This window comes from Sus scrofa, chromosome 10 (genome assembly GCF_054392235.1).
Source record: "Sus scrofa isolate SSC_HxYL_T2T_F1_AM1 chromosome 10, Sscrofa_HxYL_maternal_Yorkshire_Landrace_v2.0, whole genome shotgun sequence".
In the NCBI taxonomy this organism is placed as follows: Eukaryota; Metazoa; Chordata; class Mammalia; order Artiodactyla; family Suidae; genus Sus; species Sus scrofa.
The window spans coordinates 25397051-25674185 of NC_139392.1; the positions used below are offsets into that span (position 1 = coordinate 25397051).

At 46.1% G+C, this 277135-nt stretch overlaps 1 protein-coding gene and 1 pseudogene across 7 annotated transcripts; one reads left to right on the top strand and one right to left on the bottom strand.

The window, feature by feature from the left end:
* Nucleotides 1–32692: 32692 nt before the first annotated feature.
* LOC110255619 (cytochrome b-c1 complex subunit 6, mitochondrial pseudogene) lies at nt 32693–32968 on the bottom strand (annotated as a pseudogene).
* A 14834-nt stretch (nt 32969–47802) lies between these two features.
* On the top strand, nt 47803–185415 carry NR5A2 (nuclear receptor subfamily 5 group A member 2). Of its 7 annotated transcripts, none has more exons than XM_021064002.2 (7): nt 47803–48116; nt 62737–62855; nt 64401–64542; nt 67529–68175; nt 126093–126212; nt 132419–132566; nt 183222–185415. In XM_021064002.2, the coding sequence occupies exons 1-7, from the start codon at nt 48053–48055 to the stop codon at nt 183467–183469; spliced, it is 1488 nt and encodes a 495-aa protein (XP_020919661.1). In that variant the 5' UTR covers nt 47803–48052; the 3' UTR covers nt 183470–185415.
* The last annotated feature ends 91720 nt before the right edge of the window (nt 185416–277135 follow it).

Sequence of the window (277135 nt, forward strand, 5' to 3'; positions counted from 1 at the left end):
GCCCACCTGTATGCAAGGTGACTCCTCTCCAGGTCCAAACTTGCAAGAGGGCATCCAGCCCTTCACAGGTTTTCTCAGACTAGTACAGGGCAACCCGCCACAGCTACCCAAGCCAAAAATTTGGCCGTCTTTGCTAATGCCTCTCTTCCCCTCACTCCCTAAGTCTGGTCAAGTTTTTCTCCATGTCTACAACCACTAGGGAAAACCGTACGGTGGTTTCTCAGAAAACTAAATCTGGAACTACCATATGACCCAGCAATCCCACTCTCAGGCATATATCCAGACAAAACTTTCCTTGAAAAAGACGCATGCACCCGTATGTTCATTGCAGCACTAGTCACAATAGCCCAGACATGGAAACAACCTAAATGTCCATCCACAGATGAATGGATTAAGAAGATATTGTATACATAAACAATGGAATACTACTCAGCCATAAAAAAGAACAAAATAATGTCATTTGCAGCAACATGGTTGGAACTAGAGACTCTCATACTAAGTGAAGTAAGTCAGAAAGAGAAAGACAAATACCATATGATATCACTTACAGCTGGAATCTAATATACCACACAAATGAACTTTTCCACAGAAAAGAAGCTCATGGACTTGGAGAACAGACTTGTGGTTGCCAAGGGGTAGGGGAAAGGAGTGGGATGGACTGGGAATCTGGGGTTAATAGATGCGGACTACTGCCTTTGGAATGGATTAGCAATGAGATCCTGCTGTATAGCCCTGGGAACTCTATCTTGTCACTTGTGATGGAGCATGATAATGTGAGAAAAAGAATGTATACATGTACGTGTGACTGGATCACCTTGCTGTACAGCAGAAAACTGACAGAACACTGTAACCCAGCTGGAATGGAAAAAATAAAAATCATTAAAAAATTTTTTTGTTTTTCTCCTTATGTATCAACTGTATTCACTCTCCCATGCTAGCCCAAGCTGTCATCATCTGCCACCTAAGATTCTGCAACATCGTCTTACTCTTTTTACTTCCCTGCATCCTCCAAATCCAGCCTCCTCAGTGCATCCAGAATGTTTCTTTCTGCCATAGTTCTGATCAAATTTCTTTTTTTTCTTTTCAGTTGCACCCACAGGCTATGGAAGTTCCAAGGCCAGGGATTGAGTCTGAACTGCAGCTGCAACCTCCACCCCAGCAACGCCAGATCCTTAACCCACTGCACCACAGTGGGAACTCCTGCCTTAATTTTTTCTTTTTTTTTTTTTTTTTTTTTTTTTCTTTTTGCCTTTTCTAGGGCCGTTCCTGAGGCATATGGAGGTTCCCAGGCTAGGGGTCGAATCAGAGCTGTAGCCGCCGGCCTACACCACAGCCACAGCAACGCAGGATCCCAGCCTCGTCTGCAACCTACACCACAGCTCACAGCAACGCCAGATCTTTAACCCACTTAGCAAGGCCAGGGATCGAACCTGCAACCTCAGCGTTTCTAGTCAGATTCGTGAACCATTGAGCCACGATGGGAACTCTATGGATTTTTTTTTAATTGCTTTCCTAATGTCCTATTACCCTCAGGATAAAGATCGAATTTCTTACCCTACTCTACAAATGGCGTCCCTAATCTAGGCCCTATTTATCTGCCTGATTTCACTTCTTGGTCCTTGTCCTGCCCTACTCTCAACCGAGTAGAAGAAACTCCAGAATCTCCCCGCTAACTTTCTCCCTGCCTCTCTGCTCCCGCCTTTCAGAATGGTGTTTTGTTCACCCAACACATTACACTGGGCCACCACCAATGAAGCTTTAGACACAGTTTCACTTTTCTCGAACATTCTGTCCTGCCTGTCAGCTTTCTTAGTTATCACCTTAGAAATTATGTCTTTAAGAAACCTTCCCTGGGAGACTCCAGGTGGCCCAGCGCTTAAAGATCTGGCCTTGTCACGTCTGTGGCTCAGGTTCCATCCCTGGCCCAGGAAGTTCCACAGGCCACAGAGTGGCCAAAAAAAAAAAAAGAAAGAAAAGAAATCTTCCCTGACTTCCCCAGACCTTCAGTTTTGCCATCGAGTTGTACTAAACTCCCCTTGTCACTCAGTACGTCCTGTCTATACCCCCATTAGATAATAAAAAAACTTTTCCCCAGGTAATAGAAACAACCAGAGACTTTTCAGGAAAATAATCTATGTGAGGCAAGTCGTTTTGTGAGACCTAGATGAGAAAGTTCCCTTTTAAACATCTTGTGTAGAAATACTATGGCCGTGCATATGCAGTTTCCCTAAACTTACTAAGATATGCAGCAAAATAGTTCAAAGATTGCCAGAATTTTTTTTCCCCAACATTAAACATTTCATGTTCTCCTTCCCAAATCATCTATGTCATTTATTCGGCCATTTTTGGAAATTTTATTTTATTTTTTTGTCATTTTGCCTTTTTCTAGGGCCACACTCACGGCATATGGAGGTTCCCAGGCTAGGGGTCGAATCGGAGCTACAGCTGCCGGCCTACAGCACAGCCACAGCAATGCCAGATTGAAGCTGCATCTGAGCCAGATCTGTGACCTACACCACAGCTCACGGCCATGCCAGATCCTTAACCCACTGAGCGAGGCCAGGGATCAAACCCACAACCTCATAGTTCCTAGTTAGATTCGTTAACCACTGAGCCATGACAGGAACTCCTAGAAATTTTAAATTCTTAGCTTTTCTATGCACGGTATACTTCCGCAAACCTTGCTTCTAAAAGGAGAAAGTCCACATCTTTCCCATAATGTTAGGTCCTGTGGGTCACCCATAATGTTAGGAAGACAAAAATTACCAGTGGCGGATGGAGTTCCTGTCGTGGTGCAGTGGGAACGAATCTGACTAGGAACCATGAGGTTGTGGGTTCGATCCCTGGCCTTGCTCAGTGGGTCTTGGATCTGGTGTTGCTGTGGCTGTGGTGTAGGCCAGCAGCTGTGGCTCCAATTCAGCCCTTAGCCTGGGAACCTCCATATGCAGCAGGCATGGCCCTAAAAAAAAAAAAAGCAAAAAAAAAAAAAATTAACTGTGGTGGGGATGAGCAAAATTGACTCCATCTCAGGTGCTAAATAGGGAGGAAAAGCTAGAATCTGGCCTCTAGTGTCTGCAACTTCAGTGAGGGAGAAAAAGAAACTTAACTAAGGAATGATGTGTCTTTCATGACCATGAGCCCACTTGAAATAAGAAGCGGACTTTTGAACAAAAGGTATGTGGGGGGAGTGAGATCGACCCTCTTTTTTTTTTTTGCTTTTTAGGGCCCCACTCTCAGCATAAGGGAGTTCCCACGCTAGCGGCTGAATTGGAGCTTCAGCTGCTGGCCTACACCACAGCTCACGGCAACGCTGGATCCTTAACCCATTGATCAAGGCAGGGAATTGAACCTGCATCGTTATGGGATCCTAGTGAGCTTCCTTAACCACTGAGCTGTGACGGGAACTGCGGAGATCAACCATCTTCACAGATGCTCCAGTGTAGGGTCAGGGTGCTGACTGCAGGCACAATGGCCTTAAAACCCAAAGGATACAAAACAGCTGCCTTGGGAAATGGAAATGTTGGTAAATGGACATTTTCATCATCATCATCAAAAAATGTCCACCCCCCCCAAAAAAAAACATGTTTGCTGTGTCGAGATGAGCCCATGCTTATCAAGTGAGATTCTCGGCATTGTTCACACCTTTGGAAATCGTATCACCTGGTTCAGATCCCTAAATTCTAACTGGGGATTAACACAGTTCAAATAGCCCTTCACTTAATGGTTAACTTCTCCGAGCCGTGGTTCATGGAGCAAATGCCATTCGCCCAATTACCATTCTTGAGAGCCTACGGGGGGTGGGGCTCTCCAGAAAAAAAACTATGCCAGCTCTCCAGGAGTTCATCTTTTCCTCCAGTCTGCAGTCAAATATGTATTTATGTGATGACTTATCTGCAGTCCGGCTCCCATAGGACGTTGTAACTTCCTGGAGGTAATATAATAGAGCAGCTAATTTACAGGACTGTGAGCTCATACTGCCTGCGTCCAGACCCTGGCTCTGCTGCTTACTTGCTGGGTGACCTTGGGCGAGTCACTCAACCTCTCTGTGCCTCAGTTTCATCATCTGCAAAATACCTCCCTCTTAGGGTTATTGTGAGGATGAAACATAATCAGCTCTCTAAAGCCTTCAGGACCTCCCTAGGCCTGCCGCACAGAAATTCTTAATAAATGTGAGATGTTTTCAAAGCAACAGCCGTTTCTCCTCTGCTTTATTCGTTGTGCCTGACAACCACAGGGGCTAAATGAAACACGTTAAAACAAACAAACAAACAAACAAAAAAACAGGAGTTCCCGTCGTGGCGCAGCAGAAACGAATCCAACTAGGAACCATGAGCCATGCCAGATCCAAGCCACGTCTTTGACCTACAACTCAGCTCATGGCAACTCAGGATCCTTAGCCCACAGAGCAGAGGCCAGGAATCGAACCTGCGTCCTCATAGATGCTGGTCGTTTTCGTTAACCGCTAAGCCATGAAGGGAACTCCTATTTTTGTTATTCTTAATTGATCTACCAGGTAAATTTGTTCAAAACAATACCAATAATGTATTTGATTATGTATGCTTATGTATATATCATTATAAGCTTATGCTTGTGTAAGCTTATGTATATAAAATGAATGACAGCAATGATGACTTAGGGTTATTTTGTTACTGTAAGGTGCTTGCACTATCTGTGAACTGCTATGGTGTTATTTGAGAATGGACTTGGATTACTTGTAAACGCCTTTTGCAAACTCGAGGGCAAGCACTAAACAAAGTATTACAGATATGCTAAGAAAGGAGAGCTAATGGAATCATAAAAGATGCTCAACTAAAACAACAAAAGGCAGGAGTTCCCATCTTGGTGCAGTGGAAATGAATCGGACTAGGAACCATGAGGACGAGGGTTCGATCCATGGCCTCACTCAGTGGGTTAAGGATCCGGCGTGGCTGAAGCTGTGGTGTAGGACAGCAGCTATAGCTCCAATTTGACCCCTAGCCTGGGAACCTCCATATGCCGCAGGTGTGGCTCTAAAAAGCAAAAAAAAAAAAAAACCACAAAAGGCAGAGTTAGGGGGTGGGAGGTGGGAAAGATGGGTTAAGGTGGTTAAAGGTACAAACTTCTAGCCATAAAATAAAATCGTGAGGACCTAATGCACAGCACGGTGAATAATAACACTGCATTGCATATTGGACAGTTGCTGAGAGTAAATCTCAAAAGTTCTCACAAAAAAATCATTTATAAGTGACAGATGTTAACCAAACTTTCATAATATATATAAATATCGAATCATGATGCTGTATGCCTGAAACTAATATGATGATATATGTCAATGATGCCTCAATTTTCAGAAAATTAATACTAAAATAAAAAACCAAAAAAAAAAAGAGAGTGGGAAACAAAAATAAGAATAAAGAACAACAACAAGTAATAAAAGAGAGAGGTAACAAGGTCCTACTGTATAGCACAAGGGTAAACTAGTCAATACTGTGTAATAATCTATATGAGAAAAGACTCTGGAAAGGAATGGACATATGTATACATACAACTGATTCACTTTGCTGTGCACCTGAAACTAACACAACTTGGTGGGTCAACTCTACTCCAATAAAATTTATTTAAAAACAACCAACAACAACAGGAGTTCCCATCGTGGCACAGCGGAAATGAATCCAACCAGGAACCATGAGGTTGCAGGTTCGATCCCTGGCCTCGCTCAGTGAGTTAAGGATCCAGCATTGCTGTGAGCTGTGGTGTAGGTTGCAAACATAGCTCAAATCTGGTGTTTGTTGTGGCTGTGGTATAGGCCAGCAGCAGCAGCTCCAACTGGACCCCTAGCCTGGGAACCTCCATATGCTGTGAGTGGGTACAGCCCTAAAAAGACAAATAACAAACAACAACAAATAGAAAACAGTAAGGAGTATAGTGGATAGTAATCCAATTATATTAATAATCACTTTGAATGTCAATTAAAAGACAATGATAGAGTGGATCAAAAAGCATGAACCCAACTATATAGTGTCTACAAGAGAACCACTTTAACTGTAAAGACACACAGATTAAAAAAATGCTAGGGGGAAAAAATGTAATTGTAATGTATACATGTAAGGATAACCTGACCCCCTTGCTGTACAGTGGGAAAATTTAAAAAAATATTAAAAAAAAAAAAAAAAAGCCTGAGAAAAACTGAAAAAAAAAAAAAAAAACCAATGCTAGGAGTTCCGATCGTGGCGCAGTGGTTAACGAATCCGACTAGGAACCATGAGGTTGCGGGTTCATCCCTGGCCTCACTCAGTGGGTTAAGGATCCAGCATTGCCGTGAGCTGTGGTATAGGTCGCAGAAATGGCTTGGATCTGGCATTGCTGTAGCTGTGGTGTAGGTTTCAGACGAGGCTCAGATCCCACGTTGCTGTGGTTGTGACGTAGGCCGGAGGCTACAGCTCCAGTTCAACCCCTAGCCTGGGAACCTCCATATGCCATGGGTGTGGCCCTAGAAAAGACAAAAAGACAAAAAAAAAAAAAAAAAAAAAAAAAACCAATGCTAGAGGCTGAGGTTTCTTATGAAATCTAATATCCACAAGGGCGGTAAATTGTATCCTCTCCTGATTGGCTGAATTTTCACCCATAATTTGAATATGAACTTGGAGGATATTTTTACCATCCAGCTCTCTTGTCATTTGAGAATAAAAGTACAGCAAAGTGTCCGCAGGCCCTCCACTGGGGAGTCAATCAGGACTCTCAGATTTGTCCTCCCTGAAGGAGAAAAGCATAAGGAGGAGCTGGGAAAAGATGTCTTTTAGATTCTTGTAGTTTTAATTTACGCAGCCGACATTTATTTTACGGAGGGCCTTTGATGTGTCAGGGGTTATGAAGGCATTCAAGCAAATATAAAGAAGAGAACTATACAAAACAAATCTCTGCCCTCATGGGATATGTTGCATTTCCTCCAAGTCTGTGATTCTGCAGAGCGACCCAGCCAAAGGCAGAGCTAAAAACCTGAGTATCCCCCAGGGTAAGAGCTTGAGTTAAAAGTAAGTGACTGGAGGAGCTCCCTGGTGGCTCAGGGGTCAAGGACCCAGCATTTTCACTGCTACAGCTCAGGTTTGATCCCTGGCCTGGGAACTTACCTATGCCATGGGCTTGGCCGAAAAAAAAAAAAAAAGAAAAGAAAAGAAAAGAAAAGGTACTCTCCTCAAAAAAAAAAAAAAGAAAGAAAGAAAGAAAGTAAGTGACCTGTTAAAAAAGAAAAGTTTCTCTGACTTTTCATTTGCCTATTAGGTCTTTTTGGTTTTTTCCCCATCATTCAATGGAGAATGTCAACCAAGTGGTCAACTTGACTGCTTTCTAGATCATCATTACGTGAGAAGTCAAGGGGGAACATTCATTCTCACAAAACTCCCCTCCCTAGGGAGCTCCATGGAAAAAAAAATGACCAGAATGTGGGTCATTTTCTAGCTAAAAGCAAAAAAATGTTGCAACTACTCGAATCAATAAATGCCTGCCTCCATCATCCCAGTGACCACATGTGTGGAAGCACCCTGGCAGATCAGCCAGTGTTTGTGCCAACATTAGCACACTCAAGGAAAATCAAAGTGTGCTCTTTAATGCCGTCAGGCCTCTTAAAAGCTTCTCCTTCCCACCTTCTGCTCCAGGTGACTAACCACTGGGTCAATGAGACAAGGGCCCAGCCCTTCCGTCAACAAGGATCACAGTTGACATGGCCAATAGCATGTCCTCTCCAGTTCACTGCCTATCCCATCTGCCTAGATTTACACAAACAGAAGGCTGAGTAATAGGAGCAAACCCAGTAGATCACAGAGCCAGCCTTTCTGGATCTCAGGCACCTTGTGTTCTCTCAGCCTGAAACCCATTCCCACGATGTTTACTTAGCGGGCCGCTTCTCCCGGAAACTTCTGAAGTTGCTCCATCACAGAAAGGCCTGCCTGGAACACCCCGTCCCACCCCCCGCGCCCCCGTCCCACCCCCGCCAGCAGGATCTGCCCCCAGGACCTCCACCCTCCCTCTGCTGAGACACCGCCCCCTCTGACGCTGCTGTACTTGTCACTCTGAAATGAACTTGATGCTTCAGTCTTTCCCTCTTCCTTGAATACAGGCTCCCTGCAGGGAAGAGCCGTGGCCAGCACATTGCCCAGTAAAGACTTCATATGCGGTGAGCTAAGGCTCGACACACATGGCCTGGGGGGGTGGGGGGGGTGGGGCGTCTGCCAGCCAGAAGTCTGAAGGTCATTTTTCCCATTGCTCCATTTCCATAGGCGAAATCCCTCATAAGCAAGTCAATAGCAATTATCCAGAGAGCTCAGGTGCAGAAACCCCACTCTGACCTCAAATGTCCATTTCAAGGGAAAGCACGTCTTTCCAGTTCCTTGGGTTCTAGACTTGACCTTTGTGTAAAGCTGCCTGCAAACTGCACCTTTCCTACAGAAAGTGGGCAGGAGGTTCGTCTCCCTCTGCAGAAACTGGGGCATTCAAATGAGTGAGCCTCTTGTACATTTCTGGCACTAGATGGTTTGGGGTCTTGTGTTTTATCCTTTAACTGGAAAAGAACTGATCAAAAATAGACTTGGTTCCTTTGCAGCTCTGAGCTCCTGTCCACTATGGACCCTCAGTCTTTTCAATAACAAGGGTTAACCAATAGTTAAAGTTTCTTCCACCTCTAAACATTTCAAATTTTCCTATAATCCTAGGATGACTTATGAGCAAGATTCTTTTTATTTTATTTTATCTCATTCTTACTTATTTATTTTGTCTTTTTAGGGCCACACCCATGGCATCTGGAGGTTCCCAGGCTAGGGGTCGAATCAGAGCTGCAGCCTCCAGCCTACGCCAAAGCCACAGCAACGCGGGATCCGAGCCACACCACAGTCCACAGCAACACCAGATCCTTAACCCACTGAGCAAGGCCAGGGATTGAACCTGCATCTTCATGGATGTTAGTCAGATTCATTTCCACTGAGCCACAATGGGAACTCCGATTCTTTTTATTTTAATACCAGGGAGAAAGCCTAGCTTTGGAGTTTTGTTTTATTACCCATTTCTTAAATACATTTCCTCCTCTACTGGATTTTGTTCACCACAAAGCATGGAAGATTTCTGCAAGCAGACTCTCCTGAAAGGATCATGTAATTATCATTTACACACCAAAATGCCTCTGTCTGATTAAAGAGGTACGTGTTCCCTTAGCCTAGCACTTACTCTGTGTTTCAAAGCATCTTACTGATGCTGTCACTGAACCCCCACCACAACTTCATGAACCAGGGTAATTGGCAACATTTGTTTTCCAGATGAGGAAACTGAGACTCAAATAGGTTAATGACCTTGATTCAAGCCACCCAGCTTGTATATGCCACACAAGGAAGTGACACGGACACATGGCTCTGGGGCTCACAAATTTAATCACCTAGAGCCCCTCTGAGTCCAGTTTTCCAAATCTTGAAAGTGGAAAGATGATGCAAGCCTTAAAAAGAGAGAGACAGCGTTCCCATCATAGCTCAGGGGTTAACGAGTCAGACTAGGAACCATGAGGTTACAGGTTCGATCCCTGGCCTTGCTCAGTGGGTTAAGGATCCAGCATGATCATGAACTGTGGTGTCGGTCGCAGACACAGCTCGGATCTCGTGTGGCTGTGGCTGTGGTGTAGGCCCAGCTGCAGCTCTGATTCGACCCCTAGCCTGGGAACTTCCATATGCTGCAGGTGCGGCCCTAGAAAAGACAAAAAAAAAAAAAAATAGAGAAAGAAAAAAAAGATGGTATCAAGTGTTTTGATAGATGGATAGGTCTATTTAAAAACGAAAGCTGCTCTATGGCAGAAAACAGCATACACTGAATTTAAAATGCAAATCAAATTTGGAGGAAATACATGCAACATTTATGACAAACAGGCTAATGTCGTTTAGACACGACACTCTTTAAATAAATAAAGAATTGATACCAGAAAAGAAAAATGGGCAAAGGATATGAATCCACAGTCTAAAACGAATAAACACACAAAATTTGAAAGTGTCATCAAACTCTTGGCTATCAAATTCAATGCAAATCAAAACGACATGATAATTTTTTTGCCTATAAAATGTATTTTTTACACTAATATTCTTACTAAAGCAGCTCAGGGAAATATGAATTGGCACAAGATTTCTTGAAATTTTTTTTCAGCAAGTACTTGGAACAGTAAAAGTAGTCATTCATAAATGTGGAGACATATTGATAACTGTAAATCTTGATTATTTTTCCAACTCTTGGCACGTTTTCAGGGGTTCATTATATCATACTTGACTTTTGCGTTTGAATTTTTTTTTTTTCTTTTTTTAGGGCTGCACCTTTGGCATATGGAGATTCCCAGGCTAGGGGTCCAATCTGAGCAGCAGCTGCTGGCCTACATCACAGCCACGGCAACACAGGATCCTTAACCCACTGAGCGAGGCCAGGGATGGAACCCACATCCTCATGGATTCTGGTCAGATGTGTAACCCACTGAGCCATAGCAGAAACTCCTTGAATCTTTTCACATGAAAAATATTTTCAAGAAAAAATTTTATGTGTGTTTCTTTTTAAACGGAGGTATAATTGATTTACAAATTTGTGTTAGTTTCTGGTATACAACAATGTGATTCAGTTTTACATATATACATATTTATTCTTTTTCATAGTCTTTTACATTATACGTTACTACAGGGTATTGAGTATAGTTCCCTGTGCTATATAGTAGGACCTTGTTATTTATTTATTTTATATATAGTACTTTGTAGCTGCTAATCTCAAAAGGACCAGTTTTTTAATTTAAAAACATTCAATTCCGGAGTTCCCATCGTGGCGCAGCGGAAGCAAATCCAACTAGGAATCATGAGGAACCAAAACGAAAGACAAAAAAATAAGAAATAAAAAATAAAAACATTCAATTCTGTTTATGCAACAACTCGAAATGCTTATGTACAATATTATTCATCTTAGTCTTACTTATAATAGCAAAAAAATCACTAAAAGGACATTTCTTTTTTTCTTTTCTTTTTTTTTTTTTTTTATCTCTTTGCCTTTTCTAGGGCCACTCCCACAGCATATGGAGGTTCCCAGGCTAGGGGTTGAATCGGAGCTGTAGCCGCTGGCCTACGCCAGAGCCACAGCAACGTGGGATCTGAGCTGCATCTGCAACCTACACCACAGCTCACGGCAATGCTGGATCCTTAACCCACTGAGCAAGGACAAGGATCAAACCTGCAACCTCATGCTTCCTAGTCGGATTCGTTAACCACTGCGCCACGACAGGAACTCCTAAAAGAACATTTCTAATAATAGAAACTTGTTTGTAAAATAGTGCCAGGTTAATAGAATAGGATATTAAGCAACCATCCAAATCCTATTTACAAAGAATGTTCCATGACAGGAGAAAATATTCCCAGTAAAACATCAAGTAGAAACAAAAGGAAAATATAAAATTTTGTTTTCCAAAAAATATATTTATATTCCAAAAAAGACTCAATGAAAAAAATTCTCCAATTATACACAGATTTTCTTTGATGGTGGGATTATAATTTTTTAATTCTCTGTACTTTAAAAACAATTTCTGGGAGTTCCCGTCATGGCTCAGTGGTTAATGAATCCCACTAGGAACCATGAGGTTGCAAGTTCAATCCCTGGCCTTGCTCAGTGGGTTGAGGATCTGGCGTTGCCGTGAGCTGTGGTGTAGGTTGCAGAGGCGGCTCGGATCCCAAGTTGCTGTGGCTCTGGTGTAGGCTGGCAGCTACAGCTCCGATTGGACCCCTAGTCTGGGAACCTCCATATGCCACGGGAGCGGCCCAAGAAATGGCAAAAAGACAAAAAAAAAAAAATTTCTGCTATGTGTGACTGGGTCTCTTTGCTGTACTATAGAAAATTGACAGAACACTGTAAATCAGCTATTATGGACAAAATAAAATCCTTTAAAAAAATAAAAATGTTTTCTGCATTTTCCTACAATACCCATGGAGTAATGCTTCAATAGGAGAAAATGTAAAATAAACACTGAAGACAGAAAAAAATAAGAGCCAGAAAGAGAAGAAATCACGAATGTAAAAATTCACTAATCCTCTCTGAATCCATTGAGTTGAGTTTCTCTAAAAGTGCTGCTCACCTGAGGGGGGTGGGTGCACACAACAAGGACCACATCATGAAATGCATCTCTGGAAAGGCCTCGTCTCTTTGTCAGGCTCTAGAATTTTAGAAGCACTGGCACGTGACCATACGAGCACTGATGACTCCCAATTCCAAGTCCATGCAGGAGGAGAGCCCAGTTAGACCACAGGTGATAGGTTCAGCCTCTACCACCGGCCGAACTGACCCCACAGTGAGCCGGACACACAAGAGCCTGGCTGGCATTTCCTCTGGTGCAAGTGTGTGCTTACAGCACGCTCGCTGTATAGATTTCCCACATGGGCCCCACCTTCACAGGTGACAGCTGCCCCCATTACCATTCCCAGGAGTGGTACCCGATGGAACTGAAGTGACATGTCATGCTCACCCAGAGCCCTGGTTTACACAGGGGTTCACTCTGGCGTTCAATGGCTTTGGAGAAATAGACACCCACATTGAATCCCCTATAACAGTCTCATCCAGAGTATTTTTACTGCCCTGAACATCCTCTGAGCTTTTCCATTGCTTTAAAAAAATTTCAAAAATAACCAACCTCTTATGTTCTTAACAATCCAAATGAACCCTTCCTGGTTATCCTACTCAAGAAAGATATAAGGACAAAATGCCATATGATCCTGCAAGGATAGCTGGCATTCGAATTCAAAGCGCTGTTGAAAAAGATTAGTGAATAACCTTAGTTTTCCTTTAGTTATTTAGGGAAAAAAAAATATCTGGCATTCAAGGCTGTGCATAATTAGACTCTAAGCTCCTCTGCACCAGCCTGTCTTGTTCAATCACTGCTTCTTCAGAACATTCTGTTCATTCAAGACCCCTTGACTTTTCTTTAGGCTGCTTCTCCCCAAAATACCCTCCATACTTCCCCTCCTCACGCATCCATCCTTCAAGACCCAGGTGGGTCCTGGTCGATCCCCTCCAACCCACCATGGATTCTCCCCTCTCTGAACTCTCACTCGGTCACTGTTCCATCAGCTGGCTTTGATTTATATACTGTTTTCACTGCTAGTTAAATTTTCATCTCTGTGGGTCTTGCCTCCCCAACCGAATGGTAAACAATTGAAACACAAGGGCTCTGTTCTTCCCTTAAAAGAAAGCTTAGTCCCATGCTTAGAGATGCAGCTGGCAAAATTCTTGGCACATTTTCACTAACTGGCATCAACCCAAGTCTATGGTGTTTCCACCATAAGAAGAGTGGATATTATCAGAGGGTCATAGAGAGCATCTCTTTATGCCTCAGGTGAACTGGAAGAGAACCAGAAACCTGAACTGGTTTGACTCACAATAACTAATCCGGATTTTTCTCCAAGCAAACTTCCCAGTCGAGAACCAAGCAGTGATTCTACTTTCACTGGAAAATTAAATAACCTAGAGCTAAGCAGACTGACCTTTCCCCAAACTCCATACCCAACTGGCTCGCCACATTCCTCCACAGACCACTGCAATTGTAGTGACAGATCAATTATTAGCCCGGGGGGTATATTTCCTCTAAACCAACCTGCCCAGACACATGCCTTATCAAAAGCCAGCTTCTGGTCCTTCTAGAAAATAAAGTACTTGAAAAATATTTTTGTACAAGCCCATATCGTTGCAGCATAATCCCCCATGAAGTTCTGTAGCAGGGAAACAATTATAACATAAAAAGACTGAACTCAGCAAGGTGTGTTTGTGTAATGAGGGTAAACTGTCTTGGTTGACATAAGTCTATTTTTTTTTTGCTTAAAAGCTGTTTTAGTGCAGTTGTAAGAAATCCACCCCCTTTTCTTTTTCAAGCCCATCCCTTAGAAGCAAAGAAAATATGGTTGGTGATCATTAGCCAGTTTTATTTTATTTACTAAGATAAGATTTACAGCTTTCAAGTATGGCTGAGTTCTTGTGTCTGACCCACAATTACCTTGTGACACAGAATATGGTGGCCAGGTTTCTTTGTAAACACCGGACTCTCCCACGACAGTGAAAATTCCTGGACACCACCTGCCCCTGTGACCTCAAAAAATGGCCAAACCATAGCTCATTGCTGACTAAACAGTCCCATCACAGAAGGTAATGTGTGGAAAATAAGTGATCACAAGATACTAGAAAAGGGAAGATGATTTGTAAATAGTATTAGGATAACTAGATGACTTTATCAACAGGAAAAAGGAGGCAAGACAGTGATTTACATTCACGATCCCAACTCCAAATTAGAGGACATTAGATCACTTTGACATCATGTATGTTAGCAGAAAATCAAATAGATATGTTCCTCAGGTTTGACACCGTCGAAGAAGATGTGAAAGAAAAGATAACTAGACTAAATAAAATAAAATATTTAAATTTCTGTATGATAAAAATTCAAGATTAGAAGAAAATCCGTACAAGTGTCATAAATAACTCATCTTAAGATTTAAGAAGGAGTCCAAGACATGGGAACAACCTAAATGTCCATTGACAGAGGAGTGGATCAAGAAGATGTGGTACATATACACAGTGGAATATTACTCAGCCATTAAAAGGAAAGAATAATGGCAATTATAGCAGCATGGATGGACCTAGACATTATCATGCTAAGTGAAGTCAGTCAGACAAAGAGACACCAACATCAAATGCTATCACTTATATGTGGAATTTTAAAAAAGGACACAATGAACTTCTTTGCAGACTACATACTGACTCACAGACTTTGAAAACTTGTGGTTTCCAAATGAGACAGGTTGAGGGTGGAGGGATGCACTGAGTGTTTGGGATGGAAATGCCTTAAAATTTGTCTCTGATAATTGTTGTATACCTATAAATGTGATAAAATTCATTAAGTAATATAAAAAATGAAAAAAAGAAAGCATCATTAATCTTACTATACCAATTTCTGTGACTGTTTCACATGGTTTAGTTTTTAGGTTTTTTGTTTGTTGGTTTGTTTGTCTTTTTGCCACTTTTTGGGCTGCTCCCGCTGCATATGGGAGGTTCCCAGGCTAGGAGTCGAATCGGAGCTGCAGCCACCAGCCTACACCCGAGCCACAGAAACACGGGATCCAAGCCGTGTCTGCAATCTACACCACAGCTCACGGCAACGCCGGATCCTTAACCCACTGAGCAAGGCCCGGGATTGAACCCACAATCTCATGGTTCCTAGTTGGCTTCGTTAACCACTGCACCACGACGGGAACTCCCAGGGTTCATATTCTAATGCTCTCAATTCTGACGTCTTGTTCTCGTATCTTGTTTATCATCAGAAATCATCCATTCCTTTAATATAACATTATGGCAATAATATTAAGTGTGAAAGTGAAGGCAATGCATTATTTGACTACTTCAGCTTGGTCTTCCCTCAAGAGTGAAAGCAGCCCAGTTCAACCAAGCTCACTGCAAGAATGGAAGGATGCTCCGCCCCTGGCTGTTAAGGTAGCCACTAGCCACATAGGGCTGGGAAGCACCTGAAGTCTGGCTAGTGGCATGGAGGAAATAAATCTCACGGAAAAGAATTTAAATTTAAATTTGAATAGCTAGTAGCTACGGTGTCAGACCACACAGGTTGAGAGAATCCCTAGCCATTGCTACACTGATGGCTTGTTAACTTTTCCTATTTGAGCGTTTCACCTCTGGAACCAGAACCATCATCTCAGTATCAGATGAATACCCATTAAAAAAACCTTCAGTTCCCATTTCAAAGACATCACAGCAATTAAGTGAACCAAAGTCCTCTTGTTCAATTAACAGTATTCTGCATACACACTGGCTTCAGTTTCATCACAATTCAGTCAATTTGTTTATTTCCACAGAAGACTACTGACATATGAGGTAGCATCACATTTAAATCTTAGATAAAAATGCTTTGGAAAAAACAATTCATGGAAATATACAACACTAACTTTTTTTTTTTTTTTTTTTTTTTTTTGGTCGCAGCTGCAGTATGCAGAAGTTCCCCAGGCCTAGGATGGAATCTGTGCCACAGCAGTGACCCAAGCCACAGAGGTGACAACACTGGATCCCTAACTCCACTGACTACATAGGAAGTCCCAGAACTAACTTTAGTGTTACATTAGTACTGCCAACTTACTCATCTCTACCCTACCACCAAAATCCACCATCCTGCACTGTACCTGCCACAACTACACTTAAACTCAGACACAGTTTGCATAAGGTTGCATAGATGTGAATGTTCCCCGGAGGAACCTGATGTTCCATAGCAATGATATTTTAGTCCTGCCAGCACAATCTGATCTTGCCCCAGTGGCAGCAAGAGGCTTCTGTTGGCCCAGAATGTTGGAAACTGCTACGTCTCCAAATATCCCTTCTGTGTTCTAATTGTGAGAAAAACCCTCCTCTGTAGCTAGAAATATGACAGCATGAAAAGAAATCAACCACAGAAAAAGAAAACAAGAAAAAAAAAGATTACTTGGAGACTAAACAACATGCTATTAAAAAAAACCAATAGGTGGATGATGAAATCAAGCAGGAAATTTAAAAATTTTAAAATACCTTGAGACAGATGACAATGAAAACACAACCATACAAAATCTATGGCATGCAGCAAAAGCAGTCATTAGAGGGAAATTCATAGCCATACAGACTTTTCCTAAAAAACAAGAAAAATCTCAAATAAGCAATCTAACTTATCACCTAAAACAATTAGAAAAAGAATAAAACACACATAAAGGCAGCAGAAGGAAGGAAATAATAAAGATCAGAGAGGAAATAAATAAAACAGATCTTCCAATGTGTGGTAAAAGGTACCTATTGACAGAAACAAGAACCCTGTGTCCATGGTATTCCTGGAGTGGCTATGCCAGGCCTGGACCACCTACATTTGTGTGAGAGGATAAAGAGTAACTATCTGGTTTGGCATAGCTGAGCCCAATCCTAACTAGTAGTATACTTGCTACACTTAAAGCCAAAAAAAATGTCTGCACTCCTCCAGATTTTCTTTAGGACTATCTTCTATATAGAAGGCATCTTTATTATCAGAAGAAATATCAATACTTTGATCTAGGCTATCTGTAGTAATCAAACCTTCACTAATAAAACTAGGAAGTTGGAGTTCCCATGTGACTCAGTGGGTTAAGTATCTGGCATTGCCACCGCAGCAGCTTGGGTAGTTTCTGTGGCTCGGGTTCAGTCTCTGGTCTGGGAACTTTGACATGCCATGGGCATGGCCAAAAATATAAAATAAAATAAATTAAATTAAATTAAATTAAAATAAAACTGGAAAGGCTGCTTCTGCTTTCCTGAAGTTCCTCTGGAAGGCATCTCAGCAATGGATATAAAGCAAAGCTATTTTCTATTTCAATGGCAGGCCATTCTCTGGGAGCTCCAAGGAAGTCCAGGACTTTGTCCTGGCAGCAGGGCTTTGATTTGTAAATATTCCTTTGAGCTCAGGCCCACCCAGGCATTCCCCCCAGGCAGGGAAATAAGTGGCCCAGAGGTGGAAGCCTTCCTTTCAGGTGGATGCCTCCCCCACAAACTCCTCTGAGCTGCACCCCCACCCCTCGCCCCACCTGTGGTTGACCTTTGAACAACACAAGTCTGAACTGCATGGGTCCACTTACTTGTGGATTTTTTCCATAGTAAAAACCACAGCACCCGATCTGCAGTTGCTTGAATCTGTAGATTCGGAATCGCGAACACAGAGAACCCATAGAATAGGGAACTATGGACACCAGGGCTGCCTATAAACTATACAGGGATCTTCCACTGAGGAGAGTGGGCTCCTCTGACCCCTGCCTTGTTCAAGGGTCTACTGTACCTCCATCCCCGCCTCCAGGCCAGAGGAACCAATGGCTCCTGGAGCCTGAGGCCAGTCTGGAGCCAGTGGAGAAAAGAGAGCAGAGCACAACTGGAATTTCAATCCGCATTTGTTTACCCGTCTCCTCCCCTGGGCTTTAAGCTCCATCACAGAAGGGATAAATCTGGGTTCTTCACTGAAGCATCCTTGTGTTGACACCAGCGTCGTTCCCACGGAAGGAACTCATGACCGCTTTTCGAAATTTTACTCATTTCCACGTGAATGTTAACTCAATGAACGCGGTATGAGGGCGGGGCCTGTGTGTGATAACTTTTTCCTTTTATGATATTATGTTCTTACAGTGTTAACACTGGAGGCTGAGGAGATTCCTTCCGGGCACAGTGGGTTAAGAATCCAGCGTCAGCGGCTCTGGGCCACTGCAGGGCCACAAGTTGGATCCCTACCTGGCCCAGTGGGTTAAGGATCTGGTGTTGCCGGAGCTGTGGTGTAGGTGGAAGCTGAGGTTCAGATGTGGCCCCTGGCCCAGGGAGTTGAATTGCCATATGCCTCAAGTGCAGCCATAAAAAAGAAAGAAAAGGAGGGAGGGATTCACTTGTGTAATATTTTTCTGGATAAAGCAAATATTATGGGAGTTCCCGTCGTGGCACAGTGGCTAACTAATCTGACTAGGAACCATGAGGTTGCAGGTTCGATCCCTGGCCTTGCTCGGTGGGTTAAGGATCCAGCGTTGCCGTGAGCTGTGGTGTGGGTTGCAGACGCGGCTTGGATCCCGTGTTGCTGTGGCTCTGGCGTAGGCCAGTGGCTATGGCTCCGGTTACACCCCTAGCCTGGGAACCTCCATATGCTGTGGGAGCGGCCCTAGAAAAGGCAAAAAGACAAAAAAAAAAAGCAAATATTATGAGGGAGACATGACATTTTGATCCCACAAGCATTTGCTGAGTGTATTATACACTGAGAACTGAACTGTATGTATGACCCGGGGATTCATAAAGCAAAGTCATTGCCCCCCCCAAAAAAAATCTAGTCTTTTTAAAAATACATATTTATTAAAAATCACAATATTACAAGTAGCATTTGGGGGGGGGGGCACCAGGGATCGAATCCTTACCACAGCAGTGACAATTACGCATGCTTAATCTGCTGCAATACCAGGGAAATCCTTTTCTTTTTTTAAGCTAGTCTTAAAAATCGGGGGTGGGGCAGGGGGGTTGGGGAGGGGAGAGCCATGGGTGCACGTAACTAGCCCAGGGCGGCAGGTGACGAGGGCTGGGAAGCAAGTCAGAGGAGTCACGGTTCTCTGGGGGAGTTCAGCATCCTGGGTGGACACAAGGACCTTCCATCCCCAGTGACCCCTCGTTTCTGATTAACTGCCCGCTAACCTGCACGCATCGCACGCTGAACTAGAAAAATGCCTAGAAAATCAGGGCTTATGTTTTATCTCCCATAGTATCTCCAGAGCCAGTATGCCTGTTGAGAATAAGCACTCAATAAATATTTGTTAAATAAATAAATGAAAGCACTGCGGGGCCACAAAGACCTTTATCGGACCCCCCCACACTTTCTTCTTCTTCTCCCCCCCCCCCACCCCCGCCCTGGCTTCAGGGGTGGTCCTGGCTACTCCTCACAAGGAAGACCCAACAGGACCACCAAAACCAGTTTAAACCTGAAAACTCCGTAATGGACACAAATGCCGGTGGGACAAAAACAAAGAGAGATTGTAAGGACTGTTTGTGAAAAGGCAGTTCAGAAAGAGTTAAAGGGCAGGAACATGCCTCCTGAGAAAAAAAAGAATGGATGTATTTATATGCATGTACAACAGATGCGTTTTGCTGTATACCGGAAACGAATACAATAGTGTAAGTCTATTTAACTCCTTTAAAACTTTAAAAAGAAGAAAAGAAACACCCGCTGAGCAGTTCCCGTCGTGGCTCAGTGGTTAAAGAATCCAAATAGGAACCATGAGGTTGCAGGTTCGATCCCTGGCCTTGCTCAGTGGGTTAAGGATCCGGCATTGCCATGAGCTGTGGTGTAGGCCAGCGGCTACAGCTCCGATTGGACCCCTAGCCTGGGAACCTTCATATGCCGAGGGAGTGGCCCTAGAAATGGCAAAAAGACAAAAAAGAAAGAAAGAAAACACCCACTGAGGTCCCTGTGTGACAGCCAGCCTGCCCAAAAGTCCAGCGTGGAGCCAGCAGGCTCTGGCGTGTGGGTGTGACTGACTGTCCCCGGGCTTTGCAGCCAGCGTGTCAGCCTCTGCAGATAGCGGAGAAAAGAGCAAGATCACATCACTTGAATCGACTTGACATGCAGTTTAGACTAAATCAGGAAGAAAAGAGACGTGAACACAGCAGCTAAACCGGTTCGTGGCTAGGATGACGCAAACAGCCAACGTAAGGAACCAACTCTACAGGATGAATAAGTGACTAGTTAGGATTAATATGAGTGAAGTTACAATATTCACTTTCTTCTTCATTTCCTTTTTTTTTTTTTTTTTCTTTTGTCCGGGCCCGCAGCATATGTAAGTTCCCAGGGCCAAGGATCGGACGTGAGCCACTGCAGTGACAACACCTGCTGAGCCACCAAGGAACTCCCACGACACTCATTTTCCTTATGGGTCGGTGCTCTTACGACAAATTTCTAGATCTTATTTCTTTTCTTAAACATCACCAAAGGAAGAGGGGATGATGTAGTGAAGCAGTCAGAGGAGAGGATTTCCCTTCTCTAGCGGCTCGCTGTGATGGAAAAATTTACAGATCCCGTCTTGGCATGAACGCTTGCCAGGATCTTTGAGCTCCGTTATAAACAACAGCAGCAGCGCCACCAGCAAGCCATCTGATAAGAGTCACGGGACTGGGGGCTTCCTTCTCCATCTGTCTTAAATTCTGTCATTTTACACATGAGGAAAGTGGAGGTCAAGTGTGTTAAGAAATTGGCTTGGGGGGTCTCCTGGTAGCGCAGCAGGTTAGGGATGCTGCGTTGTCACTGCTGTGGCAAGGCTTCGATCCCTGGCCCAAGAACATCTGCTTGGCACCTGCATGGCCCCAAAGAAAAAGCAAAAAGAATGTCAGACAACCAGGGCCTGAGTTCGCATTTACATCCAGATCAGTGTGACTCGAAACCACCTGCTCTTCCCTCAGCTCAACTTTCTAAACTGAAGGGAGTCCTTGCACCATGGCAGCTAGCGTCCGCGCTACTGCAGAGCAGATTTGCAGAAAGAGGAAAGGATTGGCCCCTGTGCTTGCCATCTGCATCTGTTCCATAAAACCTGTGTTCTGCCCCATAACCCTGGGCCTGGGGAGTCCCAAGGGTCCACCTGCTGCACCCCCTCCTCCCTCCCACCATCCACGTGGGGACTCCCCTGAGCCTGAGTAGATTTCCAAGCTCCTCAATTCAAGAGTGACCGTATCAAGTTCATCATTGGACCTGCTCGGCCCAGAGGTCAAGCCACCGCATTCACTAGAGGCTGCTCCATCCTCTGTGTGTCTCGACGAGAGAGAGAGAGAGAGAGAGAGAGAGAGAGAGAGAGAGAGAGAGAGAGAGAGGGAGAGAATCAGACATAAATGGAGCCCTTTAACCCATGGATATGCTCATAAACATTCTAACCTCCCATTCTGGTTTCCACATCCATGCCTCCTGTTTCCAGGGCCTGAAGACAGTTGAAATTTATTGAGCACCCGCTGTGTGTATCAATTTGCTAAGTGATACTCATTGTCCAAGATAATCGTCCCAGCAACCCCGCGACCTGAGTCCTGTTACTGACCCCACTGAAGGAACAGGGGCTAAAAGAGGCTCACGCATAATTCCGCTCCAGAGCCCACCCCTTCCCCCCACCCTCCGATCCGACATCAGATGTCAGACGGTGGAGGCTGGTCTCCCCCATCTATTTACATCCGAACTAACCTCCAAGCCCCAATTCAAGGTCTAGAGGCTGCTCGTACCAGACTTCCATCACATTGCTCATCGCTGCTTCCTGTCGTTTCTCCCCTGACCTTGACTCTGAGCCCCTAAGGTACAGGACTCCCCCCGTCTCTCGGTCACTACCCACAGCCCTTGGCACAGGGAGGAGCACACAGTCAGCGCCTCACAGATCCGCTCCTTCTGAACCCTCGGGGAGAGAACCACCATGCTCAGGCAAGCAGTAGAGTGAAAAAGCAAAGAGCAACAGAAACAGAGGCTTAGGGCCAGCCCCTCCTGGGAGGAATTCCGGGTCCGAGTTGATGAGTGTGCGGAATTGATTCAGAGCCTCTTCATCGGCAGAGTGGCTCCCCCCATTTGGGTGATGTGAGTCTAACACTATTAAATCCTCTTCGACTCTTGTCCTAATGCAGCAGAAATTACCACAACCTTGTACATCACCTCTTCTTCGATAAAACTTTGAAAAATGAAAACAAACAAGCAAACACGTGTCCTCAATGAACCTCTTTGCCGACCAGGTACTGACCCACAGACTTTGAAAAACGTATGGGGGAGTTCCCGTCGTGGCGCAGTGGTTAACGAATCCGACTAGGAACCATGAGGTTGCGGGTTCGGTCCCTGCCCTTGCTCAGTGGGTTAAGGATCCGGCGTTGCCGTGAGCTGTGGTGTAGGTTGCAGACGCGGCTCGGATCCTTCGTTGCTGTGGCTCTGGCGTTGGTCAGTGGCTGCGGCTCTGATTCGACCCCTAGCCTGGGAACCTCCATATGCCGCGGGAGCGGCCCAAAGAAATAGCAAAAAGACAAAAAAACAAAGAAAACAAAACAAAACAAAACGCTGGTCCTAATGTCTCCACCCAGCTGGGCTCACTCACACAGCTAATACAGATTCCTAAAGCCCATTTATCATGGTCAGGACAGGCTGGCTTAGGCTGCAGTAACCAGCAAGGCTGTCTTCTTAGTGAGTTTCTTTCTCACACTCAAAGTCTCAGGGTCCGGGTGCCTCGGCCAGGACCCCAGCCTTGGATATAGCAACATGCAGCGTGGATGCTGTCCACACTGAGAAAACCGCATCATCCTTACTGTGGTGTCGGGGGGTGGAATGGGGGAACCACAGCGGCTTTGGGTAAAAGAGAGCTCTGGACTCACAGACAAGGAGAGCAGCAAGGGGAAGGGGGAGGGAGCGGGACGGGGAGTTTGGGGTTAGCAGATGCCAACTATTCCATTTAGAATGGATAAGAAATGAGGTCCTACTGTACAGCACAGGGAACTATATCCAGTCTCTTGGGATAGAACATGATGAAAGATAGTATGAGAGGAGGAATATATATATATGTATGACAGGGTCATTTTGCTGGACAGCAGAAATTGGCGCTTTATAAATCAACGATACATCGGAGTTCCCATCATGGCTCAGCAGTAACAAACCTGACTAGTATCCATGAGGGCGCAGGTTCGATCCCTGGCCCTTCTCAGTGGGTTAAGGATTCAGTGTTTCCATGAGCTGTGGTGTGGGTTGCAGACATGGCTCAGATCCCACATTGCTGTGGCTGTGGGGTAGGGTGGCAGCTGCAGTTCCAGTTCAACCCCTAGCCTGGGAACCTCCATATGTCGCAGATGTGGCCCTAAAAAGCAATAATAATAATAATAATAATCAACTATACTTTAATACAAAATTTTTTTAAATAAGAAATAAACAAGATTTTTTTAAAAAACAACAGAAAAAGAGCTCTGGAGAGTCTCACGCCCACCACATCATGTTTTGTCCCAGAATATCACGCAATTGCCTCTTCTGCCCCATTTTATTGTCGAAAGGCATTCATGCACGTGCCCAGCTTCAAGCAGCTGCCGTCCCACACTAGACAGGAAGGTAATTCACAGTGAAAGAAGAATTAAGATGGACCGTTCCGCCACAACAGACGTAGAGAGCAAATGCAGTCAACTTTGCACTGTTTGCTGTCTTTGGGGGAGAAAGGGCACCGAAGTGGGGGTTGGGGGGAGGTCTGGGTCCCCCCAGGGAGGAGCTGGGTGTGTGCAGCAGGGACCACTCACCATCTGCGCTTTGCTCCCTTAGACACAAAACAGAGGAACAGATAGCGCCATGGCCAGCGTTTTGTTCAGAGCAAACAGGTACGAATTTTTTTTTTTCCTTTTTAGGGCTGCACTTGCGGCATATGGAAGGTCCCAGACAGCCCAACCACAGCCTCAGCAACAACAGATCAGGACCACATCTGCAACCTATACCACAACTTGTGGCAACACCGGATCCTTAACCCACTGAGTGAGGCCAGGGATCGAACACATATCCTCAGAGACACTATGTCGGATTCTTAACCTGCTGAGCCACAGCGGAACTCCATACCAGTGTGAACTGAAGGGAGAATTTAGAGCAGATTGTCTCCCATATCTCAGGATGGACTTTTCTTTTCTTTTCTTTTCTTTTTTTTTTTTTTCTTTTTGTCTTTTTAGAGCCACACTGCCGGCCTACGGAAATTCCCAGGCTAGGGGTAGAATCAGAGCTGTAGCCTACACCACAGCCACAGCAATGCCAGATCCAAGGCACATCTGCGACCTACCCCACAGCTCATGGCAACGCCAGATCCTTAACTCTCTGAGCGAGGCCAGGGATCGAACCTAAGTCCTCAAGGATACTAGTCAATTCATTTCCACTGCGCCACGATGGGATCACCAGGATGGACTTTTTTACTTACAGGAGCAAAAGACAAAAGGAATAAAAAGAAGGGGGAAATCCAGAAACCCGATTCCATTGGTGAGCTCTCCGGTTCTCATCTGATGAGGTTGAACAGTGGTGAGGGGGCGTGTGGATGCTTGCTCCAGCTTGGCCGCAGTCCTGGGACTTACATGGCCAACTGCAATGGTTCTACTCTTGCTGCTTGATAGCTCAGCTTTCTGTCACCCCCGGCAGCCCTGCTGGGGAGTTGGGTCCAGTCTCCTCCTATGGATCATTCACTGCTTCCTCTAAGCAGCAAGAATTTGTTGCCGACTGGAGTTCCCATTGTGGCGCAGTGGAAACGAATCTGACTAGGAACCATGAGGTTGCAGGTTCGATCCCTGGCCTCACTCAGTGGGTTAAGGATCCGGCATTGCCATGGCTGTGGTGTAGGCCGGCAACTACAGCTTCGATTCGACGCCTAGCCTGGGAACCTCCATATCTTGCGGGATCGGCCCCCCAAAAAAGATAAAAAGACAAAAAAAAAAAAAAAAAGAATTTGTTGCTGGTAAATAATATCTTCTGGGGAGTTTCCGTACGTGGCTCAGTGGTTAATGAACCCGACTAGCAACGATGAGGTTGCAGGTTCGATCTCTGGCCTGGCTCAGCAGGTTAAGGATCCAGTGTTGCCATGACCTGTGGTGTAGGTCACAGATCTGGCCTTGCTGTGGCTGTGGTGTAGGCCAGGGGCTACAGCTCCAATTCGACCCCTGGCCTGGGAACCTCCATATGCCGCGGGTGCGGCCCTCAGAAGACAAAAGACAAAATAATAATAATAATAATACCTTCTGAAAAGACCAGATTCCTCTCTCCACTGGGTTCAGGAGTCTTCAGGACGACACTGATACATCATAAGCAAAGATTCTGCCCTAGACAAAACCCTAAGGAAACTGAGAGCAGGCCAAGCCTCATCTCCACCATCGGCCTCCTCCAGCTCCCAAATATTGTTCATCCCAGCAAAGGAAGCTTGGGACCCAGAACCAGGCCACCTGAATGTCAGCAATATCAGTCATTGGCTGTGTGAACTTCAGCAAGTTGCTTAGCCTCTCTGAGCTCCAGTTTCCTCATGTTAAAACATGGTCATAAGAGAACTTACCTCTTAAGGATGTTTTGAGGATGAATTAACACTTTTGAATGATGTCTGTCTTATGTAATGATCAAGAAATGTCTATGCTCACAATTACCAATAATGATAATAACAATAACACTATTATAAAGGATGATTCAGGCGTTCCCTGGTGGTTCATAGGTGTTGTCACTGCCTGCCTCTGGTCACTGCCATGATGTGGGTTGGATCCCTGGCCTGGGAACTTTTGAATGCTGTGGGCACCGCCAAATAAAGTAAAATAAAGTGAAATAAAATAAAATAAAACTTCAGAGTTCCTGTCATGGCTCAGTGGTTAACAAACCCAACTAGTATCCATGAGGATGCAGGTTTGATCCCTGGCCTTGCTCAGTGGGTTAAGGATCTGGCATTACTGTGGCTGTGGTATAGGCTGGCAGCTGCAGCTCCAGTTCAAGCCCTAGCTGGGAACCTCCATGTGCCATAGGTGTGGCCCTAAAAAGACAAAAAATAAAATAAAAATAAAAAATAAAATTAAACTTCAACCCAGTCTACGATAACAGCGCTTTGTACCCACCAAAAATCTACCCATAGCATTCCCTGTAATCGTAATGGATCGGTGTGCTATACCCTTGACTTTTAAATAGGTCCTGGTGGGAATTATTCATTAACTCCAAAACAGGCTGGGAACTTGAGTCACTGTGGCAGGTTGCTGAGAAAACACCTAAGAGCAAATAGCTTTTTCAGCATCCCCTAACTTGAAGGTATTTTTCGTTGCTTTGATACTAACCAGGTAATAAGGATAATAACCAGCATAATAATACCCGGGAACTATTTTAGTGATAAATTAATTAATACTAGCAGGGACATGCTTCAAAACCTAAAACTATGTTTTTTCTAATTACAGGTGAGATCGCATCAAACTCCAGCAATCTGTATGTGAGGCCCTATGCATTCGAGAGGCTGCAAAGACTCGTAGGTCCCAGTCCTTTTCTGTGGGAACTTCACAGGTGACACAGTCTTTCGTAAGGAATATAAATTTAAGTATACCAGAATAAATACCAGCCGAGTTGGGGGAAAAACAATAAAGAGCAAAGCAAAACTGCAACCAAAAAAAAAAAAAACAAAAAACTGGCACATGATATGATTAATTGCTAAATGTGAGCATAGAAAATAAATTTGTCCAAACACTGATGGAGCAGATTAAAGAATTCAACCAAAAGCAGCCTGCGTGCTTGGGGATCGGAGGTTTGACTGCAAAGTAATTACTCTGGAGCTGCCTAGTGATTCCACTGGTAAAGCCAGGATTGGAACAGGCATAGCTTTTGCTGACTCTGTGTTATGCTGAAGCCATCACTTGGTCTCTTTCTGGATCTAAAAATTGGGGCCAGTAGGTTAAACCAGCCCAAGTGATAGATTCTGAAAAATAATTAATCTACCAGAAGGACAGAAAGTCTTTTCTAATGTTATGGAGAGAAAAAACTTACACTCTGGCATAGGTGCAAGGCACTCAAAGCAGCATGCAGAAATGACGCCCCATTGAAACTGCAAAAAGTGGGAGTTCCTGTTGTGGCTCCGTGGGTTAAGGACCCGACATTGTCTCCATGAGGATGCAGGTTCCACCTCTGGCCTCCATCAGTGGGTTAAGGATCTGATGCTGCCAGCATAGGTCGCAGATGCAGCTCTGATCAGGTGTTTCCATGGCTGTAGCATAAGTCTCAGCTGCAGGTGCCATTCGACCCCTAGCCCAGGCGTGGCTGTAAAAAGTAAATAGATACATAGATGGATAGATAGATGATGGATGGATAGATAGATAGATAGATAGATAGATAGATAGACAGATAAAAAACAAAAACATAGAAACCATGGAAGACCCCCCAAATGGACTCCTATGCTACCAATGTCAGCAAAATCCAAACAGGGCCAGTGTCACCACTCCAAAGGGAGGGTCCTTTTATTTTGCATGAAATATCAGGCACTCCTAGATGGTAGAGTTTTCTGAAAGCTACCCTTTATTTGGATTGCTGCTCAATTCCAAAGAGAAGAGAAAATTCAGAGAGAGAATGATGAATCGGAGGGGGCAGGAAGTGAGTCACTCTGTTCAGCATTTCCTATCACTTAAGAAACAATGTGTCCTGGAGTTCCCGTCATGGCTCAGTGGTTAACGAATCCGACTAGGAACCATGAGGTTGAGGATTCGATCCCTGGCCTTGCTCAGTGGGTTGAGGATCCAGTGTTGCCGTGAGCCGTGGGGTAGGTTGCAGACTCAGCTCGGATCCCACATTGCTGTGGCTCTGGTGTAGGCCAGTGGCTACAGCTCCGATTCAACTCCTAGCCTGGGAACCTCCATATGCTGCGGGAGCGGCCCAAGAAATGGCAAAAAGACAAAAAATAATAATAATAATAGAAAAAATAGAAACAATGTGTCCTGTACAGCTTGCCTCTTTCCCAAGGACCACAGGGAAGGGCTCTGAACACAGCTACGTAACATCACACTGTGACTTCATGGACAACCAAGGATTGGCATAGACTGAGAGGTTTTATTCAAGAATACAAGACATTGCCACAATTTAATTTTACTCTCAGACAGACCAATTTTGAATGTTGTAGGATTTTTCAGGGACACCAGCGTGTCAGCTAAACCATATTCTCGGACATGGTCAGGTCAAGGCAGATCCTCTGCCTGGCCCAGGGCATCTTAGCCATTCCAGGTCTTTCATAACCTAGTTCGACCTGATTCCTTTTCTTTTTTCCTCTCAGCAACCAGTGGAAGTCTATATAATTCCCATCTTATAAAAGAATTCATGTAAAGATGGTTTGAAAGTTAATGGTTAAACTCACTGTGGTTTCATTGAATATAGGTCACAATAGTAACAAGCCTTTAGACAGAAGGTACATAAAGAGGCAGTGAACGGTTCAGGACCTTATGACAACATGTCTGTCAAACCCAGAGGAACAAACAATGTGTCTGATTGATTTAAAAAAAAAAAAAAAAAGAAAGAAAAAGAAAAAAGAAAGTCTCGCCGACAGCTCCTAATGTGCCTTTAGCCCCAAACCTTGCCCCAAATGAAAGCTAAAAGCCGAAGAAAGAGACTTCCTGACTCAATGCCCCAGGACTCATTCCCTTTACAGCAAAAACTCTTATTGAGTTACATTCAAGAGTCTCATCCTTCTGCGCACAGGTTCAGCGGCTGGTATTCTGGGAATGTCTGCCCTGGTGCAATGGTCCAGGATGGAGAGCTCTCTGGAGAAAAGGACTCACCCTCCCTGCCCCCAGCCACACACAACAGAAAAGTTCCCTGCACCTGTATCTTTTCTGCTCCAACCAATCTCTAGTCTTGTGATGGGAAAAGCCAAATGCTAGCCGTGCAGTTAACATACGCATGAATGGCCCCTTGAGAATTGTTTATGGAGAGGAATATCGTTTCCAAGCACCGAGTTCCCATTCGTGGCACAGCGGAAATCAATCTAACTAGGAACCATAAGGTGGCAGGTTCGATCCCTGGCCTCGCTCAGTAGGTTAAGGATCTGGCGTTGCCATGAGCTGTGGTGCAGGTTGAAGATGTAGCCTTGGATCTGGCATTGCTGTGGCTGTGGTGCCAGCCAGCTGCTGCAGCTTCGATTGACTCCTGGCCTGGGAACCTCCATAGGCCGAAGGTTTGGCCCTAAAAAGAAAAAAAAAGAAAGAAAGAAAAGAAAAAGAATATTTAGATTCAAGCAGATAAAGGCAATGCAGTGGGCAACTGTGGACGATTAATTAAAAGCCTATACAGGAGTTTCCACTGTGGCACAGTGGTTAACGAATCTGACTAGGAACCATGAAGTTGCAGGTTCGATCCCTGGCCTTGCTCAGTGGGTTGAGGATCTGGCGTTGCCATGAGCTGTGGTGTAGGTCGCAGATGTGGCTCAGATCCCGTGTTGCTGTGGCTCCGGCGTAGGCTGGTGGCTACAGCTCTGATTGGACCCCTAGCCTGGGAAACTCCGTATGCTGAGGGAGCGGCCCTAGAAAAGGCAAAAAGACAAAAAAAAAAAAAAAAAAAAAAAAGCCTATACGGGTCCATTCTAACAATCACGTTTAAGGTTTATAAAGCCCAGACAACTGAATAATAAAAATTGGATGTGGGCATTGCATAAACTTTGATAAATATTTTCCAGTGTCCATGCAGTGTGAAATGGGTCTGCATTTGGGATTATTTATACAAAGAATTATCTTTCTTGACCTTCAGAGTCAAGGGAATCATAAACCAGACATCTCAGAGTATGTAAATGGTATTCTTGGATAGTGTTCTTAAATTTCACTTCTCTCACTAATGGAGTCCTGACCAGATGCAAAACGAAATTAACTAGCTTAGCAGAACACCAAACCAAACTCCCTTTCCCCAAAACATAAAACAAAACAAAACAAAAACAAATAAAACATTCTCATCAGTTCCTTGAGGACAAGGATGATGTCTTAGGCATCTACTGTATTTTCCATAAAAACTAGCAACTTGGGAGCTCCCTTCATGGCTCAGTGGTTAATGAACCTGACTAGGATCCATGAGGATGTGGGTTTGATCCCTGACCTTGCTCAGTGGGTTAAGGCTCCTGTGTTGCCAGGGGCTGTGGTGTAGGTCGCAGACACGACTCAGATCCTGCATTGCTGTGGCTGTGGTGTAGGCCAGCAGCTGTAGCTCCGATTCGACCCCTAGCCTGGGAACCTCCATGTGCCACCAGTGTGGTCCTAAAAAGCAAAAAAAAAAAAAAAGAAAAAAAAGAAACCTGGGCTTTTTTTCGGTTCTTTTTTGTTGTTATTGTTACTGTCGTTTTAAATTTTTTTTCTCTCCCCAGTATGCTTATTCCCCAGTAACATAAAATTCTGGTTATTTTGTCTCTTTCTCTCTTTGGACTACTTAGGTCAAAAATCAAGATAATGTAGGAGTTCCCACTGTGGGGCAGCACAGATTATGGATCTGATGTTGTCACTGCAGTGGGTCTGGTCTCTGCTGAGGTGCGGGTTTGATCCCTGGCCCAGAAACTTCCATATGCCACAAGTGCAGCCAAAAAAAAAAATATATATATATATATATACTGTAAAGTATATGTATATACTGTATATATATTTTATATATATACAGTGTATATATACTGTATGTATTTTATACATATACAGTATATATACTGTATATATTATATATATATATATAAAAAACATATATATATACTGTAAAGACTGAAACCCAGGCAGCTCCATCTTGGCTTTATCGCAGGAAGAAAATTTTCAGGCCTTACTCTTAGCCAGTCTCAGATGCCAAAACACCTAGGGTGCTGCCCTAAAAAGATTTAAAAAAAAAAGTCCCAAGATGGTATTTCTCACACACACACACACACACACAAACACACATGATTTCGAGTGTGCCTGTGTGTGTGTGTCTCTAACTATAGAGTTATATTTTCAACTAAGCCAAGAAGAGTAAGACACTTAATACACGTGATAGATTACGCGAGCTGTAAAGAAAAATTCCCTAAAGCTATAAAGTATAACGTTTATGCAAAATGTAGAAAAGTCATGACATATTCCATAAAGGGTTCTGAAATCATCGGCCATCCCTTTCTAGAGTCTGAGGTTTGTAATCATAACCAGTCTTTACAGACAGGATAACGAAAGTTGAATACAAGAAAAAAACATCCACATGAAAAAATGTAAATTTAAGCTCTTAAAATCCCATTCCCCAGTGTTTGGGAATAACAAAAGCATTTGTTTTCAAATTCATCAGTTTATGGCAAATTCAACTCAAGGTCTTTTGATCAGCATTCAGAAATGTTTTGGATACTGTGTTTTAAAGCTGCATTTGAAGCACATTTGAAATTATCTAATAAAATGCCCTGAAGGTGTTAACATAATAGCAATTCCCATAAAACTTCAAAAGTTATCAACACAATAGGTCTTTTGTACCTTTTAATGACTTTAGGACTAAGGCAGATCCTTGCAGTAAATCAAAATTGTCCAACTACCTTCTAGAACAATGAGCATCCATCCAGCTGAGGCTTAAGATGAAGTACAAAGTATTGTGGATTCCTAAATTGGGCCAACTTTCGATAGTGCTCTTACTAATGTCAAATAAGATAAAACCAGAAAGACCTAATCTGTTATCAAATTGTTTTGAAACCCATTCTTCAAAAAAAAAAAAAAAAAAAATTTAAACCCCTAACTCTTTCACACATGCAAGCATTGCTTGGTTTTCTGCTTTTTGCCTTTCACTTTTCTTTTCTTTTTTTTTTTTTTTTTTTTTTTTTTTTGTCTTTTGAGGGCTGCACCTGCAGCACGTGGAGGAGGTTCCCAGGCTAGGGGTCGAATCAGAGCTATGGCTGCTGGTCTCCACCACAGCCACTGCCGCACAGGATCCAAGCCATGTCTGTGACCTACACCGCAGGTCACGGCAATGCCGAATCCTTAACCCATTGAGTGAGGCCAGGGTTCGAACCCGCAACCTCATGGTTCCTAGTCGGATTCATTTCCACGGTGCCACGATGGGAACTCCGCCTTTCACGTTTAATCTTAGGCAAATCTCATCTGCCTTCACTGATCACATAATGAATGAATGGATGGGAACTTTCTGCAAAAAGCCTAACACCAGCATTTATGGATGGGACATAGACGTAGAGCCTACATACACGAAGATGCTGTCTGTGCTTTATTTCCTTCCTTTCTTTCTTTCTTTCTTTCTTTTTTTTTTTTTTTTTTTTTTTGGCTGATCACTGGACTTTATTAAGTTGCCATTACTGAGAATTACATAAGCTACTTGCCTAGGTTGAAATCCTTGAGGTTCACAAGAACTTAGTTACACAAATAAGAAACAAAATGGGGAGTTCCCGTCGTGGCGCAGTGGTTACTAAATCAGACTAGGAACCGTGAGGTTGCAGGTTCGATCCCTGGCCTCGCTTAGTGGGTGAAGGATCCAACCTTGCTGTGAGCTGTGGTGTAGGTCACAGACGTGGCTCCAGCGGCTACAGCTCTGATTCGACCCCTAGCCTGGGAACCTCCATATGCCGTGGGTGCAGCACTAGAAAAAGCCAAAAAAAAAAGAGAAGAAACAAATGGCATGTTCAAAACCATGAGAAAATATCCTGATGTGCAAGGGATGGCGGCTGCGGTGAAGGAATCTACACATTTATTCCAAGCTGTTAGAGAGTGTGTGGACGACCCAGTGGTCTCTTATATGCAAGAAGTCAAAGAGGCCCTCTCTGCCATCCTCCTCTGCCTGTGACCTGGAGGATACATGCTAATCACAGAGCTCTAGCTGCTCCCAAGACTTTATGTATTTCTCCAGCTGGTCACATTGCTCTCCCACTGGGGTTAGAGGCTCCACTAATTCCTCCTCCTCCGCTTCCTCCTCCTTGGGCTCCCCAGAGCCCGTTAGCATCCTTCCCTCGTCCTCCAGAGCCATGTCAGGCTGCAGTTCTGGACTCAGCACGAGCAGCACCAGCGGCACCTGTTCCCCTGCAGGATCAAGACACTGTGCTTTACAGACCACTGGGGCCAAGTGAGCAAAATTAGTGACCCCCACCCCCACCCCCTCCCTGCAATAATGCAGACAAACCCAAAAATCTGAAAAGAAAAAAAAAATGACTATACACTGGCCCACTTCACCAGATAGCTCTCCATCATTAGGCTATTCTGGATATCAAAAGAAGGTCTCGAAAACAAAGTTTATCAAAATGGCAACTCCCAGTACTCTTCCCAAGCAGATAGTAATTTTTTAAAATTAATGTACACGTCGGTTTAAGATGAATAAACAATTGTTGGAATCCGTTCCAATCAATATGTAATAATTTTCTAGTTCTAGTCAAAAAAAATGTTCACCTTGGAGTTCCCTGGTGGCCTAGTGGTTAAGGATCCAGTGTTGTTGCTGCCAGGATGCAGGTTCCACCCCTGGTCTGGAAATATCAGTATGCTGCAGGTGCAGCCAAAAAAAAAAAAAAAAAAAAAAGGAAGAAAAAGTTCCCCTTGGAACACCTGAGCATGGTTTGCAAATAATGGGGACAAATAACCAACATTTGCTGTTGCTCTGTGCCAGGCTTTTGGTGTAATTAATTCATTTAATCCTCACAACCACGAAGGACAAAAAGAACAATGACTGTCCTTCTTGTACAGATGAGGAAATTGAGGCAGAGGGCTTACGTTACCTGCCCAAGGTCATCTGTCGCAGAGGAGCTTAAATCAGTACTGTTGACCTTGGCTTGGGGAGACCAAGTACCAAGTCCAGGGTTTTCCTGCCTCTGGATGGACACACACACACACACACACACACACCCACACACACACACAAGTATGTCTTATTTCTAGCTCTATATTTGTACAGATGTGAATTAAAGTGTCTCTTGGATTTTCCAGTTAAACGTAGGGCTCTTGTGAGCTGTGAAACCATCATTGAAAAAAAAAGGAAAAAATTGCAAGGATTTTGAAACCAAACTTATGGTTACCAAAGGGGAAATGCTGGAGGGGAGGGGTACATTGAGAGGTTGGGATTAGCAAATACGTGTGGCTATACACCAAATCAATAAGTAACAAGGGAGTTCCCGTCGTGGCGCAGTGGTTAACGAATCCGACTAGGAACCATGAGGTTTCGGGTTCGATCCCTGGCCTCGCTCAGTGGGTTAAGGATCCGGCGTTGCCGTGAGCTGTGGTATAGGTCGCAGATGCGGCTCAGATCCCACGTTGCTGTGTCTCTGGCGTAGGCTGGCGGCTACAGCTCCAATTCGACCCCTAGCCTGGGAACCTCCATGTGTCGCGGGAGCAGCCCAAGAAAAGGCAAAAAGACAAAAAAAAAAGTAACAAGGATCTACTGTATAGCTCAGGGAAATCTATTCAATACTCTATGACAGCCTATATTCAAAATAGAATGTGTGTGTATATATACATGATATACACACATATATATGATTCATTTTGCTGTACATCTGAAACTAACACAACCTTGTAAGTCAGCGATACTCCAATAAAATTTATTTGAAAAAAGAAAAAGGAAAAAATAAAACAAAAAACACACGTGAGAAAATTAATGGTCAAAGCATGTTTTAACACCCTCCCGTCCCAAGGTAAGTGAAACTACTTGTAATGCAGAAACTTACCCGAGAGCCTCCGAGGGGTAGCGGTTCAGGACAAAGACCCCAGAATCCCAGTTTCTCCCATTTGCAATCTCTGCAACCTTGTTCAAGTTACACAAGCTCACTGTGGCTCACTTCCTGCCATTTAAAACAGGAATGATCATAATACTTAACTCACAGCGTTTTTGAACATATAAGTTAATTTACATGACGTGCCTGTAACAGTGTCTGCACATAGAATTAGTACTTGAATGTTTGCTATTATTTGTGAACTAGAAGATGGGGCAGGAATATTCAAATGAGATCATTTCTAGTTTGTTTTGTTTTTTTCCTTTGTCTTTTTAGGGCCAAACATGTGGCATATGGAAGTTCCCAGGCTAGGGGTTGAATCCTAGCTGCAGCTGCTGGCCTGCACCACAGCCATGGCAACACCACATTTGAGCCTCGTCTTCGACCTCCGCCACAGCTCGTGGCAACACCAGATCCTTAACCCACTGAGCAAGGCCAGGGATCGAACCCTCGTCCTATGGATACTGGTTAGGTTTGTTAACCACTGAGCCACGATGGGAACCCTGCTATGTACTTTGCTAGTGTACCCCTGCCTATTGAATCAACACCGTGCTACATTCCCATTATTGAGTATGGAAAAATACGACACCCCCAAAACAGAAACAAACACAAAGAGTTCCCCCCCAAAAAAAATACAAAAAAAAAAAAGAGTTCCCTTGTGGCTCTGCAGGTTAAGGATCTGGCAATGTCCTTGCAGTGGCTCAGGTCACTGCTGGGGCTTAGGTTGGATCCCTGGTCCAGGAACTTACACATTCCGTGGGTATGGCCCAAAAAATACAAAAACAAAAACAATCAAGAAAAATATCTCCTCCCATCCTGAGTCTACTTATGGTCCTCGATGTTCTTCTCTTTTGGTTGATGACTCCTAAGCCATGAGATGACAGATGTCACTCTGCAGACCGTCCAAGCCGCACGACTGCAGATGAAAAGGGACACGACCCCTGGGTACCTTGGCCCGGTCCACTGACACCAGGCTCTTTCTGTCGTCTCTCAGGGGACATTTTGACCTTCTTGGTTTCCCACCACAGGCCTCTGTCTCTCCATAGATCCCTGGGAAGCACGGAAAGATTGTCAGCGACCATAGGCCAAACTCTTAACAGGGACCAATATGGAGAGCCAGGCGCGCTGCGTAGTGTAGTTTACCGGGGGGATGGATGGCACACACTTGACCTTGCTCAACAGGCACTGAGCCAGGTCTGGTCCAAGCTCCTAAAGGGTTGGGGAGAGCCGGATGGTGACTGCCCAGGCTCTAGGACCAGAGAGACCCACGGTCACTAGCGCCAGTCCTAAGCTGATCATTAGCAAATCATGTCACATCATAAATCTCCAGGTTTCTCTTTCTTGAAAGAGTTCTGGGGGATAGTTCCCCCACGGGAGAATTAAGATCGTTAACCTAATGCGGGGTCCTGGAAAGGATTCCCTGAGACACCCCAGATGAGAACTCAGCCCAGTCCCTGCCACACACACACGGCAGGGACTCCAAAGTCAGCAGTTCATTGTCACGGGGTGTAGCCAAGCCCGCACCCCACGGGCGAGAGTCTCCTTGCCCTGTTTGTTTCCCCAAGTGACTGGCTCACGCCACTGGGACCCTCACCATGGTTGTCCTAACATTGAATTCCTCTTTGCAAGACCCTTTTTCGGTTGTCTTTTTTTTTTTTTTTTTTTTTGTCTTTTTGCTATTTCTAAGGCTGCACCCGCAGCATATGGAGGTTCCCAGGCTAGGGGTCTAACCAGAGCTGTAGCCACCGGCCTACGCCAGAGCCACAGCAACGCGGAATCCGAGCCGCGTCTGCAACCTACACCACAGCTCACGGTGACGCCTGATCCTTAACCCACTGAGCAAGGGCAGGGATCGAACCTGCAACCTCATAGTTCCTAGTCGGATTTGTTAACCACTGCGCCACGATGGGAATTCCTCGGTTGTCTTTTTCTTTCCTGTGGTCTCAAATCACTTCCCTCTTAGATCTTCCCGGACACTCTTCTGTCACCAGACTTTCACTGAGTATCCGCAAGTGCCTGAAGTTGGAGGCCTGCACACAGAGCGCTCACCTCTCAGCAAACAGTTAAAAGGGAAAGTCAGCTTTCACAGTACAGACATAAGTCCTGTGTGTACTGGGTGATACAGGTAACAATACAGCACACGGCGTATAACAGAGTCCATGCTGAGGCCATCTGAGCACCCAGGAAGCCCGTTTTACAGAGACCAGAGGTTTGTAAAGACCCAGGGAGAACAGACGAGGGCCTGGGCGGTGTCAGCTGTCACATTAACCTCCTGGAAGATGCTGTGTAATGTTCACAACAGTGACCTAAGGTAGGAATTGTCACCTTCAGTCTAGAAGACATTTTGTTTTTTTCTTTTCTTCTTTTTTTTGTCCTTTGTCCTTTTAGGGCCGCACTTGCGGCATATGGAGGTTCCCAGGCTAGGGGTCGAATCGGAGCTGTAGCTGCCGGCCTACACCACAGCCACAGCCATGCAGGATCTGAGCCACATCTGTGACCTACACCACAGTTCACGGCAATGCCAGATCCTTAACCCACTGAGTGTGGCCAGGGATCAAACCCGCAACCTTATGGTTCCTAGTCGGATTCGTTTCCGCTGCGCCACGAGGGGGACTCCTAGAAGACATTTTCATACGCTGCTTCAGAGACTCCCAGAGAGTGAGCATGCCCTGAGCACTTGCCAGGCGCCAGGCTCAGTTAGAAGGAAAGAAGCAGGCTATGGAAAAAGGCCTCGGGGTTTCCGTGATGGCTCAGTGGGGTAAGAATCCTACTAGCAATGTAGACACAGCTGGGATCTGGCATTGCTGTGGCTGTGGTGTAGGCTGGCAGCTACAGCTCCCATTCAACCCCTAGCCTGGGAACCTCTATCCGCTGTGGATGTGGCCCTTAAAAAAAAAAAAAAAAAAAAAAGGAAAGAAGAAAAAAAAAAGTCCCAGAGGAAGCCCAAAGCAAAGGTGAGGAACCAGCTGGAGAAAAGATGAGGGCCCCTCCATGCCAGGCATCAGGCTCAACCTGCTACTTCCCAGACCTCCAGTCCCTCTGGCTCAAGGCCAGTGAGCTGTCCCCGTGTGGACATGGGGAAGCCACAGCGACGGCAGGACCAGAGAGGAGGAGAAGCCAGTGACAGGCGTTAAGGAGACAGAAGGGACTGAGCCCGGCAACTGAGTGGATACAGCCATAAATCTGAGGGGGATTTTAGGATGACACCCCACGTTCTGATTTAGCCAAAGTTTTTGGTCAAAAAACAAGTGGCATTTGTTTTGGTCAAAAAAAAAAAAAAAAAAGGGCACCAAATTTAAACACAGCACAGTTAAGTTTGGTGCTAAAGGAAGTTAATGAAAAAGAGAAGGGATAATTGAAATCTCACAACAATTTCAATGTTAAATTAACAACGTTAAATTTACCTGTAATATCAATTTTCTTTCTTCTTAATTAAAAAAAATGTCTATCTTAAGTTTATAATAGGAAAAGATGGATGAGTTGTGGTTTTCTGGGAAATGCAAAAGAACTTGAAAAATCTAAGGAGTTCTGGTGTGGTGCAGCAGGATCAGGATCCGGTGTTGTCAGTACAGCAGCTTGCATTGCTGCTATGGCACGGGTTTGAACCCTGGCCTGGGAACTTCTGCATGCCAAGGGTGCAGCCAAAATAAATAAAATAAAATAGAATAAAAGAAGATGCAAATAAACAAAATTTTCTCAATTTCATATAGTATAAGATGAGCTTTCAAAGCATCTTCAGTTTTTTTTCAATTAATCTTTTCTGTTTTGGTTTTACCTCTTCTTTCCCAAAGCACAATGTGCATTTCTACCTTTATTTTATTATCGTCAGTAGACTGACAATTGACATTTTGACTAATCATGCATTGCTGTGTGTTGAAAAACAGTTTAAGGAACAGATTTCTGTGTGTGTGTGTGTGTGTGTTTAGGGCCTCATAGGAATAGATATTTTTAAATCCTACCTTATTTATCTTTTTTTCTTTCTTTCTTTTTCAGCCACATCCACAGCATATGGATGTTCCTGGGCCAGGGATCCAATCCAAGCCACTGATATGACCTATGCCATAGCTGGGGCAATGCCAGATCCTTAACCTGCTGCTCCACAGCAGGGACTCCCATATTTATCAGTTTTGGTTGCACATTTCCTTTTTTTCAGAAAGGTTTGAGAGGCAAAAAAAAAAAAAAAAAGTACCAATAAAACCATACCCATTAGAATAACTAACACACAATCAAGACTGAGTTATATAGCCCCATGTAAGATTTAGCCATATGAAATATTTCATTCTGGAGGAACATTTATTACTTGAAAGATTACTTTGTTCAGGAATTAAGAGTGTCCAAGGGAGTTCCCATTGTGGCTCAGTGGAAACGAATCCGACTAGGATCCATGAGGATGTGGATTCGATCCCTGGCCCTGCTCAGTGGGTTGAGGATCCCACGTTGCGGTGTGGCGTTGGTCACAGACGAGGCTCAGATCCCGAGTTGCTGTGGCTGTGGTGTAGGCCAGCGGCTACAGCTCTGATTTGACCCCTGGCCTGGCAACTTCCACAAGCCGTTGGGTGTGGCCCTAAACAGCCAAAAAAAAGACTGTCTGAGATCTATTTTGTGGCTCCATAATTTTTGTTACAATTACTATGGAATTCCTGGGGGAATCACTTTGGAAGCCCTACACGTCCCTCTTTAAAAAACAGGGGTTTTATTACTTTTATGTTTTTGTTTTTGCTATTTTAGGGCCACACCTGAGGCATATGGAGGTTCCCAGGCTAGGGGTCCAATCAGAGCCACGGCTGCCAGCCTACACCACAGCCACAGCAATGCTGGATCCGAGCCGTGTCTGCAACCTACACCACAGCTCATGGCAACACCGGATCCTTAACCCACTGAGCGAGGCCAGGGATGGAACCCAAAACCTCATGGATCCTAGTCAGGTTCGTTAACCACTGAGCCACAATGGGAACTCCATAAAACCATTTTGATAATTTAGTTTTTCCCTAAGTGTTTTTAAAGGCCTTGAATGGAAGCAAAATGGTATGGAGTCTATTTCACTTATGCTCACTAAAGAGATGGAGTGTAAGTCATCAGACACAAATCACAGATTGTGACAACAACACAACCCTACCAAAAGAATACAGTCTTAAACATTCCGATTGCTAAAAGATTGATGAAGGCTCTGTTTAATTATTAGTGCTATAAAAAGTGAGTAATATTTACCTGGCCATAATAGTACTGTGTAAAAGTAACTTATCTTTCCTGCCAGGTGCCACATTTCTCACAGTTATTAAAAAGAAGGAGAAGAAATCTTTACAGAGCCATTACTTTCCAAATCTGCCACCCACCACCTTATATAATCTGGAGTTTGGGGATTGGCAAGGAAGCTAGTTGTTTTTTTTGTTTTGTTTTGTTTTGTTTTTCAAATGCCGGTGCCAGCGCAGGTCCTAAAGAAAATCCATGACAAATGGCTTTGTTGGTGAAGGGTACCAGCAAAAATACACCCTTAAGCCATGGTCTGGCAGGAACTCACTGGTTCTGCATTTATAAGTCTTCTGTAAACTCCCCAATATCTGGGGCAATCGGTCCATTGGAATGATGAGTAATTTAAGGTGCGTCTTCTTAATAACTCCTCATATAAACATACTTCAAGGTGGAGTTCCTGTCATGGCTCAGCCGTTAACGAACCCGACTAGGATCCATGAGGATGTAGGTTCGATTCCTGGTCTCGCTCAGTGGGTTAAGGATCCGGTGTTGCCGTGAGCTGTGGTGTAGGTCGCAGATGTGGCTGGGATCCCACATTGCTGTGGCTGTGGTGTGGCTACAGCTCTGATTGGCCCCCCCAGCCTGGGAATCTCCATATGTAGGAGAAGAGGGGGGGCGGGGTCTAAAACGCCAAAAAAAACCCCAAAAAACAAAAAACGCTGGTATGGGCTCTGGTATGGGCTCATGCACAGTGCTTACCAGAATTCCGATTTTATAAGAACATCCGTGCCTAACGGAGATGTCATAGGGAGGAGAGTGTGTTCAGGAAGTTTACAGTGAGGGTCACTCATTAACTGGACTTTAACATCCGCCTGCAAGATCGGTTCAGATGACATTATCCAGTGCCTTTTGGATTTTGGCAAGGATGCCTAGGCGTCATTAGTTATCTGTCAATCATTGACCAATCGTCTCGGAAATCAGTTAGCAAATACTGTTTTTATCATTAGAGACCCGTTTCCTTGTAAACGTGAGTCCCTGCACGCGTGCTCCGTGGTCGCATCTGAGGAGGTCGGTGGGATGGCAGGTGATGAAAACAGAAAGCCCATGATCTGCAAACGGAAAGGGTTCGACTGCACCTTGATGGAGAAAAAGAATCACTCCAAAGCCCAGGGTGTCCTTAGCTGAGGGCTTTTCCCCAGCCTCAGTGGAACCTAAATCGCGTATTAGCCTCGCTAGGGCTGAGTTCCGAGCACCTGTGATTTGAACCACATGTGAATGTTGCTGCAGCCTTTCTTTCACAAAAATATGTTCATTTCTCACAAAGTACTGAGTATCTATTTCGACTGAATTAGCCTGCTAGATAAGCTTCAAAAGACCAAAGTAACTCATTAATGGGATGTGTCCTCAGCATGCCAGTAAGTTCTATAGGAAAGTGAGTAAGAGAGTGACAAACAGTAAATAGTCCTTTTTAAAGGTTCTGGAACGAGTCACTAGGAGCCCGGTAACGCCGTCATCCCTCAATGCTTTTTGTGTGTTTTATAAATAAATCTGTCTAATCAGAGGCATATAACAAAGCATGAAATTCAATCTTTTTTTGTTGTGCCTTTTTTTTTTTTTTTGCTTTTTAGGGCCGCATCTGCAGCATGTGGAAGTTCCTGGACTAGGGGTCAAATCGGAACTGCAGCTTCAGGCCTATGCCACAGCCGCAGCCACATCTGATTCGAGTCACTTCTGCCACCTACGCCGCAGCTTGGGGCAATGCCAGATCCTTAACCTACCGAGCAAAGTCAAGGATCAAACTCATATCCTCATGGACACTATGTTGGGTCTTAATTGGCTGAGCCACAACAGGAATTCTGTGTGCTGTTCTGTGTTTTATTAGCCATACATAAAAAGGAATAGAATCAAAGCAAAGCAATATATAATGCTATAAAATATAAGTCATGGGAGGTCTTTAGGGTATCAAGTAGTATCTGTGATGAAGAACTGGTATCAAAAACAAAACACAAAAAAGACACTTGCCTATGGCTTCCAAAATTCCATTACGGAAGATGGGTCTCTCACCCAAGTCCCCAAGTCACGTGGTCCATATTAGTTTGGGGTGGTGTTTTTGGCCATGCCCATGACATGTGGAAGTTACTGGAGCAGGAATGGAACCCATGCCACAGCTGAGACCTGAGCCACAGCAGTAACAACCCTGGATCCTTAACCCACTGAGCCACCAGGAAACTCCTTTTTCTTTTGGTCCAGATTAGTTTTTAATGATATCAAACTATGTATTGAATACTTTCTCTATATTATCTCATTTGCTTCTCACACAAACACCATTTGGATTTTATAATTTTTGTCATTTTTTACTTGAAGATGTCAAGGCTTAAAGAGGTGAAGCATGACTTTGCCCCTGAGGAGGGGACAAAGCAGGGACAGAGTTGTGAACTCTCTGGTCCCCAAACCCAGGCTCTTAAATACCTTTCTCCCTATCGTGATGATGGAGGCTGCATTCACCAACCACAACAGCATGGCTTTTCAGAGGAAGACAATTAAGTGTACAGCCATCGTGTTGGGTGGATTCGATGGACTGAGGAATAGGCAAAGCCTTAATGGATGTGTATCCAACACTTAGGCAGATATGAAGGAAGACCTACATATTCCAAAGGAGTTGCAAGTGTCCAATATACCTGTAAAAATCTATGTCCCTTCTGGGTTTCCACCTGAAAATTAGAGAAGAAATCATTGGTTTTAATTAAAATTGTAATTTGAAATCCACTATATATATATATTTTGGGAGGGGGGGTCTTTTTGCCTTTTCTAGGGCCGCTCCCGTGGCATATGGAGTTTCCGAGGCTAGGGGTCTAATCGGAGCTGTAGCCCCCGGCCTATGCCAGAGCCACAGCAACGTGGGATCCGAGCCGCGTCTGCAACCTACACCACAGCTCACGGCAACGCCGGATCCTTAACCCACTGAGCAAGGCCAGGGACCGAACCCACAACCTCATGGCTCCTAGTCGGATTCGTTAACCACTGCGTCACAACAGGAACTTCTCCACTATATATTTAAATGAAAAAAAATGAGACTAAGTAAACAATGTCTAATATGATATTAATGCATAAGTGCATTAGTGCATATGCGATGCACAGAGTGTACACAGGAGCTTAAAGCCCAGAGGACAAACAGCATGTTTATCAGGTGCAGGGTCCAGGTGATGAGGATCTGTAAGCAGAGACATTCCCACACCCATGTAGACCACACTCATGGTCATGGTCATGGTCACCACTTACCCTGACTTCCAGGAGGCCCCTGGACCCCATGCCACCCAAACCGGAAAACAGAGAGAACACGTACATCAGGTGGGGCTCAGAGCCAGCAGCACAGCTAAAAGGTAGCAGAGAGGGAAGATGCTGAAGGCCTTTCTTTTTTTGTTTGTTTGTTTGTTTTTTGTTTTTCTTTTCTAGGTCCGCTCCCTCGGCATATGGAGGTTTCCAGGGGAGGGGTCGCATTGGAGCCGTAGCCGCCAGCCTACTCCAGAGCCACAGCAATGTTGGATCCGAGCCGCGTCTGCAACCTACACCACAGCTCATGGCAATGCTGGATCCTTAACCCACTGAGCAAGCCCAAGGATCGAACTGGCAATCTCATGGTTCCTAGTCAGGTTCGTTAACCACTGCGCCACAGCAGGAACTCTTGAAGGCCTTTCTTTAGTCTCACTTCTCTTCTATCTGGTCTCTCCACAGAGCACCTGACTTTCCTGATGCGGTATTCCAACATTTCAACTGAAATAAGTGGAGGCCAGAGGAGAAATGAAAACATAACAGTAATCAGAGTAAACAACAAAGAAAATAAGAGGGACCATAAATTCGTGACTCTTGAGGCAATGACTGTTTAATCTCTTACATGACGTCTGAAATGATGTTACAACCAATATCCATGGATGGAGTTATAAGTGATCTGTAGACACACACACAAACCCCGTTTACTAATTTAAAGGCGCGTCAGGAGTTCCTCAGTGGCCTAGCAGTTAAGGATCCAGTATGTCACTGCTTTGACGTGGGTTCGATCCCTGACCTGGGGAACTTAGGCTTGCCATGGACACTGCCAAAAAAAAAAAAAAAAAAAAAAAAGTAAATAAAAGAAGCATCAATGTTAGTATTGTTTAAAAGCACATAAAGGCTCAAAAATGTGTGTACATGGGCTTTAGCCCCTGATTGAGCAAGACTCGCTTCCAGAAACATAAAGGAATAAAATAAAATTAAAATTTAACATTGAAATTAGCTAGTGTCCTACATTTATATTCCAACTGACCCAGTATCTTCATCCAAGGAAGATTTTCAAAAAAGGTCCCTTTGCTTTATTAACCACATAGTAATTGTATCATACGGATCTCTTCCTAATTCTGGCCCAAGTCTGCGTTAGCTAGATCCTGCAAACTGTGTTTCCATTTATAAAACTTTTTGGGAGTTCCTGCTATGGCACAGTGCTTTAAGAACCCGACAGCAGCAGCTCAGGTGGCTGCAGAAGCTCAGGTGTGATCCCTTGCCCCACATCATGGGTTAAAGGATCCCGTGTTGCCGAGGAGGTCGCAACTGTGGCTCAGATTCAGTGCCTGGCCTGGGAATTTCCATGTGTCATAAAATAAAAAGATTTTAAAAAGGAAACTTTTTTCCATAGAAAATAAAACTTGGACTTTAGCCTTATGAACATTTTCACTTAAACAACTGATCTAATTAGGCTGGAATGTGTTCATTAAGGGAATATAAATATATATATAGAGAGAGAAAGACAGACAGAGAGCGATAGAGAGAGACAGAGAAAGAGAGGCACCGCCCCTCACAAAACCAAGTCCTACTATCTAAAGAGTTTCAGGGAATTCTCTTCATGGCTTAGCGGTTAGCAACTCTGATTGGCATCCATGAGGACCCAGGTTCAATCCCTGGCCTCGCTCAGTGGGTTAAGGATCCAGCGTTGCCATGAGCTGTGGTGTAGGTTACAGATGTGGCTCAGATCTGGTGTTGCTGTGTCTCTGGCATAGGCTGGCAGCAACAGCTCTGATTCGACCCCTAGCCTGGGCACCTCCATATGCTGTGGGTATGGCCCTAAAAAGGCAAAAAAAGAAATAAAAACTAAAATAAAAATTAAAAAAAGATTTCCAGAGTTCCTGCTGTGGTACAGTGGGTTAAGAATCTGACTGCAGAGATGCAGGTTTAATCCCCAGCCTGAGAACTTCCATATGCTGGGGATGAGGCCATAAAAAATAACTAAATAAAAAGTCTGCTGAAAAGGCCACTTTTTACGGATTTTTTTTTGTTAGAAAATAGCTATTTTGGATTTTAAATGTGTTATTTATAGTAATATAGTTTAACAACAATAAATTAATATATTTATAATTTTTTTTACTTTCTCAATTTTAATCTCGAATGCAATAAATCCTAATAGACAGAATTCACATAATCGAAAATCTTTTGGAGTCCTAATAGTTTTTAAGAGAATAGCGGCTTTGCAGGGTCTATGTCCTTTGACATATGCATAGGTATATTTCTGGTATTGTACCATGTTATCATTTGATTGTTTAAAAAATAACGAGAACTGGAGTTCCTATCGTGGCTCAGTGGTTAACAAATCCAACTAGGAACCATGAGGTTGTGGGTTCAGTCCCTGGCTTTGTTCAGTGGGTTAAGGAGCCGGCGTTGTCGTGAGCTGTGGTGTAGGTTGCAGACGAGGCTTGGATCCCACGTTGCTGTGGCTCTGGTGTAGGCTGGCGGCTACAGCTCCGATTCGACCCCTAGCCTGGGAACCTCCATATGCCGAGGGAAGCGGCCCTAGAAAAGGCAAAAAGACAAAACAAAACAAAAAATAACAAGAACTGACGTGGGTGGTCATAGTCATCCCATGTCTTTTCTAGGGCCACACCCTCGGCATATGGAGGTTCTGAGGCTAGGGGTCTAATCAGAGCTGTTGCTACTGGCCTACACCACAGCCACAGCAACGTGGGATCCGAGCCGCATCTGTGACCTACACCACAGCTCATGGCAACGCCGGATCTTTAACCCACTGAATGAGGCCAAGGATCGAACCCGCACCCTCATGGTTCCTAGTCAGATTTGTTAACCACTGAGCCACAACGGGAACTCCATCCCATCCTTTTTAGTTTGAAACATACGTTTACTTGCCCCGCTACATACTTTACTTCCCAGCCTCCCTTGCAGCTAAGTGTAGGTATGTGTCTAATTTCTGCCTAGTGTGATGCAAGCCAGTGCTTATGTGGTACTTTCAGGAAATGTTTCCCTTCCTCTATACGCCTTCCTGGACGTGATTGCTGACCTCCCGCAGCCGTTTTGGACCATGAGGGTGAGACAGAGGAAAGTAAGACAGAAGGAACCAGGTCCTGGAAAAATTTGTAGAGCCATTGTACTGTCCCTACCTCTGAATTTCTTTTATAAGACAGAAATAAATGTCTTTTTTGAACCACTGTCATGCTGGTGTTTCTACTCTATGCAGTCACATCCGATCCCCCAAAGTACAATTTTGATGGGAAAACGCTGTACATGAATGTTTTAGGTTTTCCAAAGAGAATCTCAGACCCCTCCCCCAAAAGGTTTGCTCCATCAGCAGAATTAAAACATGCAAGAAAATAACTAGCCGTCCCTCAACATAAGAAAAGACATATATCGGTGATCCCTTGGGGCTCAGCAGGTGAAGGATCAGGTGTTGTTACTGCTGTGGCTCTGTTTCTGCAGCGGCACAGGTTTGATCCTTGGCCCAGGAACCTCTGCATGCTGTGAGCATGGCCAAAACAAACAAACAAAAAACACAATAAAAAAGACATGTACTGCTCTAAGAATCCAGGTTTTATGACTTTCAGGTACAACAGGATATTCCGCAAGAGCTTAAAACAACACTGAATCATTTGAGTGAGAGTTCTTTCATGATAAAGAGTGATCCAGATTTTTTTTCCATGGATTCAAGGAAAGAATGACAATTTTTAAATCATGAAAAACGTGGAGTTCCTGTCCTGGCTCAGTGGAAACAAATCTGACTAGTATCCATGAAGACGCAGTTACGATCCCTGCCCTCGCTCAGTAGGTTAAGGATCTGTGATGTTAGGTCGCAGACGAGGCTCAGATCCTGAGTGGCTGTGGCTGTGGTGTAGGCTGGCAGCTGCAGCTCCAATTCCACCCCTAGCCTGGAACACTCCGTACACTGCAAGCACGGCCCTAAAAAAAAAAAAAAAAAAGGAAGAAGAAGAAAGAAAAAGAAAAATGTATTACATAGTCATCCTTTCACCAGCATTAACCTCAAAGTATAAGTTTTACTTTACTGGGGGTAAAGAGATAGGCTGCCCTTTTAATCAACTGACCAAGGTACACACAAGCTAAGGTTAACGCCTCAGCTAATGAAGAGGCATGATAGAAAGAAAAAAAAAAAAAAGTTGGTTGACCAAACACGAATCTAGAGATGAGCACCAGCTTGGAAATGCTACCTGCAGTGCTTCCAAGTGTCAATCATATCCCTAGTCATCACTTCAAGAATTAATATCTTCCAACGTTATCATCTAAAATATATTTACAGAGGTCAGAAGAGCTACGTCTGTCGTCCTCTGTGCAAAGAGGTGATGACATCAAGGGGGTATGTCACAAGCCGAAGTTTGGTTAGTGGATTTAAGCTGGTTTGGAGTTTTACCCACTAAGAATGATCTTCTGACCCGTCAGTTTTACAACTCTCCCCTCTCTGAGCTGCAAGGCACCTCTCCACCTCGGAGTTAATCATTTCTTTGCCATTATCTGCCAAGAGTTCTTATCTCTTTTGCTGTCACTTTATAACAGGGTCCTCTTATCAACCTGCATAGAGTCACGTGATGAGTCCAAGCCTATCAAAAGTTTCCATTCCTCTGATTAGAAACCATCATGAAACTGGATAGATGGTTTACAGCAGGTCACTAATGCTGGAAAAAGTACAGAGTCCAGGGAAAGACTTGCTCGTAACTTTCTGGATTCTTGGATTTTTTTTTTTTTTTTTTTTTTTTTTTTGCCTTTTCTTAACTTTCACTAAGGATTACATTACTGTAGTCTGATGTGTCTTCCCCAAGGCTACGAAATTTGACAAGCTGCACTTTTTCTTACGCCAATGGTTTCTACTTTAAGCCAAAGGACTGCTTATAATTTCACTAAGAATGTCTTCTAATTCGGATACTGGAGGTTTACAAGAATCTCTAAAGCCCGGACTTACACCTATTGGTAAGTAGGAGTTGCTCTATTTATCATCTGTTTATCCTGCTACTGCACTAATACATGTAATTTAATCGCATTGATGTATTTGCTTTTCTAAGTCACTGCCTTTCCAAGTGTGTTTATTAAAAGCACATAAGTCCATGTATATATCACACATTTTATCTTTTTTTAAAGTCCAAAAAAGGCAAATGAGTACTTCAAATATTATTCATTATCTCCACTGCTTTTGGATAGCATTCTATCAGTGTATAACAGCTAGGAAACAAAATGTTGAATATATCCATTTCATCCCTAATATTTTCTGATAACTTTAAGTGAGAAATAATAAGCTAAAATTTGAGCAACTTGAAACAAGTTAACCATATGGAACCATGATTGCTCAAACTTTAACAAATGCCTTCATGTATTTGTGGAATTTCAAGCCACACCACAGTATGTCTCATTCATTAGAGATACTATAGAAAACTTCCGTTTTTCATGCCCCCCCCCCAAATCACACCATCATTAGTGAAGGATTAGAAATTAAGGGTTACTGCCTGTTTTTCAAAACAATAAGCATGCCCTTCTTTTCATAAACAGAGTAAGTAAATAAAGCTCATTTTCATTTTTTACAAGAATAAGTAATGGCATCACAAATATTAATGTTACAGCATGAAATACCTTCAATGAACCCTGAAACTAAAGGACTAAAGAGAAGTGATTCCCAGGGGTCTATAATTTTGAATCGGTTGGAAATCTTGCCCTTATTCCTTTCCACTAGTTTTGGAAGGACCTAAGTCATTTCTTGCAGTCTTTTCTTTCGACCTGGAATTTCCCTGTAATTCGCAGAGGCCTGTCATCCGCAGGGACAAGAAGGAAAAAATCAAGGCTTGGGCTTTTCCTCTTTCTCGCTTGATAACCAGCTGACTCCACTGAATGTAGTGATTGCCTTTTTATGGGCCAACTACACCCTAAAGTATATCAATTGAGGAAATGGTTACCAAAAAAAAAATGTTCTGTACTTATGAGAAAGAAAACAAGAGGAAGGCGAGCAGAGCGCAACAGAGAATCAATCACTCTGCAGATAAAAAGAAAATGTGAGCAGAGAAAGGAGCTGGAAGAGAACACAAAAAACAGTTTCAAATCTTCGCCCGGGGTGAAACCGCTCGGGTGCCCTGGCGAAGGGGCCCTTCTGGCCGCTGCCACACGGCGAGACCTCTTGGCTGGTGTCGGCGGCGCGCGTCGAGGGCGCGCTCGGGCTGGGGCTGCGGGGGCGCGCGGCGAGGGCGCGCTCGGAGACGCACCTGCTAGCAGATGCGAATTCTGAGCGAGGGGGTCCCGAGACCTCTCACGTGGACCCCCACGGCATGGCACAGGCCCCGGGGGGTGAATGAATGAGGGGGAGGCGGTGGGAGGCTCTCCACTACCTCAGAACAAGCGTATTTTTACCGGCCCTCACACCCCGCGGGCTCCGCGGGGGCTGGAAGCCAAAGCACCTGCAAGTCTGGGGTCCGCTGGGTCCCGAGCGCCGGCAGTGGGAGGGGCGCTCCTCTAGCCCCAGAGGGACCGCTCAGGGCTGAGCCTCTGGAAGATCCGGAAGGAGGAGCCCAGGGCCTCCGCGAGCCCACCCCCAAGCCCAGAAACGTGTGCAGGCACTTCCAGGCGCCAGATCCCCGGGTGACAAAATTCCAGTCCATTTTCCGGTCAGAAGAGACCTCTTCCCGGATCTCATTCGCAGCCACCGCCCCGTCCCGGCCCAGGCGCCTCCCTCTCCCCGTCCCCGAGCGTTGCAGCCCCACAGGTGGTTGGGAGGTGTCCCTCTACGGAACATCTTAGACGCCTGGAGGGGGCTGCTGGCACTGAGGGTCCATCTGTGCCACAGAGTAGCCTCCTGGGAGTGCTGAGGGCCATTCCCAGGGTTCTTGGCTAGTGATTCACGCAGAGGGGACAGTGGAGCCATCAGACAGAACAGCTGGATCCCTGAGGCCGATTGCCTGTTGGATGGGGGTCTGACCTCCTCCCCACAGCAGGCCCACTGAGAAGCTCTCAGTCTTGCAGCCCAGTGTCTGAGTATCTGTGGTCCCTGTGGCTTTGAGACAGCCAATTTCACACTGGGGTGGAGCAAGGAGAGGTCCCCCAAAGAGAGCCCAATGTATGTATATACGGACTGAATCCTACAAAATTCAATTGTGTTCTCTTGGGAAAAGTGCCTCTATCTAAAAAACGGTCTCTGGGTCCTCCCTGCAAATGACATTGTTCTTCTCTGCCCATTGATGGTTACATGCAAATTGTGTCTACACATCTGTGCTCATCTAGAAAAGCAGAAAAATCAGATGCTGCTGTTCCTTCTGCCTGCCTGCAAGGTTATCCGTGTGGTGTAAGGGCACAGTCTTGGATTATAACCAGATTGTTTCCAAAGTTAACCAGTTCTGGGATGCTGTCCAGATTCTTAGTTTCTGGCTTGGGCTTTTTTTCTTTCACAAATGGGGTGATTTTACTGAATGATTGATACGCAATACTAATTTGAGAGAGAAAAAGACTTGTCTATATTAGCAAAAAAAAAAAAAAAAAAAAGGCAGATTTGTGTGGTAGGAAGCATACCCTGTAATGAGTTTTTACTGACACCCCCACCCCCCAGCAATGTGGTTGACATGATGCTTTGATTTGTATTAAATTTACGGAATTCTTCGGATTAGGCGCACTTTTGGAGAGTATGGTCTATCAATATAATGGAGATGTAATGCTCAGTGCAAACGCTATACTGAAACCGAGATAGAACTATTGCTATTCTGGCCCCCTTAGCCCTCTTGGAGCCCGATTTTATTTCAGTGATAACCTCAAGTAAGTTCTGTGCCCTTAAGGCTCTCTGGAAGTAGAAGTCATACAGTGGAAAGGGAGGTAGCCTGTTATGTCCCCCCAAGCTCCAGGCAGCTTTATTTGCAGTGCAATTGAGAACACCGGTCACCCAAGCCCATGCTCTGACTTTCACTGCTGGGTCCAGGCACCCCGTTCCCTCCAGAAAGCTAAGCCCTAGTGCCTCTTCTTCTTCCCTGCCCACCTTCAACAGTGCTTCCTGATGCCCTTGGATGGCCTGGGTCCTCAAGTGCTCATGAGACTTAAAGGACTTCTTTAATGCTTCTTTTAATAAACCAGGAAACCAGGAAAGATGTGTGTTAGAAGGGAGAATGGAGGCTTGGTGATGCTTTTTTTCCTTTACTCGACCCCTCCCCCCAGACACAACGTGTAGGGTTATCTTGGATTCAGCCTTGAACTTGAGCTGAACTAGAGATGGATCTGGGATAGTACCCCCCCCCCCGACGGGGGGGTCTAACCTCCCCAAACACCTCCTGGGATGCAGGGCAAGCCTCAGACATCTTGCTCCCCAAGTCCAGAAACTACCTCAGGATAAATCTGCTTCCTCACAGTCCCCCTTATGGGAACAACAACTTCTCTGAGACATTTGGAACTTCGGGGAATTTGGAGGGCAGTGTGTTCCAGAGAGGGCCAGGGGAAGGGTTGAAATATAATCAGTGTGAGTATGAGAGACTGAGCCTGGAGGAACCATGTGGGCTGACCTTGACCAGAGGAATTCATAAAGGCTGCCTCTTTCTCAGTCTTTAAGCAAGCGCTGTCAGGTGTTGTGTGATAAGTAAGAAAAGACAGGCTTAACTTTTAAACTGCAAAGACGCTGAGCATCTAGGGGTAAGGTGATTGCGTCTGAGGACTGTGTCAAACACTGTGGGGGTGGGGAGAACCTACCCCCTGAAGGATCTATGTGTAATAGTCCTTAGAATAGCTAGTGATTCTCTTCCTAGTGATTTTCCTTACAGAAAGATCACTCCGATGAAGGTAGGAGAAAGAGAAAACGATTTAAATCACCTTATGTTACTGATGAAAAAAAAATGGACTCACAAAGGTCAAGTGTTTCACCCAAGATCACTCAAGTTTATCAGAGGAGGGGTCTGTAGGTGAAATCCATGGGTCTGATTCTGAAATCCATGCTGTTTCCTCGAGGTAGGATCTGTTTGCCCTCGTTGGTATGAATTTAGGATTGAAAACAATATTGGTCTCCTCAGACTGTCTTCCAAGAGGCTTTGGGGGCTAAAGAAAGACCTTTGTAAATGGCTGTCTTCCTCTTCAATCCACAGCGGAAATCAGATTTAGAACCCCAAAGAATTTAGCTGGGTGGCTGGGGCGTGGCATAGGGTGGGGGCGGAGCCAGCATCTAGAGCCCGGCGGGCAGAGAAGGGTGGGAAGGCACTTCTGGTCTTAGCCTCCGGAATTTCCTGAAAGGATCTCTGGAGCTTGACGCTTAGCTTGCAGTTCTGTCCCTTGCGGTGGTAACTCTCAGGGCTGAGTGGATGAAAAGGAAATTCAGAGCGTCTGCTGGTTACAGAGTCTGTGGGCAGGAGCAGGGCAGGGGAGTCGCTCCAAAAGAGTGACTGTGTTCAGAGAGGACATTTTATTCCTAAGAAACAAGCAAATGTGTTCTCGGGGGTGGGGGGGGGGGTGGAGAGGAAAGAGAATTGAAGTACCACCACCCCCGCCCCCGCCCTTTTTAAGCACTTTTGACAAAGCCGGGTGTGTCTCCCGCAGTGAGAGGCTGGTCCCACGCCCGGCGCTACCGTTTTTTTCACCGTAAAATGCAGATTCTAGCTCCGGATCTGCAGCCTCCGTGCCCTAAAGCTCCGCCTCCTCCGTTGGTCCCCAGAGGATTGCAAAGAAAACCACCGGTCGCAACCGCCCCCAGGTCCCCGAAGCAACGTCCCACAGGTTCCAGACGAGAACCCCCCTGGGAGCCAGCCAAAGAATTCGCCCCAAGACTCGGCGCACGCAGGCCACCATCTCGTAACCACAAAAGTTGTCTTCAAAGTTGGAAAAGGAGGGACCCCCTTCGAATCGCGCCATCCGCGGCTCTCGGGGGACCCTAACGTTCTCCCTACACCAGCGCGGCAACCCCGCCCCCCACCCAAGGGATAGTAGCACCACGAGCCCCCTTTCCAAATCCCCACTTTCTTTGCTGTCGGAGAGGGACCCAAGTCGCTGGACTTCCGCAGCTCTGCGGGTCTGGCACCCTTTGACCTTAAGGGGGCTCCCCTAAGGTGAGCGTCTCCCGAGCTTCCCTCCCCGCACGGCGGCAGGGAGAATTCAGAAGCTGGGTGGAGCGATTTAGAAAGCTGGGTGGCGCGTTGCCCCTTCCTCCAGGAAGCTTCCAGTCTGGCCAGATTCAGTGGAATGTCAGCCTAGAATCGATCAGAGCTAAGAACTGAGTCCGCGGTCCGGAAAGGGATGCGGGGAGTGGAGGCACCATGGCAGGGTTCAGCTGGTTGCCATAAGGGCTGGGTGGCCCTCTGGCACCAGCATCATCCTCGAGAACAGTCACTCAGTGTTCTGGTTTGTCCCGAGAACGGACAGGGGTGGTTCCAAGAGTGGAGGCTCCAGTTTGGAGCTGAAGCTGACTCTCATCTTTATTTGCATTACAGAGAAGGAAGAGATAGGTTAGACTGGACCAACCTACCCTAGGTGACATCCCAGCTAGCTCCTTTCTCAAGACCGAATTGCCCGGTTCACCTCGAAGGGCGCCAGCTCTACCAAGGTGGCAAAGAAAATGAAGTTCAGAAGGTCTGCCTGGAAGAGTTATTACCGAGAGATGCAGATTCCGATAATCCAACACTCCCAAACCCTCCCCTTTCCTTCAGGGCAGGGATGGGAGTTTGTTTGGGGGAGGGGGTGGGGAAGCCTGGATTACCCAGATAATTGCAGCACCTTGCGGCTTCCTTGTGGGTAAAGACCGAGCCACGATAAAGATACTCCCATAGTGACCGTGGATCAGTTGTCACTGGGGGGCCACCTCTAACAGGCAGTCTTTCCAGGGGTAGAACTTCTGAACTGGCCGGAGCTTTACCTCCTGCGTTGTTGACGTCAGAAGCAGTGGCAGGCAGCAGAAAGGGATTTTTTTTTTTTTTTAACCTGACACAGCTTCTCACCTATTCAAGTTTATTTTCTGAAAGCTTGGGCCAGTTCGATGCTCTTTGGCAATTTGTCTTCACTGAAGTTTAACCCTTCCCCCCCCTTTAAAAAAAAAAAAAAACCAAAGTGCTTCGAACGTGGGGATGGGGCGCCTGGAGGCAGGGACAGATAGTCCAGCCCCTGGAGCTCTGGATCAGAATTCTGGAGTTCTTGCTAAAGGCTCAGAGGAGGGCAAAAGTGCTTCCACTGGGCTTTTCTAGTGAGAGGGGGCGAAAAATTAGGCAGCGCCTGAGCTGCAGGAGACGGATAAATCCTCTTCTCTTTCCCGGATCAACTTGCTTCTCTTCCTCCTGCCCCGGACTATCCCAGCCTGGTAGTGGAGACTTTCTGGAGGGAAAAAAAAAATCCAGATTTCTTCTGAGGCTGAGTAGTAGACACGTGCTACGAGACAAGCATTCTGGTTTCTGGAAAGCACCAAAAAAGGAGGAGGCGTTGGAAATGGTTGATTTGTTAGTTTGTAGATTTGGAAGTTTCCTGCGAGGTCAGGTGGGTTCTGAGAGCCTTCTCCCACCTGGGCTCGCGGGAGGCGCGGGTCTTCCACGCAGTTCTTCTGGATACCTGTGTTTGCCGAGCCTAGGAAACTTGAGCCTGTTGCGAAAATCTTGACGATTTGCGCTTTTGCGGGTTGCAAGCGGGAAGCGCGCAGGGCCGACCGCCCCTTCTCAGGTCAGGTCAAGGGCAGGCTGTGCCCGGCGCGCGCTCGGGAGCGCGGCGCGGAGCCGTAGGAAGGGGGAAGCGGGAGAGTCAGGCAGTCACTTCATGGTGGGGGGCGGGTAGCGCGAGACCCCCCCCTCCACCCCTGCTCGCGGGTGGATGGGGCGCACGGCCCCGTGACGCTGAGCCTGGATAAAATATGCCAGGACTGCGCTTCTTGGGCTCATCAAGGCTGCGGGAGCCTCCCCGAGCCATCATCTTGTGTAATTGCAACCGTCAATCAACGCTTTAAGACAAAGTCAGAAGCGGGAAGGACGAGCCTGGAGACCAGCCCCGCAGCACAAAAGGTGGAGGCTTGCGGGAAGTGGGGGGAAAGGGGAGCGAAGTTTGCCAGGAGTTGGCAGGGGAGCAGGGAGTAAACCGAGGATGCTCACGGCTGAAGCCCGAGCCGTCTCACGCGGCCTCCCGAGTCCCGGTCTCCCGTCCCCACCAGTTAAATGTCGCACAGCCAGGGTGGATTCCAAGTGCGCTTCCTGTAAGAGGTGGTACACGCAACGTCCCGGGCGGAGGGTGGGAGGCGTCGGCCCGCCTGCTGGGGGCTTTATCATTCCGAGGCGGTGGGTGTATCTTTCGATGCGTGCAGACCACCGCCAGCTTCGACATTTAGACCACACCGGCCCTGATCCCCCCATCCCCGTCTCTTCAGCCACTCCTCCAGTCGTCCGCGTAGCCCTCCCGCCTCGCGCTGTGGCCTCGCTACCTAGACCCATTCCCAGGTAACCAACCCGGTTCCGTTGGCGGGCTGGGCACTTCCTTCCCCAGGTGCCCTTTCTAGAGGGACGCCCAGGCCGGTCCCAGGTCATAGGGCAAGCGGGTCCCCGGCTCCAGTAGGGGACCCCGGCCCAGCAGGATTGAGGGGTCACAGAACCAGAGTGAGTGTTGGGATCGAGGGTGGAGGAAAGGTGCACTTGAGGGCGGTAAGGAGGGTGCGGGTCGGAAGCCAGCCGGGTACCGCTGCCCCACCTACTGCATCTGCTCCTCTAAAACCCCCGCGGAGCTTCTCATCTAAAGGGGTGGCACCCTCGATCTCTCCCGCGGGAGATTTCCCACCTCCTCCACCGCAGGTGGGGTTTCGACGTCCCCTGAGAGGATCTGGCCCCAGGAAGCTCTTCCACTCCGGGAACTGGAGGCCACAGGCACTGAGGGTTTAGGGTTCCCTTTGAGTCTCAGAAGAGGGTTCTGTCTGCTGGAGACCTCCTACGCTTCGCAGCCGAGGACACAGGGCAGTCAGCCTGGACCAGAACATCAAAGCAAGGTGAAAAGCCTTGGACCTTCTCTCCGAGATACAGCTGTGGATTCTTTTAAGGGCAGATTGTTAAAAAACCTTGACCCCAGCCCCTATTCTCCCCCCATTGCGGTCTTTTGTGAAGAGACAAATGGATGCCAGCTGGCCCTTTGTCACCGTCACTCCAGGTCTTTGGGGGTGTGAACGGAAGGCAGACCGGCCTAGACTGTAGAGACACCAGTGTGGCCTGAACAGGTTCCCTTCTGGGGTTGAGGCTAGGCTGATGATATGTGACCACATAGTGTGCCCCAGGCCAGATCAGGGTCCACCTCAAGTGCAGGCAAAGATTTCCACCACACTACAATGAAGTGGTCCTGCCAGACCCTCGGTCTTCTTCATCTCCTAACCTCTTCCTCCGGCTGCACAGACCAGAGGGCCTTCCCTTCCACACTGAGGGCAGCCCCCCAGAGCTGCCAGGCAGTGGGTGTTGGGAAGGCCCTGTAGCAAGTGTCCCCACAAGCTCTTTGATTGCTGCGGGTAGCGTTGGTTCTTAAGGCTTAGCAATAAACCGATTCTCAAAGTTCACCTGAATCCACAAGCAAAGTGCTACAAGCATTGATTTGAGCCCTGAGACTTGACTTCTTTTCTGAACTTAATTCATGATACTTTAAAGAACCTAATACTGAAAGTGGACGGACAGTGTTGCACGCTACTGCCACCAACATCTGAACATCTCAAAGGTCACTAATTTTGGCAACTTAAGCCTACTCTTATTTACAAACTAATGGGCAGCCCTCCCACCACGTTTAAATGTTTTCAGGAAAGCTGCAGATGCTACTAAAATGGAAATGTAAATAACTTAGATTCTGAATACTGTACGTTAAAGAGGAAAAGGTCCAATCAGTTGAGAGAGGGCATGATCCATTTCCTAGAAAAGTGTAGATTATGCAAGGCAATGAGTGGCGTATTAATCAATTCATCAAATACTGGACTGGGCAGTTTGAATGTGTGATGTCTGCCATTCATATTGAATACATTCAGACCTTTTGAGATTCAAATTCACCCCCTTGTGGGTGGACTCTGATAATTACCCGGTCTCCCAGCAGACACCGAATAGGAGGCATTTCACATGCAGTAAGGAGGCTGGGGGGGAAAAAATGTTTTCATCTGGTTGGGATGAGATCTGAAAACTTTGAAGATGGGGCTGGGCTGGTGGTGGAAGAGCTTGCATAACAGATGGTTCTTTAAAACTTTTTTAAAGTGCTGGGCCTCTGGCCTCGTGCGGATCGTCCCACCCAAGAGACAGCAGAAGGGAAAAGGAAAGGCCAGGCTTCTTTGCATTCTATATGGAAACGCAGTTCACTACAATTTAGGAAGTCTGCCGCCGAGATAATCTTGGGCTGAAGGAGGGAGGTGGCGTTTTCTAAGGGAGCGAAGGAACTGGGGGAGAATGGGGAAACGGGGATGGCTGTTCAGATTCCTGGCAAGCGAGTGAACTCTCGGCCACAGAGGTGTCCTCTCGGCGAGCAGGTGAGCCGCGACGCTCGGCCTCTCCGCTCCCGGGGGCCCGCGGACTGAGTGCCCAGGGGAATGAAGCCAGGAGGCCCTGGAGAGCAGGCCAGCTCCACTTTGCTCTTCTAGGTTGTTTAAATGTGTGTTTAACTCCTGCAGCCCCCCTCCGCGCGGGCAGACGCCCACCGGGGAGCACCCCTGCCCCCGCACTCCCACCCGCATCCCTCCTGGCCTCCCCTTGGCGCGGAAACCTCCGCCCGAGCTTCTCCTTGGCCGCCGCGCTCAGACAGAGGTCGCCTCTCACCCGCTGTAAGACCCGCCGCGTTCACATCCCCCGCCCCAGGCCAGGGTGGGGTGGGAGGGGGTGAAGCGAGGTGAAGCGGGGTGAAGAGGTTGGGGCAGGCGAGGGGGCCGGCGCCTGAACCTCGTCCTCATTGGCTGGCGCCTGGTGTCCGACCCGAGTCCGGAACCCGCGTCCCCCATTCACTGTCATCACCCCTCATCCCTGCCTTCCCCCTACCCCGGTCCTACTTACCTCCCTTCTCCTCCTCTTCCTCCCCCTTTCCTTCCCAGCCTCGTCATCCTCGGGGCCGGAGAGGACTGCTCTCCGACTGGCGGGAGTAGCTGAGGCAGCAGAGGGAGGCTGGAACTTCTTAACTCCACGCCTGACAGTGAGCGAGAGGGAAGCAGAGTCGAGGAAGGGGCGGAGAGGAGAGGAGAGTGAGGCCAGAGAAAGCGCGCGCGAGGGACCCTGCGGATCCCGAGCCGAGGGCGGCGGAGGGAGGGGCGGGGGTCGCCGGAGCCGAGCCGTCCGGGAGCAGCGGCAGCGGCACAACGGTGGCGGCAGCAGCAGCCAGAGCTCCGCCGCCGTCTCCGCTGCGCGCCCGGAGCTCGGCCGTACGCGCACCCGCGCCCCGGGCCGCTGCGCCCTTGCCGAGACGGACAGGGGCGCCCGGACGCAGTGTTAGCTCGCAGCCCGCTCCCTCTTCCCGGCAGCTTGCGGGCGCTCGGGAGCTGCGAGCCTGGACGGGGCTCCGGGGTCTTGACGGCAGCCCCGGAGGCGGCGGAGGCGCGCTCCTGCCAGAGGGCGAAGGAGCAACTACCCGGCTGCCCCCTCGTCCTTTCCGCCGGAGTTGAATCTGTGCTGCCCGTGTCCAGGTGCTGGGCTTCCGGACCGACTCGGACCCCCTACCCCCGCCCGCGGCCGCCTTGTCATGCTGCCCAAAGTGGAGACGGAAGCCCTGGGACTGGCTCGGTCGCATGGGGAACAGGGGCAGATGCCGGAAAACATGCAAGGTAAGGAGGCGCTCGCGGCGCTCGGCTCTCGCGGCTACCTCGCCTCGGGCTCGCCCCGCGGGCTGCAGCCGCCCGCCCTGCGCGGGCGCTGGACCGGCCGCCGGGCGCTCGCCGCCTCGGGGCTGCGGGGCGGCGCGCGGGCGTCGGGCCCCCTCCCCGGGGGCAGGCATAAAAGTTTATGGCTCTTGAACAATGCGGGGAGGGGATTTTCCTAGTAATGCCAAATTGGCCACTTGTAATTAAGAAAAGACAGGCTTTGAGCTCTATGGCTGCCCGAGCAAGGCAGCCTCAGGCTACAGATCCTTTAGAATAATAAGATCATTCTAAGAAATGGAATAGCTCAGGGAAATCCGAGCTGGTTTTGAGTCTTTGGAGTCAGGGAGAACTTGAACCAGTGCTTTTGAATGGAGGAACACTCTGCCTGGGAGAGTCAATTGCAGAAAGAGGCGCCTCGGGGAGAGCTGGCTTAGCGGTGTTAGGACGCACGTGGGCACCCCAATGCCCGGGCGCGCACTGGGAGGCGGCTCCAATTTGAACAACTTCATAACCCGCAGGCAGAACTGGAGAATATCCACCATATCCCCAGCTCATCCTCCGGTCGGGCACTGCAGAGTCAGTGAGGTGGGGGCTGCAGGTTAGCTTCTTGCCTCTTCAGTCTGAGCGCTGGCAACACAGGACTTCTGTGTGTCCACCCCCCCACCCCCGCCCCGCTCTTGATTGCTAACAAAAGGGAAAAACAAGCAAATCCCGCAGTCTGTGCTTTCGCCGCATTCCAAAATAAGCGACTCAAGATTTGGCGGAATGAAGCCCTTCAAAAGTTTATCGCAGTCGCTCTGGGCCGGGGAGGGAACAATGCTAGGAAAAGTCACCGGTGCTCTTCTACCCTCGCCCCTGCCAGCGCGCAGGATGTGCGGGCTGGCGGGCCTGTGATCCCGGAACGCTTCCTGCCGTCCCCCTCGGGCGAACTTGAAAGGGCCGGGGAGGCGTGGAGAGCAGAGTTCAGGGCTGGTGCACGCGGCGGTGCGGGAGAGGCGGTGCTGGGCCCGGGGCCTGAGGTCGGCCCGCTGAGCTGGGAATAGTGGGGGGCGGGAAGGTGAGCGTCCTGCCGTTGGCGTCTTTTACCCCTCGCGGATCCTGGGCTCTCTGCAAGCCTCCAGGGAGGGCGCGCAAGTCCCCTGGGGCCGAGGCCCCAGAGTCTCCACTCCTGAGCTGGCTGCCGAGGGACCCGGTTGGCGCAAACAGGCTTTCCCTCTGCCACCTAAGGATTCCGTGAACGGGGTTGTAGGAGAAGCGGGGTCGCATCGGGGAGTCTCCGCGGCCTGCTGCCGAGAAGGACTATTCCTTTGGGCGCCTTGGGGCCGGCGAGATTCTTAGGTCCAAGGGAAAGCTTCAGCTTCTTCTTCCTGCACGCGCATTTCTGAGCAACTCGGGAAGAGAAGCTGAGGGAGAACCTGGAGCGGGAAGTAGCGGAGGCAAGAATCAGGGTTTGGGGGGAGATGGGAGGGAAATGCCATTGCAATATTTTATTTGTTAAACTCGAGAGGGCCGTTCTGGACCCGACCTCCTGCCCCAAAGCAGACGTTTGGCTTTCCCTGGTGCCCAGGGCTCCGGGAAGCTGCCGGTCGCTTGCTCAGCCCTCGGGCCGAAAGCGCGTGGGAAGCGCCCGGGCACGGCTTTCTGCACGCCACGCGGCCTCCTGCCCGGGAGGAGCCCCTGGGGACGGGACCCCATTCCCAGCCTCGCTCTGGTCTCAGCCGGGGGCGCGCTGCTGTCCGACCCGGGGGAGGGGGGGGGGGTGTGCAGAAAGAGGACCCGCTACCGGGTTCCGGGACAGTTCGGGGAACTTGTCCGCGGGCCTCTGCGGCCTGAGCTTTCCAAGGCCCACCGTCCCCTCTAGCTTTCTCAAGACCGGGACTTCTTAGCTCCGACGGCTTCGGTTCTCCAAACGATAACTTGGGTTACGACCCCTGGGCGCCTCTGGAAGAAGCCCCAGGCTCGTAGAGCGGCCTCTGTCATTGAATTTTCCAAGAGGGTCCCCGTCTTTTCGGTGTCGGGTCCCCGAAGCTCCCTGTAAACCGTTGCCTTCGTGCCCCTCGGGTGCGAGTTTACTTTGTTGAAGGAAGGGGGAAGGAGAAAAGAACACGCTTGGGAAAGCACTTTTTTCCTTCCCTAAACTGTGCCTCGAGACTACAGTGAGGGAGGGACGGGGGCCATAAACAAACTTGGGCCAGACCCCCGGGTTTTCCAAACGCAAGCGTGGACCTTTCCGGGCACTTCTGGGAAGACGGCGCTCTGCGTCTCTTTATTTCTCTTCCGCGGAGCCCAAGCGCCTGCCTCTGCTGGAACATCCTTTCCCGGGATCCCCCCTCCCCAGACTCGGGCTAACTCACTCCGGTTTATTCCCCTAGCCCAGGGGTCTGTGTCCCCGGAGAACTGGCTCCACTCCGCCTGCAAGTGACCCCCCACCCCGACGGCGCTTTCCGGAGGCCCCCAGAATCCGTAAAGAGAAAAATCTTATTTTTAAAAGAAGTCATTGGCAAGGAGGCCACTCTGGTGACAGAGTGTTCGGGTACTTTGGGGATGCGGTGGGGGCTCTTTCACCCTTTCCTTTTTGGTAAACAATTCAGAGGAAACTTCTGCCTGGCCCTAGGTTCCCCATCCCCCCCCGCCCCGCCCCCTGCAAATGCCACTGATTAACTTAAAACAAACTTGACTCGGCGTTTGTGCGCCTGTGTGTAAAGCCCAAAGTTGAGCGAGGGGCGAGCGGCGAGTGCGCCCCCGGGTTTCACCAGAGGTGCCCGGAGGGTTTGGGCGACGGCTGGGCTGCGCGGACCTGCCCTCGCCATCCATCCCCGCCGCGCGCGCTGCGAGGCTCGACCCGCGTGGCCCGAGTCTCACGGAAGGACCGGATCAGGTATTATCTGAGCCTCCTGGCCTCTGCCCCTCTTGTGCCGTTTCTCCATCTTTGAGCTGCGAAGACGCTTTCGCGGGGCAGGGTCCTGAGGAAGGCGGTTACCTGATCCCTGCGTGGTCGCGGCCTGATTTCTGTTTAACTTTTAACAGGGTGAACTCAGAGGTGTTTCTATTTTGCAGTGATGATCGGAAACACGCGAAGTTCATTAAAGGACTTCAATGCTTTGCGACGAAACCAAACCCTCGTGTGTATCTTTTCCTTTCCTTCTTTTTCTTCTTCTTTTTTTTTTTTTTCCGTCCGGGTTCCCTCCCTCTTTCCTTTTTATTTTTACAGGAGTTTCCAAAGTGTGGAGATGAAAGCCCTATCATCTTGGGTTAGAACGGAATCTAACCCATCTGAAGGCTGGGAGCACAGGCTGGGGTTCAAGTGGGGCTGCTGAGAAGCAGGTTTCTGGGGCTTCGTTCTTCCGCCAAGTGTTGGCTTGTTGGTGTTTGATCCCCATACATCCTCACCGTTTGGTGGACTTTGGGCAAAGTCACTTCGAGTGGGAGGATGAAGGGGTTGGTCCTTTCTCTGCTCTAGGCAAAGGGGACATTTTGGAACTTAACATAACGAAGCTCTAAAAGAAATTCTCAGTTGTTACTTTATGCCGTTCGTGTTTCTCTTCTGAGCTGTTGCTCTGCAGAGTTTGGAGACTTGTGTTGGACAGGGGTCGCTTAAAAAAATTAACAAAAGAAATGAGGATGATTTTAAAATTATAAAAAGCATGTGCCTTAATGCCATAAGATTACTTTCCTTGTATAAAAATAGGTGTCCTCAGTACACCTGAGTGAAACCTTCTTAGTTCACGTTTGACCTGGTGATGTGTGCCCACCAAAATGCTTTTTTTAGGGCAGGATTAAAACCTACCAAGTACATTAACTGTGTATGTGCATACATTTCTCTTGTCGTTTCAGTGTCTCAGTTTAAAATGGTGAATTACTCCTATGATGAAGATCTCGAAGAGCTCTGTCCTGTGTGTGGAGATAAAGTGTCTGGGTACCACTATGGGCTCCTCACCTGTGAAAGCTGCAAGGTTTGCTTCTCCGTTGCTCCCTGAGAAATAATAATGTTCAAAACCAAAAGAAACCATTGGATGACACCCTAAAGTTAAAATGTAGGCTGTCTTTTGTGGACTCAATTAAAAATGAGAGAGGGAAGGAGTTAGTCTTAGGGAGATGATGCTTAGAAATATGTGTCTGTCTGATTTAATTCAAAAGGCCCAAAAATTTATGCTGTTTAGAAAACTTTGCCAGTCTCATGGCTTTAAAGTAGTTTATTGTAGTAAGGTGATGTAGCGGTAGAAAGACTTCTAACAGTCCAAAATATTGATTTTGCTTGACTTATATATATTTAAAGCATCGTTGTTGTGGAAAGGGAACATGACAAAGTATTTCCCAAATACATTTTAACTTCAGAGTATTCTGTGCGACGTGGCTAAACATTTTTTATCCTCAGACATAAAAGTCTAAGTTCGCCGCCACATGATTTCATCTTGATTTACTCCAAAAATAATTTTTGACGATTTGGGGGAGATTTATATCAGAAAGAATAAGAAACCAGAGCTTAAGTTTATAATAGCGTAGTTTTCATAAATGGATCACCTGACCTACTTAAAGGCAAGAAATTTTAATGTCAGATGTATTATTAGTAACAATGTAACATTAAGAATTTATCTCACACCTTTTTCATATATTTCCAGTGAACTTGATACTCTTTATTTTTCAACATTTTTAAATGTAAAGAACTTAGTACAATTACTTCAACCACTGCCAGGAAAGTCTCTTCTTTCTCTATAACAGAGTAAGATAGTTTCACTTTGTGGCCAGTAGGACAGATATAAAGAATCACTGTCCAAGCCAGTACTAGGTTATAAAGCTACAGATTTAATTTTGATTTTTTTTTCACATGCGGTATAAGGAAAGCATACACTTTGCTAAAATTCTACTCTCTGCTATACATGCCTTTTTCCCCATCAGTTTCACCCCTTTTGTTTTTTTTAGTTTCCCCAACTTGAATGTATTCTGATAGAATTGTGAATGCTTTGCTTCCTATTTTATTTTTTAAATCCTTTTGCTTTTAACTATCTCGTGTTGACATGTGTTTAAAAAAAAAAAAAAAAAAAAAAAAAAAACCCTGAGGTGTTTTGCTATTCTATTTTTCCACTGGTATTTGACAGTAGTTTGCCACTTGTATCGGACTCCTGAAAAACAGTACAGCTGGCCATGAACGCCTTATCTGAAACCGGAAGGATCATAGAAAAACAGATTTTGTTTTTTCCAAAAAAAGTCCTGGTCCAGGTAGCATGTATTTTTCTCTGAATGTTGAGATGAAATGGTATATGGCTAAATCTCCCCAAGATATGAAGCGATTCTGGAGTTACTCTGATGCCAGACAAATCTCTACCATGGCCTGGCGCTGTTTGGGAAGGTTGAGCTTGTTAAAATGTAAGACAAATTGCAGAACCACATAAGGGCTGAAATGGAGCAAGGAAAAGCTTTACTGGGGATTTCCTTAAAATGAAACAATGCAAGAGACGGGTGTTCGATTTATAATATGTCTCACTGTTTTTTTCTTCCAGGGCTTTTTTAAGCGAACAGTCCAAAATAATAAAAGGTACACATGTATAGAAAACCAGAACTGCCAGATTGACAAAACACAGAGAAAGCGTTGTCCTTACTGTCGATTTCAAAAATGTCTTAGTGTTGGAATGAAGCTAGAAGGTAAGTTTTCTTCTCAAAACTACGGCCTGTTAAAATTCTCCAAGGACGTAGGATTTAAAACAACATTGTACTTATAATAACGTGGTAACAGTAGTTTCCTAGTCTTTTCACACTCTTGACAATCATGTAAGATCTTTTTATGTTTTGTTAGCAGAATAGCCTGATTCTCGTTTAAACACAGGTGAAATCTCCTGGGAACAGCACTTGAATATCAGAGTTTCACCTTCCTGCCTCTTTTTCAGTTTGAGGAACAGATGCATTCCCTAGGTTAGATGACAGCAAAGCTAAAGCGATTCGACAGAGAACAAATCAAAATAATTTGCAAAAATAGTTTTAAAAATCCTTTAAGTTTTTAAATCAGCATTCCTTGGTGAAAGTTTGATTTGAATCTTTTTACATGGGTACCTGTGTTACAATGGTTACTCTTAGTTTCATGATTTCTGGACAAGAGTCTACGCCTTTAATTATAAAATGATTTTTCTCATGTAGAGTATCATTTTTGATAGTGCGGGAAAGCATACTTCTTTCGAAGAGGACTGAGTCTACAAAAAAAATTTTTGAGATGCAGGAAACATGAAAAATAATGAACTATTAAATCAGTAGCATTGGTTTGATGAGAACAAGAGTGGTTTCTCAAAAGCCACATTAAACTTTATGTTGAAAAGAGTAGAACCAGCCTTTACGATGTACAGATTGGCAGGAAGTCAAGTTAATATGTGACTGCTGTAAATAATTTGTAGTTCATGGACTATTATGGTGTGTTGCTGTTTTCCAGCCTCTGACCTACTGCCTTTCCACAGATTAAATACACTGCAAATAAAGTAATAAGAAGAGATACATATCACTGCGATGTGCCAGATCCTAGAGTGATTTTATTTGATCAATGAGGCGCAGGCTAGTGGTGTTTGGGGCTTTTCTGTTGTGTGGCACTCAGACTTGATGGAAATACTCAAACAATTTCAAATATAAATCTGCTGAACTGCTAATAGATTTCCTTCTCAATAGAAGCAGCCACTTTGGTTATCAGGAGTCAGGGTTGTTTTAAGATGAACCTGAGAAAGGCAGTGATTGATATTTATTAACTTCTTGATTACTGATCTTTTGATTCTTTTCCAAACAACAAAATCGTGTGATAGGTGCTTACTTCCCATAGTAGGAAACATCCAAGATAAAATATCTTAAACATGAAATGTTGTGATTGCATATGATGTCATTTGGTTCCTTTATGTGTTTAACAAAAGGAAAAGGTTGTGTTTCGTTACCACAAAAGTACCCTTTCTTTTTTTCATTCTTTAATTTTTAAAAATTATCATTGATTTACAATGTTGTGCCAATTTCTGCAGTACAGCAAAGTGACTCAGTCAAACGTGTCTATATATATAGATATATTCTCTTTCTTATATTATCTTCCATCAGGGTCTATCCCAGGAGACTGGATATAGTTCCCTGTGCTGTACAGCAGGACCTCATTGCTTATCCATTCTAAATGTCACAGTTTGCATCTACTAACCCCAAACTCTCCAGCCATCCCACTCCTGCCCCCCCAAAGTATCCTTTTTTAACTGTAACTCCCAGTGTGAGATAAACAATTGAATAGTCAATAAATTATCATCCAGATGAAAAACTTTCTTACCTTGTGCAGCATTCTGGATACCTAACATGCACAATAAATTTGTAATGTTAGACTCATCCTAAGATTTAAAAAGCTTGAAAACTAAATCTCTAGCAATTTCAACATGTCCCAGACTGTCAGTGGTCACTGTCTAATTGCCATTGGTGACTACGAGCTTGAGAAACCCTCTTTGTAAATGATTAGACATGGCTGCAGATGCCACACAAGCAGTGTTGACGGTGGACCGTTTTGACGGCTTCTGAAATGAATTTGCTTTCTTGATGTCCAGATCCACTTAAGTGAAAAGCATTACCGGGCGTTCCCGTCGTGACGCAGTGGTTAAAGAATCTGACTAGGAACCATGAGGTTCTGGGTTCGATTCCTGGCCTTGCTCAGTGGGTTAAGGATCCGGTGTTGCCCTGAGCTGTGGTGTAAGTCGAAGACGTGGCTTGAATCCCATGTTGCTGTAGCTCTGGGGTAGGCCTCCATATGCCTCCGGAGCGGCCTGAGAAAAGGCAAAAAAAGACCAAAAAAAAAAAAAAAAGGCATTACCCAGTGAAGGCAGGTTTCCAAGAAGAGCACGTACCCAAACCCTTTTTGCAGCAAATTAGCCAAAATCGCTTTGAGGGAAAAAGATGTTTTAAGGAAAAATAGTCACAATTTAATCTGGAAAGTGGATGATTTGATTTCTTCTTCTTTTTCTTTTGCCCTTCCAAAATGAGAATCATAACATCACTGTCATGATAGACCCTCAGCTTCCTTAGCCATAGGACGCACCCACTGTGGGTAACACAAATTAAGAAATCGCTTTAGGAATTCCCACCATGGCTCAGTGGTTAACGACCCAATTAGGAACCATGAGGTTGCAGGTTCCATCCCTGGCCTCACTCAGTGGGTAAAGGATCCGGCATTGCCGTGAGGGTGGTGTAGGTTGCAGATGCGGCTCAGATCCTGAGCTGCTGTGGCTGTGGTGTAGGCTGGTGTCTACAGCTCTGATTAGACCCCTAGCCTGGGAACCTCCATATAAAAGGAGACAAAGACAAATAAAGTAAAATAGAATAGAATAAATTAAAATAAAGAAATCGCTTTAGTCCACCAAAGGGTTACCATGTCCTATCCCTACCTCTCTGGATGATGTTTTTGGCTGACCAACATGCTTGGAGGAAATAATTCATAAATAAAGAGGACATGGCTTTTAGGGGCATCTCTGTGGGCTATCATAATGAAAACAACCCCACACGGACCACTTGTGGTCCCTTTTCAGCCTTTTGAAATATCTGGAGATCTGGAGAAGGCGCATCATTTACATCTGATTTGTCATCTTACTTCCTTTTTTTTTTTTTTTTGTCCCTGCCCCCCCCCCCCCCGCAACAGCGGTAAGGGCCGACCGCATGCGTGGAGGAAGGAATAAATTTGGGCCCATGTACAAGAGGGACCGGGCTCTGAAGCAGCAGAAAAAGGCCCTCATCCGAGCCAATGGACTTAAGCTGGAAGCCATGTCTCAGGTGATCCAAGCCATGCCCTCCGAGCTGAGCCTCTCCTCCGCCATTCAGAGCATCCATTCCGCCTCCAAAGGCCTACCTCTGAACCACGCTGCCTTGCCTCCTACAGACTATGATCGCAGCCCCTTTGTCACGTCCCCCATCAGCATGACGATGCCACCCCACGGCAGCCTGCAGGGTTACCAGACCTACGGCCACTTTCCCAGCCGGGCCATCAAGTCTGAGTACCCAGAACCCTACACCAGCTCGCCCGAGTCCATCATGGGCTATTCCTACATGGACACGTACCAGACCAGCTCCCCGGCCAGCATCCCCCACCTGATCCTGGAACTGCTCAAGTGCGAGCCAGATGAGCCGCAGGTCCAGGCCAAGATCATGGCCTACCTGCAGCAGGAGCAGGCCAGCCGCAGCAAGCACGAGAGGCTCACCACGTTTGGGCTCATGTGCAAGATGGCAGACCAGACCCTGTTCTCCATCGTCGAGTGGGCCCGGAGTAGCGTCTTCTTCCGAGAGCTCAAGGTACGGCAGCCCTTGGCATCCAGCCTTCCCCGCCCGGGGTGGGGGTGGGGGGACCTGGCTCTGCCCCTGGTTCACAGGGTCTTGGTGCTGAAACACATTGCGCTTACCTGTCCTTTGTTGTGTGACGTCCTAGACGTGACTCCAGGACCCTTGCGAAGCCTCGTGTTTTCTGCCGCTCTTCATTTGGGGGCCTGGTGTTTAATCTCACAATACAGGAAACTCAGTTGGATTCTTTTGTTATTATTATTATTATTATTTTTCTGCATGTTAGCCTACTTTTACTTCTTCCCTTTGCCTCTGATGGTTTATGGCTAAACTGAAGCCAAGGTGAAACAGCACCTAATAAACATAAAAGATTATGGACCAAAGAGCCCTCTTAGAGGGGTGCCCGTTGCCAAGAAAACAAATGCTCACCTTTAGTTGTGTTCAGGCGCTGAAGAATGCGAAGGCGAGCACCTGGTTAGTCACATCAAGCAGGTATTTACTACCTGTTTACCTTGATATTAGGTTGGTAAGGCCTTTGTGTGCCGGGCGGATTCCAAATAGGATGTTGGCTGTCATTGGCTGGGGAATGGACCCAAGGGTGAGCGTGAGTCTCCTTGGCTGGGCTTTCTTGTTCTCATCATCCCTGTTTGTCATTGATTTTAATGGATTGGTACATGGTAAACACAGTCCTTGTTTGTATAAGGCTCTCTGTTTAACTACGTAATTATTTTATTTCCTGAAACTTAAGCCGGAATTAATATGGGAAAGTTAGAGAGAAGCTTGGGATCTACGAATAGCTACCAAACCGTATTCGGTGGTTAGTGGTTTCATCCTCTGCTTGGACAGCAAGAATGAATCCTGGGTTTGATTTCTAGCCTGTCTGGTAGAACCTCAGTTGCTTCCTGTTACTGTCGGGGAGATGTGGCTGCTGCAGGCCCGTGGCTTCTGATCACCTTGGACTTGGGAGGGGAGGGGAGAATCTTGGAGAAAGGGGTAGTATGAAAAGCAGGCTTTTCGTTGAAAGGTTGTGTTTCAAGTGGTGTGTGTGTGTGTGTGTGTGTGTGTGGGTGGGTGTGTGGGTGCGTGCGTGCATGCGAGTTGGGGCTGTGGAAGCCCCGTGCAAACAGAAAGCTGCACTTTCCACGGCCGTCTTCATTCAGGCCTCGGTTCTGTCCCGGAAACAAAAAAGTTATCTGCATGGATCCAAATCCTAAGTTTCCAGACTACCACCAGTCTGAGGGCTGTGGAGACCACGTGGGGGCACGCGGTCAGGCCAGGCCCCCTGGGGGTGGAACCGCCCCGGGCTACTCAGGGCGTTTATCATTAAGCTATCCTGGTGTTTGTAGGGTCACGATTTGCCTCTAGAAGAAGCAATTGGAAAATGAAAACGAAAATTTTTGGTCAAACCGGAAGGTTAGGACACACTAAGAGTTAAGCACAGCCTTGGCAGTCAGAGGCGCAGTTTGAATTAGATCTTTGCTACTTAGTAAATGTCTTCACTGACAGGTTGTCAATCTGAGCTTTAGTTTTCTGTCTGTAAAACTGTACATGTGGGAGTTCCTGTCGTGGTGCAGCAGAAACGAATCCGACTAGGAACCACGGGGTTGCAGGTTCGATCCCTGGCCTTGCTCAGCGGGTTAAGGATCCAGCGTGGCCGTGAGCTGTGGTGTAGGTCGCAGACGCAGCTCAGATCCCGCGTTGCCAGGGCTCTGGCGTAGGCCGGCAGCTATAGCTCCGATTGGACCCCTAGCCTGGGAACCTCCACATGCTGCAGGTGCGGCCCTAAAAAGACAAAAGACCAAAAAAAAAAAAAAAATTGTGCATGCGGTCTTTGCAGGGACAGTCGGGGTTATGGAGGGAACAATAATAACTTCCACTGAGGAAGGATTTCGAGGAGTAAATGAGACTGTGGACAAAGCTTCTAGGACTGGGAGCCTGGCATATATTACATGCTCAATAAATCAGTGCTATTTAAAAATTGTAATTATTTGGTGACAGGTGTGTGGAGGCCTTGCGGAATACTCTTCTATTCAGGGGGAAAAAGCCATGCCCTTGGACTCCCTTATTTGTTTGATATTGGGAAGAGTATTACCACGTGTGTTTATGGAAGAGTAAAACTGTATAATAGTCATTAACTCTTTGGGAGCTCAGGGTTAATAGAGGCAGACTATTGCCTTTGGAATGGATAAGCAATGACATCCTGCTGTGTAGCACTGGGAACTCTGTGTAGGCTTATGATGGGGTATGATAATGGGAGAAAAAAGAATGGATACATGTATGTGTAACTGGGTCACTCTGTTGTACAGTAGAAAATAATACTAATAATGTATTGGGGAAATTTAAAAACAAACCTCTTGTCAGTTGAGGTCCTAAAATTTGCCAGGCAGTAAGTTGGGTGTCAAATGTATACAATGTTGAGTGAGACAAAGTATTTTCTCTTAAAGGTTTTATGATGAGACAGTGTCATCCATATCTATTTAAAAACCAAGACCCGTTGGAATTTATTTCACAAAAGCCCGGGGAAGGAAATCGTGTGTATTATTAATACCTGAACAAAGGAAGGTTATGCAGTGAAGCTAGTAGCCTCAGGTTGGACTTGAAAACACACTCTCCAGATTTCTCTTTTCCTCTCATTATAGTTAAATTGTATGAGGGTTTTTTTTGTTTGTTTGTTTGTTTTTTAGGGCATCAGATTTCATGTTTGGCTAAAAATGCAGACACCTTTGGGAATGGGACACAGTAAAGCATTTTCAACCATTTATACTGTTGTTGAATGCATTTCTCAGTCTTTCATGGGATATGCATTTTTTTTTTTTTTTTTACTTTTAAGCGATGTTATTGAAGCATAGTTGATTTACAATGTTGTGTTCATAAACCATCTATAACAGGAAAAATAAAAATCATTTAAAAAAAAGAAAGGAAAGGAAAAAAAAGTGTTGTGTTAATTCCAGCTGTATAGCAAAGCAGTTCAGTTATACATGTGGGTATATATATATATATTTCCTCTGCATTATGGCTTATCGCAGGATATTGGATATAGTTCTCCATGCTGTACAGTAGGACCTTGTTGTTTTTCCATGAGACTATGCTTTTTTTTTTTTTTTTTTTTTTTGACTTTTTAGGGCCACACCTGAGGCATATGGAGGTTCCCAGGCTAGGGATTGAATCAGAGCTGTAGCCACTGGCCAACACCACAGCCACAGCAAGACCAGATCCCAGATCCAAGCCACATCTGTGACCTCTAAAGGGTGGGAGGTGCCCCCCCCCAGAGGGGGGGGGTCAGAGAAAGACAAACCGGACCCACTTCGCACTTTGCCTTGGGCTTGCCTTGAAAGGAGCAAGTTCCTTTAAAGGTTCTTTTAAGAAGGAAAAGTAGAGTTCAGAATAATTTAAGAATCTGCTTAAATACAAAGTTGCGAGGCAACTGTTTGCTTGGGAAGAATTCCTTTTCCTTTGTTTTTAAATTTACTTTGTGGAAACCAGACCGAGGCATTTCAGCCAGCCTTGAGACACGTATTCCTCCAGGGCAGAGGCTTTCAAACTTTGTAACTAAAACCTGCAGTAAGAATTATATTCTACACTGGAACTGGGAGCATCAAACACAAACACACACGCACACACCAACAGCAGAACCAAAGCACTAGACGATATGTGACCTTGTCCCGTGTACACTGGTATGTTCTATTTTATTCTGCTTTAGTCTAATTTATTTCATGTTTTCTTAAGATTTCCGGTCATGACCCACTACATTGATTTCACGACCCACTAATGAGGCATGACCAGCAATCCCAGGAGTCATTGCTTTCGAAAGGTGTCCTGGGCCACCCACTGTGCCATTGTCTACCTACCTTGGCTAACTCACACCAACGCCTGCAAAGGGCCGACCTGCCGACATCCCTGAAACCCGCCGAAACCCGCCATCCACTCCTTGCCCCATCGTCCAGCAAAAGTTGGGATTTTAAAATATCATTTGGCAAGACGAATACTCCCCTTGAAACATATGTCTTTTTCTTGTTAATTTCACTGCAAATTACCCCATCCAATGATACACTGGCAGGGCTGATGGCTTATAACTCCACAGCCTCAAGATGCAAAGTCACATGTTTGCTTTGGGAGCATAATGGGATAATAAGGCAATTTTGCAAATGACCCCTTGCCCACACTCCCAGGACAAGTTATACTCCCTCCATGGATGAGAAGAGCTAGTCCAGAGTCCATTTGTTTACTCTTGAAGGGCTTAGAAAGGCCGGAGGAAATTTCGTGGGTTGTTTGGTTTTTCTTATACATTTACAAGGTGCAAAACAGATATTCTGCTTCCCATTCAACATATTAGAATGCGAAAGAGGACATGATAACTCCAAAATGCACATCTTGAGAAACTGCGTGTCAACAGCCAAAAAGGGAAAAAATACGATATCCTCGTAGAAATTGTGCAGATTGCTGGGTGGCGATCGGGGAGAAAGAGATACAGGATGAAGATAAGTGAGCTGTTTGGTTTTTCTGTACACCTGGAAGGGACAGTTCTGATCTCCATCCGGAATAATGGCGTGGAAGAGATGAAATTAATACTCGGAAACTAGCAGCTTTTGCAGCAGCCCAGGTGCATCGATTGATAGCTCCTTGCCTAGAAGTGACAGCTTTTCCAGACCTGGGGGAGACGGGGTGGGGGGGGGGGTTCTTCTACCCATCTGAGACAGGGGTGCGTGGCTACTGAAGGGCAGAGCTGGGGCTGGTTGACTCAGGTTCAGAGAAGCTGGGCATCCCCACGGCCTGCTTCCCCCCCCCCCCCCAACACACACACACACACACACACACCCTGTAACCTTTGACTCCGAAAACACAGGCCTTTGCCAGCGAAGCAAAAGCAGATCTCCTGGTTATCAGAAGTCAGTAACGACCGCCCAAGTCCTAAATCACGAATCCTCAGGGAGACAGATTCTCTGAGCCCAGGCCCCTGGAGCATCCATCCAGGGGGTGCATCTGCCTGCTGGCACCCCTGAGCCGTGGAGGGGTGTCCAGAGTTCCTGTGCCCCCTGGCTCATAGCCCCGTCTTGGGGACAGTCCCTCCAGAACCACACAGGCTTGGGCTTGGTAGTTAAATAGCTCCATGGCATTACATACACCCTGTGTCCTACTTGAGGCTGGGCCTGTGTGCATGGGTTCCTTTGTATGCATGTTGGTGAAAATAGGCAGGAGAATTTAGGGTCGTTGTACCCAGGTGATGGATGGGCCGCTGATGGGATGACAGTCTTTTCTGGGGGTGGTTTCACACCTTCTTTGTACCTTCAAATCTTTTCACCCAGTCTGTCTCACAAGGCCTATGCTTGGTTCCTTGTGTTTTTGGAAATCAAGAGCAAAGTCAAGCCCCTGCCCCCCCCCCCACCCCCATCACAGAAAGCGCTGCCTGGGTGAGTCAGGAAGACTGTTTTGCTTTCAGTTTTTGTTTTTGTTTGCTTTTTAGGGCTGCACCCGCTGCATATGGAGGTTCCCAGGCTAGGGGGCGAATCAGAGCTATAGCTGCCAGCCTACACCACAGCCACAGCAACGTAGAATCCAAGCCGCATCTGTGACCTACATCACAGCTCATGGCAACGCCGGATCCTTAACCCACCGAGTGAGACCAGGGATCAAACCTGTGTCCTCATGGATGCCAGTCAGATTTGTTTCCGCTGAGCCACGACTAGAACTCCTTTCTCGCTGTGTCTTGAGTCCCTCACAAACACGAGGGCCCGTGAGAAAATAATTCCCACTTTGTTGAACAACTAAAGAATCTGGAGGATCTATTTGATCTTCTAATGAGACCCGATGTCTTAAGAGAATTCTGGGAACGGATAGAAGAGATAATTCTGGTACATGTAGGAATAGAAAAAAATCTGAATTAATCCTGACTGAGACATGTAACTAGTGCTTCTGTGGAAAATAGGGCTCAGGCTCAGGGAGTTTGTGCCAGAGGAATTGAGCCCTGCCGAAGCCGGTTTTCTCAAAAGTAAGGAGCCTGGGGGGCAGACGCAAGCCTTCCTTTTCCTCTGCTCTGTTACAGAAGCTTTGGAAGCAGTTGTGTTTATTATTTTTAACACTCTGGATCCCTTTTTCCCAGGCCTGAGGTCTCCTCTTCCAACCAGTGTAGGTCTGTGGCTTGAGACTTAGGTGGATCTGCCCCAGTTTTAAGCCGTATTCTGCTTGCCTCTGTGTGTGTGTGTGTGTGTGTGTGTGTGTGTGTGTGTGTGTGTGTGTGTGTGTGTGTGTGTGCGCGCGCGCGCGCGCCTGCATGGTGTTTTCCAGTTTTACCCACCATCCCGCTGTCCTTTGCCTCTTCCTGGGCTTTGGGATTCAGGATCTGGAGTCCCAGAGTCCCGCCCATCTCTTTACTTACCTGAGTTTTCATTTCTCTGGAGGCAAAGGACCCGCGTTGAAAGTGATTCCTCATCAGGAGGGAGAGGTGTTTAACCTCTATTTACCCCGAAACCTACTCATCAAAAAGGGATCAGAGGACAATTAAATTCCCTTCCCCCCTCCCCGCCCCTCGTAGGTTGGCAACAAAATAGAAAACTGGCTTTTCTTCCTTCCACTGGAGGTGGGCAGGGAAGTTTTCTTCTGCCTTTGACTTTGGAGGGACCTGGAACCTGCAGGTCTGACTCTGTGGCTCAGGACTCTTCAGGCGTCACACATCAGCTTCTGATTCCTTTCAGGCAGAAGCCTCTGGGCTGGCTGCCTGTGGAGCGTGTAGATCCTTCTAGCCTTGCTTGCTTGTACAAGCGTGGGTGCTACTGCACCCATGTCTGTTACTGACCGAGGAATCCATTCTTTAGCCTCCTTCTTGGTCACCCCACCCTGGGGGCCCCAGCTCGTCTCCATCAAACTCCGTTTGTGCCAAGCCTTGTTGTTTGGTGGAAACGGCCCCCTGAGTGCATACGACGTGGATTCCCCACCTTCTGTGTTCCTTGCTACACTGTTATGTTTGGTTTACTCAGTGAGCACCCATCTGCAAGCTGCAGATTCCGTTTAGACTCGAACTGGTTTCGGCGCAGCCCGGCACTTGTGGTTTCCGTTGCAAACACCTCGTCCGTGGGAAGCCAGGAGATTTGGTCGGAGCAATGATCCTCGCTTCCTTCTGAGTCTGCTTGTTCACATACCCGATACGCTTCCTGTCCCTATTAATCTATCTGTTATCTGCCAGGATCTCAGGGAGCTTGGGAATAGCCCGCCACACCCGAGAAACCTGGGTTTGACTGGCCCGGCCATTGTCAGGTGTCTGAAATGAAGGACAAGGAACAAACACCCGTCTTCCTTGATCTGCTCCGGGTCAGATAGTAAAGGGAGGGGCGGTCCCTTCTACGGGGTGCTCACTCTTTGCCTGCTAGGACCGGGTGCCTCAGGCCCTCCTGGTCCTCTTCTTAGGGCAGCCCTGGGGAGTGACACAGGACTAGGTCTCCTTTTGTCTAGAGAGGGAGAGGGAAGTCTCTGGACCTCTGTTGTCATGTAACATGGTCCTTCCGGAGGACACATCTGTCCATCCATCCACTCTTGTGGTCCCATAGAGACACCGGGTTAATGGATTAGTAAAAGTTTGCTAACTAGGCTTTTTAAACCTTTTTTTTTTTTTTTTAAGTCAAATAATCTGTTAGTACCAGCAAAATTAACCAGGACACTTGAATCGGTTTAGGGCCATGGGAACAGGAATGAGAAAAATGGAGGAAGAGGAGTTCCTACTGTGGCACAATGGGATCGGCAGTGTGTCTCTGGAGCACTGGGACTCAGGTTCAATCCCTGGCCTGTGACAGTAGATTTAGGATCTGGCATTGCCACAGCTGCAGCATAGGTCACAACTGTAGTTCGGATCTGATCCCTGGCCCGGGAACTCCATGTTCCGCGAGGTGGCCAAAAAATCAAAAAAAAAATTAAAAAAAAAGACAACACTGGATCCTTAACCCACTGAGCCACCAGGGAACTCCTGGGAGTCAGACAGTTGTTAAGTGCTTTATGTGGGGCATCTGGTGTATCTCATTTAATACTCATCAATCCCTGTGGGGTAGCCGTGTTTGTTCCCAGCACTCAGGGAGGGTACTAAGGCTTAAAGACAATGTTTACCGAGTTGTCTGAGTCCCGTGGCTGATGTATGATAGGGATGTCATTAAAATTTAAAAAAATGCATATGGCAGCCTTTTGTGTACCGTAAAGGCCTTTATCTATCATTATGGCCATTATCTCGCTGCCCATCTAGTTGCTACTTTACAATGGCTTTTTTTTTTTTTTTTTTTTTTTTTTTTTGCTTTTTAGGGCTGCACCTGCAGCATATGGAGGTTCCCAGGCTAGGGGTCCAATCAGAACTACAGCTGCTGGCCACAGCCACAGCAACATGGGATCTGAGCTGTGTCTGTGACCTACCCCACAGCTCACAATAACACCAGATCCTTAACCCACTGAGCGAGGCCAGGGACCGCAACTGCAACCTCGTGGATTCGTTTCTGCTGCGCCACTGTGGAAACTCCTACAATGGCTCTTGAAGGACCTCTGTTACTCTTAAACTGCAGAGAGCAGTTTCCTAAACTGGCCCAAGAATATGTGAATTCTTTATTTTTTTAACCAGAGGACAACTTGGTAGGGCTGGAGTGCAGAGCAGTTTGCATGCAAAGACATCAGGAGGTGGCCCATTGGCTGGAGGCTCTATAGCTTTTAAACCGAGATTTGCAAAACCGGCTGTGACCCAAGGGCCCTAGGAGGTGGTCAGTCAGGTGCAGTGGCGGCGCAGCCCTCCGGACTTAGGGACACTGTGCAGCCTCCCCCTTGCCCCCACCCCCTCAATGCATGGCACCTGTTCCTACCACGTGGTCAGTAGAGGCTGGGGCATCACTCTGTCTGCTTAGACACAGTTACAAACTTGTTTGCTGAGAATAACTGGGGGTCCCAGCTCACTCCCCAGCACGGTACACACACACATGCTCACAGATCTTAACGGAAAGTCCAAGAGGTTTGTTGGAGTCACTGAGACCCCGGGAACCTGTCTGCACACAGTATCCAAAGTCATACAAAATCAGGGAGTGAGCGACAAAGCCGAAAACATGACTCATGGGTGACACTCCTTAACACCCTTGTGAAGGACTTTGCCCTCTGACCCCGTGAGGGAAAACAGGTCTTTCTATTTTCCAGGATAAGTGAGGGATGACTTTGCTCTGACTTTATGCTCCTGCCGCTCGGGAGGCCGATCATACAAATCTCGGAGGGCTCAACATCCATTTGCAGAATGGCTGCATAGAAATTGGGCATTTATGCTATTCTTCACGTTAAAGACATTAATCTCTAACCCAGGAATACCACCCACACTCGACAACAGCAGTGCACACGGCATCACCCCTCCCAGCAGCTGGGCATCTTCTCTCTTTTAAACGTCCGATGCTTAAAACCTAAATCCCTCTGCACTTGTGCCCTCTCCATACACAAGGTGCCTGGTCCGGCCGGCTTGCCTGGTGATGCTCTGACCGTCCGTATCCTTTTCTTTATTTTCCTTACTTTCCTTCACCTCCATCTCTCCTTTTCTATCTGCCCAGACTCCCTTCCTCGTTTCTCACTCCTGTGGCTTTTCTTCCTTCCCTTGTTGAGGCCTCAGTTTCTGAGAGCTGCCGGCAGGCATTGCTTGGTCAGCATGGGGTTCAAGGACCGCTAGCCTCCGCTGCACCTGCGCTTTCCCTGCAGGTGGATGGACCAAAAGGGGCCCCCGAATGCTGTAGGTCTGAGGATGGGTGGATGCTGAAGACATCATCCCACGAAGGGTTATCGATGGTTCCCTCACTTTTCACTTCCTCCCTTGGACATTGTGTTCAAATGCCATGTTGGACCCTGGACCTGCCAGGACCAAGTCTGTGAATTCACATACCCTGAAGGAAGAGCCAAATGCTTGGAGGAGATGTTTTTTAAATCTGAAGCACAGAGGACTGTTGGGTCCTGCTGCTGTCCCTTTCTCTCAGAAACCTAAAAGAAAGCCATGTTATCTTGAATATTAGAACTGCCACCAGGATTACACCACATTCAGGATTAAATTTACAACCAACTTTGATCTAACTTCAGATTCTGTACGAAAGCTCTTTCTTCACATGGCCGATGGATCATTAGCCACTAGGTCTAAAGTCTGTCCTTTATGGCACAGTGGGACCATCGAGATGGCAGAACGTAACCCCAGACTGCGGCCTCTGTCTTGCATTTGGGGATATGGAGGTAACTGGCCTTTCATTCAGGGCCCGTGGTGTTGGTTTTTAATGGCTGCAACAAGACCACCTCGTGTGAACTGACGCTCTCGGTTCTTTTTCTTTTTTCTTTTTTTTTTTTCTTTTGTCTTTTTGTCTTTTTTGGGCTGCACCCGTGGCATATGGAGGTTCCCAGGCTAGGGGTCCAATCGGCAACGCCGGATCCTTAACTCCCTGAGCGAGGCCAGGAATCGAACCCGCAACCCCATGGTTCCTAGTGGGATTCATTAACCACTGAGCCACAGTGGAAACTCTTTTTTTTTTTAATGTATTTTTGTCTTTTTCTTTTTTGAATGAGTTATTTTTTCCATTATAGCTGGTTTACAGGGTTCTGTCAATTTCTTCTGCACGGCAAAGTGACCCAGTCACACATACATATATACATACATTTTCTCACATTATCATGCTCCATCACAAGTGACTAGCTAGAGTTCCCTGTGCTTTACAGCAGGATCTCATTGCTTATCCACCCCAAATGCCATAGTGTGCATCTATTAACTCCAAGCCCCCAGTCCATCCCACTCCCTCCCCCTCCCCCTGGGCAACCACAAGTCCATTTCCAAGTCCATGCATTTCTTTTCTATGGGAGATGATCGCATTTCTAAATACCCTGTTTACAGAATACTTTGCCTGCGTCATTATTTCATTTAATGAAAAGCATGTTTTTTGTTTTGTTTTGTTTTGTTTTTTTTATGGTGATGAAACTCAGAAGATGCTAAATCTGTCCTGAATGAATATACTCAAGATGTCAAGGAGGGAGACAAGACACCTGAGAGTCAAAGGAGCCAGATAGGGGCTTGGCTTCACTTTTAAGCGACATCAGATTGCCAGCTGGTGATCTGAAAACTCTCAGGATGATGTTTGCAGTGACTTCTTAAGCAGCATTCCTGATGGATGCGATTGACACAGGCACATGTACATTCATTTGGTAGAAAATAATTCCACACGCACCTAGGTCCTGGGTACCACATGGGTCTCCTGGGCAAATTCTATGTGTTATATGTATCAGAGTTTTTGAGCATGTATCTGGTTTTCAGATGTGGTTTGAAATGCTGGCTCATTCTAAGACCTGCTGTTTTATTTTGACCACCAGCACCTGCCTCCAGAAATCTCCACCTGCAAAGGCTTTTTTGACCACCCTCATCCCAACACCACATTCATGCTTTTTTTGATCTCAGGTTGAGATGAATTATTAGGTTTTACTTAATGCCTAATTTGGGGGAAAAAAAACTTACTAAATATTACATTTCCCCTCGTAAAATAATGATAGAGATTCACGTTTGTGCAGAAGCGTTGGCAACAGCATTCTTCAAAAGTTTTCCTTTGGGTGATGAAAAGCTGTTATATTATTTTGACTAGCTAATCAAATGTAATTGGGGAGCTTGAAGTGCCTGAGATTTTCCTCGTGCGGTTATCAAAGCAGGACATGTAACTCGTGGAGCTGATGAAAAGCATCCCTCACGGTACTCTTTCAATTAGAGATCTTACAGAGCAAATGAAAGAACGGTTCTGCTGCTAAAAAGTCCGAGGCATTGAAATGCCCCTTAATGTTAATTGCTGTATTAGCTAGTTAACACATGAGTGTACATTTTAATTGATTCTTGCTCCAGTTTTGGAGGGGAAAAAAAAAAAAACATTTCTGAATCTGATGGGCAAGTAAATTAAGGAGGGATGAGGCTTGTGCACCAGAGTATACTGTTTATATATTCTCTTCCAATCATGCCAGGTATTTACAGTGAAAACACCAGTGCTCACTTTTGTGGAGCCTGACTTGCTGGAAAAGCACTAATGGTTTGCCCTGGTGTATGGGGATTTGTGGTTATGAAGGTTTGCACAGGAGTTTTACTTGACCTTGGAGAATTCCTTTTATGGTTTTATCGATGACATGTCACAATCTTGAAAACATAACTTCATCCCAGTCACGTATTTGGATGGATCCACCTAAGGGTAGGCTTTTTTTTTTTTTAAGGCCGCACCTGCAGCATAGGGAGGTTCCCAGGCTAGGGGTCTAATCGGAGCTATGGCTGCTGGCCTATGCCACAGCCACAGCAACATGGGATCTGAGCTGTGTCTGCGACCTACACCACAGCTCATGGCAACACCAGATCCTTAATCCACTGAATGAGGCCAGGGATCGAACCCACATCCTCATGGCTCCTTGTCAGGTTCATTTCCTTTGCACTGCAATGGGAACTCCAAGGGTTGGCTTTGAAAAGAATCAAAATATGCTATGCCCTGAGTTCCTGCTGTGGTGCAGCAGGTTAAGGATCCAGCATTATCTTTGCTGTGGCACGGGTTCCATCCCTGGTCTGGGAACTTTCATAGGCAGCAGTTGTGCCCTCCCCCCCCAAAAAAAACCCTGCATTTCATTCACCAGGATGTTGCATTGGGCGGGGGGTGTATTCCACTCTTTAGCCACCTGTGGGACAGTTCTGGCACAAATGATTCATTGTGACCAAGGATTAGGACAGATTTCAGTTTCTATTCAGACGGGAATTCCGCTGTTCACTCCCTCACTCCTCAGACACAAACTGAGCTCCTACTGTGTACCATCCCTGTGCTGCAGACGAGACAAGAGCAGGCCTCACCCGGCACATCACGTCCTCCGCGCCCTTTCCTCAGGTAACCTAGAATTCTCCAGCATTGATGCAGCCCCAAACATTGCAGCAAACTTGTGCCACTACTTGTGATGGGTCCCGGCCATGCTTCTGCTGGGTTCTGAGATGATACTGGGACTAGAAAATGCAGGTGAGGGGTTCCCATCGTGGCTCAGGGGAAATGAATCTGACTAGCATCCATGAGGACACAGGTTCGATCCCTGGCTTTGCTCAGTGGGTTAAGGATCTGGCGTTGCTGTGGCTGTGGTGTAGGCCAGCGGCTGTAGTTCCTATTCAACCCCTATCCTGGGAACCTCTGTGTGCCCAGGTTTGGCCCTAAAAGGACAAAAAGGAAATGCAGGTGAATTCTCGGAGACAGCAAGCCAGCCCTGAGAAGCGCGGCCGTAGGACAGGAATGAGTGAAACCCAGAGAGAGGTTGGCCCAGCATATAGTCTAGGCTCTTGGGGACACCTTGCCGGCACCAGGCAGAGGCGAGGCTGGTGAGGGAGGGGGTCTCGAGGACGAGGGGGAGTTGTGCTGCAGGGGGACATGCAGAAGTGCAGGGGCCAGGGAGGCGTCCCCAGCAGAGGACAGCAGGTGCAGAAACATAAAACCTGGGCACTGTACTTCCAGGGACCAGAAAATGACTCCTGTGGCAGAGAGGTGAGCTTGTAGGGAGGTGGCAAGAGGCTGGACAGGTGACAGGTGAAGGGAAGCCACCACAGAAAGGTGGAGAGACTGGAAATGCACCTGCTGTTTCATGAGTTCATTCTTTTTTTTTTTTTTTTTTTTTTTGTCTTTTTGGGGCCTCACCCACAGCATATGGAGGCTCCCAAGCCTAGGGGTCCAATTGGCCGCCAGCCTACACCACAGTCACGGCAAAGCCGGATCCGAGCCATGTTCTGCGACCTACACCACAGCTCACAGCAACGTTGGATCCGTAACCCACTGAGCGAGGGCAGGGATCGAACCCGCGTCCTCATGGATCCTAGTCAGATTTGTTTCCACGAGCCACAATGGGAACTCCGATCACACACCAGCTTTTAAAATGGTCCTGGACCCCACCTTTGAACCCGGTGAATCATTCCTTCATTCATTCATTCAATACCTATAAATTAAATATACACTCAATGCCAAGCCCTGTTCTAGACCAGGGGTTGCTATGGTGAACAAGACCAACAAGGATACAGTTTTTATTTCTTATTTTTCCTTTCTTGTTTTTTTTTTATGGCCCCACCCTTGGCGTATGGAAGTTCCCGGGCAGGGGATCGAACCCACGCCTCCACAGTGACCTTGAGCAACTGCAGTCGGATTCTTAAGCCATGCGCCATGGTGGCAACTCCAAAGATACTGTTTTTATTGATGCTCACATGGTAGTGGGAGGAAGCAGGTGGTAAACAAGCCAAGGAAGATAATGTGAGCAGAGAGAATAAACGAGTGAGCAGGTTATGGGCAGCGAGGGAGCCGTTAGAGGGCTTCAGAGAAGGTAGTTGTGACCAGTGGACACTTGAGCTGACATTGAAATAGCAGGGAAGAACCAGGCAGCCCAGGCACAAGACAGCAGGTGCCATGCCTACGTGGACTTGTCCTTTCTAGAACTTTCTAGCTTGTATTTCCTAGAATCAGGAAGAGAGGCAAAGTCACAGGGTCGGAGTTTGGTAAGGTGCAGCCCACCTGGGGTTTGGTTTTTATTTTCTCTCTGAGGTGGGAACGTGGAGGAAGATTTTAAGCAATGGCACATCTTTGTCTGATGCTCGGAGCACTTGTTGCTGCGGCTGCAGGTGGGAGATGGGTTGGTTGAGAGGAAGCCAGAGAGAGCAGGAGGTTCAGCGACCCAGGGGCTCAGACAGAGCGTGATAGATGGGGATGGGGAGAGGTGGATGGGTTCAGAGCAGAGGCTGAGCTAAAGCCGACAGCATTTGCTCAAAGGGGCTTTGGGAGCAGATGATGCCACAAACAGGACTTGGGTTTGGGGCTCGAGCCATGCAAGGAAGTGGAACCAGCAGCTCGGGGAGCAGGGCCAGCAAATATCCTGAAAAGCTCCTGGAACAGGTCCTCAGCTGCCCCCTGTGGGAACCACTGGTCCCTGTTTTTACGCAGGAGAGCACAGCGAAACCATCCCCTGCCCAAAAGGATCCAAACTCTTCCCAAAGGCCAGGATCCCCCACTGCCCCTGTTTCTGTTTGCAGCAGTCAGGATGTTCTTTGGTTTACAACCCAGACCCTTCTTGGGCACAGGAGTCACCCCTCTGTCATGCAGGTGGAAACAGGAGGGTCACCTTGGCTTGATGCTAGCCTGTTACTGAGTTATGGCTTGTGGAGCTGCAACTCCATGAAAACCTACACACTCTGTCGTTAAAGGGCCAAATGTACATCAGCAATTAAGACAGAGGGGTCTGCTTAAGACTGGACCCCTCTGCCCACGCAAACTGACCAGGCTGCCAATTCAAGCCGAGCGTCCCCCCAGGGAGATTAATGGCTGATGACACAGTGCTTGGCCCCACGTGACTTCCCTGCTCAGATTTTGGCTCTGGGCTGAGCAGAAGGGGGCTTTGGACTCTTTGTTTAAAAGCATAAACTGTTGGAGTTCCCGTCTTGGCTTAGAGGTTAATGAATCCGACTAGGAACCATGAGGTTGAAGGTTCTATTCCTGGCCTTGCTCAGTGGGTTAGGGATCCAGCGTTGCCGTGAGCTGTGGTGTAGGTGGCAGACACAGGCTCGGATCCCGCATTGCTGTGGCTCTGGCGTAGGCCAGTGGCTACAGCTCCAATTCGGCCCCTAGCCTGGGAACCTCCATATGCCGCAGGAGTGGCCCTAGAAAAGGCAAAAAGACAAAGGAAAAAAAAAAAAAAGCATAAACTGTTAAACCTTTAATAACATTTTTCTTCATTGTGGATCCTCTAGAAGAATCTGACCCAAAGTTTCACTATCTTGACCTGGAAACCAGTTTGTTTTCCTCCGTAGTCTTTTGTTGTTGTTTTTAAAGAAGGACCTTTAGACTATTTCTTTTATAAATAAGGTCAGAATAAAAAAATCTGGAGTTCCTTCTGTGGCACAGTGGGATCAGCATTATCTCTGGAGCTTTGGGATGTGGGTTTGATTCCCCGGCCTGGCACAGCGGGTTAAGGATCTGATGTGGCTGCAGCTGTGGCATAGATTGCAACTGCATCTCAGATCTGATCCCTGGCCCAGGGCACCCCCCACCCCAAAAAAAAAGAATCCATAGTCTTTTTTTATAGCATAAAATTGCTACTAAAAAAAAATTCTTTCTAAGCTTTATCTCCCATCCTTTAATTGCTCTTCTTCTTTTTTAATATTACTCAATGAATTTATTACATTTATAGGTGTACAATGATCATCACAACCCAATTTTATAGCATTTCCATCCCAAACCCCCAGCGCATCTCCCTACCCCCCCAAACTATCTCCTTTGAAAACAATATGTTTTTCAAAGTCTATTAATCAGTATCTGTTCTGCAGAGAAGTTCATTGTGTCCTTTTTTCAGATTCCACATGTCAGTGATAGCATTTGATGTGGGTGTCTCATTGTCTGACTGAATTCACTTAGCACGATAATTTCTAGGTCAATCCATGTTGCTGCAAATGCCGGCATTTCATTCCTTTTAATGGCTGAGTAATATTCCATTGTGTATATGTACCACATCTTCTTGATCCACTCCTCTGTGGATGGGCACTTAGGTTGTTTCCATGTCTTGGCTGTTGCAAATAGTGCTGCAGTGAACATCGGAGTACATGTGTCTTCTAAGAACTTGAACTTTGTTTTCTACAATAACAGATACCCCACCCTTCTCTCCCCCAAGTGCAGAGCGGTGGGCACTGTTTGGATTTGTTTACTGTATAATTCTAGATGGGCATGAATATGCCATACAGAGCAGCGTCAATAACCCTGCCAATAGCGAGGGTTCTAATTCTCATATCTCCCAACATCCCCAAAGGACTTGGTTCCCCCCAACCTCCTACCTTACTTTACCTCTAGCTATTGAAACAGATCTGATATTATTTGGTTTAGTATCTTTGCAGTCGAAAAAAGCTCTTGCCTGTCTGTTCACTTTTGAGCCCAAGTCCGTGGTCACTTGCAGCACAGACTGACCTCAGCTCTGTGGACGCTGAAGCTTATACAATTTAGGAAGCTCTCGATAGAAAAAAATTGCAAAAAAAAAAAAAAAACGATCTCTGTGCATACAATTGCTTGGATCCCTCAAGAGTCTGGCAAATGCTCCCTATATGGGAAGGTTCCTGAAGCCTACCTAAAGCTCTTAGCTTCAAGGCAAAGTACCTCTGATTTGCTGTTCTGCTAAGGGATTTCTTCTGCAGGGTATCAGTGGGGCTAGCTAGAAATCACGTAGCAGTCCAGTAGGACTTAACTGTAGACCATCCAAATTAAGTAAAACAGATATAAAGCCCCAGACACCTTTACTGAATTTTGTTTTGTTTTCCTTTCTAAAAATAATTACTTATTGGTCCCAAGGCTAAACACAGTTTTGGGTTTTTTATTAACGTTTGATATTTTGGCCTCAGTGCACAGTGGCTTGATATGATATCTCTGTTCCCAGACCAGGGCTTAAACCCCAGGCTGCGGCAGTGAAGGTGCCAGGTCCTATCCACCAGACCACCAGGGAACTCCCAAGACAGTTCTTTCTGCCTGTCGAGTAAAGACATAACCACAGCATCATTTAGAGACTCTCTGCTGGCCCACCTTCTCACCTGAGCTCACCTGAATGGCATCTCACACACACACGTGGTCTCCTCTCCTTTCTTATCTCAGATGCTATCCAACCAGTTGAAATAAAAAGTGCCTGAAGTTCTAGTTCTGTTTGATGGAGGATTCATAAAGAATCTAGGCTGTCCAATAACAGCAGTAATTTCTGCACATGCACCTGTCACAGAGATCTGAGAAGGATGAGAGTTTGATGGTGAAGCATGATGTAAACGTGGGGGGGCTTTCCTGCATGTCAGACTGCAGTTTCTCTGTTCTTTTATTTTAAAGTCTATTTTATTTTATTTTTTATTTGTCCTTTTAGGGTCACATGGCATAAACCTCCTCAGCATACGGAGGTTCCCAGGCTAAGCTGTAGACACAGGCCTCCGCCACAACACCAGATCTGAGCCTCGTCTGCAACCTACACCACAGCTCACAGGAACACTGGATCCTTAACTCTCACCGGTTCAATGGAGGCCAGGGATCGAACCTGTGTCTTTATGGATACTGGCCAGATTTGTTTCCGCTGCGCCACAACGGGAACTTCAGTTTCTCTGTTCCTAAGAGGAATCACATAACAGGAGTACCGTTGTGGCTCAGCAGGTTAAGAATGGGACATAGGATTCTTGAGGATGCGTGTTGAATCCAGTGGGTGGAAGATCCAGTTTTGGCACAAGCTGTGGCATAGATGAAAGATATGGTTCGGATTTGGCATGGCTGTGGTGGAGGCTGGTGGCTATGGCTCCAATTTGACCCCCATCCTGGGGCCCTGAAAAAAAAAAAAAAAAGCAGAGGAATCACACAATAAGCTATTGTGTAATCATGCATTTCCCATTTGATTTGGTTTACCCAGTCCTGACTTACACACTTGCAACATCTGAGAAAAAATACTGGAATTCTGAAGTGATACACTGGGGGGCACATTGGAAAATAGAATCTCTACTTAGGTCTCAGTGCTCTGCATGTGCCCTTGGCACACAGAAGTTCCCAGACCTGCGCCACAGCAGTGACCACACCAGGTCCTTAACCCACTGCACTACCAGGGAACTCCTCAACTGGATCTTGGTGGCTTTCAAGTGGGATCTTATCATGGTGACGAAGCCTTTACTCTAGAGAACTCAAAGTTCAAAAAAAGAGTGTAAAAGGTTTTAAACAGTGAATTTTACGTACTTCTAATATGGCTTAAAAAAAATGATGTGACTTTCTCACTGGATTTTCGTTTGTGAGGTAGTGTGGCTATATAAAGTGTGCAGAAGAACTTAAATGTTGTTGCCAACACAATAAACAAGTAAATAAATAAAGACGGTGGGAATTAACTAGATGGCGGGGAATCCTTTGATCAGCACCATGTACACTTTAAATATCTTACCATCGTACATGTCAATTACATACATCAGTAGAGCTGAAATAAATAAATTAGCATGGTGTACAGGCAGCCAAAGGAGTATGTGCTGGTTGAATGAATGGTAACAATGTCCCCTTCTGCATCTGCTGTGGACTTTTGTTTTGAAGCGTAATGCAAAAAGAGAGGGAACGCAGTCTCCCATTTCTATGAGCCAGGTCACATTTTGGGGGTTTTTTGTTTGTTTTGAGTTTTTGTTTTTGTTTTTTGCTTTTTAGGGCTGCAGATGTGGCATGTGGAGGTTCCCAGGCTATGGGTCGAATCAGAGCTACATCTGCCAGTGTACACCACAGCCACAGCAACGCCAGATTCGAGCCACGTCTGTGACCTACACCACAGCTTATGGCAATGACAGATCCTTAACCCACTGAGCGAGGCCAGGGATCGAACCTGCAATCTCATGGTTCCTAGTCAGATATGTTTCTGCTGCGCCATGACAGGAACACCCCCAAGTCACATTTTGGAGTGTCTTATGGTTTCTAAATAACCTATGAGTCGAGAATAGCCTTTCAGAGTTTCCACTGTGGTGTTGTGGCTTAAGGGTCTGGTGTTGCTACAGCTTGGATTCGATCCCTTGTCCAAGAATCCAAAAAAGAAAAAACAATGATTAAAAAAAGAATATCCTTTAAATACAATGATCAATCAGGAGATTGCATGGAATGTTCCTGCATAAGAACATTTAATATAAAATCTGTTCTAAAAAAAATCGACCGTGGGAGTTCCCGTCTTGGCGCAGTGGTTAACGAATCCGACGAGGAACCATGAGGTTGCGGGTTTGGTCCCTGCCCTTGCTCAGTGGGTTGACGATCCAGTGTTGCTGTGAGCTGTGGTGTAGGTTGCAGACGCGGCTCAGATCCCGCGTTGCTGTGGCTGTGGTGTAGGCCGGTGGCTACAGCTCCGATTCGACCCCTAGCCTGGGAACCTCCATGTGCCACAAGAGTGGCCCAAGAAATAGCAAAAAGACAAAAAAAAAAAAAAAAAATATCGAACTTATAAGTCAGTCTGAATTCGAGCTGGTTTTCAGTGGGCTGGTTGTTGCTGTGGGAAGGTGCTTCACCTCGTGACGTATAAACACGAGTAGTGGTGTTGGTTAGTCTGGGCGTGCAGGCTCTCCAGGAAATGGGAGAAATCTAGCAGGATTCCTAGAGCCTCGAAGAACCGTGTTGGCATCCTGTGGAACAAGAGGGTGAAAATGCATTTGTTTCTTGAAATGAGAATAAAAGGATCGGGGAGTTCCTTTTGTGGCTCAGTGGTTAATGCACCCGACTAGGATCCATGAGGACTCAGGTTCGATCCCTGGCCTCATTCAGTGGGCTAAGAATCTGGCATTGCCGTGAGCCGTGGTATAGATCGCAGATGTGGCTCAGATCCCGAGTTGCTGTGGCTGTGGTGTAGGCCGGCAGCTGTAGCTCTGATTTGACCCCTAGCCTGGGAACTTCCATATGCTGCAGGTGCAGCCCTAAAAAGACAAAAAAAAAAAAAAAGAAAGAAAGAAAAAGAGAGAGAGAGAGAGACAATAAAAGGATCTACTTTTCCAGGTTCCTATCCTCTTTCTTTCAAGCTGGGTATTTTGGGCCATTTTCCTCTTTCCTTAGGAATTATTGACCCAGACGGCTGGCTACCCAGTGAGAAATTAAAGATCAGCCACGGCACTTGTAAACCATTTAGACTAGTGTTCTTTGATTTCTCAATCAAATGGACATGCAGACGACTTTCACAGAGAGGGCCCTATATCCATAACATTTTATTTCACAGGCTCTTGCAGTACGTTTTTCCGCAGCTTTGAGCCGTATCCCCCTTCACTTTAGGAGGTAGAAAAAAAAATGCCACTAAATCAATAATTAGCTTAGATCTGAAAGCACTGTGCTGCATAATGTCATATTTTGCAAAGGTTTCGGAGGTCAGGAGTATTTTGTTTAGCTTTAACTTCATCAAAATAAAGCGCTGGGTAAAGAACACATGGAAAGGGCCCTCGAAACAACATAGGTGCCCCAAATCTTCTATTACATTTGAGGGTTGGGCATATCCAGTTAAATTATCCCTTATTAAGAATTGGTGACTCAATCTTTACATCATTGCTCCCACTTTTCCTGACTCTCAGTTCAATCTGTTTTAGAGCAGAGAAGTGAAAAGAAAAAAAAAATGTATTAAGAGAGCTTTCGAGATTGAATTCTCTAATTAACTGCTGATTGTTTCTCTCAATAGACTATTCTTTTTCTTTTAGTATTAGCTCACTGTTTTTTTCATTTAATGATTCTTTAAATTCTAGAGTGCTTTACGATTTTCAGAAGTTTCACACACATGATTTCATATAATCCCATAATAACTCTCCTCCCTGCCCCTAAATTGCTCCCCCCAAATATAACCTTGAGTCTATTCTGTATAGCTGTGAGTCTGCTGCTTTTTTTTGTTTTATTCCCTAGTTTGTTGTATGTTTCAGATTCCATTATTTGTCAGACATTATTTGCCTTTCTCTGAATTATTTCACTTAGCATACTGCCTTCCACGTCCATCCATGTTGCTGCAAATGGCTGAAATTCATTCTTTTTCATGGCTGAGTAATATTCCACTGTATATGTGTACCACATCTTCTTTATCCATCTGTCAGTGGACACTTAGGTTGCTTCCATGTCTTGGCAATTGTGAAGAATACCACCATGAACATTGAGGTGCATGTATCTTTTTGAATTAGTAGGGTGTTTTGTTTTGTTTTGTTTTGTTTTGTTTTTTTCAGCTAGATGCCCAGGAATGGAATTGCTGGGTCTTCCAATCATTCTATTTTTATGTTTTTGAGAAATAAATAGACCATATTGGATTCTAGTGGATTGTGAGGCTGTGATGCAAAGGAGAGCTCATGTCCAGGAGAACACAGGCGTCTGTGCACCTGAGTTATTGACTCACTACTTCCAGCCAGAGCCCATCATAATATTACAATAGCATACTATCTAATACTAATGATAATAATATCTAGCAGATGCTTTCTTCTGGAAGGCAGCTATGCTACCACTGCCTCTACTTTCTTCTGAAGATCTTCAGAGTTGCTCAGTGTAAAAATGGATGAACACAGACTCTCTTGAGAATGATCTTGTGATGAAAACAGTCTGTGTTGTGTTAGAAAGGGCTCCATGGACACAGGATGCCAGTTTGGGTTGACAGAACGTGTGTCTGTTGCCTTAGATACGGGGGAGAAATTGATTCCTCTTTTCTGTGATTGTCTTCACAAGGAAATACTTATAAAGGGAAAGGCTTTAAGTCATTCAGGATAGAGAAGTAGCAGAAGCAAACCTGATGAAATTGATCTTCCTGATTTGGGATGCTTCTTATACCAGAAAACCTACTGGCTCCAAAGGAATTCCTAGATGGGACGATTTATAGAGACTCTGCTCCAGCAGATTGGCAGCGGGGGAGGGGGGGAATGGGAGAAAAAGAGGCATTTTTAGTATTATATTTTTAACCATATTATATAGCAACCAGATATGTTTTTGCTTTTTTAGGGCCACACCCATGGCATGTGGAGGTTCCCAGGCTAGGGGTCAAATCAGAGCTACAGCCACCAGCCTACACCACAGCCACAGCAATGTGGGATCTGAGCCGCTTCTGCCACCCACACCATAGCTCACGGCCATGCCGGCTCCTTAACCCACTGGCCAGGGATCGAACCTACAGCCTCATGGATACTAGTCGGATTCATTTCCCCTGTGCCACGACAGGCACTCCTCAGATACGTTTTTAAAAGGTGGTTTGTTGATTAATGACCTCCTTGTGGGTTATTTACAGCAACTTGACTTCAATATCAAAAAGAGAAAATTGGAGTGATTTGAGAACACTTGAGCTACCGCATAAAGTGAGATGCTTTTCATCAAAACACCTAAAGCTCAAGTAATAATATTTCATATAAGATTTGGAAAGAAATGTTACCCCTTCCCCCCCCCCAGTGAAATCTGTTTTTAGTTAATCGGAAATGGGAGTAAAATATTTTATTGAGTCTAAGTATAGGCTTTCATATATTAAAAGAAAAGCTATTTACAGGTGATTTGTTACTAAATAAAATCTTGGAGGAACACTTTTAATTACCAAAAAGGTAACAATAAACACAGGAACTATAAATGAATAAAGTATTCACAGAATCACTGCCCTCTGGACTATAAATAACCCCCCAGCCCTGCCACTATTATTAGCACATAGGAACAAAAGAAAGTTCCAGAAATAGAAAAGGGGAAGAACACATCGGAGAGCCTTCTATGCCGTGGCATAGGAAATATTTCATGAATTTAGGGGTTTAATTGATTTTTAAAAAGGACATTTCCAGGCTGTCTGTTTGCCAAGGAAGTTCTTTTTACTGGCATGTTTGTAAAATTGGCAGGCTGATTTCCTCCGCGAGGTCCAAGGTGTGATGAGTTTTATCTCACTTCCTTACTGACATCGGAACCGATGGTTTGCCTTTTCCTTAACTTATTTGGTGATTATCAGATTGCCTTTCTAGATCAGGTGCTGCAGCTGATGTTGGAAGGGACCGTGACAGCCCAGGACCAGGAGTCAGGTCTCAGTATCACCTGAGCCACCAGTGAGCTGGAGGCCTTGGGTCAAAGCATTTATGTCAGTGGAACATGTGCCTTGGTTTCCTGTGTGTAGCAAACACTATCAAAACCCTAGTTCTCCAGGTCCAGAGCTAAGCAGGTAGGGTTACAACGTAAGTAACCATACCCAGTTCTTGCTCACAGACCACTCATGGCTTGGGAGACAGACCTGGAGTTGACAAAGAATGTGTGGAAGACATGATCCCTGTGTAAGAACCTTGAGCAAGAGTTCCCGCCATGGCTCAGCAGAAACGAATCTGACTAGCATCCATGAGGACGCAGGTTCGATCCCTGCGCTCCCTCAGCGGGTTAAGGATCTGGCGTTGCCATGAGCAGTGGTGTAGGTCGCAGATGTGGCTTGGATCTGGCATTGCTGTGGCTGTGGTGTAGGCCAGCAGCTACAGCTCCGATTTGAGCCCTGGCCTGGGAAGCTCCATATGCCATGGGTGGGACCCTAAAAAGATAAAAAACAAACAAACAAAAACCCAGCACAGAGGTCCTCTCTCCAGGAAAAGGGCACCAAGGAAAACTGTAGAAATGGGCAGCTGAATCAACCCCATCCTGAAGGAGGCTCAGCTATAAAAAAGGGTGAAAATGACTGTTCTTCCTTATTTTAGAGGATCTGGTGAGGAACTGATGGCATCATACAAGTGAGTTAAAAAGCATTAAAGACAATGTAAACCTAGGCTGCTTTTGTCCTATGTAAACATGTCGCAGATTTCTAGTTTATCTTATTTTTCATAATAAAGGTTTCACATGCATGAATAGTACAGATCTATTTCTAATTCCCCAATGCCTGCTAATATTTTTCTTTTTTGATAACTAAGGATGAGCACAGTTATTTGAGAACTGACTGTAGTTAAGTGACAGACACAGAAATCTCACGTACTTTGTTTCTGGTTTGTTTGTTTTAATCAGTCTGGACCAGAGTCAAGTGAAGAAAAAATAATCCTCAAACAGAGATGTATTTTTCTATTAGTAGTGATGATAGTAATTTTTTGGATGCTCATTATTTTTAAAATAGTTATATTTGTGGTGGTTTTCAGGATATGAAGTTATGAGATGTAGCATTTTGTATTCCATTATTTTAAAAAAATATACATTACTTAAGCACAAGCTGTGTGTTTTCTGGTGAGAAAGATCATCTTTCTTAGGCAAAGTAAGTATTAGATTTATTTCTCTCCAGTAAAAATCTATTGTCTTCTTATCTTCGGCTGGATAGCTGGCTCTGCGCTTGTCTCATTTGCTGATTTATTCAACAGGTATTTTTTGAGTGTCTATTATATGCAGTGTCAAAGAAAGTGAACAGTATGTTCCAACATGTCTTAGAGTGAAACATTTTAAAAATCAGAGTTCCTGTCGTGGCGCAGCGGAAATGTATCTGACTAGGAACTATGAGGTTGCAGGTTCGATCCCTGGCCTCACTCAGTGGGTTAAGGATCCAGTGTTGTTGTGAGCTGTGGCGTAGATCGCAGAAGCGGCTGGGATCCCGTGTTGCTGTGGCGGTGGTGTAGGCCAGCGGCTACAGCTCTGATTAGACCCCCTAGCCTGGGAGCCTCCATATGCCACAGGTTCGGCCCTAGAAAGACAAAAAGACAAAAATTTTTTTTAAATATACAGAAGGCGGAGTTCCTGTCGTGGCGCAGTGGTTAACGAATCCGACTAGGCACCATGAGGTTGCGGGTTCGGTCCCTGCCCTCGCTCAGTGGGTTAACGATCCGGCGTTGCCGTGAGCTGTGGTGTAGGTTGCAGATGCGGCTCGGATCCCGCGTTGCTGTGGCTCTGGCGTAGGCCGGTGGCTACAGCTCTGATTCAACCCCTAGCCTGGGAACCTCCATATGCCTCGGGAGCGGCCCAAGAAATAGCAACAACAACAACAACAAAAAGACAAAATAAATAAATAAATATACAGAAGGCAGGCACTAATGGCATATCCCACCCAGCACCACCATTAATGGAACTGAATCCGTGCTGAACCCTAAAAAAAAGAGGGAAGCCTCTTGGCTTTAGCAGCATGCAGATTAATTTGCAGCATGTAGATTAATTTGGAGCATGCAGATTAATTTGGAGCATGCACAAAACTGGAGTCGACAATGCGTTACCATTTAGAATTGCTGTTGTGAATAACTTTTACTCCCAATATTGCTTTTGTTAAAAGTAAATGCAAAACAGAGGAAAGGTATAAAACAGAGTAGAAAGCAGTCCTGTGCCCCTTCAGGTTACTGACAGACCAACATAAACCCACCGATCGCCCTCATAGCCCTGGGTTCAAGTTCAAAGGCACAAGCCCTGCCTCTGTGTCCTTTGTCCTGTATCCACTCCTCCCAGTATCCCATTCACTCTGGCTTTTTCCTAGAAACTCCTTGCCCTCTTCCTATTGCCATTTTTTTTTTCTTCTTCTTCTTTTTTTTTTTCTTTTTTGGTTGTGCTCATGGCATGGGGAAGTTTCCGGGCCAGGGGTTGAACCCGCGCCACAGCAGTGACCATGCCAGGTCCTTAACCCACTGAACCACCGGGGGACTCCTTGCCTTCCTTTTGACTTGGACTGAGGTTAGGCTACCAGTCAGGGATCTTGCCAGGTTTGCAGAAAATGGAAGCATTGTAGCTTGAATTTAGGGAAAAAAAAAAAATCAAAATGCATGTAGAGGCTTTTCTGGTTTCTTTTCTTTCTTTTTTTTTCTTAAGAAACAATAGTGTTTATTTATCATGTTTGGCTTAGCATTTCTTTGGTATTCGGTTGTCTCCGTCTTAACCAGAACCTCACCTCAATAACATCTTCAGAAAACAAAAGCATTTGCCCGTGGATGAGGAAGTGATATGAAGATGGAGTGGGAACTTCAACCCAGGACAGAATAGACAAGAAACAATTTTTTTTCCTCCTTTTTCTTCAGAAGTAGTCTTCCGCATGGTTGAATGTGCTAACCTAAGCCTGGTTCCAATATTTCAAAAGATACAGAACTTCCCAGCATGATGATAAAGTTTTCCTGTGTTCCAATAATAAAACCTCAGCGTACCCGCGGTTTCCAGTTCCTTTGTAGCTCAGCAACTTGGGAAGACCAAGCTGGTCCTGAGTCCTCGCCTGCGTATCAGTGTGGGAGTCGGAAACAGATGTTCATGGGACAATGCCATTTGTTGTCACTGTCGATACTATGTGGCAACTTTCCCAAACGAAATTGTTTGTGGATGGAAAAGAATGTAAGCAGTGATTCATGCCCAGGAATTTTTTTTTTTTTTTTTGGCTGCAACCTAACCATATTTTGTTTTAAATCCTAGCCCATGACTGGATTAAAAATTTGAGGATAATTTATTATTAGAGGATCTTTCCCCTTTTTTGGTTGCTCCAGCATTGCCTTCTAAAAAAGGAGGGATAATTTATTATTAGAGGATCTTTCCCCTTTTTTGGTTGCTCCAGCATTGCCTTCTAAAAAAGGAGGGACTATTTTAAGGTGGTTTACTGGCAATCAACGCCTCACGTTTTATCTGAGAATTCAGATACATGAATGCCATGTCTCGCTCCATATTTTTGTTAATAATTGGGAAGCACAGAGAATTCAAAACAGTCCAGCATTATGTGGAAACTTACTGGTTGGTAATAGGCAGACTTCTGCGATCTTGCTTTGAAATGTTCACGAATGTTACAAAGAAGCACCCACTAACTCACACTTACCGTAAGAGACAATGGATTTATCTGTGCAAAGTAAATGCTAATTTATGGAGAAGCTGAAAATGTGCTTAGAGCGAAATGGGTACAAGAAAGCTGCTTGAAAATTAGGCCCACCCTGTCCTACGACACACAGGCAAACCATCTTTTTTCGGGAAGGAAACCTACCAAGAATTCAAGGCATCATATCCATCATTCTGCTGCCGGTTTTATCAAAACAAACCCTAATCCGCAAAGCAAAGTCTTTTAATGTTTATTCATTGCACCAGATGCCTAAGGCCATCATTATAAAATATTCTTTTTTTTTTTTTTAATACCTAGGTATCTCTTATAATTAGGTTTCTGCTTCCCAGAGAAATTACTTTAAGGGACACAGAACAAAATCTGACTTTCAAACCACAGCCAGAGGAAGGATTGGAATCCCCTGTAGGAAAGGGTTCTAGGCTGGGGGGCCTGGGGCCTGAAGGTCTCATGCCACACACTAGCATTTTAATAGTTGGTGGCCTTGTGGCTGTCCCCTCTCACAATCCACGTCCTCTCATCTGCAAGATGATGGTCAGCCTGGATGACCTTTGCGCTCCTTTCAAGCTCTCCTAGTTCTTTCTTTTTTTTTTTTTTTTTTAAGTGAATTTACAACACCGTGCCACTGTCTGCTGTACAGCAAAGTGACTCAGTCATACACGTATAGACATTTTCTTTCTTAGATTATCTTCCATCATGGTCTATCCCCGGAGATTGGATAGCGTTCCCCCAATCAGGGGACTCTTACAGCAGGACCCCATTGCTTATCCATTGTAAATGTCATCGTTTGCATCGACCAACCCCCGTCCATCCTGCCCCTCCCCTCTCCCTCGGGCAACCACACGTCTGTGCTCTACGTCCGTGAGTCTGTTTTCTGTTCTGTCCCTAGGTGTGTTTGTGTTCTGTTCCAACCAGACTCTTTTTCACAAAACCTTAGAAGTTTCAAATGCTACTTTCTAGCAGTTCCTGTTCACCTTCCTTGGCTTGCCAGCAGCTTGGAGTGTCTGAGCAAAGAGGGTCTCATGCCTTTCCCCAGAAAAGTGCATAAACACCGTTTTGCACCCCATCCTGGGGCTCCGCAGACCCCTTAGAGCCCAGCAGTGGTCCCAGGCTAAGACCCCTGCCACTAGGGAGCCGCGACGGTCTGTAAAGATTTAAGCAGGCATTTAAAAACAGAGCTTTAGCCTCCACACTTGCTAATTTATTGTTTTTTGAAAATGTTATTTTTATTCTCTAATATTTCCACACCATAGAGGTGTGACGTTGGTGTCAGCGTGCTTAAAGACTGGGAACACACGGCACTTGGCCAACTAAAGAGCCGTGGGCACGACCCTTGGAAGGGATCATCCTGTGTGTGTGACCTGAAGGGGGAGGGTGGCAGAGGTGCCACATGGCCCCGCTGAGGCTTTAGAGCAGGAAGTGGGGGACTGAGGTTGGCCTGCATCTCCCAGTCAGGGGATCCAGGCTCTTGTTTGTTTTTAATATATGAAAAGCTCAAAAGTCAGTGCTCCTCCCAGAGATAATGGCCTGGGAGGACTGTTTTCTGGAGCCCCGCACGAGCTGAGGAATATACTGGGTGACTGGAGAAAGTCAGGATGAGTTGTCATTCAAAGTGGGAATCAATTCTAATGCAGATTTAAGACGATCTCAAGGGTTGATCTCCTCCCAATCTAGATCCTCTGTATTTTTTTTTTTTTTTTGTCTTTTTTGTCTTTTGTTGTTGTTGTTGTTGTTGCTATTTCTTGGGCCGCTCCCACAGCATATGGAGGTTCCCAGGCTAGGGGTCGAATTGGAGCTGTAGCCACCGGCCTACGCCAGAGCCACAGCAACGCGGGATCCGAGCCGCATCTGCAACCTACACCACAGCTCACGGCAACGCTGGATCCTTAACCCACTGAGCAAGGGCAGGGATCGAACCCGCAACCTCATGGTTCCTAGTCGGATTCGTTAACCACTGCCCCACGACGGGAACTCCAAGATCCTCTGTATTTTTCAAGCCACCCCCTGGGTAATTCTACATCTTCCTAAATCCTAAAGTCATTCGGAGTAAGGTTGGGACCTTTTAAAAGTACTTTCATGCACGTGATGTCATTTCATCCGTTAGTTACTATCATTTGGTTTTTTTTTTTCTTTTTTATGCATAACACATACACAACTAAATGCGTGCAGTCCATTTTAATGAAGGATGTAAGTCTCCCAAAAAAAAAAAAAATGTGCAACCCCACAACCCCACTTCTTTCATCCAGCAAATGGCTAAGCTTTTGTAAGACTTTGTTTTTATTGCCCTAACTGTAGCCTTTTGGGTCTCAGGAGGACAAAGGCTTCAAGGATTCACTTTTACGTTTTTCAAATTCTTCTAACTTCTCTGGATTAAGGTCAAATGAGATAAATTTATGTGGCTGCCTTGGGCCCTCCCAGCACATATAGGATGTCCTCAAGAAAACGGGGGATGGAATTCCCGTTGTGGTTCAGCAGTTAACGAATCGACTGGTATCTATGAGGACGCAGGTTCAATCCCTGGCCTCACGCAGTGGGTTAAGGATCCAGCCCTGAGCTGTAGGTCACAGATGGGGCTTGGATCTGGCGTGGCTGTGGCTGTGGTGTAAGCTGGCAGCAACCGCTCTGATTCAACCCCTAGCCTGGGAACCTCCCTATGCGGTGGGTGTGACCCTAAAAAGACAAGAAAAAAAAAAAAGAAAGAAAGAAAGAAACCAGGGGTTTCCTCCTGATGTCTCAGGAAAGCCCCCCATCCCACCTGACACACAGGATGTCAATTCGGGCATCCTGCTCCACCTTTGCTGTTTCCCTGGGACGGGTGTTACGGTGTCAGGGGCGTCTTGGGTACCGGGGAGCCCCCGCGCCCTGCCCAGCAGCGTTTCTTAGAGCCCTCGGATCCCATCTTTGATCTCCGGCGATATTTTTCTCTGTTATGTCACAGAGGTCACCTGGCTCCTGTGTGACAAACTGCCTGCATAAGTCACAGTGCCAGTGGCAGAGATTTGTAACCGTGCCCCTGGTCCATTGCCTTTGAATTATTTCGCGGGGCTGCCGCTTTACATTTACACTCTGTCGGAAGATGAACAGGGGAAGGGAGTAAAATCAAGGGCAGGGTCTCATCCTGAAGGACAAGGGGAAACAGGTGGAAGGTTAATGGCCCTGGAGCGATTCCACAAGCCGCTCAGGCTTGATATATGGGCCTCGGGCCTAAAACGGGCATTGGCTTTCAAAGATATATTATTTCATTTGAGGAGAGACATTCTGGAGTTCCTGCGTTTGTCTGCTGATAGATGACCCCCTGTTCACAATCGGTTATGGCGTGTGAGTTTTCCTTGGGTCTGCTCCCGTACATAAAAATTTTGCTGAGCCCCACCAACCTCCGCCAGGCCCGGGGAGCAGGAGCAGGGGCGGGTGCCAGCCGACCGCCAGGCTGCCGCTGCTGGCACTGCTGCCTTTGGGGGGCTGTTGCCCTCCTAGCAGTTCCCCTCGAGCCAGGAGGCAAGTGGGGTGTGAAAGACACTCCCGTTCATTCATGGAGAACCCAAGAAGGGCGGCGTTGCCCGCAGAAAAGAGGGGAAGAGGTGTTGGGAAACAGACATGTGTGTGTGTGCGTGTGTGTCCGTGTGTCTGTCCGTCCGCCAGTCTGTGTGTGTGTCTGTCTGGGTGTCTGGGTGTATCTGTCTGTCTGTGTGTGTCCATCCGTCTGTCTGTGTCTGCAAGTCTGTCTGTGTGTGTGTCCATCCATCTGTGTCTGTCTGTGTGTCTGGGTGTATCTGTATGTCTGCGTGTGTCTGTGTCTGTATGTATGTGTGTCTGTCTGTGTTCTGGGTGTATCTGTATGTGTGTGTCCATCTGTCTGTCTGTGCCTGTGTCTGTGTGTGTGTCTGGGTGTATCTGCATGTTTGCGTGTGTGTCTGTGTGTGTGTCTGTATGTATGTCTGTGTGTGGGTGTATGTCCGTCCGTCTGTCTGTGTCTGTGTCTCTGTGTGTCTGCATATGTATCTGTGTGAGACAGAGGTGGGTAAGGTGAATTCAGGGTGATAGTCTTTAGGGTTCGAAAATTGCTATGCGAAAAGCTAGAGGCCACCCAGTAGCTTTGGGCTTTCTGGTTTGCACACCCCCTAATCTTTTCGAGAATGGCTCAGTCTCTTATATTGTGTTGAGAAAGTTTCAGGTGATTGGGGAGAGGAAGAGAACAGACTCTTGCAAAAAAAAAAAAAAAAAGATGCTTTACACACAGCCCGATGATCAATTTGCCTAACCAGCACCGCTGGGCCTGCCCCACCGAAAAATACGTCTGATGTCTCAGATGTTACGAGGGAATTGAACTGGTCACCAGATTAGAGGAACCAGGGGCTGGCGTTAACTTCGTGCGGCCTCTGAGAAGTTGTGCCACAGATTCCGAAGCTGCAAGAGTCCCTTATCTCTGCCTCCTCGTGTTCAGAGATTTAAGGGTCATTCAAATACGAGGAGTTCTAATAAGCCTTAGTTTATAAGTCTGGTGAAATTAATTATTAACGCCGGTTGGGGGGGAAGTGTTTATATGACATCTGCCCTTTATAATTCCTGAACTGGGACATGAGCCTTATCCGGGAGATCGTGCCTATTTTTATGGTGGGCACTGCTGGGGAATGAGCTCTCAACTCACTGTCCAAACCGAAGGTGAGCATTCTTCCCCGTTCTTCTGTGTCCCTGCGTGTTTGAATACTCACACCCCTGTTTGAGGTCTCAGAATTTTGTTTGTGGACACCTGCATACTGAATAGCTGGGTCAAAGCAAATTCTTTGCACAAAGCAGCTTTCCTTAAGCATCCTAGATGCCATGGGATTTATAAGTTAGTGCTGGGCAACCAATCTGATTTTATATAGATATATATGTCTGATAATAGGAATGTAATTTCTGATTGAGAGACATAGCTGGGTGGCAAATGATAAATAATTCACCTATATTTCCTAAGGTGCCCTCATCCCAATCCTTAGTGGACATCAAGCAAAACGATGCAGTGTCTGGCCTCTGGCTCTGCTTCATAGGAAGCTTATAAAGATACTCTTTCCTTTTCCTCTGGAATATCGCAAAAAGCACAGGTAAAACCAGACCAGAGAGATCCTGTTGGTACCTGCTGAAAGGTGCACTAACTTTTTTAAAGGAAAGCTTTAGCATCACTAATTATCTAGACAGTCGGATGGGGTGTTAGCCATTGGAAGCAGCTGCTTTTCCACTTGTTACTTGGATAAATGAAGCCCCCGTCGGGGACGCCGAAGATCACGTCATCCTGGTGGCAGAACACGTCCCCAAGCTTTTCAGTCACAGAACATAAGGTGGGGGGTCTTTGACGGTTCTGCTCACGACCTCCACGCCTCATCTTCACGTTGGAAGAGTTCCCAACTTTATTTCAGCCCCCTTTCCCTTTCCTCCGTGGCATTTCCCAGTGAGGAGAGCACAGCCCTGTGGGGAATGTCAGTGCCTAAAGCAAAGATCACATCAAAGGGGTGCACATAATGGGAGCTCACTCGACTTAGGGACGAGCCCCAGTCTTGGGCATCTGGCCCCGCTTGGCGGACTCCTCCATCCAGGGGAAGCCAAGTACTTGCAAGCACTCTCTTAATTGCTCATTTGCAGGGGGACAAAATGCTCCACGCAGAAAGACTTCAAAGCCAATGGAATCTGCCTTGAAAACAGGATCTCAATACCCAGAGTCGCTTATTGTTGCAAAATTAGAATAACAAATGCCCCAGCGTGAAGCCAACATAAACTTGCCCAAGTATTATTCAACCTGAGACAGATTCAACTTTTTTTTTTTCCTTTGCTGCCCGCGCGATAGAAGAGGCACGCTTAGCCCTCTGTTATTCTATACTGTTCATTTTAATGATATATTTAGGTCTTCATCACACTTTGTATTTTGACGTATAATTACCCATATTAAAAAAACACTCATTAGTGTTCTGTTCCACTGACTTAATTACGCCCTTAATTAAATCCTGACTAACTGGGGGTCACCACCATGTCACTGGGATTTGTCACTGTGTCAGCAGGTGTCTGGTTGCTTCTATTCCTGGTTTTCCTCTGGTTTGAATCTATTTAAGAGCTTTGCTTTTTTTCCAAAATGCCAGAGAGAGAGAGAGGGCTGTCAGTGGAGGGAGGAATGGCATATATTGGACAGGCAGCTGCTCTCCGAAAGCTTGTTTGCAGGAAGAAATCTTTGTTATCATTAGTCTAAAAATATCTCTGGATTAGGGCAAAGATGCTGAACACACCCTCGGCTACAACAGATGCCCTTTTTCAAAGATCAATCGGTTTACTTTCTAGAAATCATGATCAGAGGCATGAGTACAATTCTGAAAAGTTCCTCAACAACAAAACACGGTTGTTTTGCTGTTGTTACATGACTGTCACCTTAGATATCTTGCACCAGGATGCTTTGTCTTAGTTAATTATTGGATTGACATGGGTCCGTGTAAAACATGTAAAGCAAATTACAAAAACGAGCATCAGATGGAGACAAGAAAAATGTCTTTTATAGTGTCTGATGTACGCAGAAAAGTCAGTTCGTTATTTGGAAAGACTTGTAATAATAAGACTGTTTATACCTTCGCATTTCCTATTAGAATGTTTTACACTCATGACGTTAGGACATTACTTCAGGGAGCTAGAACTCCCATGTTTATGTCTATAATAGGCACCTAATGTTGATCTGAGTAATTGATTAGTCCAGTCAGGCATTTATAATGAGTTGTCAGCTTTTCAACATAAGCCCCCCAAACACTTGCTATGCATCTACAAAGCTTTTCCATTTATTAATCAGTCTTAATCTAAAAATGTATGCAAGCTACCTGAAAAGAACTTATATATATATACATATATATTTTTTTTTTTTTTCCTGGAATTAGGATGGTTCTTTTAACGTAAGCCCTAAGAAACTAAACTTAGACTACCTACCTCTAAGTTTTTCAGTCTAGAGATTCTGATGTTTGGAACATTTATTTTCATTTAAAGGTAAAAAGCCACAATTTTTCTGCCAGCTAAGATGTTTTTCAGAACCTAGATTTCTCGTGGTAACTTTAACAATAGGTTACAGATAGCAAGCTATCAACAACATAAAACAGTATTGTGACCTTATTATTATTTGAGTTTGCTGTTACATAATCAATTTAGATTTACCTACAAATATGGAAGGGCAGCATAAGAAAAAATATTCAAAGAAATGTTTGCCATTGTTCCACTTACTGTATTTCTGAAATTCAAATCAATTCATTTCATCCTAAAGCATTAACGCCCGCTGCCTTTTTTCCCCCCTGTTTTTCCTTTTTGGCTGCCCCGTGGCGTATGGAATTTGTAGGCCAGGGATCAGATCCCAGCTGCAATTGTAACAATGCTGGATCCTTTAACTGTGCCAGGCCAGGGACCGAACCTGCATCCTGGTGCTGCAAAGACACCAAGGATCCCGTTGTGTCTCTGCGGGAACTGTGAGCTGCCTCTTCTTGAGTTACAGATACTCTCATTGCTCTCCAAACAATTCTCAATGTAGATTCTCCCTTGATACTTCCTTTAGGTCTTCTTATCGACTTTAAGTAATTTAAAATTTAAATACGTGAGCACAAGAGGTTTTTAAACCAATTCAAATGGTGAGATGATAAGAATTTTTATGTATTCACAGATTCCGTTTTTTTTTTTTTTTTTTTTTTTTTGCTCTTCAGGGCTGAACCCAGGACATCTGGAAGTTCCCAGGCCAGGGGTGGAATTGGAGCTGTACCTGCTGGCCTAGGCACAGCCACATCAACACCGAATCCAAGCTGAGTCTGCAGCCTACACTGCAGCTCACGGCAATGCCGGATCCTTAACCCACTGAGTGAAGCCAGGGATCGAACCTGCATCCTCATGGATCCTCGTCAGGTTCTTTTCCTCTGAGTGATGAGGGGAACTCCCTATATAGCTTCTTAATAGTCCCTGGATAAAACAAGCCTGGGTCTTGGGTGTAGCCACATGTAGCAGCTCAAACAATGGGAATCCAGGTTTCTTTATGCTTGTGTGTCGTGAATGTAGCGTTTCATTACCATAGACTGGGTCAGGTAATGTTAGGGTTCCTTCTATAATACTTATCAAGGGTCCCTCGTGTGCCAGTTGCATTTTAGGACTTAGAGACTGAACAGGACAAAACCTCTTCTCTTGAGAAACACATTGTATATCTATTTTAGTAGTTATGAATCTTTTTAGAGTAATTACACTAACTTGAGAAAAACATTTCTAATATAGCAAATACCTCTAATGAAGGATTAAAGCTGTAAACCCTGGAATGCTTCTGCCCCTGCTCTGTTTAAGCCTCTAAGAGACCTCCCTGGTTCTCCCACCCAGTGTATAGTGTGAGTTCAAATACGTTCCCTGGATACATTCAGAGATTATTTTAATAGTTAGTGTTCCTTTCTGCAGCTCAGAGTCAAGGTAAAAAGGAACAGTAATGATTAAGGAGAATAATGAAATTTTCATCAATTAATAGTAACTTTCTGTAGGTGACTAATCACAGAGAAGTGTGGAATTCTACAAATAAACAATAATTTTAAAGCCCAATGGAATCTCTAGAAATATTTTCCATGTGACAGCTAAATGATACCCATTTGCAGACTTTCAGCTCTTATCTATGTACACTCCCCAGAGCTGCCATTATTCTTAGAGAATAATGAGTTATATCATGTACCTTCATTAAAAATGCATCAATCCTTTCGGAGTAACTTCTCTAATTCATTGATTTGATAATACAAGCACAGTAAACATTTTTGGCATTACAAAACCCTATTGAAGGGTACTATACCCATAAATACAAAATGTAATAGGAAAACAAATTTGTTTTCAAATATACAGGAAAACAAATATAAAAAAAGAATCAGGCTTTATAGATACAAAATAATGCTGTGGTTGAACTCTCCTAAAGTGTAAAATTGAAACAGGGTAGGATCCTGCATGGCCCTCCTGGGTACAAAACCCTTTCTGTGTCCTTCATTTCGTGTTTGTAGAGAAAGAGTTTTGTCTCCTAGGCCTTCTCTGAGCTCCAAACAGCAGACATGAGCAGTTAGTAGTTAGGGGAGTCAGAGAATGCAAGAAACAAAAGAAAAGCAGTCAAGAAACAAAATAATTCAGTGATAAAATGGAGTATGATTAAGATTCCCAAAACCTCATCCTGTTAAATCACCACCAACCAATCAGGAGAAAGGAACACACCCTGAAGTCTGTATCCCAAGTGTTGCCGTTAAAATTTTTTCCCTGAAAGCCACTGCAGGGGTTCAAGTCTTTGGAGAGTAACTGCCCACTCTCCTTGCTTGGTGCCCTGCAATAAACACTGTACTTTCCTTCCCAGCAACCCAGTGTCAGTAAGTAGATTGGTCTGCCTGTGAGCAGACCTGAGTTTGCTTCGGTAATGTTGTATCATGAGTTCTGCCTTTGGGGGCGGAGGGGGTGGGTCAGAGCTGGATGTGTTTCCTTTCCCAGTTATGGGTACCTGCTTAGGATAGGCAAGGCTTCCCTTCTGTAAGATAGTTACCTCTTTCAGAGGCATTATGGAGAATTAAAGGACTTCACACAAATCAAGTTCTAGCCTATGTTCAGGAAATGCCAATTTCTTCTTTCCTTGATCAATGCTTGAAAGTCTGGCGCTGTGGTTGTTACAAATACCAGGGCTTGGTGCAAGCACTGCGTAAATAGTTACTTCCTTCTTAGCAAATAGTCACTTCCTTCTTAGCACATCAGAAGGCTCCTGATGTGGAAATGACATGGGCTTTGGAATCAAGCTTAGCCTCAAGGCCTAACTCTGCTGCTTTCTGGTCGTGTGCTCTTAGGAAAGAACTTTCGTGTCCTTGTGTATAAAATAGGGGTTGTGTACTCCTGACATGGTACTTAAGATGAAATTAAGTAATATTTGCAGAGCATACTGTGCTGGAACTGGGATGGAGAGAGATGGAATGGCCCCTACCCTCAAGGAGGAGAGCAGACATGTGTAAAATTACAGGGACCAATGCTGTTTGGGGGCAGGGCTGATGGTGAGGCGAGGCTAGAACGCTGTTCCTGGACTTGAATCTCAACAAGAATTACATTTCCAAAATTCTACTACAGAGAGCTACCCGGTGAAGACCAGCAAGCATGATTTGTTTTTCTAGCCAGCAGACGTGTTTATTTGTATGTGCTTGAGATCTGCTCTTTAGTCAAACACAATTTCACGAACCAGTTTTCTTAAGTCTAGCTAACTCTCCCCGTTTCTCTTGGGTCTGATGTAAGGGCTGCTTAGTCCCTGTTCCCCCCTGGAGGACAGAGGAGGAGAGAGGGGTTTTGAGACCATCAGTCTATGTAACTCCATGGTCGTAACTCCATGGTCAGGAGACTGAAACACTGGGTGGACTCAGGCTGGAGGGAAAGAAAAGAAAGTGTTGCAACCGTCAACTGTGGTTCATTCACTGTTGCTAAGTGACTTTCTGCTTCCTTCTATTAGTATTTCAGACAGGTTTCTTTATGCCAAATAATTATGTCTATTATTAATGGAAAGGTATGAGGGTGGAGAGAGAATGAGTTCCGGAACCTTTTTTAGAAATGAAAAAAAAATTTTTTTTCAGATAATTGCATTACAATATGGTGAGTGAAATAATAGAGGTCCCCCAAGGAGAGGGAAACCTCAACCCACGTGAGTCCCGCTTTCTCTGTAGCCCTGACCTAGGTCAACAATGGGGACAAAGACACAAAGGGCAGGTGACTTGTAGTTTTTGTAAGTGGCTGAAGGCTTTGTTCAGGTGATTTTAGTTTGACTTACCTGCCTGTTTTAGCCACAGATAGTATACTCTTCCTTTCCAAAGGCAACACCCCTCCATCAACACACACTCACTCCTGCACTATCACAAACACACACACCCGTCCATCAATACACACTCCCTGCACACACACACAGCCATCAACACACTCCCTCCTGCACCAACACACACACACACACCCTTCCATCAGTACACACTCCCTGCACATACACACGTACACACACACACACCCCATCTCAAGACCTACCCTCCAGAAAGGCTTGAGTGTGTGCTTTCAGCTCTGAGCCTCTTCCTCCTCTTGTGAGTCTGAGGGTCCCTCCTCCTCTCCCTTTCCCACCTTCTCTCCCTTCTGTTAGATTTTTCAGCATTTCCATCTTCCCCTCCACTGGGTTCCTTCTTTCTGTAGAGAAGCATGAGGCTCTGCCCCTGAAAAACAAAGCCCAGCTCCTGGACCAGGCCCCCTCTTCGTCCCCATCCTGCGTTTTTCAACCATGGTACCCACACCCTTGCTCTCTTCCTGGGGTCTCTGGAGCCAGGCCAGCTCAGGGGCGCTCCCCCACTCCTTGGTGACAAGAGCTCCTGAATCTCAGCCATTGCAGATGACCACATCTTCTCTGGCCCCATCTGCCCTGAAGGCTTTGTTCAGGTGATTTTAGTTCAACTTACCTGCCTGTTTTAGCCGCAGATAGTATACTCTGCTTTTGCAAAGGCAACACGTCTCCATTCTTGAGCATCCTTGAGCTTACCCCGGCACCATCTTCTGATCCTTCCAGACTGGCTTCCCCTCTGTCTACCCAACCCCTGAACGATGCTGTTCCCTAAATTCTGTTGTTGGGCCCTTTCCTTCTCATGCTACATTCTTGGGGTTCCACCCACACACGCTTCTCTTCCAGACACGTGGGAGCAGGTACACCATCAACTGCCCCTCCCAGAGCCTCCTCCCGGCGCCCCCCTTCCCCCCAAGTTTTCCCTTTCCTGACTCTTAGGGAACACCTCCTCCCCGCCCTTATTCTGGGTTTGCTGGTTTCATCGTGTCACCCTCCGCAGTCAAATGTGTTTGCGGAGAAAGGTAAAACGCCTGCGCAGGTATTGCTTCTCCATCTCTTCACCTCCCGCCTCCACCCCAGACGCACTGCGTGCCTCATCTTTCCCCACTTCTCTTGCAAACTTCCCGCCTCTGTGCTTTGGCGCCCACCAAGGCCCCTTCCCGACACTATCAGAAGAGGCTGAGCTTAAACCCCAATTGCAGGAAACTTCCTCCATTTCTTGAGCTGGAATTAATTACCCTCCCCCCATATGACCATAGTAGTTGGCTTGTTTTCCTTTTACACCTAATATGTGTATAGACTCCACCTCCACCATTGCAGACCTCAAAGCCAGTGATGTGACATCTATAAATGCAGTCATGGAGCCCCCGAAACTGGGGCCGTCTGACAAAATCTGGGGTCTCTGGTAATCCTGCCAGGGTCTTCGCCCCAGTGGTACTTATTTACATGTCTGTCTCCCCAACTCACCCCCACTGTTTCCTCCCATAAACCCTAGCGCAGCGTTTTGAACTCCGCGAATTAGCAACTTAGACATTCATTTGTTTTACTATGAAAATGATCACTCCTGATCTAAGGCAGTGGCCTCAAACTTTGAGATCCCAGGACTCTCTGTACCCTTGTTAATGACTGAGGACTCAAGGCCCTTAGTTCCTGTGAGTTTACTGCTCACGATCCATGTCTCAGGAGTTAAAACTGAGAAATGGTTAAAGCCCAAGAATTCCCAAGCACACGTGCCATTTGCCACAAGAGCGATGATGTCATTTCATCCTGAGAGGTCTGGGGTCAAAGAGCAAACAGCATCTGAGTATAAATGGGAAGACAGCTTTAACCTCTTGGACCCTCTGGCCACACTTGTAAAACCAGTGGTTTAAATATCACTCTTGTGGGCATTTACTCCTTCGGGGGGTTAAAGCTTGATGCCAACTGAATGCAATTCCCAAACCGGAATTTTCACATCAGCCAGTAAGTAGAGATACCCAGGGGAACAAAACTCTCGGACAATGCCAGGGGATGTGAAGTCGCTCCTGGGCCAGGGGCAGTGTGTCATCCAGGCAGCTGTGGGACAGACAGGTGCGTTAGAGTCACTGACAAGCAGGTGCGGTTTCTCTGGCACTTCCCTGGCCCCTCTGCAGCATACGCTCGCTCACCCCCACCAGTGCCACCTGGGCCTTGACCCCTGTGAGCTGCCATCAAGGAGCCACTGGGTACCACTGCTTGCATCTCTCTGAGGTCCAGGTCTTCACGATCTGTGCAGCAGCTCCAGTTTCTGCCTGGCCAGGAAAGAGGGTTAGTAGAGGGACCAGTACAAACCAAAGCCTGGAGTTGTTGCTTCGGTTTTCATTTGGAGTTAGACTCTTGGTTTGTTGTATTGGTTGACCGAAGAGGGGAAGGTCCTCTAATAATGGCCAATATTTATCGAGCCCAAGCTTTGTCCTGAGTTCTAGGCACACACGAGCTCCGTGCACTCTCTCAACAAGTTCAGAGTATCCGTAATCATTAGGATGTGATGGAAGCTGGACTAAAAGTAAGGCTCCAGGACTTAAGTCTTCTGCCCAAGGTCACCTTTGTCTGTCTGCTGGTGGAGTCTGGCTTTGCATCAGGCCAGTTCGATTCCCAAGCTACCCCTCTTCGTCTTTGTGGTGTGTTTTCTCCTAGCATATTCCTGGGCCCAGAATCCCAGTGTGCAAGTGTGTGTACACACATGCGCACGTGGAAGGGCTTATCCATTTGCAGAAACTTTCTAGAACTTGTTATTCAAAGGATGGTCTGTTCCATTAGCCCTGGCCTCACGGATCAGCTTGTTAGACGTACAGAATCTGTTGAATCAGAACCTGCATTTGAACAAGATACCAGGTGAACAGTGGGTGTCTTGAAGTGTGAGTAGCACAGACCCAGAACACAGCTGCATCTCGCAAGAGAGCAGGAAGGGAAGCCCTTAGTGGGGCTTCCTGCTGAGAGCGATCCAGCACTTTAGTGAAAAAAGACGAAAAGTGTGCTTCTTAAGCTTCCAAAGCATGCATTTCTGCTATCTTATGCATCATTTCAAACAAAATATTACTAATTCTAGACTGTACGAAAGATGCGCATCATCTTTGAGGTCTGCCTGTGGGGTGCTTTATTTTTATTATTATTATTATTATTATTATTATTTGTCTTTTTGTCTTTTTAGGTCCGCACCCGTGGCATATGGAGGTTCCCAGGCTAGGGATCCAATCGGAGCTGTAGCCGCCAGCCTACACCACAGTCATAGCAACATGGGATCCGAGCCGTGTCTCAGACCTACACCACAGCTCGCGGCAATGCCGGATCCTTAACCCCCTGAGCGAGGCCAGGGATCAAACCCGCAACCTCGTGGTTCCTAGTCGGATTTGTTTCCACTGCACCACAACGGGAATGCCAGGGTGCTTTATTAAAAGCAAGCAGAGACTGAAGGTCCCCACTGCAGAATGTGGTTTGTGGTGGAGTCTAATTTGTGCCTCGGGGCAGAGGTCATGGAGAGGAGCTCGTTAATGTGCTCTCTGCGGGACCAGATCCATCTCCATACTTCACCGTATTGATCTGAGAGTCATGGGCGCTGCCCTCCTTGAACCGATTGGCTCACGTGCGGCTGGAGATGGCCAGCATTCCCAGCCTGACCGCCCCAGCCCGAGTGCCACCCAGGGCAAAGGGGGATGTTTTAACCCCCGCATTGAAGTAGATTCCTTTTGGTTCCTAGGGACGACTCCTCGGTTAGGCGGGAAAAAAAGATTTTAAAAGAAATAGGTTGCTTTTCTACTCTAAGGAGTGTTGTTATTCTTATGTAGTTTCTATAAATCACGTGTGCCCAGTGTAGAGATCAAATATCTTTGACCAGAGGCAGAGGGCTTGCTTAAAATGATGGCGCTGAGGTTCCCCAAACGTCTCCTTTCTTTATTGAAAACTACCTGCTCAGTGTGGACTTTAGGACCCAGGAGACACCCCAGGAGACACCCTGCCATTCCTGTGCACTTGCGATCCTTTAATTGCAGAAGCCCTAAGGAAGCAGCGGTTTGGTGAATCTAGCTCGTAAAACATTTACATGACCTTTGTGTGCTTCTTCCTGGAAGTAATGGGCCATGGGAATTCTAGAAGTGAGGTAGAAACAAGCCAACAAGCAAACATTTCCCATTAAAGAAAAAACAAATGTGTAGATTCCAGATTTAAACTAGACGGGAGCACAGGCAGGACCTTCTAACTCCCAGGCGTGGTTTCCAGGAGACATGCAGTCCGCCTTAACTCCATTGCACATGGTGACAAGCTTGTCAAGAAGTGTTCCCTGTTCACACCTGACCCCCTCCCAGCCCAGCACTGTCCTGCACAGCAAGGACCTTTATAGACGTCATTTCTCCTTGGCTCCATTCTGCCCATTTGCCAAGCAAATTTTGCTCTGAAAAAGAGACTCAAGCTTGAATCTGAGGCGAATAGACTTACGTCAGGTTTTTAGAAAATAGAATTGTGCCTCTTTCTTTGGGTGAGCATTTCTTTATTTTTGTTTAAATTTTATTGGAGTATAGTTGACTTATAATGCTGTGTTAGTTTCAGGTGTACAGCGAAGTGAATTGGTTGTATATATATACATATATACATTCTTTTTCAGATTCTTTTTTTAAAATTTGGTGTTTAGCTCAATGAATTTTATTATATGTATAGTTGTACAATGATCTTCACAACCCAGGTTACGGCATTTCCATCCCAAACCCCTAGCCCCATCCCTTCCCCCTCAACCTGTCTCCTTTAATTTTTCAAAGTCTGAGAGTCAGTATCTGTTCTACAAAGAAGTTATTGTATCCTTTTTTTTTTCATTCCACATAAAAGTGATAGCATATATGTTTGTGCCTCACTGTCTAACTTCATTTAGCATAATAATCTCTAGGTTCATCCGTGTTGCTGCAAATGCCAATATTTCATTCCTTTTTACGGCTGAGTAATATTCCCTTGTGTATATGTACCACATCTTCTTTATCCACTCTTTTGTCAATGGACACTTAGGCTGCTTCCATGTCTTGTGAATAGTGCTGCAGTGAACATTGGGGTACATGTATCTTTTCCAGTCATCTCTGGATAGATGTCCAGGAGTGGGACTTTTTCAGATTCTTTTCCATAAAAGTTATTACAGAATATCAAGTAGATTTCTCTGTGCTATACAGTGGGTCCTTGTCAGTTATCTATTTTATACATAGTAATGTGTATATGTTAATCTCAAACTCCAAATTTATTCCCCCACCCATATTTCCCCTTGGTAACCATAGATTCGATTTTGAAATCAGAGTCTGTTTGTCTTATAAATAAGTTCTTTTGTATCATTTTTAGTAGATTCCACATACAAATGATATCATATGATATTTGTCTTTTTTTGTCATATAGTATGATCATCTTTGGGTCCCTCCATGTTGCTGCAAATGGCATTATTTCCTTTTTCATGGCTGAGTAGTATTCCACTGTGTACATGTACCACATCTTGTTTATCTATTCCTCTATCGATGCACATTTAAGTTATTCCATGTCTTGGCTGTTGTAAATAGTGCTGCAGTGAACAGTGAGGTGGATGGGGATTTCTAAAATTGACATCTGTGCACTACTACCTTGAATAGAACATAAATATAACAATTTTCCATGTGAAAAGTTGTCTCTTTAGACCCTTGTACGATTCCAGGTCTTAGGCTATACCTCTTCAGTTCCCTGCTTTGAGAAACAGGAGGCCACAAGAAGGAACAGTCTGCTCTGTCAGAGCACCTTTCAAGCAACTGGAATAATGTCCAGGTCCTCGGAATAATGTCCTGTTCCTCAGAAAGAGCAGGCAGTTGAGACCAGGTTAAGTCAGGGCCCAGGGAACTGGGATAAGACAGGGCTGCTTGGTTCAGTTCACCCTGGGCCCCTGGCAAAGTCCTGTGTTGGTGGATATCTTATAGGCATTCTAGCCCAGGAGTGAGTTATAATTACTTGATATCATCTAGATTCTGAATGGTAATTGAGAAAGATTTTTAAAATACTTTTCTGTCAAGAGAAAGCCCTACTGGGGAGTTCCCATTGTGGCTCAGTGGATTAAGAACCCTACATAGTGTCCATGAGGAAGCAGGTTTTATCATTGGGTAACTATCTTTTTGTGTATTTCCAAGGGACCTTATTTCTCAAATCAACCTTCTTTGTTTGCATTTGAAATAGAGAAATTAAATTACCATTACTGGAGTTCCCGTTGTGGCTCAGTGGTTAAGGAATCCAACTAGGAACCATAAAGTTGTGGGTTCGATCCCTGGCCTTGCTCGGTGGGTTAAGGATCTGGTGTTGCCATGAGCTATGGTGTAGGTTGCAGACTATGCTTGGAAACCACATTGCAGTGGCTCTGATGTAGGCCAGCGGCTACAGCTCTGATTAGACCCCTAGCCTTGGAACCTCCATATGCCACGGGAGCGGCCCAAGAAATGGCAAAAAAGACCAAAAAAATAAAATAATAAAATAAAATAAATTACCATTACTGTATTTCCCTGCAGGAAATAAATTGAGGTAATGTTATGTTAAAAAATAAACTTCTAGAGAAAAATCAAGAAAAAAATTTTTTTTCATTTTTAAACTGTATTGAAGTATAGTTGGTTTACAGTGTTTTGATTTCTGTTGTACAACAGAGTGATTCAGTTGTACATGTACACTCATCCATTCTTTTTCAGATTCTTTTCCATATAGGTCATCACAATATCAGGTAGAGTTCCCTGTGCTGTACAGGGAACAGCTCTGTATTCTTGTATGATAAAGGCTTAGTGATAAAACCCTGGGCTAGGAGTTAGAAGGCCTGGATTGCCAGCCCATTTCTGGCCCCTGAGTAACCTTCTATAAATCACAGCCCACAAGGCCAGCGTTTCCTCTTCTGTAAAACGAAGTCATTAAACTAAAGGTGATTACTGGGTCCTTTCAGCACTGATCAAACAAAAATTTTTTTTTTGGTCTTTTCTAGGGCCGCACCCTCAGCATATGGAAGTTCCCAGGCTAGGGGTCGAATCGGAGCTACAGCTGCCAGCCTGCGCCACAGCCACAGCCACAGCGACTCGGGATCTGAGCTGCATCTGCGACCCACACCACAGCTCACGACAGCGCCGGATCCTTAACCCACTGAGTGAGGCCAGGGATCGAACCCACAACCTCATGGTTCCTAGTCGGATTCGTTAACCACTGAGCCACGACGGGAACTCCCACAAATTATTTTTTCATTGAAGTATTGTTGATTTACAATGTTGTGTTAATTTCTGCTGTACGGTAAACTGATGCAGTTACACATACACTCTTCTTTTAATATTCTTTTCCATTATGGTTTTATCACAGAACATTGAATATAGTTCCCTGTGCGATACAGTAGGGCCTTGTTTATCCCCTCCATGTACAGTAGTTTGCATCTGCCAACCACAGCCTCCCACTCCATCCCTCCTCCAACCCCTCCCCCTTGGCAACCACAAGTCTGTTCTCTATGTCTGTTTCTGTTTTGAAGATAGGATCGCTTGTGCCATATTTTAGATCCCACATATAAATGACATCATATGGTATTTGTCTTTCTCCTTCACTTACTTCACTTAGTATGAGAATCCCTAGTTCCATCCAGGTTTCTGCAAATGGCATTATTTTGTCCTTTTTAAGGCTGAGTAGTATTCCGTTGTGTATATGTACCACATCTTTTTTTTTTTTTTTTTTTTTTTGCCTTTTCTAGGGCCACTCCCGAGGCACGGGGAGGTTCCCAGGCTAGGGGTCGAATCAGAGCTGAAGCCACAGCAACGCGGGATCCGAGCTGCATCTGCGACATACACCACAGCTCATGGCAACGCCGGATCCTTAACCCACTGAGCGAGGCCAGGGATCGAACCCGCAACCTCATGTTTCCTAGTCGGATTTGTTAACCACTGAGCCATGACGGGAACTCCCTGTACCACATCTTCTTAATCCATTCATCTGTCGATGGACCTTTAGGCTGTTTCCATGTCTTGGCTATTGTGAATAGTGATGCTATGAACATTAGGGTGCATGTCTCTTTTTGAATTAGAGTTTTGTCCAGATAGATGCCCAAGAGTGGGATTGCTGGATCATATCATGTCTATCCTTAGTTTTTAGAGGATCCTCCGTGCTATTCTCCATAGTTGGCCGCACCGACTCACATTCCTGCCAACAGTGTAGGAGGGGTTGATCAAGCAAACATTAATTCGGCAGAGGAAAAGTGGTCTGGTTTACTCAGAAATAATCACCCCCACACTTTGGGGCTGAACCCTTGACCTGGAGTTGCCACCGCTTCAGTGAACCTATTTCTGGGCACCTGTTCACATACCCTCAGCACTGCGGCCTTAGAGAGTGTTCAGTTGTGCGAAGGGAGCAGGTCCTCTGGCGTCACTGGGGAGCTGGGTGGAGGGATTCTCCCAGGAGCCTTTGCGCCCAGCGAATTTCCATCACTGAGCCGTCCTGAGGGACCTCTCCTTTGCCTCTGCCCTCATTTCATTGTATTTTTGGTGAGTGACATCCAGGCCACTCGGGTTTTTCCTCCTTTCTTTGGCCAACAGCCTGGCCAAAAAGGACCCAAGGACATGCTAGCCTCGAAAAACTTTTTTTTTCCTGGCTTTGAAACACAGTCTACACAGGAGGAAGCTGCGTTAAGTCTGTAGGGGAGTCACAGAGCTTCCTTTGTTCTCCCTGCTGTCCCAAGGACCCTAGCGGTGGCTCCCCCTTGCGTGGGGTGTGGGGCAGCTGAAACCTTCCCTAATTCATCACCGTTGTTCTGACAACAGGACTGCTGCATACCTGGAATTCTGTGGCTGGTGTCGAGATTGTCTTTAAAAGCAGTGTCTGGAGAATGAAGCTTACAAACCTCACCTCGGTACCCTATTCTGAAAATGACAATCATATTCACAGATGCTTTCTGGCCATTCCAGCCAGGCTTTATCCTCATGGCTGGAAGATCCAGAGCCTGACCCAATGTGTGAGGAGCGTCGCCTTATTTGTACACGTAGGAGATTTCTAAACCAGAGGACAGGGAACAGGCGGAGGTCATAAATGAAATAGTACTTCGCAGAAGAAAGCAATGGAAAATATTTCACACTCATCTGCCTTGAACTAGTTATTTTCTCCTTCATCAGCCTTTTCATCACCTGAACTTTTTTCCTTTGTGCTTCATTTAGCACCTCTTATATTTTACCTGACTTTATTTGGATTCAGATTTTCCTACCATTCCTAGGGTGTCGGCTGTGTGCCAGCCACCGAACTGGGCACATGTGTATTTATCTCATTTAACAAAAGCAATAGCTGTGAGAGCAGCTGGGGTTTAAGAAATTGGGATGCTGGAGTTCCCATCATGGCTCAGCGGAAACGAATCTGACTAGCATCCATGAGGACGCAGGTTCGATTCCTGGACTTGCTTAGTGGATTAAGGATCCAGCATTGCCATGAGCTGTGGTGTAGGTCAAGGATGCGGCTTGGATCTGGTGTCGCTGTGGCTGTGATGTAGGCTGGCAGCTACAGCTCCGATTCGACCCCTAGCCTGGGAACCTCCATGTGCCATGGGTGCAGCCCTAAAAAAAAACAAAAAAAGAAGTTTGAAATCTTTGCCCAAAGTTCCATGGTGAGGGTGCTGGTCTAGGAACCCAGGATTCTGAGCTATAAAGCCCATGAATTTCCTTGATCGTGTCTAATGGTCCTGAACTATGCAATCAACGAAGGGGCATAAGATGTGTACCTTCTCTCTGTAATTTCTGGATGATCTCTGTTCATCTTTGGAAAACAGACCACTGTGTTCTAGGACCAGCTTTTCTCAGCCCCTCTTCACATTGCACCGGCTTTAGGAGAAACACTCGCAGAAGCTCAGTGTGGTGGCTAGAGAGCCAATGTCATCAAGCCTGGTTTACTGTGTCATCTAGAGTCCTCCTGTGAAATAACGAGAGACGTTTCTCTCAGGAGTCCAGTACCCCAAGAAGCTCGTTCGAAAGTCACATATCCACCAGTTATGTTAGCAGTGGTGCTTTGGTGACAAGGACCCCAACTGGGGTCCTTTGCCAGCTACTGAAATAGCCCTTATGGAGCTGGTTTGGGGGACTCATGCTGTTCTTGGCTTCAGCTTATATTCCTACCTTTATCTCCGTTTCTTTCATTATTATATGTACATACAAACTGCTTCAAAAATTTTAAGGACGAAAAAGAAATTTTTTAAGGTCATTGCATTATATATGTGTATATATTATATATACACATATTATATATGTATACTATATTTGTGTGTATATGTGTGTGGGTGTGTATATTACATATGCATATATAATATATGTAATATATACATGTGTATTGTATATAATAGATACATATAATACATGTTTACACATATGTCATATATAATATATACATATAGTATGTATGTATGCATATGTATTATATATCAGATACATAATATATATTATACATATGTACTTTATATGTAATATATACATATAATATATATACATGTGCATTGTATATGTATATACATATAATATGTATGATACATATGTATATTATATGTGTGTGTATATATAAAATACGTGTGGTTATATACATAATATATACACATACACCTACACATATTTATTTTCTAATCACTGGCTCCATGGAGTCGAACACGTTCTGTGCTGCCTTGTGAACTAATTCTTTTGCATGGATGTTTGTCTAGTTCATTTGTAAGTACTTCGAGCCTAAGAACCAGGCCTTATTTCATTCAAGTCTCAGCGAACCCCAGCCCCAATGTGTGTTGTTTGATTGATTGTTCATTGGGAAATGTCCCTAAATGTCCCTAATCTGACGCGATGAATGACCCCTGTCTTAACCAGGGCCTTGTACACACCATCCTTTTTAACAGTCTGGGGGTGGGTTGGCCATGAACTTCCTCAACCGGCTAGCTCTCATCTTTTAGACTTTGTGAAAGACTGCAGCCTCATGGAAGAATTGTCCGGCTCCTTGAATTGCCCCGTCAAAGCCATTCTTGGGGAAGGATGGACACAGCTCACCTTCCACCAGTGGCAGAAGCCCCCTTTTTTCCCCATCTCTTTGCACAAGAACATGCTTTTTTCTTTTCCTTTTTTTTCGGCCATACCTGCAGCATATAGAAGTCCTGGGCCAGGAATAGAATACTAGCCACAGCTGCAGCAACACTGCATCCTTAACCTGCTGCACCACAGCAGGAATTCCCACATGAACACGCTTTGACTGAAGCAGTGGAGTGTGGTTGGTTCCATAAGCCTCTTGACCTTCCAGCCCTCACCTCGGTCAGATCACGAGAGTCCTCTGTGGCTACCTGCACACTGGAACAGAAAACACGACCAGGACCGCTGTGTGCAAGCTCTCATTCGACCCCGCAAATACGGGGAACCTACTGGTCGCTTATAGTACATTGACATTTCAGCAAGAAACTTTTTGAACCTTGGATAGGAGGAAGAGTAAAATCGGGGCGAAAATGTCTCTTTACTTTGACGAATTCTGAGAACGTGGCTACAGTTGTTCTCAAGGAAATTGGCTCGGTTCCATTTTGTCATCTAGTGATGACATATATCAACAGGGATGTGTCAGGTTTACATGCGCTTGTCTTTTTCCTCCAAATCTCCAAGGTGCCTCTCACCTAGGTAGGTATCTGATGTGCCTAGAAGCGAGAAAACTTGACATTGAATGTCTGGCATTGGTACATCCTTAAATGAAGGACTGCTGACTTCAGCATCCCTGGGAACTAAGGCATACCGGGTGTTGAATGTTTTGGATAAATGAGACTTAACCTTTGGAAGCATCAGCCTTGGAAGGGGATGTAGCGATTTTTGATGGGAAGCCTCTAACACAAGTCACGTGACTCCCCCACTTCCAAGGCGAGGGTTCCTGGAACATGTGCTGACGACTCATGATGGTCGTAGGCTGTTGGACCCTGGGGTGCAAGGTGGTCCCCTTAGGGGGTCCTGACAGCTCTGATGCCTCGCTGCCCCTGGATTGAAGGTTCAAGAAGTAGAGAGAGGGCCAGTCTGCTTTATCCTCTGCCCTCTTTCTCTGTGGCAGCCAGCAGGTGCATTCCCCAGCCACAGTCCTCCTGATCATGGGGGCTGGGCTGAGGGGTCCCCGTCTCCCCGGAGGTTGAGGATGTGGGCTGTGGGACACAGGGACACTGCTCACTGCCTGTTCTCCCATCCCAGTTAGGGAGCTCTGGTTTGGGCGTGGTCTTCAATGGGAAATGCGGGAAAGGCAGAAGAGGTATGTGTCCAGTTGAACAGCATCGCTGGAAACAGAGTGTTCTAGTGACTGTGTGTGTGATGCATTGCAACAAGATGAGAAGCACGTGGACTTTCAGGGGTCCTAGATCCCTCGGACCCTAGGTCTGGACCTTGATGGGAGGGAGTTGGTGGGAATGAGGACACAGCATGAGGCAGAGACCAGGCGGTCCAGCCCCTCTGCCTTCTGCTTCCTCACCTGCAAGAGAGTTTCCATCCCAGGGGAGGGAAAAATCCTCCGTTGCTCCACTAGAAAAATGGAGAAAAGGGCCGGAGAAGCTGAGCGCCCTGGCTAAGTGTTGACAGATGGGTCTTTGTGCTACGAAATAAGAAACAACAGCCGAGCAGTGAGAAAGTTCGCTGGACGCTGGGGCTTGTGTTGCTGCCGTGGCTAGGGTTCGATCCCTGGCCCCAGCACACACAAAACAAGAAAGTACATCTCTGAGCAGGGAAGAACTTGGGGCCATAAATCTATTAAGGTTCGTAGCCATTGACAGGGGAATTTTACTGGCTGTTACTGCTCTCGTACAATATTGTTTTTAGTGCTTGTTTAATCATTGTTAATGTGAAATCATTTTTTTCTTGGACTTTGTAGCAGTTGATTATAGAAGGTAGCAGATAAGACTTTATAAAAACAGTCAGAGATTAAAGCAGTTGTGTGTCCGTCTTGCCCAAGGCAAGTTTTCATTAAGAGTGGCCGAGTTGATCTTGATTTGTTTTGTTTTGATTTTCTTCCCCTGCTTCTGAATACACCTTCATGAAAATGTCGTCATTGTCACAGAAGGAAATATAAGGAAAGGGAAGCCCACCTTGAGGGATTTACCCCCCCCCCCCACTCCTTGGGGCCAGAAAGGAAAGAAAACAAATGAAATAATAGCTGGATGTTATTTGTAATGATTCTGAAGAATCTTCACTTTTTTTTTTTTTTTTTAGTATTTCAAGTATATTTCTTTTTTCTTTCATGATTTTTATTTTTTCCTTTGTAGTTGATTTACAGTGTTCTGTCAATTTCTACTGCACAGCAAAGTGAGCCAGTTATTTATATATATATATATTCTTTTTCTCACATTATTCTCCATCACATGTTATTGTTTAAATATTATATTCTAACAGTTGTTCTAGCAGGAGCTACTGGGAAAGAAAAGAGTTTATTAAATGATTCTACAGTGTTAAGATCCTGAATTGTTAAATCCTTCTCAGAAGCTTCTCTTACCCCTTGGGGGCCTCCCCAAAGAGAAGCCCCCCAGGTTTTAGTGCACATGGGATGATCCTAACAGATGACATTTCTGTCTTCTCTCCTTGGGATGTGCTTTGATGAAAGGCAAGGATTGTGTCCTGATCAACTCTCTTTTCCCTCTTCTTCTTCTTCTTTTTTTTTTTTTTTGCTTTTTAGGGCTGCACCTGCAACACATGATAGTTCCCAGGCTAGGAGTCTAATGGGAGCTACAGCTGCCAGCCTACGTCACAGCCACAGCAACGCCAGATCTGAGAGAGATTGAGCCACGTTTGTGACCTACACCCTACACCACAGCTCACAGCAATGCCTGATCCCCAGCCCACGGAGCAAGTCCAGGGATCGAAACCACAACCTCATTGTTCCTCATCAGATTCATTTCCGATGCTCCGCCACGGGAACTCCTTCCTCCAGCTTCTAAAACAAGGCCTGGCTCACCCCAGAGGTACCCATCAGAATTTAGAAATGGGTTCAGGTCCACTTGGAACCACCAACCCATGTCAGTAGAATGTTTTCCCAAAACCATCTTTCTTAAAGCCTAACCGCAGTGATTTTCGATGTGGATTTTTCGCACATCCCTGCCAGAGGGAACGTGCAACCCAGGTCAGTTGCAGGATGAAGAAGAAATAAAAGGGAGTTTGCAATGTCAGCTGTGGGCTTGAGAAAGATCTCACACTTCTCTTCTAATTGTTTGCCAGATGCACTGTTCTTATGAGAAAGTCCACGTTTCTAATGATTAACGTTCTGAGTGGTGGGAAGGTGTGTTGGTAACAATACGAGGCCTGTGTTCCTTCGCACGCTCATCTATAACATCAGTGTGAATCGTTTCTCTGATGAGTAACCAGGTCTCTGAGATAAGCCCTTTCTTTTATTACAGCTGATAACACAGAATTGTACAAGGGGGGATGGCTAACTAGTGAGAGGTCTGGCTATGTCATGGAAATTACCCTCCACTGGTCCCCACCTGGGCTCCGAAAATGCCACCCTAAATTGTCAACACTATGAACACCCAGGGAACTGACTCAAAAGTCATAGATGCTTTTGCTCCTTCTCTCTCCACCCCCACCGCTCCATCAGCTGCACCTCTTTTCTTTTCTTTTTTTTTTTTTTTTTGTCTTTTTGCCATTTCTTGGGCCGCTCCCTCGGCATATGGAGGTTCCCAGGCTAGGGGTTGAATCGGAGCTGTAGCCACAGGCCTACGCCAGAACCACAGCAACGCGGGATCCGAGCCGCGTCTGCAACCTACACCACAGCTCACGGCAACGCCAGATCCTTAACCCACTGAGCAAGGCCAGGGATCGAACCTGTAACCTCATAGTTCCTAGTCGGATTCGTTAACCACTGCGCCACGACAGGAACTCCTGTACCTCTTTTCTAAAGAGGTGATCTTCAGATTTGCCTATATCAGAGTTTCCGTCGTGGCTCAGTGGAACCAAATCTGACTAGCATCCATGAGGCTGCAGGTTGGATCCCTGGCATTGCTCAGTGGGTTAAGGATCCGGTGTGGCTGTGAGCTGTGGTGTAGGTCACACATGCGGCTTGGATACTGAGTTGCTGTGACTGTGGCGTAGGCCAGCAGCTACAGCTCCGATTTGACCCTGAGCCTGGGAACCTCCATATGCCCAAGGGTGTGGCCCTAAAAAAGCAAAAAAAGGGGGGGGGCACAATTGTCAACATCTCTTATCTGGAGATAAGGACCAAGTGCGTCATCATATTTGTCTTGTCCTTTTATTCTTTGATTCATAGAACGGCATAAAAACCATGTCACCCAAAGCCCCGTGAAGCTGCCTACTCACCCATTTCAAGATAACGTAAAATATCACATAATCAATTATGGAAATATGGAAATGGAATGTCAGCCTGGAAAACCTCCTCAGAGAGTCTTACCACAAGGAATCAATTGCTGGGGGTTGGGGGGGGAATGACAATCACTCGAGAAGCCTTTACTGAAGTCCGGCTGTGAGTCCAGACCTGCCTGCCCATGTGGGGAGGGTCCTCTTGGATTCATGTCCACGTGAAGGTGGTCCTTCCTTCCACAAACACGAGGCAGGGGGACATCGCTCTTGATGTTGGGGGCCAGGGGCCAGAGACACAGGCCAAAATCAGGCACCTGCTGGAGGGAAGGTTGTACGGTCAGTGAGGTTCCTTCATTTGACAGGTGTTTCTACTGGGCTGCTGGGCCTGCAGGAGGGGCTCCTTCCAGGCTGGCTGCCTCCAGGCAGCCAGGGAGGGACTGGGGGTTTGGGACTGACACATGCAACCTGAGGTGTGTGGAATGTCTGGCCAACAGGCACCTGCCATGTAGCCCAGGGGCCCGCTCCCCAGTGTTCTGTAATGATCCATATGGGAAAAGACTCTGAAAGAGAATGGATGTGTGTACGTATAACTGAATCACTTTGTGCTACAGCAGAAATGATCGCAGCCTTGTACATCAAGTCTACTTCCATAAAACTTAAAAAAAAAAAAAAAACAAGCACTTAGAGTACTTGGCGAACACCAGGAGATGATAACAGAGCAAAGGGTGGCAAGAACAGCACAAAAGACAAAGCCAAAAATGAAGCGCTAATTTCGGGAAATAGACATGCTCAATTTCACCTATCCCTGCAGATTTCTGAAGCAGCAGAGGAACCAGGAAAGAGGCACATTTTCAAAGCCTCTCCATCTCCTTACTGCCTCTGGATGCAGACAGAGGTGGGGGGAAGAAAATCCAGCCCTGCCCTGGTTCCTAGGCCACTGGTCCCCCCACACACACACTGCATCCACCCACCCACACACAGACACAGATACACACGCACACGCACACGTGCTTGCGCAGTGAGGAATAAGCAGGAAATTGACACATTCTATTCTTTTTCTGAGCACAACACAAAATAAATATGTCCTTATTTGGAAGGGTATCCTCAATATCAGAAAAGAGAAGAAAGCCAGGGAAATGAGTTTTATCCTTTATTGCTGTTATTTTTTAAATTGAAAGTGAGATTTTTATCTTACAACCTAAACACCCTTTTTTTTTTTTTTTTTTTTTTTTTTCTGAGCTCACCGGAGGCATATGGAGGTTCCCAGGCTGGGGGGGGTGAATCGGAGCCACAGCCACCGCAACACGGGATGCGAGCAGCATCTGTGACCTACACCACAGCTCACGGCAACGCTGGATCCTTAACCCACTGAGTAAGACCAGGGATCAAACCTGTGTCCTCGTGGATCCTAGTCGGATTTCCACTGAGCCATGACAGGAACCCCCTCTCCCTAAGTCTTTAACCACACTTGAGGAGGCTGTATTCCCCAGTGATTCACACCCTCTATATGTGTCTGGGGAGGCCATCCCAAAGCCTACTTTTTAGGCTTCCCTGCAAAGGATGCTAAATGAGCAACCAACACTTCCCCTCACGGAAGAAAACATGCAAGGGAACTGAATTGCCATCCTAGACTGCCCACTTGGAAGCATATGGGCTGGAATGGGGTGAAATCAATCCAGGAGAACCACATCCAGCTGGTTCTGAAGGCGCCCCGAGCACCTCAAAGGAAATCCACTGTGTGCAAGGGTGTGGAAGTTGCTGGGACATGTGGCCGCAGCTCCTAGTGTGAGCAGAGAGCATCCAGGCGAGTCTCATCAGCTGCTGCCCACAGCCTGACGTATAAGACCACACAAGCCTGGACTCTGTCCTCTGAAGAAGGATGTGAGTTCCTATTCCTACCACCCCCTATGCAGTGCTGGTGTGCATGCCCCCCAGTGAGAGCAGCTTTACAAGATAGGGACTGACTGCATCTGCATTGTTCCCCTTTTGGCACGTAACGCTCAACACACGAATGGCTCGTAACCTCTCTACAGAATCAATGGAGTTCCTTTGGTCAGAACAGACTTTCTGGTTCAGGTGATTTTTTTTTTTTTTTTTTTTTTTTAATTTTAGGGCCATGCCCAGAGTCTATGGAGGTTCCCAGGCTAGGGGTCGAATCGGAGCTGTAGCGGTCAGCCTACGCCACAGCCACAGCAACACGGGATCCTTAACCCACTGAGCGAGGCCAGGGATTGAACTTGCAGCCTCTTGGTTCCTGATCAGATTCATTTCCACTGCTCCATGATGGGAACTCCTGGTTCAGGTGGTTTCTGATGGAGATGTTTGAGGATGATGTTTCCTGATCACAGAGCCTGATCGCAGTTCTTCAGTTGCCTTTTTGCCTCTCAACAGGATCAGTGGGGGCTTAACTGGGAGCCTTCTGCTTAGTGTTTCTTCATTTGTGTATTGTTTGACCCTTGACTCATTCCATCTCCACAGTGAGAACTGCTTCATGTATTTTGGGTTGAGAAAATAAGGCGTAGAGAGCTAAGTAGCTTGGCCAAGCTCTCCTTGCTAGAGCTCAACTTAAATCCTTGCTTTAATCTAAGGGCAGTGCTGTCTTGACCACATTCACGGTATCCTGGACCCCTGGAAACATTCAACCCTAAGTTCGTATCACTGCTAACGTGTGAGTGGAAGTTTCCTAAGAATCACCCAAACCCCTGAAATCTCATTGAATATCTGCTTAAAAATGAAATTGTTGAAAGCAAGTTAAATTAATTCAGTTTAGAAAATTCTAGCACCTTTTTTTCTTTTTTAAAAAAAATCAAGTTTAGTTGATTTTTTTTCTCTTTTTTATTACTCAATGAATTTATTACATTTATAGTTTTACAATGATCATCGCAAGGTTTAGTTGATTTATGATAGTATGTTAACTTCAGGTGTACAACAAAGTGATTCGGTTATATATTTTTCAGATTATTTTCCATTAGAGGTTATTACAAGATATTGAATATTGTTCCCTGTGCTGTACAGTAAATCTTTGTTGCTCATCTATTCTATATGTGTTAATTCTTACTATCTCTCTATCCTACTCCTGTTTCCTTTTTGGTACCTGTGTCTGGGAGTCTGGCACCTCTTGATGTATTTTGGAGACGCCATGGAGCTTGAGAGAGAGAAAGAGAATCCTTTAGGTGTACCAGTTAATAGGTCTCTGAGACCTATTTTCTCATCTCTAAAAAATTTTTTTTTGTTGCTCCCAGGGCCAGGGATCGAACCCATGCCACAGCTGCAACCTAAGCCACAGCAGTGACAATGCCAGATCCTTAACCTGCTGAGCCACCAGGGAACTCCCATTTCATCTGTCAATTGAATAAAATAATGCCAATTCCGCTAACTCCAAAGACAGGTTCTCTGAAATGAACCTAAAACAATGTGCCAGAGCTCTTTCAAACAGTTACATCAAACTGTCAGGAGTTATTTTTATAAATATATTCAGGCATGGCCACCCTGTTTAGGCAGCCAAGGTCTTTGGCTGGTACATCCTGTCTTTGGCTGGTACATAGTAGAAAATGAAGAGAAACCGTTGCAAATAGCGATGGAAATGGAGTGACCTGCCCTCCACCCTTGACCTTGGATCAAGCCTGTACCTGAAATAAGTGTGTGACCCTTGTTGGAGAATGTGGTCCTCTGGGATCAGATGCTCATGGGGACGCAGCCCCCTTCACTTCGCTCCTCACAGCAGCCCTATGAGGGACGTCCTGTTCTCCACCCACTTTCAGATACGGAAACTGAAGTATAGGGAGTTTGTAGGAACATGGTCCAACCATAAAGCAGGTGCAGGTGAACATCAAGACGAGGGCAGCACTGATGACCAATGACAGCCCTGGGCCTCCTCCTCCACTCATTGGGGCTGTTGCTCTGTTGCCTTTTACAGAGTTTAGGGGCTTGCTAAGAGCCGTATCCTATTTCAACTTTGGCTCTTTGGGGTCATCCTAATGGGGTCCACTGAGGACTGTCTAAGGCGTCTGCACCTCCCACAAGCAAATGCTAATAGATCTACTGTTAGGAAGACCCATCTAATACGTATCTTCTCCTAGAAGCTCATTGATTATAAATACTAGGCTTTGGAGTTCTCGTTGTGAATCAGTAGTTAACGAATCTGACTAGGAACCATGAGGTTTCGGGTTCGATCCCTGCCCTTGCTCAGTGGGTTAACAATCCGGCGTTGCCGTGAGCTGTGGTGTAGGTCACAGACGCAGCTCGGATCCCGCGTTGCTGTGGCTGTGGTGTAGGCCAGTGGCTACAGCTCCGATTGGACCCCTAGCCTGGGAACCTCCATATGCCGCGGGAGGGGCTCAAGAAATGGCAAAAAGATGCACAATAAATAAATAAATAAATAAATACTCAGCTTAAATATTTACATGTGACCTAAAAAGCATTTGTCCAGATGAAAAGGATGATTTTCAGGCAGCATCGACAATGTATATTCCAAGCATCTGGGCTTTGCTGACCATCGGTCGTCCTTCCTTTTCTTAAAGCGAGTTCCCTTGTGTAGCACATTATGCAGAACATAAAAAAACTGGTGCTTAAGAGTGTCCCTTTTTTTTTCTATTTTTCTCTTACAGGTCGATGACCAGATGAAGCTGCTTCAGAACTGCTGGAGTGAGCTCTTAATTCTCGACCACATTTACCGACAAGTGGTACATGGAAAGGAAGGGTCCATCTTCCTGGTTACTGGGCAACAAGTGAGTATAAAAAAAACAAACAGACAAAAAAGTGTCTTTTTATTAAGCGTGTTCGAGATGGCAGGAATTTAACTAGGTCAGAAGCACTTTTGCGCTTTGAAAGGGAGATTGGCTGCAAATAATTTAGAAAAGCTGCCTTGGTGTGTGCTCTCTGTTGCAGCTCTGATGATTACGGTTAGACTTGTAAAAGCCAGTTGTAATCACAAGCAGCCTACCGCCTCCAGCCTGTGGCGATTGAAAGTTGTGCTCTGAAGGGTCAAAACAATTGCTAAATCAACATTAATGATGAGTACCGAGAGCTTTTTCCTCAAGCTTCTACATGAATCTACCACACTTGCTCATCAGCCATTGAAAAAAAAAAAAAAAAAACCTTAGAAATTGTGGAATCATATTGGTGGAAGAGACTGAGTCAAATATATTAATCTCAAAGAGTTCCCGCTGGGGCACACTGGGTTAAGGACCTGGCATCACTGCAGCTGCGGCATAGGCCGCAACTGCAGATTCAGTCCCTGGCCTGGGAACTTCCAAATGCCGCAGGTGCCAAAAAAGAGGGGGAAAAAATCATGTATCATCTCAATATTTGGCCTAGAGGCCAGCAAGTGTGAAGGGACTGCAGCGTTCCTTTTTGAGAGCCAGGCATTATGAAAGAAAAGGTGGAAAGAGGAAATTACGGTTCAGTCCTACTCCTTTCTGAATAGATGGTCAACGGTCTTTATCAAGCATCCTGCAGTGTCCCAGCCACTCTTCTGGCCCTTATGGAGGGAGAAGCTGACAATAATCAATAATCCTAATAAATGTTAGCGCTCAAAATGCTATTGAATTTAAAAGAAAAAAAGGAGCTGCCATGTTAAGATACATCAATGTACCTTCCCGGTGGCATTCCCTGGTGGTGCCTCGGGTTAAGGATCCTGAGTTGTCACTGCTGGGGCGCAGGTTCGATCCCTCATCCGGGGAACTTCTACGTGCCATGGGCACAGGCAAAAAACAAACAAACAAACAAAAATTACATCCCTGGGTGTTGCAGTATGAGTAGAACTGATTGGTTTCACCTTATGGAGAAGGTGACATTTGAGCAAAGATCTGAAGGAAGAGAGACCCTTGACCTTCTGGACCCCTGCAGGGAGAGGAAAGGCTGCTTAATCGACCTAATTCCAACGTTACAGGATTTGGGCATGCCCCTCCCCGCTTTTATAACTGATGTGTTATTAAAATGAATGCTCAGAACACAGGGACCCCTTGAGTCCGTTGGGCAGTTCCAGGTGTGTGTTCAGCGGCATGTCAGTAGCCAGGATTCAGGCACTGCAAAACCTTTCATGTCCAGTCATACAAGTTTATGTGCTGTGAAACCCCAGCAGTGCGTATTCAGAAATGCAAGGCTGTATGATAAATAAACCGCATTTTCCCAATGAATCAAAGGCAGGCACTATTTCAGAGTTTGTGCAGATTGGATCCGTTTGGCCAGCTCCCTCACTGCCTATCCCTGCTTCCTGCATGGCTCAGGAGAAGGGCTTTCTAGAGGAGGAAAGCTAGCCTCCAGGGGCCTGACTTCCCAGTCTCTTGAATTTTTGTTGCGCAGTTGTCATCCTGTGACCCAGGCCTTTGGTAACAGTGTACCCATTGCTAGCATCTAATCACACACAGCCTGCCTCCCAACCCCCTCTCTCCATGCCCCACCAGGAGCTGCATTAGAAGAACCAGACTCAGCCGGCAAATTAATTTGATTTCATCCTTCTGAGTTCCAGAAATCAAATGGGTTTGTGCCGTTCTTTCTCAGAGCACTTCCATTCCCGCTCTTTAGAAATCCTTATTTCATGTTTCATTTTGCCTTAAGTGCCGCCCCTGGGTAAAGGTAATTACCATGTAAGAAGTAGAAAAAGTGCATTTCTTTCTCTGATGTTTCCAAACCAGGAGCGGTCAAGGAGCCAATGGCGTTTCTGGTGTTTAAGATCAATTATCGCTACTTTGTGTTTCGCCTTTTCAATGGAATTTTGCTTAACCTTTAACGTGAGCTACTATGTTTTAATTCTGTTGTTTCATGGCTCCCATAAGTGTACATTAAATCATCTCGTTGAGCAAAAGGAAATAATGCTTATGAGTAAGGTTAAGCATTTTGCCAAATCAGTTCTGTATGGGTAACGTCTTATCATAAAATTCATTTCAACCCAGTATTTTAAAAATACACACACACAAGACTAGAGCTGTATGTATAACTATAAAATAACAATGGAGAATTTTGAAGTGGCATCACTTTTAGTATTTGCATATTGTTGCTAATTAACAGCCGCTGCAACATTATCCTAAGGGAAAACAGGTCTACTGGCAACTTATTCATTATCTTCTATTATTGTGCATCATATTAAGAAGACAGGCATCTTACAACACACAAGTCATCAAAAATTTCCGCTGTTAGAACTGAAAGCAATTTAGCTCAAACTGTTGCTCCCTTCATGATGAGTGAAATTTATCCAAAGGGGACAACAGCTTATAGTATTTCTTCAATATCTCCCTTGAATTTAATGGCACAAAGATTACACGTAAGCGAGCGATAAATTAATTTTACTAAGTACATAAAAGACAAGGCCAGCTGCTCCCGAAATGAGCGCAAACCCTGCATTCAACAATGAAAATATAATTATGTTTGTAATAAAACGTAAGGAAGTTGCAAATCAGGGTACCGTCTCAGGAATAAATCTCCAGTCCTCCTTCAGAGCCGTGCAATTTGATAAATTATGCTTGAAGGAAATGTGAAATGTGATCAGAGCCCCCATTTCATAAGCATGTTTGAGCTTTCAAATTAGCATGTAAATAAATGTAGAACTGCAACACTGCTGGTTTGCCAACTGATTTCCTGGAGTCCATCCCACTAAAGGTCTCGCTAAATAGGGCTCCTGTGAAACCATTTCAGGTCCATTATAAGTGATCCGGGTATGTTTTCAAGCATCACCTTCTAACAGTTGGACTTACTACATACCTGCTCGAACTCCACCCACAGCAAATTCTAATTAACCCATCTTCCCACAAATTCACGACTTAGATTCCTTTCCGTGACAACGTAGTTCCATTTGCAACTACGACGTTTTAGTATCTGAACTCAGTGACCTGCATACCTGTTAGAACCCCACACAGAGTCACATCGAATTAACCCCATCTTACAAATTAAAACATCAGTTAATACCAACATATGCATGGCTTGTTTGATACACCTCCCTGGCTTAGGGCTTCCCTGGTGATGTTGCTTAAAATGTGCGAAGTACCTGCCAAGCTACAGAGATGGTGCTTTCAGCAATTGGAATTGACCCTAAGCTTAAGTTGGTAGTATTGTCCCAACGGCTGTTATTTTCTTGATCTTAGTGGCATGCGTGACACCTTGCTAGCATCCAGCTTCACTGCCTCAGTGACGGATAGGGGCAGAAAGGGGCGGGGCCTTCCCCAGGCTCCGCCCACATCTCCTCCTGTCTTCTCCTGCTTTCCTCAGCTTCTGGCCCCTGTTTGCCATTGGTCCGGTGGGATTTGTATTGTTATGACGCAGAGTGGTTTAGACCGTGTCCAGTTTCTAAGGCATGCAGAGCTCAGCCACCCTTTTTAAGTAAGAAGAACTTCTTGGAGTAGAAAGGTGTCCTGGAAGGGAGCCTCTGCAGCGACGGTGGAGACCTCCTTGGTGCTGGCGGAGCGACGCTGCAGGAATGGTAGAGACCTAACCCGTCCCAGGGCAACATCCGCTTGTCCTCTCTGCTTCAGTCCCAGGGTTCAGGCTCCCTGTGTGCTGCAGCTGCCCATCACAGAAAGCACAGGAGCGCTTAGAACAGTTGGTGTTTGAATTTAGTGGGTAGATGCCAGCACCTGGACCAGGCAGGTAGGACAGCGCCGTGCTGGTGCAGGGGGAACCCCACCCCCACCTCGCCCACCCAGAACACACCGCACCGGACTGGGACTTTTTCATGCATAGTTGACTCTATGGAAACTGATTGACACCTTTGGGGGTCATCTTTCCACTGACTCATAATTTTTCTCACTCTCGAAAAAGGTTTCTGTATACCCAGTATTCTCTAGTTAAAGCTGAAAATTCAACTCATCATATTTACACAATAAAAAAAAAATCTATTCTGCCTTGTTTTTAATTGCAAATTCTCCTCGAGGGACTAGTTCTCCTGCTTCGGAGGCAGTCCCTGTGCCTTCTAGAGAAGCAAGTGCAGTCAATTATGGTAATGAAATGTCAATAAATATAAAAATTTAATACAGTCTGCTCCGGGTGAGTGGCAGATGAGGACTTGCCTCCCAGACAAATTTGCTGCTGCTGCAAATATTAAATGCACCTAAAAGAGTATCTGGTTGCCTGAGAGCTCGCCAGTAAAAAAAAAAGGATGGAAGCGCCAGGTACCAATTGGGCTTTCCCATTATGCTGTAATTGCAGCTGCAAAGCCAGTGCCACCATTGACAGCCATCCAACATCTTAACTTATTACCAGTTGGACTTTTTGGTGTCCTTGTGAATAATCTAAGATTGTTACATTGTAGCAGCTTTTTCTTCTTAATGCAGAAGGAAATAACCCTCTTTTGTTTTGCTTTCCAAATCAAGAAATGATTCTTCTCTCAATAAATTGTTGCTGTCTTTGGAGAGAAATGGCTTAATAATCATATGAAAATAGTTAGTCATTGTAGCTTTTTAGGAAGCAGCAAACCAAAGCATGATCCAAATATCATTCTTTCATCCTCCATAAGCATGTAATCTTGAATGACCATTCCTTTAAAATGTGGTCTCTTAGGAGTTCCCGTCGTGGCGCAGTGGTTAACGAATCCGACTAGGAACCATGAGGTTGCAGGTTCGATCCCTGGCCTCGATCAGTGGGTTAAGGATCCAGCATTGCCTTGAGCTGTGGTGTAGGTCGCAGACCCGGCTCGGATCCCGCATTCCTGTGGCTCTGGTGTAGGCCGGCAGCTACAGCTCCAATTAGACCCCTAGCCTGGGGACCACCATATACCGCGGGAGAGGCCCTAGAAAAGGCAAAAAAAAAAAGACCAAAAAAATGTAGTCTCTTAATAAAATAAAAAATAGAAGTACATCTCTGCCTTGGCTTGCCTCATTAATTAACATCGAGTGCCCTTAGACTGCTGCCCTGGATTCACTTTTTATGGGCAGTGTATTTTTCTTTAAACTTCTTCATGAATTAACCGTATTTTCCAAGGTAATGTCCCTTCACAATAGGGAAAAAGATAAAGATATCTATATGTACAGTTGAAGTAGTCAAGGCCTGCTTCCTACCAAGCGTCTCCAAATGATTAGATTTAATCATGGAGTTCCCACTGTGGTACAGTGGGTTATGGATGTGGCGTTGTCTCTGTGGTAGCTCAGATTGCTGCTGAGGCATAGGTTCCATCCCCGGCCCAGAGAGGTGGGTTAAGGCTCCAGTGTTGCTGCCGCTGTGGGGTAGGTCACAACTGTGGTTCAGATTCAGTCCCTGGCCCGGGAATTTTCATATGCCATGGGCACAGCCATAAAAAAAGATGATTAGACTTATCAGAATGATTGTAATACATAGGAGTTCCCTGGTGTTTAGTGGTTAGGACTCAGAGCTATCACTGTTGCAGCCTGGGTTCAATCCCTGGTCTGGGAACTGAGATCCCACACCAAGCCACTGCACACCATGGCCAAAAAGAAAAGAAAGAAAAAGAATGATTATGGTATGGTTTGTAATAATAGCATGGCTCACCAACTGTTTTCATGGGGAAAGTCTCTTGAGCTATAAATACATTGCAACCTGATTTTATCCACAGTGCTTAAAAGTTTCAAGGGAAATATATAGATATGTGTATATGTGTGTATGTATGTGTCTCTATCTGTATAATTAAGTAAATCATAATATGTAATATGAAATGTCCACTTCTGGTAGCCACTGAACTGGTTCTTTTTTTAAAATGTTTTTGATTTTTTTCCCTATTATAGTTGATTTACAATGTTCTGTCAATTCCTGCTATATAGCAACATGACCCAGTCATGCATATATAAATATTATTTTTCTCACATTATCCTCCATCCTGTTCCATCACAAATGACTGGATATAGTTCCCCGTGCTATACAGCAGGCTCTCATTGCTTATCCACTCCAAATGCAATAGTTTATATCTACTAACCCCAAACTCCCAGTCCATCCCTCTCCCTCCCCTTCCTCCTGGGCCACCATGAGTCTTAAAAACTCATTCTTGTTGCAGGTGGACTATTCCATCATAGCATCGCAAGCGGGGACCACACTCAACAACCTCATGAGTCACGCGCAGGAGTTGGTGGCAAAGCTTCGTTCTCTGCAGTTTGATCAACGAGAGTTTGTGTGTCTGAAATTCTTGGTGCTCTTCAGTTTAGGTAAGGAACCCTTTTCTCACAAAGATGACTAAAATGGCACCAACCTCCGAGTGTCTGAAAGTCCATCCCAGATTTTGTTCCACCAAGCAAATGCCTTTCCTTGCTAAGCATCCCCCAACTCAATTACGTCTTCCTGGGTGTGTTCCTGCCCAAGCCAGAGCTCTGCCGTGGCTTGGATGGGGTGTGGGCCAGGAGGGACGAGCCTGGGGTCCTGTGTGTTCGTCCCCGATGGCCGTAACGGGATGGAAAGCTGTGACGGAAGCTGGAAAAACGCATGGTGTCACCCGCTGCCTACCTTTCTGCTGTTGGTCCCTTCTCTGTGCCTTTTGTTTCTGCCTGCGAGCTACTGCTGTTTTTGTTCTTGCAAAATATGGATAGTCATTAAAAAAACGCGCTTCTGAAATCTCTATCAGGAGTAACTAGAGGATGTTTATAACCAGATGCCCCGCTCTGCAAACATAAATGATGATGGTGATCAGGGGAAAAGATGCTTCTTTAGGAAAGCTTTGGAGAAGAATGATACCCAAGCAAGACAGATTAGCTACATCAAGGTTCCCAGGGAGTCAGCTGAGAAAAATCACCACTGCTTGGAATAAAAAAAGGATTAAGGAGATGGATTTTTATTGACTTCAAAGGCACAGATTTTTCTGCCGGTCCCGTATTTGATTTCTGCATTCTGTTGGCTTCATAAAGCCAACTTAAATAAACTTTTTGCCAAGTCCGTTTCTTCCTTATTGGCAGATAGCTGAGGGAGGCCACTTCCCTTGAATGAAAAAAAAAAAAATGCAGAAATCTGATTTACCAACATATGTTTTTTCTTTAGTCTTCAGTTGTAAGATAGCAGTGAATTCATATCCTGAGGAATAAAACAATAAAACATATTGCGAAGTAAAACAGATGTGTCCACACTCCAGATTTGGTCCTTTCGTGTGAAAATGCTTCTTGACAGCACAGCACAACTGTTGCTAATAAAGCGAGAGTTTGAAGTAATAGAACCAGAGTTAATTTTTCACATGTCATCAACATTGAAGAGAAAAGGAATATTTTCATATTTTGGAAAATGTGATAAATATAGCCAAAAGAAATGTTCCTGAAAATCTAAAAAGACACCAGAATTTCATAGATGTAGTGTTCAAAGATTTACCATGCCAGGCCTGGATGCCCTGTGGTTTCTGTATTCACCACAATAAATAGGAAAGTTCTATTCAACTAAATCTCTATCTTTTACCCAAGAACAGGGTTTTTTTGTTTAAGAAAAAAAAAAAAAAAAAGAAAGGGAGAGGAAGATAACATAAGCCTACATGCTGTAATGTCACAAATTATTCTGGTTTATGGCAAACTCTTAGTCTTTTCAACTATAGTACATTTGAACGGTAATTAAATGAAAAACGTGGTAATGTATGTGCAAGAAGACTTACGGCATCTCGGTGATAAAATATTTAAAGAGCGTCATCTCAGTTCAATGGTATTTTAAATGAGCTGAATAGCCGCATTTCATTTGAAGATGGAGAGATTAACCATGAGCCATGTTTAGTTTTCATCACTTTTATCTTTCCTGCATCATTTTTCAAAATTGTTCTGTTCCCTGCCAAATACGCTGGAGGGGTGGGGGTGGGGGTGGTTTCTGAAGTGCTCGCAACATTCGAACCTCTCAGATTATCCTTCCAAACAACTGGGCCCTGTGTTTCCTGGCACGTCTGCCACACAGAATTCTCATCTGATGAGTGCAGTGACTCCAGTTCTTGGACACCAGGAAAAACTAGTGGACTGTCCCTTAAAACTATGCCTGTCTTGAAATTCCCATCGTGGCGCAGTGGACATGACTCCAACTAGGAACCATGAGGTTGCGGGTTCGATCCCTGGCCTCACTCAGTGGGTTAAGGATCCGGCGTTTCTGTGAGTTGTGGTGTAGGCTGGAGATAAAGCTCAGATCTGGCGTTGCTGTGGCTGTGGTGTAGACCAGCGGCTACAGCTCCGATTCGACCCCTAGCCTAGGAACCTCCGTATGCCGCGGGCGCGATCCTAGAAAAGACAAAAAACAAAACTATGCCTGTCTTTTGTGGAAGAGAGGAAAGCCTGGCTTTCTGATCCGAGGAAAATCAAGTTTGGCCACGAGTTTCTTTTTAAAGAAGCAGGAATAAAGCAATTGGCAGTAAAATTCGAGTAGTTTCCAATTGGCAAATGGGAGACGTTCCTCCCCTCTAGAAACGATAAATAATCTAGCTTGAGGGGCAGCTTAACTGGCCTAAGTGCATAATTAACCTGTAGGTATCCAGGCCACCTCCGGAAGCCCATTTTTATCCGGGGTGGGAGTGATCGTCACAGGGCCTCCCTTGAAAGCTGAACCCGTGCGCTTTGTCCCAAACCCTCATGAGCCTTTGCCACTGAATCTAAAACCCACTGTGTTCCAATCCCAGCCCAGCCTTGGACCTCTGTGATCCTGGGAAAGGAGGCTCCTGTGAGCTGATCAGAGACCAGGGGCTGGGTGGAGAGAGGCTCTTGGTGAGAGATGGAAGCAGGGTTTTTCAGAGAGATGCCCACACAGGAACAGCAGCCCCACCCACAAGGACGGCTTGTGCAAAAGCAAGAGGGTAAGATGAGTCCAGGAACGATTCAGAGATCAGTGTGGCTGGAGGGAACCCATGGCTGTGGCTGGTGAGGCTGGTCCTGGAAGGCATCAGAGACCCTCAACAGAGATGGAGCACTTACTGCGAGCAGACACTGGGATATGGGGGTGGGGGGCAGTAGGGGCCACCATCTTCATTCCACAAAAATAATCGGGATGTATAGGGGTGAGGTATGTGATGAAATGCTATCTGCCTTCGTGGTAGCGACACAGAAAGCATTCAGAGTAGCTTTAATTCATGGAGACACTCATGGCGACACAAGTGAGATGGGATGTGGACACGGTACAGGGCGCAGACCAGGGATGTGACAAGGTCGGGAGGAGACATCTCTGGCTCCTGGATGCTTGAACCAGAATAGGAAACTTCCCGGGAGCAGTAGCTGATTCGTTGAGCTCCAAAACAACCCACCTTCCTCCCAAAAGGCATCCTTTTCTGAAGCTGAGTCCTGACTTCATGGGAAGCTAATGACAGGACTAAAGAGAAAACACAGTTGGCCAACATTCTTCCAGTCTGCTCTCTGATTTTATTTCCTCCTCAAACTGTATCCATGAGTAGACATCAGTTGGTTAAGTTGGGTGAAAAAAAAAAAAAAAGAAAGAAAGAAAGAAAAGTAAAAAAGACCCATCTCTCTGGATAGTTTTCTCTGTGTGATATAATCAATTCTAGAGGCCGAGTCTCTGCTGGTTGTCATGTTTTCTTCAAATTCTGTTAAATTATCTTTTTTTTTTTCTCACCTAACAATAAGATAACATAATTTGCGCCCGTGGAGATAATTCTAAGTTGGTCCATTTAAAATTGATGACGCATGAGAGGCTGAAATAAAAGTTTTGTATATTTATTGGTTTGCACTCACACCTTTTCAAAAGGAATTAAAGTGACCGACGAGATTTGCTGTCACCAACTGATGCAGAAATAACTCTCGTGGAGGAAGAGGTGTGTGGGACCACAATCACCAATAGTGTCATGGGCGCTTGCATTCCAAAGTCCAGGCGAATTCCCATGAACCGCATCTCCTGAAAACAAATGCAAAACAGTGGCTTCCTGAATATGTCATTACACGTGCAAGCCCATCAGGAATATGAATGTGGCTTAAGTGCTCAGAGCAGCAAGTGACCAGAATGTACCAGCTAAGAGGTTCCTCTGGCTTGGGATTTTCTTAGCCTTGAGGCTCCATGACTGCATGCTGCTGGATGCTTGTCAGATCCCAAGTGGCAGGAGAAAGTAGAGGCATATTGCATCCTATTTCCCCCGATGGAGGCCCTTGACTCATTATAACTTACTCTCTTCTCCGAAAGCACTTTTTCATAAGCAGCTGAGTTAAAGAGAGGATATATTATTCTCTTTGAGAGGATTTCCCCAGCTTAAAAGCAGCTAATATTTATAACGCCTAATATGAAGAATATAATACTGCAATGCTATTATATGGTTATGTAACGCTAGTATTAATAATGCCTGCGGGAGTTCCCGTCGTGGCGCAGTGGTTAACGAATCCGACTAGGAACCATGAGGTTGCGGGTTCGATCCCTGGCTTTGCTCAGTGGGTTAAGGATCCCGCGTTGCTGTGGCTCTGGCTTAGGCCGATGGCTACAGCTCCGAATAGACCCCTAGCCTGGGAACCTCCATATGCCGTGAGAGCGGCCCAAGAAATGCCAAAAAGACAGAAAAATAATGCCTGGAGTCTCTTTTTAACTGTAGGCTAAGTCCACTGAAAGGGGAGCTATTGTGTTTGTCACGTGCTTCTGTGCAGTAGGATTCACTGCTATAGGTGCGTCTCAGTTGGGCTTAGAAATTGTTCTGGATTTCTCTCTACATCTCAGCTTCTAGCACTTGGCTTGTTACCCAGTAGGGAGTTAGAGAAGTTTCCTGATCATCTAGATGCAGGTATAAACTGACTTGGCTTCCAATTCCAAGCAAAGCTTCTATCAGAGTAGTTTGTGATCTGTCAAAGGAGGTAGTTAAGTCCTATCTACGTGCAGATTGGTTTTCTGAGACTACTTTTTCCGAAGAACTCTCTAACAGCTGCTCGCTCGAATTTAAATTATTTCTCTGTGGGAGTTCCCCTCGTGGCGCAGCGGAAACGAATCCGACTGGGAACCATGAGGTTACGGGTTCGATCCCCAGTCTCGCTCAGTGGGTTGGGGATCCGGTGTTGCCATGAGCTATGGTGCAGGCATAGGGGTCCACCTGGGAACCTCCAATATGCCGTGGTGCGGCCCTAAAAAGACAAAAGACATAAATAAATAAATAATTTCTCTTACCAGTTTGCATTCTCCCAGTTTGTGTGGGAAGATGTTCATTTATAAGCTAACTGGAGAAAATTAGAAAGAATATTAGCAGCTAAAATCAGGTGGCAGGTGCATGTCTGGTCCCAAGTAAATGCAGAACTGTAGGCTGTCAGCCCATGTTAGCAAACAGTAGCTGAGAACCATTCTACCATCCTCCTCAGCATGGACAGACACCTGTTCACACCAAACAGAAGAACATGGTCATATCTTGATTCATAAAAGCAGCTCTTTGCTTCAGACCAAATTTCCAAATGCTGAGCATGGCACATCCCAGGAAAGAACCATCCTCAAAGAGGCAGATGGTCCAGGAAAGGTGCGCTGGGGTTGCCTGGGGAACCATTCAACTGGGAAAGTCTCTGCCCATTAGATGCCTTCATTAAACGCAGATGCCTTTATCCAACTGCCACCCGTGCCCCCTAAGAAATGGTTTTGAAAGTGGATGGGTAACACCTTCACATCTTAAAAAGACCTTTAAAATTATAATTTGGGGAGTTCCTATTGTGGCTCGGTGGTAATGAACCCGACTAGTATCCATGAGGTTTTGGCCTTGCTCAGTGGGTTAAGGATCCGGCCTTGCAGTGAGCTGCTCTGTGGGTCTCAGATGCAGCTCAGATCCCAAACTGCTGTGGCTATGGTGTAGGCTGGCAGCTGCAGCCCTGATTCAGCCCCTAGCCTGGTAATTTCCATATGCCGCAGGTGCAGTCCTTACAAAATTTGGAAGAAAATCCGGTAATTCTAAGGCAGAGCATTGCTCTTTTTCTCCTTGTCTATGTAGCTGGATTAAACTCTCCAATCCTGACACTACACAGGACGTGGCCCTGCTTAGTTCTTAGTGAAGCAAAGGCCTCCTAGCTATCAGATGAATTAAACTCTTAAGCCCCTGAACGCAGGAAATGTATCTGCTTTGCTCCTAACATGCTCCTTGACATATAGTAGGTTTGTGGGGTTTTGTTTTTTTTGGTTTTTTTGTTTTTGTTTTTTTTGTCTTTTTGTCATTTTCTTGGGCAGCTCCCACAGCGTATGGAGGTTTCCAGGCTAGGGGTCTCATCGGAGCTGTAGCCGCTGGTCTACACCACGGCCACAGCAACGCAGGATCCAAGCTGCATCTGCAACCTACACCACAGCTCACGGCAATGCCGGATCTTTAACCCACTGAGTGAGACCAGGGACCGAACCCGCAACCTCATGGTTCCTAGTCAGATTCATTAACCACTGAGCCACGACGGGAACGCCCTCCCTTCCATTCTGCATTTGCAAAAGGACAACTAGGTGACTAGGTGATTTACCCTCACGAGTTAGGCTCAGAGCCAGGTCTGGAGCTGACCACCCCAAATCCCAGTCCGTGTTTTCTCTGCTACCGTGTTTTCACTGTTATCCTTAGGGATGGATGAACTCATCAATCAATCATTTTCAAATGCTCCCTACATCCTAAGGCACCGTCTCTCTCTAGACAGGGTGACGTAGAAATTGGGACAATCATCGGAGGAATATGGACCAAAGAGAAAACCAGAGCTGCTTGACATGAATTTCCAATTTTTATTGAATAGACTAAATAACTGTAAAATGTGAGTGGTCTGGGTGTTTGTACATCTATGTGAACTCCCAGGTCAGGGCTTAGCGAGCTTGGGGAAAGCTTTTGCCGTATAGCCTTGGTACTTCCTAGTTCCTCCTTAAGGTTTTGTCATTGCCTCTTTCTAAGTCTGTCATTTTCTTTGAACCACTCTCTCTGCATTAGGGAAGCTGCGTGAGTTTTCATTACTCTTGCAACTTTCTCTCTTTGACCTCTGTGACGTTCAAAGGAGAAAGGTAGCGAAGCTAACATGACCGTCATCCCTTCCCGTTGGTGGTCACTGGCATTCAAAACCCTCACATAGAAAAGGGGGAGCTGTGGGTGTCTGGAAGGTTCAGAGCATGAAGCTCTTGGGTGGGTAGCGGGGGCCAATAAGTCAGGTCTGCCTCCAAGTACAACCTTCTGATTTGCTACAGGTCCATCCTGACTCTTGCAATGTGATGCTGACATTGTTAATAGCAAATAAAATTGCACCACGTTTTCCAGCTGCAAACATGGATGCATTCATAGTCTTGGGGGTAAGGAAATGCCTGTTCAGTCATTGGTTTTCCAATGGGCTTCGTTTTAGCCAGGATGGGTATTTTTTTCTTATTTGACTTTTGTCCAGTAATGCGTCTGCTTGTTTCCCTTTTCCGGGTATGCCCTTTCTCCTCCCGGCTTTCGAGGTCAGAACCCAGTGCAGAGCAGAGGATAAGGTGAAATGCCAACAGGGAAATGGGCTTCCTGTGAGCCACGTCCAATCAGGGCCTTGGCAGAGCATAGAACTTTCGCCACACACGGGAACGCTCTTTCATCACTGTCAGGACCAGATCATCTATATACATATATGTCATTTGAAACATGAAGGCTTCATGATGGGCAGAGAATTGCAGAGCGGCAGTTGGTCTCACATCTCACTTAACCAGGGGCCACAGGACTTGCAAGACTAGAAGTCCTTTGAGCCGTAAGTGTTGGTGCAGAGGCTCCTGTGTTACCAGCCTGGAGATCATAGCAGTTCTGTCCCAGCCCCGTTAAGGGGCTGAAGGCTCTGCTCTCCGGATGGATGGGAAAAATGTCTTTGGAGCTACCGCCACAGATGGCGCGTGCTCTCCTCAGATACGCCAAGATTTCGCCATGCACACCTCTTCCTCCCACCTGCTCCAGAGTTTGCAGCCCTGAGCAGCACAGAAGAGGGTGTGAAGTGGTGCTTTTGCTGCGACTCCCCTTGCCAGTCCTCATCCAGAGCTCAGGGAGGCATCTTGGTGCAGTCCCACCTTGGGGGTGCCGGCGGGGGGTGGGGTGGGTGGGGTGGGGACGGTTTTGCAGGATCCACAGACAATTAGCAAGTTATGGGGTGGCCTGGTTTGGGAAAGACAAGCCAAAATATCCAGTCCTTTCTAAGCTCAGCCACCCTGGCAGGGATGAACAGCGGAGGCCCCGGGACCCGTCATCCACTGGGCACCTCTAGACCAGCCTGGAAATAATGACAAATACCTTTGGAGATGGGATGCAGGGGTGCAGAAGGAAGACGATACTGACTTGTCCACATCCCCAGCAGGTTGATGGGTTTGAGGTTTTTAGCCATCAAACTAACTGTCCCTATTGAGTTTTGGCCAGGGGGGTGCAGGGGTGAGGATAAAAAAACCTAATTCTGGAGTGTCCGTCGTAACATAGCGGAAACAATATGATTAGGAACCATGAGGTTGTGGGTTCAATCCCTGGCCTTGCTCAGTGGGTTAAGGATCCGGCATTGTCATGAGCTATGGTGTAGGTTGCAGACGCGCCTCGAATCTGGCATTGCTGTGGCTGTGGTGTAGGCCAGCAGCTACAGCTCCAATGAGACCCCTAGCCTAGGAACCTCCATATGTCGCAGGTGCAGCCCCACAAAAAAGACAGAAGACCCAAAAAAAAAAAAAAAAAAGCGAAAACAATTCTAAGTAAAGCAGCAGGAACAAAGAGAAATGTGAATTTCCCTTTTGCTTTCTTGCAACATTAAATCCAGTTCATGAAGGAGATTTCCAAGTCCAGCAGACAGCTTGGATGCCAGTGATTAAACTGTTTGCAGCCCCTAAAACAAAATGAGCTCTTCACTGTATATAAATCAGAGGAGGGTCCGTCTACACTGGGTGACGTAGAAGGCGGACAAGGTGAGCGTCTCTCATCCTCAGCTCACAGCCCCCCTCCAGAAGTGCTGTAGAGGCTTCTGAAGGCTGGAAAACCAGCCAGGGGTCGTGTTTGGGCGTCACCAAGTCTGTCCGAAGAGTCATTCCAATCTGGCAAGGACAGCAGCCTGCATGTCCCCAAATTCTGCTTGCAAAGTGTCTGCATAAAAGGTGGTCTTGAAACAGCAAAAACCAATCTTCCCACGAGCTGGGCATCGCTCTTCCTGGGGCTGGTCACTGTGTTTGCTTTGCTGCAGCCTTGTTCAAAGTGTGTCACCGAGGAAACCCTCACATATGCTCCCAGGCTGTCGTGGTGCGTACATTCCCCTCACATCTTTTTTTTTTTTTTTTTGTCTTTTTTAGGGCCACACCCGCGGCACATGGAGGTTCCCAGGCTGGGGTCAAATCAGAACTGCAGCTGCCGGTCTACGCCACAGCCACAGCAATGACAGATCCGGGCCACATCTGCGACCTACACCACAGATCACGGCAACGCCGTATCCTTAACTTACTGAGCGAGGCCAGGGATTGAACCCGTGTCCTCATGGATCCCAGTCAGGTTCATAACCACCGAGCTCTGATGGGAACGCTTCCCCTCACATCTTTGCCCAAGAGAATTGTTAAATTGCTCCCCATGAAGTCAGAGAGGCCGAAAAGGTCTCCCCAGCTCCTTCTTACAATTAGCATTCAATCTCAATCTTTCCCTGTTCCTATATGAGATTCTAATTTAGAAAAACACTCACTAGACACTTGTCAAATAACCACACATATCTTCATACTAATGCCTGGCTGATATATATGCAGCAGAGGGTAATGCTGGCAAATAAGCATTTCCTAAAATTTATGTAATCATTTGAAATTCAGAAAGGATTGATTAGCATTCACGAGATGCCCCTGTTCAATATTTACACCATAGAGATTTGGCAGAAGCAAATAATGGCACATAAAGTTGATGCTTGTCTTAATTAAATGCAGTATAATAGGCGTTGTGAGGATTTTTTTTTTTCTTTCAGCGGGCAAAACAGTTTAGCAATGACCAGATATAATTCATTTTGGAGTTCTAAGTTTGAACTTAATCAATACGTATTTACAGCCGTGGAAGAAGTGATTATCGTTTGTTATCTGCTGGCACAAGAAAATAATTGCCTAAATAGCATTTATTTAGGCATATTTCTGAAGAACTTATGCCTAAAAATATTTGTCATATTTTAGTTGTTCCAATGAATACTGTCATTTTGCTAACTACTGCTGTTTAGGAAGATGATTTTTCAGAGTCGTAATGGCCTGGCGAACGGGGAATAACAAAACAAGGAAAGTGGGTGAGAATGTGAGCTTTTTTTTTTTTTTTTTTTTTTTTTTTTTGGTCATTTTAGGGCTGCATCCACGGCATATGGAGGTTCCCAGGCTAGAGGCTGAATTGGAGCTATAGCCACTGGCCCACCCCACAGCCACAGCAACGCAGGATCCGAGCTGAGTCTTCTACCTATACCACAGCTCACGGCAATGCCGGATCCTTAACCCACTGAGTGAGGCCAGGGATCAAACCTGCGTCCTCATGGTTCCTAGTCAGATTCATTTCCACTGAGCCACAGCGGGAACTCTGAGATTGTGAACTTTCCGATCTTTTTTTTTTTTTTTTTTCCCTGCCTTAGTCCTGCCACCTGCTTGGTTAAAATCTCAGAATAAAGTGACCATCTTAGTCCTGACCCAGAAGAGGTTAGTTGGTTAACATGGTCAGCTCAGGTCCTGCACACTAGTTAACTCTGGACACCCTAGGCCTCGGGGTCTTTCTAGAACCAAGCCATGACCCACCGCAGAGTCATTCATAAACCTTCTTCCTAAGTTTATTGATACAATCCAGCACGTCCAGTCTTGAGTCCTGGGTTGGGTTAAGACAGACCAAATCAAGCCAGGAACCCAGAGCAAAGAGAAAAGATAGGGGCCTTTCAGTGCTTTGACGCATTAAGTGACAAAAACTACTACTCTGTGCAAAACCATTGCCCTGGAGCTGTTGAACTGGCAACAGTCAGTCCAGAGAGAAGGAAACTCACATGATACAGAACTTTGGACGCTGGGGCCACTTCCAGAAAAGGTCCTCTCCACCCTCCATCCCTCCCTCCCCCCTCCCTCTGAACCAGTGCCTGTTCTCTCTCTCTCTCTCACACACACACACACACACACACACACACACACACACACACACGCCCGTCTAGGCGGTCCTATCTTGTCAACGGAAAGGCCCTTCTCAACGCTCATGTGGCAGCGATCTGACCACGATCAGAGGCGGGAAGGCTTGGGAAGCTGGGCGTGGGGTCCCCCGCAGGCCCTCTGCAGCGGGCACCGTCCTTCACCCCCGCTCCCTGAGCTGCCTGGATCTTGGACAGAAACGTTGGCCCCAGCCCTGAAAAGACGCCGAATCCTAGGCTTTTACTGTAGAAAAGAATCTGCGCCGAGGCCAAGTCCAGCCCCTTCTCCCCTCTGGATCAGGAAATTGAGACGAACAGAAGTCAAGAGCCTCGTTCATTCGTACACAGTCACGCAGGGTTAAGACCTGAACTGAAGGGTTTGGACGCCACACGTAGGAAGGCGCACAGACGTGGATTTCAGTCATTCAGAAACTGCTTTTGCTTCATTTCAAAACTAGATCTAGACATTTCTGGGCCATCTTTCTGTGTTTTGATTTTATTTTCTTTTTTGTCCTATGGAGCTCCCGGGCCAGGGATCAGATTAGAGCCACAGTCTCGACCTAAGCGGGTTCTCTCCCTATACCTGCTGGAAAGAGCCGTCGGGACTTGGGTCTGCAGTAGGACAGGCAGGCAGAGCCCATTTCTCACTGCCGAGGAGGGTTTCCCCATCAGTAAAATCCAGGGAATAATATACTCCCTGGGGAGTTCCCGCTGTGGCTCAGTGGGTTAAGAACCTGACATAGTGTCCATGAGGATACGGGTTCGATCCCTAGCCTCGCTCAGTGGGTTAAGGATGCAGCGTTGCTGAGGCTGTGGTGTAGGCTGGCAGCTGTAGCTCCGATTTGACCCATAGCCCAGGGAACTTCCCTATGCTGCAGTGGTGCAGCCATTAAAAAAAAAAAAAGTCTCCCTAAAAGCACTGTTGTGAGGCTTAAATGCAATAATTTTTATGAAGAACTCAGCACAGCACCTGGCATGTGGCACTAGTATTATTCAGAGCATCTCTATGGACACCAGCAAAAGTCACGTAAGCGAAGACCCCCTTCCGGGGAGGTGGCCCCTCCTGAATGTCACCTCTGGTGTGCAGATGATGTGAAAAAGCTCTTCCTGGTGGCAGCAGAAACTGCTCTCTTAATTCAGGACCCAGACAAGTCTGAAACCTCTCATCCATGAACCGAAGGTGCCGTGATGACCTTTGACTTTTTGAAATACGTCACAGGAAACGTGCCCAAGCCACTCCCCTTTTCTGCAGCCCCCCCCCCCTTCCCGCCAATCCCAAAAGTGAACCGAAGCCAAGCAATAAATACTCAGTCCTTTTCCTGGGGTGCTGAGACCCCCAGAGGGTGACGTTCTGACCAAGTGGAGAAGCCGCGTCCATACCTGCTCCCTGGAGAATATTTGCTCCAGAAATTCTTCAGCTTCTCCCAGAAATCTTCCAGGATTGTCAATGCTGTGAAAGTAACTTTACCCAAACAGTTGTAAATTCTTCTTGCAGACGTATTAATACTTGGTCTCTGACTCCAATGGCTAAATACAAACTATCACTTCAAATACACAACATGGAAGATTTCACTTAGAGAAAAAAAGGCTGGTTCTTTTGGGATGAAAATCCTGGGTAACTTATTCCTTCCAAGGGACTCTTTAGAATTTGAGAATTAAGGAGTTCCCGTTGTGGCATAGTAGCAACGACTCTGACTAAGAACCATGAGGTTCGGGTTTGATCCCTGGCCTTGCTCAGTGGGTTAAAGATCCGGTGTTGCCATGAGCTGTGGTGTAGGTCACGGATGTGGCCTGGATCTGGTGTTGGTGTGGCTGTGGTGTAGCCCGGCGGTTGCATCTCCAATTAGACCCCTAGCCTGGGAATCTCCATATGCCACGGATGTGGCCCTCAAAAAGACAAAAAAAGAAACAATTTGAAAATTAAAACCTTGAGGAGACACTAACTTCCTTTTTTATCTAATAAATTTTAAAAGAGTAGGCTGGAGTTCCCGTTGTTGGCACAGTAGAAATGAATCTGACTAGTATCCATGAGGATGCAAGTTCGATCCCTGGCCTCCCTCAGAGGGTCAGCTACCTGGCATTGACATGAGCTGTGGTGTAGGTTGCAGATGCAGCTTGGATTCCTGTTGCTGTAGCTGTGGTGTAGGCTGGCAGTTGTAGCTCCGATTCGACCCCTAGCCTGGGAAACTCCATATGCCTTGGATGCAGCCCTAGAAAGCAAAACAAAACAAAACAAAAGTAGGTTACTTTATGAATAACAATTACTAATAGTGATAGTAGGAAGTTCTCTGATGGCCTAGCAGGTTAAGGCTCCTTCGTTTCCACCACTGTAGCTCAGGTTCAATCCCTGGCCCGGGAACTTTCACATGCTGCGGGTGTGGCAAAAAGGAGAAAAAAAAGAGAAAGAGAGAGAGGGAAACTGAAATTGGAATTCTCATTTAAAAAATAAAATTTTAAAACATTTTTTAAAATAGTGATTATATAATAACAGTATTAGCATATCCTCCCATTCATATTCCTGGCTTCAAACTCAAGGAAGGAGTTCCCTGGCGGCTCAGTGGGTTAAGGACTCAGCATTGTCACTGCTGTGGCTCAGCTTCAGTCCCTGGCGGCCGAACTTCCACATGCTGTAGGTGTAGCAAAACTAAACGAAAACCTCAAGGGACTTGATGGAGTGGGGCAAATGAAAACTTGAGCAGCTAGAGGAGGATGAGAGGGGCTAGGGGAGCCTAGCCCAAGTCAGTATCATCCATAAATATGTGTGCGTCTCCCTGGAGCCTCCGCTTTCCTGACCCTAAAACACAGATACCAGTGCCTCCCCTCTGTTGTGTGTGGGTCATCTTTCTCGTCTCACTTCTTGTGTGTGGGTCATCCTTCTCGTCTTAGTTCAAGGTCGTGTTCTCGCACTTCACAAACTCACACGTCTTCCTCTGAGTTCCTGTGGCTTCTTTCACACGTCTCCACCTGCCATCTTATTTAATCGTTGTGTCGGATGTCCTCACCGAACGCCAGCCCTGATTTCATTCTGCACTCCTCGCACTGAGTATCATGCCCAGAAAACATTCCCATTGGAAACCACACTGGGTAGCAAGTGGGCTCAGCTATCGTGGCTGCCACTTGTCATAGATGCCGCCGTGAGCAAAGCAGCTTATGTGCGTGGTTCTGCCCATCACAGCCAACCTCAGAAGCCAAGGACCATTAGCCACTCCTGGTTACCTACCCTTCCCCGAGATCAGAGAAATCAAACCACCACACAAAACGGCTCAGCGAGAAAGGACAACAGATGTGCAGGCTTTGGAATCCAGATTTTTTTTCCATGACCCATTGTTGCTTTTGTGATGACATGATGATGGTGTGTAAACCATAAGACGCTTTGCAAATACTCATCATTTAGGATGATTAGGACATGGTCTAAGTAGACGGGTTGGGATTCTGGAGGATAGCTGCTCCTTCTAAATCTCCTGGCAACAAGGCTGGAGTACCCTCCCCAGCATCCCGAGGGAGATGGCACCCAGGGCTGCTTTCTTTGGACGGGTGGGTGATAAGAATGGCAGGTTTTCTCAATGCAAAGTCAGAAGCACCGCTGAAATTACAGGACACTTAGCATGCACGCTGACTTGCAGATTCTATGCAGATTTCCCCTTTAATGTGAAGAAGCACCTATCTGGTGTCCAAATTCCTAGCTTCCCAATCTTTCTCGTGTCAAGAATCTTAAAAGTTATCAGATACTCTTAGCCTGGATTATTACAAATTCTCCCCTCCCTTGATCAAACTCCAAGGACCAGCCGAGGAGAAGCATAGGAAATAGAGATTAAAAGGTGAGCGTGTGCATGTTTTAAAGTGTTTTAAGAATAATCAAAATTAACACTTTGATCATAAAAATCTGTAGCGTGTTCCCGACACTCATCGTCAAGACAGAATTTTAGTAATTATTCCTTTCTTTACAATTTTTTTTTTAAAGTTGTTATTGCTTGCTGAAAGAAATTAGAGGGCAAATTAGATAACCACATGTTCTGGCATTTGTTCAGAACAACCCATATCAAAAGGAATCGGGTCCATGAATACTGTAACAGTATCCCTTCTAATTATAACTTCAAGGAACTTCCTCTCTCAGAGAGGTAGCTGCAGAAACTTATTCTTATCTTACAAAAGAACGAGGCTTTTAGGATTAAAAAACATCTTCACGCACCCTTTTTGCTCCACGTGACATTTTCCAGATTCCTATTTTGATCCTTGCAGCTCTGGAATCCTTCATAAACCCAGAGCCTGGATCATCATTTTCACTGACCCCCTGGTATTTCATTATTTAAGGTACACCTCAAGCTATTGATTTATTCTCCGAGTGGTGGATGTTTATTACAAACAACACTAAGGGAACATTTTTCTACACGTTTTCCTGTACCTACATTGCTAGGAATCCTTTTCAGTTCTGGAAACTGCCAAATTGTTCTTTGAAATGAGTACCAAATTGCATTCCAGGGAGTTCCCATCCTGGCACTGCGGAAACGAATCTGACTAGGATCCATGAGGTTGCGGGTTCAATCCCTGGCCTCGCTCAGTGGGTTAAGGATCCAGTGTTGCCGTGAGCTGTGGTGTAGGTCCCAGATGCGGCTCGGATCTGGCGTGGCTGTGGCTGTGGTGTAGGCTGGCAGCAACAGCTCTGATTAGACCCCTAGCCTGGGAACCTCCATATGCTGCGGGTAAGACCCTAAAAAGACAAAAAAAAAAAAAAAATTGCATTCCAGCCCAAATATCTGATAGCTCCTTTTCTCCACACCATCAACACCATAATTGAATGTCTGTTGTTCTGCTCTAATTTGCCTTCCACTTCCAAGTGAGATTAAACATCTTTGACATATTTCTCTGAAGCACCTGTTCATGTCCTTGGCCCATTGGGATGGATGCCTTTCCTTAATGATTCAAAGGGCTCTCATAGATGTAGGTCTAGAGAAGTGTGGCTTTTCCTTTCACTTTATTATAATGACAGTTTTCTTTTGCAGAAGTAGCCATATTCATTTGGTATCATTTATGTAATTTTGTCTATGGTCTTTGCTTTTCTAGCTTTAAGAAATCCTTCCCTACCTTTGAGGTCATAAAATTCATTCGCCTTTGTTTTTTTCCCAAATATATTAAGACCTTGATTTTCGTATTTAAATCTTTAGTATGCCCAGCATTTAGTTTTAGGTAGAGTATGAAGTAGGGGTCTAGTTTTTATTTGGTCTTCTTTTCTTTACAGGTAGTCAGTTGTGCTAACACTGTTGAATAGATTCTTTCCCACTATTTTTAATGCCACCTTTCTCTTATACTCAAGACCTGTATATTTGTGGGTCTGTTTCTCAATGTTCTTTGTGTGTGTGTGTGTGTGTGTGTGTGTGTGTGTGTGTCTTTTGTCTTTTTAGGGCTGCACCCACAGCATATGGAGGTTCCCAGGCTAGGGGTCGAATCAGAGCTACAGCTGCCAGCCTACACCACAGCTCACAGCAATGCCAGATCCTTAACCCAATGAGCGAGGCCAGGGATCGAACCCGCAACCTCATGGTTCCTACTCGGATTCATTTCTGCTGCGCCATGATGGGAACTCCTCAATGTTCTATTTTGTCTTAATGTTCTATTTGGTTATCACAGTGCTAATTCCACGTGTATTAAGTAATCTTAAAATAAATCTTTGCTATCTGGTTGAGGTCTCCCTCCTCCTTTTATTTCAAAAGAGTCTTAATTATCCCTACGCTTTTGCTTTTCCATATAAATTTTAGGCTTGGCTTGCTATAATTCTACAAAAAGTCTGGATGGGATTTTGGATAGAATTGCAGATTAATTGAGTAGAATTAGAGATTAATTTGGGGAGAATTATTGTCCTTAAAGAACTGAGCCTTTACCATCCATGAACATAGTTTATCTCTCCTTTAGTCAGGTGTATGTTGGTGTCCTTCAATAATACCTTGTCAGAGTTCCCGTTGTGGCTCAGTGGTTAACGAATCCAACTAGAAACCATGAGGTTGCAGGTTCAATCCCTGGCCTTGCTCAGTGGATTAAGGATCCAGCGTTGCTGTGAGCTGTGATATAGGTTGCAGACACAGCTCGGATCCCGCATTGCTGTGGCTCTGGTGTAGGCTGGCGGCTATAGCTCTGATTGGACCCCTAGCCTGGGAACCTCCATATGCCACGGGAGCAGCCCTAGAAAAGGCAAAGAGACAAAAAATAATAATAATAATACCTTGTCATTTTCTCCCCAGAGTATCATTTGTAAATTATTTATCCTTGTGACTTGATAGCGTTTGTTACTGTAAATGTTAAGCTTTTTCTCTTACACTTTCTAATTGGCTAATGTACATATGACTGATTTTTAAAAATATCGGACTTTTATTTAACCAAGTTGCTGAATTCCCTCATTCGAAATGAGCTTCCTGTGGTTCATCTTCTCTATAATCATCTGCAAATAAGTAAAGTTTTGTCTATCACCCTTCTGATTCCTTTTCTTGCCTTATTTTATTGACTGGACGATGTCTAAACAAGCCCTCTTTCCTTATTAGTGGGAATGCTTCTAAAGTCTCACAATTTATTAGGAAAATTTTCATTAACCTTCTTTCCAAAAAAAAAAAAAAAAAAAAAAAGCTGTTATTCTTGACGACCCTTCCTTTTTCCCTTTACTTTTGCTCTTTATTGTTGCTCTTTATTATTTTATTGTTCCCTTTCTAGCTTCTTGAGTTGAACATTCTGCTAATATATTTTCAGCCCCCATGCGTTTCCGTTATTTTTCATGAACGCATTTGGTGTTAAGGTAAGTTTCTCCTGAGCACAGCCATAGCTGTATCTGCCAGAGTAGTGATGGGGCTGACTTTCTGGGACAAGTCTGCCAGCCTGAAGATCATGCAATCACTCTGCTGACCTCTAGGGGCACCACTCCCACCATGGTCTTTGTTGGTGCATCCCTTAGGGTGGTCCATGGGCTGGACCACCCTATCAGCTCTAAATGCTTCGGGATTTCCCTTCTGATCTTCTTTTTTTTTTTTTTTTTTTTTTTTTGGCTTTTTAGGGCTTCACCTGCAGCACATAGAAGTTCCCAGGCAAGGGATCAGATCAGAGCTGCAGTTGCTGGCCTAGACCACAGCCACAGCAATGTGGGATCCAAGCCACATCTGTGACCTACACCACAGTTCACAGCAATGCTGGGGCCTTGACACTGATCGAGGCCAGGAATCAAACCCACGTCCTCATGGATACTAGTTGGATTTGTTTCTGCTGTGCCCCAATAGGAACTCCCTGATCTATTTTTTTAATCCCTAATTTATTTAATAGTGGTCTTTTTAAAATTTCCAAACAAATAGGTAAGTTTTGACTATCTCTTTATTTTTGTATTCTAATTGACTATGTCTTTGAAATACATTAGGACTTCCCTTTGTGATGTGATATTTAGTTAATTTTTGTACGTGTGGCATGTGTACTGAAAAAATACAGTCTGTGTTAAGTGCCAAGTTTTATTTATTTATGTTATTCTTGATAGTTTTGTTGTATCTCCTTGGTGAGTGATTTCTTATATTACTGTAGTTTTCCCTTTTTAATGCTTTTGATCTGGAAATCAGCTTTGTCTAATATTGAGGATATTTTATTAGCTTTTAAAAATTAATGTTCAGAGTTCCCATCGTGGCACAGTGGTTAACGAATCCGACTAGGAACCATGAGGTTGCGGGTTTGATCCCTGGCCTTGCTCAGTGGGTTAAAGATCCGGCGTTGCCATGAGCTGTGGTGTAGTTTGCAGACGTGGCTCGGATCCTGCGTTGCTGTGGCTCTGGCATAGGCTGTCGGCTATAGCTCCAATTCGACCCCTAGCCTGGGAACCTCCATATGTTGTGAGAGCGGCCCAAGAAATGGCAAAAAAAAAAAAAAAGACCAAAAAAAATTAGTGTTGAGGAGTTCCCTGGTGGCCTAGCCAATTAAGGATCTGGTGTTGTCATTGCTCTGTCACGGGTTTGATCCCTGGACTGGGAACTTCCATGTCCTGCAGTTGCAGCCAAAAAAATTTTTCATTTTTTGGGTTGTTTTTTTTTTTTTTTTTTTTGTCTTTTGTCCTTTTAGGGCCACACTCGCAGCACATGGAGATTCCCAGGCTAGGGGTCTCATCAGAGTTGTAGCTGCCAGCCTACACCACAGCCACAGCAACACCACATCTGAGCAGCATCTGTGACCTACACTGAAGCTCACAGCAACACCGGATCTTTAACCCAGTGAGCAAGGCCAGGGATCAAACCCACCACCTCATGATTCCTAGTTGGATTTATTAGGGAACTCCAAAAAAAATTTTGTTAATTAAAAAAAATTAATAGGGATGACTTTCCCCCACCTCTTTATTGTCAGTTCTTCAACTGAGTCAGGAGTTTCTTGTGTTTCTGTGTTTCTGGTGGGTGTCTTGTAAGCAGCATGTGGCTAGACTTTGTTTTGTTTTTATCCAGTCTATAAACATTTCTTAACTTTTACATTTGAGAACACTACAGATGTAGAGGAAATTGCCCCCCCAATCTTACCAGGGGGTTCCACCTGCCCCACATTCACTTCATCCAGTGCCAGATGTTTCATAACTGCAGTCAGTGTGAAGACCAGGAAATGACACCACAGACCAAAGAAGAGCTTATTCAGTTATTCAGTTGGCTTATTTCACCAGTTAAACACTCATTTGTGTGTGGTTCCTGCAGTTTTACCACTCGTGTAGGTTGGTCTAACCACCAACACGACCATGACACAGAACTTAGCCATCGCCAGCAGGATTTTGGTGCTACCCTTTTATACCCACACCCACCTCTTCCCCCATTCTTTTTTTTTTTCAGGGCCACACCCGAGGCATATAGAGGTTCCTAGCTAGGGGGCCAATCAGAGCTGCAGCTGCTGGTCTACACCACATTCACAGCAACATGGGATCCGAGCCACATTTGCGACCTACCCCACAGCTCACGGCAACCCCGGATCCTTAACCCACTGAGAGAGGCCAGGGATTGAACCCCTAACCTCATGGTTCCTCGTCGGATTGTTTCTGCTGTGCCATGATGGGAACTCCTCTTCTCCCATTCTTCGCCCCTGGCGATTGCTCATCGGTTCTCTGTCTCTATAATTTTGCTATTTCAGAAATGTTATATAGATATAATTATGACCATTTCTGACAGGCCTTTCTCACTCAGCAGTGCTCCCTAGAGATCCATCGGGAGTGTGCCAATGGTTTGTGCTTTCTGTGGCTGTGCAGTAGCCCATTGGGGTAGATGCACTATCGTTGATTTCATGTTGATTTCGTCTTCATCTCTGAGGGACATTTGGGTTGTTCCCAGTTTAGGGCTTTTACACATAAAGCCACTCTAAGCATCATGTGCTATTTTTTGTGTGAATGTAACTTTTCATTCATTCCCAAGAATGCCTTTCCAGGGCCCCCTGGCCAGTACATGTTTATAATCTCTATTTTGAGGAGTGAGTTTGAACTGCTACTACTGGTTTAGTAGTAAACCATCCTAGTCTTTGTATGCATGGAAAGATGTCCAATTTTGCCTCCTCTTGCATGACAGGTTGTTTGTAAAACTTCAGGTTGACGGAGTTCCCATTGTGACTCAGTGGTAACAAGCCTGACTAGGATCCATGAGGATGCAGGTTCAATCCCTGGCCCCAATCAGTGGGTTAAGGATCCGGCATTGCCATGAGCTGTGGTGTAGGTTGCAGTCACGGCTCAGATCCCATGTTGCTGTGGCTGTGGTGTAGGCTGGCAGCCATAGCTCCAATTCTACCCCTAGCCTGGGAAATTTCCACACGCTGCGGGTGTGGCTCTTAAAAAATGTATATTCGCTTTAGGGAGTCGAGATCTCACAGCTCTTGAGGAGGCTCTTGGAATTCTACTGCCTTTTCTCCCTGGGAACTTGTAAGTTTTCTCTTTAGTGCTGGTGTCTTACACTTTCATCCTAAGGTGTCTGAGTACAGTTGACCCTTGCGCAAGGTGTGTTCGAATCTCATGGATCCACATACACGTAGAGTCTTTTCAATAAATAATGCAGGACTGCATGATGAATGGGTGGTTGATGCGGTGGCTGCAGAACCATGGGGGTGGAGGGCCGATCCTAGGACCTGAGCATCCGTGGATTTGGGTATTTACGGCGAGTCATGGAACCAGCCTCCTGCAGCTATCGAGCAGCGACTGGTACCGGAAGCCCACATCCAGTTAGAAGATACTGGATTAAAAAAAATTATATTTTCCTATGTTATTTCTCTGTAAATCTCTCTGCTAACTTCTATTAGTCCATCCTAGGGTTAGGGTCAGGGTGAGGGTTAACCCCTCCTGACCCTGACCCTGACCCTAACTTATCTCTTAGGTCCCTCTTTTTCATCTTGTCTGCCCTTGTCTCAGCATGTTGCTTTCTGTGTTCATAACGTTTCATTCTGTCTTCATCCATATCTAGTCTAGCATGTGTCCCATCAACTAAACTGTTTTTATTTTAATAATTTGTTTTAAAGATTTCTACAGGAGTTCCCGTCGTGGCGCAGTGGTTAACGAATCCGACTAGGAACCGTGAGGTTGCGGGTTTGATCCCTGGGAGAGATTAGGAGGTGGTTTTATAGTTTGGGGAGTGGAAAATAGGTTTTCAGATAAGGATCAGTGTAGAGGCAAGCTTGCATTGTTTCTCAAAGCTGGTGCTTAGTAGCCACAGGACTGGTTCTGGTGGTCCTCCTTCTTCTACAAGTAGTTCTTACATTTGTTGGAAGTTTTAGTTCCCATGTCTGGACTCACGGAGGTTCAGGTTCTTTATGCCCCCGCGCAGAAGGAATTCAGCTAGAGACAAAGTGATAGGCAAGAAATGAATTTATTAAGAGAGGATGCGGAGTTCCCGTCGTGGCGCAGTTGTTAACACATCCGACTAGGAACCATGAGGTTGCAGGTTTGATCCCTGCCCTTGCTCAGTGGGTTAAGGATCCGGCGTTGCCGTGAGCTGTGGTGTAGGTTGCAGACGAGGCTTGGATCCAGCGTTGCTGTGGCTCTAGCATTGGCCGGTGGCTACAGCTCTGATTCAACCCCTAGCCTGGGAACCTCCATATGCTGAGGGAGCGGCCCAAGAAAGAGCAGAAAAAAGACAAAAAAAAAAAAAAAAAAAGAAGAAGAAGATGCTTGTGAGAGATGCAAATGGGCAGGCAAGGAGGCTCTGCTGCTCTGTGTTTCTGTTCTGTTTATTTTTCTCTCCCTTAACCTAATGGGTTTTTTAGGTTTTTTTGTTGTTGTTGTTGTTGTTTGTCTTTTGCCTTTTTTAGGGCCACACCCACAGCATATGGAGGTTCCCGGGCTAGGGCTCGAATCGGAGCTACAGCTGCCGGCCTACGCCACAGCCACAGCCACACCAGATCCGAGCCGCATCTGCGACCTACACCACAGCTCACGGCAATGCCGGCTCCTTCACCCGCTGAGCGAGGCCAGGGATCGAACCCGCAACCTCGTGGTTCCTAGTCGGATTCGTCTCCACTGTGCCAAGACAGGAACTCCTTCATTTGATTTTCAGTTGAAGTATAGTTAATTGACAAAGTTATGTTCGTTTCCCCTGTTCCGCTTTCAATTACACATGTATGTATGTATGCATGTATGTATGTATGTATGTATACATTCTTTTTCAGATTCTTTTCCCTGATAGGTGATTACAGGATATTGAGTATAGCTCCCCGTGTTATACGGCGGGTCCCTGGTTATGCATTTTATATAGAGCACTGTGCATCTGGTAATCCCCAGGGTTGTTCTGTTTCTAACAGGGATGTTGATCCTGTTGAGCCTAGTTGTGTTGTTTTTGCTCACTTGCTATTTTTCTGTTGTTGGTGGGTCTGAAGCAGGAAGGGTGCGCCCAGGTGTGACCTCACAGAGACATCTGGATGGAAGCCTGGCAGGTCCCTTTTCTTTCCAAAGAGCCAGAGATCCTTCAGTCTCACACCAGCACACGCACACAAGCACATACACAGAAGAGCGCTTAAGACTGGGTCTCATAGCAGAGCCGTGTGCAGTGGACACCCTGTCTGCCCTGCCCGGTTTATGTCCCCTTCCTCGTCCTCTGTCCCCTCTTCATGTGCTGTGTTCCCCAGCAAGCCTGACAATTTGCTCTCCCTAGAACCCACAAGCCATCTTCCTACTTGCTCTGCTCCTTTTCTTAACACAATTAATAGCTCCCCCCAGGAGTTCCCGTCATGGCTCAGCAGTAACCAATCCGACTAGTATCCCTGAGGATTTGGGTTTGATCCCTGGCCTCACTCGTGGGTTAAGGATCTGGCATTGCCGTGAGTGGTGGTGTAGGTCAGATGTGGCTCGGATCTGGTGTTGCTGTGGCTCTGGTGTAGACCAGCAGTTGCAGGTTTGATTCAACCCCTAGCCTGGCAACTTCCATATGCTGCAGATGCAGCCCTAAAAAGGCGAATAAATAAATTCAAAAAAAAAAAAAAAAAAAACAAGAACCAGAAATAAGATACACAGACTGCAAATTTGAGCAAAAAATAATTTTTAAAAATAAAAACCTCCCAGAGTTCCTGCTGTGGCACAGTGGGTTAAGGATCTGGCATTGCCAAAGCTGTGGCTCCATTTGGATCCCTGTCCAAGGCACTTCCATATGCTGCAGGTGTGATCAGGAAAGAAAAAAAATAAAAATTAAAAAAAAATTTTAGGGAGTTCCCGTCATGGCACAGTGGTTAACAAATCCGACTAGGAACCATGAGGTTGCGGGTTCGGTCCCTGGCCTTGCTCAGTGGGTTAAGGATCCGGCGTTGCCGTGAGCTGTGGTATAGGTCACAGACGCGGCTCAGATCTGGTGTGGCTGTGACTGTGGTGTAGGCTGATGGCTATAGCTTCGATTGGACCCCTAGCCTGGGAACCTCCATATGCTGGAGGTGTGACCCTAGAAAAGGCAAAAAGACCAAAAAAAAATTTTTTTTAATAAAAATTTACAACTTGAAAAATTTTTTTTTTTTTTTTTTTTGTCTTTTGGTCTTTTGTTGTTGTTGTTGTTGTTGTTGCTATTTCTTGGGCCGCTCCCGCGGCATATGGAGGTTCCCAGGCTAGGGGTTGAATCGGAGCTGTAGCCACCGGCCTACGCCAGAGGCACAGCAACGCAGGATCTGAGCCACGTCTGCAACCTACACCACAGCTCACGGCAACGCCGGATCGTTAACCCACTGAGCAAGGCCAGGGACCGAACCCGCAACCTCATGGTTCCTGGTCGGATTCGTTAACCACTGCGCCACGACGGGAACTCCTGAAAATTTTTTTAAATCACCATTTCTACATGAGTGATTTTCTCTTTCCCTGTGTACAGCTCATCAGCTGAATAAATAATCTATAAAAATGAAATCAATCTCCAAGCACAAGGAAGAGTGAGGGGTCCCAGGGGCGTGTTCTAGCCTCAGAGGATGGAGAGGATTTTCTCATCTGTTGATGTCCAGCACGTGTTTTAACCCTGGATACAAAGCACGCTTGCAGACAGAAGCTTCACTTGTGTGCATGACTTAGTGCTGTAAATCCGTGGACTCATATTCAAAAGAGTGACTGTGGCCAGTGAGAGCAGGTTGGGGTAACTACCCAACACCGCCACCCCACCCCCCATCCCTGGCCCTGCCAACCCCATTTTGCTACGCTTTCAGCACTGGCTCCCATGTGTCTGGGCTCTCCCTTCCCACTCTAGGAATTACACATCCTTGTCTCTGACTGTGATCCAGCAAATCAGTCCATCAGCAGAGCTACTAGTATCTCCCAGCAAGCCCCCACTGTGTCCTCACAGCCCCCCATTCCCCCCTTGTCACCCTTCAAGTGTGGTCAGGGGACAAGATTAGGGAGGAAGGGAGTTTCCATCACGGCTCAGCAGAAGCGAATCTGACTAGGATCCTTGAGGACACAGGTTCGATCCCTGGCCTCACTCAGTGGGTTAAGGATCCCGTGTTGCCATGAGTTGTGTGGTGTAGGTCAAAGACATGGCTCAGATCTGGCGTTTCAGTGGCCGTAGCATAGGCCAGCAGCTATAGCTCCAATTCAACCGCTAGCCTGGGAACCTCCATATGATGTATGTGTGGCCCTAAAAAGACCAAAAAAAAAAAAAAATTTAGGGAGGAGGGACCTTCCCACCAGGGAGAGGCTCTCAGGCAGAGGACTGTGGCAGCTGCCTGCAGGAGCACCTGGGGCTGTTTGCAGCAAGGAGGTGGGACACACTCAGAAAGCCTCGTGTTCCCCCAGGGTGTGCATCACAGAACCCAGAGCCTGTACATCACTGGCCCTGCATGGGTAGGGAGCCCATCCTGCTTTGCTTTCCATCACGGCCATGTGCAGTGCAGCAGTGTCCCCACCTGTGTGACTTATTGTTCCCACCTACGGACCCCTGTTGATCCCCTAGGACCCGCCAACATGTTGCATCTTCCAAGATCCCCACTTGACTCCCCACAACATGTTCGTACTTACTTCTGCATAGTAATTGCAATTGTCTGTTTGCGCCACTTGCCGAAGTCCATAACCCCATCTTGGTAAATAGTAGGTGTTGAAGCAGCTGGAAGGGCTGAAAGGATGGCTGGATGAAGCATTCTTTGATGAGAAACTATGTTAAGTGCTTGAAGAAGCACTCTCTCGCATACTTTCTTTTTTTTTTTTTTCTATCCCAATTCCTTCTATCCCCAGAATGACACATAAAAGGGAACCGAAATCAAATGAGAAAGAGAAGACACTAACCCATATTTTGCCATCCTTGGTACATAATTAGCGGAGGAAATCTGAAATTGTGCTCTGTGTTCAAAGCGTTAACAGGTAAACCAGTGTCTCCATCACTAGCTTGTTTTTATAGCATCAATCCAGTGTAAAGACAAAAACAACCCTGGACATTAGCAAGTATCATTTATATTTAATGCCTCTATGTTTATAGCAGTAAGACGCTGGATGATTATCAGCAGCACTTAAAAATATGATTCCTTGTTAAATAATTAATACATGTGATGGGGAGAGCTCCAAACAATGCTCAAAGCTCCAGTAATTAATGGACTGATTACAAGATACTTGTAAAATGGTTTAAGCACGAAGAGTACAGCAGAGGTGAAATTGTTTTAGAGTTAACCCAGTGTGTATAGACATGTGGAAAGATGTTCAGTGAAGCTGGTGGAGGCTAGGAGACAGAGAGAGAGAAAGAACAAAGTCACAAGATAGCCCGTCAACCTGGAGGTCTCTGTTATTTTTTTTTTTCCTGTCTTTTTGTCCTTTTAGGGCCACACCTGCGGCATATGAGGGTTCCCAGGCTAGGGGTCGAATCGGAGCTGTTGCTGCCGGTCTATGCCACAGCCACACCATCGAGGGATCCGAGCCATGTCTGCAACCTACACCATAGCTCTGGCAACGCCGGATCCTTAACCCGCTGAGTGGGGCCAGGGATCGAACCCGCCACCTCATGGTTCCTAGTCAGATTCGTTTCTGCTGTGCCATGATGGGAACTCCTGATTTAAGTTTTTTTGCAGGCTCTATAAAGGCTGATACAGGCATTGTCCATGCTCCAAACATGTTTTGAGCAGGATTCTAATGATGGAAGAGCATCACCCCGAGTCACAGGACTCTGTGTACCTTTTTAGAAGGCAGACACTTCCACAGGGCTGGTCCTTTCAGCCTAGTCACCTTTTCTGGCGCAATAACTAAAATATTTTTTACTGCCGGTGCTCAAGTCCCATGCCTTTGGGAGTTAATAATGGTACCCTGTGATTTTCCTACTGTCGACGGCTGTCCTCGGAAATGACCTACGCTCTGAGCTTTCTTAGTGCCTATGACATCTCAGCTCTAGCAAGAGGGGAGGGAAGAGGAAAATGGTCCGTGTGACCACCCTCGCCCCCAGCCCCATCCCTCTGAGGAGGAGGAGCCTCTTGGGAAGATGAAACGTCCTCTGGTGTCCTTTAGCACCTTCCCAGGCAGTTTGCGAGGACGAATCGGGCGATTATAGGACCGTCTTTTTAAGGAAAGCCATGGGTTTCACGTTAACAGGAACCATCCATCAGTTCGGAAGATTATGCCGTGATTTACTGTCAGAGCATCAGGGCTTCTCTGATTTTCTGCCTCCTGTGAAACATTGTGCTTTCCTTTTCTATTGATGTATCAACTATAATAGTTACAAGCAGCTACAGAAAAATCAATAGTGAGCTTTCGTTACCACCGTGGGCATGGAGCAAAGAGCCCGAGTAGCAGGAGCGCACCTGAACAAACCCAGCTGTGATCACAGAGCTGCATGCACGTGACTGTTTCTCCCGGGCTGAATGGATAATGGGGGGATTCGGTGCATAGGGAATCTTAGAAATGCTGCTGTACTTGAAGCAGCATAGAGAGCCTGGGAAAGCCACTCCAGAGGGATAGAGAGCATAAGCATCTTTTCGAATAAAAGCAGCCTTACCCAGATGGTTGTAAAGATGCGCCCGCCATGTGTTCTGTTTTGCAACTGTCCCCTTCGGGTCCTCTAGACGGTGGCAGGACATGCAAGGTTACTGTGCCCCAGACTGATATCCGCAAGGTTAGCTTTTTTATCTGCCTGTATCCCCAACAGTTAACCCTGTACAGATAATTCATATAATGCCAACCTCTAATTATATCCTTGCTGTCATGTATTTCTTTTGCTCGTTTCCCAGCTGAGGTGTTGCACCTTACTTCCACGCAGTATTTTTTTTAACCTGCTTTAGAGGTGGTTGGACTGTAATTGGAGAATCTGAGTCTAATGGAATGTCATCTGGACAGTTTTCAACCAGGCATCACTTACCGAATCCCTGTGAACTCAGCTAACACTTCCCGCCATGTCACACTCATGCTCTTTTTTAAAATTCTGTCATCTGGCAGCCCAAGTGCATTCTTTTCACGTGTTTGTCTTGCATGGTTAAGAAGACCCTCCCACGACACACTGAACCCTAATAGCAAACACTCTGGGGTGCCCTGAGCTGCTGGGAGCCGCAGACCGAGGGCGCTGGTCCGGCAGGAAAGCCTGGAGCAGGATATTCTGCCCCAGAGGGACTTCCCAACCCAGCTTCCTCAACCCTGTACGGTCAAGTCAATGGGGAAACCCAGAATGACAGCAGATTTGCCCTCTACTCATCCGGCTCCCCTCCCAAGAAACTGCTGGTCAGCACCTGCACGCATGGTGGGTGTCGAAAGTTTTAAAAATACGTACAGTGAAAGAGTACATGTTAAGCAAGAATTGAGAATGCATGAAAAAACGAGGCGATACTATTTGAGAAAATAAGCTAGAGAGAGGGAGGGGAGGAGGGAGAGAGAAACGAAGACCGGTTAATAGTAGAAAACTGAATATACACTAAAGCACAGGCAACCGAGATTATGGTTCTTTCATTCCGCAGTCATATACAACTGGAATTTTCTTCCTAATCAAGACAAAATAAAGGCAGTTCATTTGTCCAAGAAACTATTCTGGAATGGCACCGGCGTAAACATTACTCTGTGGTCCAGTTGAATTCTTAAATTCTTTTTTTTTTTTTTTTTTTTTTTTTGTCTTTTTGCTATTTCTTGGGCCACTCCCACGGCATAGGGAGGTTCCCAGGCTAGGGGCCCAATCGGAGCTGTAGCCACCAGCCTAAGCCAGAGCCACAGCAACTCCAGATCCGAGCCGCGTCTGCAACCTACACCACAGCTCACGGCAATGCCAGATCCTTAACCCACTGAGCAAGGCCAGGGATCGAACCTGCAACCTCATGGCTCCTAGTCGGATTCACTGACCACTGAGCCACAACGGGAATTTCAAATTCTTAAATCCTTAATACAAATTATTTACAAAAAAACAATTTGGACTTTTTTTCCCTATGTTTCACAAGTATTCTTTGACCTCGCACCTCATTAAGAGGGCTTCCCATCCACAGGGGTCCCCGTCTGCCTTTGCTTCCTGCAGCTCCTCCTTGGAGTGGGACCCTTGTAATCCGTCCAGGGTCCAGAAGCCAAGGCAATACTTGACATGTTTGGAAAGGACAGGCTGATATTAAGACAGAGCCACGCCACTAGCCCAGCAACAGGGAAAGCCTAGCGGTGTTTGGGCGGGCGAACGGCAGGGGTGGGTACCTGCTGGCCTTTTGTTATTCAGCAGATCACAATGGGTGCACTCGGGGAACTGAGAGAGCCCTTTCCTCCGGGGGTCCCACAGCAGCCCACTGCTCTAAAGTGGATGCGCTCATCATTGAAGGGTTCATGGAATCCCAAGGAAACCTTTAGGAAGAGTCTTACCAGAGACAGTGATGAACCTGGGCTCAGGAAGCTGCCTTGTTCCTATATTGATGCCTGGTTTCCGTTGATGCTGGTTTTATTCCATCTCCGTCTTCTGGCACCTGCCTGAGCCGCTGGAAGCTCTTTGAGAAGTTTAAAAAGATGCTTCATTTGATGGATCCATCAATGCTGCCCTTCCCAGCCTCTCAGGGGGATCCCCTTTGTAGACCTGGCTTTAGAAATATTGATGTTACACACTTGCAGCCAGATTTCCACATCCGTGATCCAGGAGGGTTCAGGGAATTTTCTTCTCCACTCCACTCCCAGCGAAGGCTGAGTCTCTGGATGACAAAATGCAGGACATAGTTAAAGGCACAGAGGACAAGACTTTAGTAGCCAATGGACCTGGATTCCAATGCAATTCCCAGTTCTTCCCCCAGTGGAATCATAAAAACAGCAACAATAATAATATCAACCCGCTGGGTTGTTTTAAGCCTTAAATGGAATGGCATGAACATGGGTATTTAGGAAATGTCCCTGGGAGTTCCCGATGTGGTGCAGCAGAAACAAATCTGACTAGGAACCATGAGGTGGCAGGTTCGATCCCTGGCCTCGCTAGTGGGTTAAGGAGCCGGCATTGCTGTGGCTGTGGTGTAGGCTGGCAGCTGTAGCTCCAATTCATCCACTAGCCTGGGAACCTCTGTATGCCTTGGGTGCAGCCCTGAAAGGAAAAAAAAATAAAAATAAAATTAAAAAAGATAAAGTATAGCTCAGAAGATACGTTTTCGTGTATTTCGCTATTCCACGATAAGCTTTGGAGATGTGTTTAATGCTTTCCTTGAAGAGGTATTTCTTTAAAATTTGGGAAGTGGAAGCGTCCTCGTTTCTTCATAATCACACTGCACCTTGCTCTGGGAAGAACTCCTAGTTCTGGAGTCACTGCTGTCTTTGGTGATGACCAGTTCAACTCCCAGTTTGGTATTTCTGATCTCGTTTCACTGCACTGCCGTTTAAAAATGACCCCCGATTTTCTCTGATATGGAAGGCTGAAGGGCAACAAAATCAAATCTTAAAACAGTCATTCTCCATCCTCTGCCAGATGAATTATTAAATACCATCTGCAACTAGAAGACACTGAGTGTCCGGGGCTGCTCTTGAACTTGATGTGGGCATAGTCACTGGGCCACCAGCAGGCGCAGGGAGAGAGTGTCTGGTGTGTTGTCTCATGTCCTGGATGCCAGAGGTTGGAAATTTCCTCGAGACCCAGCAGAGCCCACACGGGGTTCCTCGTGGGCATGAGAGTGGCACCTTGATGGCGGAGATATGAGCAGCTGGAGCCTAGTGTCCGAGACAAGAGTCAGGCGCTTAGAATGTCACAACTACGGTCCCTGAGTCTCACCAGAGTGGCTCCAGGTGCCACCACAGGTCGGGAAGAGTGAACTCTGTGCTTTGTTCCAGGGAAGCCCTGGAAGTAGTTCATGGCAATGAAGTCATCGCTGTGGATGGAATGCCCGGAGGTGCTCTAGGGCTCGGCACTCTCCTGTCTCAAGGGAATCCCTGTTGAAGTACCTTCCAGGAGGAATAAACTGATAACATGGAGCCTTTCCTCTTTCCAGGGTCAGCTGACCAGTGAGGGGTTCACAGATATGAAACCACCTCTTCTTTGCCCTGAACTCCCCTAAGCAATCTGGAGTTGGCAATGATATAGCCGCCAGAGTGTAAACATCTTCTGACGATGCCCGGGTGTGGAAAGGGATTGGTGACCACTGGTCATCCCCCCCTCTCCTCTGCAGGCGTGGAATTGAGCATCATATTTTGCAGAATATATATGATAAGATTGAAGGACATGAGTCTTTTTTTTTTTTTTCCCAGTCTTTGACCACACCAGCAGCCTATGGAAGTTCCCCGGCCAGGGACTGAACCTGAGCCCAAGGAGTGACAACACCAGGTCCTTAACCTACTGAGCCACCAGGGAGCTTCTCAAATACGAGATATTGTAATATCGGGACCATCACGGTCTTGGCAAAATCTAGTCTCAGTAAGACAGGGGGAGTGGATGGCTTCCTTCGTAAAATGTTTCAAGCTCTTAAAAGTTCTTATTCAAATCTTCGCTGTTGTTTTCTCTGCCACATAATGAAGCAAATACAAAACAAATGAGTGATGGATTTTTCTGTCTTTCATATACACATACATATCCCGAAGCAGTTGGGTGAATTATTAATTTATGTCCAAAATATTGATAAGTATTTGACTTGAATGATCTCGTTAGCTAATCAGCTTCCCTTCCCCTCTTAGTTTTCGCCCCAAAGACCTCTCTTTTCTTTTTACAGTCAAAAGATTCAGAACAAGTATTGGTCAGCTATATGATTTTTTTTTTCCTTCATGCAACCTCTGATCTTATCGAGCGGAATTTTGATAAGCTGAGAAAAATGATGTAGTGAGAAAGTAGCAAGAATATCTAGCTCGTAAAGAATAGTTTTATTTTAACTCCAGAAACAAACAAACAAAAAACCTGGAATATTTAGAACAGACATATACAAATAACATTTCTCATAAGGGCCTAACGTTGCAAGGCTTTTACAGGTTGTGATGTTGCTTTTCAGTACAAGTGAAAGCATAGTGTACAAAGTACAGGAACAGGAACAATTAACTTGGCCACAGTAAGTTGAATTCACAAGTAATGAAAGACATGCAGTTGTAGTGATCTCAACCCAGTGCTTTCTCTACAGTGATACAGGGTTAACAGAGTGGGATACAGTTAAAAGGGGATTGGGGGGGGGGGTGTCAGATGCAGCATTAAAAAAATTCCCAATTTTGGAGTTTCCCTTGGTGACACAGCGGGTAAATGTGGAAGATCCGGTATTGTCACTGCTGTGACTTGGGTTCCATCCCCGGCCATGGAACATCCACATGTTGCAGGTGCAGCCAAAAAACAAAAGAAATTCCCAATTTTGATGGGTTTTTCTCCCAATGCTATCATTAATTCATTGTGCCTCTTTCTCCAAAGGCTAGTACCAGGCCTGCCTGAAAGTAGGGGGCAGGGAGGGCGGTTTGAGGTAAAATATGAGAAGGCTTTGATAAAAATTCAAAGAACTAGCTCCTGCTGTATATAGCACAGGGAACTAGAGCTAGTCATTTTTGTTGGAACGTGATGGAAAATAATGTGAGAAAATGAATATATGTGTATTCATATATATATGACTGGGTCACTTTGCTGTACAGTAGAAATTGACAGAACATGGTAAATCAACCATAATAGAAAAAAATAAAAATCATTAAAAGAAATTCAGAGAACTAGGGAGTTCCCATTGTGGCACAGTGGGTTAAGAAGCCAGCTAGTATCCACGAAGATTCGGATTCAATCCCTGGCCTTGTTCAGTGGGTTAGGGATCCAGCGTTGCCATGAGCTGTGGTGTAGGTCCCAGACATGGCTCAGATTGCATGGATCACATGATTTTGCTGTGGCATAGGCTGGGAGCTGCAGCTCCAATTGGACCCTAAAAAGCAAAAAAAAAAAGCAAGAAGTAAACTAAACAAAAATTTCATTCTGTAGTTCATAACATACTTATAAAAGGCCTGTAACAGTTAAAGAATGGATTCTAAAATCCATGGCACATTAGTAGTACTTTTAAATCCTTGAATTTCTGATTCTGCTGCTGCTTTCAGATAGAAATTATTTCTCATGAGTTAGGTATTCAGACTGTGATACAGAAAGACATTCTGGAGTTTCCATCGTGGTGCAGTGGTTAACGAATCCAACTAGGAACCATGAGGTTGTGAGTTCGATCACTGGCCTCGCTCAGTGGGTTAAGGATCCGGCCTTGCTGTGGGTGTGGTGTAGCCTGGCAGCTATCGGTCTGATTAGCCCCCTAGCCTGGAAACCTCTATATGCTGCGGGTATGGCCCTAAAAAGCTAAAAAATAAATAAATAAATAAAACCATACAGTGTCTGAGTTCATATAGAGCTCAAGTTGCTGCGTCTCAATAAACAGCAACAAAGAGCGGTGGTGTCTCCATCGTCTCTGGTTCTCCCTTCTTGGGAGGCAAAATTCCCTGCCTTGTGACAGACACACCCTTGCATCGACCTCACTGTAATGTGTTTCATTCTGTTAAAGTGATCAATACTTATTCTTTCAAATGACAAGTATGTTCTATTCATATCTTGGTTTCTGCTGAAATGAGTGGGTGAGAACTAACCACACACACCCCCAGGGCGGGGTTGGGGAGGGTTCATTTGATTCATTCACGTCCAATCACTGTGGGGGGTAGGGGTGGGTGAAGCCCAGTCAGGCAGTGATGTCCCAGGGGCCAGGTCCCCCAGGAAGAGAGGTCAGGAGCACAGCTGGACGGGGGAGACACATGTGTGAGGTTCCTGCCCAACCCGCTGAGGTCTGAGTGATACAGTGTATATACAGAGTACAGGGGTTCTGGGGGGAGACTGCTGAATGCCTTTTTCCATGTCCACTTTGAAGAGATTTTGGAATTATCTGCTGCTGCTCTTCCATGTGAAGGGGACTTCTCCCCGTGGGCCCTCTGCCCTCCTCATCACCCCTGGCCCTTTCCACCCCTCGATACCCCCGGACCTAGAGGGCAGGGAACAACAGGTGCGGCCAGCCTCGTGTGCACCTGCCCTGCAGCCAGTGGGCTAAATAACACAGTTTAAAGACAAGGATTTCTTTCAAATGCTGAATTATGAAGGAGTATTGATTGCCTCGGTAGAAGTATCTGGAAGACCACATCTTTTGTTTTCTAGACTAACGTGGAGGAAGACGAACGCTATAATATGAAGGGAGGTTCCAAGTCAGCTGTGGATTAAGATAGGACCTTGTTTACTAAATGTACATTTATATTCCCAAATGTTACTTTTTTTTTTTTTTTCCTCTCTTAGAAATCCTTTCTCCGAGTCCATAGGAAAGTTGTAGAACCCTACCAAAGCTGAGCATGGGGAATGGAATCGGCTTTTTGCTACACTCCCGCAAAATAATATTTTAATTGGCTAAGCTAATATCAGATCCAAGTTCATAAAAGTTTGAAATCAAATAATTAAATGCAAATACGGTCTTCATCCCAAAGACGCTAAGAATGCCTTTAAGCTAATATTTTTAACAAGAACGGTTGGACAGCGCTCTCTTGTAAATTTCATCATACCTGAGGCAGTTTTCCTCATTCGATTAGCTGGAAAGCTGAATTTATCCCCGAGGCAAACCAGACATCTAGCATGGGCTAAATTCAACAACTGGAGCTTAAATTTGGCTTAATAAATCCCCACTTGGATCTGCCTGTTTAATTCTCTTTCATATGATAACGCTGGTTTATTCATAGGCTTGGCTTGCCACCTGAACAAACTCCAGTGCATCTCTTATTCTAAGAGAGTAAGAAAACTTTGCAAAAGCCACAGAAGTTCCTGAACGGAAATCAAATGCAAACTTATGATTCAAAAACTGTGTTAGGATGGGACTATGAGAATGAGGTGAGGCGTTTTTCTCCAAAGAAGGGCAGCTTCTTATGAGTGAGGGAATTTTATAATCAGAGGGGACAGATGGTCTTTATGACAAAATAAGGGCGGAGGCTCGTGAGGTTGGCCAGCCAGGGCGGCTGCAGTTCTGAGTCTCATGTGTGCTTGAATGATGCTACCTATTGTATTTTATTTTATTTTTTATTTTATTTATTTATTTATTTTTTTTTTTTTTTTTTTTTTTTTTGAGGGCTGCACCACGGCACATGGAGTTTCCCAGGCTAGAGAGTAAATTGGAGCTGTAGCCACTGGTCTACACTACAGCCACAGCAACGCTGGATCCGAGCCGTGTCTGTGACACCTACATCATCACTCACAGCAACGCCGGATCCTTAACCCACTGAGCAAGGCCAGGGATCGAACCTTCATCCTCATGGATGCTAATCAGATTCGTTTCGCTTGAGCCACGACGGGAACTCCTATTTTATTAAACATTGTATGTATTCTCCCTTAGTCTTAAGTCTATTGGACACACAGCTTTGTTTGAAATTTAGAGGGAAGCCAGGAAATTGCCTCAAAATCCTATGCCCCTTTAAATTCTCTTTCTTGGCTCAAAATCCTCCATCAATTTCCAGCCAAGCCCCCCCCCCAACCTTTTTTTTTTGGCCTTTCATTCTCCATGCATTTTTCTGTGGTCTTCAGCATCACACGTGGTATGTAGAGTTTGATGAAACATATGATCTGTTTCAAATCTTGATCTTCAAACTCCTTGAGAAGAGCCTTCCGCCCTCAGTTTTATCCCTCAGAATTCTGGGAAACCAATGTGCAAATGCGTATAGAGAAGGCAAATGTGGGAATGTTCTTTGTCAGCTGTGGACCCCAGCGTGGGCACACAGCCCCCCCAAGGAGGCTTTTCTCCGCATCTTTGGATTAGGTGACGGTACAGAATATCGAACAAAACCAAGTGTTTTTCTTTCTCCTATGCCTTGAACTCAATGGCTTCCATTTTGCATCGAATTATCCTTTTTCGGGGGCTGAATGATTGAAATGTGTGCTGCCGTTCTATCTGAAAGTGGCTACGAGTTGAACGATGTCAGAAGCTCTGAAGCTACTTAGGCTAGTAGTTGGGACTTGGGCTCCTGGAAGCTGGTGAGTGGGTTCTTAGGGAGTTAATTTGCATGTGGTTGATATTCATGGGAGCTTCATTCAAATGAGCACGTTCCATAGGACAGGTAGTGGGTGTCTTGCCTTCCAGGAAAATGCAGTCGAGGAGGGGATGCCGGACAGAGGGACTGCTGTAGAACTGGAGATGTAAGATTGGACACCTCTAGGACTGGACACTTCTGGAAGGTCCTCTAGACACAAGCAAGGGGAAGACAGATGTATAAGCTAATGGAAAAATAGATCCTTTCATTCAACAAGTGTGAAGTGGCTTCCGACTCTGTCCAGGCACTGTGCTAGGCCTGGGGAAGGGTAACCATTCACAAGCCAGAGGTCCCTGTCCTCACAAATAACAGGTAGTTGTCATTGTGACTTAGCGGAAATGAATCTGACTAGTATCCGTGAGGACACAGGTTCGATCCCCGTGACAGGGAAGAAGCATCCAGGATGCGGGGACCGCAAGCACCAGGTCCTAAGGCAGAGACAAGCTCCGTGTGTTGAGGTGCGAAGGCTAGTGTGTCTGGGGAGGAGCAGAGCGAGGCAGAGACACAGTCTCAGGGCTGGACTATGACGGGGGATGTTGCTTTATTCTGAGAAGGGAAAGTATGGACATCTTGGAAAATTATGGAAACAAGTTTCAAGGAATGTTGTTTTATTCAAAGGAGTGAAATGATGCTGCTTGTACGCTGTCTGTATTCTGTAGACTCCAAGAAAAGGGTGTGTGACACGTGCCAGCACACCGGAGCTGTTTTGCCACTTCTGCAAGCTTTGTACCCGTCCACGCCAAAGCTACACCCTTTCTGGGAGTTCCCGTCGTGGCTCAGTGGGTGACAAATCTGACTAGCATCCATGAGGATGTGGGTTCTATCCCCGGCCTCGCTCTGTGGGTTAAGGATCCGGCGTTGCCATGAGCTGTGGTGTAGGTCGGATCCCGCGTTGCTATGGCCGTGGTGTAGATGGGCAGCTGTAGCTCCGATTAGACCCCTAGCCTAGGAACTTCCATATGCCACGGGGGCAGCCCTAAAAAGAAAAAAAAAAGCTACACCATTCCTTGTAAAGGAGGGGCTGCTTGGATGTATATGAATTCAGGTGCCATTTTCCTGTGGCTTATTGTGTCAGGTCAAGGCTACCTACTAGACAGAGTTGGAAATAATTTTTAATTGCAGCCAAAAGCCATCTTGCAGAATTGAACTCAAAGCCAGAGAGTTGCATGAAAATGCAGGTGACCGTGAGGGAAAGAGGCAAAGCAGTGTCTGCCCCTACTTGTTTGTGGACCACATGAATCCAGACTCTTCCTTTCAAAACGTGGCTTCATAACCATGCAGGTGTACACTGCCAGCCGTGGGGTCAGGGCCAGCCCTTGACCTTCACAGACGGGGAAACCGGAAGCCCAATTAGTGATAAGCTCATGACCTCACAGTCAGAGATGGAACCAAGGCTAGAAATCATGACATTTGATTAACGAGGAATGCTCTTTTCCCCTTAGGGTCTTGGGGTGACATAAATTAGAAACGCAAAACTGACGCAAGGGCAGGCTCACTGCAGGTGACATTCTTTATGCAACGGTGTTTCCTGAGATTGGGCTTTTCAGCAACATTGCATCAGTATTGTTTTGTGCAGAATGCCATGTGTAGCTGGAAAAATTGGGCTTCAAAATTAGTCAGACAGGGTGGAAGGTTTTTAACCGAAACTTGAGACCGGGTCATGTTTTCTTGAATATTCTTTGTGATTGCAAATGGGATAAACTTGCAGGTAATCCCTCTGTCTTCCACTAATTTTGCAAAACTGCGAGTTCCCGTTGTGGTGCAGTGGAAAAAAATCCAACTAGGAACCATGAGGTTTCGGGTTCGATCCCTGGCCTCCATCAGTGGGTCGGGGATCCGGCGTTGCCGTGAGCTGTGGATGTAGGTCACAGACGTGGCTCGGATTCCACGTTGCTATGGTTGTGGTGTAGGCTGGCAGCAGTAGCTCCTATTCAACCCCTAGCCTGGGAACCTCTATATGCTGCAGGTGAGGCCCTAAAAAGACAAAAAAAAAATTTGGCACAACTGCAACATCCCGGTTGCAGATTCTGTTTTGTCCATGAAACTTTAGAGCAGAGAAAAAATGTTCCAATTGCTATTTAGGAAGCTTACTCTCCAAGTGTGTATTGGAAGCCAACAAAAATCTCCAAATTTTATCCATAAAACTTAAAGAAAATAAGGCCTTGTATAAATATACCATACTTGAACACTTTAAAGTTTATTCATATTTAAGATATCATTTTACTTTTTTTTTTTTTTTTAGAGCCACACCCACGTCATATGGAAGTTCCCAGGCTAAGGGTCGAATCGGAGCTACAGCTGCCAGCCTGCACTACAGCCACAGCCATGCAGGATCCGAGCCACCTCTGTGACCTACACCACAGCTCACGGCATCACGGGATCCTTAACCCACTGATCGAGGCCAGGGATCAAACCCGCAACCTCATGAATCCTAGTCGGATTTGTTTCCACTGCACCACCACGGGAACTCCCAGTAGCATTTTACTTTTAACTGATCCTAAGAAATAAGAGGTGTCCCACTATTTTGCCAATGGAAAAACCAGGCTGGGTGACTTGCTCAAAACTAGATTAGACCATCATTGTGTCCAAACAATCTTATTGAGCCAGGAGATGAAGTGGCTTTCAAACCTTTGAAATGGATGGAACCCTCTCTTCTAAATTCTGTCTATAAAGCCAGGAACTTATTCTTAGTCCTGGCTCCTAACAGCCTCACTGGGAAGGGCTAGCAGCGGGGTGGGGTGGAGTGGCCAGAAAGACCCCCAGGAACAACCCCCTATGATGCTGGACTCTGCTCAGTGTCAGATATGACTGCTCTTTGACTTGGGGGTTTTTTTGTTTTTGTTTTTTGGATTTTTGTTTTTGTTCATTTTTGCTGCCCCGCAGCATATGGAGTTCCCAGGCCAGGGGTCAAATCGGAGCAGAGGTTGTGACCCACACTGCAGCTGCGGCAATGCCGGGTCCTAAACTGGCACCAGGAATTGAACCTGAGTCCTGGCGCTGCAGAGATGCCCCTGATCCCTCTGTGCCCCAGTGGGAACTCCGTGAGTACTATTTGTAACCGTGATCTCTGATTACAATGATTAAGCCGTGTCAGTGTCAGTATAGAGTGGGTAGTATTTTATTCACATTCTCTGAAAACTGTTCAATCGTGATTCATGAGACCCTTTAGCAACTGAACTATCTGACTGACCTGGCCATCCCATTCCCCATCCCCAGCAGGTGGCAGGAACTTGGATGGCCCTAGGAAGGGGTGTCCCAAGAACTATGGGGTTCGGGTCCCAGCCCTGCCTGAGGGCCATCTTGTGGGAAGGAGTCGAGGGTCGATTCCAGCCCAGGTTGTGAGTGAGTCACTCACCCCCTGGAGAATGAGAATAATAAGACCTTCCCTGAAATTCTAGGAGTTCCCAATGCAGTGCCATGGGTTAAGAATCCAACTGCTGCAGCTTAGGTCACTTCAGAAGTGCGAGTTCCACTCCCAGCCCGGTGCAGTGGGTCAAAGGGTCCAGCGTAGCTGCAGCTGCGGCATAGGTCAAAAGCTGCAGCTCAGATTCAATCTCTGAACTTGGAACTTCCATATGTCACAGGCACAGCCATTAAATAATAATAATAATAGTAATACCTTCCCTGTAAGATTCATAACAGTATTAAATGAGATACGTAAAAACAGTTCTTTGCATGTGGACATGTGCTTGCTAAATGTTCGCTGTCCCCTCATTCTCCGGGTCTGTCCTTAGAGATCATGGAAAAGCCACTTAATGTCTCCAAGTCTTGATCTCATAGCACCTGTAGTGTCCTTTGCAAGTTTGGCTTCTCCAGAATCGCATCTCCGGCTCTTTCTCTTCTCTGCCTACACATCCCCACTGGACCCCCGGGGTTTCATCCGTCACCTGTCCACTGATGCCTCAAAGCCTATTTCTTTTCCTGGAGCATGAGAAGAAGAAGACCTTCCCTGTAATTCTTGGAGTTCCCAATGTGTGTGCCAGACCCAGACACCAGCCCAGGCTCTTGTACTGAGTCCAGACTGATGTCTCCAGCTGTTTCCTCTATGACAGTCCCTAGTGAATGTCCCTCGTGGTTTTTTTTGTTTTGTTTTTTTGTGTTTTTTTGGTCTTTTTTTTTGTCTTTTTGCCATTTCTTGGGCCACTCCCTCGGCATATGGGAGTTCCCAGGCTAGGGGTCCAATCGGAGATACAGCTGCCGACCTACACCACAGCCACAGCAACACGGGATCCCAAGCCACGTCTTCGACCTACACCACAGCTCACAGCAACGCCTGATCCTTAACACACTGAGCAAGGCCAGGGATCGAACCTGCAACTTCATGGTTCTAGTCGGATTCGTTAACCACTGAGCCACGATAGGAACTCCCCCTCGTACTCGTTAAACTCAGCGTGGCTGCACCTGCCAGCCCCTCAAATCCTCCCTCCCCCTCCCTCAGAGAGAAGACCCCACCTGGCTCCCTCATCAGACCTCCAATGTCATCGGGACCTTTGCTCTCTCCTGCTGTCCCTTAATCCCGGGATGACAAGCCCTGCAGGGCAGGGGGGGTGGTGGGGGGGAGGGTCCAATCATCCTGATGCCTCTCACCTCCCTCCCCAGTCCCGTGGCCACCACGTTGGTCCCCGGTGTCCCCAGGACAGCCACCTGATTCGTGTCCCTCCGTGAGCCTGTCCCTCCCCGCCCTCGCTCACACGCCGACCCCTCCTCACCCCTCTGCTCATCCTCCCTCAGACCGCTGACCGGTCCTTCCTTCTGAAAATCTGTACCGCTCCCAGAACAAGATCCAGGTTCATCCGATGGGCAACGCCCTTCACACTCTGAGACCTTCGGCTCCGTCCCTGTCTTGACCTGCCTCCCCCGTGGAAGCTCAGCTGCTCTGGAACCACCTTCTCTTCCTGTGTGGCCCACTCACTCCAACCTGTTTCTCAACACCCAAGAGCCCCTCTTGTCCCCAGGCTCTGGGTTAGGTGCCCACCCTGTGTGTGCCAAGGGCACACCTGCTATGTGTCTCCATACCGCCTGACACAGAGACACATCTTTTTTTTTTTAGTTCAATCATTTTTTTAATTAATGAATGAATTTTGTTACATTTATAGGTGTACAACAATCATCACAACACAATTTTACAGCCTTTCCATCCCAAATGCCCAGCCCATCCCCCACCCCCAACCTGTCTCTTTTGGAAACCATAAGTTTTCCAAAATCTGTGAGTCAGTATCTATTCTGCAAAGAAGGTCATTGTGTTGTTTTTTTATTTTATTTAGTTGTTTTCTTGCTTATTTTATCTTTTGTCCTTTTAGGGCTGCACCTGTAGCATATGGAGGTTCCCAGGCTAGGGGTCTAATTGGAGCTGTAGCCACCGGACTATGCTAGAGCCACCGCAATGCCAGATCCAAGCCATGTCTGTGACCTACACCATAGTTCACGGCAACGCCAGATCCTTAACCCACTGAGTGAGGCCAGGGATGGAACCTGCAACCTCATGGTTTCTAGTCTGATTCATTTCCCTGGGGAGTGATGGGAACTCCATTGTGTCCTAATTTTAGATTCCACATGTCAGTGATAGCATTTGATGTGGGTGTCTCATTGTCTGACTGACTTCATTTAGCATGATAATTTCTAGATCCATCCATGTTGCTGCAAGTGCCGTTATTTCTTTCCTTTTCCTGGCTGAGTAATATTCCATTGTGTATTTTTATCCACTCCTCTGTTGATGGACATTTGGGTTGTTGCCATGTCTTGGCTATTGCAGATAGGGCTGCAGTGAACATTGGAGTACATGAGACATATCTTTTATACCTGTAGCTTCAACACCTGGCACAGGGCGCTCTGGAAGGAAGGAATGAATGAATGAATGATTTCATGTATTTTGGGTACATAAGATGTGAAATAATAAACCACGTTTGAGTGCTTTGTCATTTATAAAGCACCAACCTGCTTTAAGAGCTTGTTTATGCATACACCCATGATATATTTGCTCTATGTCCATATTTCTCACCCCCAGCTCTTGCTGAAGAGTCGCATTTTCTTGTTAGTCATTTGTGTATGAAGACACTCATATGTTCTGGTGGCTAAAAGTAGCTCTTGGCTAATAATTATAGCCACACGTGCGTGCACACGCACACACATTAATGTAAAGGACTTCACAGAAATGAATTTAAAATCTGGAGTTGAAGTTTTTGCTGGAAACAGTGGACTCTCATCTTTGGCATCTATACTGGAAATACCCCGTCTTCCTCTCTCCAACCCCTAAGGAGCCCTCGCCCTTGACAACCTGAACTTTGTTCATGGGCAAGAGCCAGCGTGTCGCTCTCTGAAAGTTCTTACAAAGTTATTCATGGAAATTACTTAGATATGGCCCCTTCAAAGTCATTTAAAGATTCATTCCTGGAGTTCCGTTGTGGCTCAGTGGTTCACGAATCCGACTAAGAAACATAAGGTTGCAGGTTCTATCCCTGCCTTTGCTCAGTGGGTTAAGGATCCGGCGTTGCCGTGAGCTATGGTGTAGGTCACAGATGCGGCTCGGATCCCGCGTTGCTGTGGCTCTGGCATAGGCTTGCAGCTACAGCTCCGATTAGACCCCTAACCTGGGAACCTCCATATGCCACCGGTGCAGCCCTAGAAAAGGCAAAAATTTAAAAAAAAAAAGTTTATTCATTTCCTTTCAGGCTTATCAGAGGAAAAGATCTTGTGGGGACAAAGTGTAACCCACTTTATAGATTGACTTTCCTCCAGAAGCCTCAGGGGAAGAAGGAAATATCCCCCAAACGGTACCTCTTTTTCCTAGAAAAAGGGACAAGATGAAATTTTCCTCCCCCACGTGTGGAAAGTTAACAAAGATAATGATATTCTCAACCCTTTGAGCCTCCTGGCCCCCAGCCCCCTTGCTCAGCCGAGCAAGTCTCCAAAGAAAAGTGTGCATGCGGGAGGATTTACAGGCTATGCCACGTGGCAGGTGCCAGGGAAGCAGGCATCGGTATCTTTATCTTCTTCAGAGAGAGCTCTAGTGCCGCGTGTGCCCGGAAAGCCAGCCGTAATATATTCAAGAAGACCTAAGGGTTTACTTGCCAGTAAGGATGGAAAAAAAATCTGAGCACCCCACTGTGAGCTTATCATAATGCTGCTTCATATGAAAAGTTGGTAATGAGTCCCTGAGTGAATAAAGTAGAACAGATGATAAGAGGTTAATACTTAGAGAACTCAACACGCTTTTGCCAGTCATCAAAATTTAAAGGTGCTGGAGAAAGGGTGGGGGTGCCGCTGTCTGCTTACGTACAGTTTCCAACTCAGAATTTGTAATGATAGGGTTCATTAACTTGGGCTTTTAAATTGTATTAAGAGGAAGCTTAGATGTGGAGTTCCCTGGTGGCTCAGGGGGCTAAGGACCAGTGCTGTCACTGCAGTGCCTCGGGTCACTGCTACAGCATAAGTTTTGATCCCTGGCCCTGGAACTTCTAAACGCCACAGCCCTGGCCAAAAGAAAAGAAAGAAAGAAAGAAAAAAAGAAGGATGAGGCTTACATAGATTGCAAAGGAACACACAGACTCCCAAACACAGGAGGCTTTGAGATCTGACATAAAGTCCCAACCCCAGAAGAATTGGAGGAGTTTTGGCCTCCTCTCCGGCTCCACTCCTCCACCAGGGTCTCCTTCTAAAATCCAAATGTGGTGCAAGACTGCCTTATGTGGCAACAGAAGAGCAAGTCTTTCCAAGGACTCCAGAACATGTGTCCAGATGTTGCATCCTCACAGAGTTGAATATTCTCACAAATTCCCGGTGTTTACAGATTCCTGCTCCAGCTGCCAGCGCCTGCTCATTACTTGCTGTGGGGCAGCCCGAGAAAATGATGAAGACTTTAAATGTATTTCATGCTTCAGTTTTCAGGAAAGGGCATGAATTAGCCTAAAAACTCACTCCAAGAGCATGGTGGAAGCACACTGAAATTTCTGGACCCTTCCTACAAAGTCCACACACGTCAGCTACATGAAAGAGAAAAATCCCAGGTCTTCCGAGAGGTGGTGGCATTGGGGTTTGAGCACTTATCTTTCATTGCTTTTTTATTTTTATTTTTTGTCTTTTTTGTCTTTTTGCCTTTTTCTAGGGCTGCTCCCATGGCATAGGGAGGTTCCCAGGCTAGGGGTCTAATCAGAGCTGTAGCCACCCGCCTATGTCAGAGACACAGCAACACAGGATCCGAGCCGCATCTGCAGCCTACACCACAGCTCATGGCAACGCCAGATCCTTAACCCACTGATCGAGGCCAGGGATCAAACCTGCAACCTCACGGTTCCTAGTCAGATTTGTTAACCACTGCGCCACTATGGGAACGCCTGCCTTTTTTTTTTTTTTTTTTTTTTAAACTTCACAACTTTTAAAGGTTATATTGCATTTATAGTTACTAAAACACATTGGGTGTATTCCCCGTGTCGTACAATACATCCTCAGAGCTCACTTTATACATACTAGTTTGTGCCTCTTAATCCCCTCCCCTCTCTTGCCCCTCCCTCTCCCCTTCCCTCATGACTAGTTTGTTCTCTATGTCTGTGAGGCTGCTGCTTTTTTGTTTGATTTCTTAGTTGGTTGTATTTTTCAGATTCCATACTTAAACAAAGTAATATCAGACAGTATTAGTCTTTCTCTGCCTGACTTATTTCACTTAGCATAATACCCTCCAAGTCCATCCATGTGGCTGCAAATGGCAAATGTCCTTTCTTTTTTTATGGCTAAGTAGTATTCCATTGTATAAATGGACCACATCTTCTTTATCCATTCATCCTCAGTGGACACTTAGGTTGCTTCTCTGCCTTGGCTATTGTGAATTATGCTGCTATAAACATTGTATCTTTTTGAATTAATGTTTTCATTAAGGGGGGGTTATACACCCAGGGATTAAATTCCTGCATGGTATGACAGTTCTATTTTTAGTTTTGGGTGTTTTTTGTTTTTTTGCTTTTTAAGGTCTCACCTGCAGCATATGGAGGTTCCCAGGCTAGGGGTCGAATCGGAGCTGCAGCTTCCAGCCTACACCCCAGCCACAGTAACGCAGGATCCGGGCTGTATCTGCGACCTACACCACAGCTCATGGCAACACCAGATCCCTGACCCACTGAGCGAGGCCAGGGATCGAACCCACATCCTCATAGATTCTAGTCGGATTTGTTTCTGCTACACCACAACGGAAACTCCCTTTTTCTTCTTTTTTTTGGGGGGGGGTGGGGGACCTCTATGCTGTTTTCCACAGTGGTTGTTCTCATCTACATTCCCCTTAATGGTAAAACTGAGGTCTGCCTGTCAGGCCAGAGATAAGACATTCAGGAACGAGGGGACAGATTCCAGGTCCAGATAAGCACGAGGGCCCTCATCTGATAACACACATAAACTGAGACTTGGTTACTCAGCTCACAAAGGCATTCACCACAGGATTCTCTGAAGAGAACACACTATTACCATTACATTTTAAATATTTAGTAGTTCCTGCTGTGGCTCAGTGGGTTAAGAATCTGACTACAGTGGCCCAAGGCACTATGAAGCCACAGATTCTATCCCCAGCCGGGCACAGTGGGTTAAAAGAATGAAGCGTTGCCACTGCTGTGGCTCATATTCAGTCCCTGGCCCAGGAACTTCCATATGCTGTGGGTATGACCATACAAAAATAATAATAAAATAGAATATTTTATTTCAGGAGAAATCTATTGCATAAATCAGTTTTTTGGGGGATTTTTTGTTTGTTTTTGTTTTTTTAGGGCTGCACCCGCGGCATATGGTAGTTCTCAGGCTAGGGATCGAATGAAAGCTACAGCTGCCAGCCTACACCATGGCCACAGCAACGGGGGATCCGAGCCACATCTATGACTTAACAGCACAGCCAGATCCTTAATCCACTGAGCGAGGTCTGGGATCGAACCCGAGTCCTCATGGATACTAGTTGAGTTCGTTACCGTTGAGCCACAACGGGAACTCCCATCAATCAGTTTTGGAAAGCTGGTTTCAAATCAGAAAAAGAAAGGAGATTGACTTATAAGCTACATAACAACTGATATAATAGGTCATTTTATAATTAGTCAGTCTTGGGCAAATACACCACTAATAAGAAGCAAACATGAATTGGGGAAATCTCTGGGGATGCCTTGACTCATACATATAATATGTAATAGCTCTCAGCCCAAGATGCTGGCAGTTTATATAGGTAAAGGAACAGTCAGTAAAGAAGAAAAGGATGCCGTGAGAGGGACTGGAGCTGAAATAGCAACGATCTAGGAACTACCTGGTTGGTGAATGAGAATAATTCAGTCAAGGAGGTCGCATCATGGCACAGTGGAAATGAATCCGACTAGGAACCATGAGATTGTGCATCGGAAATGATCCGACTAGGAACCATGAGGTTGCAGGTTTGACCCCTGGCCTCGCTCAGCAGGTTAAGGATCCGGCATTGCCGTGAACTGTGGTGTAGATCACAGACACAGCTCTGATCTGGTGTGGCTGTGGCTGTGGTGTAGGCCGGCAGCTGCAGCTCTGATTGGACCCCTAACCTGGGAACCTCCATATGCCGCAGGTGTGGCCCTAAAAAGACAAAAAAAGAAAAAGGGAGAGAGAGAATAATTCAGTCAAAATCTCTTTCTTTTTTTTTTTCCCCAACCTTATAGCGTAAATATCAACATCATGGCCACTAAGTTACAAATTGCCTGTTTAGACCTAGGAAAAAAATACACATTTAGGGAGTACGTTGCACACAACGAATAGCATAATCTTTGTAATAGTTAATGAGAAACACATATAGGTAGCTTAATGGGATAAGTAATTCATCTCTGAACTTTAGAGAAAAATTGTGTATATGTTAATCAAACATACTCCAATACAATTTTTTTTTAATTGTGTAAAAAAAGAGGAAAGGAGTTCCTATCGTGGCGCAGTGGTTAACGAATCCGACTAGGAACCGTGAGGTTTCGGGTTCGATCCCTGCCCTTGCTCAGTGGGTTAAGGTTTTGGCATTGCCGTGAGCTGTGGTGTAGGTCGCAGATGCGGCTCGGATCCTGCGTTGCTGTGGCTCTGGCGTAGGCTGGTGGCTACAGCTCCGATTGGACCCCTAGCCTGGGAACCTCCATATGCCGCGGGAGCGGCCCTAGAAAAGGCAAAAAGAGCAAATAAATAAATAAATAAATAAAAATTTTAAAAAAATAAAAATTATGTAGATGGCCAAAGTCTGAGAAACCTATTTTCCTTCAGAAGAAAAATCTGCATGGATTTTTTAAATTTAATTTAATTTTTGCTTTAGTCAATTTTTTTCATATTTTAAACTTTTATTGAGATATAGTCATGTGATCAATGTTGTGCTCGTTTCTGCTGTGCGACAAAGTGATCCAGCTACACCTTTTTTTTCAAGTTGTCTTCCCCTATAGGTTATCACAGACTATTGGATAGAGTTTCCAGTGCTACACAGCAGGGCCCCATTAACCATCCATTCCTTAGGGTCAGATGCATATGCCAACCCCAAACCCCGAGTCCATCCCTCCCCCCGCCTGCTTGTATTTTTTAACTTCTAGGAGAAAGGTGCCAGTGTGGGCTAGCATTCCTTGAACGTATCCAGGGAATGCTAATCTGAAGGCTTTATTTTATTTTTTAATTTAATTTTTATTTGGATGTCTTTAAATAATTTTTCTGTAATAATAGCCCATGAATAAGCCAGAGGTTAGGATCCATCCTTGGTTTCATGTTTGTTAGCAGGTTTGTTTTGATATGTTTCTCTTAATGGAGTGGCATAATTTATCACAGAAGGTTGAACCTAGTTCTCAAAAAATACATTTATCAAAAATTGAAGGTTTCCAGAACAACTTTCTAAAAAGACCATTCTTCATTTATCTTGTATTTTACACTGTGCAAATTCCTGCATCCTCCCTAGTAATCTCAGGGACTGCTGCCAGCTTTCTTGCTGTGAGAATATCGCTCATTGTAGCATAAAAGAATACTCCATGTCCCTTTTTTCTAGGATTGTGTTAAAAGTCACTGTAACACTGGAAGTGGCTTAATTTTTCTTCCCAACCTCTTAGTAGTTTGTAAAAGAAAAAGCTGAGTTCTGCTTTCTTTTTTTTCTTTTTTCTTTTTTTCTTCTCTTTTCTTGTTAGGGCCACACCTGCAGCATATGGCAGATCCCAGGCTAGGGGTTGAATTGGAGCTGCAGCAGCTGCCAGCCTACACCACAGCCACAGCAACTCGGGATCCAAGCCACATCTGTGACCCACACCACAGCCAGATCCTTAACCCACTGAGCAAGGCCACGGAATCAAACCCGCATCCTCATGGATACTGGTCAGGTCCATTACCGCTGAACCACAATGGGAACTCCCTATATTTTAAAATTTTGAGCCAAATGTAACTAATATTCATAAGTATGTTTAAATAATTTAAAATAACTTTGTAGATAGATAGAAAATGTTTAGTTAGATGTCAGGTGCAACATGGGTACACTAGCTAGTGGACAATAATTTGGCCACCAGTTTCAACACCACAAGAAGGCTCGGAGCTCCTAACCTAGTGTCTGTTTGTACATTTCATTAATAAATAATCACATATTTTTGACTCTCCCATCACATTTTGAAATAGATGGCGTCTCCAATGCTCATACTGTATCTCCCTGTCAGTACTAATTCCCCATTGTTTTTCACTGGGAGCAAGAGTTAAGGATGGAACGAGGGAGGTATGTTTTACGCAAAGTTAAGACTCGTAGTGTAAACACTGAAGTCATCCTGGACCCGTTGTTTTTTGTTTGTTTTTTTTTTTTTTGTCTTTTTGCCATTTCTTGGGCTGATCCTGCAGCATATGAAGGTTCCCAAGCTAGGGGTCGAATCGGAGCTGTAGCCGCCAGCCTACACCAGAGCCACAGCAATGTGGGATCCGAGCTGCGTCTGCGACCCACACCACAGCTCACGGCCACACCATATCCTCAACCTACTGAGCAAGGCCAGGGACCGAACCCGCAACCTCATGGTTCCTAGTCGATTCGTTAACCACTGAGCCACGACAGGAACTCCCTGGACCCGTTTTAACAGCAAATGTAAGACAGTCTATTGTAACAGCATTTAGAGATACACAGGTATGCATGTATTTACAGGTTGCATTTTAACAGCCACAAAACTATGGGATACGTGTTACTGTGGTAACCCTTTTTTAACTTTAATTTGTATTTTATGTTGCAGTGTATTGATTTACAATGTTGCATTAGTCTGGGTTGTGCGGCAGAGTGATTCGGTTTTACATATACGTATATCTGTTCCTTTTCAGATTCTTTTCCCATGTAGGTTATTTGAAAATATCGAGCAGAGTTCTCTGTGCTGTAGAGCAGGTCCTTATTGTGTATCTACTTTATATACATAGCGTGTATATGTCAATAGCAAACTCCAAATTCATCCCTCCTTCCAACACTTCCCCTTTAGTAACCATCGTTTGTGTTCTGTGTATGAGTCTGCTTCTGTTTTGTAAATAAGTTCTTTTGTACTATTTTTTTATTAGCTTCCACATATAAGTGATATCATATGATATTTGTCTTTTTGTCTGGCTTCCTTCACTCCGTATAACAATCTCTAGGGGGAGTTCCCACCGTGGTGCAGCAGAAATGAATCTGACTAGTATCCATGAAGATGTGGGTTTGATCCCTGGCCTCGCTCAGTGGGTTAAGGATCTGGTGCAGCTGTGGCTGTGGGATAAGCAGCGGCTACAGCTCCGATTGGACCCCTAGCCTGGGAACCTCCATATGCTGTGGGTGCGGCCCTAAAAAGACAACAACAACAGCAAAAACCAGTCTCCAGGTCCACCCAATGTTGCTGTAAATGGCATTATTTCAACTATAGTAACTCACCTGAAGTCCAGTACATTTAACCTTTTCATCATAGTTTGATGTGGTTTTCTCCAGAATCATTGATTTCTTTTTGTCCAATCAGAAAATAAAGCAGCGGGGGTGGGTGGCTGTATCTGTCAGTATGGGTGTAAGTAAACACCCACCCATATCAATATATTTTTTCTAGAGGCTTCCATATACACCTCACAGCAAAGTTAACATATGTTCAGTTTGTGTCCAGTTAACATAAATACACTCCAGAAGAGAAATTCCATCACAACCATTTTCCCTTCCTCGTTGTTTCTATCTGTCTATCTCAGTCTGTCTTTGGACTCTGTTTCCCCTTATTCAGCATAAGGAGGACCCCTGGACAGAGGGTCGTCAGGAATGAGTCTGGGTGCATCGTCTGTGGCCCTCTCCTCCGGGTGACACCTGACCAGAAAGAAAAAAAAGAAAAAGCCAAGTATCAGACTTTAGAAAGCACTTTTGGGGTAAAGGGCACTGGCCATCCGGACTTGAATTCCACCTAAAGGACAAGGCTTTCATTTGCTAAAGATCATTAGTCACCGAGATATATATTTGAGAGGGCTCCCAGTCGCGCCTCTTCGGTTGGCAGTCACTGGAGTGTACCAGATGGTTCATTAGCATCGGCTAGCCAAGTCAAAGGCTTTCAGAATCATTTAGAAAATGTCAAACAGAAACAAGAACCCTGTCACTTTTTATTAGAATTAACTACATCATACCCTGGACAGATTTCACCTTGGGTCAGAAAAATTAATACAGAATTATATGAATTGTGTAATATACTGGGTTAAGATAGGCCTTCCTCTGGGGACTCATTTGCTGGCAGTATATTATGATCCCTTTACGTGAGGAATCCTCCAACCTTTCCTTTTGTGAGATGTGAAAAGAGTTGACCTTGCTCAAAATCCATTGGTGTCTAATTGATTGGAGGTAGAGGCAGAATTTCAACAAGACCTTCTTCTAAGGCTCTTTTGTGATCCTTTTCCCGGGAAGCTTGGCCAAGGGGGCTTGCTGAATATTCAGCAGTGTCCAAAGGATGCTTTGTGTCAGGGGGAGAGAAATACATTCCTTAATGGAACACACTGCTGCAGTAAACAAGAATTCAGAAGTCATGGAGATATTGTGCTTTTTTTTTAAACTGCAGATGTCAAAAACCTTGAGAACTTCCAGCTGGTCGAAGGCGTCCAGGAGCAAGTCAATGCTGCCCTGCTGGATTACACCATGTGCAACTACCCGCAGCAGACGGAGAAATTCGGGCAGCTGCTGCTTCGACTACCTGAAATCCGTGCCATCAGCATGCAGGCGGAGGAATACCTGTACTATAAGCACCTGAACGGGGATGTGCCCTACAACAATCTCCTGATTGAAATGTTGCATGCCAAAAGAGCTTAGTCACAGCGCTTAGGAGCTCGGCTTCCAAACCAGAAAGGGATTGGTGGTGAGGGAGGCGGGGAGGAAGAACAGGAAGAAAGGAGAAAAAAAATTCCCCCCCCCCAAAAAAAAAAAAATTCTGAACGGCTCTAAGCAACACTAATGAGAAACTTGGTTGAAAAGCTATTGAATTTTCAAAGGCATAATCATCAACTACGTACTAGCAAAGGAATGATGTATCAGGGTATTTGTATTGCAAACTGTGAATCAAATGGCTTCACATTCCCCAAAGGATTCTGTAGAAAAGACATTATGGTGGAGTGGACGGAACTCGCAGGTGGACACCAACGTGGCGCCAGAACAAAGACCGCCGGCACAGTTCTTGTAAAGGTAAACTGATCTCCGCTGTGCAGAAATCTAGGAACTGACCCGTGTTATTCATTAGGCGTACGCAGAGGGGGTCTGAGCTTCTGGAATCCCTCGTGGTAAAGCTGAACGGAAACAGTTCCTGAGAGTCCGTCAGCTCCACCTCGATCAGCCCTCCCCTCTTCCTTGCCAGGACCCAGCATCTTCTGCCCTGTGGTCCTGGGATCTGTACTAAGGGTTTGTGCTCAGCCACACCCACTAGTAGCGCCACCAAATCATGAAGACCTAATTTTGAATGTCTGTGTCTTAGACCTGCAAACCGCTAATAAGAACTGTCTATTACTATGTTAGCTTGCCATTTTAAATGTGTTCTGGTTTGTTTTGTCACGTGTTCATGATATTTAAAGAAACAAACAAACAAAAACAACGAAAAAGCAGGCCGTATCCCTCTTCTGATCTTAGAGAAGCAGTCATTAATATTAAGGGCAGCGACTACAAACTTATAAAGCTTTCGCTTTAGCAGTGTTGAATTTCCCAAAAACTTGCAGCCGAAAGGCTCGTGAGGTTCCATCCGTCTTTTTGACCATCAAGGTTTGTAGTTGATTGAAGAATGCAAGGTGAACCGTATTTTTGCTGGGGTGTCAAACCGTCACAGTTCCGAGTCGTTTCAAATCACACTGACGCATGTTGAGCTATGCAAAATTAAAGACGGGGGGGCGAACAGATAACATGGATGGACTTTGGTGGCCATTGAGTATCCCCTGAACGGAGTGTGGACACGGAGATCTTTACCCATGGCCTGGAAAGATAGCAAAGTGATTCCCCTCTTCCCCGGAAGGGGAGGGAACAGAGTGATGCTGAGCTTTCGGAGTCATAGACCAAAGTCTGCTGTAGAACAAAGCGCGGAGGAGGACAGAGAATCGCAAAACAGACTCCCCAGACCACACTGTCAGTATTATTCACAGGCAATGCCGGACGTATGGAAGTCTTGCCTTATTTCACAACTCTCGAAGGTAGCCGTGCAGCTGTGGATCATCACTGATCTCCAATAAAGTGTTCCTACTTTAACGTCGAAGCAAATAGCGTGTTTACATTCTTGAGGTCCTCCGGGGGGAGGGGGGAGCTGTGATAAAACGAAATCGCGAAGGCAGTAATTTCCTTAACGTTATTTTTCTGATTGGTAATTATTTTTGACACTACTTAATTATGGTATGTCGTGAGACACTAAAATCAAAAGCGGGAATCTCATCTAGACGTTAATTTTGTTGAGATTATCGGCGGCACAATCACGTGTAGAAACTGTAAAAAAAAAAAAAAAAGATAAAATAAAAGTATCTCCTAGTCCCTTAATTTTTTTCATAAATGTTTCTGGCTTTTGAATAGTTTATTTATATTGTATATCATAGTTTCAACAGTAGACAATTATGATGCTAATTTATTGTTCCTTGGTTTCGCCTTTGTATAAGATATAGCCAAAACTGAAGAAACCAAATATGTGTTTATTGTAGCATGTCTTTCAAGTTAGTGGCATATAGTCAGGGACAGAGAAGGGTCTTAATGAATTAAAATCACTCACTTGATTAAATGTCTGTAAATCTTCATGATTCTTACTGTAGTTTTATTTAATATCTATTGTAAATTATGTGACTTGTAGCTTTCTCTGTTTTTAAGTAAATTTCAGCAAGGGTGGGGGTCTTACCTGGTTTTTCTTTCCAAGCATCGTAAGTTGTATACCAAAGATATTAGGTATTGCTTCTGTGTGTACAAAGAGGCTTATTTTATTATTTGTGTAAAACACCTCTAATACACGTCCACGGGAAGGGTAACCCGTGGGCAAAGCCGGGTGTCCACGGCTCCTCACACAGAGCTGGCTCGCCCGTGTAGCTCCACAGCTCACAGCTTGGAGGAGGTGGAAAGTAGCTGGTCAGAGTCCCCATCCAAGTACATAGAACGGTAGCATCTTTGATCTCCCCAGTGAAGAACCAAGTTGGAGAGGAGTCGAGCCAATAGTTAAAGAAATGGATCCATCCCGTGTGTGGAATGGGGGTAGAGAAAATTTCTAGATTTGGGGAATAGTTATAAGGAGGGTCAAAAAATTTTTTTAAAAAGTACATTGATTCCCAAAGTTCCTGTTTTCTTATTTTAAATATGCTGTCATCCCCACTGAATATTACACCTAAAAAGGTCACATATTGGTAAGTGGTTAACCTAGTAAATTACACCATGAGAAGCGTTAGAAAGATATGCAATACAGAGCCTCAGCCACACTGCTGGTGACACTAAAGACAGAAGCTGATACACAAAAATGCCATTGGAGTTCTCTTGTGGTGCAAGGGGTTAAGGAGCCAGTGCTGTCACCGCTATGGCATGAGTTCAATCCCTAGTCCAGGAACTTCCACAGGCCACAGTCTCTGCCAAAAAAAAAAAAAAAAAAAAAGACTGCTGCTCGGCATCCGTGGCCCATGCAAAGCTTGCTAGTGATTTTCTCTCCGTACTCGTAGTTAACCATTTGCAGCCCAGCATTTACTTAGCAAATGCCTTAGCAACGGCAGGATTTATTAGCACAAGCAGGCTCCACTAAGAAGGCTGTTGGCTTGGCCTGGTTGAGTTGAGTTGGTCCATGTTGAGAAACAGACAATCTGTCATGTCTGAGTTTTTGTATTACAGATCTTCAGCCGCTCCCTTAGATCTGAATCCGTGCGGTGTTTAGAGTGTGAAGTCGGTTCCTCCTTGACGTTCCTTCCTGTGTTGGTGAAATACACATTGTCATGTCGGTTCTTGCCAGGAATTTCTCCACAAAATGGAATTTTTGTTCAGTATGTCAATAAATATCGATATGCCCAGCCTGATCATTTTTATTTTATGCTGTCGTCATTCTGTTGGATTCTAAAGCTTCTAAGGAACCAAGATACTGGACTAGGAATGGAGTCAAAATGAATTCCACACAAATAGATACATTTCCCTCTCGTTTCTTTCTCTGGGTTTGAAGCATTAAACTGCAATCTCTGTGTCATCATGACATAAAGCATCATTTACTGTTACAACCAATGGCAGAAACCGCTTCAGTATCTGTGACACTCTCTGTGTTCCAGTGAGGTTCGCAGGTGCTTTGTTCATTCGGTGGGTCCTCAGATCAGCTCCACCGGGCATCCTCCTCTTCCAGCTTCCTGCTCAAAGTGATACACTAGCCAGCAAAGGAGCGGGGATGGGAACCCAGGACCTGTGTATCCAGGACCATGACACTGGACTGTTTCTAAACCTGGGTGACTCCTAGAATTTGTTCCCAGAGAAAAAGATCAGGCATCAAGCTGCCACTATGTATTAAGTTACCGATTCAAATATTGAGAACTTAGAAACAACAGCCTTTGCATTTTGGAGTTCCCTGGTGGCTCAGTAGGTTAAGGATCTGGTGTTGTCACTGCTGTGGCTCAGGTTGCTGCTGTGGCATGGGTTTGATCCCCGGCTCAGGAACTTCCACGTGGCATGGGTGCAGCCACAATAAATAAATAATAGTAACATCTTTATGTTTTAGACACTAGCCTCCTTCTGCACTGCTGAGCTTTGGAGATGTTTCAAGCAAGAAAATAGCTCCACAGTGCATTTTGGAATTTAATAATTATCTCTATTACAAAATAATGCCCTGGCCACGGAATATAAAAGGCTTACCAAGTGTGGTGATCCAGCCCCCCCACCCCCACATTCCCGTCCCTACCCCTCAAGACCAGGAGTGGTTATGCCTTTGCCAAGCAAACAGTAATTCTTAGGGTCCTACTGAAAGACACCAAGGAATCAGATCCAAAACAGCATTCTCAAGGTCTAGTAGATTACGGACCTAATTTTTTTTTCTCTTTTTCTTTCTTTTTAGGGCTGCACCTGCAGCATATGGAACTTCCCAGGCTAGGGGTCAAATCGGAGCTATAGCTGCTGGCCTACACCACAGCCACAGCCATACCAGATCTAGCCACATCTGCCACCTATACCACAGCTTGCAGCAATGCCAGATCATTCACTCACTGAGCAAGGCAGGGGATTGAACCAGAATCCTCATCGATTTTTTTACTGTTGAGCCACAATGGGAAACTTTTTAGGGCCACACTTGTGGCATATGGAAGTTCCTAGGCTAGGAGTCAAATGGGAGCTGCAGCTGCCAGGTTACACCACAGCCACTACAAACCCAGATCCAAGCCATGTCTGCAACCTACACCACAGCTTATGGCAACACTGGAAACTTAACCCACAAAGCAAGGCCAGGGGTCGAACCCATGTCCTCAGGGCTGAGTCACAAAGGGAGCTCCCAGAGCTAAGATTTTTTTAAGTAACTAAATAGTAACATACAAAACACATCTCCTTTGTTAACCTCTCACGGAGAAGAACTTAAAAAAAATTCGTGCTGCCATCCCATGGAATGTGAAAAAATATGCTTATATTCATACTCTGTTGAACTATAACTTAAGCTACAGAAAAGTATACAGTTTGATAAACTTTTACACCAGTTTACATCCAGGCAATTATCCCACAGGTCAAGGCAGACATAGGACTTAATTTTTGTAATTTTTAAATCAATGGTTATATATATATATATATATATATATATATATATATATATATATATATACTTTTTTTTTTTTTAATTGGTGGAGAGGGCGTTTTTCCAAAGCCCAACCTGGCAGCTGGTGGAAGTGATTCTGATGAGAGCAGAGGCTCTACTTTCCTCGCTTAAAATCGCTTTCCCAAAGTTGCTGAATCCGTCCGCATGAAACAGCCCCCCGGGGGGAGGGGGATGGTTCTCGCGGATGTGCGTTTGATTGTTGTATTCGATAGTCGCAAGACCTTTGAAGAGGTCTGTGCCTTTAACTAAGTTTGACGTTCAGTTTGAAGCCATCTCTGATGTGTGTTTTTATGAGAACCATGTGGAGGGTTTGCGCTACACAACGCAGGTCAACACGCTGCGACACTTACCGATGTTGACATCTCCCTGGAATAATAAGGACCAATTTTCCTTAACACTGAACAGGAAGCGTATAGTTTAGTCACTCAAAATAAATATCCCTGCAGTGCTTTAACGGTTTCGCATAGGCATTTGTTTAATGTTAAGGTGGGAATTAATAATTCGGTGATGGAGATCGGGCTGCCACGGTGGTGGTTTTGTTTGCAGAAAAGCTGAGAACCCGTCTGTGAGATGGTGCATGTTTAATTGTTGCTGGAAAAGAGGGAAGGAGGCCAGAGGGGGTGCCCTGTGACTAATCGCTCAGCATCCCAGGCGTAAACGCGACACTAAAGGATCAAGAAACCAGGAGAAGACTGGAGATCGCTGAACACACAATCAAATGCAAAAAACCAGGCGGTGAGAATGGCGTTGCTCTATTATGAATTCAAGGAGCTCAACACAACATCTGAAGAAACAGCAGGAGAGTTAGAAATGTGCCTTGTGGCCCCAGGGAATGGAAAATCAGTTAAGAATGGAATAGGTAGGAGTTCCCTTCGTGGCGCAGTGGTTAACGAATCCGAGTAGGAACCATGAGGTTGCGGGTTCAATCCCTGGCCTTGCTCAGTGGGTTAAGGATCCGGCATGGCTGTGAACTGTGGGGTAGGCTGGAGATGCAGCTCAGATCTGGCATTGCTGTGGCTGTGGTGTAGACCAGCGGCTACAGCTCCGATTCGACCCCTAGCCTGGGAACCTCCATATGCCGCAGGAGCAGCCCTAGAAAAGACCAAAACAAAAAAAAAAGAATGGAATAGGTAGATATGGGGAGAATGATTACTGCAACATAGGAAGGAAGGAGCTCCGGTCGTGGCTCAGTGGAAATGAATCTGACTAGCATCCATGAGGACGCAGGTTCGATCCCTGGCCTTGCTCAGTAGGTTAAGGATCCGGGGTTGCCTTGAACTGTGGTGTAGATAATAGATTTGGCCTGGATCCCACGTTGCTGTGGCTGTGGTATAGACTGGCAGCTGTAGCTCCAATTCGACCCCTAGCCTGAGAACCTCTGTATGCGGCCCTAAAAAGACCAAAAAAAAAAAAAAAAAAAAAAAACCAGAAGAAAAGATGTCCTCCCATCAGAGCTGTTCGACAATGAAACCACCTTTCTTGGAGGGTGGTGATTTCTCAGGACTGCTCCGCATGAGGCTGGAATTGACCGTATTGGGGCCTCACTTCCTACATCAGATGGCTGGGTCTCCTTTGATGACCCTCCAGAACCAAGTCCAAGAGTTCCACTGCTGGTCCAGAAGTCCAGGAAGGCCCTCTCCCCACACTGCTTCCCTCCCTGGAATTTGCTTGTGCCTTTGGAGTCAGCTGCTGGGACGAGATGCTGGCAGGCATGATCCAGCCACCTCTAGAGACCTGAGTGTGTACAAGATGAATGTACAAAACTCATGACGGTGTTTACCTATGACTCGGGAGAGAAATCACAACTTGACAAACATGTCAGAGCCACGCCTCCTTACAACAAGCAATGGTGAGCATTCTGCAAAGCAAAGTGTCTCCTTTTTTGAAAAATTCTATTCGTTCATTCACAACTGCTTCTCTAACATCTGCTATAGAGTGGGAGGCAACTCACAGCAGTGGAGGTGCTGGTTCCCTGAGGTATACCTCTTCTGGGGGGCCAGTGCCTCCCTGCCACCCACCCCAAGGTCAGGTGAGGTGACCCAGGAACGATGCTGGGACTCGATTGCCCAGCCCTTCCTCACGACGCCTTCTACGACCTGACAGCCAAGAGCACATTAAAGAGGTTGCCCTGAGAAACACATGGCATCAGCATCCATAGCAACATCTTAACCAGGAAGAGCCATTTGTTTACTAATCCAATATTTCTCACCCGAGAAATACTCAGCAACTACTAATGTGCCAGCAAACGATCTAGTTGAGGAAATGCATCCAAAGAACTTACCCTAGAAATAATTTAAGGAAATAACAGCATCTCTCTTTAAGCACTTGTTACATACCAGGCATTGTGGGCTACACACTATGACAAACCTGTAATTGTCTCTGCCACCCTAGACACATTCCTAGACACATGGCTCCTCAGGCAAAGACTACATTTCCCAGCCTTCTTTGCAGCAGGTGCGACCATGTGACTACAATGAGCCAATGGCGATGGAACAGGAGCAGAAGTGACCCCCCCCCAACTTCGCAGTCTCCCCCAGCCTCAGAGTCAAGACTGTTTCTTGACTCTGACTCTTACCTCCTTCTCTGGCTGGACCCCAGGTGTGGCCAGCAATCTAGGTGACTGTCTGGGGACTGAGGTGCAATGGATGGAAGTACCTGAGTCCCCAAAGGACCTGGTGAGCAGAGTCCACTGACCAGACTCGGGTGAGAGAGAAATTAACGGCTGTTATTTAAGCCACTGTATCTTGGGGTCTCTTTGTTTCAAAAGCTTAGCTTTTGTCCTCATCAACACAAAAATGATTTTATTTAATCCTCAAGCAACCCCATCATAGGATGAGGAAACAGAGGGTTTACAGAAGTTATTATGTAACTTGCCCCAGTCTTACAGCCAATACGAGCCAGATTCACACAGTCCTGTTTGATTCCAGACCTTGTCCTGAAAGCAAAAACCGAGACATCCCATTAGACCCAAACTCATTAATGGAGCCGTTTCTTTCTTTCTTTTTTTTTTTCTTTTTAGGGGCGCCCCTGGTGGCATATGGAAGTTCCCAGGCTAAGTGTTGAATTGCAGCTGCAGCTGCCAGACTACACCACAGCCAGGGCAATGACAGATCTGAACCAAGTCTGCAACCTACACTGCAGCTCACACCAATGCCAGATCCTTAACCCACTGAGTGAGGCCAGGGATTGAACCCGCATCCTCATGGATACAAGTCAGGGTCTTAACCCACAACAGGAACTCCAACGGAGCCTCTTCTTCGTACTCAAAAGAAGCAATGGTGACAGACACTTTTTTTTTTTTTTAAATAGTGGCACCCAAAACATGAAAATGTTATTTGTTTCAGTAAGAAAAAGAGGGCTGGGTTATAACCATGGATATCGAAAACAGGTGTCAGCTGCCCAGGGCCTCGGGAACACTCACAACATACAAGTTCTTTGGAGTCTTACACAGATGACAACGGAGGTAAAAACCTCTATTTGTAAAGCTTCTGGGCAGGAAACGTCACCATCACCACCACCTCTGGCCCCAACATCCATCCTGACCACAGTGTAATTAGCTCCCCTAACTTTCTCATCCTGGCTAGTAGTTTCCCTGTTTATTTGGTCACAAAGTCAGTTGAGAAACATCCTCACTGCCTCCATTACTAAGGACTATGCGAATCCAAGGCAACAATGTGCATGGAGAAAAAAGCATCTTGTGCCTGTCATTCTGGCTCACATGCCTTCAGCCCACTGACTAAAGCCCTTGCTATTAAAAAGATAAAAAAAAAAAAAAAACTGGTCCCGAGGATTTTCCCCCAGAAATAAATTAGGACTGTCAAAAGCTCTCTGCTGCAGAGTTGGAGCAGCGTCTATAAATAAGTGTGGAAACACGTGCTGTGTCGCCCCTGGTGTGGCTGTAACAGGTTTTATTTCCCCCTCTGCTCCTGCCGTGTGGCCTTGTGTTATTTGAGTGTCAAATGTCCCTACAACCATTGTGTGGCCTGGATTGCAGCCAAGCTCCCGGGGGAAGTGGGAGGCAAGTCCCCCCCCTTTCAAGGAGCTGAAAGTGTGCAGCCCCACCCCGGGGGGAGGAAGGGAGGCCTCCCCCCTCTCCTGACAAGGGCCACCAGACATGGTTCCTCCCCACCACCCACTCCCTGTGTCCCTGATGAGAAAAGTCTGTGCCCTGAAACGTGCAAAGTCCTTGTTTCATGAAATTACCTCCTTTTATTCTTACAACACGCCTCCAAGGTGGGCATTGTTTAGCTTGGGGGCATCGTGGATGAGGAATCTGGGGCTGAAACACTATAGTTTCCTAAGGTCACAGAGCTGGTGGCTGGCAAGGAGCCCTGCGTATCACAGGGGATGAATACAGAAACTTTGAAACTCACTCCGCCTCTGCTTTTTCGTTTCCTCACCACCCTCCCTGACTCTTGGGGACAAACCCTTGTCCCAGCTTCGCTTGAGGTCAGTATGCATATCCACCAAAGGCCAGAACACACACCTTTCTCAGGTGATAATTTCATATCTGGAAAAATCACCACCTTGCCAGAACCAAGCACAAAGATTTAAAAAAAAAAAAAAAAAAAGTGTGTCTCCGTGGTTCCTGATTTTTTTTTTCTTCTGGTTTTCTCTTTGTCTGCTTTTGTTTTGCTTTGTTTTCAGGTCACAGGAACTCAAGGGTGTGGGTTACTGCTGATGCTAAAATGCAGGCACCATGGCTGTATTCAATCTCATATAAATTTATTCCGGGGGAAAAATAGGCATTTTACAAATATAGGCATACCTTTAAGCCACCAGAGAAATACAAAAATAAAATATTACTTCAGTAAAAAAATAAAATAAAATAAAAAATAAAATTCAAGCATCTTAGCCACATCGGTGCGTACAATGTTACTGGCCAAAGATTTAAGGAGAGTGCAACCGATTTAGATGTGGCTGCTGCTTACAAAGGCATAAAAGCCTGAGCAACAGGTGCCTGTGGAGGGATAGGATGAGAAATAGGAACCACATGCCACAGGAGAGTCACAGACGAGGAAACTCAGAGCCCAGAAGGGACAGAAGTGTGAGCTCAGAACGTGGAGGGATGGGGGGGGGGGGCGCAGCAGGTGAGGTGAGGAGCCCCCCTGCAGAGGAAAAGGGTGGCACCTAGGCTCTGCCAGGTAACGCTGAGACTGGGAAATTGTTTTCCTGACATTCAAAGGGCCGCCGTATGACCTCATTCTGTGGCAAACTGTGGCCAAATAAGGTATCGAGGGTTGGGCGTGACGGCCCGTGATCTCCGCTATGTGTCATTTTTTTTTTGCTCCACGGAGGCATCCTCAGAACTTCCTGCATTTATTTTCACCACGCGGGGCAGGAGCGGCTCCGAGGGCACTTAGGAGCAGGGGCTTTCCAGCCGGCTCTGATTTATGACCCACGGAGCAAGGTGCCAAGTTCCTGTTTTTCCAGCACTGCGGAAACTTTCCCAGACATCATCTGATGCGCAACAGAGCCCCTGGCAGGTGGGGCGGGGAGGTGGGGAGCCAAGCGGGGGGGCACGGATGTTTTTACATTGTGTGTACATGATCCTGATGGGGAAGAGGGAGACCCAAAGCCTGCTTATCTTGTAATCAGTTCGTGGAACAGGCGTTATTAATCATCTCAGTCTTGAGCCGGCCCGGCAGCATAAAGGCTAGGAGCTCCCTTCTGTCTCTCACCAGGGATTTCTTGGGAGGGCAGGATGGAAAATAGCTTCGGTCACCCCCTCAGTGCCTACAACGGGGTCACCGCTTCCTTCAACCCCTGGCTGGAAGTGTGGATGGTGGGTGGCGGGGAGTGACAGTGGCTTTGCAAACTTGGGAACGGCACACCCACCACCTCTGGGGACATCCCTGAGAAAGCATCAAGCTCCCTGAGATGCGGGGGGAGGCCAGGAGGACTCACCTCTCCCCGTGCCTGCCCTGTGTCCCCATGTCCCCCACCATAGGGCTGACTACCCTTAAATGGGGTTACTCTGCTCTCCACGCCCCTAGGACTTTGCCCCCAGCTCGCTGGATTCTTGCCCTCATCTTGTGTGGTCAGTTTCAGCCCTGTATGTCTCCTATCAGAGGAGAGCTAAGAAGCTCTTTATCCATCTGCAGTCAGGAGCTTAAGACAGTCGTGGTCCAGGTCCCAGCCCAGATGCCAAAAGGCTGGCCTGCCCTTCCTCCCTGCTTCCTTCTGATGAATTGCTGTGTGCTCAGAAAACCATGCTTACAAAATAGCAGTCACAAAGTTCCCAGCACAAGCAAAACACACATCGCAGTAGGGTAATACACCATCACATGAATCTAAAGAATTAAAAAGGAATTAAGTCTACCACATGCCCCGTGTCCTCCACCAGGAAGCTTTGGGCAGCCAGGCTCTCAGTCAGGGACCCAAGGCTGTTCATATCCTTAGCATCTTTTTTTTTTTTTTTTTTTTTTTTTTTGTCATTAGTCTTTTTAGGGCTGCACCTGCAGCATATGGAGGTTCCCAGGTTAGGGGGCAAATCGGAGCTATAGCTGCTGGCCTACACCACAGCCACAACAATGTGGGATCCGAGCTGCGTCTGCAACCTACGCCACAGCTCACGGCAATGTGGGATCCTTAACCCATTGAGCAAGGCCAGGGATAGAACCTGCGTCCTCATGGAGGCCAGTCAGGTTCGTTAACCACTGAACCATGATGGGAACGCTTCCTTATCATCTTTTAACTCAGCATCTATTCGTAACAGCTGCTTAATAAATATTTGTTGGGTTGAATCAAATATTTAATTGCTTTTCCCATAATTTAACATATATTTGAAAATACACATAATTTGAAAAGGACTCAAGATTTTTCACCTTGAAAAAGACATACACATCCTAATTTGTATGAACCTCTTTCTCTACATCTTTCTTATAACTGCCTTCAAAGAGAACCTAACAATCTAAACCGGTACTTTTACTAATGATTTCTAGATCAATAGATCCCTGATTATCTAGGAAAAAGGAACCATGACTTAGAAACGAATTCCTAAAGCCATTACGGTCCAAAATGTGAAAGCCCCCCTGACTTTTTAGTGTCTGTTAATGCACCGTGAATATTCATATTGTTTGGAAGTTAAAGCAGGCAATAGCATGTAAGATACAGAGGACAGGGCATTCCCCTCCCTCGTAGCTCAGCAGAAATCAATCTGAGTAGTATCCATGAGGATGAGGGTTCGATCCCTGGCCTCGCTCAGTGGGTTAAGGATCCAGGGTTGCCATGAGCTGTGGTAGAGGTCGCAGATGCATCTCAGATCTGGTGTTGCTGTGGCTGTGGCCAGCAGCAACAGCTCCGATTCAATCTCTAGCCTGGGAACCACCATAGGCTGCAGGTTTGGCCCTCAAAAGACCAAAAAAAAAAAAAGATACAGATGATATTAGTTTCATCAGCCTTGCAATTATTACATTATAGACCATAGAGTTCTTACTCAGGTGGATATTTTGTTTGGTCCCTCTTTGCTCTGAAAATCCAAGTGAGAAAGATCTCATTTCTTCACATCGAAGTGGGATTCATCTCACATCGTTGCGAGACATGGCATTATTTTACACACTACTGAAAAGGAAACATCTTTCTGACATCATTGTAAGACATGTCCTGCTTGGAGCAAGTGAAATTGGGAAGGCTTGTGTCTTAGAAGTGATGATATGAGTCTCCTCTGGGGACACATTCCTCCCCATCAGGTCCAGCACCCCAAGTCCTCAGCCATGGGAGGACTGGCCACCAGGCATTGCCCTTGTAACCAGTAGCATCCAATGTAAAATTACCCATGGATTCTTAATTCTTATTGTGGCTCAGCATGTCAAGAATCCAACATAGAGTCCATGAGGATGCAGGTTCAATCCCTGGCCTCACTCAGCAGTTTAGGGGTCTGGAATGACCACAAGCTGTGGTGCAGGTGCCAGACGCGGCTCAGATCCCCAGTTTCTGTGGCTGGGGTGTAGGCTGGCAGCTGCAGCTCTGATTCAACCCCTAGCCCAGGAACTTCCATATCCCACAAGTGCAGCCCTAAAAAGGAAAAAGAAATTACCCATGGATTTGTCTTAAAGTTTATATATGCATATATATTTCCTTTTTTTTTCTTTTTTTGGCTGCACCCGCAGCATATGGAAGTTCCTGGGCCAGGGACTGAATCCAAGCCACAGCTGAGACCTACCCACAGCTGTGGCAATGCCAGATCCTTAACTATAGCACACAGCAGGGACTCCCATATACATTTCCTTATTCAGTCGCTATTCCTTTGCACTTAATATATGTGTTAAACAGCATTCCTGGGAGTTCCCATCTTGGCTCATGGGTTAATGAATCTGACTAGGAACCATGAGGTTGAGGGTTCGATCCCTGGCCTTGCTCAGTGGGTTGGGGATCCAGCGTTGCCGTGAGCTGTGGTGTAGGTTGCAGACACGGCTTGGATCCCGAGTTGCTGTGGCTCTGGTGTAGGCCGGCAGCTGCAGCTCTGATTTGACCCCTAGCCTGGGAACCTCCATATGCCGAAGGAATGGCAAAAAGGTAAAAATAAATAAATAAAAAATAAAACAGCATTCCTGCCCTCTAGGACTCATGGTCTAGAAATACATGACTTGTATTTAGGCCATTGGTCACACAACTATGGCCGATGTGCCAAATTCCACAGACTTTGTAAATTGTGTGCTTTTGTAAACTTTTGCTGTGATGCAACCACACAAATGTCGGTATCATCTAGGTCTGCAGCAAAGACCACGCCTTGCTTGCAAAGCCTGAAACATTTTCTCTCCAGCCTTTTACAGAAGTTTGCTTGTCCTTGATTTGGGCTAATGATTTGAGACAACACGTGGGTCACTTAGAAAACCTTCCCCCTGAAACCAATATCCCATCAGTTCAAAGTGGCACAGACTCTAGGGTCTAAGCAGGAAAACTGGAAGCAAAGGGGACTAGACGAAGAGGATATGATCCTAACAGAAGATAAACAGTGGTGATGATTTAGGAGCTTTCTGCTCTGCATCCGCCTCGGCTGCTAACCATGGTCTTCTGAGCATTACGCCAACATTGATAAGGAAAGAAAGATCTATAATCTGACAAACTGGAGTTCCTGTTGTGGCACAGCAGAAACAAATCCGACTAGGAACCACGAGGTTGCAGTTTCGATCCCTGGCCTCGCTCAGTGGGTTAAGGATCTGGTATTGCCGTGAGCTGTGGTGTAGAACGAAGATGCAGCTCAGATCTGGTGTTGCTGTGGCTGTGGTGTAGGCCGGTGGCGACAGCTCTGATTAGACCCCTAGCCTGGGAACCTCCATATGCCGTGGATGCAGCCCTAAAAAGACAAAAAAAAAAAAAAAAAAATCTGACAAACTGCGGCTCATTAGCAACTCTGGGGTTCAATTTCACAAAGGAAGAGCTGAACACTTGTAGGTGGCATCAGACTGACCACACCGGAGTTGAGCCACACCGCCTGCAATTCTCATCAATGACGCCCCTCAAAGCCTGCCCTTCCTGCTGTCAGTTCACTCCTTCTATCAACGCATATTGATTAGCTATTATTCAATGTAAGGCTGTTTCTGGGCACAGAGCGCATGCTCTACTGATGGAGTTTGAATCCTAGTGAGAAGAGACAAAAATAGGTAAAATCCTAAATATGTGCTCTATCAGGTGATGACGACAGGTGCCAGGATGAAACCAAAGCGGGAGATGGAAAGGGCCGGTGGGCAGGAGAGGATCTGAGAGAAATCTGAGCAAAGAGGGAACAGCCATCTGGACCGTTTTTCACGAAGGCTGTGTCGCCCCGAGGTGAGGGCATCGCAGCCTGGGTGCAGGGGAGAAACAAGGAAGGGGAGAAAGCCCCGGGGGTTGGGGGGGGAAGGGGCGGGGCGAGACCCTGCGCCTGGGCGGAGACGGGACTTCCGGGAGGCGGGGCAAAGGAGGCTGCTGTGGTCCTGCAGGAAAGGGGGCGGGGCCCGGCTTAAGAAGGAGGCGGGGAAGCGTGGAGAGACGGTCCTGGGCACCTGCCCAGGGTGGTGCCTCCGGGGTCTGCCCTCAGATGGGACGTGGGGTTTTACAGACAAGGAGACAGGGAAGTTAACGCATTTCTTGTTATGGACAACTGACATTTCCTCAAGCCCGCACGCAGTGGAATTTCCACGTACAATGTAGACAGACGCCACTCTAGAAAAATCACTTGCCAACCTGGTCACCTGTCACCTAAGCCAGAGTGGTGTCACACAGCCACCACTTCAAGACAAATTGGCCGCTCTCCCAACCCGATGCCCTCCTTAAGGACATAGTGTGTCAATCATGCTTCTCTCATCTGCATGGCCTCGTGTCCTTCTTAAACCAGAAATTTCTTCTATCTGCAATAGCATCAAATGCAAATGATAATTTATATATTTTGCATTAAAAATCACTCCTGGAGTTCCTGTCGTGGCTCAGTGGAAATGAATCTGACTAGTATCCATGAGGATGCAGTTTCAATCCCTGGCCTTGCTCAGTGGGTTAAGGATCTGGTGTTTCGTTGAGCTGTGGTGTAAGTCACAGACAAGGCTCGGACCTGGCATTGCTGTGGCTGTGGTGCAGGCCTGCAGCTTCATCTTTGATTCAACCCCTAGCTGGGATCCTAGGGGTAAATCTGAGTTATAGAATTATTTTTTAAAAGGAGTTCCCTTGTAGCCTAAGACCCAGCGCTGTTTCTGCTGTGGCTCGGGTTAAATCCCAGCCTCAGGAACTTCCACATGCCAGGGGTGCAGCCAAAAATAAAAATAAAATAAAAAATAAAAGCCACACACCATAAAAATTTTTTAGAGAATAATTAAAAGAAATATGATTGCTTCACTCTGTTATCTGTAGCAGTGCTTTCAAATCTGAAGAGTCCCACAATCCACCTGGAGACCTTATTAAAAATGTAGATTCTGATTAGCAGGTCTGGGATGGGGCATTTCTAACTGCTTTTCTGCAGGTGTAACGAGCTCCCAGGTGACACAGACACTGCACATCCTCAGACCACCCTTCCAGGAGCAAAGACCTATATGCCGATACCCTAGGTTAAGAATAAATTGACTGGAGTTCCCTTTGTGCAGCAGAAAACAAATCCAACTAGGAACCATGAGGTTGCAGGTTCGACCCCTGGCCTTGCTCAGTGGGTTAAGGATCCAGCACTGCCGTGAGCTGTGGTGTAGGTCAAAGACGTGGCTTGGGATCCCGTGTTGCTGTGGCTGTGGTGTAGGCTGGCAGCTGTATCTCCGATTGGACCCCTAGGCTGGGAACCTCCATATGTCACTGGTGCGCCCCTAAAAAGACAAAAAGACCTAAATAAACACCATGCTGGTTAAGAAATCAGGCAGAAGCAGATCAATGATAAGCAATTTTCACTGGGAAAGACCCAGCACAGCCCCCCACGTACTCTTTTCCCTCGTCTTGAGGCCACGTTAAAATCCCAAATTGCATTTAGATTCTATGCAAATAAGGAGAATAAGAATAAAAGTAGTGAGTTCCCATTGCAGCTCAGTGGGTTAAGAACCCAATGTAGTGTCCTTGAGGACTCAGGCTTCATCCCTGGCCTCTCTCAGTGGGTTAAGGATCCGACGTTGCCACAAGCAGCAGCGTAGATCGCAGATGCGGCTCAGATCCCGCATTGCTGTGGTGTAGGCTGGGCCGGCAGCTGCAGCTCCAATTTCACCCCTAGCCTGGGAACTTCCCTAGGCTGCATGTGCTGCCCTAAAAAGAAAAAAGAATAAAAGTAGCCACGCTTATAACAATAACAACAGGGTCTCTTCAGGAATTAATTTTCTCTGCTAATTGGATCTACCCCTCATAACAATCTGCAATAATCAGGCAGGAGTTTTTTCCACCCATTTTACAGGGCGGAAAACTGAGGTCTCTGGTCACACGGTGGGAGGACGTTTTTATTCCTTCCCCATAGTTCTTTGTGACACTTAGTTCTAGACAAGTGACAGGGCAAATCGCCACTCCTTCTAAGCAAGCTGGAGCTTGCAAGTTATAAACATATTCCTACAGTCAAAAATGCAGGCAGTTTTTAACCTCATTTTCGCCACAGATGGCAGTTCCTGCTGAGGACTCCTTGGCCTCCAATACTCCTGAAAGGCATTTCCTTTGTGAATCCCAGCAGAGCCAGCAATAGTTAATAAACAATTTAGAACAGCCACTATAAAAACATAGCCATCTGCGCTGGGCAATAAAGAGCACAGAATCCTAAGAGCACAGACTAATGGAAGGACTAGAATGTTGGGGGGGGGGCTCAGGGGTCCCCTTACCCTGTCTCCGACATGCTCTATTCCCTCCATCCAGAGGAGGCCTCCCCCCAAAAGGTGGACAAGCTCCTGGGGAGCCAGGCTGGCCCCAGGGTCACACTTGTCACAACCCCACAGACACGGGGACCTGTTACAGCCCTGCGTTCCTGGCACACTTCCCACCAGGCCTTCTGGATCAGCCGGCCGTCTACACCCTCCCTGACCTTCCAACCCAGCAGGCTATGCCCTCCCTCACAGGTTTGCCCTGAAACTTCAAGGTCTCAGGATGCCCCCCCCCATGTCCCTGGACCCCTCCCCATGTCCTAGGACCTCCCATGTCCCAGAACCCCCCATGTCCCTGGGCCTTCCTCATGTCCCAGGAGGCCTTCCCATGTCCCAGGACCACTCCCCATATCCCAGGACCCTGTGTCCCAGAATGCCCCCCGCAATGTCCCATGGCCCCTCCCCATGTCCCAGGATACCTCCCGTATCCAAAGACCCCCCGAGTCCTAGGACCCCTCATGTCCCAAGACCCTCCCCCATGTCCCAGGATGCCCCCATGTCCCAGGAGGCCCCCCATGTCCCATGACCCCTCCCCATGTCCCATGACCCCTCCCCATGTCCCATGACCCCCCCCCCCATGTCTCCGGTCCCTGTGAGTAGTTTCAGGGGTCAACCTGTCTTGGCTACAGACCCCAATCGCTTCCTCAAGCACTGAGCTAGGTGTTGCTGGGAAGGTATTTGGTAGATGGAATTAAGGTTACGATTGTGGGTTTTAAGTAAAGAGAGAATCTCCCATTATGTGGGTGGGCTTCATTCAACCCATAGAAAGGCCCTAAAGAGCAAAAACTGAGGTTTCCAAGAAATAGAAGAAATTCTGCCGCAAGATTAACGCCTCCACTCCTGCCTGAGCCACCAGCCTGCCCTACAAATTTTGGGCTTGCCAGGCTCCTTAAAATACCTTTCCTTTTTTTTTGGCCACACCCAGAGCATATGGAAGTTTCCAGCATAGGGGTTGAACCAGAGCTGCAGCTGCTGGCCTATGCCACAGCCACAGCCATGCAGGATCTGAGCTGCATCTGTAAACTTCGCCACAGTTCATGGCAACACTGGATCCTTAACCCACTGAGTGATGCCAGGGATGGAACCCGCATCCTCATGGATACTAGCCACGTTTGTTACTGCTGAGCCACGATGAGAACTCCAAGTTATTGATATTTGAATCAATAACGTAACACCTAGTGGTGGCTCGATGCCAGATCTTTTCCTTTTGAAGCAAATTCTGTGAAGACAATGCCAGGTCCTTAGCCCACTGAACCACATCAGGAACTCCTAAAATATGTTTCTTTTTGGTCTTTTTAGGGCTGCACCTGCAGCATATGGAGGTTCCCAAGCTAGGGGTCGAATTGGAGCTGTAGCCCCTGACCTATGCCACTGCCACAGCAACACCAGATCCGAGTCGTGTCTGCGACCTACACCACAGCTCATGGCAATGCCGGATCCTTAACCCACTGAGCAAGGCCAGGGAGCGAACCTGTGTCCTCAAGGATGCTAGTCATATTCGTTTCCACTGAACCATGACGGGAACTCCTAAAACACATGATGTACATATTCTTGGTGTGCATGTGCACACACATGTGTGGTTGTGTGTGTGTACACGTGTGTGGTACCCACACCCATGCACCTTGGTGTGAGCAGGAAGGATGGGTATCCCCCTCCCCCCGTGGCTTCTTCACCCCTCAGTGCATCCTGCTCCTGACCCACCACAAAGGAGGACTCTTCCTCCAGCTCTGCCCCCCCCCGCCCCCTTGCTGAGAGGCTGCCGGTCCCCACTGACGACTCAGCCACGCCATCAGTCACCGAAAGACTCTGGCCCCAGGTCACCAGCTCCTGCATCCCTACCCACAGTGCGGGTTACCCCTCATGCACATTTTTCTCACCCATCCTGGTCCTAATTACAGATGCTCGCTTGACTCTCTTCCTCTGAGTTTCACTGCCAGTCTGTCCAAATCCAGTGGACACCGTTTTCCCTCTATACTCAGTTCTTCAAGGGTCCCAAGTTCAACGTCAGGCATGTACATCCATCTAGTCACAGAAGCCCCACCCAGAAAAAGGAAATTAGGTTTTAGAAGATATATACCGGGAGTTCCCGTCATGGTGCAGCAGAAACAAATCCCAATAGTATCCGTGAGGATGCATGCTCAATCCCCGGCCTCACTCAGTAGGTTAAGGATTCTGTGTTGCCATGAGCTGTGCTGTAGGTCACAGACAAGCTTGGATCCTGAATGGCTGTGGCTGTGGTGTAGGCCGGCAGCAACAGCTCCGATTTAACCCCTAGCCTGGGAACTGTCATATGCCTCGGGTGCAGCCTTAAAAAGAAAAAAAAAAAAAAAAAAAAAGTCGAAGAAAATATACACCAAGTTGCTAAAAGGAGATATCTCTTGGTGGCAAAACCCTGGGTGTTCTTTCTTTCTTATTATTATCAAATTCTCTATTTTTCTGCAGAGACGATGCTTAATTTTTATAAGGAAAATATAAATTTTTATAACAATGCCTATTTAAATTTAATATAGCCTGCAAGGCTGTTCTCACATGTAGCTTTTTTACTAAAACTTTCTCTTGTTAAAATTCATGTATTTTGGAGTTCCCGTTGTGGCTCAGTGGTTGGCAAATCTGACTAGGAACCATGAGGTTGCGGGTTCGATCCCTGGCCTTGCTTAGTGGGTTAAGGATCCGGCATTGCCTGTGAGCTGTGGTGTAGGTTGCAGACGCGGCTCGGATCCCATGTTGCTGTGACTGTGGTGTAGGCTGGCGGCTACGGCTCTGATTAGACCCCTAGCCTGGGAACCTCCATATGCTGCGGGAGCAGCCCAAGAAATGGCAAAAAAAACAAACAAACAAAAAATTCATGTATTTTTGTTAGAGTTGACTTACAATGTTATGCTAATTTCTGCTGTACAGCAAAGTGACTTCAGTCATACGCATATGTCCATTCTTTTCCTTATGTTCCTTTCCACCATGCTTTATCCCAGGAGACTGGATATAGTTCCCGATGCCATACAGGAGCATCTTGGGTACCCATTACTAAAACTTTCTTAGTGATGAAAGGTGTGTATAAAATCCCCTTCTCAGTGGATAAGCAGTGAGATCCTGCTGTATAGCACTGGGAACTATATCTAGTCACTTGCGATGGAACATGATGGAGGATAATGTAAAAAAAAAAGAATGTATACTCATATTGCAACAGAATAAAGGGTGGGGAAGAAATGTATACATGTAAGAGTAAGTTGATCCCCATGCTGTACAGCGGGGGAAAAAAAAAAGAATGTATATATATATACACATATATATGTATATATGTATGTGTGACTGGGTCACTTTGCTGTACAGTAGAAATTGACAGAATACTGTAAATCAACTATAATGGAAAAAAATTAAACTCGCATAAACTGAAAAAAACAAAACAAACAAAATATTCCCTTCTTTCTACTTCCTAGGTAGTTTTACACACACACACACACACACACACACACACACACACGCACGCACGCATGCAAGCACACGCACACACCCAGAGTCACGTGGTTAAGAGCATAAGCTTTGAAATCGTTAAGAAAAGCAATGCAAAAGTACTTTTGTCCTATTTGAGCCATCCCTGTCCCCGCCAGTCTGCACCATGCTGATAAGGGCTGCACAGCGCCATCCACTGGTCGGTCTCAGCCTGGCCAATCTCATCATCACCTTGCAACACACAATAGCACACAGGTTTTTTACTTTACCACCACAATATTTTTTTTTCTTTTTACAGCAGTACCTGCAGCATATGGAAGTTCCCAGGCCAGGAGGCCAATCAGAGCTGTAGTTGCGGCCTACGCCACAGCCACAGCAACGTGGGATCCGAGCCACCAGATCCTTAACCCACTGAGTTAGGCCAGGGATCAAACCTGCATCCTGAGAGACAACTTCAGGTTCTTAATCAGTGGATCCACATGGGAACTCCACAATACACTTTTTATATATTTCGTTTGTTTTGTTTTTTGTTTTCTTTGTTTTCTTGTTCTTTTTTATATTTTTATATTTTTTTAATATTTTTTTTCTTTTTAGGGCCGTATCTGCGGCATATGGAGGTTCCAGGCTAGGGGTCCAATCAGAGCTGTAGACGCCAGGCCTACTCCACAGCTCACAGCAACACCAGACCCTTCAACGCACTGAGCGAGGCCAGGGATGGAAACTGTGTCCTCAGATGCTGTCAGATTCATTTCTGCTGAGTCATGACGGAAACTCCTATGGTATACTTTTTAAATGGGTAATTATTCATCAACAAATCTTTTTTTTTTTTTTTTTTGTCTTGTCTTTTTGCCTTTTCTAGGGCTGCTCCCTCAGCATGTGGAGGTTCCCAGGCTAGGGGTCAAATCAGAGCTGTAGCCGCCAGCCTACACCACAGCCACAGCAACACGGGATCTGAACCGCATCTGCAACCTACACCACAGCTCATGGCAACACCAGATCCTTAACCCCCTGAGCAAGGCCAGGGATCGAACCTGCAACCTCATGGTTCCTAGTCAGATTCGTTAACCACTGTGCCACAACAGGAACTCCAACAAATCATTTTAGCACAAACTTATGCATATACTTCCAGTTAGAAAATGATAATCTTGGGAGTTCCCATTGTGGCCGAGCAGAAACAAACCCAACTAGCATCCATGAGGACACAGGTTCAATCCCTGGCCCCGCTCAGTGGGTTAAGGATCCAGCGTTGCCGTGAGCTATGGTGTAGGTCACAGATGAGGCTCGGATCTGGCGTTGCTGTGGCTCTGGTGTAGGCCAGCAGCTGCAGCTCCAATGCGAGCCCTAGCCTGGGAACCTCCATATGCCGCAAGTGCAGCCCTAAAAACAAACGAACAAAAACAGAAATCTGTTCCCTCGCATATGTATTAAAAATATCCGACATTACTTCCACAGAAAGTCAGCTTCTGAAAGCCAGAACATTTTTATTAGTATTAATACACTAGTTCCCAATTGCATTTGGCTGAAACCAAAGGTACAGTTCCATTTATTTCAACACAATTTCTTAAGAATACACTCGGAGAGAAGGTCAGTAAAGCACAGAAGGGAGAATTTCCCTTGTTCCCTTTATGCCTGCCTTTACCTGCAGAGAAGTCAAGAACTTTCAAGTATTAGGACAGAATGTTCAGCATGCCAATAATTAGCTGACCATAACCTGGAAATGAAAAAGGAAAAAAATAAAATAAAACAACTCGCTCAGAAAACAGAAATAGTGCACTTAAGCCCCTCAGTACAGATCCCCAGCTGAACTATAGTGGAGCAGAACACACTTGCCCGGAAAAGAAAAAAAATCTGAGACCACATAGGAAGCATTTTCAATTAATTACAATATTTAAAATACAAATATACCCTATTTTTTCTGTATTTGAACCTCACTTTTTTTTTTTTTGCTTTCTAATGTGGATTACTTGGTAACATTACATTGCCAATTGTTTTGTTCAATATCTTTTTCTCAAAATTTTAGTTTTTTTCCTCTCGTTGGAGAATGACAGCGATACCTTTATAACTTATAGGTTGTAAGTTATTTTTTCACAAAAGAAACTTAGTTTAAGAAGAGCCAGATGTGTCTACATTATACAAATAATTAGGGAGTTCCTGTCGTGGCTCGGTGGTTAACAAAACCGACTAGTATCCATGAGGACACAGGTTCGATCCCTGGCCTCGCTCAGTGGGTTAAAGATCTGGCGTTGCTGTGAGCTGTGGTGTAAGTTGAAGATGTGGCTCGGATCCCAAGTTACTGTGGCTGTGGTGTAGGCTGGCAGCTGCAGCTCTGATTTGACCCCTATCCTGGGAACTCCGTACACCTCACGTGAGGCCCTAAAAAGACAAAAGAAAACAAAATTAAAAACTCTTGTTCCTTTAGCAGGGAAAAAAAAATGAGGTGGTAGAGTGGAATTAGTGAAGGCTGGGACCTATTTACTTAGGTTGCCCTCGATTAAAAATCTAGGACAGGGAGTTCCCTTGCGGCACAGCAGATTAAGGACCTGCCATCATCCCTGCTATGGCATAGGTTCGATCCATGGCCTGGGAACTTCCACGTGCTGTGGGCGCAGCCAAAATAAAAATCTGAGACAGATCCAGTCTCGTTTTTAAATTCCCCTAATGAGACACTCCAATCGCAGTCATTATTTTAGGGGCCCCTAAGGAAGGAAAGGAAGATAAAATTCCAATGTCCAGATTGAAATTAAATGAGGATTATCTCATGAGGAATTTGGGAGAGCTTTACAAAGATGAGATTGTAATATGGAGTTTTAGACTTTTTTTTTTCCTGTAGCTATTTCATTATATTAAACAATCCGTGAAAACTGTAAGTAATGGCAGGAGTGAGTGTATTGATTTTTCTCACTTGATTTGTCCTGAGCTGGTGCCGGCTGAACATGAGAAGCTCTCTCTCCCTGAGCTACAGCCCCTGACGTGCAGAGAGTTTTACTGCTATGCTTAAGGGGAGTTTAAACACACACTGCACAGACTTCCAGCCCGCGGGACCGCTGGACTGTGATCAAATACGCCATTAAGTGAAACGCTGGATGGAGAAGCTGGCTCATTGGGCTGTGGTTATAGTCTAAAGAAACTCTTGGGGATGTTAATAGATTAAAACGAGGGGTTTAAATTTCCAAGAGAGACCTCCGTTGTCAAGTGCGGAAGGAGACGCCTGGGTCACACCCCCGACAGCGTGTTCTGGTTCCAACTCAGTAGCAGATCTTGGATACAGAGGTTAGCTTCCCTAAACCTCAGATTCTTTATCTGGAAATGAGAAGGCGTCGTGGCACCAGCTCAAGCGTTTCTCCAGCGCTAACGCCCTGGGGCTCAATGGATGAGAAATCGATACATATCACATCACACTGCCAGGATTAAATGAACTCTACAGGGGAAAATAGAATATGAAGTAATCCAAAGGTTGGGATCTTAATGGGGGAAAAAAGAACAGATGTTAAGATCATAGTAGTTAGAGAATGGTTACACATATGAAAAGATAACTTGATTTCTGATTTTAAGGTGCAAATAAAAACATGGATATACCATGGAGTTCCCTTGTGGTACAGTGGGTTAAGGATCTGGCATTGTTTACACACACACACACACACACACAAGATTTACTTAAAACAGGGATCACTAGGGAAGGGATATCACAAAGCAGAGTGTGTGGCCTGATGCCGGGGGGATGCTGTGCTCCAGGGGCCAGTCTGGATGCTGGCTGCACCTGCTCAGTGGGTGTGACACAAAGGTGCATACCTGTTCTTATCACCTACCCAACATCCCTCTCCCCTTCTCTTGGTAAAAAGACTTATTTTCCTTTTGGAAACCAGGCTTCTTCCACCCCTCCATCCGTATGTTTCAGGTTGGAGACCTGGACTTTGACCTCCAGCTCCAAGAGTGAGCCTGGCCACAGCATCACAGAACTGTCACAACTGCTTCCAGGATGGACACAGCCCCAGAACAGCCAATAAGAGCACCCCTAGACTCCAGACTCTTGCTGGAGCTCCTGGACAGACGCACCCTCTCTCCCTCTGACCGTAGGACTGCTGGAACTCACATCTGCAGCTGCTGTGGCCACTGCTGCCAACCCCTGGGTAGAGATTTGCCTGAAAAGCAAACGCAGCGGAGGAAAGCAGAATTTCTGTGATGGGAATCAGTTTTCTGTGGACCCAGAACTCCCCGATCTCAGCCACACAGAAGCCTTTCCCACGGTTTTCCTGTTATCTTAGACTTTGTCTGAGCTGCTATAACCTCACTCTTTCTCGAGCTGCTTGGAGTTGGGCTCCTGTGAATTTCAACCAAGAGTCCCAACAAACATAAGCACTTTAAGACTTTCTTTGATGCCCAGCAGTCTGGACACCCAAGCTGCAGACCTGATAAATATTTTTTGTCATCCTCTGCCTAGGATTTTCCTCTCCTCCCACCCTGATCCTGGACAAGAGGAATGGTTGTTGTGTGAGGCGATCGGACTTCGGCAGTCCCCCTGTGTAAGCCTAAGTAGGATCGTGTGCCCGTTTTGTCTTACATTTTGAGTCTTTTCAGGGGCGAAGACTTTGGGGATGGAAAATTTGGAACCTTAGACCCCTAAGTCCCAAGCCTTGACCACCCAGCAGTGTTTGCAACCGCGCACGATCAAGCTACACCCTCCCCAGCAGAGCCACGCAATCTCCTCCCAAAACCTGCTGCTCTCAAGCTTGGTTGGTTTATATTTACACGTTAGAAGCTGGGGTGAGCATTTTAAGGATGGGAGAAAGCTTCTACTTGATCCGTCCCATTTATCTTTTTTCTCGTCTTTCTCTTGTTCTTGATTTCTTTCTAGATGGCTAACAGTTTGAATTTTATAAAAAGACTTTCACAGCATAAAGAGTTTAGGAATTGAAGCAGATGAAAATGGTACGTCCTCTCAAGGGTCCCTTGTCCCCCAGTTCTTACAGGTGTTCCCCATCTTCTCTTAGATGAACAGCACATACGGTACCAGGGGTGCACATTCTGGATCAACACCTGCTGACCAGCCACTTATGGGCCAGGAACCTGCCGCCCGTGATGGAAATTCTATAACAGGTGCCCGCTCCCCCCGCTGCATGAGAAGCAGCCTGGTTTTACTATTTTTTCACTCAAGGTACCTTTCCCGCCCCTGTGGAAACACAGCCATCCTGGAAATGTGGCTGGTGAGGAAACTTCAACAGGCCACCAGAAGCCATGCCCATGTCTCTACTTCTGTGTTCAGGTCTCCTTAGTGGCCAGGAGCTCAGGACCCACTGCCCCCCACATAGACTCCTGGCGATCAGGGCCAGCTCACTTCCCTTACGGGCACCTTCACCTCCAAAGACCCTCCAAACATCCATAAACGGGGGCATTTGGGACCCTGCCGGAGGGACCACAGTCCCCTGCCACCCCTACCGCAGACTCAGAGCCACCTGACAGGGCCTGCAACAACAATGACAGTCTCCATGTGACCCCTTGCAAGCTGAGATCAAAGGGACCGGCGAGGAGGCATCTGTTGTTGCTAAACCCGCCTCCCGTCACCCCCAGCAGAGTGACAGGCTGGCTGTGACCCCGTGGCAGCCACAGCGTGGAGCAGCACCCCGACTGTGTCTGGCTGTCAAGACATACAGAGCCCCCAGGGACCTCAGAGGCTGCAGACTTTGTGTGTCAGGGTTCGACTCTTTGGTCTCAAAACACTCAAAAGCAGGTGCAAAATGAAGGGACTGCAAAGATGCAAAAGTAAAATGTCACTGGCATGTCTCACGCAGCTGTTCCCACAGCTCCGCAAAGTGGCTGCAAGGCCCCTCCCAGGCCGGGGGCAGCCCCGTGGGTTCTGGTCGTATATCACCAGTAATAGCGGAGAAAAAAATTTCAATCCGGGTCATGATGAAACACAGCCCTGCAAGGAAGAACGGTTGGCAGCGCGTCTTTTTTTATCCATAATCTCAATTTTTTTTCTTTTTTTAATGTGTGTGTGTTATTTTCTAATTTTTTTAATTAAAAAAATTTTTCTATTTCCCTAATATATTATTTTTTTCTACTGTACAGCATGGTGACCCAGTTACACATACATGTATACATTCTTTTTTCTCACATTATCATGCTCCATCATAGGTGACTAGACATAATTCCCCAGTGTTACACAGCAGGATCTCATTGCTATGTAATCTCAAATTTAAAACTTATCTCCTCTCCCTTTTTCCCCTTTAGTAGCTATAAGTTTGTTTTCCATGTCTGTAAGTCTGTTTCTATGTTGTAAATGAGTTCATTTACGTCATTTTTAAAAATCTTGTTAGGGCCACACCTGCAGCATATGGAGGTTCCCAAGCAAAGGATCCAACAGGAGCTGAAGCCACTGGCCTATACCACAGCCACAGCAATGCAGGATCCTTAACCCGCTGAGTGAGTCCAGGGATTGAACCTGCGTCCTCATAGATGCTGGTCCGATTAGTTTCCACTGAGCCATGACGGGAACTCCTGTATCATTTTTTTGATTCACACATAAATGATATCACATGATGTTTGTCTTTCATTGTCTGACTCACTTCACCTAGTATGATCATCTCTAGGTCCATCCGTGTTGCTGCACGTGGCATTATTTCATTCTTTTTAACGGCTGAGTGATATTCCATTGTATATCTGTACCACATCTTCCGTACTGTGGCAATGCAACCTGACTCTGTGTTCAGGTCATTCAAATGCTCTGTGCTTCTGGAGTTCCCATTGTGGTGCCATGGAAATGAATCCAACTAGGAACCATGAGGTTTCAGTTCGATCCCTGGCCTTGCTCAGTGAGTAAAGGATCTGGCGTTGCTGTGAGCTGTATCTAGTTCACACATGCAGCTCAGATCCTGCATTGCCATGGCTGTGGCATAAGCCAGCAGCTGTAGCTCTGGTTTGACCCCTAGCCTGGGAACCCCTAAAAAGCAAAAAAAAAGAAGAAGAAGAAGATGACGAAAGAGGAAGATTCTCCAGGGAGATGGAAAAGTATGAGCTGCAGTACAAGGAGGCCGTCACTGAGCCAGTTTGCCTGGAATGGGTGATTTCGCAAGAATTAAGAAGAGGCCAGGTCATGGGTGGCTAAGAAGCTTCTTCTAGATTTTTTTCCTGCAGCCAATTAGGAATCATTTAAATACCATGAGCATAATTTATCCAAATTAAATAGTCAATTGCTTTATAAAATCCCAAGAAAATGAGAGGTAATAGATGAGGTGTAAAGGGGAAGAAAGTTCCAGAAACGTCCCATTTTTCCCAGGCTCTGAGCTCTTTCTCTGACAAGAAACGGCCATAATTAACAAAAATAGAAATAGTTACAATAAATTGTAAGATCCAATTCCTTTCTGCTGTAAAAATGAAGGAATTCCTGGAGTTCTCGTCGTGATGAATTGGAAATGAATCCAACTAGGAACCATGAGGTTGTGGGTTCGATCCCTGGCCTCGCTCAGTGGGGTTAAGGATCCGGCGTTGCCGTGAGCTGCGGTGTAGGTTGCAGATGCGGCTTGGATCCCGCATTGCTGTGGCTGTGGTGTAGGCTGGTGGCTACAGCTCCAATTTTACCCCTAGCCTGGGAAGCTCCATGTGCCATGGGTTCAGCCCTAAAAAGCAAAAAGCAAAAAAAAAAAAAAAAAAAAAAAGAAAGAAAGAAAGAATTCCTTGCCATTAATTGGTTCTCCACTGTCCAGATTAATCAAGACACCAGTTTACAACCACGCTCTTTTTCTCATTCTGACTTTTCCAAAACATGCTTTCAACCAGGGGTGTATCTAGGTTTGGAGCCTGACGCTAATTACAATTTGGCGGCCCCTGTTTACAAAGAATATGTCAAAAGTACAAATACAAAATGCCTGTGATGATTTTACAAACGAAACACCCTCAGCTATGCCCACATCAGCCAGCATGTGAGGAAGTGGGAAAAGGAGTGTGGTTAAAATTTCTCATTTTTTCAAATTTTGCACAAACACATGCCTGTCTGAAGGTAAATGTAAGATCCCCTGACCACGTGAGCCAACTGCACTGCTACGAAAAACCGGCCTGGTTTCCACCCAATCCTAGTCTGGCTCCTCCTTCTTATTCCTGCAGAAAGAGCTTTTTATTTGACATGCGGATGTCAGCTTTTCTCAGGCCATGGATGTCAGCTGTCTTCAACTACTGCTTTTTTAATTAATTTATTTTTTATTGAAATCTGATGTACCTTCCTGTGTTAGTGGCAGGTGCACAGCACAGTGAATCAATTACACACAGATCTATTATTTTTCAGATTTGTTTCCCTTATGTGTTATTACAGAACATTGAGTTGAATGCCCTGTGCTATGCAGTGGGTCTTGTTTATTTTATATTCAGTACATGTTACATGTTATTCCTTTTTCCTCCAGCTCTGCAACACCTTGTCTTTGTTTTTGTTTTTGTTTTTGTTTTCCATTATAGCTGGTTTACAGGGTTCTGTCAATTTCTACTGCATGGCAAAGTGATCCAGTCACACATACATATAAACATTCATTTTCTCACATTATCATGCTCCATCACAAGTGACTAGATAGAGTTCCCGTGCTACACAGCAGGATCTCATTGCTTATCCATTCCAAAGGCAATAGTTTGCATCTATTAACCCCAGACTCCCAGTCTATCCCACTCCCTTCCCCTCCCCCTTGGCAACCACAAGTCCTTTCTCCAAGTCCATGAATTTCTCTTCTGTGGAAAGGTTCATTTGTGCCATATATTAGATTCCAGCTATAAGTGATATCATATGGTTATTTGTCTTTCTCTTTCTGACTTACTTCACTCAGTATGTGAGTCTCTAGTTCCATCCATGTTGCTGCAAATGGCATGATTTTGTCTTTTTTATGGCTGAGTAGTATTCCATTGTGAATATACATCACATCTTCTTAATGCATTCATCTGTCAATGGACTTTTTTTTCTTTGTCTTTTCTAGGGCCGCACCCAAGGCATATGGAGGTTCCCAAGCGAGGTGTCTAATTGGAGCTGTAGCTGCCAGCCTTCACCAGAGCCACAGCAATGCCAGGTCCAAGGCGCATCTGTGACCTACACCACAGCTCATGGCAATGCTGGATCCTTAACCCACTAAGCAAGGCCAGGGATCGAACACACATCCCCATCGTCCCTAGTTGGACTCATTAACCACTGAGCCATGATGCGAACTCCCTCAATAGGCATTTAGGTTGTTTCCATGTCTCAGCTATTGTGAATAGTGCTGCAATGAAGATGGGGGTGCATGTATCTTTTTCAAGGAAAGTTTTGTCCAGATATATGCCCAGGAATGGGATTGCTGGGTCATATGGTAGTACTGGATTTAGTTTTCTGAGGTACCACCATGCTGTCTTCCATAGTGGTTGTACCAATTTACAGTCCCACCAACAGTGCAGGAGGGTTCCCTTTTCTCCACACCCTCTCCAGCATTTGTTATTTGTGGACTTAGTAATGATAGCCATTCTGACTGGTGTGTAGTGGTACCTCATAGCAGTTTTGATTTGCATTTCTCCAATAATCAGTGATGTTGAACATTTTTTCATGTGCTTGTTGGCCATCTGTATATCTTCTTTGGAAAAATGTCTATTCAGGTCTTTTGCCCATTTTTCAATTGGGCTCTTGGATTTTTTGCCATTGAGTTATAACACCTTGTCTTTGAATCTTCTCACCTACTAGAGTTGTCTCCACCATCAGTCAGTCAATCAGTGAACACACAGCCCTTGGTTTTAATCACTGTTATTGAGGTACCCCGTGCTCTAGACACTGTGCTGGACCCCGGGGATCCTGCCAAGAACACGAGAGGCCAGGTCCAGGCTTTTCCCTGTGGGTTCCGGGAAGAAGATGAGAAACAGGTCAATAAGCAATCAATTATCAAGGAGTGATAAGACCAGAACAGCAGGGAAATGCGGTCTGGGACTGCCTCTTGGAGAAGGTGGCATCTAAGGTGGGTCCTTAGTGACAAGGAAGCAGCCATTCAAAGCTGGTTGAGGTCATCAGTTCGTGTAAAAGCCCTCAGGCAGCAGGAAGAAGGCCAGTGCTGCCCCAGGGTCAGGGCTTCGGGGACCGGGGGAAAAAGTTCGATTGCTCTAAGTGCCGTGGGGAGGCTCCGAGGAACGAGGTAAAAGGTGACATGATGGGGTTTGCATTTTTAAACACTGACTCTAGCTTCCGTGCAAAGTGTGGATGGCAGAGAGGAGGCTGTGCAGCAGAACAAAGGGACCAAGTCTGGCTTGTGGTCTCCAGCAGAACCACCACCCAGGGGCCACCTTCCCTCACCCACAGGCCAGGCACTTGGCAGGGCCCTGAGGAAACGAGACAACCTTGGGACCACTGTACTTTCAAATGCCTTCTGTCCATCATGGCCCTTCAGGAGGCGGAGGGCGAGGGAAGGTGTAGGGGGAGAACGGGAGACAGCTCGTGCTCCATTTTCCCTTTGAAGAGAGAAGAACTGGAGCTCCCGTGTAGTTCAGTGGGTTAAGGACCTTACAGAGGGTCCGTGAGGATGCAGCTTCTGTCCCTGGATCCTGCATTGCCACCAGCGATGGTGTAGGTCACAGATCTGGCTTAGATCTGGCATTGCTGTGGCTGTGGTACAGGCTGGCAGCTGTAGCTCTGATTCGACCCCTAGCCTGGGAACCTCCATCTGCTGCAGGTATGGCTGTAAAAGAAGAGAGAGAGAGAGAGACTCATTTCCCTAAACCGAGGGCACGGAATCAGAAGCAACCACCCCTCTCAGCTCCAGAGGGAGACAGACAGACACTGGCTCCATCCTGCTCCGTCGCTTCCAGCCTTAGAACCCGGCTTTACTGCTCGGACAGAACCTGGGACTCTCTGGAATCAGGTGAGTAACATCTGAGAGGGTTTCAGCGGGGATCACAAGAGATCACGGCTTGTCACCAGGCAAAGCAGAGGCCCGTGCCTCCCCCACATCGGGGAAAGGTGACCCGGGACACAGATTGTCATGCAGTCAGAGCAGACTTGTGTCTTCATGTGCAGCCCCGTCGCTCCTGGGCCAGCCTTTGAAGCCCGTGCAGTCTCCCAGAGCTGCCTTGTGGGGGGAGGCACTGCTGAGAAGTTCAATTGTGTTACGGTCCCAAATCATCTGTCGTTCTCCTGCCCCGAACACACAGGTCCCTGTGTGTTGATCTAACCAATTGGTAGTGTTTTGGGTAATACATCATGAGGCCAATGGCTCCTTAACGACGAATTACATTAATATATCATCAAAGCCACGGCATGGTTATGATGAATGGTTTTAATACATCATCGCGGTGCCAGGCCGCTAATGATGTATTACTTGAAACCATGGCAACGGCTGGAAAGATCAAGATAAGTTTTGTCTTCTTTAAACTTATCCTCTGTAAATACGATTTTTTTTTTTTTTTAAGTTTCCATGAGAACCTAAGTGTGCCGGGGCTATACGAGGATGCTCGTTCTCCCGATAAGTGTCTGGATGTCTCCTGGTCACCCTTCTTCCATCGTCTTCTCTCGGTTCATTGCTAAATACTGCGCCAGGTCGCAGAAAAATAACATCCCTGCCAAGTGTATGTGTCTTTGTTTTCCAGGCATCTCCAGCTCAATGTCACACTGCAGGTCAGTAGAGCAGTCGCTTTGGTAATGGAAGTTCGGGGCTTTTCCACGCAGCTTTCCAAAGGGTCCTGGACTGGGTCTGATCCTGGGCTGCATTTGGGGCAGGAAGGCTGTTTAGTCAGCGTTCAGACCAGTTTGCTCAGACCAGTTTGCTATCTGACATAGGAACCACCCTCTTCCCTCCCTTCTCCTCCTTGTCGTTGCCTAAATGTCATCACCCAAGTGGACACACACACACTTGCAGCTGTAGGTTTCCCCCAGGGAGCTTTCCAGGACATCTGAGGGGTTTCAACTCTTCCACCTGGCAGCCCTGAGCCAGCGCTCTTTTTAACACAACGAGAATCGGCAAAGAAATAGAGTTCTATGGGAGCTCCTGTCGTGGCTCAGCAGCAACAAACCCAACTAGCATCCATGAGAACAAGGGTTCGATCCCTGGCCTCGCTCAGTGGGTTAAGGATCCGGCATTGCCATGAGCTGTGGTGTAGCTCTCAGATGTGGCTCAGATCCCACGTTGCTGTGGCTGTGGTGTAGGCTGGCGGCTGGAGCTCCAATTAGACCCCTAGCCTGGGAACCTCCATGTGCCGCGGGTGCGGCCCCAAAAAGCAAAAAAAAAAAAAAAAAAAAAAAAAAAAAGAAAAGAAAAGAAAAGAAAGAAATGAAGGTGCTATAACTTCACCCATAGCAGCCACCACTGTGTCATTAACAGGGAATTCTTAGATCCTCACAAAGCATCTCGACCCTCCAACACGAGTGCTATTCAGCGGGAATAGACTGAAGAGCAAACGTGTGCTGAGCATGTGCACAATCACACACACGTGAGCACACACAAGCACACACACTCACCCACAAAGTGGGAGAAGGAGACATTCGGGCCAAGAAGCCGACCCCCACGTACACCTTCTTAAGAGCTCGCTGATGCTCTAGTGACCACAGCCCCTTAGAGTCAACTTTTAAAATTCAAGTTTCTTGGAGTTGCCATGGTGGCTCAGTGGTTAACAAATCTAACTAGGAACCATGAGGTTGTGGGTTTGATCCCTGGCCTCGCTGAGTGGGTTAAGGATCCGGTGTTGCCATGAGCTATGGTGTAGGTCGCAGACATGGCTCGGATCCGGCATTGCTGTGGCTCTGGTGTAGGCTGGCGGCTACAACTCCAATTAGACCCCTAGCCTGGGAGCCTCCATACGCCACGGGTATGGCCCTAAAAAGACAAAAAAAAAAAATAAATAAATAAATAAATAAATAAATAAAAATAAAATAAAATTCAAGTTTCTTGAGAAACTTCAGAATGGGTATCATTTTTTTTTTTTTAATGGCCACATGCACAGCCTATGGAAGTTCCCAGGCCAGGGACTGAATCTGAGCCGCAGCTGCAAACTAGGTATGACACAGCTGCAGCAACGCCAGATCCTTAAGCCAGCATGCTGGGCTGGGGATTGAACCTAAGCCTCTGCAGTCACTCAAGCCACTGCAGTTAACCCACGGAGCCACAGCGAGAACTCCAGAATGGGTGTCATTTAGAAAGGGGTGACCAGTTCTGCACAGGGGTGGGAGCATACTGCTGGAATTTCTCAAGTAGACTTTTATACTCTCAGAGACTGGCATGTTGAGAAAGTTAAAAGCATCCATTTGACCACCCCATAGCGTCTCTACGGGGGGATGGGGCGCCCCTCATCCTTGTTCCAGGTGGGCAGGAGCCTGTCACCCGCAACCCCTCTGAAGCCCTCCAGGGCAGGAAAGCCTGCTTTGAGGGTTGAATTCTCACCTTTCTCTCTTTATCTGGGCTGGAGGGGGACAAGGATGGATGGGGGAATGATGAGTCAGCACCTCTGCTTCCTGCCTGAGCTCAGGGAGCAATTTAGTCTCCATCAGCAGCTAGAGAAGGAAAATGCCTGCAGAACAGACAGGGAGACACACTTGGGCAGCGACAAACATCCTCGACTCAGCAATGGGAGGTTTGTGACAGGCTTGGGCTGAAGAAAGAATCTCCCGGATGTTTTTGTGGTTTGTTGTTGAAGGAAACCAGAGCACGGCAGCCTGATTGCTTATCAACCACAATGAGCCACCAAACCACGAGGGGCCTCAGAGACTGGAGCCCAGCCCCTGGCTTGACCAGCAGGGCCCATCAAGGGCCAGGGTGCCTGTGACTCCTGGAGTGTTCCTGAAGGCGTGGGTTCCTGATCACATTCTGTGGGGCTCACGTAGGAGAAGAAGCTTTTCTCTGGCCACAATGACCATCCCACCACCTTCTGCACTTGGCCAGAGCCCCGCTACTCCTTTAAAAGCCAAGTGCACATCCCCCTCCTCCAGGAAGCCTTCCTGATTTCCCCTGGAGGAAAAAAAATCTCCCAAGGCTGATCATCCCCGGCTTCTGCCAAGTTCTGCTCTGTGTTATTACTCTCCCTTTCCAAGGTATGCCCAGAAAGTTCCACTCCAGGAACTTCAGAAAGAGTGCCCTTCAGGGACCCATGAATCTGCTCTGCCCCGGGGTGCGGAGGGGTGGGGAGGGTTGGGGGCAGGGCAGCAGGCCTGCCACACGCTCCGTGCTCCTCTTACACAGCAGCTCTCTGATGCCGGGTGTCCACAAAGGCGGGAAACAGACAATGTGATGTGATCTTTCGTAAAGATAAGATATTCTTAATGTTCTGTATATCTGCCTGTTTCCTCCTATGGACAACCTGACTATGTGGCTTATTTGCAAAGAGGAAGGAAGTTCTGTAGCAAGTCCCTTCAATCTCGGTGCAAAGCAAACCTTTGTGCCGTTTTCACCATTACACAATAATCACTTCTTTCTAGGGTTTTTTTGAGGGTTTTTTTTTTTTTTTTAATGGTGTGGCTTCTTTTAATTTTTATTTTTTTTGCTTTTTAGGGCTGCACATGTGGCATAGTGGAAGTTCCCAGCCTAGGGTGGAATCAGAGCTGCAGCCCCCAGCCTACACCCCAGCCGCAGCAACACAGGATCCAAGCTGCATCTGCAACCTACACCACAGCTCACGGCAACGCTGGATCTTTAACCCACTGAGCGAAACCAGGGATCGAGACCACGTCCTCATGGATCCTAGTTGTGTTTGTTACCCCTGAGACACAATAGGAACTCCTCCTTTCTAAGGATTTAAGTTAAATTGGGACAGCATCGCTTTTATGTACAGTTAAATACAGGAAGACCTAGTTACGTAGGGAGAGAGAGGACCCACAGCTGTCAGTTTCTCCCCTAAAAAATAGTTCGAAACACACCCCCAAATAAACCCTGCAAAGTACTTGGTAATTTTTGTCTAGATTCCTCAAAGACAATTAGAACTTGATGGCTGTATCGAATTTCTTATGAAGAAACAGACGTTATTATACAGTTTCCTGAGGAGTCTTGTCCTTAATTGCTTCAAGTAAACAAAAGTTGCTCACACTCGCCAAAGAAAATGCTTCCTTAACCCTTTTGACTTTTCCCGCAAACCATTCAGAGAGCACTTGGGAATCCACTGAATTTTCCAGATATGAGAAAAGGTGCATTCACTGGGGAGTTCCTATCTGTCCACTTTGTACAAATGTCCTTATGAGATGACACCTTGGGAAAGAATCTGCCAGCTACTCAATTAAGATATTTCAGGATTTCCCATTGTGGCTTAGTGGGTTGAGAATCTAACATGGTGTCCATGATGGTGCAGGCTCCATCCCTGGCCTCCCTCGGTGTGTTAAGGATCCAGCATTGCTGAGGCACAGGTTGCAGATGCAACTCGGATCTGGCATTGCTGTGCCTGTGGCTGTGGTGTAGGCTGGCCGCTGCAGCTCTGATTCGACCCCTAGCCTGGGAACTTCCATATGCCGTGGGTGTGGCCTTAAAAAGAAAAGGAAAGAAAAGATTCCACATGGTAATAAAAGTGGTCCATCCCATAGACTCAGAGAAGAGAAGGGTGGTTATCAGAGGACCAGCTGTATGGTGAGGGATGGAAGTTAGCTATAATGTTGCACCCATGAAACTTATATAATGCTATAAACAAATGTTACATCCATAAAAAAATGAAAAATAATTAAATACATATAGCGCACTGCTTGGCAAGCCAGTGGAAGGGTGTCTCCCAGAATCAAATTCCATGAACCACAGCGAGCGGCGCCCTCTTCCCTCCACCGCTCACACGCACCCCACCGCTCAGCAAGAGCAGCACACAAACGGAGTCGGGGTCAGGAGGTAGCACTTCTGCGCATGCACAATGAGCATTCCTTTCCTTCTCTTTCCAGCGATCGCGTGTGCTGGGCAGATACAAACTGCACTTCCGCCACCTCTCGGTGAGACCACGTGTCCCCCTCCTGAGGCAGAGCGCTTCTCCCCAGGAAGAATCTCGCGCTGCCGGGCATGATGTGTTTCCCCAGTAACTCTCGTCTCTTCTTGACCTTCCTTCCTGCTGGTGCTACATCCTTTGTTACCAAGATAACTTGTTTATAAAAGTGCTTGTATCAGTTACTGAAAACAAGTGACATGGCTCTACCTGGGGCGTGTGGCGAAAGCAAACGCCAGGATCAAGCAAGATGCGGCCAGAGCTCAATCTCTGAATCTGAGTTCCCCTACAAAGGGAGAGTTTGTGATCCTACAAACTCTCCTTTGGATACGAGAATTCCCTCCACGTGAAAGTGTCGCTCCGAAAAGGACAGATACTTTAAGTTTCTTTTCTTCTGTGTGGTGTTCATCTTTCAGAATAGTATATGCTCTTGTTTGGAAGTTAAAAAATATACTTCGTGTCTGTGCATATAATATGATGGATATTAACCAGACTTTGTCATGGTGGTTTTGCAATACCTACAAATAGTGAACTGTTAGGTCTGCCTGAAATGAATAGAATGTTACAGGTCAGTTATACCACAATTTTTAAAAAATGTGTTTGAGGACTTCCCATTGTGGCTCATCAGAGCCCAGCGTTTTCTCCGTGCGGATGCCGGTTTGATCCCTAGCCTCCATCAGTGGGTTAAGGATCTGGCGTAGCTATAAGCTGCCACGTATGTTGCAGATGCAGCTCGGATCTGGCATTGCTGGGGCTGTGGCATAAGCCGGCAGCTGCAGCTCTGATTTGACCCCTAGCCTGGGAAATTCCATGTGCCGCAGGTGTAGACATAAACAGAAAAAAAACAAAACAACCAAAATGAGTGATAGGGCACAGAATGAGCTGGGCTTCTCACTTACTGTGTGGTCTTGGGCGAGTTCCTTAACCTCTCTGAGATACCATTATTTCCATCTGTTATAAGATAATGGACAATTACTCCCTTGGGGTTGTTGGCAGGGTTAAATGAGCTAGGGTCTATAAACCACTTAGCAAAGAGAAAAGGTTCCATCCTTGATGCTTATCATAATTATTACTGTTATTAAATTAATAAAGACACTGTTACACAAATGTTGCAGAGTGGAGAACCGGGGTGCAGAGTTTTTAGTTACTTGCCTCCATTTACAAAAAAAGCCACCAAAGATTAATCCAGAGTCCAAAGCTCAGCTTGCTCCCTGCTGGTTCTTTGCCATTTACCCCTTTTAAAGAAACCCCTGTGGAATTTGGGGTATCTCGGCTAATATGGCCTGGTATTAACCACATGCATTGCTTCTCTGAAAGGAATTATGCTGCACATCCGCAGGATAAGACTCAGCGCTCTGGGGCTATAATTAGTTCGTGTCTATTAAATAGCAGTTGCACAACTTCCTAGTAATTTACTGGTATCCTAAATTATAAGGCTGCTTTTTGAAAATGTTTTTGCCTGCGTCATCTTCCCCTCCCAGACTCATTTAGGTCTGGGTCTTTTAAACCAGAATGAGACTTAGCTGCTTTTTGCATAGCAGAGAACAGATTCTAAAATCGTCCCTCTAACTCTATCCTAAATTTCATCAATGAGAGAAAGAGAGAGAGAGGGAGATTATGGGGCAATTTAGAAAATAATAAGGCAGGAGTTCCCATCGTAGCTCAGTGGTTAACAAACCCGACTAGCATCCATGAGGATGCAGGTTCGATCCCTGGCCCTTCTCAGTGGGTTAAGGATCCAGCATTGCCATAAGCACTGATGTGGGTCACAGATGCAGCTCAGATATGGTGTTGCTGTGGCTGTGGTGTAGGTTGGCTGCTATGGCTCTAATTGACCCCTTGCCTAGAAACTTCCATATGCTGTGGATGCTGCCCTAAAAAGACAAAAGACCAAAAAAAAAAAAAAAAAAAAAAAGAGAAGGTGATAAGTCAAAGAACCCACATGGATTTGACTCTAACAAGTCTATCTTTCCTGTACCTCTACAGAAACACAGTTATAAGAAATATCACTAGCATGTATGTTGTATTGCGTGCATTAAATGTATTATAAACAGATTGATTAAGGAGAGTGTGTTCTGTTGAGCAGGAAAATTTAAATCAATGGCAGCACTCTCAAAAGGTCTTTTCAAGAGATGATCACTTTTTAATAAGAAGAAAAAAGAAATGTGTGGATTGGTATCATTTCCAATGTTACTGCAAGAAAACGGACTTGAAAAATCTTGGAGTTCCCTGGTGGCTCAGCGAGTTGAGGATCCAGCATTGTCACCACTGTGCCATGAGCTTGATCCCTGGTCCGGGAACTTTTTGCCACGGGTGCAGCCAAAAATAATAATAATAATAAAAATTAAAATATTGGAGTTCCCATCGTGGCACAGAGGAAATGAATCCGACTAGGAACCATGAGGTTTCGGGTTTGATCCCTGGCCTTGTTCGGTGGGTTAAGAATCTGGCATTGCTGTGGCTGTGGTGTAGGCCAGCGGCTATAGCTCTGATTAGACCCCTAGCCTGGGAACCTCCATATGCGGTGGATGCAGCCCTAAAAAGACAAAAAATAAAATAAAATAAAAAAATAAAAATCTTAAGATACATTATGAATGTGAAAAGCAGAGCCATCATTTAGAGAAAATCTTACATAAAACTGAAATAAATATGCCTTCATTTAGAAAATTTAAAGGAAATCAATATGACATAAATTACAGGCACTGGAAACTGCAGCTGGTTTTAGAGAAAGATAATTTGCACATTTTTTATTATGGTCTCAAACAACACACCCAGAGAGCATGGCCTGGAAATTAAGTCCATGCAACACATGACGAGCATCCTATATAACTAGGACCTCTAAGCCCTGGGAACTATGTCTCGTCACTTAGGATGGAGCATGATAATGTGAGAAAAAAGCATGTATACATGTATGTGTAACCGGCTCACCATGCTATAGAGTAGAAAAAAAAAAGTTGTATGGAGGACATAACAATTAAAAACATAAAAAATAAAAAACAAATAAAATAAAATACCTTTAAATAAAAAAAAAAAAAACCTGGGACCTCTAGAACGAATATGATCAAGGCAAGTGACACTCAGATAACCGATGGGTGACAGACGTCTTACGTCGTCATTGAGACGGTCGGAGCAGAGCCAAGGCCCCTTGTCCCTGAGGGCCAGCCGTCTGCCCAGAAGGTGTCAGGAGGAGGTGGCAGGGTCTCCTTTTCCAGATCCTCCCATCCTGGCCGCTGACCGACACAAGTTTCATTTCCATTTTCTCATCCAATTACATCTTGCTCAGTTCCTCACTAAAATTTATAGCAAAGTTTGCAAAGCTTTTGACCTGTATCATCTTATTAAACTTTTATGAAAAATCAATGGCGTTCCATCCGCTGGCGGGGCTGTTCCTCACGCCGTTGTCAGCGGTGAGTGGAGAGGTCTATTTATCCCCAAATCTAAGGAGAGATATTTGACACTTGAAGAAGTTTTCATTTCACAGGCGAGGGGGCCATAAATAGAACCTTCTCATATTTTTCTAAAAGATGACATTTTAAGAATTGCCGCCTTGTGAAAAGGAGCCCGAAAGGAAAGCAAAAGAGTAGGTTTTTAATCATTTGTCTTTGGGGTTGTTGTTTTCATTGGCTCTTCCTCAGAATAATGCATCCGTGTCCGGGCCACAGACAGGACCCAGGGACCGAGAGCCCCACAGAGCTTCGCTGAGAAGGGAGAAGGCTCGGGTCGCTGTGGAGGCACGGGTTCAATCCCCTATCTGGGCGCAGTGGGTTAAAGGATCTGGTGTGGCCACAGCTGTAGCATAGGTGGCTACTGTGGCTCAGATTCCATCCCTGGTGGGAACTTCCATATGCCGCAGGTGCAGCCATAAAAAGAAAAAAAAAAAAAAAAAAAAGATGCAACAGATTCTAAGGAATGGGCTGGTTTCTACCTCCAAGGATGATGAGGAGCCATGCTCAGAAGCTTGGATGTTGGCAGACAGAGCCGGCTCACTTACTAAGCATGCACGCCAGCTCGCAGGGAGACTTAGTCACCTCACCTGTAAATGGTGACACTCACGGGAGTATGTGATCCACAGGGATCCTGAAAAGAATTGATAAGACCTTGATGTAAAACCCAGCCTAGAGTAAGAGCTCGGTAAAGGCCGGTTATATTCACATAGGACCTCACAAGAGCTTCTACCAGCTATCACGATTCTGTACACAGTAATATTCCTTTTTTCTTCCTGACCTACGTCCTATGTTAATTTCCTCCATCATCTTTTTCACATGCAAGACACCCTCCACTTAATCAGAGAGTCAAACCAAGTTAAGCTGCCTTTCAAGATAACCCAAGGAAGAGTTTCTGTGGTGGCACAACGGGATTGACAGCATCTTGGGAGCCCTGGGACTCAGGTTCAATTCCCAGCCTGGCACAGCGGGTTAAACATCCAGTGGGTTAAGCATTGCTGCAGCTGCAGCTTAAGTCACGACTGTGGCTCAGATCTCATCCATGGCCCGGGAGCTCCATATGCTGGGGTGGAAACACACACACACACACACACACACACACACACACACACACACACAAGGAGTTCCTGCTGTGGGGCAACGGGATCTGAATCCATTGTCTTTGCAGCACCAGGACACAGGTTCGACCCCCAGCCTGGCACAGTGAGTTAAAGGATCTGGTGTCACTGCAGCTACAGTGTAGGGTCGCAATTGCAGCACAGTTCTAATCCCTAGTCTGGAAATTCTATATGCTTTGGGGCGCACCCCCCATAAAAAAAGAAACCCAAGATCATCCTTCCTCCTCGCCCTGCTGAAGCCTGGCTTTGGGACTTTGTCCTACACCTGCTTTCTTCCGTCATCAGCCCCTTTGAGAGGAGTGGGCCTGCCTGGTTTCCCACCATGGACCCTCTAGGGTCAGGGACCGCCCACCCAAGCCCCACCTGTCCCTCTTGAAGTCAGAAGGGCCCAAAAGACCTCAGTGGGGAGGGAGATCGAGCCCCCAGGGAAAGCTTCTGTGCCTCATTCTTCCAGGACAGACCCTTCAAACCCAGCCTGTCTCTGAATGTGCAGTGAACAAGGTCTGGGGATGGCTGAGCTCCCACAAACAGAGGCCATGGCTGTGGCAGGTGGAGAACTAAGGCTGCGGCCCCAAATGGTACAAGCCTGATCCCACCCCACCTCCAGGCTTTTCCACTTTTCTGAGCTAATAAATCTTTCCTGGGAGTTCTCGTCGTGGCTCAGAAGTTAACAAACCCGACGAATATCCATGAGGATGTGGGTTTGATCCCTGGCCTCGCTCAGTGGGTTAAGGATCCAGCGTTGCCGTGAGCTGTGGTGTAAGTCACAGACACGGCTTGGATATGCCATTGCTGTGGCTGTGGTGTAGGCCTGCAGCTATAGTTCCAATTCAACCCCTAGCCTAAAAAAGAAAGAGAAAAAAAAAAAAACAAAAAAAAAACCTTTCCTGATTTTTGAGTCGTTTTGAGTTGCTTTACGCAATTCCCACAGTAGTCTCCGTTTTTTAAATTTTTTAATTTTTTTGGCCGCACCTGAGGCATATGGAAGTTCCCAGGCCTGGGATCGAATGTGCACCACAGCAGCGACCTGAGCCACAGCAGTGACAACACTGGATCCTAAGCCGCTAAGGCCACCAGGGAACTCCCGCAAAGGAATCTGAGGGATGCCTGTCACTTCAATGACCACCCAAAGCCATGAAACTCAGGACATCCCCTGCAAGAACCTTCTTCCTGAGCTCCAGACCCGGCGTCCGATGCTCTGACTTACCTCCAACAGCTCACAGGTGGCATCCACCCACTGTCTTCCCTTGCTAGTCTGGTTTGTTTCCCCTGAGCCACAGTGGCAACTCCTCCCTGTCCATCTTGCTTTTCACATCAAAGCCTGCACATGGGTTGCCTCCCCTATTAAACACCAGGCTCCCTAGAAGGTGACTGATTCTACTGTGTCCCTAGAGAAGGGCATGGAGAAGGGCTCAGTTAACATTTGTGGACCGAAAGGATTCATTACACTCTTGTCTGCCCAAAGGCCAGCAGGACCTAGGGCTGGAAGCCAGAGTAGGAGCCCCGGGGATTCCCTTCGTGGCTCAGCGGAAACAAATCTGACTAGCATCCATGAGGACGCAGGTTCGAGCCCTGGCCTCGCTCAGTGGGTTAAGGATCCACCGTGGTTGTGGCTGTGGCTGTGGCATAGGCCAGCAGCTACAGCTCTGACCCCTAGCTTGGGAAGCTCCATAGGCCACAGGTGCAGTCCTTAAAAAAATAAAAATAAAAAAGACTACATACATAAATAAATACATAAATAAAAGAGTAGGAGCCCCAACTGTACTTGGGAACAGACCTGCAAATACTAAAGTCATTTTTCAGCTTCAAACATGACGCTGTTACTAAAAATCCATTGAAACTGATTGCGCACTGAACCAAACAGATCTTAGAGCAATCTTTACAACGAGCAGTGGAAGAAAGATAAACAGAATAATAAAAGAAATTGTATAGTCCTGTCTCCAGGCAAAAGGGATTATGAGTCAAGATTTTCTTTTTTTTTTTTTTTCCAAGAAAAAAGTCAACAGACATCTTGGCAGTGACATGGGAAAGTCAAATGCAGTCAAGATGATATTATCACGGAAAGAAATGGATCCGGGGGGCTGGTTGCCTAAAACCATCCAGCTTGTCTTGATGCAGTCTCTGAAGGGAAGAGAATTCTTCTCTGACATTAACCTTGCTCACCATGGGGAGAAGCCTTGAGTGGGAGGCTCTTTGGTGGGAGAGAAAGTGTGTGCTGGGGTGTCACAGGCCACGAGCACAACTCTCCAGGGATTTATGTGTTTAGTTGTTTAGCCAACGGGCTATCACACCCTGTTTCTACGAAGCCGTGTTTATAAATACGGCTGATTGTGAAGCACGTGCGTCCAGCCTGAATTCTTGCTGCCTCTTAATCAAATAGCCATCAAACGCACAACTGAAACGATGCATGGAAATTTCTTCAAGACAGCAAAAGGGAACTAGGGAAGCAATGTGGTCCAGTCTTCTCAATGTGAATCATGCCAAGCGGCTGACAATGGGCAACCTCGGTGTGACCAGGGCTTTAGGGGAAAGACTGTGTCTCGAAAGCTGTGAGAAAGCAACCAAATCATACAACGTTAGAACTGGACAATCCCTTACAGATGCTGAAACGGGACATGGCCCCGTGGGGCTCCTGGGCACAAAAGCCCTTCTGTGTCCCCCATTTCTTGTTCTTAAGAAATGGGCCTTGGAGTTCCCATCGTGGTGCAGTGGTTAATGAATCCAACTGGGAACCATGAGGTTGCGGGTTTGATCCCTGGCCTTGCTCAGTGGGTTAAGGATCTGGTGTTGCCGTGAGCTGTAGTGTGGGTTGCAGACGCGGCTCAGATCCTGCGTTGCTGTGGATCTGGTGTAGACTGGTGGCTACAACTCCGATTGGACCCCTAGCCTGGGAACCTCCATATGCCGCAGGAGCAGCTCAAGAAAAGGGAAAAAGACAAAAAAAAGAAAAAAAGAAAAAGAAATGGGCCTCGTTCAGCCACCACGGCCTTCCCTGAGTTCTGAGGGATCTCAGACAGTTGCTGATCAGGAAAGGGAGGAACAGTCAGGCAACAACAGTACAGGATCCTGGTTCCCACTCAAAAAATACACATAATAATTTGGGCATCTTATATACACCTAAGAGAAACTTTATATTCCTTATGCTTCTTTTAGAAATGAATACTTTAATGGAGTTCCCGTTATGGTGCAGTGGAAACAAATCCAACGAGGAACCATGAGGTTGCGGGTTCAATCCCTGGCCTCACTCAGTGGGTTAAGGATCCGGCATTGCCATGAGTTGTGGTGTAGCTTGCAAACTCAGCTTGGATCTGATGTTGCTGTGCCTGTGGTGTAGGCCAGCAGCTGTAGCTCCAATTGGACCCCTAGCCTGGGAACCTCCATATGCCTCAGGTGCGGCCCTAAAAAGACGACCAACAAAATAATAATAATAATAATAATAATACTTTAGGAGTTCCCTTGGTGGTGCAGTGGTTAACGAACCCGACTAGGAACCATGAGGTTGGGGGTTCGATCCCTGGCCTTGCTCAGTGGGTTAAGGCTCTGGCGTTGCCGTGAGCTGTGGTGTAGATTGCAGACGCGGCTCGGATCCCGCGTTGCTGTGGCTCTGGGGTAGGCTGGTGGTTACAGCTCTGATTGGACCCCTAGCCTGGGAACCTCCATGTGCTTCGCGAGCAGCCCAAGAAATGGCAAAAAGACAAAACAAAACAAAATAATAATAATACTTTAAACCGAACAGCTTAGAGTCCTTCCTTGTCCTTCTCCATGGTTTAATTTCACCCTAAACACAGTCACCCCAAGATTAGGCAAACCAAGCACAGTTGCCTGTGGGTTAAAGATTACTAGCACGCGATGGTTTTTTAAAGAAATTTTCTAGTTTGTTCTACTCTCTGATCAATATGCCCTTTTCTCAAGTTATTCGAGGCAATAACCCAGAAAACCACCCTCATGATCAGGCCGAGATCTCCTGACTCCAGCTCTGATGACTAAGAGCCCCCCAAAGAAAGAAGAATGCACGTTTGTCCCAATCCTGAGTCCTATCTGAAAACCTGTGTTTCTCCTTTTAACTATAAAACTTCCCGCAATCCTTCCCAAGGGGGAACACAGTCTTTAGGGCATCAGCCTGCGGTGACCCTCCTTTGCCTGGCAAAGCAATAAAGCTATTTTTTTTCTCTTTTCCCCAAAACTCTGTCTCTGCGTTTCAATTCACCACTGGCAGACAGAGGCCAAATTCCGGCAACAATCACAAGACTTTGATTACTAACTACATTCCCAAGGCCCAGTAAAATCAACATCCCCATGCAATAATATTCTGGCCACAAGCATTTCAATCCCTTAGAACTTATATCTAGACTTGGAGGTATTTCAGCCCTCATCGGATGAATAATTGTATTTTTAATTCTTTGCGAAGCCATTAAGTCTTTGGGGGTTTGGGGGGGGTTGAAATTATATTGGGATATATTCCCTTGACTTTTTATTACCTGTTTACTGGTGCCCCACCGTATATCAGGTATGTTACAGGAAAACCCAGTGTCAGATTAATCCAATCTTCCCAACTTTAATCTTGTGCTCTTTTATAAATCAGAGTGCAAGTGCTGAAAGATTTCTCCATCAATGCCTACAAAGCAAAAATATTCCTCTTGGGAGATCCCATCCCGGCTCAGCGGAAACGAATCTGACTAGCACCCATGAGGACGAGGCAGGTTCGATCCCTGGTCTCGCTCCCTGGGTTAAGGATCTGGCATTGCCATGAGCTGTGGTGTAGGTCACAGACGTGGCTCAGATCTGGCGTTGCTGTGGCTGTGGTGTAGGCTGGCAGCTACATACAGCTCCGATTTGACCCCTAGCCTGGGAACCTCCATATGCTGCAGGTTCGGCCCTAAAAAAAAAAACTCTTAGTGTAATAATTAAGACAAAAGCTCCAAGTAAATACTGCAAAGTTGATAGAATCGAAAGCATTAATAAGTGACACTTTTCAATCAGATTGTTCATTGTGATCAGCCTTTCAACAAGGGCCCGTCAGCATTTTTTTACACATTTCATAGTTTCATTCCCTAAATACATGATTAACACTTGATGCCCAGGACACTCCAGCTCCAGGGGGACAGGGGAAAATTGGAAACTGGGACAGCATTTATGCGTCTTGTTTACAAATAAGTATTTTTTTAAACATCAATACATGTTTTAAAAGACCAAACCATTCATCACAATGATTTCATACAATTCAAAAACCTCTGAAAGGATGGTATCTTCTAGGAGAAATAAGAAGAAAATGAAAATGAGGTATCCTTTCTGTGGAGACAATTAAGAAATAAAGTCATCTGAAGATTTTACGGGGGGATACAGACATCTCAAGTGTGTAACCTCTCACTACGGAAGACTAAGCTGGAACCGTATCTAAATTTGACTTTTTTTTTTTTTTTTTTTTTTTTTTTTTTGCCTTTTTAGGGTTGCACCCATGGCATATGGAGGTTCCCAGGCTAGGGGTCAAATCGGAGCTGCAGCTGCCAGCCTATACCACAGCCACAGCAACACCAGATCTGAGCAGTGTCTTTGACCTACAGCAACGCCGGAGCCTTAACCCCTGGGCGAGGCCAGGGATCGAACCAGCAACCTCATGGATGCTAGTCAGGTTTGTTAACTGCTGAGCCATGACAGGAACTCCTAAACTTGATTTTTTTTCAAAAATCATAATATACCATCTAATAACTACCAGAGAATACTATATAGATCTGGCTTTGAAGAAACAATTTTTAGTTGATATGATTACGGGGTGCTGGTAAGTTTCCTCCCCAAAATACCCCTCCTATGGAGTTACCTGAAGCCTAAAATTCCAAAACTGTATTTTCTTAACTTAGAATGTTTTCATATTTTAAAATACAGAGAGTTCCCACTGTGTCGCAGTGGAAATGAAACCGACTAGGATCCATGAGGACGCAGGTTTGATCCCCGGCCTCGCTCAGTGGGTTCAGGATCCAGTGTTACTGTGGCTGTGGTGTAGGCCGGCAGCTACAGCTCTGATTCGACCCCTAGCTTGGGAACCTCCATATGCGGCAGGTGCAGCCCTAAAAAGACCAAAAAACAAACAAACAAACAAACAAACAAAATGCAAATAGCCCAAGGAAAGGTTGGCTATTAAGCAAACTCATTTATACTTGATGTGACTTAGTTTATCATAATCTCTCCAAGTGTTGATAAGAGACCGGCAGAAAGGCTGGTGAATCTGGACACACAGGAGATGGGTGGGGGCAGAGAGATAAGGGTGACACAGACTGAACCTCAGCTCGATCAATATTTGGCTGACATTTGACCACATTAGTCAAGACAAAAGCTAAAACTTTTTCAATAACTAGGACAGGCTTTAACCGCTGTCCACCTGAGGCTATAGACCCAAAGGGGTAAACTTGGCCTCTATCTTTGCTATTTCCTAGACTCCCTGACCAGGTTTGTTTTGCAAAGGTCACTTAATTCCTACTCTGGGTATCAGTTATAAGTTAATATTATCTTCTCCTAGATAATGATAGCATTTTGCATGTGCTAAGGAAAACAGGAATTAACAGAATTCCAATGGCTTACTTAAATGCTAAATAGTGAGCCACTTTAAGGAAGTGATCTCGTGGGGTGTGCGGAAAAGCCCGCCGCCTGTCACGGGCATAAACAGGAAACAGAGCGCTCGCCTTTGGACGGACAGGCAGCCTCCGAATGCTTCGCCCAAAGTGGGCATTTGCTTGGCTCTGGGCACAGGGGCCACCCTTGCTTTGTACCATATTCTTTCTGCATCTGTGCTGTCTTTATTTTTCGGCAAATCCAATGAAATGATGGCCATGGCAGCAACGAGGATGGACTGGGAGATGCTCATAGTAAGTAAGGTCAGACCGAGAAACACAAATACTGTGTGTTAGCACTTACACGTGGACTCTAAAAAAATGATGCAAAAGAACTTATTTACAAAACAGAAATAGACTCACAGACATAGAAGACAAACTTAAGGTCACCAAAGGAGGATGGGATTAAGATATACACACTGCTGTATATAAAATAGATAAACAGCACAAACCTACTGTAGAGCACAGGGCACTATATGCAATAATTTGTAATAACTTATAAGGGAAAAGAAACTGAGAAAAGAATATATATATACACACACACACATACACATATATATACATAAGAATGTTTGTATAACTGAATCACTTTACACCTGAAAAGAACACATAAATTAACTACCCTTCAATAAAAAATAAAAGTAAAATCCAATTATACTGAGACAGCTCCGAAAATATCACACATACCAACAGCCCATAAAATGATCTCCCTAATCCAAATTATAGAGGTGCATATGATATTTTCACGGCTCTCATGCTGCCTTCCTGAAATAGCAGTTGACACAACTACTACCAGCAAAAATTTCCATACTCTCGAAAGCTCTGTAGGAAGGACCTTCATGTTTCTGTATTAGTTACATCACGTCCACAAAAGTCACTGTTCTAGATTAACTTTTGGGGAGCAATATCTTTTTCTTTCAACTTCAATCCTGGAGCTTAAAAGTCTGAAGTTCATGGGATAATGTAACGAAGGGCAATATAAAAATATGGGCGATCAAAACCCATCTCTTATCAAATTGATTGAAATGATCGGATTTACCAGGACGATTGTGAAGATGAAAAGGTTCCCATGCAATGGAGGGGACCCTGTCTTGACTGTGTTTCTAACGGCCCCATATCAATCTTGCTTCGAGGGTATTACACGCCATCAGTAAAATTCTGTTCTGCGTCGCACCAGAGGACATCCTTCCATACCCATCTTGATCTTAACTTAAAGGTTATTTCTGGAGAAAATGGGTCAACACATCACATTTTCTTAACCCTTTGAGTTTAATGCTTTATGAGCTCACCCCTCTTTAAAAATACATCAGAACACTTGAAACATGACACCAGAGAAAGGACACATCCAATAATGCCTTTTTCAAAAATGCACAAAATGTAACCCGAATATGACAGAAATGGCTACATTATCTATTTATATAGAAAACAATCATCCACATTAATTACTGAGCTTGCACTGTCGAGAGTCGATGCTGTTCTCATAATGGTTTGAACTTTAGGACAAATGAATAAGCAACATGTTTTTCCGCATTCGCTGCTTTTTCAAGTATGTTATGACAGAAATTTGTAACGATTAACACACCTGAGTTCAGGGACGGTTTTTCCAGATTCTTCTTTCACAAGAAACATCCTTCTTATTAGTGTTGCTATAACGACAGTACAAGGAACCTCTAACAACCTCGGCAGTGCATCTGGAATTTGTAAGGGAGATGCCATAAAGAGGTCACAGGAAGAAGACAGAAAAATGTAGGTTTGTCGCTTGTGTGTATTCATCCCCAGTAAAACAGGACCTGATAACAAAGCATCTCGGAGGAAGAAAGAAAAAGCATTCACTGCATAAACATCCCTACTGAGGAACCAAGGAAGCCTGAGTCCCAGGCAGGGAGCCTGCATCCATACATCGATGCATCCATGCATCCATGCATCCATGCATCCATGCATCCATCCATCCCTGATGCCCACCCACCAGAGTAGAGGGTCTGCTGTGTGTTTAGTGAGTCTGGGGCCAAAGCAGCCATCACCATCAATAAAGCAGAATTGGGGGCAAGCCACTTAGGATGTCTGCAGCAACAGGAGTTTAACACAAGGCGGGTCCTCCCGGCGACAGGGCTAAGCGCCTCGGTGGTGACACAATATAAACTTCACGACCTGAAATCCTGGAAGTTGATGTAAACAGCTTTTAATAGCCGCGAACATTTGTCGGCTTTGTTTGGACCATCTGGATGTTCCATTGTGTTGGGCTGAACGCTGACTGCCGCCGGGTGACAGTTGATGTATGTTAAGTACAAGCAAAGTGCCTCGCCCGCTCGAGGGCCCTGAGAGAGAACTTTTCAGTGTTTTGCGGAATATTCTGTCAGATCCCAGCCGAGCCGCCTGCATCCTTAATGGCTACGTGCCAGAGTCCTCCGGCTTCTTTTTTTTTTTTTTTTTTTTTTTTTTTTTTTTTTTTAATCAAAGGGGAGTTTTGCTTTTAGTGTTGGAAAGCTTAGGGAAAGGATGCCAAAGGTTTTCCAGGCACCTTGGAGAGCTCGGGCCAACGGGAGCGATTTTCAGTATGGAGGGAAAAAAACAAAGTCTGGGGGCGGGGGTGGGGGGGATGCGGGCTTTGCTGGTTTCACCTGCAATACATCCAACAAAGAGGCCATGAAAGTGCCACCAAGAAAACCTCACCATTAAACACCGAGGCACCAGCGATCTGAAAAGGAGAGGTTTTTCCCTTAAAGGCACCTTGGTGTCCACCTGCCCAAGCCAGTGCAGGTAACTACTGTGCACACACTGGTGCTCCTCTAATGCAAAGCAGCTCCCCTGGTTGGTCCTGATGCTGCAGGAAGCAGAACGCTCTCAAGTGAGAAATGCCACAACCAAAGATGCAGGAGAAGCCAGGATGTCGACCTGACCGTGTGTAAATAGTACAGAAGCGCAGCGGGAGAGCGGCTGAGCCAAAGAAGGGCTTAAACATCTTCCTGACTCACTTCCCAGCTCGTCGGCTGTCTTGGACCCTCTGTGAGATGCCCAACAGGACTACTGGCATCTGGGGGACACTGAAGGATCTGGGCCATGGGGTGGGGAGCCCTTGAGATGAACATAGAGCTCTGGTTTTTTTTTTCCCCCTTTTCACTGTGTCGGTTTAAAAATAGTTTAATAAATGGAATTTCACTTTACCACATGAGATGAGCAACTGGAGGAGGTATATGTAATGACTCGATCTCCGATTGTTCTTCTGGGAACACTGATCCCCTCTGGTGTTTGGAGCACTGCCAGCTCTTCATGAATAGCAGAAACGAGGGGCAGACATTCCTTGCAAAACTGCAATCTAGGCTTTACGTAGTCCTGGATACATGGATGCAGATGGCACGTGGTTCTAACAAAGACTGCATTGACTGCGCTATCCTTCATCTTGGGGAGCATGCTATCAGTCAGGAAAAGCCTGCAGGAAAAGAAGAAATGCTGAGAACCGGACAGATGAATCTGTGAAATGGGTATGATACACCATCAACGAGTTCTTCGCAGGATTAAATGAGACAGCGCAGGCAGAGATGTCATTTTCAATACAAGGTAAGATATTTCAACAGACGTGGTCTGAAAAATCATCATTTGAAAATCGATACTGAAAATTTGATTAGGTGACATTGTGGTATCAGCAAACAAGGACCCACAAATGCTGGGGGGGTTTAATACATTAGTAAATAGCTAAGTTATTTTTTTAATAAGTTATTTTTTGAGAGCGAGCTCTATGTTCTTTTGAACTATATACCAACTAGTCTAAGTCACACTTATGGATTCATTACATACCAAGAGCAAACTGACCCTTCCAATAGCTTCAAAAAATTGCCTTTATCTCCTAATTCTTTTCATGATTACAAATTAAACAAAGAAATCCAACTCAAAAAAGAGTGCAGATATATGTAGTATATCTGTGCCTAGAACAGTGGCTTAGCAAGGGACAGAAGCACAATAAATATTCATTGAATAAATGCAAGAACTCGTAAAGATCCCAGATACACAACTCTGCAATATAGTCATCTCAGCTTTCAGCAACCATCAAACACGATTGCCACAGCAAACATCATGAGGAGCTTTTATTTTTTTATTTTTTTCACCATTTACATATTTATTGAATAGATCCAATTCCACACCAAAATTATTCAAGGAGTTCCCATCGTGGCTCAGTAGTTAACAAATCCGACTAGGAACCATGAGGTTGTGGGTTCGATCTCTGACCTCGCTCAGTGGGTTAAGGATCCAGCGTTGCCATGAGCTGTGGTATAGGTCCCAGACATAGCTTGGATCCCACGTTGCTGTGGCTGTGGTGTGGGCTGGCAGCTATAGCTCCGATTAGACCCCCTAGCCTGGGAACCTCCATATACCAGGGGAGCAGCCCTAGGAAAAGGCAAAAAAAGACCCAAAAAAATTACCTGTCTTTATGCTCTGTTCTCTGAAACGAAATACAACCTAAAGTGCATTGTTTGAAGAATAACAGCTGTTGACTATTAGAATCTTGTTTGATTTTTCATTTAATTTCACCTCTCTCAGGTTAAACCACACCCGCAAGTAATACATGTTATGCAAAAGGATGGAACAAATGGTTTCTGTGACAAATAGTATCATTTGAAGATGGCTACAACGTTGCTTAGTTCACCAGCTCTTCTGAAAGCCGACCTTGGAGTCCCAGGTGTGCAATCGGTACCTATATGAAAGCTGACCTTGACTCTCCTCCTCTCAAAGGGTGGGGTCCCTCTCCCCTCTCCTTGATCCTGAGTAGACCTTTGTGCCTGCTTCACCCAAGAGTAAGATACAAGCAATGCTGTGACTCTGAGGCTAGAATTTTTTTTTTTTTTTTTTTTTTTTTTGGCTGTGCCTGCAGCATGCAAAAATTCCCAGGCCGGGGATCAAACCCATGCCACAGCACTGACAACACCAGATCCTTCAGCACTAGGCCACCAGGGAACTCCAAGCTTAGAACCTTTTAAATTTTTTTAAAATTTCTTTTGTTTTTTAGGGCCATTCCTAAAATGGCACATGCTTTTTTAAGGGACCTCCTATGGAGGTGTCCGGGCTAGGGGTCAAATCAAAGCTGTATCTGTGAACTACTTGGCAGCCACAGCAACACAGGACCCTTAACCCACTGAGTGAGGCCAGGGATTGAACCCACATCCTCATGAATCCTAGTCAGGTTCTTAACCCACTGAGCCACAGTGGGAACGCCCTTGGTTTCTGCTTTTTGTTTTTGAGGATTTTTTTTTTTTTGCTAGATTTTTAAATGCCATGTACTCACTCCTGCCTTGCTGTCTTAGGACACTCGTTCCTGGAACCTGCCTGCTGAGCGAGAAGGTAACTCACAGGGAGGAAGCCATGCAGAGAGGCCCCAGCCCACAGACCTTTCTAGGTGAGCAAACCACCCAGAAGGTAGATCCTCCAGCCCAGGGGTCCAGCTGATGAACCAGCCCAAACTGAAAATGCATGAACAAAATTAATGGCTTCTTTGTTTTAGATGACTAAGTTTAGGGGTACTTTGTTATGCAGAAATATACAAATAAACATTCCAACATTAGAATTCTAAGATCCTGCCAAACCTATTCTGTGCTTATTATTTATAACCCTTAGCCTAAGTGGCTGATGGAGTACAAATACTATTTGTGGGACTTGTTATCAAGAATGGGGGCAGGGGTGGGGGAATTCGGAGTCTGGGACTCACATTTACACACTACTATATCTAAAATCAATAACCAACAAGGACCCACTGTATAGCACAGGGAATTCTACTCAATATTTTGTAATAACCTATAAGGGAGAAGAATCTGAAAAAGAATATATATGTTGAACAGAATCACTTTGCTGTATACCTGAAAGTAATACAACATTGTAAATCAACTACGCATCAATAAAAAATGTTTAAGAAAAGACATAACGGGTTAAATTTTTAGTCTAACCATATTGAAGCATTCGTCTGAACTTCCTGGTTCCCTGCACCTACAAAATATAAGAATTTAAGGCTTCCTTAGGCATTCCAGGAGCTGCTCACAACAGAGGCTGTGAAATGACGACAGAGCTTCAAATAATTAGAACTTATCAATACTATTAAGTCAGCTGAGTAAGCTGAGCCGTAAGTGTATAGCGAAAATTATAAAACCTTTTTTTTAAGATATAAAGGTTCGGTGCTGACCACACGAAGGAGTGGACATGGAAAAACGCTTTGTAAACTATAAGCCCTTTTACACAGAGAGGTTGAGGTTTAAAACAAAAACAAACACACACACACACAAAAAAACCTTATCATTTCAAAGTCTTTAGCTCCAGTTAGATATACACAACCAGGACATTGTAAATAATACATTTATAAATTCATTAATCCTTTTTAAAATTCCAGACTAATGAAAAATTGTGCATTTTTAAACAGCGACTTTGCAACAGGGATTGGCTTAGATGACTTCTCCTCGTTCTCTTCAGGGCCCGTGAATGCGAGCAATACAAGCTGCCTTGCTATCCACAGACACCAGATCACAGAGGATTTTAAATCTAATTTCAACTATTTACATGCTGTGCATTCTGCAAAAATGAAAAAGTCCACCTCAATGCCTATATTAATGAGGCAGTAATGAAATCAAGTTTCATAACAAATAACATGAATATAAAGATCATTCGTTCCTCAAAAACAAGAATATTATTTGCCTCTGATTTTACAAATTACCACTGAGTATTCTTAATTCTTAAAATGCAACACTCTTATAATAGCTGTAGGAGAAACAGGGTTATAAATGAACAGTGCGTACTACTGTATAGCACTGGGAATTCCATTCAGTATCCTGGAATAAACCATAATGGAAAATATTTTAAAAGAGAATGTCTATACATATATATGTATATATATGCATAACTAAATATCTTCACTGAAATTACCACAATATCATAAATCAGTTATATTTCAATAGAATAATTAATAGAATGTAGCCTTCATAAGAGTGTAGCCCAAAATACTCATATTTCATGTAGTTCCCCGAAACAAGGAATAAAATGTTTCTTAGAATCCTGTTGAAGATATTTGAGGCAGGGAATTTTTAACATGGGCAATGGAATCACATTAATATTCATGACTTCATCTGCATAAACCCTGGAAGAGCCTTATTTGATTCCTCAATTTTCTGTATAAATCTGTGTTTAAATATTTGCTACCTCTGAAACAAAACTAGCAACTCATTAGACCCTGGAAAAATTAAAGCAGGACCTAAAAAAAGCCAATTTTGATCCAATGCAGAGGTAGGAGGAAGCCAAGAGTCCCGGAGCATCTGTCCCAAGAAATGTCACGTCACCTAGTTTTTTAAGAAGTGGAGATGCTGATTCTGCTGATGAAGATATTGTTTCCCCCTCTCGTGCCCTGTTCATTATGCAAGGCTGCAGAATAGGAAGCGCGGCTGTGTGATCCCGCGATCTAATGATCCCACACCTGCTCATCTGGTACGGTTTTAATTAACACTCCAAGGAGGTTTGTCAAGAGTAATCAAAAACATTGTCGCTTATAAAGCTGTGGCAAGAAATCAATAGTTTTCATCAGAAAAGGTAAGGTCTGGCATAACTGAACCATTTAATTGCTTCATTCCAATAAACAAAAACTGCACATTTTAATGACTTGATTCGGGAGATCAATATCGAGCCCCGGATCGCATTAACCAGCAACACGTGGTGGGGTATTCGCAGCCGTCTCCCTCCCGAAAGCCACATTCCTCTTTTTTATTTCATCCCAAGTGGCTGTGCCCATGCGGGGCTGTGATTTATATCGGACGGGTGACCTCTAGGGCCGAGAGCCCGGGACGGGTGGCTAGCTCTCAATGGTAAGCTACTGGCATTTGACAAAGTGCCTGAAGCAGAATGAATTTACTTCTCTTTTCCTCAATCATCAACAGGCTCTGCCCTGACCCCCGCTCTGACTCCTATAACAAGATCTCCTGTCGCCGCCTGAAAAATTTACTGTCGCGTCGACGTCTCATGGAGCCCGCGCGAGGACTTCTGTCACCTTCGCTGAACTGAGGCTGCGGCAGATTTAACTAAACGCCACCCCCGGTTAAAAAACCCAGGGAGTGCATGTCCTATAAAGCAGGCAGCGGTCAGAGGCATCTGTTTCCAAACGGCGTGATTTTTCTAAAAAGTGAAATCTTTCTTGGGGCTCCATTGGAGGCGAAACAACATCTGGGCCCCCAGACGCATGGACTCCTGTGGTGCCGTGAGCCCAAAGCTCTTGTTAAAACTAGACTTTAAGAACTCTCCATTTATCATCAGTTGCCATAAGAAGATGGATGTCCCACGGCATTTAAGTCCTTCTGAAGGTTACTTGGAAATAGAAATCCTTAACCGTTGAAAAATATTGTATGTGATATGCATAAACAGAACCCCGTGATATTCTGCTGCAATAAATACGCAGGTAAGCAAGGGGAAATGAAGACATCAGATTAAACCTTTTAAACACTCTGCTGGACTCAGCCATCTTTTTTTTTTTTTTTTTTTTTTTTTTTTTTTTTTTTTTTTTGGCCCCAATCTCAGCATGCAGAAGTTCCCAGGGATTGAACCCACACCACAGCAGTGACAATGCCCGGTCCTTCGCCCACTGGGCCACCAGGGAACTCCTCAGGCATCTTTCTTCATGGTGATAAGGTTAAACTATATTGTCAAAAAAGACTTTTCAACCGTGACTCCAAAAATACCCAGATGTGAAGTCTCTGCGCACTTGACCCTTCACTACTGAACCGTAGACATAAAGCAGAAATGCACATTTGTGAAACATACATGATCTTCGTCACCTGCTTAAAATAATTAAGCAATCAAAATGAACATTTGCAAATGCTCGTGTCTACAACAAGGCGATTCAAAGACGGACGTTTGATGGTTTATTCCATCTCACTAAAGCCTTACGCCAAATTTCCACTCCCTCTTTAATTTTCAATTCTTCTCCCCTCCCTGCTTCACAGCTCCCGGCTATTGGCTTTTACAATCTGTCCCTAGGGAGTGAGGAGTTATTACCCCTGTCGATGGAAGAGAAAGGGATGTTATTCCCTTGTCACCCTCTGCGGCTCCAGCGGATTCCGGGCGCTGATGGATAGCCTTCATTGGAGAGAAGCCGCTGAGGCGCTGTTCGTCCTCACGCCTGTCAGATCCATCCACCTGTGCCGCTGGCATTACTTACTGGAGGCAGAGTGACACGCGGTGTCCCCAGAGGAACCCGAAAAACTCCAGGAGCAAAGACAGCACCAGCCACGCTGCTGCTCCGGGGTAAACACAACGACAGGTGTCCAAGCCATTTGGCAGAAGGATGCTCTGCATTTACACCTCTGGCGGAAGAGCAGATGCAAAAGTCTAGAGGCAGAATCTTTCAGAATTGCTGGCTTACCTGCGTATTTTATTTCTACAGAGACGAATAACTCTTCTGGTTTTCTCTTTTGAAATAACGCATGCAAATTAAGAAAACCAAAGGAAACATTGAGCAGAAACCTTTCTTTAAAAGGAAGGTGAAGCGGGGTTGCAGGAGGGCTTCTTCACGGCAAAGGTGATGGGGGTTTTCACCTCTCAGACGTGGGTACCACGTCGTTGAGGTTTTTTTAAAATAATTTTTTTTTTTCTTTTTAGGGCTGCACCCGTGGTGTGTGGAAGTTCCCAGGCCAGGGGTCAAATTGGAGCGGTAGTTGCTGGTCTACACCACAGCTCAAGGCAATGCTGGCTCCTTAACCCACTGAGTGAGGCCAGGGATCGAACCCACATCCTCATGGACACTAGCTGGGTTTGTTACGGCTGAGCCACACAGGAATTCCAATGTTGTCGAGGTTCAAGGTGACTAACTTGTGGTCTGAGAAAGTGTCCCTGAGAGGCAAAGTCTGGAGGTGACTGTCCCTTGCAAGTGACAAAACCCCCGGCCATGATCTTCATGCTTTTCTTGCTTTTCCTGTGTGACATGGGGAACACGTCCCATTTGGCACTTCTGTGTCTATCACTGAGGTCAGGGTCCTGTGGACCAGGAGCGTGGGGTGGCTCCTGGCACAGGGACGTACATCTCACGCTCGGTGCAGATAAGGATCCACTGACTTAATGAATCTGCCTCATCAACTGCATGGATGGAGGTGGTCTCTGCAGACTGGTTATCCCTGGAAACTAGTTTTCTCGGCCACCAAAAGGAACAACTTAAAAAAATCAGTGGAAATTTCCTGGAGGCTCAGCAGGTTAAGGATCCAGTGCTGTCACAGCTGGGGCTTGGATTGTTGCTGTGATTCCGATTCAATCTCTGGTCTGGGAACTTACACATGCACTCAAGCATGGCTAAAAATAAACATAATTTTTTTTTTTTTTTTTTTTTTTTTTTTTTGCTTTTTCAGGGTCGCACTCTCGGCACATGGAGGTTCCCAGGCTAGGGGTCCAAACAGAGCTATAGCTACCGGCCTACACCACAGCCACAGCAATGCAGGGTGCGAGCCGTGTCTGCGACCTACACCACAGCTCACGGCAATGCCGGATCCTTAACCCACTGAGCGGGGGCAGGGACCGAACCTGCAACCTCATGGTTCCTAGTCGGATTCGTTTCCGCTGTGCCATGACGGGAACCCCTAAAAATGAATTAATGAATAAACACATTGATGTCTGCCCGAATACAAGGGTGAAACGTTGCCCTTGCTTATAAAATGATTGGGTTGAGCTTCAGGTGCTGAAGCGAAACGCCATCTGTGACTCTTTTATACTCTATACCGGAATTCACGTCACCTATCTCCGCTTGTGCACTTAATTTTCGAAGTGGCATTTTCACAGCATGTCACACCTTCTGGTAGGTGATGCACGAGTGGTTATTTTAGTGGCTTAGCCAAATTCAGAGGTCGGAAGGGCTGTGTTGGTGATGATTGTGAAAGGAAAGGAGGGTGTGCTTTATTATTCAGAATTACTTTCCAAAGAATTTTACCTGCCCTGACATCCACTCACGCCTCCAGGTACCACTCATCAGATAGCTGTTTTGCTTTTAACTGGATCCCCGGAATAGCGGCTTTCCAGGTCCTCATTAGGAAATATAATCTCAAACTCACTGCCGTTAATACCTTTCGAAGCCTCTGCAGAGAGAAACCATATTTATGGAGGCTTTGCCTGAAGGCTTTGCTGTCCATCCATTTCTTAGATGTCACCACCAACCTGTTGTCTCCCAGACCCCTGGGGGAATGCGCCGTGATTGCCAGGTTGCCTGCAAATCCTCCCTGAGGGTATGATTATTTCTGTCATTGGTGTCTGGCGAGGACACCACAGTGACAGTGAGTAGTGAGTTTAAGGGAATTGAGCCTTTCCCAACCTCCAGGTCTTGACTCAGAAGAGGAACACAGTGTGATAAATGAAATCGGTAACGGGAGATGGAGCTGGACTCTCCAGCCTCTGAACTTAACCACTGGGGTTTCACGCTCCACTTTGGCATCGCAGGATTCGGCATTGGAAGGGACTCAAGGGCTGGCTTAGGTCACTTTTGCTCATCTGCACTGGGGGTACCAGACAGCCAGGGCTCTGGGGTGGGGTGTGGGGGGTGGTGCTACCCACCAGAGGTGCATTTCCTCCAAGGCTAAACTCTTTGGTGGCTAACAGCCTTAGTCTCCGTGGAAAGACAACTGCTTTATTTTATTTTAATGTTTTGGCCGCGCCTAGAACATGCAGGAGTTTCCGAGCCAGGGATGGAACCCGCACCGCAGCAGTGACAACGCTGGATCCTTAGCCGCTAGGCCACCAGGGAACTTGGAAAGACATCTGCTTTAAGTATCTATTTTTACAACATCAATCAAGAAAATAATTTAGAGAAATCGCCCCTTTGAAATGGAACAGGGAGAGTGGCAGCCTCCATAGATCAGGTCTGTCCAGACACCCAGTGACCAGGCGATCAGACCAGCCCTGCTAACCCATCTGTCACCCCAGAGCGGAGCTGAGGTGGTTGCTGCTGTGGTTTGCTTGTAGTCACATTTCACTTCCTTTATGCCCCCGGGGACTGTGCATTAGAGGTGGGAAGCAGAAGCAGCACTAAATTTGAAGAAAGAAAAAAAAAAAGACGTGAATACAAAGCCCCCAATTATAATAATTCTTCCAGTTTTCTTGAAATTGCTCTTCATCAGATCCATAGGTTGCATTCATCTGATCTGAATTTTAATATACACATCAGGAAGCCTCGACGTCCCAAAAGCCAGTGGCGGAGTTCCTGTTGTGGTGCAGCAGAAACGAATCCCACTTGTATGTATGAGGATGCAGGTTCCATCCCTGGCCTCGCTCAGTGGGTTAAGGATCTGGCATTGCCATGACTGTTGGTGTAGGTTGCGGATGTGTCATGGGTCCCTGTGGATCCCCTGTTCTGTGTCAGTGGTGTAGGCTGGTAGCTGTAGCTCCGATTTGCCCCCTAGCCTGGGAACCTTCCTATGCCACAAGCGTGGCCCTAAAAAGCAAAACAACAACAATAACAAAAAAAACCTGCCTGAGGAAAAGGAGGGAAATGGAATGAGGATGCCATCCAACTCAGCTCCTCCTTTATGGAGAATCCAAACCACCCACGTAGGTGATATGAAAGCATTTGCAAAAGAGAGACATGAACCCTTTTAATCTTGTCCTCTAGAAATAAAACCGATGATAAACAACCATTTTTAGTGTAAAATGGAAGCTTTTCAAACATCTGGTCCTGAAGACAGTCTCATATTAGATGTAGTTAAATTTATTAACTATTCTATTCTATTCTATTCTATTCTATTCTATTCTATTCTATTCTATTCTATTCTATTTATTTTATTTTATTTTATTTTATTTTATTTTATTTTATTTTATTTTATTTTATTTTATTTTATTTTATTTTATTTTTGTCTTTTCAGGGCCATACCTGGGGCATATGGAAGTCCCTAGGCAGTGGAGCGGGTGCGGCATATCAGTACAGCTAGTTAGGCTGCTGAGCGGAGGGAGAACCGGAGCTCCAGGGGCATGAAGGCGAGTCAGTAAGGAGCATCTGGCGATAAACCAGGCGTCCGGTCAGGGTAGCTGAGGCTGAGGTGATGGGTGTGGACGTGACCAGAACGGGACATAGCTGAGCTGTATATTTGGAGAACAAAATCTGCAGAGCTGAGCAATTCAATAGAGCCCTTGGAATGTCAACATCTTACCGTAACTTCGCCCCCGCCCCCCCATCCCTCCGCTCCCCGTGGACCTCCCAGCGGAGGGAAACTTGGTCCTGGTGCAGCGACTCCTCTTTGGAAGGGGCAGAGGAGACCCCTGCCAATTGGCCGGTGCACTAGAGAAGCAAGGACCCAGTCCCTGCCTGCATCAACCACGTACTGGGTTTGCACACTGGTGCGTCACTGGGATGCAATGGGAACCTGTCGAATGTAAGTGCACACCGGTCCACAATTTGGGTATTGAAAAGCCCACCTGCTTCTGAAACATTACATTATCATTTCAGATTTTCAGGAGGGGTCGGTGGCTTTCGCAGAGAATACGGAATGAGGTGTCTGCTGGGCTGCGGGTTTTTTTTTGTTTTTTTTTTTCTTTTTTGTCTTTTCTAGCGCTGCGGCTTTTGAATGTGCTGTGGGATAAATTTCATGCTGCTTTCCCAAGGTTTAGGAGGGTATGAGGCTTGGGAGCGAAAGGTCTGCTCACTTAATGTTCCCCAGTCTGAGAAGCTGTTCTCACCTAAGTGCCTCTTCAACCTATAATGAATGCAAATTTGAGGGAGTCTGTATTCTGTTTGCTTCCCCCATTTAAAGGAAAGCTGATTTTGGCTTTAAAAGCCTTTGGGGATATATTAGAATATTTTAGGTGATTAATAGGTTAGGAACAGTATGCCTTCTGGCAGGTTTTAACAGAGCCTTTTGTTTGTGTTTATTTATTTATATTGGAGTATAGTTGATTTGTAATATTATATTAGTTTCAGGTGTACAATGTAGTAATTCAAGAGTTTTATAGATTATACTCCATCTAAAATTGTTGCAGGAGTTCCCTGGTGGCTCAGTAGGTTAAGGATATGGCATCGTTACTTCAGTGGCCTGGGTCACTGCTATGGCTCAGGTTTTTTTTTTTTTTTTGCTTTTTAGGGCCACACCCGCACCATATGGAGGTTCCCAGGCTAGGAGTCAAATCAGAGCTGCAGCTGCCGGCCTATGCCACAGCCACAGCAACACAGGATCCAAGCCACGACTACGATCTACACCACAGCTCATGGCAACCCATCGAGCAAGGCCAGGGATTGAACCCAAAACCTCATGGTTCCTAGTCAGATTTGTTTCTGCTGCACCATGACAGGAACCCCTGGCTCAAGTTTGATCCCTGGCCTGGGAACTTCCACATGCCGCAGATGCAGCCAAAAAAAAAAAAAAAAAAGTTATTCCAAAATAATGGCTATATCTTCCTTCCTGTGCTGTACAATATACCTTTGTTAGTTAGTTATATATAGTAGTTTCTATCTTTTAATCTTTTTTTTTTTTTTTTGTCTTTTTGCTATTTCTTTGGGCTGCTCCCTCGGTATATGGAGGTTCCCAGGCTAGGGGTCCAGTCAGAGCTGTAGCCACCAGCCTATGCCAGAGCCACAGCAGCGCAGGATCCGAGCTGCGTCTGCAACCTACACCACAGCTCACGGCAACGCCGGATCGTTAACCCACTGAGCAAGGGCAGGGACCAAACCCACAACCTCATGTTTTCTAGTCGGATTCGTTAACCACTGCACCACGACAGGAACTCCTCTATCTTTTAATCTTTTACCCCCATCTTGCCACTCTCCCCTTCCTTCTCCCTCTGGAAACGTTTTTTTTTTTTTTTTTTTTTTGTTTTTTGTTTGTTTGTTTTTTGTCATCCTCGTGGCATGTGGAAGTTCTGAGACCATGGCCTGAACCCATGCCACAGTACTGACCACAGCCACAGTAGTGACAATGCTGGATCCTTAACCCACTGCTCCACCAAGGAAACTACTAGTTTGTTTTCTATATCTGTGAATCTGTTTATTTTTGTTACATATATTCATTTGCTTTATTTTTCAGATTCTATACATGAGTGATAACATAGAGTGTCTTTTTCTGAATGATTTATTTCACAAAGCATAATACTTTCCAAGTCCATCCATGTTGTTGCAAATGGCAAAATTTCATCCTTTTTATGGCTGAGTAATATTCCATTGTATGTATCTACCACATCTTCTTCATCCATTCCTCTGCCAATGAACATTTGGGTTGCCCCCATATTTTGGCTGCTGGAAACAGCATTGCTATGAACACTGAGATGCATGTATCTTTTTGAGTTAGTTTTTATTTTCTTTATTTTATTTTCTTTGGATACATACCTAGGAATTGAATCGTTCCAGTTTTAGATTTCTGAGGAAACTCCATACTATTTTCCAAAGTGGCTGTACCAAATTACAATCCCTCTAACAGTGTAGAAAGTTTCCCTTTTCTCCACATTTGTTATTTGCAGGCTCCCCCCGCCCCACTTTTTGGCCACCCTTGCAGGATACGGATGTTCCAGGGCCAGGGATCGAATCTGAGCCACAGCAACGCTAGATCCTTAATCAATGTGCTGGGCCGGAAATCAAACTGGCACCTCCAGAGACAAGCCAGACCCGTAACCCACTGCACCATGGGTGCAGCAAGAACTCCATGTTATTTATGGACTCTGATGATAACTGTTCTGACAGGTGTGAGGTGATATCTCACTGCGGTTTTGATTTCCAGTTCTCTGATGATAAGTGATACTGAGCATTTTTTCACGTGTCTGTTGACCACCTGTATGTCTTTGGAAAAATGTCTATTCAGGTCTTCTGCCCATTTTTAATTGGGTTGTTTTATTTTTCGTTGAGTTGTATGAGCTGTTTATATATGTTGGATACTAACCCCTTATTGGTCATATTATTTGCAACTATTTTCTTCCATTCAGTAGGATGTCTTTTCATTTTGTTGAGGGTTTCCTTTGCTGTGCAAAAGCTTTTAAGTTTAATTAGGTCCCATTTGTTTATTTTTGCCTTTATTTCTTTTGCCTTAGGGGATGGATCAAAAAAAAAAAAAACAAAAAAACAAAACCAAACATCGCTACGATTTATGTCAAGGAGTGTTCCACCTATGCTGAACATTTTAAATACTGCATTTTCAAATAGAATTATTTGATTATAATGCAGAGATACTAAACCATTTAATATAATACCTGTAATGCAAAACTTTCTGAGATGACAAATGGGTCTATAATGAAGATATAAGGCATTTTGTATCAAACAGATATTTTTACTATTTTTTCAGACAGAAAACTGCCTCTTTCCATTTTTAAAATTTTATTTTATTTTTAGGCTTTGCCTGTGGCATGTGGAAGTTCCCAGGCCAGGGATCCAACCGGAGCCACAGCAGTGACCTGAGATGCTGCAGTGACAACGCCCCATCCTTAACCCGCTGAGCTACAAGAGAACTCCTAGCTTTACTATTAAAATAACAGGTACAGACTTGCAGTTATAAAGGAAATAAGTCCTGGGCATGTAATATACGATGTGGTGACTATAGTTAATTATACTGGATTGCAAAACATAATATGTGTGTGTGCGTATACATATGTATATATATATATATTTAATTTTTTATTTTTGGCTGCAGCCCTGGCATGGAGAAGTTCTAGGGCCAGGGATTGAACCCAAGCCACAGCAGTGGCAATGACAGACTCTTCTCCCCTTGGCCGCCAGGGAACTCTGCTATCTGTTACATGAAATGATTACATGAACATCCTATATGTGTGTATTGGTTTCTTTTGGCTACTGTAACAAATTGCTCTTAAGTGGTTTCCCAATAGCACACAGTTATTCTCTGACAAGTCTGGAGCTCAGGGTGTGAAATCAGCTTCATGGAACCAGAATCGTGGTTCTGCTCCCTCCAAGGCTGCATGGAGGATGATCTGGTCCCTGGCCTCTTCCAGCGGCCAGAGCTGCCTGGTCACCCGGACTCGGGCCCCTTCCTCAGCCTCCAAGCCAGCCCAGCAGCAGCTGCCCCCTGCCACCTCCCTGACTCAGCTTCCTCCTGGCTGTCACATGACTTTCTTCTCTTCTGTGTCTGGTGCCCCCTCTAAGGACACCTGTGCTCACATCTCAGGCACACGCCGACAGGCTGGGCTTCTCCTCTCGGCATCCTGACCTAATCCTACCTGCCACATCCATCTGGCCAACACATGGTAACACTCTCGCCCGGGATTAGGGTGAGGGTGTCTCTTTGGGGGAGATGCACTGGCCAGTTCCATAGAGGAGGCATCTGTGTGTGGAGGCAGACTCAATCACCACTCTCTTTATTGGGGGTAAATAAAGATTTACCAGAGTTCCTGCTGTGGTGCAGTGGGATTGGTGATGTCTTGGGAGCCCTGGGACGTGGGTCAGATCCCTGGCTTCGCACAGTGGGATCTGGAGTTGCCAAAGCTGCAGCTTAGGTTGTGACTGTGTGGCTCAGATCTGATCCCTGGCCAGGGAACGCCATATGCCTCGAGGTGGCCAAAAATGGAAAAAAAAAAAAAAGAAAGAAAGAAAGAAAAGGTTTACCATTTTAGCCAGTTTAGGTGCTCTGAGTTCAGTGGCTTTAAGGACACTCACGTTGTCGTGTGGCCATCACCACCATTATCTCTAGAACTTTCTCACCTCCCCAAACTGAGGGGCTGACCCCTAAACCCTCACTCCCATTCTCCCTCCCTGAGCCCCTGACAACTCCTCCTCTGGTTTCTGTCTATGCCTGTGACGCCTCCAGGGAGCTCATATAAGTAGAATCATACTGTCCTTATCCTTTCATACATCAATTTTTAAACAACTTTTTGAACTTGTTTATCTTGTTTTATAGGGCTGCACCCAGGGCATGTGGAAGTTCCCAGGCTAGGGGTCAGATTGGAGCTGTAGCCTCCGGTCTACACCACAGCCACAGCAACACCAGATCCAAGCTGCATCTGCAACCTACACTACAGCTCATGGCAACGCTGGATCCTTAACCCGCTGAGCAAGACCAGGGATCGAACCTCCATCCTCATGGATACCAGTCGGGTTCATTAACCGCTGAGCCATGATGGGAACTCCTTTACCATTTTTAGCGTGGCTACACAGGGCAAAAGGCGGGTGGCTGGTGTGTTTCTTTTTAAATTAATAAATAACTAATAAATGATTAATGATTAATTTATTGGCTGCACCTATAGCATGTGGATGTTCCCTGGCCAGGGATCAAACAGGCGCCACAGCAGGGACAATGCTGGGTCCTTAACCACTAGGCCACCAGGGAGCTCCTGGCTGGTGTTTGCATTGGACGCCAGTGTTCTAGAACTCAGGGCAGCTGGGCGGATGGGGTGACGTTCCTTTGTACATCTCTGTCCGTGAGGGGACAGAATGACCTTCCGGCAATGTGGCTGGAACAGGCCGGACCCCTTCAAGAGGTCCTGACCTCAGTTCTGCCGGACCGTCCAATGGGCATCAGGCGCTGTTGTTACACTCTGGGGAATTTTTGGCAGAAATTCCAAAAATTTCTGGGGAAGTGTGACAGGCATGAGAGGCAAACATAGATCAAATTAAGGAACATTTCACAGTGCAGGCAACAAAGGGTATCGATTTCGCTTTTTTTTTTTCCGGGAGAGATTTTCTTGGTGAACTTGAATCTCCACATTCCCTGACGTCTGGGAGAGTTTGTATTAAGGGCAATTTCTGTGCCCGGGTCTGAGGCGGGCCAGTTCTCTTCCGGCAACCTCCAGATTCTGGGGGGTAAAAAGCCTGTCTTAGTGGAAAAGCAGAAGAGGCTCAGGACATTTTTATAAATGCTGATGGTAAGGAATCACAAATTATATGCAAATAGAATTCCTCCGGGCATGGAATACCGACTCCAGGGTTAAAGCAGCTTTGTAATAGCGTTTCCTTTAATTGGTACTTGTGAGGGTCAAACCGAGGTGCTTGTGAACAAGAGCACAGCTGGTGGGAACTTGTAAAACTTTCTGCATGAATCCACAGAGATCCTTTTTTTCCCATCAGGCCCAGGGCCCGCTGAGGGATGGGGGTTGGAGGTGATGGGTGAGGGGTGAGGGTGGAGCCCACTCCTTGCTTGAGCTCCTGGTACTGTCACTGGGGTGTCAACATGATGGGCACAGCGCTGCCCCTGTGGTCTGAGGAGAGGTGCAATCAGCATAAGGCAAAGGTAAGTCCAGGGGGATGGCAAAAAGCATCCCCTTCGGGAGTTCTCATCATCGCTTAGGGGTTAATGAAACCGACTAGGAACCATGAGGTTGTGGGTTCAATCCCTGGCCTTGCTCAGTGGGTTAAGGATCTGGTGTTGCCGTGAGCTGTGGTATAGGCTGCAGATGTGGCTCAGATCTCGCGTAGCTATAGCTGTGGCCGTGGCCGTGGCCGTGGCCATGGCCGGCGGCTACAGCTCTGATTTGATCCCTAGCCTGGGAACCTCCATATGCCGAGGGAGGGAGCGGTCCTGGAAATGGCAAAAAGACCGAAAAAAAAAAAAGCATCACTTTCAGGAGGGGCCTAGGTGTTCCTGACATCACGGATCCTTCATCCAGCCTCCTTCCAGTCCTTCTCACGAAAAGCCCCCATAGATGCAAACTACTGCACCTGGAGTGGGTAGGCAATGAGGTTCTGCGGTACCACACAGGGAATGACAACCAATTTCTTGTGATGAAACATGATGGACGATAATACGAGAAAAAGAATGTACATATATGTATAACAGGGTCACTTTTTGCTGCGCAGCAGAAATTGACAGCATATTGTAAATCACCTGTAATATTTTTTTTTTTTTTTAAAGACAATGTGAGTAAGAGGGAACCAGGGCTTGACCATTGGGTAGAGTCGTTTATGATGAATAGTAGCTCTTTGTGGGAAGTGCTTCATGCTGCAATTCCGGACTGACTTCATTGAGGAGTTCCAGCCAAAGCCTCCTGTTATGCAGCCCTTTTTTGATCCTCAATTCACCTGGTGCTTGGGGCGGGGGGTGGGGGGGTTGGTGGGCAGCAGCAGAGGTCAGTCTGGGAAATAGATTATTGACTTGTACTAGAATATAACCGTGGGAACTGGGAAGGCGGGGTCAATGCTAGAGAAATAAAATTGGTGTTAAGCCAGGTCACTTGGGAGAGTTCTAGAACATATAACATGTAAATGATGTGAGAACGTCTCCTGGTCACTAAAGCACAAGTTAGTTTAGTAAAGGACTGGTTTTCCTCCGGTCACCATGCTTACCGCGCCTCCTCCTGGTTACAGGCGGGTCTACCTGCAGGCACTGTGTGTCCTTGGGGGTCAGAGGGCTTGAGCATTGGCTTTTAACTGTCGATGCTGTGAAGTTTTCCATTTTCTTTGAGGGGAGGGAGAACCAGGGTCCTACACCCTTCTGCTTGGAGCAGTTTTCAACTGTGTGCACACTCCTTCAAATTTTTTTTTTTTTTTTTTTTAAGGGCTGCATCCATGGCATATGGAGGTTCCCAGGCTAGGGGTCCAAACGGAGCTATAGCTGCTGGCCTACACCACAGCCACAGCAACATCAGATCTGAGCTGCCTCTGCGACTTACACCTCAGCTCACGGCAACGCTGGATCCTTAACCCGCTGAGCAAGGCCAGGGATCGAACCCACAACCTCATGGTTCCCAGTCGGATTTGTGTCTGCTGCGCTGTGACTGTAACTACAATCTTTTTTAATTTTTAATTAAAAATTTTTTATTAGATATAGTTGGCTTACACTGTGTCAACTTCAGCTGTTCTGCGAAGTGACCAGTCATACATATACATACATTCCCTTTCTTAGATTATCTTCCATTGTGGTCTATCCCAAGAGACTGGGTATAGTTCTCTGTGCTGTACAGTAGGACCTCTATTTATTTATTTTATTTTTTATTTTAATTTTAATTCGAAAAGTCTTTTTTTGCTTTTTTTGGGGGGGAGGCTTCCCCTGTGACATATGGGTGTTCCCAGGCTAGGGGTCAAATCCGAGCTGCATCTGCGACCTACACCACAGCTCACGGCAACGCTGGATCCTTAACCTAGTGAGTGAGGCCAAGGATCGAACCCGCAACCTCATGGTTCCTAGTTGGATTCGTTAACCACTGCGCCAGGACGGGAACTCCTTTTATCTATTTTTTTTGGCACAGGTTTAACACCATCATGAATGAGAAGGCTCACCATCCAGGTGTCCCAAAGCTCGGAAAGTCACACGTGATCTTGTACGTCGTTTGTCCACTCAGCCTGAACTGATCTGTGGCTATTTACAGCTTTTATGGAGCACGAGTCCCGGGAGTCACCAGAATAATCACCGTTTCTCTGCAGAAATCCTGATGCATGTCCCCGTGGGGTGCTGCTGGGTGCTGCCCTAGGCTGCAAGGCGTGTGATGTGATGTACGTTTACGTGATACGCGTCTACGTGATGTGCGTCGTGCACATCCTGCTATGTTGCCAAAATCTGAAACATTCCCAAGTGGGTTTGGTTCTGAGGATGTTTGGATGAGGCTTTGGGATCTGACATTGTTACACATTTTTATTTTTTATTTTTTGGTCCTTTTAGGGCTGCACCTGCGGCGTATGGAGGTTCCCAGGCTAGGGGTTGAATCAGAGCTGTAGCTACCAGCCTGCAATACAGCCACAGCAACGTGGGATCCGAGAGGCCTCTGGGATCCATACCACAGCTCACTGGCCATGCTGTATCTTTAATCCACTGAGCGAACCCGCATCCTCATGGTTGCTAGTCGGGTTCCCTAACCGCTGAGTCACATGGGGAACTCCACGCTGCACATTTATAGATGAAAATGTACAGAGGCTGAGGGCTCAGGCTCTTGATAATCTTGTGACCAAAGGGTCCTGGAGTCTGTTGCACAGGTTAGTGCCTCTGACATTGACCTAGTCAGGATGGGGACCTGACTCCCGGGGCAGGTCTCCAGGCCCCCTGCGGTGACCGACCACCCAGCCTCCATCCATCACCCAGCTTAGGGTGAAGACGTCAGGGAGAAGGCCAGAGGGGAGGCGCAAACCAACGACACAAAAACAAAAGATTGTCCGCAGCTTGGACCCCGACGAGACCTTTCCTGGGATGGAGAACTCACAGCTGCATTCTAGAAATTAATATTGATTTCCTAGCCGTGTGAAATGTTATTTTTTTCGTAATACACTTTAAAAAACCACTTTGGAAATGATGACTTTTTGACAATTAATGGAAGCAGTTATTATTATTATTATTATTGCTTTTGGCTGTGCTCGTGGCCTGTGGAAGGTCCCAGGCCAGGGATAAAACCTGTGCCACAGCAGTGACCGGAACTGCTGCAGGGACAACGCTGGATCCTTAACCTGCTGCACCACCAGGGAACTCCCTAGTTACTTCCATTTTGAATTTGCCAGAAAGAGGGAGAAATGTGGGCCTGAAAGTTAGGAATTAAGTAGATGTTTCCAGTCATTTAACTGACGGGCCATAATGATAAAATCACCGTTACAAGAAGGGACTGAAAACAAGCTGACAAGGGCAGCCGCCTCCTCAGTTGTCTTGTATTAGCTTCCCTCAGCTTTTCCATAAGTTGTCACACTGTGTACACTCAGGGCCTCAAGAATAGCCCTGGTGCAATTTTTTTTTTTTTTTTGTCTTTTCTAGAGCCGCATCTGCGGCATATGGAGGTTCCCAGGCTAGGGGTCTAATTGGAGCTGCAGCCACCGGCCCACGCCAGAGCCACAGCAACGTGGAATCCGAGCCATGTCTGCAACCTACACCACAGCTCAGGACAACCCGGGATCCTTAACCCACTGATCGAGGCCAGGGATCTAACGGGCAACCCCATGGTTCCTAGTCTGATTCATTTCCACTGCTGAAAGAAATAAAATACGCAGGTAAGCCAGCAACGTCTGTGAACTGCATGATCAGTGCGGTGATGAGGCAGAGGAGCCCTGTGGGTCTGCATTGATTCTAAAATGCAAATATGAACACAGCTAATCTTCGCACAACTACACGGGGCAGAGCATTGATTTCTCCCTCGTGAGCATATGAAAAATTAACTAAAGGGAGGGTAACGCAGCCATATCACATCAGTTCAAGGTGGATGGTGATACGTTAAGGATACATGTTGTAATCTCTAAACCAACCCCCCCCCCCGACACACACACACTCACACAAGCATGTGCATGCAGTATAGCTAAAAGTCGAAAGAAGCGATAACACAGAATACTAAAAAATACTCAGTTCACCCCAAAAGGAGGCAGGAAAGGAGAAAGAAAGAAACAAAGAACCACTGGGACCGATGTGAAACAAAGATAGTAGCCTTGAAACAAACAAACCATCTTTGGTTTGTACCCCTATTAAAAGCTCCACTTAGGAGTTCCCATCGTGGCGCAGCTGAAAATGAATCCCATTAGGAACCATGAGGTTGCAGGTTCGAGCCCTGACCTCGCTCATTGGGTTAAGGATCCAGCATTGCCGTGACCTGTGGTGTAGGTCACAGACGAGGCTCGGATCCTGAGTTGCTGTGGCTGTGGTGTAGGCCGGCGGGTACAGCTCCAATTAGACCCCTAGCCTGGGAATCTCCATGTGCCTTGGATTCAGCCCTAAAAGGTCAAAAGACAAAAACAAAAGCAAAACAAAACAAAAATCTGCACTTAAAGTGATGGGAGAGGAATTCCCAGCAGCCTAGTGGTTAAGGATCTGGCGTGGTCACTGTTGTGGCTCAGGTCACTGCTGTGGCACGGGTTTGATCCCTGGTCCGGGAACTTCCACATGCCACGGGCACAGCCAAAAATGAAAGTAAAAATAAAGAAAGGGGTGGCAGAAAATCTGGGGCAAAGGTATAAGTAACAATGACACTGGCCACCAGTTAATATGTTTTATTGAAAACAGACCTATGCTAATATATTTTAATGTGTCTTTGTCTCAGTTTCAAGTGTTCCAAGTGGGGACTGACCCCCCCATGGAAAGAAAAATTCTCTGGAGAATTCTCAGCTCTGGTTCCATCAGCAAAGGCCACCGGGGCAGCTGCCATCATAGAAATGCTTGTTTATTTACCTGCTGGCTGCTCCCTTCCCTGGGGTGCCAACGGCTCTAAGAGCCGGGCAGTGGACCCCTAGCCTGGGAAGCGCCGCATGTCACAGGTGCATGTCACAGGTGCAGAGCCAAGGGCTAAATTAGGTTCATAAACTCATATTGCACCCCCTACTAAGTGCTCTTCTGAGTCCGAGACACCTACTTGGTGCCTAAAAAAAGACAGGGCTCGGTAAAGAAAGGTTAAGACTGGGAGTTCCCATCGTGGCTCAGTGGTTAACAAATCCGACTAGGAACCATGAGGTTGCAGGTTCGATCCCTGGCCTTGCTAAGTGGGTTGGGGATCCAGCGTTGCCATGAGCTGTGCTGTAGGTTGCAGACACGGCTCGGATCCCGCATTGGTGTGGCTCTGGCATAGGCCGGTGGCTACAGCTCCGATTTGACCCCTAGCCTGGGATCCTCCACATGCCAAGGGAGCGGCCCTAGAAAAGGCAAAAAGACAAAAAAAAAAAGAAGAAAAGAAAGGTTAAGACCTTCGTCACACACACACACACACACACACACACAAATCTCACCAATTTAACATTGGGAAGTTGACATGATGTCTGTACATTTATAGCTCCAGATACTTAAAAACCAGTTTCTGGATCTCCTGAACACAGTGATGCAGCAACATTTTTATAGCAAAGCAGCCTGAATCCCCGTGATAAATAATTCCTAGTCCCACACAGGCAGGAGTCTTTATGAATTTCTGCTATAATAACAAGAGGGTTTAATTACCAAGCTGGTGAGTTATGATGGACCCCTCCCAGCCTCCCCCAGAGCACCTTCCAGCACCACGGCTGCATATACAAGTGACCACCGTCAGATTTCCTTTCCTTCTGAAGGGACTGGAGAGCTCAAAAAATGTGCATGGAGTTTCCGTCGTGGCTCAGTGGTTAACGAACCCGACTAGTATCCATGAGGAGGCAGGTTCGATCCCTGGCCTTGCTCAGTGGGTTAAGGATCCGGTGTTGCCGTGAGCTGTGGCCTAGGTCTCAGACACTGCTCGGATCCAGTGTTTCCACGGCTGTGGTATAGGCTGGCAGCTGTAGCTCCACTTGGACCCCTAGCCTGGGAAGCGCCACATGTCACAGGTGCAGCCCTAAAAGGACAAAAGCCAAAAAAAAGAAAAAAAAAAAAAAAAACCTGTGTGAACTCAAACTCACCTCTCTAACGCCAACCTTTTCTCTCTCTCTTTTTTTTTCTTTCTTTTTTTCTCATCTGTTTTAGGGCCACACCCGCAGCATATGGAGGTGCCCAGACTAAGGGTCTAATTGGAGCTGTAGCCCACAGCCTACACCAGAGCCACAGCAACGCCAGCTCCAAGCTGCATCTGGGACCTACACCACAGATCATGGCAACACCAGATCCTTAACCCACTGAGGGAGGCCAGGGATCAAACCGACAACGTCGTGGCTCGAGTCGGATTCATTTGTGCTGCGCCACGACGGGAACTCCCCCAACACTACCATTTTCACCGAGGGGGCCCATGGGCTTAAGAGATTCTGGCTAACAGGTGATGGAAGCAGGGTGTGTAAGAGATCCTGTAGAAATCACTTAGCAATTGCCAAGTGGGATTTCTCCTAAGGGCTGTGACAAATGAGTGCCATACCAGCGTCGACGAGGGCCACGACTTTGCAGAGAAATGGGATTTCGGAATGAGGATTCAGTTCCAGGGCCCCCTTCCCGGTCACACCTCCTTGGCCGGCCCCTCTGATCCAAACCACCACCTTCTCTTAACTGGATTTAAGGATTCATCTCCTAGCAGTGTCGTCTGCGTCTGCTCCTGCCCCTTTGCATGGAATCTGAACACAACCCAGGGTGTGCCCATAGACATGTTGTATCCGACGGGCACACGCCTGTGCCCCGTACTTCACTCAGCATCTTTATGTGGCCTCCGAGGACTCAGGAAGTGACGTGAGCTCCCACAACTGCTCTGACCTCACGCCTCCTCCTCCACCTGCCCTGGCTTCCTCCACACTGGCTGCACAGCCTCTTTGCTAGTCTGTGAATGGACACATTCCTCCTCAGGGCCTTTGCACGAGCTTTTGCCCAGATACCCACAGGGCTTACCCCCACCCCACCACCACACAGCTCCAAGTTTTTACTTTTTTATTTTATTTTTATATGATTTTTATTTTTTCCATTATAGCTGGTTTACAGGGTTCTGTCAATTTTCTACTGTACAGCAAAGCGACCCAGTCACACATACATGTATACATTCTTTTTTCTCCCATTATCATGCTCCATCCTAAGTGACTAGATACAGTTTCTAGTGCTACACAGCAGGATCTCATTGCTAATCCATTCCAAAAGCAATAGTTTGCATCTATTAACCTCAGATTCCCAGTCCACCCCACTCCCTCCCCCTCCCCCTTGGCAACCACGAGTCTGTTTTCCATCCAAGTTTTTTTTTTTTTTTTTTTTTTTTTTTTGGCTTTTTAGGCCCGCACCCATGGCCTATGTAGGTTCCCAGGCTAAGGCTCAAACCTACCCCACAGCTCCCGGCAACACTGGATCCTTAACCCACTGAGCCAGGCCAGGGATCGAACCTGTGTCCTCATGAATACTAGTCAGATGCTGAATCTGCTGAGTCACGACGAAGACTCCTCCCTCCTGTTTATGCAGGAGGTCTCGGAGGCTCATGCACCAGGAGACTTAGGCCTGCACATCCTAGAACAAGAAATCACCCCTCCTTCCTCCAGGCCTCAGGCTGGTTGTGACGTTGACACCCCCTTAAGGCTCTGTGCCCTGTGGATCTCGGGCCACTCCCCTGCCAGAGGACCCCAGGGAAGACCTCACAGAGCTCCCCAGGTCCTCTCTCCCAGACCGGGTTCCTCATGTCCCCACCTGTCCTCTAGGCCATTTCTGCCCCTCAGCTGGAGATTGGTCAAGGTACCAGCCACAAGCTCTCCACCCGCGTCATCTTCTTCTAGGAGGACTGGCCTGCGCGTCCAGTGTCCCAGGCAGAGCCTCTAGGGGCAGAAAGACAAAGAGAACTCACTTGTGGCCCATGGAATGCTTGGCGGCCTTTCTCAGAGCCCAGGCTCTTTGTGGATTTGCAGGCACTCAAATCCTTCTCAAATCCCACTGGAATTGAGGGGCTGCCTGATTGCCTGGCCTCCATGAGTTCTGTCCATAGGAGGGTCTAGGGTCCTCCCTGGCCCCCGGATCTAGGCTCACACACTGTGGGGTCCTGGTCAGCACAGTGCTTCCTGGATGGTCTCTCCAAACCACTAGCCCCTACCCTCCCACAAACTCACCACTGCAGCGGGCCCGGCCCCCTCGGGCAATATTTTATTGATACTGAATAGAGCTACTGCCCAATTCAACAATTAAAAAACGGGAGTTCCCGTTGTGGCTCAGTGGAAACAAATCTGACTCGTATCCATGAGGATGCATGTTCAATCCCTGGCCTCCCTCAGTGGGTTAAGGATCCGACATTGCTGTGAGCTACAGTGTAGGTCAGCAGCTGCAGCTCCGATTGGACCCCTGGCCTGGAAACTTCCACATGCTGCGAGTATGGACCTAAAAAGACAAAAAAAAAAGAGAGAAAGAAAGAAAGAAAAAAAAAACCCAAGGGAAGATTTTTATTTCCCCAACATGTTTCTCCCATATACCAAGAACGTGGGCGATACCAACTCCCCACCCCAACACTGAGCAAAAGCAATTGCTGGGCTACTCACCTGTTCCTAGAGTTTCAAGCTGAAACAAATGATGGTTATTACCAGCTTATGATCCCTTAAAAAAATCCCTGATGGAAAGGCTAACAGACAATTAACTCTAATGAGTGCCATTGTATAGGTGGTGTTCCCTGCAGAGGGGTAGCAATTGTGCTAACACAGTCCACGGCCAGGACCTCAGGTCAGGACCCGCCCCTTCCGGAGCCCAGATCAGGCCTGGCCAACCCAGCTTATCCACATGACCCGCTTGGACCCAGAGCCAGTGGAACACACCTGTGGGGCGGCTGACAAAGAGGGGGCCTGGCTCCCGGCATCAGCTGAGGTGTTAGCCTCAGAGGCGAGGCGGCAGGCCAAGCCCGCCACCCCAGACGGGCTGCCCACCATTGACTCTGTGTCTGGAGACTGTGTGCCTGCGTGAAATGACTTATCCGCTGGGGCAGGGGTCAGAGCTCAAGAGAGAGGCAGGGTCAGCTGCTAAAAAGATGCCAGCCCTGGACGTCGGGGGGAGGGGGGGGAAGAAGAGATTAAGCCTAGGAAAAGTCTCAAGACTGTAAAAATGACACTCTTTCAGGCCACAGATTAATTTTAATTCCAAAAGCTCAAAGCCACTATGTAAGGGAAATAATTAGTGGCTAATATTCCCCCCGAGGGATCCCCTAGAAGCTTGATGAGAGCAAGTGCCCCCAGGGGATGACTATTCATCTCCCACGGTCATTACCAATAAGTGACGCTAGACTGAGTCCCTCAAGGTCAAGGCTGGGGGGGGGGGGGTCTCACACCAGGAATAGTAACCACACTCAATAGGTCTGATCCAGACCATTCCCAAATTTCAGTTACCACGTCTCCAGGGATTTGGCCCACCACCCCCCAGATAATGTAGCCACCCTCGGATTATGACCACAGTCACCCCCAGTTTATGTCCAAAGGTCACCCCAGATTATGACCACAGTCACCCCAGATTCTGACCAAGGTCACCCCCAGATTATGACCGTGGTCACCCTGCATTATGACCACAGTCACCCCAGATTATGACCACGGTCACCTCCAGTTTATGTCCAGGTCACCCCAGATTATGCCCAAGGTCACCCCCAGATTATGACCACAGTCACCCCAGATTATGCCCAAGGTCACCCCCAGATTATGACGACAGTCACGCTTGGATTATGACCACCGTCACCCTCACAGTACACTCCATGGAAGAGTTGGTCCCCAGTCCAGGGCCATATCCCCCCGTTCGCAGCTCCTATTACAACTGCAGCTTTCAAAGCTATTCCGGGGGAAAGTCTCCATTCAACTTTCTAACCTCGGATGCAGACCGAGTCCCCAGACGCCTCAGCCCATGGCGCATCGTCATCACTGGTCCAGGCACACAGCGGCACTAGTCTCCTGAAACCTGCTTCTGCTCCCACCCTGCTCCCACCCTCCTCTCCCACACCCAGAGCAGCCAGCGAAGGCCTTGGTGTTTATTTTGTTTCCGGAGACACGGAGACATTGCTGTTTGTCTCCACATAGTTCTCCTGCGCCTCAGAACCCTCTTACCCAGTATTCCTTCTTTCTCATCAGGTTACAGTCCAGCCCTTGTTTACCTGCTTTGCGTTGCCTACACATTTTAAGTGATAGCAGAGAGAGCATCTTTGGGCTCTCATTGTTTACCTAATGCTTCTCTCATGGGGTTTTCGTCCTAATATTTGACAGTCTTTTTTTTTTCTTATTTGCCCACAGCCTAAGCAGGTGATCACAGCAGGAACAGGGCCCGTCTCTCCGCAGCTTCTCCAGATCATTAAACTAGCGGCTACAAATAGTGTATAGATGAGTGTGTGTGTGTGTGTGTGTGTGTGTGTGTGTATGAGAAAGAGAGAGGAGAGAGATGTGGTTTATTGAAATTGGATTCATAAATCATATCGCTGTGGCTTGTCTCACTTAGGATTATTTTATTTATTTTTTAACTATGACTTTTTTATACACTATTTTATTGTATTGTAATTGCAGTTAATTTATTTATTTTTTTGTCTTTGGTCCTTTTGAGGGCCACACCTGCAACATATGGAGGTTCCCAGGTTAGGGGTCTAATCGGAGCCGAAGCTGCTGGCCTACACCACAGCCACAGCAACGCCAGATCTGAGCCACGTCTTCGACCGACACCACAGCTCATGGCAACACTGGATCCTTAACCCACTGAGTGAGGCCAGGGAGCGAACACGCAACCTTATGGTTCCTAGTCAGATTCGTTTCCGCTGCGCCATGACGGGAAATCCATGGATTATTTTATAGTCTTCCTGCTAGGTTAGTAGATGCAGCTCACATGAGTCCTTTTTGACCATTGTATCATATTTCTTGGTGCAAATACTGATCCCCAACAGATGGATGTGGGTTGTTTTTCTCCCACAAATAACACTGCCGTAAATATCTGTGTACCTGAACCCGTACAAACGGGTGCTTGTATTTCAATAGGATAGCTCCTTAGGAAATGGGCAAGCATGCTTCTCTGATACGATGGTAGTAGGTTATATACCACATCCTGGTCCTGACTTTCTTCGTCATGCACCACGTCTCTGAGATCCACCAAGGCTGTAATTTGCAGACCTGATCCATACTCCAAAGGGAGCCCCACTTCAACGCCGATCACTCCGCAGTTGACTTACCATCATAGCAGCACACGGTTCCCAGTCCTTTCAAAATACTGCGGACCCACTGTGGTCTGTGGATGGACTGGACAGCAGGGACCTGCTGTATACCACAAGGAACACTGCCCAATATTTGGGAATCATCTATGTGGGAAAGAATCTGAAAGAGAATGGATGTGTGTACATGTATAACTGAATCGCTTTGCTATACAGTAGAAATTATTGCAACACTGTAAATCTACTATACTTCAATAAAACTTTAAGAAATGAAAACGAAAATACTGCTGAAAGGTTAATGGGCTTAAAAATAGAACGTCCAGGAGTTCCTGTCATGGCGCAGTGGTTAACGAATCCAACTAGGAACCATGAGGTTGCGGGTTCGATCCCTGGCCCTGCTCAGTGGGTTAAGGATCCAGCGTTGCCGTGAGCTGTGATGTAGGTCACAGACGTGGCTCGGATCTGTCCTTGCTGTGGCTGTGGTGTAGGCCGGCGCCTACAGCTCCGATTCAACCCCTAGCCTGGGAACCTCCATATGCCGTGGGAAGCAGCCCTAGAAAAGGAAAAAAATAAAAAATAAAACAAAGCACAAACAAACAAACAAACAAAAATAGAACACCAAGGAGTTCCTGTTGTGGCTCAGGGGTAACAAACCTGACTAGTATCCATGAGGATGTGGGTCACTTCTGCAGGTGTGACCCCCTCCTCCCCCAAAAAAACAAAAATAAAATTTGATTTTGGAAAATTGTTGTGACCCAGAGACCAGAGAGAAAGATGAGATTACAGGGATAGCCTTGAATTTATTGAGAATCAACTATGTGCCAAGCATTTTAGAAAAATCTTACTTGGGAGTTCCCATCGTGGCTCAGTGGAAACAAATCTGACTAGCATCCATGAGGACGCAGGTTCGAACCTCGCACAGATCTGGCATTGCTGTGGCTGTGGTGTAGGCCGACAGCTACAGCTCCTATTGGACCCCTAGCCTGGGAACCTCCATATGCCATGGGTGTGGCCCTAAAAAGACCAAAAAAAAAAAAAAAAAAGAAAGAAAAGAAAGAAGGAAAAATCTTATTTGGTGCTCAAGACAAAACTTAGAAGTAGTATTTTGGGAGTTCCCTAGTGGTCTAGTGGTTAGAATTCAGTGCTTTTACCACTGTGGCTCCAGGTTCAATCTCTGGTCTGGGAACTGAGATCCCACATCAAACCACTGCAAGTCTTGACCAATAATGTTAATAATAATTGCATTAAAAATGCTAATAAGTGCATTTTCTAAAAAAAGTAGTAGTACTTTACCCACTAATCAGATGAGGAAACTGAGGGCTGGAGAAGTTAACTGAGTGCATTCCTCACGCTGGCAAGGAGCTGGGGTTTCAGGTCACACCCACCTGCCCCAGACCCTCAGCCTGTCCCCCTCCTCCTCGTGAGTTTCAACCCAGACTAACTTGTCACTCTTGGGGAAAGGAGTCCTAAGTGGTATGGGGGTGGGGGTGGGGAGGCACATAAAGGTTTTTGGGGTTTTTTTTTTTTGTCTTTTTAGGGCCATGCCTGTGGCATATGGAGGTCCCCAGGCTAAGGATCAAATCAGAGCTGTAGCTGCTGGCCTACACCACAGCCACAGCAATGCAGGATCCAAGCCGCATCTGTGATCTACAGCACAGCTCACGGCAATGCTGGATCCTTAACCCACTGAGCGAGGCCAGGGATCAAACCCATGACCTTATGGATACTAGTTGGGTTTGTTAACCACTGAGCCACGACAGGATCTCCAAGTGTCATGAGGTTTTCATCAACAATTTCATCCAAGGATTCTGAGAACACTGAAAATGGCTGTTCTCCCCAACAGAAGTTAAATGGAGGTTTAAATGAATGTTCCAAGGAGGCCTGAAAGTCTAAGAAATGGATGGAGATTTTTGCAGGAAGATGCCAGAGGGAACAGGAGCCACACAATTAGGGGTTGAATTCAGAGTTTTCCTGCATCAGGACTAACAAGAGGAAGCACAGGGAGCCGTGTGGGACCATCAGGACAATGAGAGCACGGAAGGAGCATAAAATGACATAAGCTCCAGGCATGAGGGGACTCCAGCTGGGGTCCCAGGACTGCCCAGGGCTCCTTGCCACCCCAGACCCTCTCTTTCCAAATACATGGGTCCGAGCTGGCCACGTGCTGTGGTCAGGGGATGTACAGACCCTAGAAACCATCACAGCTCAGTCACCAGGATGCCAGGCCATGGACACGGAAATGCCCCAAAGGAGTAGATGATGTGGTCATCGCATAGGAGGGTGAGGAGAAGAAGCCGAAGTGTTTGCACAATTTTCTACCCCAGAATCCACAGTCTGGACAGAGGCTCTGAGATCACTGAGACCGTTTAAGTGAACGGAGCCCCAGTGGCTCGTGAGCCCAGACCGCTGCTGTGCCTGCATCCCTCTGCCGCCCACGCCCACGGGGAGGCCACAGGCCATGGAGCCAAGGGTTCCTCCACCCCACGAAGCAGGTGGCCGATCCAGCTCTGGTTCCTGGGGTGGGGGCGGCTAGCAGGAGAGAAAGCAAGGGGCCTGAGAGGGGGGGCACTAGAAATGCAGAGCATCTGACAAATAGTGGAGATCCTCCAACCTAGAGGGCTCGCAGGCCCCCAGGGAAAATGGCAAGCATGACAAACTGTATGAAGCAGGAAGATGCAGGCTGTACCACAAAGCTAAATGTGGAATTGATTCTGCCTGGGGAGCTTACCAGAGCGGAGGTGCGGGGGGTACCCACAGAAAAGAGGGGATCTGGGCTGGGCCTTGAAGGATGACCAGAAACAATAGAAACCCTCATGGCCAACATTCATCATGAGCTTCCTGGGGGTCAGGGCTATGCCAGCAGCTTTATGTGTAATATTTCATCTATTTTGCACAACCATGATTATAGATGTTGTGCCTGCTAAAGTCATTGTGGGAAAATGAGGCTCAAAGAGCTTAATTAACTTGTACTTGGAGGTCCTGCTGTGGTGCTGTGGGTCAAAGGTCCAGCTTGTCTCTGTGGAGGCGTGGGTTCGATTCCCAGCCTGGCACAGTGGGTTACGGATCCAGTGTTGCTGCAGCTGTGGTGTAGGTCACGGCTCTGGCTTGGATTTGATCCCTGGCCCAGGAACGTCTATGTGCCTTGGGGGCAGCTCAAAAAGAAAAAAATAATAAAAATTAAAAAACCAAAAACAAAACACTTGTACTCAAAGTCACAAGTAAGAAGTGGGACGGGAAATTGAATCCAGGCCTTTTTTACTCCAGAAATTCTGGGTTCCCTCTATTCCCCTACATTCAGCACTCTTTCAACTTTCTCACAAATAAGGGGGGTGGGGGGCTGTTAGGGGAGAGGACTCAGAAAATGGCTCTGAAGACCTTAGCAGCAGGAAGGTGCCTGGACTTTGGGTGGTGGCCACTAGGGGGTGGTAGAGAAGAGAGGAGGCGCCCAGCGGCGTGGGAGTGAGAGCAGGAGAGGCTGGCCCAGGGGCTGGGACACCAGGCTCAGAGTCGGACCGTCTTTCTTTAGGAGCCATCTTAAGGTTGTTTGATTTTGTCAATTGCTGTGAAATTCACATGACTTAAAATGCACTCTTTCGAAGAGAATGATTCTGTGGCATTTAGTACAGTCGCAATGTTGTATGACGAGCTCCTTCCCCTGATTCCAAAGCATTTTCATCACACTCCCCCCCAATAAAATTCATAGCTATTGGAGTTCCCGTTACGGCTCAGCAGTAACGAACCCGACCATGAGGTTCCATCCCTGGCTCTGCTCGGCGGGTTAAGGATCCGGCGTTGCAGTGAGCTGTGGGGTGTAGGCTGCAGACTGGCTCAGATCTGGCGTTGCTACGGCTGTGGTGCAGACCGGAAGCTGTAGCTCCGATTCGACCCCTAGCCTGGGAACCTCCATATGCCACGAGCACAGCCCTAAAAAGCAAAAAAAAAAAAAAAATACCAGGACAAGTATTCTCCGGGTACACATTCCCTGGACACACGGCATAACCATTTCACATCAGAGTCCCCAGCTGGCCATCGTGTTCCTAGCTGATTGCTTGGAATTTTGCAATGAATTTTCCCACAGACATTCCATTCTAAAACATGGTCTTAGTCATTTTCATACCGATTGTGCTGTGATATGCATGACACGCTGCGGATTAAAAGGCTTTATGGACTCTGATATGATGCGAAACACTGTGGATTAAATGGGCTTTATGTGTCCACTTTGGAACCTAGACACAGCTGCTAATAAGGTTTCTATGAGAAAGGAGGTTCCAGGGCCCAGAAGCAATGAAAATGCAAGTCTGGCCTCCTGGCCCTCACCTCCATCCCAGGATGGAAGCAGCAGCCCACGTGGGAAGGCAGCCCAGTCCCACTCAGCAGGTCATTCACCACTCCAAGCCCAGGCGCCCAGCTGCTTGGGGGTTTTCTTTTCCTTTTTTGTATTTATTTTTTTTTCCGTCTTTTAATGGCTGCATCCGCCACTATGGAGGTTCCCAGGCTAGGGGTGGGATCCGAGCTGTAGCCCCCGGTCTACGCTACAGCCACAGCAACGCCAGATCCAAGTCGCGTCTGCGACCTACACCACAGCTCACGGCAACGCCGGATCCTTAACCCACTGAGCGAGGCCAGGGATCGAACCTGCGTCCTCATGGATACCAGTCCGATTCGTTTCTGCTGAGCCACGATGGGAACTCCGCCGCTTGGGATTAACAAAACCCCCAAACCCACCCCAGCTCCCACTTCCAAAGTGGTTCCCAGACCGGCTGACATCTCTTCGGCCGGGTGCTCTTCAGCCCACACCTTCAGGGGGTCTGAAGCCTAGCCCCCCTCAGACTCCACTGTACTCCCAGCACCCCCGGAACAGCCCCCGCCCCGCCCTGCCGCTCCCTCAGCTCCGCCCCCTGCCTCCACCTGCAACACTGGCAGCGGGTTCTTCTGGCCTCCTGGGATTCCTTCAGGACAGGTGCTTCAGGATGCTTGTCTCCTCCACACCCAACGATGCCACACACACACACACACACACACACACACACACACACACACACACCACACACACCACACACACACAGAGCAGCCCTTCACGCAAACACAGGAGAATGAGAGTGCAGGGTCAGCGCCCGTCCTCCGTGTACAGGCAGCGGGGACAGGACAGTGTCTGGGCCACCGAGGAGCCGCGCGCGGGAGGCCGCGAGGGGGAAGCCAAGCCCGCGGCGGAACCACGAGCCCAAAGCCGAGGCCGGGCATCGCCCTCCATCCTCATCACGGCCCCGGACCCGCTCTGCTCCACGGGGGAGCCCAGGTGCCGCGGCCACTGACCTGCCAGGGGCCCCCAGGCCGCCGGCCGAGCTCGGCCCGGACCCCCGCCCACCGTGCGCGCGCCGGGAGCGCAGTCCCGCCAGCCCCGCAGGGAGCGAGCACCGAGCGCAGGGCGCCCGGTCGGGGAGGGGACGAGCTCTTGCAAAAAGAAGGCGATTAATGATCGCACGTTTCTCTGAGCCTGTCTCGCCTGAAAGAATCGCGTTCGCACTGCAAAGAGCCATAAGGTAGACACCTCCAACGGCATTGCTCTTTTGAGGGCGATTTTATTTACACTTTCAGAGAGTTACGGCCCAGATCCTGAGACCTTTGAGAAAGGTTATGCTGGCTCCAAAGAAAGCTCAAGTGGAGATCCCCACTCCCGGTGCTCTGGAAACCATCAGCAAGTCTCCCCTTGCACCTAGGTTTAAAGCAGAGAAAGGGGCTTGAGGTGGTTCCCCAGGCCTCTCCCAGCATCTTCTGCACCAGGCAGTCGCCCCTTCCCCGTATGGAGTCAGGGTCACAACTTCAGTTTCTTTTGTGCTATGACCCTCACTAATAGGAAATATATATATGTATATTTAAAACACGCTTGCGGAGTTTCCTTCGTGGCTCAGCGGGTCACGAACTGGACTAGGATCCATGAGGATGCCGGTTCGATCCTTGGCCTTGCTCAGTGGGTGGGGGATTCAGAATTGCCGGTGAGCTGTAGTGTAGGTCGCAGACTCGGCTGGGGTCTGGCGTCGCTGTGGCTGTGGTGTAGGCCGGCAGCTATAGCTCAGATTAGATCCCTAGCCTGGGACCCTCCATGTGCCGGTGGGTGCAGCCCTAAAAAGCAAAAAATAAAAAATACTACTCAGCCATAAAAAGAACAAAATCATGCCATTTGCAGCAACATGGATGGAACTAGAGACCCTCATACTGAGTGAAATCAGTCAGAAAGAGAAAGACAAATACCATATGATCTCACTTATAACTGGAATCTAATATACCGCAAAAATGCACGTTTCCACAGACAAAAAAATCATAGACTTGGAGAACAGACTTGTGGCTGCCCCGGGGGGAGAGGGAGGGAGTGGGAGGGATGGGGAGCGTGGGGTTAACGGATGCAAACTATTGCTCTTGGAATAGATTTACAGTGAGGTCCTGCTGTGTAGCATTGAGAACTATGTCTAGATACTTACATCGCAACACAACAATGGGAGGAAAAAATATGTATACATGTATGTGTAACTTGGTTCCCATGCTGTACAGAGGGGGAAAAAAAATAAATAAATGAAGAAATAAAACATGCTTGGTGTTCATGGGGGTTTTTTTGGTTGGGTTGTTTTTTGTTTTTTGTTTTTGTCTTTTTCCCTTTTCTCAGGCCGCTACCGCAGCATGTGGAGGTTCCCAGGCTAGGGGGTCTCATGGGAGCTGTGGCCACCAGCCTATGCCAGAGCCACAGCAACACGGGATCCGAGCCACATCTGTGACCTACACCACAGCTCACAGCAACGCTGAATCGTTAACCCACTGAGCAAGGCCAGGGATCGAACCCGCAACCTCATGGTTCCTAGTCGGATTCGTTAACCACTGCGCCACGACGGGAACTCCATGGTTTTGTTTTTTAATTGATGGTCTTCTTGTAGCCTTCCATCATTAAGCCCCCGAAGCAAAGAGCTGCTGGCACCCCCGCCCCCAGACCCCTCCAACTGGAGCCACAGAGCGGGGAGCAAGGGAGAAGCTCCAACAGTCGGAGCTGCCCAGGCTTTGCTCCCAAGCTGGCCTGCTCCACATGGGGCCTTAACACACTCCCAGTTTGGGTGCTGGCTCCCATTCCTGGTGAAACAGAGAGGAATCACCCTGCCAGCAGCCCACCAGGAAAAGGGCCGTTTCTCTCTATGTAAGTATCTCGAGGGGATTCCCATCAAATAAAACTGCTTGCGATGACCTAATTTGTTCATTCAAGAGGATAAACTCATCCTATCCATACATTTTGTTGTTATGGTTTCCCTTGTTAAATTATACATAAAAGGCCACCAGGCTTATTTTAGAAATGCAGCGTTTTCAGAACATGCAACTTAATGAGATCCTTATTTTACATGGTGCCTGATTAAGGAGCCAGCATTGTCACTGCTGTGGCTTGGATCACAGCTGTGGCTCAGGTTCCATCCTTCGCTAGGGAACTTCTTTATGCTGGGGGCATGGCAAGTGAAAAAAAAAAAAAAAAAAAAGAAAGAAAATGTTAGTAAATGGAAATAAAAATGCTCGTGGATGATTTCGTGTTAATGATCTGAAATTGTGTCCATTGTCAATCATGATACCATCTCAGCTGAAGAGAGAGTTGAATAAATTGAGCAGCATTCAAAAAATAAGGAGTTCCCATCATGGTGCAGTGGTTAACAAATCTGACTAGGAACCATGAGGTTTCGGGTTCGATCCCTGGCCTTGCTCATTGGGTTAAGGATCCGGCATTGCCGTGAGCTGTGCTGTAGGCTGCATACTCAGCTTGGATCTGATGTTGCTATGGCTGGGGTGTAGGCCGGCAGCTGCAGCTCCAATTCGACCCCTAGCCTGGGAACCTCCATATGCCATAGGTGCGGCCCTAGAAAAAAAAAAGGAAAAAAAAAAAAAAACCCAGCTAAACTTAGTATATAGCCCAGCATTTCTCAAATTTGCCTGTGGAATCTTTATCCAAACAAGAATTATCAACATGCTTTTGTTTCTAGGGTTACACGTCGAGAAATAGTGATTTAAACCATCTAGCTTATGTTCTATAAAACTATAACACATCAAGATGCAGCATAAGATTTTTTTTTTTTTTTTTTTTGTCTTTTTGCTATTTCTTGGGCCGCTTCCACGGCATATGGAGGTTCCCAGGCTAGGGGTCTAATCGGAGCTGTAGCCACCAGCCTATGCCAGAGCCACAGCAACGCGGGATCCGAGCCGCGTCTGCAACCTACACCACAGCTCACGGCAACGCCGGATCGTTAACCCACTGAGCAAGGCCAGGGACTGAACCCGCGACCTCATGGTTCCTAGTCGGATTCGTTAACCACTGCGCCACGACGGGAACTCCAGCATAAGATTTTTTTTCAGAGAATGAAGAAGAAGAAAACCCTAATTGCTATTTGTGAATTTCATAGGCCCTCTGTGTTTTTAAAAATGCTTTCAATATCTAGGTGAACAGTCAGTAGATGAATGCATACAAAAGATGTGATATATCAATCTGTACAATGGAATCTACTTATCCATAAGAAAGAATGCACTCTTGGAGTTCCTTTTGTGGCTCAGCAGTTAATGAACCCGGCTAGGATCTATGAGGATTCGGGTTCGATCCCTGGCCTCGATCAGTGGTTAAGGACCTGGCTTTCCCGGGAGCTGTGGCGTAGGTCACAGAAGCGTCGCTGTGGCTGTGGCTGAGGCCAGCAGCCGTAGCTCTGATTCGACCCCTAGTCTGGGAACCTCCATACACCAAAGGTGTGGCCATAAAAAGCCAAAAAAAAAAAAAAAAAAAAAAAAAAGAAGGTTCCAGAAATATCCTTTTTTGCCCATGGAAACTACAGGCCAAAATGTGGTAGATTCCATCTTTGTTGAGTCAGCCTCAACTCAGCCCCCAATACACCTGGAGTATTTAAAAATCATCCCCAGATAGAGTGAATCTCCTGCAATGCTTTTGGAAGTGAAGGCAGTGCTGAGAAAGGGTCACGAGTCCAAACCTGTCCCACTGCTTGAGCCCCACCTTTATCCCCAAGAGACAGCCATGCACCCCAGCGGGCCCTGTGCTCCCAGGAGGGCTGCATGGTTGACAAGCCTTTTGTATACCTTCTTTCCCTTGGGGCAGAGAAAAAAAAAACCACGCAAACATCACCCTGGAGAACAAGAAAGTGAAACCAGCAGCTTAAGGGCTGCTCAAACCATGGCCCAGCTGGATCAGTTTTTATTCAATGAAAATCTTTTACAAAAGGACCTCCAGGTGTGTCAAGCACCTGGCCTAAAGGGAAGGAGGAGCCCCCTGATGCAGGGAGCTGCATTTAGTCCTCCTCAGAGATTCTTCCAAACGTGAGACAAGAAAACACTTAACAGATTGCTCTTAATTACATACTCCTTCCCATCCCTGGCTCCAGCTGGGACCCTTTCTCACCAGCCTCCCCCCATTATTGAGGCAAAAGGTAACATGAATATAACCAAGAAATTATGCATTAAAATCGTTGTGTGCTCTTCTCAACACCTAGCAGAAACACTGAGCAAAAAAATAGATGCTCCGGAAATGCCAATCAATTGATTAATTACTTGATCAACAAATGGCCCATCCAAAGTTACTTATTATCCGAGAGAATCTGAACTCAAACTGTAAACACTTTGTTCCAGTTTTACCCCAGGAGATTATTTTCTATTTCAAGGGAGCCTCACAGTTTAAACTGGACTGTGAAAAATGAACCAAAACAGGCAAGCTAATATTTCTCAGATTCTATTCCACCCACAAAATTTGCATTATGTCTGTTGATATTTGTCAAATGCCACCAGGCCCTCTCTATCTGTCATCCTCTCCCACACAGAACTGCCTGAAACTGTGCCTATTTGTTTTTGCTTTCTGTTACCTAATAATTATGAATTTTATGGAAATTTTTAAAAGGAATAGAAATGAGGAGTGCCTGTCATGGCACATTGGAAACAAATCTGACTAGCCTCCATGAGGACGCAGGTTTGATCCCTGGCCTCACTCAGTGGGTTCAGGATCCAGTGTTATTGTGAGCTGGGGTGTAGGTCACAGATGCGACTCGGATCTGGCATTGCTGTGGCTGTGGTGTAGGCTGGCAGCTGTAACTCTGACTGGACCCCTAGCCCAGGAACCTGCATATGCCAAGGGTACAGCCCTAAAAACACACACACAAAAAAAAAAAAAAAAAAAAGAGAGAAACAAAGAAAAAAGAATAGAAATGGTAGGCAAAATAAATTTCATCTCAGCCCACCAAATTTTTGCTTTATGAGATAGAAGTGCAGACAAGACAAAAAAAAAAAAAAAAAAAGAAAGAAAGAGAGAGAGAGAGAAAGAAAGAAGAAAATGTAAGATGACCACGTGGGTCAAGGACAGATGTGTGATAAAGTTTGACAGTGTTGATGGCAGAACGGGGATGGTGGGAGTGTGGGTGTTCACTGTACCGTTTCGGGGTTTTTTTTTCTGTAATGTTTGAAATTTTTCATAATAAAACGCTCGGGGAAAGCCCTCTCTCCCAAAAAAAGATAGAAGCGCAGGCTTCATTTCATCACTAAGAATTACTAGTATTACATATATATATACCATTAAACAAATGTTAAGCCTGGGAAATTTCACTGTACTCAGCTATATTAAGACCCAGTATTTTCTTTTTAAAACGCTTATATTTGAGTTAGCTAGAGATGATTAAAGTTGAAAAAGTTATCCAGTGTGCATCTGGTTAATAATTTGTAAGTAAAGGTCCATGCTTCTCATACTTTCACAGAAAATGAAAGTGATACTTAATTATCAAAATAAAAATCCTCTGAATCTATATGCGTCAGACAACTTCCCCTTTTTCTGTTATTTTTAATCCCCCACGGAATAGAAGAACGGCAAGAGATCTTTCGGTGTTAATTCAAAGAAACTAAAGTCTTTTTCTGTTTAGAAGAAGCAATTTCTTTTTTTCTTTTTCTGCCGCACCTGCAGCGAATGGAAGTTCCCAGGCCGGGGATGGAATCCGAGCAGCCACGGAGACAGTGGCCCCACAGCAGGAACTCCAGAAGAAGCAATTTCTTAAGGCAGGGTCTATAGTCTTAAAACAGTGCTACTTTGCAGTAAAATCAACTCTTAATCGTATCTTGGGAAATGATATTATGTATGTAATTTTATAGTATGAAGGTACTTTCGATTCAACCAAGGGCGGAACTCTGCGCTTTCCTGGCACGATGCTCGACTCCCTAAGAAAAGGATACCAGGTGTTGTCTTTCAATTTCTGTGACCTTAAAGTCCAGAACTGCTCCTTCAATCTTGCTCTCCCCCTCCGAGAATATTTTAGTGTGGTTTGATGGGACGCATGTCCACGATCTATCCAAGCTAAAGCAAAGTTACTGACAGGATCTATCACTTTACCCTTGAGAGTTCTTTGGGGTCAGGAAAATGGGACAGCGGCCGGCTGGTGTTTATGCTGCCACCTCTCGGCTTTAGGAGGAACGACATCCCAGGGAGAGGAGAGCCGGGTTGTCCGGCAGGCTGTCTCAGGGCTGTACGCATGCTTCTTATGTGGGGGAGGGGAGCTCACAGACCCGCTGGACAATATTATGAAAGCGCTGGATTCCTCCCCGCCGGGGGGCGGGGGGGGGCCACATGCACACAAAAATTTTGAACCTGAAACCCTTCCACGTTCCCCTGTGTAGACCACACCTTCGGCAGAGCAATCTCTTTTTTTTTTTTTTTTTTTTTTGTCTTTTTGCCATTCCTTGGGCCTCTCCCACAGCATATGGAGGTTCCCAGGCTAGGGGTCTAATCGGAGCTGTAGCCACTGGCCTATGCCAGAGCCACAGCAATGCGAGATCTGAGCCACGTCTGTAACCCACACCATGGCTCACAGCAACACTGAATCCTTAACCCACTGAGCAAGGCCAGGGATCGAACCTGCAACCTCATGGTTCCTAGTCGGATTCGTTAACCACTGAGCCACGATGGGAACTCCGTGATCTCATTTTTGATACTAGGACTAAAAAAAAAATCTGTAAAGTGGAAGAAGGTGGGCATTCTGGGAAGCGGATTAGAATGTGAGATTCAGCAAGAAATTTGTGATTTTTAGTTCAAAATAAGTTGTGTATTGAAAGAAAAAAAGAAAAGAAAAACCCTTCATCAACTTTTCCTCCAGCCCAAGAGGTTTGGATTTCACTTTTAAGCTGATCTACTGGAAAGGCGCTGCCTTGAGGAGTTCTGGGCGGTACTTCCGACGGAAACCGTATGCTCTGACATCCCCCTTGCTGACTCTCAGAGGCTCGCAGAGCTGAGTTTTGGTCAGATGATGCCATCTGGGGCTCGTGGTCTGCTTACCGGTTTCTGGCAATGTCCTACGGACACTTGTGCAGCCCAGGTGGCACAGTCATCCACGACCTCTATGAGGTTGTGAGCATGTCCCAGGGCTTTCCTGATCTGGACTCCCCCATCCCAGCCCTGCTGGAAATGAAGCCACTGCCTCCCACTTCCTACCTAGGGAAGAACGGTTGGCAGAGTCCTGAGCATCTGAGAAGCTACTTGAACCAATCCCCCTGGTCTTCCTCCCTAATGGCTGATTGGCAGACACCTAAAGAGGTATTGATTGGTCTGGTCAGTCCAACAGCCTGGTCCTGTTACTTGTCAGTGTGACCGAGGTATTGACCCAGGAACATTTGGAGCCCTGTACACATTCCATCCAGGCAGTGAACGCTCTTTTTATGAGATTGCCCCTTGTGCCTGCCATGGTCTCAGGGAGGTTGCTATTTTTACAGCCACAGTGACAGAACCTAAAGGCTGAGGCTGCCTGGAGGACAAGTGTTCCCTTTCTGCTTTTTCTTCTTCTGGAGTTGGATTTTTCTCTTTGTTACTCTCAGAGCTCTCAGGTAGTATGTTACTCCATCACCGTGCAGTATATTATCTGGAACAATCAATCATCATTATTTTATGGGGGGGGGAAACACAGCCACCAGCAATTTGACAGACTCTCAGCTGGTGGAGCAGGTGCCACGTAGTGCCCCCACCCCTCCCCCACCATTCGGGGCCAGGCTGCTTCAGGGGGTTTTACGTTTTATTTATTTTTTATTAATGTAATAAAATGTAGCTTTTACAGCTACCTACAGTATGTAATTACAAATGCATCTTATTGATATGATCAGTGTGATGCTTGAGTTTCCTTTTCCATTAATGGAAACTCTGCCTTTTACACACAAGTTATACAGAGAATTAATGATGGTTTATACAAGCCTGCCGACAAGGAGACATGTGAGAAGCAATTATAGTCATACTAGAGCAGTCCTCTCTGGAGAAACAGGTTTTGTTCCGAAAGATGAGTTTAAATGCATTTGTTGGTGAACGTCACGTGGTACGATTCAAGGAATAAGATGAACACAGTCCGATAAAGCTCAGTTTGAACAGGACATCAGCGCTTGTCAAATTTCATCCAAAGATATTTTTGTTGATGTTATTCTTTGCATCATTGAAAATGTGGATAATGGGCTCCAAAGTCAACTTCCAGTGTCCCTGCCCCAGCAGCCGCCCCACCCTGGCCCACCAGCTTCTCCTGCATGAGCCTTTTCCTAGCTTCTCACACTGAACTGATTTTATTTATTTTTTTATGGCCTCACTCATGGCATATGGAAGTTCCCAGGCCAGGGATCAAATCCAAGCTGCAGCTGTGACCTATGCCACAGCAGCAGCAACACGGGATCCTTAACCCACTGAGCCACAGCAGGAATTCCTCATCAGGAGTTTATAAACCAGGAGCTGGAGGAACTGGAATTGGAATAAGAATTTTTGGTTTACATAAGGTGAAAAAAACTTCTAGGACACATCCCGCCACAAGAATGGGACGGATCTCCTCTGGCTCCTGAAATTTGAGGGGAAGAGGTTGGAATCCTTACTTCTCAAAGGGGAAGGGGGAAGGGAGGCCACCATGCCCCCCCAGGGCAGTTGCATGTGTCAGCCCCAAAGCTGGGCTGTTACCTCATCATTCGGCAGGTTAAAGACGACACTCAGAAGATGCCCATCTTTGGCTAAAGGTGCCATGGCTATTAGCCAGCAGTATTAACACCTGAACCCCAGGCTGACATTCAAGAGCTCGTTTTTCCTAATGCAGGATGGCTGTGCCATGAAATCTGTCCCATCATCTACTTCAACAGCAAGCCCTTCCCGATGGACTACGTCCCATCCCCTTTCCTATCATATGCTGCCATTAATTTTCCATCCACACGTCCCTTTTCTCTTATCTTCTTAATGCTCCTTGATCAGCTCGGAGTTTTAGTTCTAGAATTTGATCTCACCTCAGAGTTTTGGTTCTAGAAAGTTGACCTTGATCAGCTTGGAGTTTGGTTCTAGAATTTGATCTCACCTCAGAGTTTTGTTCTAGAAAGTTGACCTTGATCAGCTTGGAGTTTGGTTCTAGAATTTGATCTCACCTCAGAGTTTTGTTCTAGAAAGTTGACCTTGATCAGCTTGGAGTTTGGTTCTAGAATTTGATCTCACCTCAGAGTTTTGCTTCTAGGAAGTTGACCTTGATCAGCTTGGAGTTCAGTTCTAGAAATTGATCTCACCTCAGGGTTTTGGTTCTAGAAGGCTGACCTTGATTACCTCACAGTTTTGGTAGGCACACCGTTACCCACTTTCCCAGACTAAGTGACCCCCTCCCTGCTCCAGCCAAGGACACGGTGTGACCAGGTGTGACCATGCCCAGCCCTCTGGGAATCTGAGCACACTCCCAGGATGTTCAGGGCTCCTCAAGAATTTGGACCTTGGACAGAAAAACCATGAATAAAACACATGCGTGACCTTGGTCTGGATCAGGGATGAGTGTAGAGTTTGTTACTTAACGACCTTCCACACTCGGGACTCAAGCCGGGACCAAGGATGGCAAAGGACCCTGACATCATGACCGCAGTAACTCACTATCCTGTTCAAGAAATTATTTAGCAAAGTCAAGGTTCCAACCATGTAACGGGGCAAACGCAGGGGTGCTATTTCAGGACCTCCACAAGGCTGGGCACACACCTCAACTAAGACGCAAGCTACAGTTCCTATTCATTGAAAAAAAATTTTTTTGTCTTTTTAGGGCTGCAGTCGTGGCATATGGACATTTCCAGGCTAGGGGTCGAATCCGAGCTACAGCTGCCGGCCTACACCACAGCCATAGCCATGCGAGATCTGAGCCGCATCTGGAACCTACACCACAGCTCATGGCAACACCAGATCCTTAACCCACTGAGTGAGACCAGGGATCAAACCTACATCCTCATGGCTGCTAGTCAGGTTTGTTAACTGCTGAGCCACGACTGGAACTCCTGAAAAAAAATTTTTTAAATTTTTCTTCGTAACAGCCCGGCCTTAAAATATCTCGAGAGGAATTCTCTGTTGCCCTAGAGGGTTTTGGATCTGGCATGCTCACTGCTGTGGTTCAGGTCGCTGCTGTGGCCTCAGTTTCATCCCTGGCCTGGGAACTTCCACACTCCTAGGGCAAGGCCAATAATAATAATAATAATAATAATAATTTTTTTAATTAAAAAAAAAATTTTTTTGTCTTTTTAGGGCACACCCACAGCATATGGAGGTTCCCAGGCTAGAGCAGGCCTAAACCACAGATCCAAGCCACGTGTGCAACCTACACCACAGCAACAGCAACACCAGATCCTTAACCCACTGATCAAGGC

Bases quoted from the DNA above. Each gene is read 5' to 3' on its own strand.
- NR5A2 (XM_084978793.1), top strand. From the start codon at position 58,785: ATGCTGCCCAAAGTGGAGACGGAAGCCCTGGGACTGGCTCGGTCGCAT. The intron at 58,867-62,736 runs GTAAGGAGGCGC...TTGTCGTTTCAG, and splicing joins GATGCCGGAAAACATGCAAG to TGTCTCAGTTTAAAATGGTG. The intron at 64,543-67,528 runs GTAAGTTTTCTT...CCCCCGCAACAG, and splicing joins TGTTGGAATGAAGCTAGAAG to CGGTAAGGGCCGACCGCATG.